General features: G+C 54.2%; 14 protein-coding genes and 1 pseudogene across 43 annotated transcripts in view; 6 read left to right on the top strand and 9 right to left on the bottom strand.

Moving 5' to 3' along the window:
- Mrpl20 (mitochondrial ribosomal protein L20) overlaps positions 1–5,417 on the bottom strand; it is a 9,732-nt gene extending 4,315 nt beyond the window's left edge. Inside the window, exons 1-2 of the mRNA XM_047522742.1 lie at positions 3,151–5,417; positions 2,966–3,076 (exon numbers count right to left, since the gene is read on the bottom strand). Of these exons, the coding sequence (XP_047378698.1) occupies positions 2,966–3,076; positions 3,151–3,567 (528 nt within the window). The 5' untranslated portion in view covers positions 3,568–5,417. The remainder of the gene's footprint in view (positions 1–2,965; positions 3,077–3,150) is intronic.
- Positions 5,418–6,723: 1,306 nt separating this feature from the next.
- On the bottom strand, positions 6,724–9,993 carry Ankrd65 (ankyrin repeat domain 65). Of its 3 annotated transcripts, XM_047516274.1 has the most exons (5): positions 9,660–9,993; positions 9,306–9,520; positions 8,674–9,208; positions 8,019–8,150; positions 6,724–7,760 (listed from the first exon to the last, which is right to left on the bottom strand). In XM_047516274.1, the coding sequence occupies exons 1-5, from the start codon at positions 9,711–9,713 to the stop codon at positions 7,704–7,706; spliced, it is 993 nt and encodes a 330-aa protein (XP_047372230.1). In that variant the 5' UTR covers positions 9,714–9,993; the 3' UTR covers positions 6,724–7,703. The 3 variants fall into 3 exon arrangements, with proteins under 3 accessions (XP_047372230.1, XP_047372133.1, XP_047372295.1); XM_047516177.1 differs by having other exon boundaries at positions 6,724–8,150; positions 9,613–9,992; XM_047516339.1 differs by having other exon boundaries at positions 6,724–8,150; positions 9,660–9,992.
- A 3,484-nt stretch (positions 9,994–13,477) lies between these two features.
- Tmem88b (transmembrane protein 88B) lies at positions 13,478–16,067 on the top strand. The gene is made up of 2 exons (XM_047565165.1): positions 13,478–14,035; positions 14,867–16,067. The coding sequence occupies exons 1-2, from the start codon at positions 13,760–13,762 to the stop codon at positions 15,062–15,064; spliced, it is 474 nt and encodes a 157-aa protein (XP_047421121.1). The 5' UTR covers positions 13,478–13,759; the 3' UTR covers positions 15,065–16,067.
- Positions 16,068–20,949: 4,882 nt separating this feature from the next.
- Vwa1 (von Willebrand factor A domain containing 1) lies at positions 20,950–28,896 on the top strand. Its single transcript, XM_047517257.1, has 4 exons — positions 20,950–21,928; positions 23,011–23,568; positions 25,012–25,290; positions 25,367–28,896. The coding sequence occupies exons 1-4, from the start codon at positions 21,856–21,858 to the stop codon at positions 25,702–25,704; spliced, it is 1,248 nt and encodes a 415-aa protein (XP_047373213.1). The 5' UTR covers positions 20,950–21,855; the 3' UTR covers positions 25,705–28,896.
- Positions 28,897–30,170: 1,274 nt separating this feature from the next.
- Positions 30,171–48,876, top strand: LOC124961498 (ATPase family AAA domain-containing protein 3-like). Of its 3 annotated transcripts, none has more exons than XR_007104266.1 (16): positions 30,171–30,481; positions 33,945–34,021; positions 34,627–34,728; positions 35,045–35,104; positions 35,581–35,650; positions 36,421–36,586; positions 36,836–36,905; positions 38,607–38,762; positions 39,225–39,281; positions 39,491–39,616; positions 39,825–39,949; positions 40,602–40,653; positions 40,954–41,024; positions 42,028–42,142; positions 43,421–43,529; positions 48,370–48,504. XR_007104266.1 is itself a non-coding variant. In XM_047520085.1 (16 exons), the coding sequence occupies exons 1-16, from the start codon at positions 30,277–30,279 to the stop codon at positions 48,535–48,537; spliced, it is 1,782 nt and encodes a 593-aa protein (XP_047376041.1). In that variant the 5' UTR covers positions 30,171–30,276; the 3' UTR covers positions 48,538–48,876. The 3 variants fall into 3 exon arrangements, 2 of the variants coding, with proteins under 2 accessions (XP_047376041.1, XP_047376052.1); XM_047520085.1 differs by having other exon boundaries at positions 42,028–42,195; positions 48,370–48,876; XM_047520096.1 differs by lacking the exon at positions 30,171–30,481 and adding an exon at positions 32,305–32,422 and having other exon boundaries at positions 42,028–42,195; positions 48,370–48,876.
- A 441-nt stretch (positions 48,877–49,317) lies between these two features.
- Positions 49,318–54,324, bottom strand: Tmem240 (transmembrane protein 240). The gene is made up of 4 exons (XM_047560604.1): positions 54,040–54,324; positions 53,735–53,841; positions 49,745–49,953; positions 49,318–49,673 (listed from the first exon to the last, which is right to left on the bottom strand). Exons 1-4 carry the CDS (start codon positions 54,094–54,096, stop codon positions 49,525–49,527), a joined length of 522 nt encoding a protein of 173 aa, XP_047416560.1. The 5' UTR covers positions 54,097–54,324; the 3' UTR covers positions 49,318–49,524.
- An 810-nt stretch (positions 54,325–55,134) lies between these two features.
- On the bottom strand, positions 55,135–83,273 carry Ssu72 (SSU72 homolog, RNA polymerase II CTD phosphatase). Its single transcript, XM_047547385.1, has 5 exons — positions 82,915–83,273; positions 74,921–75,064; positions 57,690–57,829; positions 56,927–57,045; positions 55,135–55,545 (listed from the first exon to the last, which is right to left on the bottom strand). Exons 1-5 carry the CDS (start codon positions 82,992–82,994, stop codon positions 55,444–55,446), a joined length of 585 nt encoding a protein of 194 aa, XP_047403341.1. The 5' UTR covers positions 82,995–83,273; the 3' UTR covers positions 55,135–55,443.
- An 8,736-nt stretch (positions 83,274–92,009) lies between these two features.
- Positions 92,010–94,129, bottom strand: Fndc10 (fibronectin type III domain containing 10). The gene has a single exon (XM_047562087.1). It carries the CDS (start codon positions 94,077–94,079, stop codon positions 93,405–93,407), a length of 675 nt encoding a protein of 224 aa, XP_047418043.1. The 5' UTR covers positions 94,080–94,129; the 3' UTR covers positions 92,010–93,404.
- Positions 94,130–108,323: 14,194 nt separating this feature from the next.
- On the top strand, positions 108,324–120,990 carry Mib2 (MIB E3 ubiquitin protein ligase 2). Of its 6 annotated transcripts, none has more exons than XM_047554869.1 (20): positions 108,324–108,453; positions 109,580–109,734; positions 114,627–114,896; positions 114,974–115,145; positions 115,868–115,974; positions 116,073–116,267; positions 116,382–116,524; positions 116,623–116,718; positions 117,751–117,855; positions 117,925–118,087; positions 118,160–118,293; positions 118,373–118,521; positions 118,614–118,770; positions 118,877–119,037; positions 119,117–119,243; positions 119,333–119,563; positions 119,993–120,171; positions 120,243–120,430; positions 120,518–120,583; positions 120,694–120,990. In XM_047554869.1, exons 3-20 carry the CDS (start codon positions 114,650–114,652, stop codon positions 120,930–120,932), a joined length of 2,859 nt encoding a protein of 952 aa, XP_047410825.1. In that variant the 5' UTR covers positions 108,324–108,453; positions 109,580–109,734; positions 114,627–114,649; the 3' UTR covers positions 120,933–120,990. The 6 variants fall into 6 exon arrangements, with proteins under 6 accessions (XP_047410825.1, XP_047410792.1, XP_047410831.1 ...); XM_047554836.1 differs by having other exon boundaries at positions 116,611–116,718; XM_047554851.1 differs by having other exon boundaries at positions 108,356–108,453; positions 109,647–109,734; positions 116,611–116,718.
- Positions 120,991–121,133: 143 nt separating this feature from the next.
- Mmp23b (matrix metallopeptidase 23B) lies at positions 121,134–124,862 on the top strand. Of its 2 annotated transcripts, XM_047554892.1 has the most exons (8): positions 121,134–122,549; positions 122,919–123,058; positions 123,139–123,278; positions 123,345–123,512; positions 123,932–124,096; positions 124,173–124,283; positions 124,394–124,520; positions 124,647–124,862. In XM_047554892.1, exons 1-8 carry the CDS (start codon positions 121,986–121,988, stop codon positions 124,819–124,821), a joined length of 1,590 nt encoding a protein of 529 aa, XP_047410848.1. In that variant the 5' UTR covers positions 121,134–121,985; the 3' UTR covers positions 124,822–124,862. The 2 variants fall into 2 exon arrangements, with proteins under 2 accessions (XP_047410848.1, XP_047410843.1); XM_047554887.1 differs by having other exon boundaries at positions 123,139–123,512.
- Positions 124,863–125,582: 720 nt separating this feature from the next.
- On the bottom strand, positions 125,583–145,833 carry Cdk11b (cyclin dependent kinase 11B). 4 transcript variants are annotated; one of them, XM_047540591.1, is made up of 21 exons: positions 145,577–145,832; positions 144,806–144,928; positions 144,687–144,733; positions 143,906–144,021; positions 142,739–142,866; positions 141,732–141,870; positions 136,595–136,731; positions 131,217–131,339; positions 130,770–130,865; positions 130,522–130,686; positions 130,255–130,320; positions 129,510–129,685; positions 128,641–128,731; positions 127,747–127,868; positions 127,527–127,632; positions 127,128–127,249; positions 126,927–127,034; positions 126,721–126,837; positions 126,341–126,489; positions 125,904–126,093; positions 125,583–125,826 (listed from the first exon to the last, which is right to left on the bottom strand). In XM_047540591.1, the coding sequence occupies exons 3-21, from the start codon at positions 144,693–144,695 to the stop codon at positions 125,734–125,736; spliced, it is 2,253 nt and encodes a 750-aa protein (XP_047396547.1). In that variant the 5' UTR covers positions 144,696–144,733; positions 144,806–144,928; positions 145,577–145,832; the 3' UTR covers positions 125,583–125,733. The 4 variants fall into 4 exon arrangements, with proteins under 4 accessions (XP_047396547.1, XP_047397308.1, XP_047398090.1 ...); XM_047541352.1 differs by lacking the exon at positions 144,806–144,928 and having other exon boundaries at positions 145,577–145,833; XM_047542134.1 differs by lacking the exon at positions 144,687–144,733 and having other exon boundaries at positions 145,577–145,830.
- Positions 145,834–148,357: 2,524 nt separating this feature from the next.
- Positions 148,358–167,540, bottom strand: Slc35e2b (solute carrier family 35 member E2B). Of its 7 annotated transcripts, none has more exons than XM_047543818.1 (9): positions 167,119–167,535; positions 158,191–158,684; positions 157,953–158,088; positions 157,479–157,606; positions 156,697–156,817; positions 155,959–156,012; positions 155,360–155,432; positions 153,466–153,645; positions 148,358–151,503 (listed from the first exon to the last, which is right to left on the bottom strand). In XM_047543818.1, the coding sequence occupies exons 2-9, from the start codon at positions 158,507–158,509 to the stop codon at positions 151,108–151,110; spliced, it is 1,407 nt and encodes a 468-aa protein (XP_047399774.1). In that variant the 5' UTR covers positions 158,510–158,684; positions 167,119–167,535; the 3' UTR covers positions 148,358–151,107. The 7 variants fall into 7 exon arrangements, with proteins under 7 accessions (XP_047399774.1, XP_047400441.1, XP_047402156.1 ...); XM_047544485.1 differs by lacking the exon at positions 167,119–167,535 and adding an exon at positions 163,923–164,075; XM_047546200.1 differs by lacking the exon at positions 167,119–167,535 and adding an exon at positions 160,717–160,873.
- Positions 167,541–175,410: 7,870 nt separating this feature from the next.
- Nadk (NAD kinase) lies at positions 175,411–196,190 on the bottom strand. Of its 6 annotated transcripts, none has more exons than XM_047555522.1 (12): positions 196,174–196,190; positions 185,860–186,073; positions 183,670–183,753; positions 180,063–180,192; positions 179,054–179,162; positions 178,864–178,949; positions 177,714–177,816; positions 177,286–177,440; positions 177,010–177,109; positions 176,779–176,936; positions 176,233–176,315; positions 175,411–175,847 (listed from the first exon to the last, which is right to left on the bottom strand). In XM_047555522.1, exons 2-12 carry the CDS (start codon positions 186,036–186,038, stop codon positions 175,691–175,693), a joined length of 1,344 nt encoding a protein of 447 aa, XP_047411478.1. In that variant the 5' UTR covers positions 186,039–186,073; positions 196,174–196,190; the 3' UTR covers positions 175,411–175,690. The 6 variants fall into 6 exon arrangements, with proteins under 6 accessions (XP_047411478.1, XP_047411443.1, XP_047411452.1 ...); XM_047555487.1 differs by lacking the exon at positions 196,174–196,190 and adding an exon at positions 195,109–195,266; XM_047555496.1 differs by lacking the exon at positions 196,174–196,190 and adding an exon at positions 187,276–187,408.
- A 3,277-nt stretch (positions 196,191–199,467) lies between these two features.
- On the bottom strand, positions 199,468–268,888 carry Gnb1 (G protein subunit beta 1). 6 transcript variants are annotated; one of them, XM_047538811.1, is made up of 13 exons: positions 268,678–268,888; positions 241,813–241,889; positions 235,991–236,039; positions 225,121–225,221; positions 218,724–218,762; positions 217,252–217,358; positions 212,741–212,804; positions 211,175–211,337; positions 204,125–204,191; positions 202,498–202,699; positions 201,810–202,026; positions 200,890–201,005; positions 199,468–200,646 (listed from the first exon to the last, which is right to left on the bottom strand). In XM_047538811.1, the coding sequence occupies exons 4-12, from the start codon at positions 225,175–225,177 to the stop codon at positions 200,899–200,901; spliced, it is 1,023 nt and encodes a 340-aa protein (XP_047394767.1). In that variant the 5' UTR covers positions 225,178–225,221; positions 235,991–236,039; positions 241,813–241,889; positions 268,678–268,888; the 3' UTR covers positions 199,468–200,646; positions 200,890–200,898. The 6 variants fall into 6 exon arrangements, with proteins under 6 accessions (XP_047394767.1, XP_047394759.1, XP_047394727.1 ...); XM_047538803.1 differs by lacking the exon at positions 241,813–241,889 and having other exon boundaries at positions 199,468–200,649; XM_047538771.1 differs by lacking the exon at positions 241,813–241,889.
- LOC124968842 (uncharacterized) lies at positions 208,227–208,318 on the top strand (annotated as a pseudogene).
- Positions 268,889–274,934: the final 6,046 nt, after the last annotated feature.

The raw sequence follows: 274,934 nt of genomic DNA, 5'->3' as shown, positions 1-274,934 counted from the left end.
ACACTGAGCAGGAGGAGGACACTGAGCAGGAGGGGGACACTGAGCAGGAGGAGGACACTGAGCAGGAGGGGGACACTGAGCAGAGGAGGAGGACACTGAGCAGGAGGGGGACACTGAGCAGAGGAGGAGGACACTGAGCAGGAGGAGGACACTGAGCAGGAGGGGGACACTGAGCAGGAGGGGGACACTGAGCAGAGGAGAACACTGAGCAGGAGGGGGACACTGAGCAGGAGGGGGACACTGAGCAGGAGGGGGACACTGAGCAGGAGGGGGACACTGAGCAGGAGGGGGACACTGAGCAGGAGGAGGACACTGAGCAGGAGGAGGACACTGAGCAGAGGAGGAGGACACTGAGCAGGAGGAGGACACTGAGCAGGAGGGGGACACTGAGCAGAGGAGGAGGACACTGAGCAGGAGGGGGACACTGAGCAGGAGGAGGACACTGAGCAGGAGGGGGACACTGAGCAGGAGGGGGACACTGAGCAGGAGGAGGACACTGAGCAGGAGGGGGACACTGAGCAGAGGAGGAGGACACTGAGCAGGAGGAGGACACAGAGCAGAGGAGGAGGACACTGAGCAGGAGGAGGACACTGAGCAGGAGGGGGACACTGAGCAGGAGGAGGACACTGAGCAGGAGGAGGACACTGAGCAGGAGGGGACACTGAGCAGGAGGGGGACACTGAGCAGGAGGGGGACACTGAGCAGGAGGAGGACACTGAGCAGAGGAGGACACTGAGCAGGAGGGGGACACTGAGCAGAGGAGGAGGACACTGAGCAGGAGGGGGACACTGAGCAGGAGGAGGACACTGAGCAGGAGGGGGACACTGAGCAGAGGAGGACACTGAGCAGGAGGGGGACACTGAGCAGGAGGGGGACACTGAGCAGGAGGGGGACACTGAGCAGGAGGGGGACACTGAGCAGGAGGAGGACACTGAGCAGGAGGGGGACACTGAGCAGGAGGGGGACACTGAGCAGGAGGAGGACACTGAGCAGGAGGAGGACACTGAGCAGGAGGGGGACACTGAGCAGAAGGAGAACACTGAGCAGGAGGGGGACACTGAGCAGGAGGAGGACACTGAGCAGGAGGGGGACACTGAGCAGGAGGGGGACACTGAGCAGGAGGAGGACACTGAGCAGGAGGAGGACACTGAGCAGGAGGAGGACACTGAGCAGAGGAGGAGGACACTGAGCAGGAGGAGGACACTGAGCAGGAGGAGGACACTGAGCAGGAGGAGGACACTGAGCAGGAGGGGGACACTGAGCAGAGGAGGAGGACACTGAGCAGGAGGGGGACACTGAGCAGGAGGAGAACACTGAGCAGGAGGGGGACACTGAGCAGGAGGGGGACACTGAGCAGGAGGAGGACACTGAGCAGGAGGAGGACACTGAGCAGGAGGGGGACACTGAGCAGAGGAGGAGGACACTGAGCAGGAGGAGGACACTGAGCAGAGGAGGAGGACACTGAGCAGGAGGAGGACACAGAGCAGAGGAGGAGGACACTGAGCAGGAGGGGGACACTGAGCAGAGGAGGAGGACACTGAGCAGGAGGGGGACACTGAGCAGAGGAGGAGGACACTGAGCAGAGGAGGAGGACACTGAGCAGAGGAGGAGGACACTGAGCAGGAGGAGGACACTGAGCAGAGGAGGAGGACACTGAGCAGGAGGGGGACACTGAGCAGGAGGGGGACACTGAGCAGAGGAAGAGGACACTGAGCAGAGGAAGAGGACACTGAGCAGAGGAGGAGGACACTGAGCAGGAGGAGGAGGACACTGAGCAGGAGGAGGACACTGAGCAGGAGGAGGACACTGAGCAGAGGAGGAGGACACTGAGTAGGAGGAGGACACTGAGCAGGAGGGGGACACTGAGCAGAGGAGGGGGACACTGAGCAGAGGAGGGGGACACTGAGCAGGAGGAGGACACTGAGCAGGAGGGGGACACTGAGCAGGAGGGGGACACTGAGCAGGAGGGGGACACTGAGCAGGAGGGGGACACTGAGCAGGAGGGGGACACTGAGCAGAGGAAGAGGACACTGAGCAGAGGAAGAGGACACTGAGCAGAGGAGGAGGACACTGAGCAGAGGAGGAGGACACTGAGCAGAGGAGGAGGACACTGAGCAGGAGGGGGACACTGAGCAGGAGGGGGACACTGAGCAGGAGGGGGACACTGAGCAGAGGAGGAGGACACTGAGCAGGAGGGGGACACTGAGCAGGAGGAGGACACTGAGCAGGAGGGGGACACTGAGCAGGAGGGGGACACTGAGCAGAGGAGGAGGACACTGAGCAGAGGAGGAGGACACTGAGCAGGAGGGGGACACTGAGCAGAGGAGGAGGACACTGAGCAGAGGAGGAGGACACTGAGCAGAGGAGGAGGACACTGAGCAAGAGGGGGACACTGAGCAGAGGAGGAGGACACTGAGCAGAGGAGGAGGACACTGAGCTGGAGGGGGACACTGAGCAGGAGGGGGACACTGAGCAGCAGGAGGAGGACACTAAGCAGGAGAAGGAGGACACTGAGCAGCAGGAGGAGGACACTAAGCAGGAGAAGGAGGATACTAAGCAAGAGGAGGAGGAGGACAGTGAACAGGAGGAGGAGGACACTGAGCAGTGGGAGGAGGACACTAAGCAAGAGGAGGAGGACACTGAGCAGCAGGAGGAGGACACTAAGCAGGAGAAGGAGGACACTAAGCAAGAGGAGGAGGAGGAGGACAGTGAGCAGGAGGAGGACGACACTGAGCAGCAGGAGGAGGACACTAAGCAGGAGAAGGAGGACAAGGACAGTGAGCACGAGGAGGAGGACACTGAGCAGGAGGAGGAGGACACTAAGCAAGAGGAGGAGGACACTGAGCAGGAGGAAGGGGACACTAAGCAAGAGGAGGAGGAGGGGGACACTGAGGAGGAAAAGGACAATGAGGAGGAGGAGGAGCAGGAGGGGACACTGAGCAGGAGGAGGGTGGCGCGCGCTCACCATCCGCAGAGTCCGCTTCTTCAGCCTGCGGGCTCGCGTGCATTTCACGAAGGCTCTGGTCACCGCGCGGACGGCCAACCGGTAGCAGCGGTTCTTCCTGCCGCGGAAGTGCTGGGGCGAGGACGGGAAACGCGGTGAGGGCAGCGGCAGGTCCCGCGGCCCACCGCAGCCCGGGGCGCACTTACCCGCGCGTGCTTCAGCACCTCCTGGACGCGAAAGTAGCGGTCGGTGACGCGGTTCCGCAGCCAGAGCCGCGTGGTGAGGAAGACCATGGCGTGCCGCCGCCGCGGGGCTGCCGCCGCCACTTCCGGAAAGGCGGCGCCGAGGACTTCCGGTGCGCCCCGCGCCTTCCGGGGCGCCTCCGGGCTCGCTCTCTGGGTTCCGCGGGGTGCGGCGGTCCCCCAGCCACCGGGGAGCAGCGAGCCAGGGCCTGGCGACGGCCGCCGCGGCCCGCCAGCGCACGCTGCGGCCGAAGGGGCGGCCCGCGCCGGCGTGCCACCCGGGCCTTCCCGGTCGGGCTTATTTCGCTCAACAGGAGGCCTCAGGTTCCGTTCGTTTTCCTGCAAACCACGTTTTTTATCGTGGCGAAATCCAGGCTGCATAAGCCGGGTGCGGTGGGCGTGGGCCGGGGCAACCCGACGGGCGTGGCGACCGGCCGCGGCAGGAGGGGCGCCAGCTCCGGGCCGGCCTGGGCAGCTTGGCAAGACGCTGCCTCAAAATATGAAATCGGAAAGGCCGGGGGTGCATTTGGGTGGCAAAGCGCCCTGGGTCCAGTCCCCAGTGGAAAAACCAAGAGCGAAGTGGGAGTCTGTGACTTTTTTGTTACCTTTTCACGTGGATATGGTTTTAAGTTACGGAAAAGTCACAAGACTATTGCAGGAAACTCACCCTGTTCACCAACTGTTTACACTTTGCTCCATTTGTCATCCCCGCCGATATATTTAACCCAAAGGGTCATTTACGTTTTGCTTCGTTTTTTAATTATTCTTTTTATAAATATTTACATACTTTGGGGCCCAATCATCTGATAGGAAATTGGAGATATCTAAATACTATGTATTTCCTAAGAAGAAGGACATTCTTTTACTAACCACAGTACAATGATCAAAATCAGAAAATACAACAGTAGTACAGGGCCGGTACCAATGGTCCACAGTTCACGTTGACCAAATATCCTTTGTCCCTTTTCTCCCTGTTTGGGGAGCCAGACCAGGGTCATGTGTGGCATTTGCTTGTCGTGTCTAATTTTTAGTATTGATCTGGAATATTTCTTCAACCTATCTCTTCTTTTCTGCTCCTGGGATTCCTGAAGCCAGCAGGCTATTCTGCAGCATTTCCCTTGACCTGAGTCTGCTTCCTGGGCAGTGCATCCTGATTGCTGCCTGGTGTTGGGAGGCTGAGACCCTCTCTGTCCCACTTGGCAATATCTGCTTTGATACTGGCTAATGTTTGGGAGCCTTCTCCACTGTGTCCTCCTTTGTAACTGGAAAGTGCCTTGGGAGGAAATACTTGTCCCAGGCCTTCTGGTAAGCAGATGTGGAGGCAAGTGAGGAATTAGAGGTGTGCTGCCTGATGCCTGCTGAAGGAGTCAAGACTGGGCAGGCTCTGTTGCAGCATCTCGCTGACCCAGTGGTGCTAAAGCAAAGACAGCCTGATAGAGAAATCCTGTGTCAGGTGAAAACAGCCACTTCCTGGTGCCCATCTGTGCTCGGGGCCCGGCTGAGAAAAGTGTGCCCTCAGCTGAAATGCTCCTGTGGGCTTGCAGCACAGTGGCAGCCACGGTACTGAGATCTGAGCCGCAGCCCTCCATGGCTGTGGCACTCTGAGATAAGGTAAACTTCCCATCCCTCATGGATCTCGCACTCACTAATCTGAGTATCCACTGGTGATTTTCTAATCCATCATCCATTCCATATTTACTTGGCCTTCTATATCCTTTTGGGGATGTAGTTTTAAGAAGAGTTAAAGGAGTCTGCACCAAGGGGGTGTGTTTGAGTGAAGATGGAAGAGACTGATGACATCGAGCTAGCCTCTGGGAGAAGAGACCCCAGTGAGCACAAAGGACCAGAGGCAGGAGTCTGCCTGAGTGGTTGAGGAGAAGAAAAATGCCAGTGTGCTGGAGCAGTGCACACGTGTCCCCAGGTCAGCCCTGTACGGGGAGCAAGTAGCAGGCTGGCAGCAAGGCGGTGGTCAAATAGGGCCTGGCAAGTCCTTGAAACAGCTTTCCCATTCCCCATTCTGCACTGCACACAAAGTTACCTCGGAACCTAGTGGCCCAGATAGTTGTGAATGTCCACCCAGTATCAAAGGGGGAGACACAGTTGGTACCCCCAGATGGGAATCACTCAGGAACGCAGTGCAGCCAGGCATGGTGGTGCATACGTGTAATCCCAGTGGCTCAGGAGGCTGAGGCAGGTGGATCACACCTTCAAAGTCAGCCTTAGCAACTCAGCGAGGCCCCAAGTAACTCAGTGAGACGCTGTCGCTAAACAAAATATTTTTAAAGGGTGGGATTTTTAAAAGGCCCTTGGGTTTAATCCCCAGAACCAAAAAGAGAGAGAGAGGGAGAGAGAGAGAGAGAGAGAGAGAGAGAGAAGAGAAAGAGAAGAGAGAGAGAAGAACAAGAAAAAGAAAAGAAAAGATTGCATTACAAAAAAGGCATGTGAGATATGCAAGGTCTTGGGGCCACCTGTGAGGAGTGTGAGGGGTCACCACTGGGTAAACTCTAGGCAAAAGGGGGTCACTGGAGGGCTCTTGAGCAGGGGAATGCTGTCACCCAATTTATCAGGTAAGGCTGCTGTTGTGAGAGTGGATTGCTTGGAGCCCAGCTGAAGAAGGAAGACCAGCTGGATGGGGACCGGCCATCACGACCTTCCAGCAAGGGTGATGGTCTTGGGCCAGAGACTCAGGGAGCAGGTAGAAAGCACCCAGGCTCCGGCTGTGTTCCTGAGGCAGAGCACTGCATGCAGCCCATGCTGTGGCCTTAGAGCCATCCTGCTCCAGGGGCCCCCAAGTAGACACTCAGCCCCTTCCCACTACTCTGGCCCCTTGGAGATGAAAGTTCTCTCATCCCTCCCACTGCCTCTGCCTGGGCATAACCTGCAGTTACTGCCATTTCTCTTTCCCTCTCACCTGATATCCAGCTCATTGGTGAGTCCAGTGCACAGATCTTCCCCACCTGCTGGTTCTCTGCCCCCTGTCATCTCTTCTTTCTTTCTCTTTGGGAGGGTGGGGTACTGGCGCTCTCTACCACTGAGCCCCATCCCCATCCCCTTTTATTTTTTTATTTTTAAAAATGCCTATTTTATTCATTTATTTATATATGGTGCTGAGGATTGAACCCAGTGCTTCATGCATGCTAGGCAAGTGCTCCACCACTGAGACATGACCCCAGCCCCCCTTTCTATTTTTTGAGACAGGTCTACGTTGTCCAGACTGGCCTCAAACTTGTGATCCTCCTACCTCAGCCTCCCAGTCGCTGGGAGTGTAGTGTGTCCACTGTGCCCGGCTATCATTCCTGCCATCTCTTGCTGCCTCCCTCTCCCTTCCCCGGGTAGGGCCATTCTGCACGGGGCACACACTCCTAATCATCTCCCTAAAGGCTTCCCATCACCCTGGGAGTAAAAATCAACACCTGTACAGTGGCTCAGGAGGCTGAGGGAGGAGGATTTCAAGTCCAAAGCCAGCTTCAACAACATAACGAGGCACTAAGCAAGTCAGCAAGACCCTGTCTCTAAATAAAATACAAAAAAAAAAAACAGGTTGGGGATGTGGCTCAGTGGTTGAGTGGCCCTGAGTTCCATCCCCAGTACCAATATAAATACATAACAACTACTTTTTTTGTTATTTTGAGACAGAGACTCACTGTGTTGCCCTGGCTGGCCTGAAACACCTGAACTCAAGAAATCCACCTGCCTCAGCCTCCCAAGTGCTAGGACTACAGGCTGTTGTACTAGCCTGTAGATACCAGCCTGGGGATTCAAGTTTACAGAAATGACTGAGTGAGGTCATGGAGAAGCAAGTGCCATTGAAAGAAGATTCTGTCGTTAGTCAGGTTTCCCAGAGGTGGAGGCATACCATGCCCTGCGATGGCATGCAGGGCCACACACGGAAGCACCAGCTTGTGGTCAGGAGACAGGGCAAGCAAGGAAAGGCCAGGACCCTCTCTGGTTTTCCACTGGAGAGGCAGAGCATGATCAACAGCTTAGAATTGGCTAGTCTGGATAACTCCAGTGGACCCTGGTACAGAAGAGCTGACCCTGGGCAATGAGCAGGGACACAGGCCTGGCTTGTGAGAGGTACCGAGGAGGGGGTCCACAGCAGAGGTGGAAGGGAGATGGGAACAGCCGTGCCGTTAGTTTGGTTCTGTGATTAATGGAAGCCAAACAGGAAAATACAAAATCTAAGGAAATGGAACACTCTCATGTACAGGAACAGGTGAGGGGGTGCCCTGGTGGACAGACAAAGGGAGACCATCAATTTGAGTCAGATCTGTTGCTGTGACGCAGTCTTTACCCAAGAGCGTGGAGAAGGCTGGAGCTGAGGGGAAGGGGCATTGAGGTCTGGCCACAGGCCAGTGACCCGGTCTTAGGTGTCTCTCTCCCCTCATCCCCAGGAACCTCTCACTTGAACTTCTCCACCTTGGCAGGTGATCTCAGTCCAGAAGAGAAGAGCTGGGCCCCTCTGGGCTAGGAGCTTTCTGTGCTGCTGTGTGAGTCTCACAGAGGGTTGCGTGGGACTACAGGGCTGTGAGCCCTGAGTGCATCTGCTGCTCTCCTTGAAAGGCAGACAGCACCTGGGGAAGGCCCCCATTGGACATCTGAGCCACTTCACCCCACTGTGTCCTCAGAGCAGGACTAGCCCCTCGGCTCAGCAAGAGTTCCATGGTAGGACTGTGGCCATATTCTGCAGCAAAGTGCAGGGGGGTCTTGTGGAGCCAGCCAGCAGCATTGACCTGTGCCCCCCTATCCAGGAGGTGGCCAGCAACCTCCACATGGCCTCCCAGAGCCGCATAGTGCAGGGGTGTGAGACCCAGTGAGTCCTGAGCGTCTACCTCAGTTCCCCAGGCTACCAGGAGCTGGACAGCAGGAAGATGTCCACCAGTGGCAGCCCTGTGGAGTGCAGTTCGGCCGTGCCTGTCCCTGATGCTTGGGTCTGCCCCATGGCCCAGCAGCACCTCAATGTCCTAGAAAGAGGAGGAGAGGGGAGGACATGAGCAGGCCTCGACCCAGGTGGGTGAGGGGCTGGGGCTAGGAGACATTTGCCTGATCCCAGTCTGTTCTGACCTCTTCCCTTTAGTAAATGTGTCAGAACCTCAGACAGCCTGCAGCCCCTTTCCCCACAAGGCTGAAATCAGATTCCAGAATCTGCAGTGCCTCCTGTCCTCCTCTGGTGCCTGAGAGCCGTCTCAAGTGAAGACCAGGTGGTGGATAAATGTTGCTGCCGGCCACCAGAATGAAGTAGCAATGCAAGCCACTGTCCCCGGGTCACCAAGAGATGGCAAGATGATAAAGAGGAGAGGTACAGCCAAGTCCGCGCTCAGCTGATCGCAACCGCTAGGTGCCTCTGTCCTGCGCTCCCGCCTCCTCCACCTGTCTGGCCTCTGCGTCCGCCAGGCCCCATGGGCGATGAAGTGAATGCGGCCCTGGAGCTTCTTGCCTTGCGCCCCCTCCAGGCATCAGGCCACTGCCGGGGAAGGCAGGACTTACCTGTTGGCGGCCCAGGCCGGCCGCCAAGACGAGCGCCGTGGTCCCGGAACCGTCCGGGGCATCCACCCGCGCCCCGCGGGCCAAGAGGAGGCGCAGCGCCGCCGCGCGCCCGGCCGCCGCCGCCACCCGCAGGGCACCATCCAAGTCCGCGGCCCCGTCCGCCGCCAGCAGCTCGAGTACCGGCAGCCGCCCGCCGGCGGCCGCCCAATGCACTGCGGTCCAGCCAAATGCATCGGTCGCCTCGGGGCCCAGGCCCGGAGCGGCCAGAAGGCGCGCGGTCAGCAACGTGTGGCCCAACGCCGCGGCCCAGTGCAGCGCTGTGAGACCCTTCACCGAGCGTGCATCCGCCGGGGCCCCTCGTCTCAGCAGCAGCTCGGCCACCCGCGAGTGCCCGTGCCAGGCGGCCTCGTGCAGCGGCGTGTGCCCCGCGCAGTCAGCTGCGTCCACCGGGGCCCCGCGCTGCAGCAAGAGGCGCACCAGGGGCACGTGGCCACGCAGCACGGCCAGGTGCAGAGGGGTCCTTCCGGAGCGGTCCCTGTAGTGAAGTAAGGGTGTCAGGGCGCTGGCAGTCTGCTGGCCAGATCCTCTCCTGCCCCTCCCCAAGAAGGAACCCTGGGCAGGCCCGGGCTTACCTCTCTTCCACGCTGGCCCCTTGCCTCAGCAACTGAACCACCAAGCCGGCAGGACCGTGCCACACGGCCTGGAGCAGGCGCCCCTGGCTCTGGGGGGCGCCAGGCCCCTCTGTGCCGCCTTCTGGGGCCTCGGAGCTGAGTTCTATCCACCGCAGTTCCTGCTGTGCAGCGTCTGCCCAGTCTTGCTCCCTAGGCTCAGGCCTGTTGGAGTTGACCTGGGAAGAGCAGACCTGCATTCACCTTGGCGGCTTCTGAATTATGGGCGCAGGTGTCCTAGGCCAACATGGAAGCACCCCCCCACACACACCTCCATCATGGACACCCTGCCTTCCTAGGAGCTTGACTTGCAGTTACCCCAGGGAGAATTGGTCCAGGGGCTCTGTCCTCTGGCTGGGGGGTCCTCTCCATGCTGATTCTGGCCCAGTCTCAGCCTGGTGACTGTCCCCATAAGATTCCTTCTGCAGGCTGAATTGTGGGGTGTTTCACCTGAGAGGCTGGAGCTGCAGGAGAGCAGGAGGCAGGAGGAAGTCCTGCTTCTTCCTGGGCCAAGCTGGAGCCACTGGCCCTGTTCACCCAGCAATCTAAGGGGAAACTCTGCCTGCCTGCCTGCAGCCCCTGCCCGGCACCGGTACCCCTGGTGACTGCCTGGCCTCCCTCAGACCTTCTGCCAGGAACCAAGGCAGGGCAGTTTGGGAAGGGCAAACAGGAACATGCCCCTGGGTGACAGCTCCTCCCCCTACAACCCCCACAGGAACATAGTCGCTGATGTGCCTGGACTTGCCCCCAGTCACCCTTGGCCCTGCTCCACCCCTGCTCCTGTTCCTATTGGCTTAAAGGACCTGAGGCTGGAACCACCTCTCCTGAGCTGGATCAGGGCTGAGGAAAAGAGGACAGGTGAGGTCCCTGTTACACAAGGGCAGAGGCCCACCACTGACACCTGGACACAGTGGCATGGGGTGGTAGGGATGTGTCCTCTCCGTGCTGATTCTGGCCCAGTCTCAGCCTGCTGACCCTCATAAGACTCCTTCTGCAGGAAGGAGTCAATCCCTGGAGAGCAGATTGAGTTGGGTCAGTGGAAGTCATGGAAGGACGGACACCTGGGCAGAGAGGGTGAAAGCGAGCGGGGGCATTTCTGCCAGAGGGGCTGCTAAGTACCTTGTTTTGGGTGGAAAGTGGTCTTGCCAGAGGTCTTCAGGTGGGCATCTTGACTCTGGGTGTTGGGGCAGGGAGGGTAGGCTGGCCATGTGCCCAGAGCTGGGCAGGGGAGGCTGGGCCTGTGACTGGGAAGACTGACTCCAGTGGCAGTTACGGAGTGCACGAGAATTGCAAACCGCCATGCGTACTGAGGAAACTTGAAAGGGAAAAATGGTCCTTTAACGCACAGGCCAGGCAAGAAGTGGCTGGGAGCAGACTAACACCTCAAAGAATTCCAGCACCTGAACTTCGGAACTACAGAGTTCATAAAGGTAAAAACCACAAGATCAACGGAAGCACACGTGGGTCAGAAAGACCCTGTTGAGACAGATATTTTGGTCACATGAGAGAATTGTTTTGATGACACATTTCAGAGTCATTTGGTCAGACACCAGGGCCACAGTCAGGCATGCGGGAAGGTCCTGCTGTAGGGTCAACACAGACGCAGCTTCAGGAGGCTGAAAACAGTATAAGCAAGCACTCAAGGGAGTCACATCAGAGCAAAATGGCGTGACTTTGATCCTTTTTCATTTCAGCAGCATCTGCATCTCTGCCCCGCAGAGATCTGTGCTGGTCAATGGGAAGCAGCCCAGCACTGGGGCTGCCCGTCCCCGACCACCACCCCCAGTGCCCCCAGTCTCCCGAGGATGAGGTGTATGAAGGGTTGCACCCTGGCTCCTCATTACCCCCCTAGTGGGCAGCCCTTCCAGGTGCCCAAGGGAGGGTCTCCAAGCAGAGCGAAGGGCCCCTTCCCACCCCCAGCCCACCTGGATCCTCCCCCATGGACCTCATCAGTCCACTCAGTGGTCACCCCCACACCCTCCCACAAGAGCCCTGGAGCCTGACCACGGAGCTGAAGCAACCTCTGTCTCCAACCCCGTCCTATTTTCTTCTTGCCACTTACCACAACACAAAGGTCTGTTTATTTAATTTTATTTTGTGGTACCGGGGGATTGAACCCAGGGACGCTTAACCACGGAGCCACATCCACAGCCCTTTTTATTTTTTATTTCAAGTTAGGGTCTCACTAAGTTGCTGAGGCTGGCTTTGAACTTGTGATCCTAGGCAGCTGGGATTACAGGCGTGTGCAGCCATACCCGATGTTTATTTCATTCAGGGGCCGACTTCCTCTCCTAGAACAGGACAGTCCATGAGGGTACACTCCACAGGCTGGCCAGCAAAGCAGCAGCGAGCTCTGGACTGATGTAAACACCCAAAGCAAGATGAGTTCTGTTCTAGGTCCCCCCATTCCCATGTCCCTTTTCTCACAGGAGGATCCTAAGTTGAGGGGACAGCCGCACTTGTTGCTGAGGAGTCATCTGCATGCTGCAGCTGTACCTGGGGGATCAGTGGAAAGACCCACACCTCATGGTAGCCGGGGAGGTTGTGCCACCCTCCCAGAATGGGCAGGTGGACCTCATGTGGCTCCCTGGACTGCCTGCCTTCCCAGGCTCTGCCTTGGCCCTGCTGGGCTGGGCTTCCCTCTGGACCAATACAGGGATGTTGGGGCAGCAGCTCAGGCTCACTTCTGAAGCGCAGGCCTTTGAAGTCCAGAGCCAAGAGCAGTTCCTGGCACCATGCTGTGGTTTGAATATGTCCTTCAAAAGTGCACGTATTGGAAATTTAATTCCCAAAGTTGTATGTTGATGGCATTTACAGCTGGGGTCTTTGCGAGCTAATTAGGGTTAGTTGAGGTCATGAGGGAGGGGCCTCCCTGATAGCATTAGTGGCTTTGTAAGCATAGGAAGAGAGTGGGCTGGGGAACTGGCTCAGTGGTAAAACATTTTCCTGGCATGTGTGAGGCCCTGGACTCCTATTCCCAGCACTGTGAATAAAAGAGAGAGAGAGGTGTGTGTGGGAGACCTGATCTAGCAGGCTTGCTCTGTCATTGCCATGTTATGAAGCAGTATAGGCTCTGGATAGATGCCAGCACCATGCTCCTGGACTTCCCAGCCTCTAGATCTGAGTTAAATAAATACCTTTTCTTTACAAATTACCCAGTCTGTGGTGTTTTGTTATAGCAACAGAAAAATGTCCTTCAACATGCAGCAGCAATTCAACGTTGGTTGAAGGAAGGATGGCCTTGAGGAGAGGGTGAGCTTAGTAGAGAGATGCTCTGCCAGCTGCAGATGTAGCTCACTGGCAGAGTGTTTGCCCAGCAAGGGTGGTTTTGCAACATTTTCACCCCAAATTCACTACTGGAATATACAAACAGCCACTATCACATCTTGGTGCGTGTGGTGTGCCAGTGGAAACAATTGAGTTCCCTGTGTGTTGGGGCAGGGGAGGCTCAGCTGTTCTGCTGGGGGCATATCACATGCTATCCGTTGTTGATGTCATGCCCCGACTCCTTTCCATGGGTTTGAACGAAGCTGGCTAGCTGGAGAGGGCTGAAAAGTGTCAGAAGAAAAGTTAAAGTGAAAAGCTGCCTGTGGGAGAATACGTCAGCTAGGTCAGTGTGTGGTCAGTTAAGTGCTGTACAATGTGTAAGATTGTTGACTGTCAGGGTATGTTAGTAATATTGGAGGCAATCGGTGGGCTTTCAGCTGGGCTAGAGACACCCTTATCCGCCTTACAGTAAGAGAACATGTATTCCCATCATCTGAAAATCTGTGTTATACCCAATTTCAGGATGAACTGGACTCACGCACAAAGGATGCTTGTCATCTTAGCTGGTGTTTATTGAGTACCTACTGTGTGCCAGGTCCCACAATGAGCACTTCCCATGATCTGCCCTACTAAGTAGTCACAGGGGTCTTCCACATCACTGAGGCTGAAGGCCTGGGTTTTGAGATGAGGGACCAGCAGAGAGCCAGGGCCGGGAAGTGGGGTGGGTGTCTGGCCTCTAGGTGGCAGCTGTGACAGGGCAGTTGTTAGAGTCAAGATCTATGAAATGAAGTCATTGTGTAGGGGAGCTGGAAGTGGGGGGTGGGAAGGGCGGGACAGAAGGGAGGAGGGCCCCAATGCCAGGCCGAGTTGCAGGAACAGCTGGGCAAGGCCTAACCAGAGCACACAGGAGTTGGTTGCAGTCACCTGGCAGAGAGAGGTTCAGCCTGGCAGTGGGGGAGAGACAGGGGTGTGGCTCCGGAGACTGGTTATCAGGGCTGGACCTACCTGGGCCAGGGTCCACCATCTGGTTGGTGAAATCTGGATGGGGGTGGAATCTGGGGAGGGTTAAAGGATCTCTAGTCTGATCCTGGGGAGCTTGGTGTTGCTACCTGACCACAACTGTGAGATCCCAGGTCCACTGCCAGGAGAGCATGAGTGATCAGGAGAGGGAGACAGAAGAGGATGAGGGAGGCGGTACGTCAGACACAGCACCCATGCTGCCCCAAAGGCCTCCTGACTGCCAGGCCTCAACTCTGAGAAACCCAGGGTGGTCTGGTCTGGCCACCCGGGGTCTCAGGACCCTGCTGCTGCCTATGAGGACCCTGGCTGTGGTCCTGCTCCACCTGCTGCTTCCTGGGACAGTCTTCCTGCTGGTACTACTGCCTGCAGCTGGTATTGTCTACCTAGGATTCCTGTGCCACTCCAGGGTGAGCCTGGGCCCTTTGTGGGAGGGGGTCCCTGGGAAGTGGGGTCCTGCAGAGGTTCAGGGACACTGCAACTGATGGCCCTTTCCAGCATCACTCCCTTGCACCCAGAGACACCTGTGCTACTCCTCCCTGGGAGCCCCACTTCTGACAAGTCTCCCCACTGGCTACAGTCAGAGAGAGCTTCTGTTTGTTCCAGGGGACAGTTCTCTTCCCTCCCTGAGCCTCCCAGCCTGTCCCAGGAAACATCAGAGCCTGAATAGCAGGGTAGTGGTGGGGAGGGGTGTCGGGTTCCAGGAAGAGAAGATGAAATCACTGTCAAATTTCACTAGCCCTTAGTCCCTTCTCACCCTTTCTTGCCCCTCCCCCAGCCCTTCCTAAACCCCTCCGGCCCTGCGCTGGGCTTCACTTACGAAGTGGGCTAGTGGTCCGCATGGGGGTGTACGCAGATGGACCCTGTTGTCCCCTTTCTGTAGCATATGATGGGGGAGGGAGAAGTGGTGCTGGTTGGTGACAGCCGGGCAAGGGCTCAGGGTCAGCTGCCAACACAGGGAAGGGCAGATGGGGACAGTAAAACGAAAGAGGGACTGCAGGGGGCGATTCTCTTTCAAGGGTCCACCTGGGTCCCGGATTTCCCATTCAAACCCTGGCACTACCTGGCCCACAGCAGCTCAGTCCTCCACTCCGCCCCACGGGTCCCCCGGACGCGCGGGGCCCCATTCCCTGGTCCCGCCCGGGCCCCGCCCCAACAGGCCCCGCCCCAACAGGCCCCGCCCACGTCCGCGGGCCCCACTTCCCAGGCCCCGCCCCTCCTGACCCTCCTGCGGTCCGCAGGTCCGCCCCGCGCCCGGCCCCGGCTGCCGAACGCTGCTCTCGGACCGCGGCTCGGCGGCGCTCATCGTGCTGGGCTTCCTCGCGCTGCCGCCGCTGCTCGTGCTCGCCTCGGCCGCCCGCGCCCGCCTGATCCGGCGCCTCCGCCCGCTGCTGCCGCCCCCGGCGGGAACCCCGGCGTCCGACGAGAGCGGGGTGTGACGCCGGCGCCCGGGCTCCCGGAGGCCCCCTAAGGCGGCCCCGGGCGGACGAGCGGCGGGTGGGGCGAGGTCCGCCTCCCGGCTCGGTGCTCAGTGCTCAGTGCTCGAAGCGGCTGCGGGAGGGACCGGGCTCGGCCGGACCGCGGCGGCCCCGCCCCACCTCTGCAGCCTCCGCCCTGCTGCGGACGGAGGCACGGAGGAGGAGGCACGGAGGAGGCTGCCCGGAGGCGACGCCGCGGCCTGCTAGCCCACTTCCAGGTCCGCGGAGGCCCGGGGGTGGCCGGCCGGCTCCGCGCTGTGCAGGCGCGGCCGCCGCCAGAGCCCTGGCCGCAGCACGCGGCGAAGTGAGGAAGAAGGAAGCCGGCGCGCCCCGGGCCGGTCGAGACGGTCCTGCGGCTCTCCCAGCGCCTTCCTGGGTGGCGTCTCCTGCAGTCCGGGGCCCAGCCCGCGGGCGCTCTAGCGCCGCGCTGCTTTCCAGCCTGAGACTGCCTCGCTAAATTGCCGAGGCCGGTCTCATACTGGAGATCCGTGTCTACGGATCCATATCTTGTACCAGTTCTGGAATATTCTCAACCCATATCTCTGCAATCTCGTCTTTCATTCATCCCCCATGCTCTTTCACTGTTTCCCTCCTTCGTATATTCCATCTGCATGTGTCCGGTCTGCAGTCTGAGCGGTTTCTTCATAGCCCTCTTCTAGTTCATTGAGATTCATCATTTCTTTTTTAAAATATTTTTTAGATGTTGCTAGACCTTTATTAATTTATTTACATGTGGCGCTGAGAATCTAACCCAGTGCCTCACACATGCTAGGCAAGCGCTCTACCTTTAAACCACAACCCCAGTTCTGAAATTCATCTTTTCTAATCGGCTGATCAACTCATCTATTTATTTTTAACTCATTATCAGATTTAAAAGTTACATTTGGTTCTTTTTCAAATTTTTCTTTTTTTATTTGTCTTTATAGTTTTTATTCCTAGGAATTGAACCCAGGGGCACTTAACCACTGAGCTACATCCCCAGCTCTTTTTAAAATTTTTAAATTCTGAGACAGGGTCTCACTAAGTTGCTTAAGGTCTTGCTAAATTGCGGAGACTGGCTTTGAACTGGGGATCCTCCTGTCTCATCTTCCTGAGTTGTTGGGATTATAGGTGTGTACCACCACCTCAGCTGAAAATCACTTTTTTGTTTTGTTTTTGGTGGTGATAGGGATCCAACTCAGGGCACTCTGCCTGCTAGGCAAGCACTCTACCACTGAGCTACACTTCCAGCCCCTGGTAATTTATAATGTCAGCCCATATCAGTGATGATCTGAGGCCCTAACTTAGGGACACTTTTCTCCAGAGATGGGAAATGAGCATCCTAGGCCCTGCTGAGGGTCCTGGTTTAGCGATCCCCTATGCATAGCACTCACGCTTTTCCCTGACCAGTATGGCTCTCTGTCCCTGTGTCCAAGGAATTGTTTGCTTTCCCATTAGTTTCCCTTCATCATGGGCTTCTGTTCACTATTCTAGTTGTTTTTGTTGGTTTATTTAGTTTTTGTGGTACTGGGGATTGAATCCAGGGGTGATCTACCACTGAGCTGCATCCCCAGCCTTTCCTTTTCTTTCCTTTCCTTTTCTTTTTTTTTTTTTTTTCTTTTTTTCTTTCTTTTTTTTTTTTTTTTTTTTTTTTTTTTTTTTTTTTTTTTGAGACAGAGTCTTGCTGTGTTGCTCAAGCTGGCCTTGAACTTGTGAGCCTCCCAACTGGGCCTCCCAAGTAGCTGGGATACAGGTGCGTGCTGCTGCATCTGTCTGCTTATTTATAATGTCTAAGTCCAACAGTGTATTAAAAATGTTTCGGACACGGTGGTGCACGCCTTTAATCCCGCCTGTAATCCCAGTGGGTTGGGAGGCTGAGACAGGAGGATCAAAAGTTCAAAGCCAGCCTCAGCAATGGCAAAGCACTAAGCAACTTAGTGAGACCCTGTCTCTAAATAAAATACAAAATATGACTGGGGATGTGGCTCAGTGGTTGAGTGCCCCTGAATTCAATTCCTGGTACCAAAAAAAAAAAAAAAAAAAAAAAAGTATGTTTACTGTGATTCACCCAGAGTCTTGTGGTAGCTGAAAAGCTTTTAAAGGATCCAACACACCATACTGCTGGCAAGGCTCAGCCTCTGACCCAAGTCGGACCCATAGTGGCCTTGAGCAGAGACCAGTGTATGGCTGGACTGGGTCCAGTGGGTGTCTTGGGGTTTTCCAACCTTCATCTGAGTCCGGCTTTGATGCCTTTCCTGAGCAGACAGAGCTGGCCAGTTGCCAGACTGCCTAAAAGAGCTTCCCCTGGGCTGAGGCCGCCTTCCTTCCCCTCCTGCCCAAGCTGGGCAGGCTCTGGCTGCCGCCACCAGGGGCTGAGGATAAGGACTCTCTTGGGATGCCCTTGGCTGAGGATCTGCCTGGCCATACAGTCATCAAAACAACAGCTGGCCTGATGGGGGTGGGGAGGTGAGTGGCAAGTTCAGGCCCCCACACCAGCTGGCTGCTAGCCACTGACCACTGACCTGGCAGGGAGTTCTCCAAAAGGTGTTTCCCAACTTCCCAGGCTCACCCGGAAACCCATGACAGCCTCCAGCTAGCCCTGGGATGTCCAAGGGAGGCCAGCAACCTGCTTTCAAAGGCAACTGGGGGGTTGGGATATAGCCCCCATCAGTGGTAGGATGCTTGGTGGACACTTGAGAGGTGGAGGCCCAGGGTTCCACTGTGGGGGTCTTAGCCCTGGAGAGCACCGATGAGCCAGCTGCCAGGCAAGCAAACCTGGGGTGGCCACAGCTGCCTGCCCTGGAGCTGAATGTAGGCCTGAGCGCTTCCTGGCTCTGCCCTCTCTGGGTCCTGTTGTGGGGCCTTAGGGGTCTTCCTGATTCACTACCATCTAAGCAGGTCCTGAGAGGGCATGGGATGAGGGGAAGGGACCTGACCCCCAGCCACAAGGCTTCCCTCTCAGGCCTGAGGTATTCACTGACCTCTTCCTAGCTCTAGTCCCTGAGTCCCATAAATCTCTGTCCCCCAACCTCTGCCCAGCTTGACAACCCCCCTCCTTCGGGTTGTGGGTGCCCGGCCAGCCCTGCCCCCATCTCCTCTGCTTGCTGCCCAGGTGTCTCAGCTTCACCCCTCACTGGCTCCAGTCCCTCTGGACTGGACAGCCAAGCCACTGGATGGGCCAGATGAAACCTGTTTGGGAGGACACAGGCTCTTTCCCCCTTGACTGAAGGCCCTGGCTCCAAGAGGGACTTGGGGTGCGCACGTGTGGGTGTGCCTGTCCTTAGATGAGGGGTGTTGCTCCGCCCCACAGGTGAGGGAAGGGCTCTGCAAGGTCCCCACCTGGTCTATGGTGGTATATTTCATTCGCAAAATGTTTTCAGGCATACCACGCTTGAGGGGCAAGGAGGGCCCATGCTCACCCCACTCCATTCCTCAGCCTCAGCGCTGAGCTCAGTGAGGACCATGCCCCTCTAGGCATGTGGGCTGAGCACCATGCTGGCAGTACCTGAGCCAGGGTGGGGGCGCCGGGAAGGAGCAGGCAGAGCTGAGGGCCTGCCACGGGGAGGCTGCCCTCCTGGTGTTGGCCCTGGCCGGCCGGCCCTCCCTGCTGCCTCCTCCACCTGAGCCTGCCTGCCCTCCCTGGGGATGGAGCAGGGCATGGTGATCACCTAGAGAAGAGCCTGTCAGCCAGGAGGACCAAAGCTGGGGTGGCCCACCTCAGGAAGGGGCATTACTATTTAGCTGGTGGCAAGTTCTGGACACCGTCTCTCGATCCCACTCCCAGTCCTCCCCTACTTATGATGGCTCCCTTGGAGCCTGGTGTCAGCTCTCTGCCCTGCCTTGGCACTGCCTTGGCACTCTCAGAATCCCATCACCTCCCTGCAGCCCTGCCCTTTCTGTCCCCCAGCCCAGGTCCCCTGACTGGCAGGTATGCCTCCCCCATCCCTGTTCCTCTGCCTGTGCCGCTCTTCCTTTGTGCGGCTCCTGCCTTGGGTCCCTGCTGGCCCTCTGCTCTCCCGCAGCCCCACCCTCCACAGGGAGAACACCCTGCATCTCTGCTCCACAGCGCTGCCTGTCCCCTCCTAGTCTGACGGTGCTTGTGTCCCCAGTGCAGAGCTGGAGTGCTGAGCACTGTCTGGCACTCCCCCTGCCCTGCCTCTTCCCTGCTGCCTCCACTGCAGGGGACCTGAGAGGTGTCAGCTCCCAGGACTGGTCTGATCTGACCCAGGTGGGCAGGTCAAGTCTAGAGGAAGGTGGGGGAGCAGTGGGAAGGAGCTGCGGGGCCCTGCTGCTCTTGGCTGCCCCTTCCCCAGCCCCCTGCTTGCCTTCATGAGGCAGGGTCACAGGACCCAGCATCACCCCACTTTTCTGGCCAGGGCCTGCGGCAGCTGCTCCTGCCACTTCCTGTTTCTGTGTCTCCCGTGGGTGTGTGCGTGGGTTTGTATGTAGATACAAACAACTGACAAACAGCAGCTCAGAGCAATGGGGTGGGGGCCCTGGCCACTCTGCCCTCAGCTGGGGTCAGGGCTGGGGTCAGAGGCACCAGGAGATGCCCTTTTCTCTGGGGTTGAACATGACCACAGTGAGCTGGGGACAAAAGGCCCTTCTTTTCTGCAGAAGCCTGGATTGTGTGGAGGAGGGAGCTTTCTCTAGGACCTCAGTGGGGGCAGGGGCGAGGCCCTGCTGAGAGCCGTGTCCCTGGGTTCAGGGACACTCCTCCACCTGCTTGCAGACAAGTAGCTGGGCCAGCTCCTGGAAGTGAGGCGCAGGGACTCCCTGGCCCTGGGCCACGGCTGTGGAAGCAGGGTGTTCTCAGCCTCACCTGCTGCATCTTCTTCTGGGTCCCCAGGATGCCAGGCCCAGGCAGAGGCTGTACCTGGGGAAGGTGGAGGGCTGGGGGACAGGGCCCTGTTCTGTCTGGCTTGGTCAGTCCTTGCCTCTGCCTATGTCTCTGTCCCCTTTACCAACTGGGCCCCGATGCCTTCAGAGAAGAGGCTTCTGGATCATTCTATTTGTGCTCCCCCTGGTGTCTGCCTAAGATCCAGCCCTGTCCCTGACCACTGCACCCCTGGCTAACTCCCTCACCTTCTGGGATCCCATCTGTCCACAGCTTTCCTCTGGAGGTAGGGACAGCAGTGGTGGGCAGGGCAGGACACAGGAGTAAAGCTTGCTTTGATGACTGAGCAGGGGAATAGGGCTGATGGAGGGTCCCCAGAGGGTTGGGCAGCAGGAGCGACTGGGTGGAGGCTGGGCCTCCTGTGCCCCTCTACTTCTGAAGTCAGGCTGGAGGAGGGCACTGCTTCCTTGAGGCCTGAGTCACAGCAAGAAGACCCGTGCACTTTTCCAGAAGGGACGGAAACTTCCCGTCAGCTCAGCCAGGCAGCTGAGGTGTGACTCTGGGCCTGCCTCCCCACAGGGCGGATCCACCATGGCCCAGCTCCCTGGCCAGCAAGCTTGAGGATGAACTGTCTACCTGGGCGTGCCTCACATCAGTCCTTGGTGCTGCCACCTTGTCTGGTCTCCACTCAGTGTCTGTCTCCACAGCAGTCCTTGTGTGCTAGGGGCTGGGGGCTGTGCCCCGGACTGGGTGAGCCTGCATCTACTGCTCCCCCGACAGGGCCCAGGCGGAAGCACCAAGCAGCCTCTGGTCCGTGCTGAGGCCTGAGGTCTGTGGAGTGGAGCCAACACCCACTGCCAAGATTCCCGGCAAGGGGTGGGGGATGGCGGCGGGGACACAGCTCTCACTTGCTCCTGCAGCCAGCTCCTGGGGCTCAGCTGTGCGCTTCCTTTTTTAGGCAAAGCCAAGCTCAGGCCATCCTCATAGTCGCCACCGAGTCTCACCTGCCAGAAAGGGAGGAAGGAAAACCATTGAGTCCCATCCGTCTCCCCCACCAAACATCCTCCTGCAGAGAGTGAGAAGGGAGCGGACATCCTGGCGACAAAACCCTGCCACATGTGTGTCCCTAACCCCAACTCCATGTTTACCCCATTGGAAGGGATCTTAGGAGGGCCGCAGTGGGGCTTCTGCCCAGGGGAGGAGGCCGGCCCTTCCCAGGGAAGACCCTTGCAGCCAATCCCCTTTTTGGGCCTAGTCAAGATTACAGGACCGAGCACTGTCTAGTGGGCCCCTCCAGTCCTGCTAGGGTCTTATCTGTGGTTCTCGGCACCTCCTTGAATAGAGTGTATGAGGTCAGTAATAGGCCCATTATGGGCACACTGGACAACAGGAGACAGTTGGTTCAGGCCTTGTCCAGTGTGCCCTTGTCTTCAGGCTCTTGTCCCCACTCTAAGGCCCTTCCAGATCCTGTTGATAAGTCCTTAAGGACACCGACCCCTCAGTCCTGTGGCCAGTGTGCAGCCGGGCCGGGTCGGGTCTTGGCTTCAGGGACCCTCAGCTCTTTGGGGTCGTGGGCAGTGGTGAGCTCCAAAGGGTATGGGTAGGAGATGGGTGGTGAGGGCGACCCCACAGCCTTACAGCCGGGAGAGGGGAGACTGGAGTGCCTGTGTGTGCATGCCCACGCGTGCATGCCTCGGTGGTGCCCGGGTTAGTGCTGCGTGTCGCCGCAAGTCCCGGTGGCTCGTGGGCGCGCCTCTGCGGAGTCCGTGCAGGTCGGTGTCTGGGGTGCGCGCGCGCGGGCGAGTGCGTGCGCCCGAGGCGTGGGCGTGGTCGCGGGCGTGGCCTGCCGGGGGCGGGCCCTCTCCGACCCGCGCCCGGCGGTCCCCGAGCTAGCCAGCGACAAGCTGCTGCCGAGCGCCCCATCCCGCCGCGGACGATGCTCCCCTGGACGGCGCTCAGCCTGGCCCTGAGCCTGCGACTGGCGCTGGCGCAGAGCGGCGCGGAGCGCGGTGAGTGTGGCGGGGCTGGGGTTCCGACTCCTGACGACCCCTCATTCCCGCTGCCCACGTTTGGCTGCTCGGCTGGTGGGCGGGAGGTTCCGGGAGCTGAGCCGGGAGCAAACCGAGCACTCCAGCCACTTGTGGGGAGCGCGCCCAGGTGCTCCAGGCTGCACGACTGAGCCAGCGCGGAGCGGCGAGGCCGGCGTCTGCCCTGCGCCTCCCCGCGGGCAGGTCCACGGGGCCTGGACCTGGAGGGGAGATGTCTGGGGGAAGAGGCCGTCCCGCCTCGGTTTCCCTACTTTCTGAAGGACCTCAGTAGGGGCAGTGGGAGATTTGGAATCGCCCTGGGGAAACCCCAAGCCGAGGACTAGAGACACCTTGACTCCCCACCCCCCAGCCAGCCCGTGGCTCAGTGGTGGAGGGGCCCTTGTGCACACCCACCCCGCAGGGTGCCGGGAGGGAGGAAGGGGAGGCCCGCCAGGGGCTGGGCGGGCCCTCAGGCTGCTAGGGGGTGTATCCTGCTTTCTGGGTCCAGATGGAGCCGAGGATGGGGGCCAGGGGAGGGGTGACGTCATCTGTAAGTGGGGTCACGATTCCAGCCTGGCCATCTGAGCCGGGGGCTGTGTTCAGACCTCTGCTCTCACCCTCCCCTGCTGCCTTGTACATGCCCAGAGAGTTGCCTTACCTGGAGGTTGAGCTGGGTGGCTGGACTCCAGCCTCCAGGGTGCCTCTCTGAAAGCCAAGCCTGAGGGAGCACACCCCATATTCAGACCCTCCTGGAGGCCAGGGCTTTTGGCTCCACCTGCATTTGATGTCTGCTGAGGTATAGGGTCTTGGAGGGCTAGCACTCCTCCGCACAGGGGACCTGAGCCAGCCCGGGGTGCACTAGGTCACATGGCCTGTGTACAGAGCTGGAATGCACTGAGAGTAGGCCTCCTGCTTGGCTCAGCGCTCTTCTCCCTGGAGGTGCCACCCCTAGGACCTCACCCTTTGAGCACCTGCTCAAGGAAAACCCGGGCCTTGGGGTCTCTGCTCTGGGTGTGGGTTGATCTGGGGCCACCATCTGGGGTTGAACCCTCATATTTCCCTAGGTCCCCTTGCATCGGCCCCCCAGGGGGACCTGTTGCTCCTGCTGGACAGCTCGGCCAGTGTGTCGCACTACGAGTTCTCTCGAGTCCGGGAGTTTGTGGGGCAGCTGGTGGCACTGCTGCCCCTGGGCCCTGGGGCCCTGCGTGCCAGCCTGGTGCATGTGGGCAGCAGGCCACACACCGAGTTCCCCTTCAACCAGCACAGCTCAAGCCAGGCCGTCCAGGATGCCATCCGTGCTGCAGCCCAGCGAATGGGTGACACCAACACTGGTCTGGCACTGGCCTATGCCCAGGAGCAGCTGTTTGCTGAAGCAGCAGGTGCCCGGACAGGGGTGCCCAAGGTACTGGTGTGGGTGACAGATGGGGCCTCCAGCGACCCCGTGGGCCCCCCAATGCAGGAGCTCAAGGACCTGGGCGTCACCGTCTTCATTGTCAGCACTGGCCGTGGCAACCTGCTGGAGCTGTCTGCTGCTGCCTCAGCCCCTGCTGAGAAGCATCTGCACTTTGTTGATGTGGATGATCTGCACATCATTGCCCAGGAGCTACGGGGCTCCATTCTTGGTAGGTGGGATGAGAGCCTGCAAAACCCAAGCGTTTGATGCCCTCCAGGTGGGGATGGGAGGTAGTTTTTCCATGCACTCTCAGGAACACAGTCCAACTGGGTGCCTCCATGTACTCTGACACCTGGGCTGTGAAGAGACGGAGCAAACCTTAGTGATCACCTCCAGGTGATCTCCACGGGACTGAGGGCTACTTCTGGTAGGGTGTGGAGGCTAAGTGGAAGATGGACCTTAAGCTGGAGACGTCAGTGGCAGCATGTGCACTTAGGCATGTCCAGGGGCCCACTGGCTCACCAGGCCCACCACACCAAAGAGGGAAGAACCTGGAAGGTCAGGGACTGCCTCCCATAAAGCTCAAGCCCTACCTGTTCTGGGTAAGGACAGCCACAGAAGGGTTTGAGTTGGTTTACATAGGAAGTCTGTTGTGGGCACTGCTGGGGAAGAAGCCAGACCAGGAAAATCTGCTGTAGGGGCCCAGCAGCATCCCAATGGCTCTCTTCTGGATCACCCCTCAGTCAAGCCCCAGAGGGGAAGGACCGGAGATGAGAGGCTTGGTGGCTGGCTAGGCCTGCTACAGCCACAGAAGAGTGCCACCACCCCAGAGTTCTTACCAAGTCTCTGCCTTTGGGTTAATCATCTACCTAGAGCAGGAAGTTGTTGGTCTGTGGGCTGGGAAGGGGTAGAGGGTCCCCCAAGGTCTTTCCCAGGAACAACTGACCCCTAGTGGCCCTTGGCAACTGAGCCTGGAGAGGACAGGAGAAAAGGCTCCCTTCAGAATCAGGGAGTGGGGTGGAGGCTCCTGGGGCTGAGGGCAGAGTCTGAGGGGGAATTTAGACAAGCCCCAACCCAGACGTTAGGAGGAGGAAGGTCAGGATCTGCATGTGCTTCCCCACAGTGTCCCCCACCTGCCCGCTGCTCCAATGGCCACGAAGCATTTGGTGTCACAGGCTCAGCACCCACTCTGGAGTCTCCCTTCACTACATTCTGGGGGACCTGAAGCAGGTCCAACTGTTCCTGGTGTTTTCTTGGCTCCACTGCCCCCAGGCCTCCCCCATGGCCTCCCACCTCATGGCTGTACCCTCTGGTCCCCTTTTGCCTAACTGCCCAACTGACCCCATACCTTGTGCTGGCCCATTGGGCTGGGGTGCTGGTCCTCCATTCTCAGACACCATTGTTGGGGATCTTTTGTCCAGGACCTACACCTCCGCATACAGGTCTGGGTTGGGGCTAAGGCAGCCAGGGAGGTATCCATGGGCACTCCTCTTTTTCCCAGCGCAGTTTTGCACATCAGAGCATCTGCTGGGCATAGTCCACAGCCTGATGCCTGCATCATCTTGGCAGATGCCCCCGCCCTGTCCTACAGGGTCTTCTCTGGATCCTTCAGGGCTCCACCCACTGGTGCCGGGGAGGTGTCCTCTCCCCTGACCTCCTGCACCTTCCACAGATGCCATGCAGCCACAGCAGCTCTATGCCTCCGAGGTGACGCCCAGCAGCTTCCGCCTGGCCTGGCCGCCCCTGCTGACCGCCGATTCCGGCTACTACGTGCTGGAGCTGATGCCCACCGCAGACCCGAGGGCCCCAAGACGCCAGCAACTGCCTGGTAACGCCACGGACTGGACCTGGGATGGCCTCAGCCCTGACTCGGACTACGACGTGGCGCTGCTGCCCGAGTCCAACGTGCGCCTTCTGAAGCCTCAGCACCTGCGAGTGCATACGCTGCCCGGTGAGCCTCCGACAGGGTATGGCGGGGGGTTCGCCGGGTGGAGCGTCCCTTCTCTGACGGCCCCCTCCCCCCGCAGAGGAGGCCGGTCCCGAGCGCATCATCATCTCGCATGCCAGGCCGCGCAGCCTCCGCGTGAGCTGGACCCCGGTGTTGGGCCCAGCTGCCGCGCTCGGCTACCAAGTGCAGTTCGGGCCACTAAGCGGCGGCGCAGCGCAGCATGTGGAAGTGCCTGCGGGCCGAAACAGCACCACGCTGCAGGGCCTGGCGCCTGGCACCGCCTACCTGGTGACGGTGACCGCTGCCTTCCGCTCCGGCCGCGAGAGGGCGCTGTCCGCCAAGGCCTGCACGCCCATGGGGGAGCGCAGCCGTGCCCCGCGCCCAGCACCCCGGGTGGCAGTGGGTCGTGGCGGGTGAGCCGACCCGCCCGGAGGGGTTCGGAGCTGTGGACCCGAGAGCCCCTCGTCCCGAGCCCGGTGGGAGGGGGTGCCAGCCTCGCTCTTTACCCGCCCCCCCCCACTCCTCTCCTCGCTGGCCTCGTCCTACTCCCGGCCAGACCCCCGCCCTCGCGTGTTGTCCTGTGCGCAGCATTTGGCAGAGAGGTGGGGAGGGCATCTGCGGGAGAGTTGAGAACGTCAGACCCGGGACTGGCCCGGACCCAGGTGGGGAGACAGGGGCCAGGGCTCCGGCTTGTGGGAAAGGCCAAGCACCCTGGTGGCAAGGGCTGCACAGTTGGATGCAGTGCCCAGGGCCACTGAGGTCCTGCATATGGATAGACAGTGGGTGGGGTAGGGGAGGACCAACTAGCATGGGCAGTCTCCAAAGGCCTCTGGAGAAGGAAAGAACAGGAGGCTGATGATGTGGCCTGGTTCTTTGCCAGGACCCTTGGGCTTGGAAGGCAGTGGCCTCCTGTGTACACTGGCCCTGCCTTCCTGCCCAGGACCCCAGCTGGGCCCAGCTAGCAGCCCCTGGGATGCAGAAAGCACCTTTCTGGAGGTACAGACTCAGAACCTAGCACTCAGGACTGTGGGGACAGGGGCTGCCCACCACTGCCTTTGCCAGGCTCCAAGGCCAGCACTCAGGAGCTTCCTGGGGGAGGGGGAACAGTGTTGCCCTGGGTGGGTTCACCTCAATTACTATGCAATATTGTCTGACCCCAGAGGGTCATGGGCTACCTCCTGTCACCATCTACTATCCTGGAGCTCTGGAGAAGTCACCAAGGGTAGGAGGGACCTGGCTGCTTCTGTAGCCCACACCGGGCAGGGCCTTTTCTCCCAGAATCACCTGCCCAGGCTCACCTTGCCTCTCTTCCCCACTAATGACCCAGATTCCAAAATACAGTAAATCAGTTGTATGCTGAGCCTACTGTCTCAACAGAATGTTTGCTCCTGGGACACTCCAGCCTGGGACAGGGCAGTGCGAGAGGTCCAGTGTGCAGGCGCGTGGTGTTTCTGGAGAGGAGGGGAGGCTGGCCTTCTACAGTCCCTTCTGGCCCCTGCTTCTGTGGCCCAGGACCCACAGTTTGGACAGAGGCAGGCTGCTGGAACTCAGGAGGACAGAGGTCCCAGTAGTTCTGCAGGCCATTCTACTGCCCAGTCTCTCACCTGTGGGCACCCTGTGCTGGCAAAGCATGTCCCACATTGCACCTACTTTCTTCTACCCTAGCGAATCCCAGGTGGCCAGGGCTGAGGGGTGGTTTCTGGACCCCATATGGGTGTGTGTGTTTTCTGAGCACCTGCGTGCTGCCATTTCCCCCAAGAACCCTGTTGTGCATCGCATGGCCTGAACTGGTGCTTCTTATGACCTATGGGTCCTGGACATGGCCAGTGGCTCCTCACTGACAATTCCAGAGAGCCCACTTACAGCCCCTTCCAGAGTGTCCAGGGACACAAAGGTACATTGGAGGCCATAGGTTTGAGCAGGGTAGGGCAACTGAAGGCCAGCACTAAGGCCACCCATGACACCACATGGCCAGTTGAGTGGGTGTCACTTCAGGGCCCTGTAGGGACAGTGCTGGCTACTCCTGACTCTCCAGCTGCAGGGAGGGGCTGCTTTGGGGCAGAGGACAGTGCATGGGGTCACCATAAACAGGCAGCTACTTACATACACATAAACCCTCAGCAGGATAAGCTACACAACTATGGGGAAGCCCAGAGGGGCCCGTGAGCTTTGGGCTCAGTCCTAAATCACTACAGTCCTGGGCCTGCTGTCACTATTCTTATTACCGCTTATGAACCACCACACCTGGGGAGAAGCCAGCAGGGGCTGCCAGCCCACAGGAACCCTGTTTTGGTAGGTTAGGGTGGGAACCAGTAGCCCAAGGTCCCACACTGGAATCCTGGGCCAGGTTGGGCAGTTTTTCTTTTGGCTGAGCTTGGGCCTGTGTGTGGGAGGTCAGTAAGGGAGGGGGTCCACATGCCCGCTGTGGTGGAGGCAGATGGGCTGTGTGCCTGTGATTGAGGCTGGAACCAGCAAGCTGGAACAGAAGAGGAAGAACAGGAGCAGGAAGGGACCAGCTGGCTGAGGAGAGAGATTGGCCCCTCACTTTTGAAAGCTAGACTCCCCACAAGAGGACAGGACTGCAGAATGATACTGATGGTCAGCAGCAAACCTGTGCTGGCCACAAAAGGGGCTTTAGGTTTAAGAGGACAGCCTTCTGCATGGCACTGTCCTTGGAAGACAGCAGGCAGCTGGCGGCTGCAGCCTTGGTGCTGGAAGCCCCAGGGCTGGGTTGCTGGGGGCAACAGGCTGCAGTGTAGTTCTGAGATCTAGTCAGGGGTAGGGGACTCAGACCACGCCAGCTGCACACACTCTAGGAGCAGACTGCTTCCCACTGCCTAGGTGGGGTCTACTTTGAGAATTAGGCCCCAGCTCCTGCTGACCTGTACTTCCATCAGGGGCTGCACACCCCATCTGGATCAGGGCAGGCTGGGGGCCAGGCTATCAACCTGCATCTTTAACCTCTGCAGTCTCCCTAGGTCTGTAATGCTGGAGGACTCCTGTTAGAGAATCTGTTGGGGAGGTCAGAAGGGATCCCATCAGCAAAACAGCAGAGTGTAAGCAGCACTCACATTTGTCAGTTAAATGAAAATGCTTCAGGTAGAAAGCAGAGTCATGATTCTCTCATTACTTTAGTGTCTTTAGGAAGGGTGTGTCTGTCCTCCCAAATAGTCTAAGATTTTAAGTATCAAAGTGTGGATGGGGTATTCTACATACTTCATCAGAATGGAAAGTGTGGAACCCACTGCTTTTTCTAAGTTTCTCCTTAAAGCAAGCCTGAATTTTTGTTTTGTTTTGTTTTGCTTTAGTACTGGGGATTGAACCCAAGAGTGCTCAAGCACTGAGCCACATCCTCAGTCCTTTTTATTTTTTATTTTGAGACAGGGTCTCACTAGGTTGCTTACAGCCTGGCTAAGTTGCTGAGGCTGGCCTTGAACCTGTGATCATCCTGCCTAAGCAGCCCAAGTCACTGGGATTAGAAATGTGAACGACTTACACTCAATGCAAGCACCAATATCTTAAGACAGCAATCAACACTTGTTCTTAAAAGTATGCCAAGTTCAATGAATCTATTAAATGCAGAGATTTATAAAAGACACAAGCTTGTTAAATGCCTGCCTGACCTGGGGTTTTATTCATTTACTATTATCCATCCAAGCCACCTCAGGGGAGCTATGGGAGGTGTGGTTTGCAACTGGTCCAGAAAAATACTGAGGGTGGCCACTGGGGGGCGTGTGGAATTTCCAGGAAACTCGATTTTTGTGTTAATTTGTGTGGGGAAAAAAAAAATCTTAGAATTTTCAACCTTTTCTTATTTTTTATGCAGGAGTAAAACTTTTTAATCTAAGGGGAAATATATTGAAAACATATAATTATGTGAACTCAACCAGTTCCATCAAAGGAAGCCTTGGGACCAAGGTACTGACTGTGGACCTTGGCTCCAGAGCAACGCCTGCTCTGTCCATCCTGATCTCTCTCCCTTGCCCCAGTCGGGTCCAGTCTCTCTGCCCTGAAGCAGACATGTGGTCTAAGCAAGTTCCCAAGGAGCACTCACTGGTGAGCGACCAAATGCCTAGGAAGACGGGCCCTCTGCTCTGAACGTCTTCTCAAGCCAGGGTCCCTCTGTGGGCTTTGCGGTGGCTGCTCCGCTTTTCCACCTCCAGGCTTGTAAATCACAGACTCACAAAACCAGAGTCCATTACGGGGGCCGGCGCGGAGGGGGGGGGGTGCTGTTCTCTAGGCTCGCCCTTCATCTGAAAGACAGTCGCAGAAGCCTTGCCTGAGATCCACTTCTGTCAACTTATTAAGCGCTTACTGTGTGCGCCGGGCATGGAGATCTTCAGCGCAAGCCCACGCCTGCAGGGCTTCCGCTCGCCCAGGTGGCTCCCAGTCTCCCAAGGCTGCAGAGCCCTCGCCGCCTCGGTCCGGAAGGCGCTACATTCTCGCGGGCCGCGGGTCACCGAAGGGACGAGCGGAGGGTTCGCAGCACCAGTTCCTTCCTTCGCCGCCTGAGGTCGCGGCCAGGCGCAGGCTCCCGCTCGGCGTCCATAGCGGTCCAGGGAAATTCTCTCCCCAGGTATCCCTCCAGCGATTGCTTCCTTGGCCCGGGACTCTCCGAAGCGGTGCTCCGGCCCCGTGCGGCGAGAGCCCCCGCGCCCTTGTTCCTCTGCGGCCGCCCGGCGGGCTCCTCCAGCGCGCACAACAGCCCGAAACCGCGCTATCGCTAAGCGGAGCAACGTTGCCAGCGCGCACGCACACCCGCCCGACAACTTTGTCCCTGCTTGCTGTCCGTATCGTGGCGTCACGGCCTCGTCTCCCAATCCGAGGCTGCGTGAGGCGCGGCCCCGCGCACTTCCGCTGCTGGGAGGAAGGGGTGTGTGTTGCGCAAGCGCACTGGCCCTGCCGCCGGCCCGCGGCGCGTGGCGGCTTCTCTGAGTCGCGGGAGCCACACTCTGACCGGGGCCCGGCGGCGCACAGCGCTCGAGGGTCATGTCGTGGCTCTTCGGCATCAACAGGGGCCCCAAGGGCGAGGGCGCGGGACCGCCGCTGTCCTTGCCTCCCGTACAGCCTGGGGCCGAGGGCGGCGGCGACCGCGGTGCGGGAGACCGGCCGGCGCCCAAGGACAAATGGAGCAACTTCGACCCGACGGGGCTGGAGCGTGCGGCCAAGGCGGCGCGCGAGCTGGAGCACTCGCGTGAGTGCCGAGGGCGCCGGGACGCGGGAGGCCTCGCGGTTGCCAGCCGCTCCAGCCGCTGGGCCCTGTTAGCGCCTCACCGAGCGACTGGATAGCCGTCGGCGGCCCCGAGCCTTCCTGCATGCCGGGGTCCAGACCCTGACCCCCTCGGGCGCCTTCAGCCGTCGCGAGCAGGCCAGGGCAGGGACTTCAGCGTGCAGGTGCTAGGTGCCCATCTGTGCCTTGGGCTTTGGGCACTGCCCGGCGCGTGGGGTCCTTCGCACTTGCCGCCTCCACGTGGGACAGGCCAGGGCGTGATCAGATCCGGAGATTGTTGTGCGCGGGGTTGGTGACACTTAACAGGGGATGCATATTTGAATTGTTTGGTTTCAACGAGAATGTAACAGATTTTGCGTTTATTATTGGCAAACATTGATATTTAGGAGGGCGCGGGAGCGTCTATAAAACCACAGGCAAGAGGGTATTGGCCCAGGTGGTGACCTCCCTGATCGAGTTATGAGCAGTGACTGGACCTTCTGGAAGCCCAGGTCTTTCCACACCACCTTTCCTCCTTCGGTTTTGATGATCTATACTAAAATGAAGTTTCAAGCGCTCCAGGGTGCTAAATAAATACTGACTGAAGGAATACAGTGGTTCTCAAACTTGTTTAAGCAAGGAGGTCCTTTTATCACCAGAAGATCCTGTAGGGAAACCTTGGTGTGAAGCAGGAGTAGGCAGAGCCACCCTGATAAGAAGGTAGGGGGCTTGGCACTTGGTGTCTCAATCCTCTCTCCTTCTCCAGGAGGCTACAAGAATGTCTTGGGCATTCTTGGGCTAGACCCTGGTCTCTGGGTCTAGCTGGCTCTTATATTCCCAAAGGAATGTTTAAAGCATTCAAATTTGGTTCCGGATGTATCACTTAAGGCCTGACTGGGTAAGTGATCTATTAAAATGATCTGTTAAATTTATTAGGTAGTTGTGATGAGCTGGTTGGAGTGGGGAACAAGCTTCAGTGCATCTCAGGCCATAGCAGACTTTTGATCCCTGACCAAGCTCAGCTGAGGGCACCCTGACTACTGGGGAGTTTTGCCCCCTAGTCATACCCAGAATTTCCAAGCTGAATCTAGTTGTTACCCTCCCAACCCCAGACAGCTACCCAGGCCTGTGGGAACAGCCGTGGGTGTGTCTGAGCAAGTAGATCGAATACCTCCTATTCTGTCTACTGGTGCCTGTGTGCTTCCCTGCCCTCTGCACCATCCCCCCTGGAATTCCTGTGCCAGGGTATCTTCTGCCTGGGTCCATTGCCTGGGCCTGTACTTGGCCAGGCCCCCTTTTCTGGCCCAGCAGAAGCACCTGTGACTGTGGCTGCTGCCGCCTTGGTATCTGTTTGCATTTTCCATTTTTTTCTTTATCCCTCTTTCTTTTTATGTTGTTCTTTTTTATGCAGTACTGGTGATTGAACTCAGACCTTGCACCCTCTGGACAAGTGCTCCTACCACTGAGTTGCATCCCCAGACCTTTTATTTCATTCTGAGGTAGGGCCTTGATAGGTTGCCCAGGTTGGCCTTGAACTTGGGATCCTCCCGCCTCAGCTTCTTGAGCAGCTTGTACTCTCCATTTGTATTCTGACCACCCCTCTTGGCCCCACTGATGGCTGGGTTCTCCCTGGTCATCCTGTTCCCAGTCCTTCCTCCCAGGGCACCTCATGCCTGTCTGCTTGACAGCCCCTCTGCCAGCCACCCTCTTTGGGCACTCCTGGTTACCCATGTTCATCCAGTCTCCTGAGCCTTGCCACAGGGTCTGCTATGTTTTGGCCTGTATTGACCCCACTGCCTTCTCCAAAGCCAACAGGAGCTGTCCTCAATGGTCCTCTGCACAGTCTGACCACCTTCTCTATTGCTCAAAGCCCAGCCCAGTACTACCTGGTTCCCATATACTTCTGGGTTCTTTCTTAGATGCCAGGTCAGTATTCGAGCCTAAAGCTGTTTGTGTGCCCTAGACAAGGGTGGGTGCTTGAGTTTTCCGGGAGACATAGCTGCTGGTGTAGAGCAGTCCAGGTGGTGGGCTACTCAGCCCTGGCTTATGACTCAGGGAGGTCACATGGACACCAGGCCTGTGCTGAAGTTTTCCTGCTTTCTGTTATTTTCCAAGGAGAACTATAATTGCTCCACTGTCAAGGGAGGAAACAGCTTCAAAGAAGTTAACTGAGGGTGGGTGTGGCAGTGCATGCCTGTAATCTAATCCCAGCTATGGGAGGACAAGGCAGGAAGATCGCAAGTTCAAGGCCAGCCTCAGCAATTTAGTGAGACCCTGTCTCACAACAGCTAGTGGTCACATTGAGAGTAAACAGGGCAGCTGGGATTTAGGCCCAGCCTTGTTGAGCTGTGACACCTGTTTCTGTCTGCTGTGTTGGGACAAGAACCCTGGAGGTTGCTCTCTTGACCTCTCCCAGATGAGTGAGAGCTGTCACCAGGGCTCCTGAGGTCTGCTCAGTGGTCTCTTCAGCACTTGGAACTCACTAGTCGAAGGGGGCAGCATGTACTTTCCTGTTGTCTCTTCTCATGGGCAAGTCCTCCATTATCCATCCTGCTCACTGGAAGTCCTTCCTGAACCCTGAGAGGCCACTTTGTGCAAGATTCCATGCTCTGTGCTGACTGACTCCAAACAGCAAAGCCCCCACCTCATTTGCCTGACGTGTTGGGTGTGCTTTGGCAGTGCCTCATTCCGTCAGTTTTACCTTCAGAGGATGCACCATTCCACAATACCTGTTGGGCTCTACCTACTGATGTGTTCACAGTGATGTGGGCATAATGTGTACAAGTCACAGCTTATCCCGACAACTTCAGGGCAACTGGAGGCTAAGGCAGGAGAATGGCAAGTTCAAGGCCAACCTGGGCAACTGAGCGAGACTCTCAAAAAATAGAAAGGACTGAGGAGAATGCCTTGGGTTTAGTTCCTAGCACCAAAATAAGAAAGTAGGCAGGATGTGGGGCTAGTAGGAAGGCAGTGGGCCAGAGAGCAAGCCAAGGTTGCTGTGGCATCGGGGGTTTTCTTGCCTGTGTACGTTTGATAGCAGATTCGTGCTCATAGATATGAGATGCTTAAGAAAAATATGTGACATGAACAGTATAGGCCACTCTAGCCCAAGCCTGCTCTCTGCCCAATTGGGAAACGCCTGCTGTGTTGGCCTGCCCTGAGTGGGTGTGGGTGGCCTTTCTGAGGTAGCTCTACAAAGGTGGCAGTCTCCTGGGGATGAGACCAGGGCCTGTGCCAGGCTTTCTCTTGGGGATAAGGCAGCAGCCTTGAAAGCAGGAATGCAAGGCCTGGCCAGGAGTGAGGGCAGGCAGGTGGGGCAGAGACGCGGGCAGAAGTGTCAGGCGAGGCATGCGGTAGCTTCTCAGAAAGCCCCTTGGCATGAGTAGGCGCTTGCCCACTGGCCACAGCCACATCGGTGTCTTGATGCCCTCTGTCCTGTACCCCACAGGCCACGCCAAGGAGGCTTTGAATCTTGCACAGATGCAGGAGCAGACGCTGCAACTGGAGCAACAGTCCAAGCTTAAGGTGAGAGGTCCTGAGGACACACACAGGGTTGGCAGGCACAGAGGCCAGCTCGATTGCCCCTTCACAAAGGAAGCAAGAAAGGCCAAGATGGGGCCTGGAGTATGGCTGAGTCCCTGCAGCAGAGCACCTGGAAGAATGGGTGTAAGGCGAGGGGCTTCTGTCTGCCTGAGGGCAGGGGCTCTTGAAGTTCTTAACTCACTTCTGTGTACGTGGTGGGACTTGACGTACTATCATGTACATAAGCGAGAGCAGGCTCTGTCTTCGGCCCTGGCTGCTGTGGAGTTGTCACAGTGCAAGCTCACAGGAAGGTGATATGCCCCCATGGGACCCACCATTTGGTCTGGTCTGGTCTTGCTCACTGGAGGCCTTTCCAGACATTTTCTGGTGCTTCTTCGCTGGGTCTGGGTTCCTTCTAGGCCTGAGCTCTGCTGGGGAATCGGGAGTGCACTCGGGTTGGGGTGTTGGTTCAGGCTACATTTTCTAGAAGTGCACAGACCAGCTGGGTATGCCTGTGCAGCCTCTGCCTCAGAGCCCTGCAGCATGAGGAAGAGGGTCGAGGGAGCCTCCAGCCTCCAGCCAGGCGTCCTGAGTGGTATGTTCTGCAGGAGTATGAGGCTGCTGTGGAGCAGCTGAAGAGTGAGCAGATCCGTGTGCAGGCTGAGGAACGGAGGAAGACCCTGAGTGAAGAGACCCGGCAGCACCAGGCTGTAAGGGCACAAGCAGCCACTCCTACCAGGAGGCCTGGGGTGACCAGGAGGGGGAGTGGGGTGCATCTTTGGATCTCTTTGTCATTGACCAACAAAGGATCTACTGGGTGTCAGCTATTACCCTTGTAACACCTTGGAATACCCTGTGCAAACACCCAAAGCCCGAAGATCCCTCCACACTGAGCCCCCACCCCAGCACATCTGATTGTGAGAGGTGGGCAACTTACCTGAGGCCCCCGTCCCCTGGTTGAGCCTGCATGCTGACTGGCTTATCCAGCTAAGTAAGGTGTGTCCTCACCATTCCCTTCCTCTCCAGAGGGCCCAGTACCAAGACAAGCTGGCTCGGCAACGCTATGAGGACCAGCTGAAACAGCAGGTGAGCAGGGCTCATCTCCCTGAGGGACCTACTGTCCTGGGAGTCAGCAGCTTTGTGGGTGGTTAGCAGGCCACTCCATGGATGGTCCTGGGGACCTTTATTCAGACACAGATGCTCAGGGTCTCATGTGCCCATGGACAGGCGTGGGCACAGATGTGTGCAAACACCTGCCTTCCTGTGTGCCTCCACAGCAGAGGTGGGCTTCCCAGCGGCACTGGCAGACTGGGTCATCAGTGAGGGACTGAGTAGTCAGGCAGGCCGAAGCCTGGGTGCTGCTCTCCCTTTGTGGGCACTACCACCTGCTGCTGGTAGTCAGTTTCTGTGAGTCCCAGCAGGTGCAGAGTCTGGGTCCATGCCGCATCCAGTTGGAGGCTGAGGCCCCTCAGGTGAACATGTTTCTCTGGCTCACAGCAGCTGAGACTTGATGTTATAACTTTCTGGTTTTAAAAGCTTCTCCCTTCTCTCTGGCTTCTCAGCAACTTCTCAATGAGGAGAACTTACGGAAGCAGGAGGAGTCTGTGCAGAAGCAGGAGGCCATGCGACGAGGTAGGGGTCACAGTGGGGGTGGTGGAGGCTGCAGTAAGCAGGGGTCCACTGGTTGGGGAGTGACTGTGGGTACCTCAGTCCCCCAGAAGCATCCGAACAGCCTGCCAAGATTCCCAGTTGAGGCCTGCATCCTGAGCCTGGGGCTTTGCAGCCAAAGCAGCAGTCCACATTCTTGTTCTCATTGGCGTGGGGCTGCTCTCAGCAGAGGCCCCTCTGCAGCCTGGCCACACGCCTCTGTGAGGGTGCTCATGCTGGCCTACCTAGCTGGGGAATCGTGTTTACCACTCTGTGCAGGCTGCATTTATGAGTGGGCCATGGTGTCAGCCTTGTCCACCCATGTGTCCAGAAGAAAGAATGGCTGTTTCCTGTTGCCATGTGCAGGGAGATCCTGAAGCCACTGTGTGGGCATCACTTTGCTGTGGCAGTGGGCATTCCCCTGGTGTCACATTCAGCGTTGATGAAAAGGCATGTTGCCGTATCACATGGGTTTGGTGATGCAGTGGCTGGTTTCAGCATAAGTTGGCTTGCTTTGTGATCTTTGGAGTTTCACCTTGTTTTCTTAAGCTTGCAGTCCTAAGAAGGGTTGCCTGGGCCACAGTGTCTGTTACAGGACTGCTCTGCTAACTGGGCACTGGCCCCAGGGGGGTCTGTTCACTGGGATGCCACACTATTCCTGGACCACTCGTGCTGAGGTCTTTGTGTTGGCCCGCATGGTCTGAGGCAGGCTCGGCCCAGGCTGAACCCTGCTATTCCTACCTTTTCTGGGGCAGCCACTGTGGAGCGGGAGATGGAACTGCGGCACAAGAATGAGATGCTGCGGGTGGAGGCTGAGGCCCGTGCTCGGGCCAAGGCCGAGCGGGAGAACGCAGACATCATCCGTGAGCAGATTCGCCTGAAGGCTGCTGAGCACCGGCAGACCATTCTGGAGTCCATCAGGTGAGGATGCGGCAGGAACTCTGGCTCTGTGGTGCTGGCTATGGGATACTCTGTCTGTGGCCAGCTGCTGGGGTCAGCACGTTGGCAGGGTTTCTTCTGCCCCTGTGTTTCAGTCAGTCCTTGTGTGCCAGCCTTGGGACTGGCCTCTGAGAGTCTAGGAATCTGCATGATGGTGTTGCCCTTGACCTTCTCCAGCCATGTATCCAGGTCCTACAATCCTCTCAATCTTGTGGCTATTCTCCCCCACAGGACAGCTGGCACCCTGTTTGGTGAAGGATTCCGTGCCTTTGTGACAGACTGGGACAAAGTGACAGCCACGGTATGCATTGCATCCCTGGGGCAGGCCTGGCAGGCAGCTCCTGGGTGTGTGGGGGCTTCCTGGTGCACGGCCCTGTTCCTGCTCACTGGGCGAGGCAGCTGGAGCTGGGCGAGGCACGGGCAGCAGCCAGCAGCATGGCCCCTGTTCCTCCTTAGCTGGGGAGATGAGATGGAGCCTCTAGGAGTGTGGGACATTTTAAGTGAGTTTGCTGTTTTAGTCTTTTTTTTTTTTTTCTTCTAGCAAAATACCCACAGCTGGGTAACTTATAAAGAGGTTTATTCGGCTCCTGATTCTGGAGCTGGAGGATCCAAACAGCATGGTACTGGCATCCTGGTCAGGGCCCACTGGCTGGGACACAGCATGGCAGAGAAGTGGAAAGGGGATCAGCTGGTCATCTGCAGAAGGGACTGGGCACAGGGGTGGCCTTCCTTTATGATATTCTGTTCTGGAGAGAACCGATAGTCTCTACAAGAGACACTGATCCATTCCTGACCCTGAGTCCCACGACTTCATGACCCTCAACTAGGCTCCACCAGTACTGGGGACTGAACCCTGGGGTACTTTACCACTGAGCTATATCCAGTCCCTTTTTAAATTCTGATACAGTCTTGCTAAGTTGCTTAGGGCCTTGCTAGGTTGCTGAGACTGACCTTGAACTTGTGATGCTGTTGCCTCAGCCTCCCCAGTTGCTGGGATTACAGGTGTGGCCACCACTCCTGGCTTAGCTTCCACCTCTTAAAGGTTCTGTCCCTTCCCCTCTGTGTACAGGACTAGGCCTCCAGCATGTGCTCCTGGGGACAAGCATCCGGTCCTAGCAGTACCACGTTTGAGGCTTTGGGCTGGGGACTGGAGCTTACTTGCTTGCTTTCCAGCACCCTTGGGAGGACGTGACTAGAACTTTAGTTTCTGGCAGCTTTTTTGCGGGGTGGGGTACTGGGCACTTTACCACTAAGCCACATCCCCAGCCTATTTCTAAATTTCATTTTGAGACAGTCTTGCCAAGTTGCCCAGGCTGCTTGGGCACGTGAGGCTCCTGTCAGCCTCTAGTTGCTGGTGTATTCCACATGCCTGGCTCTTCCTGGCAGCTTTTGCAGAGTGAGCCCAGCCCCCTCCACGGGGCATGGGCTCTGATGCAGAGTGGTTGAGGTCCAGTGCTTCCTCCTACCATCTCTGTGAGGGCTTTCCATGCAGCAGGGGTTGGGCCATCCAGGGAAGTCCTCAGGGTGCGTCCTTGCTGGCACTGTGGGTCCACGGCCATGGGGCCTGGCTGAGGCCAGCCACGCCCACTCAGCTGAGCCTTCACATGTGCAGAGCTGTCTGTCGAGGAAAGAAGCCCCTCTTTTCTTCTGTTACTTGTATTTTTCTCATTTGCAGTGCTAGGGTGGAACCCAGGGTCTCATGTCTGCTAGGCCAGCTCTGCCCAAGCCCAGTGAGGAGGTGTCTTCTTACCGTGTTGTAATGTAAGGGAGCTCCCACTGTGCTGGACTTAAGGTGTGTGTCTCAGCCTGTAGCCTCAGGTTCAGAGGAGTCACAGTGCAAGTTGCAGAGAAAATTGCTCTGAGCAAGGGTGCTAGCGAAAAGCTTCCTGACGGCTTGTCATGCACTTGAGCACCAGCTGGCTATGGGAATGGGGCTGGTCCAGTAGGGGCTCACAGGGTGCAGGCTGCTCAAGTGGGTTTGCTGCCTGCTTCTCTGTTCCAGGTGGCTGGGCTGACGCTGTTGGCTGTTGGGGTCTATTCAGCAAAGAATGCCACTGCTGTTGCTGGCCGCTATGTGGAGGCGCGGCTGGGGAAGCCATCGCTGGTGAGGGAGACCTCCCGCATCTCGGTGCTGGACGCTCTGAGGCACCCTGTGCAGGTATGGCTGCCGCAAGCATCTGCCCCCTGGGGCTCTGTGTCCTTGCCAGGCCTCTTCCCGCATCTTCGTTCCCTCCCTTGTACCCAAGCAGTGTGAGGGGGGTGTTCTCCCAGCCCAAACTCACCTTCAGACCCTATTGTGTCAGTGTGGTGCTGCCTGCTGGGTGACCTGCCCCCTGGGGCACTGCTGGCTCTGTATAGCCCTGGGCTCCAGTGCCAGTCCTGCTTAAGAAGGAGGCAGCTCTGTGCCTGGCAGCCCATGGAGTGTCCTGCTCCCTTGGGCCCGTCCTCCACACTGGCTGCGCCCAGTCTCCTCCAGTCATGCGGGTCAGACTGGTAAGAAAGCACGTGTCAGTGAAGGATCCACAGATCACCCCGAGCTCCACGCCAGAGGCCGTGCTTCCCAGGGTCTGTCTGGCTTTCCAGCTCTCACATGGCTCGTGCTCTCCACCCGACTCTGCAGGTCAGCCAGCGGCTCCTCAGCAGACCCCAGGATGCACTGGAGGGCGTGGTTCTCAGTGTAAGTCCGTCATGGCCACAGCGGGTCTGGGTGGGCTCAGAGCTGGGCCGTGGGCCTCCTGTCGATGTCCTTTGGCTCCTAAATACACCTTGCCAACTAAACCCAGCCTGGATTCGGCTGCCTCTGGAGCTGGTCCAGGCCCTTTGGGGAGTAGGCTGCAGCAGTGTCCATGTGCCTCCACCCCAAGGATGTCCAAACCCCCCTGACAGCCCAGCCTGGAGGCACGGGTGCGGGACATCGCCATAGCAACGAGGAACACCAAGAGGAACAAAAGCCTGTACAGAAACATCCTGATGTACGGGCCACCAGGGACTGGCAAGACACTGTTTGCCAAGGTAAAGCACCCACTCTAGTGCACCATTGAGGTGAGGTGGCCAGCCGGGGGGGCAGCTGTCCTTTGGTGGCCCCCATGTCCCTCAGGACCACAGTGGTGTTCAGCACCAGTGCTTTTTGTGGGGGGCAGTCCCCATTGCCAGTGTGGGCTGGTGGAGCTGTGGGCTTTGCAGAGGCGTGGAACCTCTGCCTGTCTCCCTCCTGCTGCAGAAACTCGCGCTGCACTCGGGCATGGACTACGCCATCATGACAGGCGGGGACGTGGCCCCCATGGGGCGGGAGGGTGTCACCGCCATGCACAAGGTCTTCGACTGGGCCAACACCAGTCGACGAGGGTAAGAGTGCAGCCCTTGCATGTGATCCCTGGTCCCCACGCCAGTGGCCACCTTGGGAAGCTGTTCTAGAAGGCAGCTCTGTTCACCACTCTTCCAGCACTGACTGGTCACTGGTGCCCATTCTCCCCTTGTGTTCTGTCCTCCCTGCTCTGCAGACCACAAGCAGCCTCTAGCCTCAGGAAGCCATGAGGGCTCACCAGAGGGTCCCTCTGAGAGCAGCGGGAACTTGTGGGAGGGTCTGTCTAAAACAGTGGGGGCATGCTGAGGATGGGCTGTTGGTGCTTCCCCTCCACTGATGAGTTTAGAGAAGTGAGGGGTGGACTCGGGTGGGGAGGGGGCTGCCCGACAGTTTCTCCACTGAGTGTGTGCACAGGGGTGTGTGTGCCTGTGTGCAGGTGGACGTTCTTACCTGAAAAGCCAGCTGAGGCCATGGTGACCCCTGGCTGCTCAGGCCCGAGGCCCTCCACCAGGCCCTGCACAGACTCCCCTGGAAGCTGCAGGCAACCTGCACAGGGCTGAGCGCAGAGCATGGGTTCTCCTGGCCCTGCAGGGTGGCTCTGCTGGACGCGTGTTGGGGTCTGGGGGGGCAGGGCCTGTGCCTCGGCCTGTCTTGTGGGCTGACGTGCCCTGTGTGCCGCGCTCTTGCTCACAGCCTCCTGCTCTTTGTGGATGAAGCAGATGCATTTCTTAGGAAGAGAGCCACAGTGAGTCCCCGGGTGCCTCCCTGGCTGTGTGAGGGTGCTGGGCACTCTGGGCACTCAGCTGGATCCAGAAGTGAGTTGGTGCTGCTGTGGGTCGGCCAGGACCTTGAACGTGCCACACACACGTACCGCTGAGCAGCACCCAGCTCTCTTGGCATTTCTGAGCACTGGAAGCTCAGTTCCAGTTTCAGACGGGGTCGAGGCCCAGACTTGCCCTACAGCAGCAGCCTGTGGAACCTCCCCTGGTGGGTGCAGAACCCCACACTCAGGCTGGTGACCAATGCCAGAACCTTCCGTCTGCAGGAGAAGATAAGTGAAGACCTCAGGGCTGCCCTCAATGCCTTCCTGCACAGGACTGGCCAGCACAGCAGCAAGTGAGCCCATGCCCTCCCCCTCCCTGGGCAGAGCACCTGTGGGCACTCACAAGGGAAAAGGGGGCACTGCCCAGGCATGCCCAGCTGCTAAGGGGTAGGACCCAGAATCCAGCACATAGTACCTGGGTAGCTCTCAGGGCTGTTCTTGGCATCCCTGCCTAGGAAGGGCAGGAGGGTTATTGAGAAAGGGTGCCAGGGTCTCTTAGCCAGGTGTTGAGGTGCTTTCCACACTACCCTGCCAGCTGCCCTGCCAGGCAGGGCCACCAACATACATGACCCCTCCCACCCTTTGGCTTCCAGCTGTCCACATGCCTTTGAGGAAGGCAAAGCTGAGACCCTCATGGTAGCTCGGGTCCCTCGGGACTGCAAGAAGCTCCCCGGGGGGCATAGGTGGGCACCTTGGACATGAGCTAGGGCAGGTATCCTGGATGGAGCATAGGAACTTGGCCTTCAGTGGGATTTGGGGTCCAAGGTCACCTCCAGGCCTTGAAGAGAGGTCCCACTTAGAGGACCTTCTTTGGACTGCCCCCAAGGTAGGTCAGGTTGGGTGTCATGGTCTGGCACACTCCTTTCCAAGTCCCCTCATTCTGTCCCTCACTCACTCGTCTCTGAATCTTCTCAGACACCTATTGGCTGTGGCTGCTACCTGAGCCAGGTCCCCCTGAGGGGACAAGGCAAGACCCCCACCCCCAGCCCAGCCAGGCACCTGTGCTGGACACCAGGGCCCTTGGTCCCCAGCACAGTGAGGGTTCTCAGCAAGAGGGCGCGAGCACCCTGTTGGTGCTGCCTGTTGGTCTAGGCCACCATCCTGGAGAAGCTGTCCGGGCGAGAGCGGGAACAAGGGACAGTGGCTGGGCCCCAGCTGTGTGGTGGGCCTTGCCAGGGGCTCCCCAGGCTTCTCTGGGTTAAAGTGCAGCTCAGCGCCAAGTCCCTGGGTTCCACCCAGCCAGCGCCAAGTGGCTGTGGAGGTTTCCCTGAGGAGCTGGTGGGCTTCTGCCTGCAGGTTCATGCTGGTCCTGGCCAGCAACCAGCCTGAGCAGTTTGACTGGGCCATCAACGACCGCGTCGACGAGCTGGTCTGCTTCCACCTGCCGCAGCGCGAGGAGCGGGAGCGCCTGGTGAGAATGTATTTTGACAAGTATGTTCTTAAGCCGGCCACAGAAGGAAAGCAGTAAGTGTCCAGGCCCTGCTGGCCACCCTCTTGCCACCTGCCGTCAGTGGCCACCCCATCCCTCCTCCCTGAGCATGTCCACCGGGACCTCCTTCCTGGTGGCATTTCCATTTCCCTGGGGTTTTATGGCCTTTGGTGGGGTCCTGTTCAGACCAGGCATGCTTTGTTGGTTCCCTGGGCCCTGGCATAGGCAGCTCTGTTGTGGGGGTCCTTAGCCCTTTCCTGGAGCCGCTCTGCCTGAGGACAGCCCCTGACCTGCCCACTGTCGACTGTTACATACTGACCTTCTCGTTATTTGAAGCTCCTGGGTCACTTGGGAGCTTTAGGGAAAGTGTCAGGCCCTGGGGGTGAGAAGCCCTGCTTCCTGGGCCTCACTCCAAAGCCTTTGTGCCAGGTGAGGAGGGGGATGGTCATGACGGTCCCTGGCTGACCAAGTGGCCCAGCCTCCTGTCCAGCTGTCCATGCATCATGCTGCTTCCGAGAGCTGCTCAGACAGGCCCCGGGGCCTTCTGGCAGAGCATGGCTCCCCATGACTGCCAGGTGGTGGGTGCAAGGAGAGTCCCCTGGTGCAAGGCTCCCTGCTCCCCTTTCTCTTGCATCCAGGACGTTCCCGTCAGCTGAGGCTGCTCTCTTTTAGCTGTCTCCGGGGGCCCAGGCTAGCAGTGCCCGGCTCCAGGCCCCTCCACAGCCTGACCTGAATCCCTCCTGCTGCCCCACCACCATCCTCTGTTCTGCAGAGTTGGTGGACTAGCTGTCCTGGGCCACCACTGCCCAGTCCCCTGCTGCTGGCCCCGGCAGCACAACCTTATTTCTTTCTACCTCTTTCACAATGGCCTTTGGCCAGAGTGACGTGCTGGAGACGGGATGGTGCAGCCCTTCCCTCGCTCTTGAGCTGCCCTCCTGAGCCCCTGCCTGCTCACTCAGCTGGCCAAGCGTTGGAGCTGCACCTGCTGCTTGGCTGCTGGGTGTGCAGATGTGGGCTGGGTCTGGAGTGGGTGGGAGACGGGGGCCCGGGGGTGCAGCTCCCCAGCCCGGCCCCCTAGCAGGTTAGCCAGGAGGGGTGGGGTGTTGGCAGACTCTGACTTGTGTTCAGAGGAGCTGCCAAGGGTGCCCAGGACAGGTCATGGTTCTGGTGCGAGGCGGGTGGCCATGATGCCCGTCTCCCTCGCTCTGTGCTGTGTGCAGCCCTGGCTGGCTGGGCACCACCTGGGACCTCTTCCTCCAGGCGTCTGAAGCTGGCCCAGTTTGACTACAGCAGGAAGTGCTCTGAGGTCGCCCAGCTGACAGAGGGTATGTCGGGCCGCGAGATTGCCCAGCTGGCCGTGGCCTGGCAGGTGAGTGCAGCTCCTGGGCTCTGAGGCCTTGGGGGCCCCCAGGAGTCCTGCAGCGGGCAGTCTGCCTGGGGAGGGTGTGGCCCTGCTCTGCTCTCCCTTACCAGGGGCTGCTCCCGTGTCCCGTCCACTCTGGGCTGGACTGGAAGGACCATGTGAACACAGACCACACCATGGAGGGAAGGCCAGGGCACCTGGGCGGATGTGTGGGAGGCTCTAGGGCAGGTGCCTGCCTTGTGTGGACCCTCCTAGGGGCTCAGCTTTTCAGGGCATGCTGGCTGCAGCGGGGCAGGTGTGCTCTTAACCCAACACATCTCTCGTGCAGCAGCACAACTGGGGCCACCTGGGGTGCGACTCCTGGTCACTGAGAAAGCCGGGGTGGGGCCCTCTGCCCACTGCGCCCGGTGCCCGTAGCGCTTCATGTCTCTGCAGTAGTTGGCTGGAGGGCGCCGTCTGCTTTGATCAGGACGATGGTCCTGCTGCTGTCACTAGCACCTCACAGCCAAGTCCCCACCCCCTGCCCTCTGGACCTGGGCTGTTCCTCAGGGGCGTGGCAGAGTGGACGTGCCACGTCAGCTCCCAGTTCTGAGACTGAAGTCCAGGTGCAGCTCCAGAGCCTGGGGAGGCTCCCTCGTGGCCTGCAGGCCACATCCTCGTGTCCTCCCCTGGTCGTGAGAGCTCTTTGGTGTCTCCGGTGGCACTGGCTCCAGGGGATCAGAGGCCCCCACGGCTCCCTTGGGTCATGTGTGGTCATGGTCACTGTAACCCGAGGAGGGCCGTCTGGCAGAGGGTAAGCTGGTGTGGTGCTGTGGCCAGCACTGCAGGAGCTGCTCACTGCACTGGACGGCTGTCCACAGACCCAGTGCTGGGTCTGTATTCACCTCGTGTTCACCGGGACCCTGGACCATCCTGAATGGTGCAGGTCAGGGCTCTGCTGGGGCCATTGCCGCCGCGCATGACTGGAACTTCCTGTCCCCCACATGGAGGCCACGCCCTCTGGGCCCTCGCTCCCCGCATCCCCGGCTGCCAGGCAGCCTGCCCTCCGTGCCCCCTGCTCCTCTCCCCACTGGCGGGGCGCTCAGCTGCTGCCTGTGCAGGCCAGCACGTGCCTGTCTGGGCCGGCTCTCAGCCTCTCACGGGCTCCTCTGGCCGCTTGCTGCACTGAACCAGGGATGCTTCACCCCAGGCCCTTCGTCTCTTGACAGTCTTGCCAAGTCACTGAGTGGCCCAGGACTCGGGATCCCCTGCCTCTGCCTCCTGAGTGGCTGGGATGGCAGGGTGGCCAGTGCCTGTTAGGGCGTGGTCCTGTGCACTTCAGGGTGTCCAGCAGTGACAGCCAGGACATGCCCAGGGCACTGCCCCTCATGTTAGTGGGAGCCCTTCAGAGTGCAGCCTGCTGGTTTCAGGACGGTTGGCCTCCATGCCCATGTGCCCGAGCTGCTGCGTCTGTGGACTGGCCGAGTCCTCGGTGTTGGAGAGGGCGTGCGTGTTGAGCAGAGCGGGTTTCCCCAACGCCGGTCCCTGGACGGGAGGCTGCAGTACCGCTGCACCCCAGGTGTGGTCACGCTGCGGGCGCCGTCTCTGGGGCCTTGCCTGCCACGGTTAGCAAGGGCAACTGTGCTGTGCTTCTGGTGGCTCTCTGGGTGTTCACCCGTCCACAGTGGTTGGCCTGGGAGCTGAGTGTAGGTGCTTTTCAGTTGTCAGTGGACCTTTTTACTTCAGTAATATGTGGTGCTGAGTCTCGAACCCAGCGCCTCACGCATGCAGGCAAGCGCTCCGCCACTCAGCTGCAGCCGCAGCCCTCCCCCATGGTTCTGTTCTGTTCTTTTTTGGTGGGGGGTTGCTGGGGACTGAACCCAGAGGTGCTCTACTACTAAACCACCTCCCCAGCCCTTTCATTCTTTTATTTGGAGATGGGGTCTCTACACTGCTGAGGCTGGCTTTGAACTTGAGATCCTCCGGGCACAGGTGTGGCCACTGTGCCTGGCCCTGTTTTTTTCCCCGAGTTTACGACTTTTTGGTGCAGACCTGGGATGAGACCACGGCCTGCGGGCAGAAGCCAAGCGCTCAGCTGCACCCCAGCCCTGGCTTTGCACCAGAATGAGCCGGGGCCGTGGCCTCTTGCCTTCTGCGTGGACGCCGTTTTCCCAGCGTCCTTCAGAAGACTCTTTCTCCACCGAGTGGTCTTAGCTGCTCTCAGGTTCTTTGAGGAGGAGGGCATCTCGAGTTCAAGACCTTGTCTCAAGAGAAGGCATCCGAACAGCCTGGGGTGCAGGCCAGGGGCAGGGCACGGGGTTCTGTCCCCAGTCCAGGTTGGGGACGGACACGCAGGGCTCGTCATGGCCACTGCCCCGGCAGCCTGCGGTCTGTTGGTGGTGGTGGCTCCTTGTGGGTGTGTAGGCTCAGGAGTGCCGCTCCTCCAGCCGTGGGGGTTCGTCTTGTGTTGTTTGGGTGCTGAGGTCTGAACTAGGTTCCTTCCACCACTGAGCTACATCCCAGCACTTTTTTTTTTTATTTTGAGACAGGGTCTTGCCAAGAGGCCCTGGGCCAGCATCAAACTTGAGTCCCCTGGCCTCAGCCTGGGACTGTGCCCTGCACCAGCCTCTTTCTGCTCCCTCCTGTGTTGTTCAATCCTGCTCAGCAGTGGTTTGCAGTGTTCATGTGTGAGACTTTCGCCTCTTGATTAATTCCCAAACGTTTCATTCTTTTTGAGACTAGTATAAATGGATTTTTTTGTGTGGTCCTGGGGATTGAACCAAGGGTGCTGTGCATGCGTGGCGAGCACTCTACCAACTGAGTACATCTCCAGCCCAATAAATGGAATTCTTTAGTTTTTGAGTTTCTCATATCCACGTGTGGAAGTGCAGCTGCTGCCGTGTGCTGTGTCCTGCTTTGCTCAATTGCTTGGTCAGTTCCAGGCGTCTGGGTTTTAGAACACCTTTGCAGACGTGCATCTGTGCTGGTGCTGGGCTGGGCTGGGCTGGGCTGGAGCGCTTGGCACGTGCTGGTCTGTGGGGGACTCTAGGCTCTGCCGCCTGCGGAGCCTCAGCACCCAAGAGCAGGAGCAGATGGCTTCTTTCAGTTCAGTTCACCCTCTTCCTTGCCCAGTTGCTTGGGAAGGGCTCCAGTGCTGTGTGTAGAAGGGGCACGGTGGGCGTCCCTGCCTGGCCCTGACCTTAGGGGACGCCTGTGGGCTTGTGACACGTGATCTTTGTGTTGAGGAAGTTTCCTTCTGTGCCTTGTCTGTGGAGTGTTTTTATTAGGAAAGGGTGTTGAGGTCAGCTGCCCAGGAGGCTGAGGCAGGAGGATGGCAGGTTCTAGCCCCACCTGGGCACCTTGGTGGGGATGTGGCTCAGTGGTGCAGCGGCCCTGGCAACCCCAGGACTGCAGGGAGGAACCAGCCCAGTGCTGCTGTGTGGGCTCTGCGTGGGCCTCTGCCGCGTGCTCAGGCGGCTGCATGCCGGGGACACCCCTGCATCCCACGGCCTGTGCCCGCCAATCTGCCACTGCTGCCTGCAGTGCCCCTGGGTGTCTGGCTATGGTGTCAGGGTGGCACTGGCTACAGGGGTCAGGCAGTATCCTTCGTCGCCAGCATTGAGGTGGTGGCTGTGCTCCAGCCCTAAGCCTTCTCCTTGCAGTTCATCGTTCCTTCTTCCTGTCCTCCTCCACACCGCTGAGCCACGTCCCCAGCCCCTTTTTAAAGTTTTTAATTTAAAGACAGGGGCTCGCTAAATTGCTGAGGCTGGGTGTGAACATGTGATCCTCCTGCCTCAGCCTCCCAAGTGGCTGGGAACATAGGCGTGGCCACTGCAGCTGGCGTATTTATTCTTTGAGACGGGGTCTTACTGTGTTGCTCTGGCCGCCTTGCACTCCTGGTCTCAAGGCATCCTCCTGCCTCAGCCTCCTGAGTGCTGGGTGCAGGCATGTGCTGCTGTGCCCGGATGAGCATGCCTCTCGCACTAGTTTTAGCCTCGCAGGACGTCAGCATGGCAGCGTGACTGTTGTGCCCTGTCTCACCACACAGCAGGTTTCTGTCTCGGCCTCCCAGGTACCCTGGGGAAACGCGGCCACCACACCCTGCCATGCAGCAGGCTTCACTCTGGGCTGGGCTGGGCTGGTGGCCTGTCCACCCATGCGGGGTCCCATGTGTAGCTTCCCCCTTACCTTCTGCCCTTGGTCAGCGCGAACGAGGAATGACTTCAGTAACTGTGCGCCCCCTCTGCTCCCACAGCAGGTAGAGGTGTGGCACTGGGCCCTGTGCGCTCTGGTGACCCTGGTGGCACCATGCACTGTGACCCCACAAGCTCCCGCCAGGCCAGGGTGTAATAAGCGGCTGGCTGGCTGCAGTCCCCTCAGGTGGACCCAGTGCCTGGGAGGACAGCCCAGGCTGTGGATGAGGGTCTCCACTCAGCTGGCCTGGAGGAGGACCCCCTGCTTGGGGCTGCCCTGTCCTCCCTGCAGGCCTTCTGGCTTCCCTCCTGTCCTGAGCACAGTGCCTGGGAGGCCCCGCCAGCCCCCTCCGGCCCACCCACCCTCTGGTGCTTCTGTGCAGTGTCCGTGGGCAGCTGCAGCCTCACCCGAGTGCTGAGACTCCAGGAGGCCCTTGACCCCTGCTGGCTGGACCCCAGGGCTGTCCTGTGTGCCCACAACCACCCCTGGGGGCTCTGCATTGGTCAGCACGGGTGCCTCCACGTGCCCCTCTGCGTCTGGAAAGCCACAGGACCTGGGCGGGGCACAGACACGGTGCCAGGACGCGCAGGGCCCTGTGGACACAGGCCAGGGCCACGCGGGGCCTCTGCAGAGCCAGTGGCCCCAGTGCAGACTGCTGGCCTGTTTCCTGCAGGCCATGGCGTATGCCTCCGAGGACGGCGTGCTCACCGAGGCCATGATGGATGCCCGAGTTCAGGACGCCATCCAGCAGCACCAGCAGAAGATGCAGTGGCTGACCTCGGAGGGACCCAGGGCCCAGGCTGGCGAGCCCACGCACCTGCGTCCACAGCAGGCCAGCTAGGCCTGGACACTTGGCACACCCCACTGGGAAGTACAGCCGAGTGGCCTGCAGTGCCCTCCTGCCAGGGGTGCTGGCTGGGGAGGGTCACACCTCCAAGCCAGGCTGCAGACCCAAGGCTGAGGGCTGCAGCCATGCCGGCAGGACCGGGGCCTGCGGGGACCAGATGGGCAGGAGGTCGCTGGCCCAGCCTTGGCCTGGATGCTGCCCTGCCCTGTACGTTTGTGCCAAGAATTAGCCCAGCCCCAACCTGGTGGGGTGGATCCACAGCCAGACAGCCACTGGCCTGTGGTGCCTAGTGCTCTGAGCCGCTGCTCCTCCAGAATGGGAATAAAACTGCCTGGCCCCTTGCTGTGTGTCTCATGGCCGACAAGAAGGGTGGGCTGCAGGGTCCTCTCTGCAGCCCTGGGGTCCGAGCTGACGGAGAGGCAGAGGCTGGGGCTTTCTGGAGCGTTTACTGGCCGGGCAGGATGGCTTCACAGTGAGTGCTGGGGCGCCTGGGACCCCGTGTGCTGTCGGCCGTCCCCTGGTCCCACCCTGCCGCACGCGCCCCACGCACGTGCTCCCCTGTGCTGACGGGCAGTCCCTGGCACCTCCCTCCAGACCAGACGACGACGGACGGATGGACGGACAACACAGTGCACAGGAAACAGCAGCTTTCAATCAGATGTGGCCTGAGGCCAGGCCTGACCCTGGCCAGGCCTGACCCTGCCTGTCCCCACTGAGGACCCACCCCCCCGGCCCCCAGCACCTCTAGGACAGAGCCTGCCCTTTGTGTCCTGCCCTGAGGCCCAGCGGCCAGCCCCCCCAGCCCCCACCCCCTTTATAAAAAGAAGAGACAGCACCTTCCGCTGAACTTGCCCTGCGACCACAGCCCCGCCAGCCACAGGCCAGGACACCCTGGGCCTGAGGCCGCAGTCCCATCTGGCTGGCTGGGCGTCCACGGGTTCTGTTTACGTCTGCACAGCGGCCCCGAGTCCTGTGCGCGGCTCACAGGTGCCGCGGGCTGGGGTGGCCGTTGTGGTAGAGTTTCTGCTTCACGTGCACCATGTTCCCGGCCGGCTCCTCGAAGGGCCTGTGTGGCCTCCGGCCCAGGTCCCGCAGGCTGCACAGCTTGGGCAGCCAAGCCCACGAGCCATCTGCAGGGGACAGGGCGGTCAGGCGGCCGGGCTTGGCCGGGGCTGCCCAGCGGTGGGTGGGAGGCACTCACCGTAGCGCCGGCCGGCCCTCCAGGCACGCACGGCGCAGTGCAGGACGCCGTCCATCCACACCAGGAACCAGCTGATGCAGAAGCCCAGCAGCAGCCCCAGCATGAGGTCGATCTCCTGCTTGGTCACATTGTCCGTCACAAAGTAGTTCTCGGAGGCGTCCACCACCGACTGGTCCCCGTCGTACGGGATCACGTAGTGGATGTGGTGCCTGCGGGCGGCAGGGCGGGCTGGCACCTCTCCCGCCAACCCTGGCCTGGCTTCCCCGGGTCCACGCTGGGCAGGCTGGGGTCCCCGAGGCAGGTGGCGTGACTCCTACGGGGACCTCAGGGAGTCTCTGAAGCAGTCCCCGTGCGCTGGTTGGAAGAGTCATCAGACCACCCCAACCCCAGCCCCAGGCCAGCGGGCAGGAGAACTGTCCGGGTAGGTGGGAGGCCATGGACACCACCTGACACCAGGAGTGAGGTCCAGGTAGGCTGCGGGGCTGGCTAGGGGACGCACCCTAGCCCAGCACCTCCCTCCTTCCCGAGGGCCCGAGGCATGAGCCACAGCCCACCTGCGACTGTGGGGGACTGCCAAGGGTCCAGCAGAGCTCAAAGGCCAGTGCCCACCAGAACTGGCCTGAGAACGGTCCACACTCGGTGCCATCACATGCGCCATTGGCCTACCCTGGGCTCTGGCCTCCGACGTGTGCCTCCCTGCCTCACCCATGCCCATCACTGCCCACACACTGCCGGCGGGATGGATGGTGTCCCCTCTGCCCAGGGCTCCGCCCCTTGATCCAGGCACCCACCATGGCCCTGGTCTCGAACAGGCCACACCATGCCCAAGGAGAGTAGGGGCTGGGGTCACTAAGGCCTGTAGGCCCTCAGGTGGCACCGGACAGCTTCCTCTGGTGGCTCGCCCCACTTCTGGGGAGCCCTCCAGCCCCAGGATTCCCAGGGTGCCCTGCAGGGGGACCGGTCCCCAGGACAACATGCCCCTGGCAGCACCGCTTTCCACTGTCCTGTCAGGGCCCCTCCCTTTGCCCACCAAGCAAACCTCACGGCCACTCTCCTCCCTGCTGCCCCCACGTCTGCTCCGCGCTCGGCTGCCTGTGCATCTCCACGTGGGATCTACAGACACCTCGAACACATGCTGAAAATAGCTCCTGGCTCCCCAAACCTGCTTCTCCCTCCTCCCCCAGTGAGCTGCGGGCCTCTTCACCTGCAGCAGACCCCGCGGCCCTGCCCAGCAGGCTTCCAGTCTTCCTGCCCAGGCCTGGTCTTCCCTCCTCCCCAACCCAGAGGGACCTTCCCCAAAAGGGAACAGACTCGTCATCTTCCTTAAAAGGGGCCCTTTCCCCCAGGCCAGGGAAGGGGCAGCTCCCAGTCAGGCCCCTCAGAACCTCTCCTGCTCCTGGGGCTGAACCCCCTCATCCACCCTAGCAGGTCCCAATGTGCAGGGCTTGGGCTGCTGGACCATGGTCCACTAGTGAGGAGTGACCATGAGTGACACAGTGACACCTGGCAGCTGTCACTCATCTGATGAGAAGCTCATCCATAGTCATCATCTGTCATCATTATGGAAAACCACTGATGGTCAGAGAGAACATGGGGTTGAGCCAGTCCCTGGGAGGAAGTGCTTCCTGGCCCATTAGGGTCCCTGGGGCACTGAACTGTGAGGCCCCAGCACAGGTGGCTGGGTGGGAAACTGCCAGGCGCCCCACAAGCAGGGGTGCCAACCTCTGGGCTGGGACAGCTGCTGGCCTGAGCACCTGCAGCTCCTCCTCCCAGACCCTGGGCCTCCTCCTAACTCCAGGTCCAGTTGTGGCTGGACCGGGGGGACGGGCTCAGGTCTCCCAGATGAAAGCGGAGGGATGTGCTGTGTGCACACGTGTCTGTGGTATGTACAGACATGTGTCCCGCCTGCGCCACACATGCTGCGTGTGCCCACCCTGGGGCCCAATGCATGTCGTGCATACACACCGGCCACATGCACAGAGCACAGCGTGTATACCGTGGACAAGGGCCCCACACCCCACACGCCCCATCCATGCACCGACCAAGCACGCTCCAGGCACGAGCGCGGTGTGCCACACATGGATGCACATCACTCCACTTACAGGGCCGACCTCTGTGGGGTGCTGTCCTGTGCACAGATGCGTGTGCACAGGCACTGACACTGCCTGCTGATGTGCGGGCTGCACGGAATTGACTTACATACATGTCCTCTGTATGAAATTCCATGTAGAGGCATGTATGAGACACAAACGTGTATACGCTTATTCTGCACAGTGTACACACAGGTAGAATTTGTTGTGGCAGCACGTGTACATGGGTATACACGGGTACCCCACATGCAAACCTGTAATCTGCTCACACAGTCGCTGCACCCACACAGAGACACTCTGACATTCCTCTGAGCACACAGCACTGTATATTGTTCAATATACATGTACTTTCCATACATATATATGTTGTCAATATACAAGAGGTCTTTGTATGAATCTACATATCCTGTATGTAGAAATGTGTACAAAGCACATACATGTAGACACACGCACAGAGATGCTCTGTGTGCACAGTGGGGCAGGGGTCTGTGCACATACAGGCCTTGCTGCAGCCTCCACTTGGCAGGCGCCTGTCCTACATGGGTCCACGTGTTCTAGAAACTACCTGAGATGCAGACACACGCCCTGCACAAACGCTCTGGAAAGCGCCCTCCATCTGCCGAGGCAGCCCTTTGGTGTGCGGTCACAGGCAGGTCCACACTGGGCACATCCGTCCGCCCACGCGGCTAAGGCGTGCTCCTGGAGCCGAGTGTCTGGCCGGGCGTGCACACTGTGCACCTGGGAGGGTCTCCGCCCAGCGGGCAGAGCCTGGAGGCAGGGGGTGTCCCCCGTGCCTTTCCTGGACTGTGCACACCAGGTGCAACCCAGGCTTCTCTGGGAACATGTGGCCACCCAGCAACCTCTCCACTGTGCCCAGCACACGCGAGGGCCACGCTCACCCCTGCTCTCCTGCTCTCATGCGCTGTCCTGCAACACGCCTATCTGCACCCAGAGGCGTGTGACACACTCACGGGAGGCATGCCCTGCCCTGGCCCTCACACGTCCAGAGCCCTGGGACAGCACTGCAAGGAAAGGTGAGGGCCGGTTCTGTGGTTGGAGTCCCATCCTCTCCTGGCTGCGTGACCTTGGGCGAGTCCATCCTCTAAAACCTCTGTCCGCTTCCTCGTCTGTCCAGCAGGGACAACAGTCACCTCGGGAGGGCATCTTTGGGATGAGTGCATGCTGTGTGTGCGCTGTGTGTACGCACATGTATATGCACAGACGGTACACACATGCGCGGCTCATGAGAAGATGTTTATTTCGTACATGGACGTACAGACATGCATGGGCAGAAAGACTCCATCACTACACGTGCACAGGAGCAGGGCCACCCAGGGGCGTGTGGCAGGGGCTCACTGTGACCTTGAGCAAGCCCCGGCCGCACCCCTGCCTCAGTTCCCCCTTCACACGAAGGGCTGTGCCAGCGGCTCCTCAGTGTAGGCCTCCCCACCCTGACCTCCTCCACCTGCCTGCCCTGGCTCACAGGGAGGTCCGGAAACACCTGGGCCGTGAGGAGGACGGCTGGGCTGGGCTGGGCTGGGCTGGGCCGGGCCTCCACGGTGGCCGCCACACTGGGCTGCTGTAAGCCAGCCTCCAGGCCCTGGACCGGGAGGCCAGTCGCCCATTCCGCCACCCTCTGGCGGCCCTTTCTCTACAGGCTCTCTACGGGCAGGGGAGGGCTGGAGGGGCCCTGGGTCCTGCAGCTGCCCTGGGCCGGAGCCGGGGCGGAGCAGGCCGGCCGCGGGCTCCCGGGCGGGCAGCCCCTCCCCCAGCGGCCGGCAGGCCCCGCAGCCCGCACGCTCTGGCGCGGCTCTGCGGCCCAGCTGCGCCGGCCGCCGGGCCCCGCGCCCGCGCACATGTGCGATCACGCGTGTCGTGCCCCGCGCCGGGGCGCACTCACCGGCCACAGTTGCAGTGGCAGACGCGGTCCTCGCCCCGCAGGTGCGGGAGGATGTAGTTGTGGAATCGGTCCAGCAGCGCGTTCATGTCCATCAAGCACGCGATGGCCTGGAAGAACCCATGACCGGTCAGCGCGAGGAGTGGGCCGGGCCGGAGGGGCCGGGGAGGGGGCAGCGCCGCGCGGAGGGCGCGCGGGGCGGCGAGGGCGGCGCGGGCCGCGCGGGCGGGTAAACAAGGCGGCGAGGCGGGGGAGGCGCGCACGCGGGCGGGGCGCAGGGGGCGCGCGCGGGAAGCCCCTCCGCTCACCATCACGATCGACGCCCCCAGAATCATGAAGATCATGGTGTTCGCGCTCATGGACATCGGGCGGGGCCGGGCCGGGCCGGAGCGCCGCCCCCCGGCCCCGGCGCCCCCCCGGCCCCGGCCCGATGCTGAGCCCCTGGCGCCTCCGCAGAGGTCAGCGCCGTCCGCGCGCCGCCGCAGCCCGCGGCCCTGGAGCAGGCGCGGCGCACGGCAGGACGGGCCGCTGGGGTCGCGGCCGCGGCGCGCTGCGCTCCGCCCTCGGCTGCGCGCTCCGCGGTCGGCGCGGCCCCCGCCTCCTGCGCCCCGCGAGAGCTGCCTCCGCCCCGCGCCGCTGTCTCCGCCCCCCGCCCCCGCCGCACGGGAGGACGCGGGCGCCCGGCGCGTGACGCCGCGGGACCCCGCTCTGCCCCGCCGCCCCGCCTCGCCGCGGAGGCCGGTCCTCGGGTCCCCAGGTGAGGACCGCAGGGCAGGCTGGTCGGCGTCCGGCAGGATAGCGCCACTAGCGGGGTGGGGGATGGCGGCGGCTGGGGGGGGGACGGCAACGTCACCAAGGAGCCGGGGAGGTCACCCAAAGCCTTGGCCACACGGCCGGAGGTAGGGGCAGAGTGCGGGAGTCAGGGCGGGAGGATTGGGAGCGGGGGGTGGTGGGGAGGCTGCCCCCAGTGTGGCGGTGCGGGTTCGGGGGTTGCCAATGTCAGGTCCGGAGGCCCTGTGCCCATGGGTCTGCTCTGGCTGCCCTTATCGCTGGGGACTAGGCACAGGATCCCCAACCCTTACCCACAGCCCAGCACAAGGTCAGTCTGACAGCTCAGGAACCCCGTGCCTGCCCAACACACCAGTGGGCCTTTATTTACCTTCCTTCTAGGACCCAGGGCAGCCAGGAGGGTCACCTGGAAGTAAATCTCATGGGTGCACAGTCTTGACACTCAGGACAACTGAGCACAGCTTTGTGGGTGGGAACCACAGGGAGGACACCATCCTGCCTGTGTCCTGCCTCCGGCAGTGAGCCCCTGGCCCTCAGGAGGTCCTCGGGGCCTCTGCCACCACCTCCTCCTCTGCAGGAGAGCCTGGCCAGGAAATCAGGACAAAGCATTGACAACCAGCAGCATCTATTTATTGGGCAATTCCAAGTTCTTTCCTAGTAAGATACAGCTCGTTGCTTTATTCAGATATTTGTACAATCCAGCAACTGGGGGAGAAGAGGGCAGGGCAGACCAACAGGCACACGCTGGGGCAGCGGGCGGTAACCGTCTTTTTCTCATGGTGAAGAGAAGTGGGGCTTAGGACGGTCTTCAACCTGGCGTTTCCATGTACCTTTTCATCTCATTATGTACAGTTTACACACCGTCCACCAAGAACGCCTGCGAGTGAAGACGTGTTGGGAGGAGCAGCAGTAAGGAGGCTAGCTCAGTAGAAGCAGACGGTGTGCAGGAAGGCCCGGCCACTCTTCTCCTCGAACTCCTGCAGCAGTTCGTCAATCTCATTCTCCATGTCCTCTGTGTGCTGGATCTGGAAAGAGCGTGTCCTGAACACGGGGCACCTCCCCTGCCCATGCCTGGAGCCACAGACACCAGCACGGCTCCCCAGGACAGAGCATCCTGACCTTACTCTGCCTGGTGGCACCTGCTGTAAAGAGGCTCTGCACTGAACACCTCAGAACCCCAGGCCAGGAGAAGCACAAAGCAGGTTCAGAAGTGGGGCAGGCTCTGGGATCCAGCCTGGTGCTTGGGCATTTGCTTCAGCATCCCAGGTACATGGACCCTCACCAGCCAGCGAGTCCTCAGCTTGGGAGAGAAGGGGGCCAGGAAGGTAGCGCCCCAAAGTTGCTCCGCAGGGAAGCTGGCCGTGCTCCAGGTTGGGGTGTCTGCATGGTAGGGTGCTGGGCAGCACTCACTACACACCTGAGACACCAATAGCCTCCCTCCTGACTGTGAGAATCACAACTGCACCCAGATATTGCCAGAGGTACCTTAGTGGTGAACCCCTGCCCTGAAGTGAGGCGGGCAAGCACCAGAGCACACCTGCCCTGGCGTGATTGCTGCCACCCCAGTCCCCCTGGTCTCCAGCCTTGGCAGGCATGCAGTGACACTGGAGAAAGAGTCAATGTGACCCAAGTAGAAGTTGCAGACACAGCTTCTGGGGCACACCTCCTCTGCAGCTTGCTTTGCATGTTAGCCAGATCATAAGAACCACTGCTGGAGCCCCAGCAATCACACTGGATCACAAGACAGCTGGGAGTGGAGGCTGTGCCAAGCTGAGCATCCAGAGGGCAGGGACCTGGGTCCCTCGCAGCAAGCACACCCCCAGCCCAGCATCCACCAACCGCCATCTTGGCTAAGCCACCGTTTTCTTAATTTCTGAGTCACAGCCAGCAGACCTTTTAAACAGATCCCAAGGGCACAAGGCTCGACACATGGATCTCCCTCTGGGAAGGTCCTGTCATAGAGCCTGCACAAGTCCTAGGGTCCTGGGAGAATACCCAGGGGCCTGCCTGATAAATCCAGCAGGTAAAGAGGACACAGAGCCATCTGTTGCAGATGTGCCTTGGGGGGTTCCCAGGCCCACAGAGGATGCACTTCTGACCCCACTGAACTTGGAATGCCACTGGTTCTGGGCACGCTAGGAGCTGAGATCCAGCACAGGGGAGAGGTGAGCCACCCCTTCTTCACAAGCTTGTCAGATGAACCAGAGCACCAGTGGGCACTTCAGCCAAAGCAGCAAGGGAGGGTCTGTTGTATGCACACCTCTGCATCTCCTAGCATTGGTTGTAACCTGACCCTGAATTGAGCCACACAAGCCATGGTTGGCCATGGGAAGCCCCCATCCTGCCCTGGGCAGGAGAGGCCACTTTCCCCCGGTAGCAACAGCTCAGACAGATGCTGACACTTACACACTGGCAGAGTTCACAGATGAGGAAAGCTCCCAAGGTGGCCTCCTCATGGTTGTCCTGGATATCCACATTGACCACGTGCACTGGCTGGCAGGTCTCCTGCTCTCTGGAGTTCAGATCTGATTGGGACAAAATGACACAGACATCAGAGGTTCCCAACAGGGAGCAGGTGGCAGATGTGCCTGTGTGCAGGGCCCTGCCTGCCTGCCCTGATTGGTCTGGACTTGAGGGTTTGGGGAGCACAACTGAGGATAGAGCAGCCAGCCAGGCCTGGGGACTTTCCCCTGAGGAAGAAACTCTCAGGAGAAAGGCCATGATTCAAGGAAATCTCAGCAAACGTCAAATGTAACTCAAGGCCACTTTTGGCCTGCTCAGCCTGTCCTTCCATCTGTATGCAAGACAGCTCTTGCTCAGGACACACGGCCAGTCTGGAAGCCACTCACGGGAGGTTTTGCTCTGACAAACTTCATCAGCATAAGGGCCACAAACACCTGCCCTTACCCACCTCCCTGGTCCTTTGCTTGCTCACCCTGGTTCCACCACCAGAGGGAGAGCTGTGCAGGTCAGTGGGGAAGTGCCCACTGTCCCCCGCTTTCACCCCAGGGCCTGACATGCCTTCTGCCAGAGGAGCCTACAAACACCAGCCAGGAGCCCAGGGCACAGCTCCAGTGCATGCACAGGCAGCCTAGCTGGCAGGCAGGATACAGGCCCACTCCTGGCCCTTCCCGTGTTCCTGCAACATGACCACAGGCCTTGCTCTCACCTTCCACCACCTGGTCATAGACTCGCTCTTCACAAGTTAGAATCAGGTCAAACAGGTCCTTGCAGTTCTGGAACCTTTCTGGCCGAGGCTTGATTCTCTTATTTCTGTCCAACATGTGCAAAATGCCATTCTGCGTGTAGCTAGGTGCTCGAGTTAAGGAGCTTTAGATGAAAGTGTTACTCTGACCTAGATGTACCTGGGTTACAGTCTGTCCTGCTTGCTGCCCCAGGCTTAGCCCTTGCCAGCAGAATACCAGTGTGCTGTACCCGACTCCTTGGGTGGGGGGCAACTCTGTAAAGCCCAAAGCTCAGCAGACCTGCACCTCCCAGCCCCATCATTCTGACTGGATGCTTGGGCAAAGGTTACACCCACCCCTCCCTGGGAGGCGCTCCTCACTGGAACACTGAGCACCTCTTGTGAGCCTTCCTTCAGCATTACTTGCAGTGCCTTGGTAGCTTTCTCCTGCTCTGCACCCACCTTGGTAGAGACCGCAGGGCCTGCTCTCTCTCTCTCAAACTGGAGCCCCAACAGAGAGAGCACAAAACCAGTCCCAAGTGCACTTCAGTTCCTCCAGGAAAGAAAACCTGGAAAACCCACTGATTTTCAAAAAGCTTCAGCAGCAGAAAGGCCTGAAAACCCTGACAGTGAATCAATAGACAAAATGTCCAGGAGGAAGCAGCTGTAGTCCAAGTAGAGATGGGGACAGTGTGGGAGTTGGCAGCACACCCTGGACCCACCACCACCCCAGGGCCACCGTCCTTAAGGTGGAGCAACCCCAACCCCCAGGGGTGTCTGATTGCAAGGGTCTGCAGGGCAAGGGCTCCCCCCCGTGAACTGTTCTAAGAGCTCCTCTGCACCACTGCAGTTGAGGGAAAGCACCTCCTTAATTATTTCAGCAAACTGACTATTCAGAAATTCTAGGGGTTCTGCTGCTGGCAGTGGAACCCAGCACTAGGTGCTCTACCACTGAGCTACATCCCAGCCCAAACTTTAGGAATGCTGAGTGATATACTGAGGTGTCAACTGATTTAAACAAGCCCATAATTTAAAACATTAGTTCCTACCTCTGGAGGATAAAAGGTTTTTATGAATTATTATTATTGGTACTGGAGATTGAGCCCGGGGTGCTCTACCACTGTGCTATACCCCAAACCCTGATTTCTTATTTTGGCATAGGTCCTGCAGAGGCTGGCCTCAAACTTGTGATCTTTCTGACTTAGCATCTACTAGAATCACTAGGAATTACAGATGTGCACCACCATGCCTAGCTAAAAATAGCTTTTAGAATCACAAGTGGTTGGATCGTGGTTCTAGCTCAGTGGTACTGCGCTGGCCTAGCTGTGTGAGGCACTGGGTTCAAGTCTCAGCACATGTAAATAAGGGTCCACTGACAACTAAAAAAATACTAAAAAAAAAATTTAAGTGGTCAACCTAAGCAGTTTAACTTCATGACACTTGACTGTGACCTGCTAGGTGTTCCTGTCATCTTCAGCTGCTCTCCTGGGCTGGGTGGTTGACCTGACTCTACATCTCTCATAGGCAAGACTTTAAAGGTTCTGTGGAAGGAAACCCCTTTAAGAAAGGCCCAGTTTTGTTTGTTGTGTCTTCTAGGACATGGGCAGAAGGGACAGGTCCACAGGAGGGGCACAGGCAAGGCTCAGGTGTTTGGGGGCAGCTCGAGGGTGGCACTGTGCTGTTCCTCCTGTGCCTCCTCCGTGGCCTCGACAGCTCTGCTTGCTTGTCCTGGACAGCGAGGCCGTGTATGCTCTTGCAGCTAGTGAACTGCCCTCATGCAGAGATGGCGGAGGCCTGCTCCTCCGCCAGGTCTGCAAGGTCTCCTATGAGGCCTTCACAGAATTCCTTCCTCCTTTACCTAATTCCAAACTATTTACACAGGTGAGGAAACTAAGATTCATGTCAAGGAAAAAACGTCTAGTTAAGGGATCAAAGTGGAGGCCTCATTCTTTTAATGGGGAAGTAGGAACTGGCCTCCTATAGCTCTTGGCAAATGAAGAGAGGCAAAGCTGAGGCAGTGTCTGCAAGCTCTGTAGGATGCCTGGGATGACCCTGAGGAACACATTTGCCCAAGTCCACCTGAAGCCCACTTCACGTCCCACAGGAACAGTGCAGGTGAGGAAGGAAAAGGGCGCCAAGCCAGGCCTGGTGGCACATGCCTATAATTGCAGCAGCTCAGGAGGAGGCTGAGGAAGGAGGATGGTGAGTTCAAAGCCAGCCTCAGCAATTTAGCAAGGCCCTGAGCAACTTAGTGAGATCCTGTCTCTAAATAAAATATAAAAAAGGGCTGTGGATGTGGCTTAGTGGTTAAGCACCCCTGGGTTCAATCCCTGGTATCAATCCATCAATCAGTCAATAAAAAGAAAGAAAGAAAAGGATGTATAAGGCAAGAGCTGTGTACAACCAGGACAGTCTATTTTTGGAGTAAAGGCTGAGGCCAAAGTGAGGGAGCCCTGACAAGGATGCACAGAGATGCCCACTGCCAAGGGGCACCAGGGAACACGCCCTGTCAGCTGAAAATCTGGGGAAGGCAAGGTCTGCACAGCTCTGAGGGCAAGTCCTGACTTAGGTAGCCACATGTGATGGCAAAGCACACAGTGCAGGCTCACCACCAGCTCACCAGAAGAAGTCAGAGCACACCTGGGAGACGGCAGGCACCAGGGGCAGGGGACACCAGCACTGCACCCCCACCACAGGGTCCAAGGTGGGCTCCCAGAGCACTCCAGGGCTGTGGTCACAGGAGGGCCCTGCTTGACAAGGACATGCTTTGTCTCCACCACACCCATGCACCCCTGCATGGTTACATTCTGCAAGAAATCAAGCATGTCAGTGCCCGACTTGAAGTGAGCACCTATGTTCACCTGGGCACCTGGGTTCTGGAAAGAGAACCCAGGGTCTCATGCACTCAATGTAGGTACACTATCCAAGCTGCACCCACACTTCTAAGAAGTAAAACCACACCACCAGGTGGAGAAAATGGGCTCAGAGGGCAGACACAGAGGTTGAGGTCAGGGTGGGGTGAAACTCTTCCAGTCCCTGTTGCATGTGACCTGGTATCTGTACAGCAGCTGCCACCTACCAAGGCCTTGGCCTCAGTGAGAGCAGAATGGCCCCTGCAAGTGTGGGGCAGCTGCTCACCCAGCACAGAGAGGGGAAGCTCCTGACCAAGCCTCAGGGCTCCCAGCAAAGCCCTGGATGCTTCAGGAAGGCTGAGGGAAGTCTGCCATGCTGTTTGAACCCAGTAGCTCAATCAGATCCTGGAGTGAGGTTCTGAAGGTTGAGAGTTGTTCAGTCTGGTCCTCATCTGTTTGCATGGGAGCCAACAGGAACCCCTCTCCAGCTCTCCCTGAACAGGCAGCAACTTACACTGTGCCCTGGCAGCCTTCAGAGAAAAAAGCCTCCCTGGTCTGGGAGAATGGGGGAGGAAGATTCCCACTGGGTTCATTCTGAGGGTCCCCAAAAGACCTAGAATGTTGTCTTGATAACAATAAATTCAGGATCACGTAAAAATTCTCTGGGGCCTTCACCAACAGAGAAACAAGCCCCACCTCCCCGTCCATGCAGAGCATGCACCTTCAACACCTGTGCTCCACAGATACTAGCAGCACAGTGTGAAGGAGAGCCAGGGGACAGCAAAGTTAGGACTGGAGCTCTTCAGGGACTTTCCTTAAAAAAGAAAAAAAAAAAATCAGATCAGAGCCAAAAGAGCAGCCTTAGGAGAGATTTCTTCAGCCCACAGGTCAGGACTGCTAACACACTGCCATCCCTCCCCTGGGTGCTGTGCCCATGGAGCCAAAAGACAGGCTGGCACCTCCTGGGCCCACTTCCAGGATCTCTCAACACTCATCACTCTGGACATCTGCTCTTTTCCCGAGTGCACATATCTCAGTTCCATACAAGATAACTTTAAGGTTGACTTCAAATTTGGCCCTAACCATCAGTTAAGCTAAAGGACTTAGCAATTTACCAAAGGGAAGCTGACTCCCATAGCCACCAACTGCAGGCTCCTCTGGTGCTCAGCAGCAGTTGCAGCCACTCATCCAATGGGAGCAGAGCTGACCACCCCAGCACCCAGGAGAGGCTGACCTTCCCACCTAACCCAAGTGGGGGACCTCATCAGAATGCCTGCTGGGGACAGGCCAGTCGTCTCAGCAGAAGAGATCCTCATAATCTGTAGGTAAGAAGCCTGCCCTGGATCTCACTAGAAGCTGGCACCAGCACACAACTCAATCCAAGTTCTCAGGAGGGCCCAGTCACCTGCCAGAGCCTTGGAGGTTTCTCCTGCCATGGCCACAGTCAGAGCAGAGATCCAGAGTGGAAGGCTAAGGGAGAGCAGAGAGCCAAGAAGAAGGCAGGCAGGGAACCATTGCTCTGCCAGTGTCTCTACCTTCTATGTTGCTGACCATGCTCCAAACTACCACACCTAATCCAGGATTCTACTTTGTGGAAAATGACAAATCCAATCGCATGTGGACCATGGCTGTGGGTTTGCACAAGGAGCCCACTTTGTGCACATGCCTTCCCAACCAGGGACAAGTCAAAGAACCTGCAGTTCTCTCTGAATCCTATCATTTTACTTCTAACTGCAACTTGATCAAGCCAAAAATAAGATATAAAGCAGAATTCCTAAGTGGGAGTCCACTGGGAAGTCCCCTGGGGGAAAGAATTCTCAAAGGCAGAACTCAGAAATGGCAGTCTACTACCCTCAACCATGTTCTAACAAAACTTGTGGGGCTCAGTGTCAACAGCATCTCAGTCTGACTGGGCCTCATTAAACAGAAACCCACAAACACTAGTCTCCAGTCCAGTCCACTGAGAGAGCGGAGGGCATGCTGCCATGGCTGGAGGACAGGATTTACTCCTGCCTTCTGACTTGAGGGGACCCTGCACGGCACTCCAAGTTAGTGAAATGGCCGTATCCCCGAACGGGCTTATGCATGCTACCTGCAGGACTGGCAACAGGAAGCAAGCACTGTAGCTATGCCACCTTCCCTGAACAACGGCTGCAGCGTGGGCTGCAAACACCACCACTGATAGGAACAAGGGTTTATTCAGATGGAAAAAAAAATGAAAATTTGAAAGATAAGTCTCAGGCAGCACATTCATTCCAAGTATATGACACACATCTCTATAAAGTCTCTGTCAGCTGCCCTGTCCCCTGCAGAGGGAAGGGAAAATGGGATCTCACAAGCAAGCAGCAAAGGTACATGGCTGGGTATCACAAAAGCTGATGACAACCTATCCCCAAATCACTAGAACAGCAAAGCTGAGGAGATTTTTTGTTTTGTTTTGTTTGAAAAAGGGCTCAGGCTGGCCTTGAACTTGTGATCCTCCTGCCTCAGCTGCCTAAGAAGCTGGGATTATAGGCATACACCATTGTGCTGGCTAGAAGTTATAGAATCAGTATAGCTTGAATCACTTTCTATACAACCAAATGCTACACTGCTACCCACACACTCAATTTCTCAAAGCACATCCTGAGCTGGACACCCTGAGGCAGTGCCCTCTAAAGTGGGATGGCAGCCAAGAGAAGGGCAGCTGTTCCCACCAGGTTCCTCCCCACTGCTAACTGGCCAGAGCCAGCATTTGCAACCAGGATCCCGCTAAACAGACTTCAAGGACCCTACCCCAACGTGTCCTGCTTAAACTTTACATGAACAAAGAAACTGCTGTGCAAAGACTCCCACCCCAAGCACTCAGGACGGTGGCCTCCTGACAACTGTGCTCCCACCCTGGGCATATGGTTTTCCAAAACAACTGCCAGAGGCAGCAGACTGACAGTCAGACCTCCACTGATAAAACACAAGGCAGTCCCTATATTCACTGAGACTCCATCCCAAACTGGAGATTTCCTCTGTTCCCTCAAGAAAAGCTAGTATCAACTTGGTGCACAGCAAACAGCTCCCTGTGGCAGAGGCTTCTCAGGTGCTCTGCTGCTCAGGGTAGACAGGTCCGCTTGCCAAAGTGGGCATGGCATAGCAGTAATAGCTCTAATCATGCTCATATCAAGCTTTTCCACAGCAGGACCTGTGTAAGAGGTCCAGTGGCCCCATGGATCCAGTGAGAGTCAGGAATAGAGAACAGGCAGGAGTCCTGGTATCTTGCACTTGCTGTCTCCTGCTCAGGAGCCTGGAGGCATAGAGAATGGGGCAAAGAGTAGGAATCAGTTTTAGGTTGTCTTTTCAGTGGTGCCCACACACCAGCTGAGGAAGGTCTTGGTGTCTACTTTGGACCTTGAACTGTGCCAGGAACACCAGGTATGTCTGTCCACAGCCACCATCCTGCAGCACCAGGGAAGGAGCATCAGCCTGGAAGTGACCACAGCTTCCCTGAAGTCAGCTTGAAGCCTAACTAAGTGGAATGACTATAAGATAGGTTTAAAAATATAAGGGCATTGTAATATACTGTCTAATTACATTAAGATTTAAGCTGCATGCCACCCTATAGTCCTAGCTTCTTAGAGGCTGAGACAGGAGGCCCACTTTAGCCCAGAATGTCAAGGCATGTTTGGGCAACATATTAAGATAAAACCTCAAAAAAGAAAACAAAGGGCTGGGGAGATAGCTCAGCTGGTAGAGTGCTTGCCTTGCTAGCACAAGGCCCTGGGTTCGATCCCCAGCACCGCGAAAAAAAAAAAAAAAAAAGATCATTTTTTGGTGCTGGGGATCAAACCCAGGGTGCCACGTGCATGCTAAGCACACATTCTACCACCAAGCTACACCTGTAACCCGGTAACTAAGGCGGCTAAGGCAGGAGGATCACAAGTTGAAGACCAACCTCAGTAATTCAGCAAGACCCTTTCCAATTTAGCAAGACTTTGTCTCATAATAAAAAATAAAAAGGGCTGTGGATGTTGCTCAGTGGTAAAGTACCTCTGGGTTCAATCCCCAGCACCCCTTCACCCCCAAAAAAGTTAAAAGAAACAAAAAATTTAGGCCTGTGTGGTGGTGCATGCCAGATAATCCCAGCAACTCAGGAGGCTGAGGCAAGAGGACCCAAAAGCATCTACTGGACAAAAATAGCTAAGCACAGTTCAGGAGTGCAGCACAACCTCCCTGGCTACCCCAGGAGCAATCCACTGTAGAATGCTGTCTGCACAAAAGCAGGCTGTCTCAAGAAAAGGGGAAAAGCACATCCAGAAGAGCCGTGGTCACTGCAGTTCCCACAGGGACTGCTCCGGCAGACCAGGTGCAATGTGGAGGATACACCAAGTCTGGGGGCTTGAGGGGGCAGTCAGGAACTTTAAAGGAGAGCTGATACTGAGGTGGGAATCCCTCGGCAGACAGCAAATCTGAGCTCAGAACAAGAGGGAGGATGCCAGCCTCCCCAGCCTGTCCTCCAGGCATGGCCACACTCCAAAGATGGGGCCCCTCTGTACTGGAAGTGCCAAGAACACCAAGAGCATATCTGGGCAAGAGTTTTTCCTGACCAATTTTAAATGTTTATCTTTTGGGGGGTATGAGGAACTCAAAAGTGCTGAATGGGATTGGGATGGCATACGGCTGCCTTCACCTGCACCAGGGAGATGCTCAGGGTTCACTGGCAACATGCACAGGTGCGCAATGCCGCAACCATGCCAGGAGGGACTCTTCATGTCCACAAGTGGAACATATGGCTCCAATGTGCACCTGCAGGACAGGCCACTGGCCACTCGAAGCATAATCCAACCCTTCCTGAAGGAGCTGAGAACAGTGTTTCTCAGGGTGCTCAGGACATGCCTTAAAGACATGCCAGGAAATTCCTTATTTCAGAGAACAGTTTTGTGAGGCAATGAAGGTCAATAGCCAACGGGAAGCTCCTGAGGGTGGTGAGTACAGGGCCCAGCTGAATGGGGAAACATGCACACAGGCTGGCAGGACAAAGCCAGGTGGGTCTGGATGCCAGCTGTTGCTACTCTGTGAGGCCTGGGACCCTTGGCAAGTCACAGGTGGGGTGCAGTCATTCAGAAGAGGGGGGCCAGTCACTGCCAAGATGAAGCAGTTGACACAGGAACTGCACTCATGCCCACTGTGCCATGTGGACATACCATGCCAAGAGCAGCAGGGCCACATTTAATTACTGGGACATCAGAGCAACCACTCTGGCTCACTGGGCGTCAGCCCTCCTAATCCCATGCCCACGCCCTCCCCTGACCACCACGGCTCCTAAAAGCTTCTGCTGCCCTTCCTCTGAAGCTGATTCCTGAAGGAGCCACACTCCTTCACAGAAAGGTGGGCGCTGTCCTAGGGCCCTGTGCCGACTCCTATCCCCAACAGGAGGCCTGCCCTGAGCCTGGCCCTTACAGAATGAGACACAGTTGTGAAGCACTGCCACAGCAAACCACCTGGCCATTCCCCAATGGACAAGCTCCATATGAGAGCCAGCTGTCCTCTTGTGGCCACATGATGGATGAGGACACAGGAATCCGCAGACTGCCCACCTCTCAGCAGTCAGAGGAGACAGCACACACAGAAGCACTCCACACAGGGAGTGCCTTAAACAGCTGAGGCCTCAAGGACCAGGCTGGAGCTCAGCTGGCCTGTTTCCATGGCAGGCACACAGGACAGTCACAGGACCATGAGATCAGGGAGCAGGAGTGCTGGCAGGCTCACGCTGCATGGGTTGCAACCCAGCACAGCACCCAAACAGGAAGAGAAAGACCAGTGAGTGGGTGGCTGTGAAAGGGCCCTGACTTCTTGGACAAGTGAGGCCACATGTGTCTGTGCAGGTGGGAAACACCACCCACTCTCCATCCCTGGGACACAGGGCCGGGTACACATGGAGGGAGACCGCAGATGGTCAAGGGCTTCAGCATCACTAAGCAAACAGGTGTGAGCTCTTGCCCCTTTGAGAGGGCTGCTGTACCAAAAGCTTGGAAGCAATGGCTACCCAGTCAGTGTATTGAGAAGTAAATTCATCTTGATGAGCAGCCCTTTTCTGTAAGACACAGGCTGTACAGACATAAGCTTGTCAGCTTTAAGTCACTGAGCACTTGGCTGCAACTGGTGCGCAACAAGACTCAGAGGCTGTGGCCAGGAGGTTTGCCCATCTATAATGGTCTCATTCCTCCTGTCCCCAGGCACTGAGAAACTGCCAGCATAACAACCCTACACTTGGTGGACAGGTAGTGTGGCAATATTATGCCCTGACACACACACACACACTTTCTCTCATATAATTTTTCTTTTTTCTTTTTTCTTTTTTTTTAGTGGACACAATAACTTTATTTTTATGTGGTGCTGAGGATTGAACCCCGGGCTTCACACATGCTAGGCAAGCAGGCTACTGCTTAGCCACAACCCCAGCCATGTCCAGACAGTTGAGTGAACCCTAGCAACCACCTTTGGACAATAAGCTCTGTTCAACTTCAGCCCTTCGATCAGACAAGCTAAGCAGGCAAATACCACTTCTGACCTCACCCTCAACACCTAAGGCCACAGTTTACATTTCAGGCATGAGTGCTTTTATAAAACCATGAAGCCAATGTGCAGGCAAAACTTAGATGAGCATTCCTCAAAGAAGTGGTACCTGACTCACTGAACAGTTGTATTAAACACCATTTCCAAACCTTTTCCATCCCTGAGGTATAGGGGGTTTAACCCAAGGGTCTTCTACCAAAGAGCTATACCATCAACCCTTTTATATTTTCATTTTGAGACCAGGTCTCACTATGCTGCTAAGGCTGGCCTCAAATCCTCCTAACACAAGACTCCCGTGGAGCTGCACCACCAAACCTGGCTTCCAAAAACACAGCTACCAACCACAGGAAAAGAAGATGAGAAATGAGTGGGCTGAGGTAGTCAGTGTGCTACCAGACCAGCAGACAGGTGAGGGGACACAGTCAGGACTGTCAAAAGGGAAACCAGAAGAGCTCAGTGGCAGGGTAGCTGCAGGGCAGCTCAGTACCAACTGTGTCTGTGTCTGTGTGTGTGTGTGTGTGTGTGTGTGTGTGTGTGTGTTGAGTAGGGGGGTCTGCAGGGAGAACACCCAGGAGTCAAGAATCTGGAGACTGCCAGCCAGTACCACCCTGAGCAAACACAAGAGAAAAATGAGCGCAGCTTCAAAGAGGAGTTTGGTGAGACCCCTCAAGGGCACGTTTTAGAAAAGATCCCTTGGTCCTAGTTAACAAAATAAGTGCTGGTGTAGAAGGCTAGAGAGGGAAGGAACACCCTGTAATTGCTGTGCCCACCAAGTGTCCCCAGGATGAGTCCAAAGCAGTGGAAACTTAGGATCCTGGCAATCTTTTTTCTTTCTTTCTTTTTTTTTTTAAAGACCTTTTACCTGAAGATAAGAAAATGTACACAGAAAGGTGGGTATACAACTGTTAACCCAGGCCCTAAAAAAATGAATTGAAAGGTTGGCAAATGACAAATGAAGAGCTAAAAACCATTATAAATTCCAAAGGTGAGTTACAAGAGACCCACAGTATCAATCAGAAAAGTGTGTCAGAATGCCAGCTCATGTGCTCAGCCTCCACTTAAAGCACACTGCCCTGACCCAAGAAAGTGCTAGTTGTTCCTGCACTTCAATGTTTAGGGAACAACTGGGTCATGGAATAAAAATCATATTGTAACACTCAGAGTCACATCTTTATTTTTTAAGGTAAGTGGCTTTGTAATTCATAAACCAAATATCTATTAAAAGCTGTAATGACATAAAAAAACTTATGAAAGAAGCCCCAAGGCACACCTGTAATCCCAGCTACTTGGCAAGAGGATCACAAATTCAAGGCCTGGGCAATGGAGCAAGACCCTATTTTAAAACAAAAAATAAAAAAAAGCTGGGGAAGTAGCCCTGTGCTAGAGCACGCCTGGATTCAAGCCTCAGCAACACACGCGAGCACGCGCACAAACGTTTATAGAAGGCCCTTTTCTGCCATCTTGAGAACATACCACACAGCCTCTTGATGGCCAACAGGACTGCCATGGAGGTAGTAAAGCTGCCCAGTCAGCTCCCCTGCAACCACCCTGCTCCAGAAAGGCCCCGCAGACCCTCTTCCAGCTCCTTGACTTCTTGCTGACTCCGTTCCTGGGTTCAGAGGCACTTCATTCGGCCAGGCTGGCCATTCCTCACCTTTAGAAACAGAAACAACTCATCTCTTCACCAGAGATACTGCAATTAAGTAAGTTAAACCAATTTTCACTGAGCCAGAGATGGAAAGGCCCTGGAGACAACTTGACTGTGAAAACTGACTCTAGCATAAAAGAAAAATCAAGAAACCTCCACCACCTGTCAATGCTCCAGGCTGAAATCCCTCCATGGGACATCAAGTTCCCATACCCTTGGTACTCAAAACAATTTTAAGGTAGATGGGCACAGTGGTCACACCTGTGACAGCAGTGATTAAGCAGGCTGAGGCAGGACTGCAAGTTCCAGGCCAGATTGGGCAACTCTGCAAGACCCTTTATCAAAATAAAAAATGAAAAGGAGGGGACGTAGTGTACTTGTGAAGTGCCCTGGGTTCAAATCACAGTGCAAAGTTTCAGTACACGCCACAGCATGAATGGGCCTTGAGAACATCAAAAGCAGTCAGTCACAAGAGGCTACGTGTCATATGCTTGCTTTATGCAATATGTTCACAGTAGGCAAATCCAGAGAGAAAGCACATCAGAAGCTGCCAGGGGCTGAGAGCTAGGGCACAATGGGGAGCTTTTAAGGGACAATGAAAATGTTCTAAAATTAATTTTAGGGGCTGAAGGTACGGCTCAGCAGTGAAGCACACATGTTCAGTATGGGCCAGGTCCTGGGTTTGATCCCTAGCACTGGGGAAGAGGAGAGGTCAATTGCAGGAATGATTTCATGACCAATAATAATAAAACTATAGAGCAGTACACTTTAGACTATGAGTTATATGGTATATGATTCTTTATCAAAGTGAATTGCTGGGCTGGGATGTAGTTCAATGTTAAAAGGCTTGCCTCGTATATACAAAGCTCTAGATTCAATTCCCAGCTACGAAAAAAGAAAAGAACTGCTGGACACAGTGGTGTATACCTATAATCCCAGTGACTCTGGGAGGCTGAGGCAGGAGGATTGCAAGTACAAGGCCAGCCTCAGAAACTCACGGAGACCCCGTCTCAAAACACAAAAGTAAAAAAAAAAAAAAAAAAAAAAAAAGGGACTACAGATCAGTGGTAAAGGGCCCCTGGGCTCAATCCCCAGTACCAAAGAAAGAAAATGTACTGCTGATCTCATTAAAAATACAGTCAGAAAAGAAAACATTGTCCATTTTCTTCCCCCTTAAGAGAGGGACTAGCTGTGTTTCCCATGCTGCTGCAAATGATTCGCCCACCTCAGCCCCCAGAGCAGCTGGGACTACCCAGGCCTGGCTCAGAATTTGTCCGTTATCTTTGGAAGTCAGGGAAATTTAGATTTCCTATCTGATACATGTACATATACCACAAGCAGACAATTCCCAAAAGGGAAATGGTGACACTACTAACCAACCCAGTCTGGTTTCTCAGGAAGAGAAAAGGAAACCACCAGTTCAGTTTCAGTTAAACAAGGCCCATCCAATGCTGTAAATCCAGCCCAACAAACCTCAGAATTCCTGTGGTCAGGGTTTACAGGTACTGCAGACTGGCATCAGGTCTCTCAATACTTGTTCTACTTGTGGAAACCAAAATCCAAACCACCTTTTTATGCTCAAGTGTTTAATAAATTGTGAAGAGATGAGCACATTTTTAAAATTTTGGCACCAAGGGGCACTCAACCACTCAACCACATCCCCAGCCCTATTTTGTATTTAGAGACAGGGTCTGAATTGCTTAATGCCAAGCTTTGCTGAGACTTGGCTTTGGACTTGCAATGTTCCTGTCTCCTGAGCTGCTGGGATTACAGGTGTGGAGCACCACAGTGCCTGGTCCTTTTTATTTTGAAACAGTCTAAGTTGCTCAGGGCCTCACTAAGTGGCTAAGGTTGGCTTCAAACTCATGACCCTCCTGCCTCAGCCTCCCAAGTCACTAGGATTATTGGCATGTGTCACTACATTCATTCAGTCTCCAATTTCTCATGGGTCAACTTCCAATGGTACAAAAGTGATGTGCTTTCCAGAAACTACTTTGAGTTTGGGTCTGTCCCTAGCCTGGTCATGCACAGTCTCAATATCTGGGGCAGGGGCAGCCTCAGATTCCAGCCAGCCTTATGGTCAGGAGAGGACAAAACACTGCAGTGCACTGTTGCTGGATGAGGATGTGCCATGGCTCTAACACCTGCACTTGGGTTTACTCTGTTTTCTACTTGGATGGGTTTATCAGATATAACCACACCCTACATCAAGGAGCACCTGTACTTGAATACTAGCAGGGCTACTGGCCAAAACCTACTGAAGGATAAAAACACAAAGCCCTCAAAGCCTGGGGATGCAGCTCAGGGGTAGAGCACTTGCTAGCACATGAGACCATGTGCTTGCTCCCCAGTACTGCAAAAACAAGCAAACGGTATCTGCATACTTTAACTTACTCAAATTTCAGGAATTCTGTGAAGTGGGAACACACGAGGAATTTGAAGTTCTAGCCTCAGCAAAGTCACTAGCCCCTGGTGCAGCCCTGGATTCTAACCCGGTTCCATCTGACTTCCAGGTCACATCCTCCTGTCCCTTGAAAGTTTAAGCACTTCACAAAACTTGCATCCTCCTGCCTCAGCCTTACGAGTTGCTGGGATCACAGGTGTGGCCACTATGCCCAGCTACCTGAGTCATTTTGAGTAAAGGGTCTGGAAACTGGTGTTCCACTGACACCAGTGCACTTCAGCTTGGTGCACTGACTCAGATGGTGGAAGCAGAATGTCATGTTTTATCTTTGGGTCATACCTCAAAAATATCCTCCTAGGTTTCCACTGGAGACAACCACCATCGCTTCTGAAAGACGATAGGTATCCTGCTAGACATGAGTTTTAGCCTTTATTTGCATGTATCACACTGGCCCCCATTCATATTACTAATCAAATAACACTACCAGGGTGCCACTCTGAGCATCTGACCACCACACAGAGGCTGTCCTGCAGCTGAGCCATTCCCACTATGGGAAAGGAGCTTACCTTGACACTACTCTTAACCCACCTCCTTCCCTTCAGCTGTACCCTTCATGTATCAGAAAGGATGCCAATGTGCACCCCAGCTTCATACCAACATTCACAGTGAACTCCATGGCAATGTTCTTCCTCTCCTGGCCACAGGAAGTGCTGGGAGGAGCTTAGAAAAGCATCATCTTGGCCCCTTACTGGCCCCTCCTAGAAAACCAAGATCCCACCCACAAGAAGCCCAAAAAGGTGGCTGTGTCGGAAGGGGCAACTCTCCTACACAAAGTCCCAGAAGCCAGGTGCAGTGGTGCACATCTGTAATCCCAGTGATCTGGGAGGCAGAGGCAAGAGGATCACAAGTTCTAGGTGAGTCTCAGCAACTAAGTGAGCAACTTAGCAAGATCCTGTCTTAAACGAAACAAAAACGTTGAGGATGTAGCTGAGCAGTTAAGCACCCTCACTTCAGCAATCCCAGTACCACCCCCCAAAAGAAACAGAGTCCCCAAGGCAAATACTTATTGTCACCGAGTTCCAAAGGTGGCCACAAGCTTCCCCAGCTCTACCTTCCCCCAATGCATCAAAAGCCCACATGTAGGGCTAGGATTGTGGCTCAGTGGTAGAGTAGTTGCCTGGCATGTGTGACACACTGGGTTTGATCCTCAGCACCACATGTAAGTAAATAAAATAAAATAAAACTAAAAAAAAAAAAAAAAAAAAAAGAAGCCCAAATGTAGCCAGGTGTGGTGGCATACACCTATGATCCCAGTGACTTTGGAAGCCAAGGCAGGAGGATTGCAAATCTGAAGTCAGCCTGAGCAACTTAATGAGACCTTGTCTCAAAACAGGATGGTTGTGATGCAGCTCAACAGTTGAGACCTCTAGGCTCAATCCCTAGCACTGTAGGGAAAGGTGGGCGGGGGCGGGGCATGTGTGCAGCCAACTTCTGAACTAACTGACCTGTGGAGGAGATTCCAGATCCCTCTGTACCACCAGACATGCACCTCTCCCACACCAGGTCTCTCTGCACCCGTGCTCAAGCTAGCCATGGTCCTTGTAAAGTGTGCTAAGTGACAATCTACCCAGAAGCCCAGGCCAGTTGGTTTCTACATGAAAGAGCTACATTTGTAACAATTAAGGGTGTGTAAACATGTGTATTACCTGTTTTTATTTCTCTCATTGAGCACCGAAGTTTCAAAAATGAATGGTGCCAACTGAAGACAATTTTCAAAAGCAGACGGTCTCATGAAAAGATTTAACGGCACACTCGTGTTTAATTTAAGTAATAAAAAACCTTGAGATTTTCCCAGGGTTGGGGAAGCATCCAAACCCAAAATGAGATTCTCAGAAAGGTGCTTTGTTGTTATGCTTTCTCAGTGAGGCTGAGAGAAAAAAAAAAGGACGGGACAGATGCTCTCACCAAAGTACTTTTGGGAAGAGCCCTTCTGAGACACCTCAGCTACCTCCTCATCCACACACATGGGCAAAGGAAATGGACAGCTCGTTGAAAACCCTGAAAGAACCTAATGCAGGTTCCTGGCTCTGAGCAAGAAGCACCAGATGTGCTGAGACCCGGGGGGTCTGCTGCCTGGAGGCTCCCAGGACCACGCACTCCATATGCCCCAAATGCTCCACAAGCCAGGTACCGGCAGGAAATACCTATGCCTAACCCAGTATCGCCACCAGCAGCTTTTCAACTAGCTGGAGGAGGTGAGAGCAGGGAGGGCAGAAGATACAGTGACTGCCAGGACATACATTCTGCTAGAACTCCTGGGGTCCTCCCAGCTACCTAATTCATCCAAATTCATCATCCCAGCTACCTAATTCTACCAAAGACATTTTCAGTTTATTAAATACTATTCTTTTGTTGTTTTTGATATGGGAACCGGTTATGTTGCCAGGTTGGCCCCAAACTCCTACATTCAAGCAATCCTCCTGCCCCAGCCTCCTTAGTAGCTGGGAACACAGGTATGTGCCAACACACCCAGCTTAATTTTGCAGTTTATTAAATACTCTTAAGAATACCAATGGGAAGATAAAAAGTTCTCTGTTTGATACTTATATGCATTTCCTTAGAATATGTTTGGTTCCATTCTGAGAATTACAAAGCACTCACTGTAACAAAAGAAGGTCCAGGCATCTGGTGGGGGCTGAGATCAAACCCAGCACACATGCTTAGCAGACATTCATCTACTAAGCTGCATCCTCAGCTCTGGGAAATTTTAAATTGGCCTGGAGGTTCACAAGATGCTTGCCTGTGATCCCAGCAGCTCAGGAGGCTGAGGCAGGAGAATCGTGAGTTCAAAGCCATTCTCAGCCACTTATGAAGGTCCTAAAGCAAATCAGTGAGACCCTGTCTCTAAATTAAAAAGGACTAGGGATATGGCTCATTGGTTAAGCACCACTGGGTTCAATCCTTGGTACCAAAAACAAAAAACCCAGGGCACTGCCAGGCACAGTGGCCATGCATGTGATCTCAAGAGGCTGAAGCAGAGGATGACAGACAAGTTTGAGGTCAGCCTGGACTACTTAGCCAGACCCTTCTCAAAATAAAAAGTAAAAAGGCCTGGGGAGGTAGTTCATTGTTGAGCACCCTGAGTTCACCCCAGTAGTGCAAAACAACAAAAGTAGGGAAGGGTACACAGGTCAACTTGACATTACATAGCTTGGTGTCAAACTTGTAAAACCCTATTTTAAATTACCTTTCTTTTCACATGAGTCTTAAGTAGCAGATCCAGCATGTTTTGCCTTCCTGAAATGAAGTCCCCTGAGACTATCTGTTGCTAACATACTTTGTTTGGTAGAAAACTTGGCCTTCTTCATCTGGCCCTCCAAGAACCAGAGACATTAAGCAGCTGGACCATGTGACAGTGCACATGCAGGCATCCCCCTGCAAGGGAGGCAGTTGGGGCCCTGTGGTGTGAGTGCACCAGCACTCTGTGGTCCCGTCTCCCCATGTAGGTGCCTCTGGTTCACATTACATCAGGGCCTCTGCCTGACCATGTCAACATGGGTTTCACATCTGTCTGCGTGTGTGCTTCCCATGGCCACTGCCACAAATGGACCTAGCACTGGGAACTGCCAGTGGACAGCAGGAAAAGAAAGGGCCCACTTCACCCAAACATCTCCCTGCAGAGAGGAAGTTAGAGCAACACGCCTGTTACCAATCACACCTGCCTGCAGTTGCCCCCTGGGTTCTCTAAGGGCAACCCAAGGGATACAGTTCTTTGTCTTTCCTGAGAAGATCATTGTACATCTGGTCATATGTGGTTTTGAAATCATAGACATTGGGCTTGTCAGGTGCTGGTCCTGGGAGCTTCACGTGAGTTCCTGTTCCGAAGGACCGGACACTGAATCCCCGCTTGCTGGAAGACACAAAGCAGAAAGAGCATCATAGTTGGATTCAGACACAAGTTTCCAAAACTGAGTAGTATAAAATGGGAATGAACAGACTAAGCAACTTCATTTGTTGATATTAAAATACGTTCCTAAAATTGAAAACTAACTTTATTTAAAATGGAGCCAGTTGTGGAGGCACACACCTGTAATTCTAGCAATTCAGGAGGCTGAGGCAGGAAGATCTCAAGATGGATGCAAGTTTCTACAATTTAGCAATACCCAGTTTCAAAGTAAAGAACCAAGAAGAATGGGGAAAGTAGTTCAGAGGTACAGCAATCCACATGCAATCCCCAGAGCCCAAAACCAAACAAACAAACAAAAAATTTTAAATGGTTTTTTAGAACTCTGTGGCAAGTGGGGGCTGGGGTTGTGGCTGAGTTGTAGATGCTTGCTCAGCATGTGTGAGGCACTGGGTTCAATTTTCAGTATTGCATAAAATAAAAATGAAGTCCATTGACAATTCAAAAAATATTAAAGAAAAAAAAAAAAAAAGACTTCTGTAGGCAAGTTACACAAAAAAGCTAGGATAAACCAATCAGAACCCAATCTCCCATTACAGGGCTACATGCAAACACTACAGCTGTTTAAAGCTATTACTCTGAAGACTAACACTTACTCCTTTGAACATTTTAGTTATTTGACCAATGCCATGGCCCTCTTGTAGGATTTAGTTCACAAAATCTGTAACAAACCTGTACAGACTTGAGTACCCCTACCCAAACTGACTTCTCCTAGGAGACTGTCCCTGCAAGTTCCCAGTGCCCTTAATGCTGGCTGAACCTCAGGACCTGAGAACCCAGGAAGAGTCCTATGCAACAAAGAGCGTCTCAAGCAACCTAATAATCATAGATGAGGACACTGACCAAATGAGCTTTATTAATTTTTTTTTTTGGGAGGAGGGGTGGGTAGGTAGAGGATTGAACCCATGGGCATTTAACCACCCAGTCACATCCTCCACCCTTTTTAAAATTTTGAGACAGGGCACATACCTGTTACCTATAAAATCTATCAATACATACTTTCAAAAATAACTTCTGGGGCTGGGGATATAGCTCAGTTGGTAGTGTTTGCTTTGCAAGCACAAGGCCCTGGGTTCAATCCCCAGCACCAAAAAAAAAAAAAAAAAAAACACTTCTAAGAAAGCAGTTCCCCCAGGGTATAGAGGCATACACCTGTAACCCCAGCTACTCAGGAAGTTCTGTGTCTATGCCTCAAAACAAAACATAGAAAGGGCTGGGAACATAGCAGCTCAGTGGCAGAGCACCCCTGGGTTCAATCACCACTACGGGGGGCAGGGGGAAGCACGAAAACAAAATTTCCAGTGTTCAGTTCCCCAGTCAAAAGTAAAGCTAGAAAGCAAGGCGGTCCATTGTTGGCTACAGCTGGGAGGGTGAGCCGGCCTGCCAGGACATGTGACAACAGCATACTTGGACACACTCTGCTGCAGGGGCAAGACACCTTTCTCCCTAAGTCTCAAAGTATTTCCTCACCAACTTGGGTAAGCACCAAAATCATTTTCCATCAAAGCACAAACAAACCCCCCTGTCCAGGTGATCCAGACGACAGTTGAGGAAAGGACCCCTCATACAGTCCTGATGGCACCAGCCACCTGCTTGACACTTGGGGGCAGAGGTCAGCAGAGCATATCTCACTTCTAAAGAAACCCAGGCTGCTGAAGCCAAGCTCTCTGGGACTCCAGCTCATCAATTCTGATATACATGCTGCTTTTCTTAAAATATTTTTATCTTTATTCATTTATTTTTATGTGGTGCTGAAGATTGAACCCAGTGCCTTGCACATTTGAGGCAAGTACTCTGCCACTGAGAACCAGCCCTGGCCTCGATACTATTCATCTTAAGTGAAAGCTCCATCCCAACTTCAGGGCTGACAAGATGTGGAAAACGTGCATTGAGGACATGAGGGGACTACTAGTAAAATCAACCCTGAGTCTGCAGGCACATGCTCCGGATCGCCTGAGATGAGCATGTGATGAAGACTAGGACAGGGCTGTGACTCATGGACACAGGTATCCAGGAGCACCCCCTTGGACACTGGTAACCAGACCCCACCAAGTAGTTTGCCTGTGTTGGCAAGGTTTACAATGAGGGTGCTGGGGTTCAGAGCACCACATTCCACTCCCTCAGTGACCCCAGTCATGACCCTCCCTGCCTCAGCCCTTTGCCTGGAGTCACTCACACATCTAAACCATGACAATGACCTGGCTATTGCCAAAGACAGGCTTTGTGCTAGGGTTAAGGTTCCACGAGGCAGGGATCTGCATCTCCAAGTCAATAGGGGAAGGACCGGAATTATAAGAATTTCAAATAAGCAGAACACATAAACCCGTAACAAGATTACCCTACAACGACCAAAGCCACGGCTGGGCAGAGCCAGGGGTTCAGCACAATGAAGGTCCTGCATTAGAGGAAACACACAAGGGAGCGGGGCACCACAACAGGACTGAGAAGCGTGGACCAGAGCAAGTAGGCTGCAGTGAGCCCAGGGCCTAAGTTACCTGGGACAGAACTTACACTGATTGGCTTAATACAGGAGGGCTCAATATGGGTCTTGAACAACTCCCGTGGCTATGCCTCAAAGCCTGGCACATTATTGACAGGCCCTGAAGTGAAAGATCTTCGTCTTTTGTTAGCAGCTCAAGTTATCTGTAACCATTTGGGGTCTGAGAATGTCAGAGATCACTTTTCTTAAGAGGTCCCTCAGTCACCCTATACCCACTCTAAAGGGGTCATCATACAGGTTGCGTAGGTTTTCGTTGTTTTTTAAATGTCTGTGGTGCTGGAGATCAGACCCAAGGCTTCACACAGGCCAGGCAAGTGCTCTAGGCATTGAGCTACATCCCTAGCCCTTTCCTAATTTAGTCATGAGACAGTCTGATCACAGCTAGCCTGGAACTTGCAATCTTCCTGCCTCAGCTTCTCGAGTAGCTGGGATTACAGGCATGCACCACCATGCCTGGCAAAAGTACTAATTATTAAAATGAAGTAGAGAGACAAGTACTATGGTGTACGCCTTAGTCCCAGCACTCAGGAGGCTGAGACAGAAGGTTCAGTTGAGCCCACAAGTTCCAGACCAGCATGGACAACATATCAAGACCCCATCTCAAAATAAGGTGGGAGAAGCTGGGCACAGTGGCGCATGTCTGTGATCCCAGCAGCTCTGGAGGTTGAGGTAGAAGGATCGCAAATTTAAAGCCAAGCCCAGCAAGTTAGTGAGACCCTGTCACTAAATAAGATATAAAAAGGGCTGGGGATGTGGCTCAGCAGTTGAGTGTCCTCTGGGTTCAATCCCCAGTTTAAAAAAGTAAATAAATAAATAAATATAGATAAATAAATAAATAAATTTTTTAAAAAAATACACAAGGCAGGAGACATAGGGGCAACACAAGCATGTACTCTGCTTGCTATACAGAGATTGGGCAGGACACCAAGAGCACCTGCAGCCATATTCATGGCTCCCCACAAGGCCTCATAGTGCAGGGGCCTGGTACAGGGTCTTCCATGTGTAACATTCTACATTTTAATCTATGTCCCTAAAAGTAGATCATCCCCAAAATAACCTGGCCCAAACTTCCCCTGGCTTATCTTTTTTCCTTTTTTTTTTTTTTTTTTTTTTTTGGTACTGGGGATTGACCCAGGTTCATCTACCAGTGAACTACACCCCCAGAACTTAATTTTTTGAGACAGGGTCTATTTGCCCATGTGGGCCTCAAACTTTTGATCCTCCTGCCTCAGTCTCCTGGATAGCTGGAATCATAGGCATGCCCCCCATGCCTGGCTTTCCTCTGGCCAAGGAGGAATACTACTGCATTCCCAGTGTCGGGAGCCTGCCATGCTTGCTGCCCTTGCCCCAACTTTCTGAAATGTTGCTTTTAAGCAAGTCTATTTAAAAATAAAGTAAAATGTATTTGTTCTTCCCCAACATAACATGCCCAGTGGCAAAAAGGCTAATTATTAGCACTGCCTCTCTGAAGCTGCTACTGACACAGAGCTCTTTTTTTCACTGTGACCATCTGTTTCTTACATGAAAGCAGTGAATCCTACAAAAACACTACTGACAACCAACAGCCTTTGTCTGAAGGGCCAACTATTTTGCAAACCATTTTTTCAGACAAGTATGTTTGATTTGCCAAATACATGTTTTTACAACTCTCACAGCCAGTCACGGGGGCAGACTCCTGTAATCCCAGCAACTCAGTAGGTCAAGGCAAGAGGATTACAAGTTTGAGCCAGCCTGGCCAACTTATCAAGACTAAGTCTCAAAATAAGAATAAAAAAAGGGATGGGAATGTGTTCAGTAATAGAGCACCCCTTAGTTTACTCTAGTATTGCAGGAAAAAAAAAAAAAAGTGTCATAAAGGGGTGGGGGATGCAGATCAGTGGTAGAGCACCTACAAGGCCCTGGGTCTGATGCCTAGTACCACTGAGAGAAAGAGAGAAAGAAAGAGAGAGAGAGAGAGGGGGGGGGGGGGGGGGAGGGAGAGGCTATTATTGTGAAGAACCTGTTTCATCATTATTGCAAAGGTTGAAGGCAAAATAATGCTAAAACGAACATAGCACAGAATCCTAAGAAAATATTCAAATTAGCAGCATGGCCTGCAGTATTTTTTTAATGTCCTGCATTAATTGAATTCTTTTCTTGGTACTGGGGATTGAACCCAAAGACACTACATCCCCAGTCTTTTTTTCTTTTTTGCAGTACTGGCAACTGAACTCGGGCCCTCATGCATGCCAGGCAAGTGCTTTACCACTGAGTCACACAATGTTAAAGATTTATTTTACTCTTGGGCTTTCACAAGGTCGAGATAGGAACTAGAAGGCTTCTAACAGATATCCCATGCTGCCCAGTGCAGGGCAACCGTACCCTCAGCACTTCTGCTTAAAGATCACCTCCCAGGTCTGTCCCCAGTCCTGCATTTCCTCTGCATGATGATCCCTCTCAGGGTCACAATCAGGGTGAGCCCTCAACATCTGTTAATTCAAATAGCCTAGCAATGCACAATGACTGACTGGAACATGGTAGCACTAACCAGAGTTGCCAAACTGTGCTCCTGCTCTGGGCTTATCCGACGAGGCCGAGACAATGGCTGTGGCAGTGCACATCTGGGGGGGGTCTGTGATGCTCACTGCCCTTTCCAAACTTTATGAAATACTACTTCTAGCAAGTCTGTTTAAAAAAAGTGATGGCCAGGCATGATGGCACATGTCTGTGATCCCAGTAACTCATGAGGCAGAGGCAGGAGGATCCCATGGGGGCAACACGATGAGACCCTGTCTCAGAAACAAACAACTTACTACTCCTATCTAACACATTTTGGTACCTAATTAACGTGACTTCCTACCAGGAACGTTGACACAAACCTGTACTGCCAGTTACTCCAGAAGCTAGGGTGAGAGAACACCCTGGGCAATGCAGCAAAAATATCATCTCGAGACAAAGGGGCCTGGTGGCACACACTTATAGTCTCTGAGACTCAGGAGGATAAAAAGATTAAAAGTTCGAGGCTAGCTTCAGCAACGTAGTGGAACCATCTCAAATTTAAAAAACTTTCGAAAGCTCTTCTAGCTTGTAACACAAAGCTATCACATAGCTATGTATGGAGGCACATGCCTCTATCTCAGCGATTCAGGAGGCTGAGGCAAGAGGACCATGAGTTTGAATTAGGTCTTAGCAATTTAGTGAGACCCTATCTCAGTGGTAGAGGACCCTGGATTCAATCCCCAGTACAGAAAAAAAAAAAAAAGACACTTGTCACTCAAGAAGAAAAAATTGGGGCTGGAGCTGAAGCTCAGTTGGTGGAATGCTTGCTAGCATATGAGGCACTGAGTTTGACCCTCAGCACCACATACAGAGTAAATAAAATAAAGTTAAAAAACTGCCTTAAAATAAATAACGGTATTGTGTCCATCTACAATTTAAAAAAAAAAAAAAAAAAAAAAAAGAGCTGCTGTAATCCCAGCAGCTCAGGAGGCTGAGGTAGGAGCATCCCAAGTTCAAAGTCAGCCTCAGCAATTTAGCAAGGCCCTAAGCAACTCAGTGAGATCTTATTTCTAAATAAATTACCAAAAAGGGCTGGCAGTGTGGTTCAGTGGTTAAGTGCTCCAAGTTCAGTCCCTGGTACCAAAATAAAAAGAAAGAAAAAAATTGCCTAAATGCATACTGTTGAGAGATTTGTTAACAAATTTAATGGTTGCACAAGATTCCTATGGATTGCTGCAACACAGTTTCATAACTACCCCTATTGTTCAGTATGAATAAATCCAATATGAAATACTGAAAGCCAATGATGTTCACACTATCAGTGGAAAGCAGATTACACAAGCTATTTCATCTCCCTAAATGTGTGTGTGCACATACAAAGACACCCAGGAGGAGGTACCCCAAAGTGGTACTGAGTGATCTTCATTCTCTTCATCCTTTCGCTCCATTCTGCATCTACTACTCACCAGGAAACATGAAGGATGTCAAAGCAGGTAAAAGCACGCATAAAAAACTTACTTCCACCTGATGATTATTCAGAGTGGCTCTTCTGCACCTGGTGCCATTCCAGACTTGAGTGACTGCCTGTGGGAAATCTCAGACTGGCACGACTTTAACACAGCTGTTAAATCTCACTTCATTAACAAAATTGTTAATGACTCATCAGCAGAAGGTCTCCCAACCAACCTTGGATCGTTTTCCAAGGGTGTGAACTTTGCACTCTTAAGTGTACCAGACGTTTAATGCTATATTTAACAGAAAAAATGTGGTTCATAAATGCAGTCTTAGTGGGGCATGGTGCCCCATGCCTGTAATTCCAGATACTTGGGAGGTGGTTAAGGCAGGAGCATCACAAGTTCCAGGTCAGCCTAGGAAACTTAAGAACCTATCTCAACACCTAATTTACAAAAAGGCTGGGAGATAGTTCACTGGTAGGATGTTTGGCTGGCATGCGTGAGGCCCTGGGTTTGACCCCCAGAACTGGAATATATAATTTATATATAACATGTGAAGACACAGCTCAATGTAATTCTAGCACGTTTCTGGCTTCGCGTGGATTTGTTAGGTTCAAAGCATACCACCACCCACAATAAAAGAGAGGCACTACGTGAACACTGTGGAGCGGGAGGTAAACATCAGGAAGACGTAAACTCAGAGCCAGCAGACTGTGCACCCGACACCTTCCGCCTCTCTAGAGGCCTCAGGCTCTTCCAGTTTTCCGACGGCACTGGGGAGCACAGGCTGGAGCGCGACTAGAGGAGGGCGGCAGTTTTCTCTTTCGGGTTTACATGTGGTAACTTGGAGGGAAAAGCCATCTCAACTGCGCTTCGGGTCCGAGCCGACACTCACACCAGACTTGAACTGCAGAGCAAGCGGTCAGTTTCTCTTTTCCCAAGTGGCTGAGCGAAGAGCACTGGGTCCGGGGCAAGACTGTTACACTCGCGGCCGGCAGGGCGCACAGCGCGCCGCGGGGGCTCGGGGGCAGCGCCCCGCACACCGCGCCCTGGGGTCCGGCCGCCACGGTTGCGGGCTCGTCCCCACGCGAGGGCCGCGGGGACCGTGACCCTGCCCGCACCGGACGCCCGGCGCGGGGCGTCGCGCAGACCCCGGCCTCGCTCCTGGGCCCTGCCGCCGGCCGGGCAGCACCCGCTTTCCAGGTTCGCCAGGGCGCGGGGGCGCGGGCGGCCGCGAGCGATCCGGCTCCGCAACGGACGTGCCCGCGACGTCGGCCGCGGGTGCCGGGGCCGCGCGCCGCCCAGCACGGGCCGGGGCGGGGATCGGGAGGGGGGTGCGCTGGCCAGGGCGGAGCCCCCGCTACCTGAGGATGTTGTGCGCCTCCATGCTCCGGTTCTGGTTACTCGAGCACACCACCGCCACCCGCAGCGGCGACGACGGCATGGCGAAGGCCGCACCGTCCGCCGCAGCCGCTCCGGGACTCCCACCCAGCCGCGGGCTTCCGCGCGAGCAAGATGGCGGCGGCCGGAAGTCGGCGACGCCGACGCGCGTGTGGACGCCTCCCCGCGGCCCCGCCCCTCGGGCGCGCCGTCCTCCCAGGGGCGCAGCGGCGTGGGCCGCGGGCGGCGTCCGACGGCGGGCCTAAGCCGAGCGTGTTCCGAGCGTGCGCCGCGGAGGCCAGCGCTCCACACAGACACTGCCTCGCGGCGGCCGCTCGCGTCTGATGTCACACGCCCGCGCCGGCGCTGATAGTGACGCGCGAGGCGCCAGCCGCGCCCGTGACGTCAGCGGCTCTCGCCGCAGTCGCCTGGAGTGACGCTGAGGCGCCGAGCCGCTCCTGCCTCCCTGCAGCCGCCTCCCCACCAGACCCCAGGAGCTCGTGCGCCCTCACTCTCGCTCCCGTGAGAACCTCCGCCCTCGCGAGAACCTGGGCCTTCGCCGTCCTCCCTTCCCCAGGCTTGGGGTTCAGCCTCACCGCGCTCCCCTCCGAAGTGTTAGGGAGGCTCGCCTGTCATCCCAGCTCCTCGGGAAGCCGAGACCAGGAGTTTGGGATCAGTCTGAGCAACATGGCGAGCCCCCTGTTGTGGGAAGGAAAAGGCCCGGTGGGAGGACAGACAGCCTCGGTCCCCCAGTATGGGGCTTGTTTGCAGACGCCGTGAGCTTGCTGGAGACTGGGGGTCGGGTTGTCAGAGTAAAAGCAGACTCGCCCATGTTCTGCTGTGGGAGCGCAGCAGAGGGCCCGGGGCTGGCGATGGTCCGCCGTGGACTCACACCTGGATAAGATCAATGAGAGTTTGAGGAACGGCGGCCTCGGGCATAAATTGTAGATCCCAGTGGGCTGCGGAGTGCTGGTAGACTGAGCGTGAAACGAGGATGTGGAAAACGGTAGAAAACTGGCTCTCTGCTGGAGAGGATGCGGAGGAACTCTTCCCACGTGCTGGGGAACCAACCATCACAAAGAAGTTGCCCGTAATTGCTCTTGGTGTTTGGGGGAAGAAAGTGGTTGAGAACCAGGTGTTCGAATTCTTTTTTTTTTTTTTTTTTTTGTACTAGGGAATGAACCCAAGGGCACTTTACCCAACTCTCATGTTTTATTTTGAGATAGGGTCTCACTAAGTTTCTGAGGCTGGGCTTCATCTTTCCATTCGCCTGCCACACCCTTCCCAGTCACTGGGATTACAGGCATGTGCCTTCACACCAGTAAGGTGTTAAAAATATTTTTTTAATTTTTTAGTTGTAGATGGACACAATACCTTTTACATTTATGAGGTGCTGAGGATCAAACACAGTGCCTCACACATACTAGGCAAGTGCTGTACCACTGAGCTACAATTGCAGCCCCAGGTGTTAAAAATCTTTCAGGACCTCCAGGGCACAGTTGGGGAATGACACAAGGAAGCATATGTTTTGCAAGACTTGGAGTTTGAACGGTGAATTAGGGCATCTTCCCCACCTTTGCCATATTTGAATATTTTTAATGCAGATTGTAAAGTCTGAAGCATATATAGCAGTCGTTTATGGGTGGGAATACCTGCCGACGAACCAGGGAACTCACCTGGATCCCAGCTGGCCAGATTCTGCTGCCCATTTGTGGGAAATAAGCAAATGATGATTATGCAGGTGGGCAGCCAAATCCTGACTGAGCTGAGGGGTAGAAGGAGGATGAAGGGTGCTTTAAATGCCTCTGTACTTTCAAATTCTCAACTTTATTGTGTGTATATTTTTTGCATTTATGGCAAATAACAGCTGCTAACGTTTTGTGGGGGAGAACCCTCAGTGACTTCCTCAGTGTGCTCAGGACACATTAACCTGAATTCAAAGACTGGTCTGACAATAACAACCTCTCCTACCTCACTCACCACATCTCTTCCTACTGATGTGGAAATTAATGGCTCAGTGGCAAAAACTAAGTGTCCCCCGTCTTCTCTGCCTCTGCTTACACTTCTCCCACCCCCATGTCAATCACTGACTGAGGCAGCACAGACATCCTTTCTTTTGGAATGTTTCCTCTGCCACCCCTCTCCACTCCCAATGCCATCTTTAACTTCCTCAGTGTCTTGAAATGTTCTCTTTGGCGCTCTGTTGTCCCAGCCCCACCCCATTCACAGACCCTGAGCTCCCCCTCTGTCATGGCTTGGGTGCCTTACGTCTGGTATGTTTAGGACTGTCGTCCCTGTGGAGGGCTGGCTGGTGGCTCCCTGTGCAGCATGTGCTCACGCTTCCAAGACAGGCAGAGGTGGATGTTTTCTTGCATCTGTTTGAGGTCTTGGTGTGACCATTGGAATCCCAGGGCCCCAGCACAAACAAGCCCCAGTCTTCCCTTTAGGCTACTCCATGACCCACGGTGTATGACCTTCCCCCATGACCATGAAATGTCAATAAAAAGGAAGACATGGGAGGGGTTGATGGGCTAGGTGCCACACGCCTAAAATCCCCAGCAACTCAAAGTGGAGGCAGGAGGATTGCAAGTTCAAAGCCCTCTGGGTAATTTAGCAAGACCCTTTCAAAACAGAAAAAGGACTGGGGGCGTAACTCAGTGGTAGAATACCCTTGGCTTCAATCCCCAGTACTGCAAAACAACACACACACAAGGGGCTGCCAATGAAGGTACTTTGGCATATTTGACAAATCCAACAGTTGGTTCCTCTTAAGGATGGTGGCTGGTGAGAGCTGTCAGGGACCAAGAGGAAGTTCTCATTCTGAGAACGTTTGATGAGCGGCAGCCCAGGGAACGTTTTGCGGTTGCCTCGCCCTGCGCCAGACACCCTGCAGCTGACGGCAGACGGATTCGCGGAGCGCCCCCCTCCCCACTCCCGGCTGACAGTTCTAACGATATGGGCCGTTCCTGCTTCTCTTCTGGGATTTCACCTTCCCGCCGATGCGAACTTGCACCCTATCAGGAGCCCAATAGAAGAACACAGCCAACCAGCCGGCACCTCGTCATACCCCTCATTCCCTCAGGATATAAATACCCGTGTGAACAATAAAAATTTGCAGCTTGATCAGAACTCCTGTCTTGCTGTCGCTCCTTGTGTCTCTTGTCCCTTCATTCCTTCTCTCTTAGGTTCGCCGTCCTCGTTGGTGTCCCGCGGGTCGGGACAGAGAGCCGATCTGGAGCTGGCCATGGTGGCACATACCTGTAATCCCAGAGACTCGGGACGCGAAACCGTGAGGATCACAGGTTCCAGGTTGGTCTGGACAACATAAACCCTGTCTCCAGAAACAAAGAACTGGAGATGTAACTCAGTGGTAAAGTGCCCCTGGGTTCTCTCCCTAGTATCCCCCACCAAAGACCATCTGGGAGAAGGCTGAAGTAAGCATGTCAGTCCTTGACAAGTTCTGGAAATTTGTATAGGTCTGTGAACAATTGTGACAACATATCTGTTACTCTGGGAAAATCTCATCTTGTAATTCTTGTGTCCCCTTTCATCCAACCCTCACATCTCCCAGGCAACCACTGATCTTCCTGTTGCTGTAGTTTGCATTTTCTTGAATTATTTTTTTAAATTTTTTATTCTTTTTAGTTATCATGATAGTAGAATGTATTTTGACATATTTTACATACATGGAGTATAACTTTCCATACTTGTGTTGTACATAATGTAGAGTTTCACTGATCATGTAATCATATATGAACATAGGATAGTAATGTCCAGTTCATTCTACTATCCCTCCTATTTCCACCCCCGCTTCCCTTCATTCCCTTTTGTCTAATCCAATGAACTTCTATTCCCCTCCCCCTTGTGTGTTAGCATTTGTTTATCAGAGAGAACATTCAGCCTTTGGTTTTTTGGGATTGGCTTATTTCACTTAGCATGCTAGTCTCCAGTTCCATCCATTTACCAGCAAATGTCGTAATTTCAGTCTTCTCAATTTCTACAATAACATATAAGCAGCATCATAGTATGTATTCTTCTGGACTAGGGTTGTAGTTCAGTGGTAGAGGGCTTGCCTACCATGCATGAGGCTCTGGGTTTGATCCCAGTACCACCATAAATGTGCTCTTTTCCCTGGTTTCTGCCCCTCAGCAATATTATCAGAGATGTACCCAGATCTTCCATTGTCAGTAGTTGGTTTGTTGTCATTGCTAAGCTGCACTTTCATCGTGTGGACATGCCCACTCTCCTGCTGATGGGCATTTGCACTGTTTCTAGTTTTCTTTCGGCTACCACAGATAAATATTTTATGTCTACTGTGAACATGTGTGTAAGGTTTTTTTGGGAACACATGCTTCATTTTTCCTGCATTAATACCTAGAAGTGGAATAGTCAGTCATGATGGTTAGTGCACATTTGAAATTTTAAGACACTGCTAAGGGCTGGGGATGCAGCTCAGAGGTAGAGCACTCACCTAGCATGTGTGAGGCACTGGATTTCATCCTCAGTACCACATAAAAATACATTTTAAAAAGGTATTGTGGGGCTGGGGAGATAGCTCAGCTGGTAGAGTGCTTGCCTCGCAAGTACAAGGCCCTGAGTTCGATCCCCAGTACCGCAAAAAAAAAAAAAAAAAAAAAAAAAGGTATTGTGTCCATCTATAACTAAAAATATTTTTTTAAAAAGAAACTGCTAAGGCACTGGGGATGCAGCTCAGCGGTGGATTCCTTGCTTAGTATGTTGAAAGCCCTGGGTAAAAGGCCTAGTACTGCCAAAAAAGAAAAAAAGGTAAAGAAAAAAAAAGGTAATTATCAGCCAGGTGCACTAGCACACACCTTTAATCCCAGCTGGTCGGGATTTTGCTCAAGCCAAAAGGATTACAAGTTTGAGGCCGGCTTGCAAAACACTGAGAACCTGTCAAAATTAAAATGAGGGGCTGGGGTGTGGCTTGGTTGTAGAGCACTTGCCTGGTAAGTGTGCACCCTGGTTCAATCCCTGGCGCCATGAAAGGAGAACAAAGAGAAACTGTCAAGGTGCTTTCCAAGCTGGACATAGCATTTTATACGCCCCCCAGCAGTGCCCGAGTGCCCTACTCCTCCAGGTTCTTGCTGACTTTTAGTATGGCTTGTCTTTTTTATTTTAGATATTTGAATAGGTAATATGTCATGGTACCTCAGTGTGATTTTAATTTCTAAGTATCTATTGACTAGTGGAATTGAGCATATTTTCATGTACTTATTCACTATCTCTGCTTGCTCTTTTGTGTAGTATTTGAATCTTTTGTGCATTTATCTTTGTATTATTTTCAAAAATACATACGTTATACACGTCTCTCACATATACATAGATCTGAGATACATGGTTTGTAAATACTTCCTCCCTGTGACTTTCAATATCTATCAAAAACAGACGTTTTTACATTTTTCATGAAGTACGATTTATTAATCTGTCTTGTATGGCTCATGCTGCAGTGTTGGATGTGAGAAAACACTCGATGGGATTAAAGGCTGCTTGCAGGGAAGAAACAAGTAGCAAAGCTGAACCAAGCTGAGAGGACCAAAACCGTGAGACTTGAGTGGCCCTGGCCTCAGGCAGCCCTGTGTGCACGGCAGGGACTGTGCCTCCTGCTCCGGCTCTGGAGATCTGGATTCCTTGGGCTGGCTTTCAGGGCCCGCTGGGACTTCCTGACACAGGTCCCCGCCAGCACGGAGGCACTCCTAGGCGCCCTCGCCAGGTGGCCTCTGTGCTGGCTGTCCCTGTTCGCTGGAGTCTCCGCTCCGCCCTCCCCATCCCGAGACCATGGGGCTCTGCCTGGCTCTCCTCCCTGTCCCACCTCTTGAAAGCCTGCATGCAGGAAGCCAGGGCCACAGCACTCAGCTCCCGCCTGTCCTTTCAGGGCCACCCGTCGTCCCTGTGCACTTGGAATGGTGACGTTTTTGTTGTTTATGTGGCAGGGTAATTCTGGTCTCTTACTTCATCTTGGCTGGAAGCAGAAGTCTCAATTTCTGAAAGAGTAAAATGTGGGAAATTCTTCCTGCAGGTATTAAAGATACTGCAGGGCTGGGGTTGTGGCTCAGTGATAGAGCACCTGCCTAACACGTGTGAGGCACTGGGTTCAATTCTCAACACCACATAAAAATTAAAAAAAAAAAAAAGTTGTCCATCTACAACTACAAAAAATTAAAAATAAATAAAGATAATGTAGTGATAGCAAGGGAAGACAGACCTGCCATATGAAATAGCCACTGAACAGAGCATGCTCATGGGTGTGTGCTGTGTGATAGAGGGGCGCCCCGCATCAGAGATGGGAGGGTGGCGTGGTGCAGGGCTTGGTGCGGTGGCTCCCTACTTCACATCACACACAAAAGTGGCCATCACACACGAAGCCAACAGAAGCTAAGTGCAAGGAAACATTTCTGTGCTTTTTGGCTATGCAAAGACTTTTTAATATGAGAAATATAGAAGAAAAATTATAAGTCTGTTGTAGGTGGTACACACCTATAGTCCCAGTGACCTGGGAGGCTGAGGTAGGAGGATCAAGTTCCAGGCCAGCCTGGGAGATTTAGTGAGACCCTGTCTAAAGTGTAAGGACTGGAGATATAACTCAGTGGTAGTATGTGTGAGTTCCCCGAGTTAAAGCCAGGCAACACACACACAGTAAAGATAATCATCTAAAACTGTGCTGTTGGCCCCAGTGCCCAATCAACACACATGCCTGTTTAAACTTGTTTATTTAAAATAACTGGGCTGGGCTGTAGCTCAGTGGTAGAGCCCTTGCCTGGCATGTGTGAGGCACTAGGTTCAATCCTCAGCACCACATAAAAATAAATGAATAAAATGAAGGCATTGTGTCCATCTACAACTAAAAAAAATATTAAAAAAATAAAAATAAAACATGGTTTCTGTCACACTGGCCCCACTCCTAGTGTTCAGTATCTGCAATGACTAGTAGCTGGGTGTGGGGCTGTGGCTCAGTGGCAGAGTGCTTGCCTGGCATGTGTGAGGCACTGGGTTTGATCCTCAGCACTACATATAAAATAAAGCAAAATGACTAGTAGCTGGGTTTGTTGTGGGTAGAACTCAAACCCATCCCTGAAACCCACAGTGGCCTCTGGGCACTGTGAGCACTGCGGGCAGGCCTGTGGACCTAGCTGGCTGGAGCCCTAGCCAGGTCAAGGGCCTGAAGGCCTCTGAAAGGATAAGGTGATGTTTCTGTCCCTGGTGACTGGGGGCTGCAGCACTGCTGAACGTGTGGCACTTCCAGAAGGAGTCCTATGTCCCAGAATCCGGCGTCACTGCTGTGACCTGGCACCAAGTACGTGTGCAGAGAATGGTTGTGGGTCGTTCCAGTTGGCTACGATGGGGACGCATGCTGTGACCAGGTTCAGGAGGTGGGCAGGGTTTTGTTTTGGACATAGAAGGATTAAGACACCTCTGAGACATCCTACTAGAATTTCAAGAAGGGCCACACATCTGGCCAGGGGCCAAAGATGCAGCTCTGGGGTTCTTTGGCATGAACAATGGCTGCAATTAATTATTCTCCACCTGCTGGTAAATTGAGTCCTATTACTGTGTCCATCGTACACAGGAGGAAACAGGCACTGAGAGGCTGCGTTGCCTCATGCGACTCGGGGTCCAGCCCAGGGCCTTGTGCGTGTGAGGTGAGCAGTGTGCCCAGCCCAGCTGCAGGGCTCTTAGAAGGCATCGCCAGGATGAATCCCTGGCAGCCCACAGGCACTTGAACTCCTTGAGGGAGGGAGCAATGCTACCAAGCTCAGGCACCAGGGAGGTGATATCAGAGCCTTCTGAGGTCACCTACAAGACAGAGGGAAGCCAGGCAGGTATGACAAGGAGGGTGACGTGACTTGCATCACCAGAAGCAGGAGACACAGGAGAGAGGGACAGACAGAGGGGAGGGAGAGAGATTTGCTTTCTGTGGTGTGGGGTCCAGTTCAGGGCCTCACACATGCCAGGCAAGTGCTCTGCCCTGAGCTGCATCCCCAGGCCTGTCAGACAGGTGGGGAGACAGGGAAAGGAAGAGGCCACTCAGGGTGATGGGACTGGAGGACTTTCCAGGAGACTCAGAGGTGGGCCTGGTGCAGGAGGACGGGGTCTTCTCGGGAGAACGTCGAGACCTGCCCAAGAAACGGCTACCTGGGGAAGGAGGGGAAGGAGGGGTATATGGGAACGCCTGTGAGCTCAGAAGCTGGTGCGTTGGCTTGGACATCAGCTCCAGGCAGGACCCTGAGCCACGGCTTGCTCACTGCTTCCTATAGTGGCAGGGCTGCTCAGCCCCATCCCTGAAACCCACAGTGGCCTCTGGGCACTGTGAGCACTGCGGGCAGGCCTGTGGACCTAGATGGCTGGAGCCCTAGCCAGGTCAAGGGCCTGAGGAGGCTTCGTACAACTTCACTCCAAAAGCTCAGGAAACTGACTGCACTTGTGGAGCTGGGGGTTGGACACAGCTGCCCTCCTGCCGTTTCGGCTCAAGGTGGCCTGGGCTCCGGGGAGCCAGGACAGGAGGTAGCCACCCAGAACCCCCTCCCACTCCTGTCCAGGCTGTCTAGACACATTGCCGCACTGCCCCTCTGTGGATGAGTCACTCCACAGAGCAGGCTCAGCATCTCCCCCAGCAGCTAATGGGTCTCAAGGACAGTCCAGATGTGGAAGGGAGAGGATGGGCTCACCAGGAGCTCCAGGCCCCTCCTCTGCCCTCCCACTCCCACCCCAGCTCCAGCACTGCACAGGGAGGCCCAGGCTGAGAGGCCCTAATTGCTGCCTGTCACAGCGCAAATGGGTCACCCATGAGACAGACTACCCCTGCACAGCAGAGCTGGCCAGCATGCTTTCCCAAGGTCTTGGAAGCAGGGAGGACAAAACGTGGGATGCCCGCCTGTCCTCCTGCCACCATCGCACTCAGCATGCCTGTGCACCCTGCCTGGGCCAGACCGCAGGCAGGAGAAGCTTTTGAGGCCGGCTACCAGGTTGATGCTAAAGGACCTTGGAGAGGTCCTAGCCTCCTCCCCGCGACCAACAGCTTCCCTCCCACGTCCCAAAAAAACACACAAGACGGTATTTTTGGTCGGAGAATGATGGACATTTAGACATTGGCGCCAGGATGGAACCTGACCAGCGCCATGCGGGGTGTGGGCAGAGCGAAGACAGAGAGGTAGGGTGTGGGTGCTGCGGGGGCACCAGCCAGGGCCCATGGTCAGTGGTGGTCCCTGGGGTAGGGTGAGAATTAGCCATAGTGGCTAGAAGGTGCAAGGGTCAAGTCCAGGTGATCAGAGCCAGGGGCTCATGGAGAGCCAGGCAGTGCCACCCTCCTATGGGTGCCAACATCACCAGGTGGCTGGGTGACCTCAGCCAGGTGTTCAGATCTGTCAGGAGGTGGGCAAACCCAGCCTCTGTCCATGGTGGGTGGGTGGGCAGCATCGCTGGGGTCAGATCCTGGACTCTCAACCCCCAATCATGGAAAGAATTGGGAGTACTGCAGCTGGTCACACTGGCCACTGAGGTCTCCTGGGTTGACTGAGGCTTAGGATCCAGACCACAGTGACAGGTCCGATTGGGAGGCTGGCAGCTCTCCTTCTGCCTTGGATCCCAAGCTGTCCTCCCAACCACCTGCCCTCACTCCCCACGGAAAGTCCTAACCAGAGGCAGTACACACAGAAGGAAAGGGGGCCTGGCCCTGGGGACTTGCCAGCCTCCCCCACTTGGAGGACACTCACCCCTGGATGCTGCAGCTGGATGCTGGGCCTGGCCTGCGGAGCTACATCATGGCTCTTGGCTTGTCAGACCCACAGAAGACACCAAGAGGCCTGCTCACCCTTGCCCCAGGCTCCTGCAAAGCTTGAAGGGGGGCGTTCCCAGGGGAACTCTGGCCAGAAGCATGCAAAGCCAGCCAGTTTCAGGGCCACAGACCCCCTGGACAGCAGCGGGGTGGTGGCTGGCTCCTGCGGTGGGCCTGAGGAATTAAGGCACAAAGCTAACCTAAGCCCATTAGGGTAGGGCAGGGGGGAACACGGGCTCCAAGGGGCCACTCCCCCAACCTGTAAAGCACAAAGCAACCAAGCAATGACCATGGCCTGTCTTCGACGACTTGGCAGAGGATGGAGGTTCTGGGCGATGATCACGGGTGCCACTGGCTCTTGCTGGAAGGGGCTATATGTCCTGGCCCCCCTGGTAAAGGCCTCTGGAAAGCCGAGAGCCCTGGATGGGGCTGGCACCCCAGCCCAGGCCCAAGCGCCAGTTCGGAGCCAGAGTCTGGGAAGCAGACGCCCAACTGGGAAGGTCTTGTGATGACGCAAAGATACCTGTGTGGGCCGGCTGGTCCCCTATTCGTCTCCATCAGGCCCTCCGTGGGGATCTTAAAGAGGGAGCGGGAATGAGGAGAGGGGAGGCGGGCAGACGTAGGGCCTGGGGTCTCAGGCGTACTTGGGCAGGCTGTGCCCAGATGGAAAGACCGCCTTGCGCTTCAGGCCTGCCTGCGCAGGCCGGGGCGCCTGACAGTCGGGTGCATGAGGTTCTCGGTGATGTAGGCCACCAGCAGGCAGATGACCACGAGCATGACGCAGATGGAGCCGCCCACCGCCGTCATGGCCACCACGATCTCCTGCATGGCGGCCGGCTCGGCGGTGAACTCCACGCACTCGGCGGGCTCCGGTGCGGCGGCGGAGGCGGGTTCGGTGCGCAGCGGCAGCGGCTGCAGGCACAGGCGGTAGCGCACGCTGTCGTGCACGTCCGGCAGCAGGTAGTCGCGGCAGGAGGCGCCGAGCAGCACGCGATCGCACGGGAAGCGCATGTAGGTGCCGCGCCACGAGCAGTTGAGCGCGAAGGCGCGCACGCGGCGCGCCTCGGCCGGCGCCAGGCGCCACTGCAGCAGCACGCTGCGGTTGCGCAGGACGTTCGCGCGCAGCGAGCGGCCGGCCGAGGAGAGCGCCACGCAGCCGGGCGCCTGGCAGCGGAAGCCGCGCGCGGGGCTGCGGAAGCACAGGCGCCCGCCGCTCGCCTCGGGGCCCTCGGGCAGCACCTTGTAGGGGCACCAGGGCGCGTCGGGGGCCGGTTCCCAGCCTGGCGGCGTCGGGGCGGCCGCGGCGCCGGGCGGCGGCGCGCAGGCGGCCAGCAGCAGCAGCAGCGGCGGGGCGCGCATCCTGCGGCTGGGCCGGCGCGGCGGGGCGCGGGCTCGCGGGCGCACGGGGCGCGGCGGTGGGTCACGCGGGCCGCGCCGCCACCGCCGCTGCTGCTGCTGCTGCCCGCGCTCGCCCGGCGCCGCGCCCTCCGCCGCCGCCCGCTCCGACCCGCCCCCGCGCCCCGTGCGCGCTCGGACCCGGCGGCGGAGGCGGGGCGCCCCACGCCCCGCCCCCCTTAACCCTCGCCGGGCCGCGGCTTGCGGGCGGCGGAGGGCGGGCCCGCCGCGGGAGACTGCGGGCGCGGGGCGCCGCGGGTCGGGGGCGGGACCGCGCGCCGGGCTGGCCTTTCTCGCGCGCTGTGGTGCGGAGACGTGCAGCTCCGCAGCTGCCTTTGCCAGGCAGTCTGGGACTCCGAGCATTTGGAAGGAGGCGGGTAGTGGTTGGACCCTAGGTTCTGAGCCCGCGGGGGGACCCGTAAAATGAGGGTTCCGCCTCCCAAGCCGCGTGGGTGAGGACCGAAACCTTCCTTTGCCCGGGGCGAAGCGCCGGGCAGGAGCACCTTTGGGATAGAGAGTGCCCACCCCTCAGGAAAGCCTGAGATGAGGCTTCATTTGGTGCTAACTTCATTAATTCCGCACACCTTCAAAGTGCAGCTACAGAGGAGACCCGCTAACCCCTTGGGAGAGCCCTCCAGATGGCTTATGAAGGTCAGGACTGGACAAAGGGAACAACCCCACACAAGCCCAGCCGGTGCACTACCTAGGCGGCCTCGTTGAGGGAGGAAGGGAAGGACTAAACTCCAGGACCATCTGAGTCCCTTCCTGCGGTATTCTGCACTCAGGACCTCTGGATAGCCACGTTCCCCCCAACATCCACCCACCCATGCAGCCCCCTCCTTGGCCTCACTCCTGGTCACCTCGAAAGCCCGGGTCAGCCCCAGAATTCAGGGATTCTGCCAGAGCCTGAGGTCGCCCAGTCAATGCACCTCTCCTAGCCTGGGGGCCCCTGACCCTGTCAGCCAAGGCCTTTGCACCTGCTGAGGGAGCTTGCAGGCCAGAGGCTTTGGGAGGGACATTCCTTCTGCCTAACCCTGAGGCAGGCTGAGCCTTGGCTCTGACTTGCCCCCAGCTTTGTGAGAAGACCCACGAACTCCCCAGGGAAGCAGAAAGTGATGGTGACCTTGGTAAACCCCCGAGTCCTTGCCAGGAGCCTGGCAGGGCTTTGGCCAGCCTGCTCGCAAGGTTTCTGATAGAAGCCTGAGGCCTCAAAGGCTTGGGGCATAGGTGATATGACATGGTGGCATCTGTGGCCCAAGGACAGCTGGGTGGCCAGTCTGCCAGGCCACTCCAGGAAGAAGAGGCAGGTAGATGCAGGTCAAGCTGCTGACCATGCTGCACGGCTGACTGAATGGACATCCTCAGAGCAGCTGGAAGCCTTGCTGTGCGTCTGTCTTGACCATGCTCTGACCTGTGCTGGGACTGGGGTCTCTCCAGCGCGGGGCTTCTCCTGGCTGGAGGAGCTCCTGGCCAGCCGCCCCTGTGGAGGGAAGGCTTCCCTCTCCCCACTGGGTTGAAGGCTCTGCTCTCTCCCTGCCTGGACACATGCTCTGTTTACTGCATCTTGCCAGTTTGGGGCAAAGAGAACACAAGGGTGGGGGAAGGCCATGCCAGGCCTCCCGTAGGAAGACCTTCAGACTGCAGCAGAATCCAGCAGCCAGGGGGAGTAAGTCTTGCCTCCCACCTGACATTGCTGGATCAGTGAAGCAAAGGAGGTAGAGAGTGCTCTCCCCGGAGACCACGAAGAGCCTCCCCAGCAGACCCCACTCCTGCCTCTGTCCACCTCTGCAGCTGCCCTTTCCAGTGGCCAGCCAGGCCCCAGGGTGGTTCCGGGCTGCGGGACTGGGACCGTCTTGAATGCTGCGGAGGATGTCCCAGGGCTTGGCTCTGCTGAGGGCCTGAAGTTCCCATCACCCCAGCATGGCCTGCAAGGTCAACTGGAGCTCTGGCCATTTCAGGAGCTCTGTCCGTGCCTCTGTTCAAGGTCTCCTTATGCCTTCTTTCCAGGCCCCTGGCCAGGTGGTCATCTTTAAGGTACTGCCTGCCAGTCAGCACAGATCCCTCTCCTATGGGCCAAGAGCACTGCCCCAGGGGTGGGTGGAACAGGTGGCCCTACTGGCTGGAGCCAGCTGGAAGGAGAGTGGGGAGGCAAACACACAGCCTAGGCTGTTGGGAACTGTGGAGCAGAGGCACGTGGATAGAGGACCAGCGTAGACCGACAAGGCTAGCTGAAGCAGAATCCCACAGACCTTCGCCCCTGAGACCAGTCCCACTCCTGGGAGCTCTGCTTCCACTTCCCATGGGAATCCCCTCTCTCCATTCTTGGGTCATGGGGGGGCTTGGGCAGAGTGATCCTCTCCTGCCCAGGAGTTGGTAGGTGGCCTAGGCTTGGCCTTAACCTCAGCACCTTTGCTGAAGCTCATGAGAAGGAGGTAGTTGCCCTGCAAGGGTTGGATTACTCCACTGCCAGTGGTTGTGACCCAAAAGATCTCTCCAGAGGGAAAAGCCTGTCTCAGAAGGAAGCCAGCTCTGGAAGGCAAGAAACCTGGTCCACCTACTTGCTTCAGGTATCTGGATCCAGCCTCACCTGAAGCAAGCCATATCCTGAATTTCAACCTGTGGGATCCAGTAAGCACCCCCCCTTTTTTTTAATCTAAAACTATTTATTTCACACACAGCACCTCCCACAAACATACATTCTTATCTCTCCAAAAAAAAAAAACTCCAAATATGAGCATCTCATCATTATGAGAAATGCATAATCGGGAGAAATGGTTCCGTGGTGACTTAGTTTTTTAATTAATTAATTTATTTTTATTGTAAACAAATGGGATACATGTTGTTTCTGTTGGCACATGGAGTAACAGCACACCATTTGTGTAATCATACATTTACATAGGGTAATGATGTTTGATTCATTCTGTTATTTTTTCCTTCCCCCACCCCCCCACCCCTCTTTTCCCAGTAAGCCCCTTTTGTGCAAGGGCTGAAGCATGGAGCTTCTAGCTACTGTGAGTCATGGCCCCCATGGTGCCCTCGAGTGCAGGCCCTACAGAGGTCAGTCCCTCCAGTCTCTGGCATAGGCCTTCAGCTATAGGCTGTGGACACACTTAGTTCTAGGGCTGGGCTCCTGGTGAGAGGCCAGTGGGGAGGGACATGGGGCCAACAGGGAAAGGCTGAGCTAAGAAAGCTGTGCAAGAGAAAAACTGTTCCCCAGATGTCCTGTGGTCAGGGGCACTTGATGCTGGGAGGTGGAGCTGGCCCTGAGAAGGGAGGCAGTCGCAGGTGGCCCTGTGATCACACTGCCTTCGAGGATCACTGCACACATACCAATGTGCTATTTTTTTTCAGTCCTGGGGATTGAACCCAGGGCTTTGCATATGCTAGGCAAGTGCTGTACCATTGAGCTATATCCCCAGCCTGCACTTTAAAAATGTTTAAGAATGTTTTTCAAACGGAGCCTTCATATTATGACCATAAGTAGATTCAAGTATGGTAAACAGGTGTCAGAAACATAAATGTCAAACATTCTTGGTTTCTTGACCTGCTTGGAGGCTTCAGACTGACTCTGGAAAGGGTGTACCTGGAAGCTTCTGCAGTTTTTGTCCCTCTGCCTCAGTAGTGAGTGCCCAGAGGCCCCCTCCAGTCCCCACCCTTGCCCCAGGAGGGGAAGTCCATCAGTGACTCGACCCAGGGTGTACCAGCTGCTTCAGGTACAGCTCTGGGCCACCAGAGCTCACAGACAGCCTGGGCAGGGCTGCCACAGCCCGGGGGCTCAACCTCCCTGTAGCCAGGAAACTGCCTGGCCTCTTGGCAGGTGCTCTCTAGGGACCCTACTTCTTGTCACCTGCCCAGCTCCCTGATGGGAAGGTGCATCTGTGTGCAGTGAGCATGGAGATTTTGGGGGGCTTCCAGGTGAGGTGGTCCTTCCGGCCAGCATCTCAAGAGAGCCTTGCAGCTGGCATTGACCTGGAGGGACCTGGAGCACATAAAGCCACCGGGAGTGGTCTTGATGCCTGGGTTGTGTGAAAAGAACAAGAGGGCGCCAGGGCAGCCGCTGCCCGCTCCCTGTGCCCTGTGGCCCAGGCCAGGTGGGTGGCCATGTTGTCCTTGCATATAGGCTCACAAGAGCCTCACTGCTCCAGCCCCTGCACCTGTCCTTTGTCTCCAGCTGCACACTTTGTAGCTCTTCCCAGCACGTGTCTTCCCCCACCTGTCTCTGATCACAATCTGGGAGGGCCGGAGACCCAGGTGGAGAAGGAGAGCTGGTCCCCACGTCTGCCTGGGTGCAGCATCCAGAGGACAGTGGCAGATGGAGGGGCTGCTCCCTTCTCACCAGCTCTTGGGTTCCAGGCCCTGGGCAGTGTTGACCTGAGGTGCAGACGAAGTCTGAGCTCCCCCTGCAGGTGGTGTCCCCGGTGCTCCTGCGTGGCATGGGCCAGCACCTGCAGGTGCCTCACCCCGCACTGGACCAGAGGCACTGTGGCCCAGGCATCCCTGTGGTCCTGGCTAGAGGATGAGACGGCCTCCAGTCTTCTTGCCCTGCCCCGCGCGGCTGGAGCGTGCGTCACATGCACAGCCTGCTGCGGCTGCGGGATACAGCCCCCTCTGAGCTGAGCCCAGCCCTGACTGCTGCTCCCACACTCCCTGTGCAGAGGTGTGCAGCAGGTGTGTCTCCAGGTGTGGTCAGCAGGTCGGTGGCTCTCCAGTGAGCGGCGGAGAGACTTCAACTTCCAGGTCCTGCTACAGCGTGGGTGTGATTGGGGCCTAGTGGGAGGCTCTCTGCTCCAGCATTGAGCCCAGGGACATTTTACCACTGAGCCACAACCCAGCCCTTTTTCTTTTTCTTTTTTTTTATTCTGACACAAGGTCTCCCTGAGTTGCTGAGGCTGGCTTTGAACTTAGGTCCTCCTGTGCCAGCCTCCTGAGTTGCTGGGATTAGAGGTGTGGCCACCACACCCAGCGCCATGGGAAGTCTGTAGGTCACTGGAGGTGTGCCCTTGAGGGGGATGTGGGGACCCTGGAGCCCTATTCTCTGTTTTGGGTTCTGGCCATGAGGTAAGCAGTCTCACTGCACCAAGTGCTCCTGCCATGATGTGCTGCCTCATCACAGGCCCAAAGCAATGGGGCCACCTGGTCATGGACTAGACCTCTAAAACTTAGCCAGTATAAAACTTTCCTCTTTATAAGTTGATTGTCTCAGGTACCTTGTTATAGTGAGGGATAACTGACTACCTCAGTCCCCTTGAGGAAGCCCAGCCTGCCCAGCTCCAAGGACTGTAGATGTCCAGGGGCCGTGTCTAACACAGGTGGGTGGGAGCACAGTGCTTTGTGGACATTTCTCATTTGTGGGAGAAGCCTGTGCCTCAGGGCTCCTGGGACACAGGAACCCCACTCACTTGACTCCCTAGTGCAGACAAGTGGGACCTAGTTTGAGGGGTAGCAGCTGGGCCCTGAGGGCCATTGACCACAGCCTGAACCAGCCAGCAGATGCCCACCTGGTGCAAGGGAAACAGGCCCAGAGGGTCCGCAGGCTGTGGAGCAGAGCAGGTCCCACCTGTGGGGAGCTGGAGGTGGGACTCTTACCTGCTCAGCAGGTTCTCACACCAAGAACTTCCTACGGGAGCAGGAGCAGAAGCAGGGTCAGTGTTGAGCCCCTGTCGCTCGGGTGTGGGGACAGGCCAGGCCAGGGTTCAGGACGTGAGTTCACTTTTTTTTTTTTTTTTTTTTTGGGTGCTGGGGATTGAACCCAGGGCCTTGCGCTTGAGAGGCAGGCCCTCTACCAACTGAGCTACATCCCCAGCCCGTGAGTTCACTTTCATGGCATGTCAGACTCGTTGGTTCTGAGGTGAGTGGTCAGCTGACCATCCCGGATGCCATGTCCAGCACAGCTGGACCTGCCCTTGGTAAGGGTGAGTCGCTGTGGCTGTGGGTGGGGAGGGAAGGAGCAGGTTAGGGGCTGGCAATTCGCTGTTCCAGTGACTGGCCATCTTCACCTCTGTGGCCTTGTCCTTGGAAAGTCCTGGTGAGTGGGTCCTGGCCTCACCTGCACACCTGGTGTCTGAGGCCAGAGACACACTCTGCAGAGAAAGGTCCTAAGAAGCCCACCAGCCGGAGTCAAGGCCAGGAGTGTCTCTGCTCTGAGGGCCCCCCGCTCCCTCCTGGTGCCTCTCCTCCTACTTGGACAAGACTTAGCAAAGAGTTGGCATTTTGGGGGTGGGGTGGTTACCAGGGATTGAACTTAGGGGCACCTGACCACTGAGCCACCTCCCCAGCCCTATTTTGTATTGTATTTAGAGACAGGGTCTCACTGAGTTGCTTAGCGCCTTGCTTTTGCTGAGGCTGGCTTTGAACTCGTGATCCTCCTGCTTCAGCCTCCTGAGCTGCTGCGATGACAGGCATGCGTCACAGCACCCTTCAGGAGTTGGCTTTGCCTACAGTCCATTTAACTGAGCAGTGTTGAGCCCAGGGGAACCTCACCTGGTGCTTCCTAGGCTGGGCCAGTGGCCACAGGTCACAGGCCCTGTTGCTGGCTCAGCCTTGCTCTGGCACCCAGACCTCACGGAGCCAGTGACAGCTGAGGCCCAGCAGGAAGGCAGCACAGGGATAAGCTGTGCCCATGAGGGTAGCTGACTGGCCCGGTCAGGGCATCTTCAGCTCTGCTAGCCTCTGTCCACCTGATCTCAGACACCTGAATGACTAGGCTCTACTCCGATTTCTGAGGAAACTTCCCGATTTGTTTTCCAATGTACTGGCATAAAAACATCCGCAGTGTTCTGGAGGCTGCACTGTGTGTGATCATGTCTGCTTCTCAGTCCCTGATGGGAAGGAAGCCGGACCAGCGCTGTGTCCTGTGCCTGGCATGGAGATATCTGCTCCACCCTTCCTGGCTCTTCAGTGTGTCTGAGCCTGACGAGCTGTCCTTCTGTCAAGTCAACCAGGAAAGGCCAGCCTCCAACCCCTAGTGACCGCTGCTCGGGGACAGCACAAGCCCCTGAAAAGCCAGGCCTGAGGCGGGCATGGGGTCCCTCCTCTCCAGCTGTGTGGCCTGGGTCTCTTCCGGTGTCAGGGACTGCTCTTCGCAGGGGGGCTCTGACACCTGATTTCCAAGGGTGGTGCCCGTCACCCCCAAGACCACCTTACCCCAGAGTCCTGAGCCCTGCACATCCGTTCTGCAGAGGGGCCTCGCAGGCTGGGAGTCCCCCTGCCTGCTGTGCAGAGGGGCGTGCTGACTTCTGAGTGCGGATTGCGTGCACGTGGAGCTGGCCCGTCGCCCCCACTGCCACTGTCTGGGTCCCTTCGTGGGCATCCCTCCCGAGATGGAGGAGGGCTGTTGGCTCCTGGCGGCAGAAAGCTGTCTGTCCCCCCTGAGGGTCCCGCCGACCCTGCCCTTGCCTGCCCTACCTCGCCCTCCCTTCGCCTCGCCCGCCTGCCTCTTGAGTCTGGGGTCTGCATCCTGGGGTCGCCCTGCTTCCCTGGGCCCGTGTCAGCTCCGTCGTGACCCTGAATCAACAGCTGCTGGTTTTGGGGGTTCCATCAGGCTCTTCCAGGCTTTCTCGCGTCCTCTTGTCCTGGTCACCATCACTGTGTTATTGCTGCAGGACCCAAAGCTGCTCCCCGCCGAGCACTGTGCAGCTGTCCTGGGTCCCCCAGCGCCTGTCTCCGGCGTGCCAGGAGGTGAGGGTGGAGCGCACCTCCGGCTTCACAGTCACAAAGGCACAGTGATGTGCCTTTGAGGCGTGCACGTGGGGACGGCTGGATACTTGCCATTTTGTGGCAGTATTCTGTTGATGGACAAGGTTTGGTTTCATTTTTGCTGCGACAATTGTCCTGTAGCTGGGTGCAGTGACCAGCGACTCAGGAGGCCAAGGCAGGAGGATCGCAAGTTCAAGGCCAGCCTGATCAACTTAACAGGGTCAGAAAGTGAAAAGGCGGGGCTGGGGTTATGGCTCAGAGGTAAAGCGCTTGCCTTGCATGCGTGCGGCCCTGGGTTCGATCCTCAGCACCACATAAATAAACAAAATAAAAGTACTGTGTCCATCTACAATTAAAATAAAAAGTAAAATCTGGGGACATAACCCAGGTGTTGAGTGCCCCTGGGTTCAATTCCAGTACTGCAAAAACAAAATAATAAAAAATCAAAAAAAGAAAATTACCCTGGACCATACACCTTCTCACCCAGCTAGTAGCTGGAAAACATTTATCTCAAGAGATGAAAACTGTCAATGCATCGCCTTCATTTTTACTCCCTTTTCTTCTTCTCAGGCCTCATTATTTGGGGAATTTCTTATTCTCCATATCCATTACAGGGTGTTAACCAAACAGCCTTCTCGTGGGAGTTTTAACTGGCAGGTTTGGAGCAAGCAGGTCTGGGTTCTGGAGGCCACCTGTGAATACTGTGCAGTCTGTGAAAGCCGAGGGGTCAGCAGGACCACTCTGGCAGGCTGCAGCTAGCTGTCCCACAGGGAGGTAGTCAGCTCCTGACCACCCCAGGAGGTAGGATGAGACGTGGAGGATGACCGAGTCCCGGTTTAGCGTGAGAAAGTCCAACTCATATTCAAAATAGATGCAGAGATAATGAGAGAAATCAGTACAGCTGTAATATGGATTTTTTCCTGGAGGGGTACTGGGGATTGAACTCAGGGGCGCGCAACCACTGAGCTACATCCCCAGCCCTATTTTGTACTTTATTTAGAGGCAGGGTCTCACTGAGTTGCTTAGTGCCTCACTGTTGCTAAGGCTGGTTTTGAACTTGAGATCCTCGTGCCTCAGCCTCCCAAGCCGCTGGGATTATAGATGTGAGCCGCCACACCCAGTTGTAATATGGATTTTTGTGAATTTTTCCCCTTGAGGTACTAAGGAGTGAACCCAGGGTCACATGCATGCTAAACAAGCACTCCACCACTGAGCTACATCTCCAGGTCTTTTTAAGTTTATTTGGAGACAGGATCCTGTTGAGTTGCCCAGAGTGGCCAGGAGTGTGTGACCCTCCTACCCAGCCTCCTGAGTGGGTGGGATCACAGGTGTGCATCACTAGCCTGGCTTGTGGATTTTTTTGCAGAGTGGGGACTAGGGTTTTTTAATATGTAAAATTATGGCTAGAATTTCCAGGACAATGTTAAGTCAAAGTGGTAAAAAGTGTGGTTCAGGTGTTTGACTGCCCTAAAACGGTACGCTGCCAGCACACATAACTGGAGAACCCTGCTGTTTGCAGTTTCCGTCTCCACAGGCAGCTCAGCCCACCATGCTTCTTAGGGCCTGGGACCCCACACCAGACCCTGCAGACAGAGCAGCCTTGAACGTGAGCTTCCAGGGTTGTCCGGGAGCTCCTGGGAAAGACAGCACTTCGCTGTCAGATGTCCTCAGGGCTGTCTTGTGACTGCGCAGGAGGTGCAATTCCTGGTTCTCCAGGTCCTCTTCTCGTGTGTGTGGTGGCAGGGTGGGTGAGGAAGAAACAGACAGATAGGGTCTTGCTCTGTTGTCCGGCTGGTAACACCTGGGCTCAAGCAATCCTTCATCTCAGACTCCCAGGCAACCAACCGGCTTGTTTCTCAGCAGTGGCTGTTTTCCTGTGTCCTCTTGGCAGACGCCGGCCCCACACCTCCCGCTCTGGGTGGAGCACCACTGGCAGTCCTTGACCTTCCTGGGACCTTACACCTCCTCCAGGGGTGGACTCTCCTGTGGTTGTTCTGAGTGCTATGGGAATCGGTCTTCCCAGCAGTTCTCCACTCTCTTTGCTATAGTTTCCATGAGGTGTCCCCAGACTTCTGTCAATGCAGGAACATTCAAGGTGAAATGAGTAGATGGGAGCTGTGACTAATCAGTCCATCCCTGTTTGAATGGACTGATGGGTGGTAACTGCAGGCAGGTGGGGTGTGACTGGAGGAGGTGGGTGGGGGGCTGCCCTGGAATGGTCCATCTTCCTGTAGGCCCTTCCTCTTGGTTGCCTCCTGACCCCACCGTGAGCCATGAGCCGAGTGACTTTCTTTCAACTGGCCTTTCTTTTTTTTGGGGTGCTGGGGATCGAACCCAGGGCCTTGTGCTTGCAAGGCAAGCACTCTACCGACTGAGCTATCTCCCCAGCCCCCAACTGGCCTGTCTTGCATTTCCCAATGCCTCACTTCGGGCCCAGAGCAACGGCTCCCTTGTCTATGGACTAAAACCTCTGAAACCATGAGCCTCAAGTAAACTTTCCCTCCTCTATGTTGTGAGGCATTTGGGTCATGGCTACACAAAACTAAAACAGAAAGTGGTACTAGGAGTGAGATTGTTGCTGTGACTAACCTGCTCATGTGATTCAGAAGTCTTTGGAACTAGTTTGCAGGAGGAATTTTGAAAATTTTAGAGATGCAGGCTGTAAAAGCCTTAGCATGTTGTATGTAGAACTTAATGGGTGATGGGTGGTATTTGGAAGACCAGAATACTGATGGAAATACAGAACATGTTCATGAGATTTTAGAGGGAATGGTCTAGAGGCCACTCATGTGGCAAATGTTTGCCTATGTTCTGAGACTTTGTGGGGAGCTTAATTTAAAAAAAGTGATGGATTAATTAATCTGGCAGAGGAAATTTAAAGACAGCACAGCATGTGTTCAGTGGCATGGATATTGTTGGTGGTTTTTAGCCGGGCTTACTGTGTGAATTGGGAGAAGACAGAGCTAAAGGATTTTAAAACTTGCAGTTTGTTCAGAAGAGTGTAAGTAAAGCTGGAGCCAGGGAAGGTATGCTTGTTGAGATTACAGCTCTTAAGCGACTTTAAGTCCGTTAAGTATGTTACACAGAACCAACAGAAGAAGCCTGCAGGGCACCTCAGGAATTTAAAGACCATATACACTTCAAGAGCAAGTATGGAGAAGGGAAGAAAAAATTGCTTTGAGATCATGTGGGGCATCCTGCTTACACAGAGGGACCTGGGAAGTTCTTCACCATGCTGAGTGGCGTAGGTACTCAGAGGTCTCTGTAGCCATGATTCCAGGGGCCCAGGTCTTGTCTTGCATGAGCTGGCAACAGGCCTTGGCATCAACTGCATGGTGATGGTTCTGTAAGACTGGAGGATGCCAATTAGGGGATCGGGGTACTTCCGAGATTTCCAAGGAAGCCCTGGAGGACAGGCAAAGTATAGTGGGGTCTGAATACCTATGAGCTGCCCCTAAGTGGAGAACACATGGAGCTGTAAAGGTGAAGCCAAAGCTGGAATGGAGACCCCTAGGAACTGAGATGCCAATAATACGGACTGTCTGCCAAGAAAAACTGCTGGATGTAGAAAGCCAGGCTCAGAGAGCCCATGTGCATCTCAACAGGCAAGGCCAAAGGGGCAGGGCTGCCCAAGCCCTGTGGAGAATGCACTGCGGGGCCACGTGTCCAAGATGCCTTGACTGTTTGCCTGGCTGGGATTGGGTCTTGCTTTGCGCCCCACTTCTTTCTTTGCCCCTATTCCTTCCTTTTGGAACTGGAATGTTTACTCTGTGCCACTGTATGTTGGACACATGTGACTTGCTTTCAGTTTTTACAGGGGCTCACAGGCAAGAGTTTCAGGGAGACTTTAGATTTGCTGGACTTTTGGGCAATGCTGACACTGTCGAGACTACAGGACTCTTGGAGATGGACTAAATGCAACTTACATTGTGAGATGGACATGAGTTTTGGGGGGCCAAGGTGGAATGTTAAGGTGTGAATATGAGGTGTCCCCTAAAGCTCCCAATAATGCAGGAATATCCAGAGGGAAAGTGATTTTAAGAGCTGTCATCTCATCAGTTCATCCTAGTTTGGGTATCAACTATAGGCAGGTGGAGTGTGGCTGGAGGGGATGGGTCACTGGGGGTGTGCCCTGGAAGGGTGCATCTCCCTTGCAGCCCCTGTTCTGCTCCCTCTCTGCTTCCTGATCCCTCCAAAAGCTGAGTGGCCTTCTTCCAATGGGTCCTTCCCCATCATGTGCTGTCTCACCTTGGGCCCAGGGCAATGGAGTTGGTGATATCTGGGCTGACACCTCTGAAACCATGAGCCCCAAATAAACTTTCCATCCTCTAAGTCGTCCTTGTTGGGTGTTTTGATCACAGCAACACAAAAGCTAAAACACTCCAGAATTGTCCTATACTGGAGTAACCTTGGTAATTCTTTCAAGATAGGGCCTGCCCACTGGTCCCTCTCCTAGATGAGAGGTCATGGTACTAGTGTTCTTCCCCAACCCTTAGAAGCACTGCAGACCCCTGCGCTCAGCCTGCAGGAGCCCCTGTCTCAGTCCAGTAGCTTCCCTGTTCACACTGTGGTCACTGCTACTGTTGCCTAAAGGTCCCAGGCAGGACTGAAGGTACTGCACTCTGCAGACGCCAGAGTGCATGTTCTTTATAGTTGTTACCAGAGGACCCACTACAGCAAGATAACACAGTAAACGAAGCCTGAAGACGGCACAGATTGCAAAGAACAGGGACCCAAGACAGGAGAGAGACATTCACAGGAGCTCAGAGAAAAGCTCCTGCCGACAGCAGCCTAGGTTGGAACAGGGGGGTCGAGGGCTCTGTGAGGTCTCTAGGGATAAACACAACTGTTGTGCTTGAGTCCTTAGAAAATGTCACTGACAGGCACGTGGCAAAGATGTTGGAGCTCTTGAAAAAAGAAATTACCACGTGTTAGTAAAAAGCTCGGTATATAAAGGGGCTGGGGATATAGCTCAGTTGGTAGAGTGCTTGCCTTGCATGCACAAGGCCCTGGGTTCAATCCCTAGCACCACACACACAAAAAAAAAAAAACAAAAAAAACCTCGGTATATGAAAATAATTGGTAACAATGAACTCGAGAGGAAAACCAAGAGACTGTGCAGGAACGGAGGCATGAGCCATGGTTTCATGAAGTGGCAGTAAAAGCAGGGGCGCGGTGATCCTGAAAACGTAAGCCGAGAGAGGGGCAATTAGGGAGGTACCACGAACAACGAGGGGGGAGCCAAGCTCACTGATCTCAAGGAAAGTTTAAGGTTTGTCCAAGGCCAACAGGCAAACGCACGGTAGTCTGCTACTGAGAGGCACGGGGGACTCTACTCGAGCAAGGCCACGAGCGGGCAGCGGCGTGCGCAGCGGGCGCGGAGCCTGGGTCGCCCAGCCCCAGCCCCGCAAACAAAACGCACCGTGCGCACTGGCGCGACTTTGACCCTAACGCAAATTAAGTCCCAAACCGTCGGTTGAGAGGCCTTTCGGGCACCCTGCTGCAGGCCGGTTCTGAGCGAGACGTCGCTCCCCGAGCTTCCGCCTCCTGGGCGTCAGAACGCGCGCCCCGACCTCCCGCTCCCCTGGCTCCTCGTCCTCTCCCCGAAACGTGCCCCGCTGCCAGAGGGCGAGCACATCTCCAGTTCTCCCCACGCACACGCAGGACACCTGCCGCCGCAGCATCCCTAACCGGCAGTCCGCCCGCAGCCCGGCTCGCGCTTGCGTCAGGAGCGTCACGCGCGGGGCTTCTTGGGAGCCGCCCGCCCCGCCCCCGGCCTTAGGGCGCGTGCGTCGAGCGCGGAGCTTCTTGGGAGCCATCAGTTCCGCCCCGTGGAGGGGCGTCGCGTAGGCCACGCGCGGGGCCTCCTGGGAGCCGCCCGCCCCGCCCCCCTGGCGGGCGCCGCGTGCGTCACGCGTGGGGCCTCGCGGAGCCGCCCCGCCCCCTGGTCTGAAGCCGGGAACTACAGCTCCCGGCGGGCCTTGCGGCGGCCCGAGACCCGAGCCGGGGTCGCGGCCGGCGGCCGGTGGGCTGCGAGGCAGGGCGCTGCGCAGTAGCCGAAGGGCGGGCGCCGCCGCACGCGCTGGGGCCGCCGGCAGACGACTGGCGGTCAGCCTCGGCGTTACCCCACTCCCCCGCGCCCCGGGCCCGAGCGGGCGCGCGGAAACTCCGGGCAAGTGGGGGCCCGGGGCGGGGGCCCGGGCGGCCTCACGGAGCCGGGACGGCGGCAGGGAGCGGGCCTGGTTGGCAGGGCGGGTGCCCCGGCCCTGCGGACAGCGTGGGCGGCGGGCCTCGGGTCCCTACCCCTGAGCGGCCGCTCGTGCCGCTGCGCCTCCGCAGCCTCGGCCGGCGCGCAGCGCGGGGCCCCGACGTCCGCAGGCTCTGGCGGACCCTGGCGCCCGGCTGCCGCAGCGGATCCCGGCCGCCGGACTCCGGTGACCCTTCCGGGTGGGCGGCAGCGCCCGGGCCCGGGGCCGGGTCGTAGGTAGTAACTGCTTGTCTCGGCACCTCCGGCCGCAGGGTTGGATCGCTCGGGGCTTGCGCTGGAGCTGAGCACGGCAGAGGCCAGTCCCAGGTCTCCAGGCATCAGGGTTACAGCCCGAGTCTCAAGGCGGGCGGCGGGGGACAGTGGGCGGCCAGACAGGTGAGCTCTTGGCTGGCTGTGGCCTGATAGTTGGGGTTCGGTGCCTTTGCCCCTGGGTGAGGCCTGATGTCATGTCAGAGGGGTTGTGTTTGTGTCTGAGTGTGCTTGTGTGTGGGTGAGTGAGAAATCATTTTGCCTTTCCCCTCTGGGTGCAGAACCAATTGAGGAAAGCAGAAGTACCAGGTAGGCTCCTGATGGGCGCCAGCCGACCTGGGGACCGACCAGGCCAAGTGCAAGAGCCCTGGCCCTTCTGGGAAGGTTCCTGGCTCCCATTTTACTCTGACCTGTTGCTCCAGTGCAACAAGTATCTGTCACTCTCCTGCCCAAGGTCAGCCTGGGCAGTCGGTGGGATGACATCTCAGGCTGCAGTATGCCTGAGGGTCTCCAGCTAAGTGGCCAAGAGTAGTAGTGGTGACATCCCACACTGTATGTCTTTTCCCCCAGAAGGTGTCTTTTTTTTTTTTTTTTCCTTTCCTTTTTGGTACTGGGGATTGAACCCAAGGGCACTTAACCACCTAGCCACATTTTCAGCCCTTTTTATTTTGAGACAAGGTCTCACTAAGTTGCTGAGACTGACCTCGAAGTTGTCATCTTCCTGCCTCAGTCACCCGAGTCTCTGGGATTACAGGTGTGCTTCGTGGTGCTCCAGTAGGTATTAATGTATGGCAGGTCAGTTTCCTGGCCTCTGTCTCAGGACTTCCCCATTCCCCAGGGGGCTGGACTCCACTGATACCCAGTAGCCTGTGATGCACCAGTGTTTGCCAGAGATGGTGCCACAGTGTCAGTTCAGCAGTGTTGGAGTCGCAGCTGGAGGCACAGCAGGGTTAGCGGGAAGGGCAGTAGACAGGCAGCCTCACGTCCTGAGCGGTCTGGGTTTCATGTGGTATTCTTGTGAATAAAGGCAGTCTGCCAGCATTTTCACTACACATGATTTCATATTTATGGCTGTGTAAAACTTTCCAATAAAATATTCACAGACAGTGGACAGCATTCTCCTGAGTTGTCCAGTACTTTTGTTCTATGAGGGATGGCTGTTGTTTGTGGAAGGGAGCTCTGACGGGCAACGGCAGCCCTGATGCTCACATGCTAAGCGTGTAAGACCGCCTCTGGCACCGTGTTTCCCCAGAGTGGCTTGCTGCCTGCTGCTTGGTTTGCTGTGTTCTGTGTCACCGATGGCTGCTAGTTTCCCTCAGGAAATCTTGGTGGCTGAGCAAATTTGTGACCCAGGAAGTGTCAGCTAAGTGCCTGGGATGCTGACTAAAGGCTGCTGTTTGCTCTGAGGTGAGTTCTGATTTTGCTGAAGCACATTTGCCAACCAAGGCTGCATGCTCTGCCTGGCCCACAGTCATGGTGGACAGCTGAAGGACAGCCTTCTGGGTGTTTGGGAGCCAGCCAGAGTGTGGCTCTCAGCCCGGATGGCTGGTGAAGGGACGAAGTTGACAACTCTGTGGACACCTTTCCCACTGAGGTGGCAGCATGCACTGCCCATGGCAGTGTCTGGCACCCTGAGGCATGACTGCTGGCTGTGTGTTCACAAGTGGACAGCTGGGAATGGTTGGCAGCTGTTTCTATGGGTCCAACAGTAGGCCACCTGTACACCTGGGCTGTGCTGGCAGGTGCCAGCATGCTCCCTGGAGCCCCTCCACATACACTGGGTTGAGGATCCTGCAGGGCTGTGGGCTGTTCCTGGGATGCTTTGGCAGGTCTGTGCAGGGTATCTGCTCTTTCTGTGGCAGCCTGGGCCCAGAGTGAGCAAGCGGAGGGTAACTGTGGGGAGCCAGCTTATAGGTGCTCAGGGATTCCTGGTACTTCCAGGAAGGTGGGAGTAGGTGGCTCAGAGGATGCCTGCTCTCCAGAAAGGGCCGGTGTGCTGCAGTCAGGAGGCTGTGGCAGGGTATTTCCTGGAAGAGGCAGAGGTAATGAGGTGCCCTCTGGGTACCCCTGTCCCAGAGAGTCTGGGCCTGGCAGTCCTTCACCAGGACAGGGCCCCCATTCCTGCCCCATATCAGGAGTTCCCCTCCTGCAGGCGCCCTGGGCAGGGACTCACGTGAGGCCTGCAGTGTGGCCTACCTGGTGCAGAGTGCTGTCCAGGCATCTAGGCCCCTTCCTGGACTTGCTAAGTTAGACACAGCAGATCCACTCTATTCTCAGGCAGTGCCCAGTGCTCTTAGGGGCCAGTTTCACCCCAACCCAGCCCTGAGTGGTGGTTATCCATTGCCCAAGGAGGACAGCAATAGCAGGGAAGCCCAGAGGATGAATCCATTGTCCTCCATAAGGAGGTAGCCAGGTCACCTGCAAGGCCCCATGGCCCCTAGCTCTCTATAGCCAGTGGGGATGGGCAGGCTCCTCACTGGTGGTCAGGATCCCCATGCTGCCCTAAGACGAAAGACTTCCCAGAGGGAGGGGAGGAAGAGCCAAGACCCCCTGGGTCCCTTCCCTCTGGCTTATTACTGCTTCCCCACTCACTGCCACATGCACTTCTGGTGAGACCTTTTGAGATGAAGTAGTGCTTACCTTTTACATCACTGTGACTGAAATACCTGAGAAGAACAACTTAGAGGAGGAAAAGTTTATTTGGGGCTCATGGTTTCAGAGGTCTCAGTCCATAAGCTTCCCACTCCAGCTCTGTGTTCAAGGTCATGGGGAAGGGCCCAGTGGAGGAAAGCTGCTGGCCCATGGCCCAGTCAAGAAAAGAGAGACCACAGGGAAGAGTCACCTCCGAATGGTCCCACATTAACAGGAGTTTGGGGGCACTTTGTATCTAAACCATAACAAGTAGTTGAGGCACAGGAGCTCAGTGGTGATGGGAACATGACCAGAATGACATGCTGGGCCCAGGGACAACAGTGACAAAGGCCAGGCAGGGATGCCTGGAAGGAAGGGTGAGGGAAGTCATCAGGTCTCCCTGAGAAGGTCCTAGAATGCCAAGTCTCAGGGTTTCTGAGTCCCAGAAGCTCTGTCCCCTGCCTGTCCCTGTGGTGTCAGAAGACCAGCTCAGGCAGAGGCGCTTGCCAAGACGGGTGATGCTATGAAGGACGGAGGGTACTGCCGAGGAGGATCCTCAGTGCTTCTCGGTGCTTCTCAGGGCTCTCTCACCTTGGCACCCAGGGGACAAGCAAGTGCACAGAGCCCCTCCAGCTCCTCCCTTCTTGTCCAGGCAGCCCTGGGCGTCCCTAGGCCCTGATTCTCCAGCTGAGCCCTCCCCATGTCCTGCCTAGCTGTGGTCTGTCTCTGTGGGCTCATCTGAGAGTAGTCCTCCAGAATGTGGCAGTCTGCTGTCCATGACTGAGGACAGTTGTCTGGCTGTTCTAAAAACGCCAGGTGTGGTGGTAGGCAGGTATCGTCACAGGCTGGACTTCTGGTGGCCTTGCTACCCCTCATCGGGCAGTTGTCAGCTGAAGTGTGGTCCTGAGTTCCTGCAGACCTTGCCAGGCACTCTCCACCTTGGTCTCTGCCTTCGCCCATTCCCCTAAGTGGCTGGGCACAGTGGTTGGCCTTGTTTGCACTCATGCTTGGGGCATCATCCCTGTGTCTTGTAAAAGCACAAGTGGCCAGGGGGCCATAGCTGGCAGGCAGGCATGGCTGCTGGCCTGGGCCGGGCCAGGCAGGCTCGGCTGAGAAGCTGGGCTCACAGGCAGGGCAAGCTGCTTGGCTGCAGAATGACCACGGCACCAGCTCCTGGCACTTGGGTCTTTTCCCAGGGCCAGGTGCAGCTGTGCTGCCTGGGTAAGATGCTGATGCCTGGCTGTGGAAAGCATGCAGTGTGGGTTAGGCCCTGCCTGACTGGCTGGGCCACTGGGACATTGGGACGTTGGGCCTGCTGGTTGTCTCAGGAGCGGAAGCTTCCTGGGTGCCTGAGTTTCACTCAGTCTCATGCATTCAGTGGTCGTTGAGGCCAACAGAGGCCAGCCAGCCAGGGATATGGCCATGACTGGGCATGCGGGCGGCCCTGGGATGCCCTGCCTTTGTAGGTTTGCTTCCTGGGCGAGTGAGTTGAGTGGGATTGTGTAGGGCTTCCTGATGGTCCTAAGGGCAGTGAGGGGCTGGTCTGGCTGCATGCTTGGCAGTGGATGATGGGGTGGCGCTGCTGCACAGGCTGCAGAGGCAGCTAGAAAAGCAGAGCTGGCTGCCACACATGACTGGCCTGTGGCCCCCACTGGACCCTTCCCCTGGTCTGGGCTCACAGGCTCATAAGAGCTTTGGGCATCCTTGTCATGAGTTCTTGCTGGGGCTGTTCTGGGCTTGAGCCATTGCTGGAAGGCAGAGGAAGTCACTGGTGCTGGCCCTCCCCTGGCCTTGGGCCGAAGTGCCACATCTTGGCAGGGTCTCCAGAGCCCAGAGAGTGGAAGCCTCAGACTATTGAGGTGTTTTCTGAAGAAGCAGAGTCCTGCTGTTCAAGAAGAATCCTAATTGGCCCTGGACCAGAAGAGAGTGAGCTTTAGTCCACCTGTTTCTGTGGCAGTCCTGGTGGTCCTGGGCTGGGAGAACCGCTGAATGCTGAGTTGACCAAGAGGTTCATGTCCCTGAGGACCTGAGGCAGGTGTAGACTGAGAGCCAGACACAGGCTTTGGATTGGTGCCTCCAACCCCAAGCCAGAGCTGGAGTGGGGGCTTCCTGTGCCCACCCTTGGCTTCACAGGAGGCAGAGTGCTTCCAGAACTAACTGGCCCAGCAGACTAAGTGTCAGGCTGGGACAGGAACAGGGACCCTGGAGCGGAGCCCGGTGTAGAGGCGCTTCATTCCTGGAGAGCCTGGTGGAGAGGTGGTTCATTCCTCCCCTGGTCACTCCCAGGCCTGGGCTGCCTCCAAGTTCTGTGGCTGAGCAAGGCCCTTGGGACCTAACTGGACCTGGAGGGGCTTTGCTGACTGGCCACATCCCCTCCAGGCTTCCGTGCACCAGCCAGCTCCAGGGCAACCTCCAGCCCCTGTTGGAAGCTGAGCGTGAGTCCTGGAGCCAGGTTGCTGGTGCCCCCCACTCCAGGCAGTGTCCTGGGGGCTCCTTCCTAAGCCAGTGGCCTGACATTCAAATGAGAGAGAGCATATGACTCCTTCATAGTCCCTGTGCCTGGGCACCCTCCCCCGTTCATGTCCTGTCTTTCAGATCCATTTGTATCAATAAGACTTTGTTCAAGATTAGCCCAACACAGAATGCTCAGGCCATAGGTGACCCAAAATGAATGCGTGGGACCAGCGAGGCTGGCTCCTAAGGCTGTGACTTTGCTTGTCCCTTTTGCAAACTTGTTGTGGATGGAGTGCCTGTAGTGGCCTCCCACGTTTGGCTGTTGTCCTCCAAGCTGTTTGTGAACTTTGTGTGCGTGGTGAGGTGGGCTTGTGCTCACTTGGGGACCAGAACCTCACTGTATTCCCCCCAAGGACAGGGGCGGGTGCTCCTGTTAGTGTGCCACCTCTGAGGCCAGGCCGCACTTGTCCACATGTGCCCTCTCTGTTGTCCCCAAGGCACGGGGCCAAGGGCTACACTCTACCCACGAGTGTCCTGGTGACACGCTGTGGGCTGGTATCTGGATGTGCCCGCTTCTGTGTGCTGCCCATTTTCTTTGCTCCTCCAGCGTCCACGCGGAGCTGTGGGAGTTCTTTGCACATTCTGGGCACGACTTGTGGGGGCCCAAGTTCTACACATCTCACCTCCGGCCCTGCTGCCTGTTCAGTTGCTGGGTGGTTGAACAGCAGCCCTCAACTTGGCCATACAAAGAAATCGTCTGTTTTCTCCCAAAAGCTGTGGTTTTACTTTACAAATCAACTAGTTTCAAAATGCACAGCTGGGATGTGGCTCAGGGTGCAGGCTGGCCTAGCACGAGCAGGACCCTGGGTTCCAGCCTCAGCATCACAGAAACAAATAGCAACCAGCCAAAATCCTAAGTAAACTGACTATCTGAAACCAGTCCACTAGCACATGCCTGCCCATCTGATTCCTGGTCCCTCTTCCAGGTCAGGTGTCCTATCCAGCTTGCCTGCTGGCCTCCCCTGGTACTGACCTATGTGCCTGTGCTCCCACCTCCCTGGCCTCAGGGCATTTGTACCTGCTTTCTGCCCCTCCGCCTTGTTCTTTTGTGTTGGTTCTTTCTGCTCCTGGCCCACCCTGTCTCCCAGGTGGTCCTGTGGGTAAGCTGGCCCTGTGGCCTTCTGACATGGCCTGAGGGTGCTCTCTGTTTACAGGTTCTTAAGCAGCCCCTCCCACCATGGACCCTGACCCCCAGGCGGGTGTGCAGGTGGGCATGCGAGTGGTGCGTGGAGTGGACTGGAAGTGGGGCCAGCAGGATGGCGGCGAGGGCGGCGTGGGCACAGTGGTGGAGCTCGGCCGCCATGGCAGCCCCTCGACCCCAGACCGCACAGTTGTCGTGCAGTGGGACCAGGGCACGCGCACCAACTACCGCGCCGGCTACCAGGGTGCCCACGACCTGCTGCTCTACGACAACGCGCAGATTGGTGTGTGGTGGTACAGGTGGCGGGAGGGCCAGTGCGCCCCGGGGGCCACCGCCCAGCTGACCCTGCCCTGCCCCCAGGCGTCCGCCACCCCAACATCATCTGCGACTGCTGCAAGAAGCACGGGCTTCGGGGCATGCGCTGGAAGTGCCGCGTCTGCTTCGACTACGACCTCTGCACGCAGTGCTACATGCACAACAAGCACGACCTGGCCCACGCCTTTGAGCGCTACGAGACTGCCCACTCGCGCCCGTGAGTCCCCGCCTGCCCCGGGAGGCAGTCCTCCTGAGCCACGCCCACAAGTCTGGGGATGTGGCCGGGGGAGGAGCTGCGGACAGCGTCTCTGTGCTGCCACACCCCAGAGCCAGGCGTGGCGCCCAGTGGCCTGCATGTGGCCATACCAGCAGCAGTGGCATCGAGGCAGCGGGCATGCCCCTGGAGGTGCCAGGCCTGGCAGGGCAGCCCACTCTAGAACCAGCCCTTGGGCACAGCTGGGATGGTGCCAGCTGGTGTAGACCACTGTGCTGTGTCAGAGGGTCTAGGCTGGGAGGGGTCTCTGCTGGGCTAGACCAGGCACCCGGAGGCCCCACCCCTTGTTCCCTGCTGCCACCTGTCTCCTTGACCCACCCTGTGTGTGTTCCGGTCCCGGTGGCTGTGTGCTGCTGGCCAGGCCTACATTCTTAGTTCTGCCCTTTGCTGGCCAGGCCAGGCCCCACCCACTGGGCACAGCAGGCTTAGCATAGATACCCAGGGGGCTGCACTCTGAGGGTGGCCAGGTCCCCTCCCAGCCTGGAATCAGGGATAGTCCCCACAGAACCTTCGAGTGTGGAAGGCCGTTCCTGGGCAGGAGCTGGGACACCATCTGGCAGACCCGCCTGGTTAAGCAGGAGCCTGGGGGTGGAGGGCTAGGCTGCAGGGCGCGGGCCTGACCATGACGCCGCTCTCCTGCGTGGCTCGGACTCACTCTCTTGCAGTGTCACCCTGAGTCCCCGCCAGGGTCTCCCTAGGATCCCACTAAGGGGCATCTTCCAGGGTGCAAAGGTGGTGCGAGGCCCCGACTGGGAGTGGGGCTCACAGGATGGTGAGTGGCGGCGGGAGGGGGAGGGGGAGTGGGAGGTGAGGCTGCGGCTCAGCCGTGAGGCGAGTCTTAGCCTTTGGGTGGGGACACTATCTCCCCAGGAGGAGAAGGGAAGCAAGGTCGCGTGGTGGACATCCGTGGCTGGGATGTGGAGACGGGCCGGAGCGTGGCCAGCGTGACGTGGGCAGATGGAACTACCAATGTGTACCGTGTGGGCCACAAGGGCAAGGTGGACCTCAAGTGTGTAGGCGAGGCAGCTGGTGGCTTCTACTACAAGGAGCACCTCCCCAGGCTGGGTATGGGACTGGCCCCACCAACACTGGCTGCCCTCCTGCCCTGGTTGGGCAGGGGCTAGCCTGTGATGTCCTGGGTGGGGGTGCTGCCTGAGGCCTGGCCTGCCACCCTCCCAGGCAAGCCAGCAGAGCTGCAGCGCAGGGTGAGTGCCGACGGCCAGCCCTTCCAGCGTGGGGACAAGGTCAAGTGTCTGTTGGACATAGACGTCCTGAGGGACATGGAGGAAGGCCATGGCGGCTGGAACCCCAGGATGGCAGAGGTGAGCTGCCTCCCCACTGAGCCCGGTGTGCCTTCCCCTCCCAAGCCCTCTGGACCCCCAGCCATAGTCTCCGTGACCCGCCACAGTTTATCGGACAGACGGGCACCGTGCACCGTATCACCGACCGTGGGGACGTGCGTGTGCAGTTCAACCACGAGACCCGCTGGACCTTCCACCCGGGGGCTCTCACCAAGGTGCCTAGGGGCTAGGCTGAGCCTCACCCATTCACTTCTGTAACCCCTCCATGTATCTACGCAGCCCTGGGAGAGGTCAGGCAGGAGTATGGCGCTGGTGCCCCCTTGGGTCCCCAGAGCTGAAGGAAGGGGAGAGCCTGGTGGGTGAAGGTGGGGCCAAGGAAAAGGGGATCCAGGCATGAAGTGGCCTAGAGGAGAGCGAGGTACCCTGAGGCTATAGTGGGCAGGCCAGGGCCTGTCCTGAGGACAGCAGGAAGGTGGACACGATAGTAGGCTGGAAGTGGGGCCCTGGGCTTGCTTTCTAAGATGCTTCCAGTGAGTGCAGCGTGGAGGCAGATGGGAGTGGCCTGTAAGGCGGACTGGGAGATGGATGTCGATGGGACTAGCAGCGTGGGCAAGATGGACACAGTGAGAGCTGCCTGCAAAGCAGGACTTGGGGGATGGAGGACAGAGGGGCAGCTGTTGGGGCAGGAACGAGTCAGCGCTCAGCCCTGAACCTGGAGTCCAAAACACGCGGACGGGGAGTCTTCGAGGAGGGGCTCGCGGAGCTGCGCGGAGCAGTGCGCTTGCTGGTGCTCTGCGCAGGGGCGGGGGAGGGGTAGGAGCGCCGCCCTCGGGCCCCGCCCCTGACGTCCAAGGCCCCGCCCCTAGGCCTGGCCCCGCCCCTAGGCCTGGCTCCGCCCTGGGCTTCTCGCCATGCTGCCGGCGGCGGTCGGGTCAATGTACACGCACGTCAGGACCAGGCCGCGTGGGCCTTCACACCTTCCCAGAGCTGGCTTTTGTCTGGTCTGGATGCCGCTGCCCAGCTGCCTCTCCAGCTGTCGCCCCCATGGCTCTGGGGTTGGGCCACCTGGGGCTGCTTTGGTCACCTATGGTCCTTGTCCAACCAGACCATCGGGTTGTGCTTGGGGCAGGAACTGGGGTCAGGTTCATGCCTGCCTGTCCTGTGGAGCTCTTTGGGGGTACCCTCCACGACCCTGGGCGCCCTCATGTGGCCGGGGGGAGCCCCTTACCTGCCTCTCTGTCATCCAGCACAACTCCTTCTGGGTGGGCGACGTGGTCCGTGTCATCGATGACCTCGACGCTGTGAAGCGACTGCAGGCTGGGCACGGCGAGTGGACAGACGACATGGCCCCCGTGAGTCCCCTTGCTCCTGTTGTGACTTCCCCTGCTATGACTTGCTGTGACCCCACCTCTCTCCCTCAGGCCCTGGGCAGAGTCGGGAAAGTGGTAAAGGTGTTTGGAGATGGGAACCTGCGTGTGGCAGTCGGTGGGCAGCGGTGGACCTTCAGTCCTTCCTGCCTGGTGGCCTACCGGCCAGAGGAGGACACGAATCTGGACGTGGCTGAGCGTGCCCGGGAGAACAAAAGTGCGCCCCAACCCTGGTAGCCGGGGGAGGCAGGGTGGCCCTTGACCAGCACTTACCCCCGTCCTCCCCCAGGTTCACTGAGTGTGGCCCTGGACAAGCTGCGGGCTCAAAAGAGTGACCCTGAGCACCCAGGGAGGCTGGTGGTGGAGGCGGCGCTGGGCAATGTGGCCCGGGCTCTGGACCTGCTGCGGAGGCACCCAGAACAGGCAGGCCCCCTGCCCTCCTGGCCAACGTGAGGGTCAGAAGGTGATGGGTCCTGGACTCACTTGCTGGCTCTCCTGACAGGTGGACACCAAGAACCAGGGTAGGACTGCCCTGCAGGTGGCTGCGTACCTGGGCCAGGTGGAGCTAGTGCGACTGCTGTTGCAAGCACGGGCAGGCGTGGACCTGCCGGACGATGAGGGCCACACTGCACTGCACTACGCAGCCCTGGGGTGAGGCTGGGCAGGCTCTGGGGTCCAGAGGGGCTGTGTCTGTGGGTCCAGCCAGCAGGCACAGTGCCCCCCACCACTTACTCTCCCATCAGGAACCAACCTGAGGCTGCCCGGATGCTCCTGAGCGCAGGCTGCGGTGCAGATGCCCTCGATGGCACGCGGAGCACAGCGCTGCACTTGGCTGTGCAGAGGGGCTTCCTGGAGGTGGTGGTGAGCCTGTGTGAGCGTGGCTGTGACGTCAACCTTCCTGTGAGTGCTGGTCCCCAGGTGCCCTTGACCCTAACCAGCCCTGGATTCAGGAGGCAGCTTGGCTCTGGGGACGGTTACCTCTTAGTGACCACTGGCCCCCCGGCAGGATGGCCATGCCAACACGCCCCTGCACTCCGCCATCTCTGCGGGGGCCGGCGCCAATGGCATCGTCGAGGTCCTCACCGAGGTTCCCAGCATCAACGTGGCTGCTGCCGACAGCCAGGGCTTCACACTCCTGCACCATGCATCCCTGAAGGGCCACGCACTGTGAGTGTGGGGGGCACCTGCTGCCCGCCACCCTGGCTCGACCCAAGGCCAGGGATGACCGCTCTCCTTGCCCCCACAGAGCTGTCAGGAGGATTCTGGCGCGGGCCCGGCAGCTGGTGGACGCCAAGAAGGAGGATGGCTTCACTGCACTGCACCTGGCTGCCCTCAACAACCACCGAGAGGTGGCTCAGATCCTCATCCAGGAAGTGCGTGCAGGGTCCCTAGGCCCACCTGGGGACTGGGAGCCAGGGGCCAAGGGGGTCCCTGGGCTGAGTGTGCCCAACCCCTTCCCCAGGGCTGTGATGTGAACGTGCGCAACCGGAAGCTGCAGTCCCCGCTGCATCTGGCCGTGCAGCAAGCCCACGTGGGGCTGGTGCCTCTGCTGGTGGACGCTGGTTGCAGCATTGACACCGAGGATGAGGAGGGGGACACAGCTCTGCATGTGGCATTGCAGCGCCATCAGCTGCTACCCCTGGTGGCTGACAGGGCTGGGGGGGACCCAGGGCCCTTGCAGCTGCTGTCCAGGGTGAGGAAGTAAGGAGTGGGCCCTGGAGAGGTGGGTCTGGAACAGCCCCACCTTCCACCTTCGGCGATGGCCCAGGGGGTCAGGCTCTTGGGAAGGGGGCAGCGTGGGGGGGCTGCGATTCTGAGGAGCCGACCTCTGCACCCCCTGTGGGGATCCTGCACCTGACCGTCCTGGGCAAGGATGGTGTGGGAGCCTGGGGTGGTGCCTCAGAGCTCATTCCTTAGGTCGCCTGGCAGGGGTGCCCCTCTTTGCCTGCCCTCTCCACTCTTCTGGAGCGAGCAGCCTCACACAGGAAGGGGGTACTTTTGGCTTTTCTCCCAGGGTAGGGGTGCCCCTTGCATAGGCTGCTGGGGCTGCCCCGTGCCCCCAGAGGCTTCCCTCAGGCCTGCCCTGGCGCCCATCCTCAACAGCATCTGTCCTGCTGCCCAGCTACAGGCCTCGGGCCTTCCAGGCAGTTCGGAACTGACGGTGGGTGCTGCCGTGGCATGTTTTCTGGCACTGGAGGGTGCTGATGTGACTTACTCCAACCATCGTGGCCGGAGCCCTCTGGACCTGGCCACAGAGAGCCGCGTGCTCAAAGCTCTGCAGGGCTGCGCCCAGCGCTTCCGGTAGGCCACACCACAAGGGGGAAGCCCTCCATAGCCACGGGCCCTTTCAAGCCCCCCTCCTCCAACTGCAGGGAGCGACAGGCCAGCGGCGGTGGAGGCGCGGCCTCGGGCCCGAGGCACGTGCTCAGCACTCCCAACACCGTGACGAACCTGCACGTGGCCGCCGCGACGGGGCCCGAGGCTGCTGAGTGCCTGGTGTGCTCCGAGTTGGCGCTACTGGTTCTCTTCTCTCCGTGCCAGCATCGCACTGTGTGCGAGGGTGAGTGGGGGCCGCCAGCGGCCCGGGCGCCTCGGGCTGCCCTGCCCCGCCCCGCCCCGCTCCGCTCAACCACGCTGCTCTCCGCAGAGTGCGCGCGCCGGATGAAGAAGTGCATCAGGTGCCAGGTGGTCATCAACAAGAAGCTGCGTCCAGGTAGGCGGGTGGGGCTCGGCTGCCTGCTTCCGGCGACCCCCTGCCACACGCACACACCCACCCCCGATGTACCCGCCTGCGGCTGACTCCTGCCCACCCGGGACCCGCAGACGGCTCCGAGGTGGCAAGTGCCACCCCGGCGCCTGGTCCGCCGCGGCAGCTGGTGGAGGAGCTTCAGAGCCGCTACCGGCAGATGGAGGAGCGCATCACCTGCCCGATCTGCATCGACAGCCACATCCGCCTGGTGTTCCAGTGCGGCCACGGCGCGTGCGCGCCCTGCGGCGCCGCGCTCAGCGCCTGCCCCATCTGCCGCCAGCCCATCCGCGACCGCATCCAGATCTTCGTGTGAACGCGCAGCCCTCCGGGACTGCCTCGCGCCCCTGTATTTTATAAAAAGATTCTCGGACTTTGCCGCCTGCTGCCTGCTGGGGCGCTGGACGGGGTCCCGGGAGCAAGCGTCTGGGTGGTCCCTCGCCGCCCGCCTCGCCCCTGCCGCTGCTCCTGGGTCAACTTCGCCCCTGGGCAGAAACACCACCCGGCGCGGGCACCACATGACCCCCGCCCACGACCAAACAGGGTGGCCCTTCCTCCCCTGGTAGGCTTGGCCCATGACCCCCCGCGGGAGCTTTCCGTGCCCGGTCTTCTGGGCGGGTGCCGAGTCTCCGGGTTTGACCAAAACGGGCCGGGTTCTCGTGGACATTCCTCGCCCATCTAAGGGTCTCCGGAAGTTGAGCAGGGGCAGGGCGCATGCGGAGGGAGGTCGGTTTGTTGGAGCTTATATTCAGCCACGAAGAGGGGAGCCCGGCATCAGCGCTTTCCAAGAACCACCCGCGCGGCTCGGCCCGGCCGCCTGCCAGCTGTTTGGCGCTGTCCCCGCTGGCCAGACCGCCGCTGTCACCCTGGGCCCGAAGCCGGTGTGGAGGATGGGGAGGGACAGAACGTTGGCCTTATCTGGCCGGGAGCCGCCAGCCCCTTGTCCCAGCGCCACCTAGGGTCTGGGCTTCGCGCCAGCACTGCCGCAGGCCGCCCCGTCGAGCCATCCGGGCTGGGCACCACTCCCCACCCCCAGCCGGGCCGTTCCAGACCTCCACGCCCGGCGCCTGGCTTCGCTTCCCGTTTTCCCGGCTCCCAGAACCCCCTCCCCTCGGCCTGGTCCGGGATTCCCGGCCCTGACCCTCCCTGCCTCCAGCGCTGCCTCCCAGGGGGTCCCTCCCGGCCGGGGCCCGCCCCTCCGCCAGCCCCTCCCCGGCTTTCCGCGGGACCCTTGAAGCTCCCTGCCCCTGTCCCCTCTGCAGGCCCTCCCATCTGCCTCTTCAGCCGCCCCATACTCACTGCCACGTCCCCTGGCTCTGTGTCCCCTCCCTCTTGCGGGGACGCGTTCTGAGCTGGCTACAGGGTCAGGATGGGTTTCGCTCCGGGTCTCATTGGGGGTTCTTGGGGTTGGGGTGGAATTACATTTGGGAAAAAAGCCACGGAGTCATTAAGTCCCACCGTCATTAAGCCCCCAACTGACACCACTTTAAGCGCGAGTCTCGGGGCCTATCCCACTCCAAGCGACCCCACCCAGCAGGTCGTGCCTGGGCCACCGTCACCGGTCACAGGTCCTGGGTCCCGGAAGCCCCGGGGGTCGGCCGCCTGCTGCTCCCCGACAGGCCAGCTGGTTCCCCTCATGGGCGCCGCGCCCCCCCCCCCCCACGGGGCTGTAACCCGAGCCGCCCGCCGTCGCCTCCCCTCCCCGCTCCTCGGCGGCTCCATGGCCCAGGTCCCCGCGCCGCACTGCCCCAGCGGCCCTGAGCCGGACAGCGAGTCCACCATGGGCCGCGGGGCCTGCGTCCCCGCGAAGGTGTCAGGGGCTGCGCAGGGCGGCCGGCTCGGGGCCGTGCTGGGCGGGCTGTGCCTGCTCCCGGCGCTCCTGCTGCTGGCCCGGCTAGGGGCCCCTGCGGCGCCGGCCTGGAGCGCAGCGCAGGTGAGCTGGGTGGAAGGCAGGTGCGAGGGTCCGGTCCGCGTCGGGGGGGTCAGCCTGTGGGCCCAGCGGTGCTTCTGTAGGGGTTGGGGGGTCTGTGGATGCGGACGCCAACCCCTACGTCCGCGCGTCCGGGGCCAGCGGTGACCGTAGGTGGGAGGCAGCATTCGTCTGCGGCTCCGCCACTCCCACCGCTCTTGGTAACCTTTTTCGGTCGCTCGGGGTAGAAAACTAAAAAAGAGGAGGGAACGCCAAAGCCCTCCCTCGCCCGTTCTCTGCCACCCCCGTTTCCTAACAGTCCCTTTCCGCACCAATTCTGGGGTTTGGGGACTGTCCTTACGCCTTCCCCATGCCCATTTTCTTCCGGTGAAGAGAGAGGTGAATGTGCTGGACGCCTCAGGGGTCCCTACAGCCCAGGTCCTCAGTCCATTGTCCCCACTGGTGCCCCGAAAACGCCGATACACATTGACCCCGGCCAGGCTGCGCTGGGACCACTTCAACCTCACCTACAGGTGCGACCTGGCCCTAGGGTGTGGGGCTTGGGCTACTGGCCACAGCCTAGCCCCATTCCTGACCTTGACCCTCACCCCAGGATCCTCTCCTTCCCCCGGAACCTGCTGAGCCCCCGTGAGACGCGCCGGGGCCTGGCTGCTGCCTTCCGAATGTGGAGCGAGGTTTCCCCCTTCAGCTTCCGTGAGGTGGCCCCTGAGCAGCCCAGCGACCTCCGGATAGGTGGGCGCTGTGCCCCCGCCCCCGCCCGGCCGGGTGGGCTCTATCTCAGCCCTGCGCTCCCCACAGGCTTCTACCCCGCCAACCACACCGACTGCCTGGCCTCTGCCCTGCACCACTGCTTCGACGGCCCCACCGGCGAGCTGGCGCACGCCTTCTTTCCGCCTCACGGCGGCATTCACTTCGACGACAGCGAGCACTGGGTCCTGGGCCCCACGCGCTACAGCTGGAAGAAAGGTGCTCCGCCCCCTGGGGCTCACTCTCTGCACCGGGGGGCCAAAGGTGCTCGGCCCCCAAGGGCTCAGTCTGCACCAGGGGGGCTGCCGAGAGGGCTGTGGGGCAGAGCCGGGTTTCCTGGGCTGTGGAGGGTCCTACCCTTTGGGGTTAAGCAGGCAAGGGAGGGAGGTTGTGGGGCCACAGGCCTGGTTCCAGCAGCCCTGAAACTGCCTCCACCATGCTGCTGGAGGGGAGCTGGAGCTGCATTCCTGGGGACCGAGCTCACCGCCCAGTCCGGAACATTCTTATCTTCCCTTGGCTGTGGCCAAGGGTGGCTCCACACCCGCACTTCAGCAGATGTGCTGGGCCTGGGGGACCAGGCCTGAGGGCCCTAGGGCCAGGCTGGGGGCTCCAGGGCGCTAACTCACAGGGGTCTGCAGGTGTGTGGCTCACAGACCTGGTGCATGTGGCAGCCCACGAGATCGGCCACGCACTGGGCCTGATGCACTCCCAGCACGGCCAGGCCCTCATGCACCTCAATGCCACGCTGCGGGGCTGGAAGGCACTGTCTCAGGACGAGCTGTGGGGGCTGCACCGGCTCTATGGTGGGTGCCCTGGGGCGGGCAGGGGAGTGGGTGGGCAGCTGGGGGCAGGCCCTGAGCTGGGCTGCCCTCCCCTCAGGCTGCCTGGATCGGCTGTTCGTGTGTGCGTCCTGGGCACGGAAGGGCTTTTGTGACACCCGCCGAAGGCTCATGAAGAGGCTGTGCCCCAGCAGCTGTGACTTCTGCTACGGTGACGCCGGGGGCAGGGACTGGGGCAGGGTCACTTACACCCGGGCCTTCCAGTGGTGGCCCCGGTCTTGAGGGGCACACTGACAGGCCACCTCCCCACACCATGTGCAGAGTTCCCCTTCCCCACGGTGGCCACCACCCCACCACCTCCCAGGACCAAAACCAGGCTGGTGCCAGAGGGCAGGAACGTGACCTTCCGATGTGGTCAGAAGATCCTCCACAAGAAAGGCAAAGTGTAGTAAGTGTGTCCCCGGGGGGCTGGGGCTGCCCAGGGTCCTGGGAGCTGGAGGGCGTGTCTGGGGGGCTGGGGCTGCCCAGGGTTCTCAGGGGCACAGGACAGGTATGCAGGACCCTCCTCCCGCAGCTGGTATAAGGACCAGGAGCCCCTTGAGTTCTCCTACCCTGGCTACCTGGCGCTGGGTGAAGCCCGCCTGAGCATCATCGCCAACGCCGTCAACGAGGGCACCTACACCTGCGTGGTGCGCAGGCACCAGCGCGTGCTTACCACCTACTCCTGGCGTGTCCGGGTGAGGAGCTGAGCGTGGCTCCTGGGCTGCAGAGGCCTCATAGATAAAGCTCTGTGTCTCATGTGTCTGTGCCATTTCTTGGGTGGGTGGCCTGTCTGGGTGGGGAGGAGGCCCCCACATGGCCCGTCCACGGGATGTGGGGACCCTGGGGGCACAGTCCCTTTGAGTGAGGACATGGCTGCAAAGTGAGAAGGGCCTTGCCAAGACAGCCTCTGGAACACAGTGGGACAAGTGAAGGCCCAAGTGCCCACACTGTCCCCTGGGCTGGGCACTGAGGACCATCCCAGCCTAAGCAGAAGCCCCCGGCAGGTGGTGGGCACCTGCTGCTGCACCAGGCTAATCCTCAACCAGATCAGGAGTGGAGGCCAACAAGACAGGAAGGGACCAGCCCACCTGGGGTCACCATTGCCGGGTCCTCATCCCCAAGCCCAGGTGGCCAGAAGCCCTCCCCTGGGTGCACCCAGGGGACACGGCATGGGGCCATTCCAGAGCCTCCCTCAAGCCTTGCTGCTGTGTTGTAACAGGAGGGCACACACATAAAGCCTGCTGCGGCCGAGGCTGCCACACATCTGGGGCTGGACTGGGGCCTAACCTGTGCACAGGGTTAGTCTGAATGCCTTACTCGTCCATGCAGATAGAGGGACAAGCAGAGAACCCCCAGCAGCTCCAGTCCAGGCTGGCCTGTCGGGGGGTGTCTGTCCACACTGGCACCTGCAGACATCACCCTTGCCCACTGGGCAAGCCAGACACGGCTGAAAGCAGTCAGCCTTTCCTTCCACAGCAAGGGAAATGCAATTTAATTCTACAAATGTACAAATCAAAATATAAAAATCACAATGTGGAAGCCAGGTGAGAGGGGGAGTCCCAAGACCGTGGCAGCTGCAGCGGAGGTCAGGGTCCTCGCCAGCAGCCGGGCTGTGGGCTTCAGAACTTGAGGCTGAAGCCGGGGCCTGCGGCTGAGGCGCCCTGGTTGGTGGTGGTGAGGTGGAAGCCCGTCTCCTTCAGGTCGTCCTCCCCCTGCAACGTGAGGGGGTAGGTCAGGGTGGGGCTGCAGCAGCCTGCCCCACGGGGACCCTGTCGGCCGGGCCCCTCACCAGTTGGCTGTAGCCCAGGCCACCCTCAGGGGGCCGGGGGCTCGTGCCCCGCTTCACCCTCTGCTGCTCGCTCTTGGCAGGCCATGTGGGGAACATGGAGGGGTCAATGGGGAGAGGGGTCTCGCGGAAATACTCGTGCTTGAGGCCGTCTTCTGCGTTGATCCTCCTCCCAGGAAAGTAGGTCAGGAACCTGGAGGAAACAGCTCTGGGCTCTGGGCACTGGGCACTGGGCACCATGTGGGATGGGATGCAGTGTGCATGGCTGCCTCAGGGCTCAGGGCCCAGCCTGTGCTGACCAGGTGGTGCTGTGAAGCCCAGGAGGGTGACTACCCACCTCAGAGCCTCGGTGTGTCCCTAGGGCCCAGGTGTGTGGGCTCAGTCAGGGGAGGCACTAGGGCAGTTCTGAAGAGCAGCAGCAGGTCACCTCCAGGACTCACTTGTTCATGAGGTCGAAGCCCTGGTCTGAGAGCAAGGCCCCAAAGCGCTTGCGAAGGTTGTTATAGGGATGCTCACTAAAGGTCATCTTCTTGACAGCTGGGAGGTCATTGTAGCCAGGCCAGATCTTCTCACTAGGTGTCCCCAGGTCCTGGAAGACAGGGATGCCTGAACTGACCTGTCCTGCAGGGAAGGATCCTGCCCATCAGCACAAGGTACCACTGCCTGAGTCACTGGTTCTCAGTGAGGACAGGTCATTGAGAGGCCATACCATGGCCTTGGGCCTGTAGCCCAAACCCATCCTGAACACACCCTGCTGCTGCTTCTTGTGGTGCCAACCAGCAGGGCCAACGTTCACAGCTGGAGCAGAGCCCACACCCACCTTGAACACTTTGTTGATCTGATCAATTTCCGACTTCCCAGGGAACAGGGGCTTCTGCGTCAGCAGCTCTCCGAAGATGCAGCCCACTGACCACATGTCAACAGCTGTGGAGTATTCCTGGGAGTCCAGAGGACACAGGTCAGGCACCTGGGCCAGCATCCCCGGAGGCCACCCTGAGGCAGAGGAGGTCTCAGCAAGGCACTCACCTTGGCACCAAGCAGCAGCTCTGGGGCGCGGTACCACAGGGTCACCACCACTGGGGTGTAGGCCTTCAGGGGCGACCCATACTCCCGAGCCAGCCCAAAGTCACCCACCTGCAAAAACAGGGCAAGCTGTGAGGTGTGGCTGGGCCAGGACTCGAAGGTGAGGCCGAGCCAGGACTCGCAGGTGAGGCCGGCTGGGCTCACCTTGAGGATGCCAGCGTGGCTCAGCAGCAGGTTGGACGTCTTGAGGTCACGGTGCAGGATCCAGTTGTCATGCAGGTGCTTCACCCCACGCAGCAGCTGGATCATCAGGGTCTTCACCTCCCCTGGTAAGCGACAGGGTCACACGCACACCCCACCACAGTGAGCCCCCAAAGGCCCAGGGCCCTTGAGGGTTACGAATGAATCTCAGTAGCAACCAGATTTCTGGGAAGTTTTCTGAGAATGCTTCCAGCCCAGGTGGCCCATGTGCTGCTGGTCACTGTGCACATCAGTGTCCCCACGAGCACTACGAGGACACTGCTCCTGCCTTTGCTCTGAGGCCCCTGTGCTATGGCAGAGGACTGGGCCTACACTGACCTCAGCCGGGCGTCCTGGCGTTACCTGGCAGGAAAGGCTGCTTCATGGTCTCCATGAGGCTCTTGAGGTCGTGCTCCACGTAGTTCATGACAATGTAGATCTTGTCCATGTTGCTGCCCACCACGATCTCCTGGGGGTGAGCCAGCGGGGGGTGTTGGCATGTCCTCCCGCCCACCCTCACGGCCATTGGTTCTCCCACGCCCCTGCCCAGACAGGGTGTGCCAAGGGTGGGGACCAGGCTCACCCTGACAGTGACGATGTTGGGGTGCTGGGCCTTGAGGATGGTGTTGATCTCCCTCAGAGATGTGATCGGGAAGCCCTCTTTCTCCTTCTCCATCTTCAGCCGCTTCAGAGCCACAATTTCATCTGAAAAGAAAGCCGGGTATAGGTGGGCTGAGAAAATGCACAGTTAAGAATTACTGAGGCTTTGATCAGGACTAAGAAGTGCTCGTTATTTCACAGTAGGTGCTCTTGCCCCGGCTATGATCCTGGAGGTAGGAGGATCGATCACAAGTTCAAGTTCAAGGCCAGCCTCAGCAACTTAGCAAGACTGTGTCTCAAAAAATAAAAGGACTGGGGGTGTAGTTCAGTGGTAGAGCAATTGCCCAGCATGCAAGAGGACCTCAGACTGAAAGAAAAGAAATAAAAGCTCCACGTGTGGTCCCGAGGAAGCTTAAAGTCCATCTTCTTGCTATCTAGATAAGCCTGTTGCTCCCGTGGCCTTTCTCCCCCAATAGAGTGCTGCCTGCTGTCAGAAAGCAGTAAGCCAAGTCAGGGTGACCTGTGGTTTCTGGGGCATCGGGTCTCCAGGTTGTTAGGACCTGGTGCTTGCAAGGCACAATGTCGGGGACAGGGACGGGATAGGGTTCAATCCAAAGATCTTGGGGCCATGCTGATGTGAATTCACATTCAGCACACATGGGCTGAAGCTACAGGGACATGGGAGATCAGAGGGTATAGGACCAGTAGCCCAGGCCAGCTGCTGAAGTAGGCCACTCAACACCCCTCCCAGAGAGGGCCTCTTTGGGAACTGGTGCCTGTCACCAGGAATTCCCAGGCTGGGCTTTCACCACTACCTGGACCTCCTCAGGAGAGACCCCTGCCTGCTCTCTTGGGGACACCCTGGGACTCTGCCCACCTGTTTTCTTGTCCTTGGCTCTGTAGACCACGCCATAGGTGCCTTCTTCAATCCTGTTGAGGCACTGGAACTCCTCCACGCTCCGGCAGCCCTGGGGCAGAAGCACGAGCAAGGGTCAGCAGCCACACTGGCCTGAGGCCTCGTCCATGCCCACTCCACCCTGTGCACAGGGCAGGCACACAGAAGGCCGCCAAGTGTCCTTGGAAGGCTGCCGTGTGTGTGTGTGTGTGTGTGTGTGTGTGACTTAGCACCAGGAGCAACTCTGCCCTCTTTTCTTCAGAGACCACCTAGCATGTGAACGTGGAACAAAGGCAGCTCGAGCCAGTGGCCACTGGGCGTGTCCTGCACAGGGCACCCTCTTGACACCTGCAGTGCGCTGCCTGCCCTCACGTCTTGGGCACCCTCCCCTCCACTCACTGGGGCAGGGACCCCGCTCTGTGGCATGAGGCAGGCTCACGTGGCCAGAAGCACAAAGGGGCCAGTGACAGGCCTGCTGCATCTGTCCAAGAGCCTCTTTCCTACCATGGCACCATGGCCAGAGGCCCCACCAGGCCTTCTCCCCTCCCTGCGGCAGCACCACTAGCTGTCACCTTCGTGAACAGAAGTCTACCGGTTTGTGCATCTACACTGATGCTCTCTCAGCACGGTGGGTGCTGAGGAGGCTGTGGTGCCCACCTATCCAGGGTCTAAGCAAGGGCAAAAATGACAGTAAGCATCTCCTGGCACCCAGGACACCTGCTCATACTGCCTTCCACTAGGAAGGCACAGGAGGTGGGCCGCCATGTGTGGCCCAGTGACCTTGCTTTACAGGGGCACTTCTGCTGACACCATGGCAGGGAGTCAGCTCAGGTGCGGGGCAGAGGCCTGACCTGTAGGGCTGGCAGGTATTTGGGCAACTCCTGCTTGAGCTCGATAGGCGACAAGGCTGGGGAGTCAGGCACGTAGTCCCCTTCGGTTGGGGCGCTGCTCTGTGGGGTCCCCTCACCCACTTCTTCCTCCCCTTCTTCACTGTCCCCGGAATCTCGGTCAAATCGTGACTCTGGAACTTTAAAAGTTAAACTTAATTATGAACCAGAAACAAGCAAAGAGCACCAACCCTCCTCCTACTCTGGGGGGCCCCCGAGTGCTGGCAGGGGCCACATGTCCTATCTTCCCCACACCAGGTGCTGCAGCAGGGTCTGCTCCCTGGGCAAAGGGCACCCAGGTCTGTAGTCCCAGCATGCTTGGCTGGCCGGATGCTGAGTTTTGAGGACATGAGCAAGTGCCATGAGGGTGGGCATGCCCAGAATCCATGCTCCAAGCCCCGAGGACAGCACTGCTGCCTGCTGGAGGCCATACCAGGCCTCTGCTCTCAACTGAGTGTCCATCCCTCATGCACAGGAGCTGCTGTCCAGCGCGGCTTCCTTCCCTCTTAGGACTGGACCTGGAGTGGTGCTCCCCAGCCTCCTCCAGGGTCCAAGTCACAGCAGGTGCGCAGAAGGATGCCATGTAGTTGCTAAGTAATTATCAGCACAGGCTGCAGAAGATCACTGCTGTGTCCCAGGGGCCTCTCTGCAGTTCCCTCCATTCTCAGACTCTGAGGCACGACAGGCATGCACAGGGTGAGCTGCTCACCAACCAAGACGTGGTTCTCATCTCCTCGCTCTTCCTCTTCACTCATCTCCTCATCGCTCACTTCTTCTGCAGGAGAGAACAGCGCTGGTCAAGCACTGGCCTGGGAAGCTCCAATACCCTGGCCCCGACAGCTCTAGCTCACACAGTCCCACAGAGGAAGGCAGCTAAATTAGACTTCGGAAGATATTCCTGAAGTTCCCAAACCCTCCCGTGAACACACAATGCTGTTATATCAACAAAAACCATGGAGACCCACTGGTTCCTCACCTGCGGACTGCTCTGAGGCCTCCTCAGAGTTGCTCCCAGTCTCCTCCTCCTCCTCCTCCTCCTCTTCCTCCTCCTCCTCCTCCGACTCCTCACTGGTACTCCCTTCTTCCTCCTCTTCCTCTTCCTCTTCCTCTTCCTCCTCCTCCGAGCCTGAGCCTGACTCTGCTGCAGGAGAGAGCAGAGTCACAAAGTGACCCTCGGCCTTCACTGGGCAGCAACTGTCAGGTCTTGGCCAGGAGACTTGGTACCTGAGGAGGACTCTGCTGAGCTGGTTTTCCTCTCGCTGTCACTGATGTCCTGGAGGTCAGATAGCAAGTCTCTTTCTTCCATTTTCTCTTCTTTCACTTGTGAAACAAACCAGCAAAGATGAATTCAGGGAAGTGTCTTCAGGTTTGCAAAACGGTACCACCCAAAACTCAGACATCACCTCTCACAATGGTCACATTCACTGAGTGAAAAGTTCACCCACATGCATTTAACTTGGAGACAATTCCCAAAATGGCCAGCAACAAATGCCTGTCTCAGCTGAGAACCCTGTCCCTGATCTGTCCTCTTGAGACAGAGTTATGTGAAAGGAAATCATGCAGCTGGGTGTTCCTTAATTTTATAAATTGTTAAGCAAAGTTTTATATTCAAAACCCCCCAGAAGAGAGACACCCTGTGCTGGCTTCAGGCACAGGTGAGTCTGGCCTCACCTGGCTTCCTGCCATCTCCCAGCTCGAAGCGCTCCCTCGGTGGCCGCAGCGGGCTGCGGCTCCAGTGGCTGGCCTTCCCCTTGTCGCTGTAGTCCTCCCTCATTGTACGGTGGTGTGCAGAAACTGGTGCCCAAGGACAGAATGAGAGCTGGTGCTGGCAGTGCCTGGCTACCGCACACAGTCCCCAGGCCCCACACGCCCCTGGCACACATGTGGCACCAACGGCATTGGAGCTACAGGCCGATAAGCCTGGGAGGAAAAGCTCCCAGCCATGGGCTGACCCTGAGCACCCAGGGGACCTTTCAGACATCTTCACTGGCCACACAGGAAGAGATAGGGCAGCATCTGTCTTATGTAACAAGGTGTGCAAATTCCAGGGGAGGGGGCTGGGGAGATAGCTCAGTTGGTAGAGTGCTTGCCTTGCAAGCCCAAGGCCCTGGGTTCCATCCCCAGCACCGCAAAAAAAAAAAAAAAAAAAAAAAAAAAAAAAAAAAAAAAAAAAAAAAAATTCCAGGGGAGGCCTGGGCAGCAAACCGTGGTTAATTCTGGTCAATTTCAGGTCTTAGCAAAGCAGCAGCTGGCCCTGGTCTCCAGGTAGGGAGTTGTACAGAAGTTTCCAGAGCAGCTGCAGGAGGAGGGTGGGAGAGAATCCGGTCTCCCAACACTAGAGACTGTGCCCCACTGCTGCGTCTCACCATAGGAGCGAGGCTGCAGCTGTTGATGCTGTATCCCCCTCTGACTATGGGTGACTTCCAGTGGGTTCACCAGTGGGGACCCTTGTCCCCTGCTTCATTTTTTAATTTTTAATCCCTTTTTGGAAGCTAGACATTTAAGGACAAGGACATTAAAGCACCTGCATACGGGGGAAAACTGGAGAGCCCCTACAGGCCTAGAGACAGGCATAGGCCCGACAGGATGCTCCAGGGTATGTCAGGCTGGTCCTCAGCACTGACAGTACCCATAAGCTCTATAGCAACCAGGCAGTCCCAGGGAGGGTCTCCTTTCTACGGCAATCACAAACGTCCAATTTCCAACAACAACAACATCACAAGACACTCCAAGGAACAGGGAAAAAATAGACCAAGGGAAGCTGTCCTGAAGACCTGAAGGCAGACCACCTGGACAAGATGAGCCTGAGGACACGTGGCAATGGCCTTGAGAAGGGCTGGAGTGCTGCCCACTGGCAGAGCACTGGCCTGGCACACACAAGGTCCTGGGTTCAACCCAGAATCAGGAAGGAAGCAGGAGAAGTCTCAAGATAAAAGGAGGGGGCAAGAGCAGGCCGCCAGCCTCAGCCCTGGGGGAGATTGTGCTGGCAGCTGCACCCGAGCCCTCCATGACCCCCAGTCCATCTGCCTAGCTCCCTGGCAAGGAAACCACCTGCCCTAGGACTGGGGATGGGGGAAGCCTTTACCATGTGCTGCCCTGCTGGCTGTCCAGGTGTGCAGTTGGGCAGAGCTCACTGCACACCAGGCCCAAGAAGAAGAGGACCACGACTGCGGGATGCAGGGCCCATTCGGCCTTGGAGGCCTTGCCATCTACGGTGTGAAGACAGCGTGAGTAGGTTGTTGCTCTGTCCCAACAGCACCATCTGTGAACAGGGCTCCTCAGATCATTGTTAAGAAATTGCCTTTGGGGCTGTGGCTGTGGCTGTGGCTGTGGCTCAGTGGTAGAGCCCTCGCCAAGCACAGGTGAGGCCCTGTGAGGCCCTGGCTTTGATTCTCAGCACCACATAAAAATAAATAAAGGTACTGTGTTCAACTACAAAAAAATTAAAAAAGAAATTGCCTATATATAAACAAGCAAAAATAAGACTTTAAAACAACTGTCTAAAAGAACTACAATAAACAATGCACAATTATGGTAATACGAGTCAAGAGGGAGGAAACCTAAAAAACCCCTCAAATACTCCAGAGCTGAAAGGCACAAATAAAGGAAACAACCATGCGAGGGATTCAGAGTAGATCTAAGCAGGCAAGGAAAAAATCAATGATGCTGAGGACAGGGCAATGGAAACCCAGGCTGAGGAACAGAAAGGAAAAAACTGAAGAAAACTGCATGGCAGGACCAGTCTGTGACTGCAGGAGTCCAGGAAGTGGGAGAGAGAGAAACAGAGATCTGAAGAAACGACACTGAAAACTCCCCATGTGTTTCGGAAAATGTGAATATTAGCATCCAAGAAGTTCAACAAACTCTAAGGAGGATGAACTCAGAAGCCCACAGGAAGTCAGGTTTGGGGGTCACTGTGATCCCAGTGACCCAGGGGACAACGGCAGGAGGGTCTCAAATCTGAGGCCAGCCTCAGCAACTTAGCAAGACACTGTCTCAAAAAAGGAAAAGAAACGCACACAAGGGGATAGAGCTCAGTAGTAGAGCACTTGCCTGGCACGTATAAGTCCTGGGTTCTAGTCCCAGCACTGAAAAACAAACAAACAAACAAACAAACAAACAAAAAAAAAAACAAGAAAAAAGGCCTAAGACAAAGACAAAGGAGAATCATGAAAGCAGAAAGTGACTGGCCACACTCAGGGGATCCTGAGTAAGAATGCCCTCAGATACACGTACCAGACACTGAGCCGGAAGGCGTTGGGCTAATAAATGCCAAGTACCTTAAGGAAAAAACCCTACAGCCAGAAATTCTATAGTGGTTGTATTCAAAATCATTCCTAGGAAGAGAAGGTGAGATTAACTGGACACAGGAGAACCACAGGAGTTTACCATCACTTGACTGTTCTGCAGGAAAATCCCAAGGATGTCCTAGGGAGAACAGAGGGCCCCAGAAGTAAACTCGAAGCCTGGAGCAGGAATAAAAACATCAGTAAAGCTAGCTGGGCAAGTGGCACACGCTATAACCCCAGTGGCTCAGGAGGTTGAGACAGAAGGATCGTGAGTTCAGAGCCCGCCTCAGCAACAGTGGGGCGCTAAGCAACCCAGTGAGACCCTGTCTCTAAATAATATACAAAATAGGAATGGAGATGTGGCTCAGTGGTTGAGTGTCCCTGAGTTCAATACCTGGTAACCCCCGCCCTACACAAAAAATATCAGTAAAGCTAAACAGAGATTAGCACTGGTGTAGCCAACAATTCCAAATCGATTTTTTTGCTTGCTACATGATTTGGTAGGCTATTGTATGCCCATATATATGTATATTTTTTTGGTCCTAGGTATTGATCCCAGGGTGCTTTACCACTGAGCTACATTCCCAAGTCATTTTTATAAATTGTTATTTTGAAATAAGGTCTCATTCAACTGCTGAGGTTGGCCCTGAACTTTCAATCCTCTTGCTTCAGATTCCAAAGTTGCTGAAATTACAGGCATAAGCGACCATGCCTGGCTAAATGTTACTCATTTATATTTATGAATATTCAACATAAAAAATGCAATTTTGTGAGGTCAACAACAAAAACAAGCAAGGATAGAGATTTAAGAGAAGAGGGTTTTACACATTAGTGAACTGAAGATGGTATCAATTCAAATTGGTGTATCACTTCAGAATGCTAAATGTAATCCCCTTGGTATAACAATAAAAATAGGGCTGGGGTTGTAGTTGGGTGGTGGAGTGCTTGCCTAGCATGTGTGAGGCACTGGGTTCAATTCCCAGCACCACATAAAAATAAAAAAATAAAGGTCCATCAATAACTAAAAAATATTTTAAAAAATAGGATAGAGCACTAATTTCCAGAATATATAAAGAACTCAAAAAACTCTACACCAAGAATACAAATAACCCAATCAACAAATGGGCTAAGGATATGAACAGACACTTCACAGAAGATCTACAAGCAATCAACGAACACATGAAAAAATGTTCACCATCTTTAGTAATAAGAGAAATGCAAATCAAAACTACACTAAGATTCCATCTCACCCCAATTAGAATGGCAATTATCAAGAATACAAGCAACAATAGGTGTTGGAGAGGATGTGGGGAAAAAGGTACACTCATACATTGCTGGTGGGGATGCAAATTGGTGCAGCCACTCTGGAAAGCAGTGTGGAGATTCCTTAGGAAACTTGGAATGGACCCACCATTTGACTCAGCTATCCCACTCCTCGGCCTATACTCAAAGAACTTAAAATCAGCATAGTACAGTGACACAGCCACACCAATGTTCACAGCTGCTCAATTCACAATAGCCAGACTGTGGAACCAACCTAGATGTCCTTCAATTGATGAATGGATAAAGAAACTGTGGTATATATATATACAATGGAATATTACTCAGCTATAAAGAATAATAAAATTATGGCATTTGCAGGCAAATAGATGAAATTGGAGAATATCATGCTAAGTGAGATAAGCCAATCTCAAAAAACCAAAGGACGAATGAACTCGCTGATAAGTGGATGATGACACATAATGGGGGGTGGGAGGGGGCAAGAATGGAGGAAGGAGGGACTGTATAGAGGGAAAAGAGGGGTGGGGGGGAGGAAAAAATAACAGAATGAATCAAACACCATTACCCTATGTAGATGTATGATTACACAAATGGTGTGCTGTTACTCCATGTGCAAACAGAAACAACATGTATCCCATTTGTTTACAATAAAAATAAATAAAAAAAATAGATATAGAGTATACAAAAAGGGAATGAGAGAGAAACTTAAAACACTTCACTACAAATTCAACAAAATACCAAAGATAATAGTAACGCAGGAAATAAGGGAAAAAAGGAATGAAGCACATAGAAAACAATAGGAAACAACACACAAGCTCCTGCCCCCAGTCAGTCTTCAGGGAAGGAATTTTGGCACAAGTTACGCCGTGGGTGGACACTGAGAGCAGGATGCTGGGGCCACAAGCCAGCAGGGCCTGTGACTCCTCTCGTGGGAAACTAAGCAGTCAGACGCTCAGCAGAGTAGAGCAGAGGTTCCTGGGCTGCGGAGCTGCTGTTTAGTGGGGATGTCTCATACTTCCAAAAGGAAAGAGTTCTGGACATGGATGGTGGAGAGGGAAGCACAGGTAAATGTACTTAAAAATACTTAAAAATGGTTAAGATGGCAAACACTTGTATTTCAAGTGTTTCAATTTCAAAAACTAGAAAAATAGGGGCAAGGAAAGCACAGGAGCCAAGAACCTAGCTCTTGTATGAACCTAACCATAGCTGGCAGTGGACACTGGACAGCAGCACACTCGCCCGACAGGCCTGACCCTAATCCCTGGTCACAGTGCCCCCATGCCTCATGATGGCCAGCCTCCTCTCCCCTCAGCCTCGGCCCTGCCTCGCAGCCAGCCTCAGGCCAGAGAGACGCACAGGGCACACCCAGGGCAGGGTCAGGTCTGCAGGGCATCTGCGCTAGCCAGTGGCACTCCTGTCATTCTGCTCAGGAGCATCCCAGGGGAGGCCCCGTGGAGAAGGGGCAGTTGCTCTGCCTACCTTCCCTGCGGGCCTCCCGCTCCTTGCGCCGCTCCTCTGCCCGCCGCTCCCGCTCCTTCTGCTCCCGCTGTTCCTTCTGCTGCTCCCTCAGCTTGCGCTCCCGCTCCCGCTTCCTCTCTAACTGCTCCAGGCGGTCCCTGAGGAAGGATGTGCCAGGGCATCAGGCCCACGGAACAGAAACCATGTCTGCCCCTGCGTGGTGTGCTCTCCTCAGCCAGACCGTCTGTGTGCACTGTCACCGCACAGCAGGCCTGAGAGCCCAACACGTGCACCACTTCTGACGGAATGCAGCAGAGCAAAACTAAGCACGGGCAAAACAAGATAAGCTCCTGTCAGAAACCAAAAATTCTGGTGCTAGTGTCTTTCTATCAGTGGCTCTATTAAAACAGTTGGCAAGCATCTCCCCAAGCACATGGGAGAACCCAATATAAATCTAACAATTAGCCAGGCACAGTGGTACATGGCTGTAATCCCAGCCAATTGGGAAGTTGAGGCAGGAGGATTCCAAGTTTCAGGTCAGCCTTGGAAATCAGTGAAATCCTCAACAACTTAGCAAGACCCTGTCTCAAAATAAAAAGGGCTAGGGATGTGACTCACTGGTTAAGTGTCCCTGGGTTCAATCCCCAAGACACCCCTCACCCCACCCAAATCCAACCACCAAGAAGTGAATGTGCACTAGCTACAAAGGAGGCAAAGGAGATTCTGGGAAGGAAAGGGGCCACTTCCACCCATGCCTGAGATAGTGCAGGCTTCAACATGGCATGGAAGGGTAGAAGAGCAAGCTGCCTGCACACATGAAGGCAGGCATCACCTGGCATGCAGGTAGCTTCGGTGACTTGCAAATGTGGCTGGTTGTAACATCAAGTGGCCAGATGTCTAGAACTGATCTGCTGAAGTTAATTTCCCTGTTTCAAGGGCAACTGGAATAGCTAATAAATGTTTCAAAGTATCATTATACACACAAACGATCATGCAGAAGTTGGAGAAATCTGAATAGACAGATATGCTAGATCAGAGCCCTGCACCAAGGACAGTCTGTGTGAGAAGTCTTGGCCAGGGAAAGCTTCTCAAAAAGTTCCAGGATTGCCGAGTTTTGTGTTTATTTTTGTTGTACTGGGGATCACACCAAGGGTCTTGGACATGCTAGGCAAGCACCGAACTATATCTCCAGATCTTTTCTAAAATTTTGAGACAGGTTATCACAAAATTGCCAGGAGTGGTCTCAAACTTGTGATCCTCCTGCCTCAGCCTCAGCAGTAGCTGGGATTCCAAGCACACACCTCATTCAATTTCTTGGTGGTTGCTTTAGAGACTGCAATACACTTCAGATCAGATCAATGCTAATTCCCAGTGAAATATAAAAACTGTTTCATTGTTTCTTGGTTAAGATCAAGTGCAGAACTACTGCCTCACACATCTTTCATCTCGGAGAAGACAGCAGTGACAAGAGCTGGATTTACACTTTTTTTTTGGTACTGGGGATTGAACCCAGGGGCACTCATCACAAACCACACCCCCATTTCTTTTTGTTTCATCGTGAGGCAGGGTCTTGCTAAGTTGCTGAGGCTGGAGTCAAACCTGCACTCGCTCCTGCCTCAGCCTCCCGAGTCACTGGAGTTAGGGGTGCGCCACCGCCACCATGCCTGGTTTACAGACTCTTGTTTACCTTATGTTACCACTTCCAGCACTTCTCTCTCCTTCCTGTGGAATCAAGTTATCATTTGGTGTCACTTCCAATCAGCAGGAAGGTCTCCTCTGGCACTTCCTCCAGGGCAGGTTAGCTAACAATGGATTCTACCAGTCGTGATAGGTCTTTATTACCCTTCACTTTATGATGCAGAGAAGTTGTTCCAAGCAGAGTATCTGTTTTTTTCCTTGACTGCCTTGGAAGGTGATGTCCTTCAATTTCCTGCCTGAGTTGCTTCTCAAGCTCCCCACCCTCCTGCCACCTTTTTTTTTTGGGACTGAACTCAGAAGCGCTCAACCACTGAGCCACATTCCCAGCCGTACTTTGTATTTTATTTAGAGACAGGATCTAAGCTGCTTAGCACCTCACTTTTTGCCGAGGCTGGCTTTGAACTCATGATCTTCCTGCCTCAGCCTCCCAGCTGGGATTACAGGTATGCACTGCCACGCCCGGCTACTGCCACTTGTCAAGTCCCCCCTGGCTCTTACCAGTTGGTTGTGAGGGACTCTGTTTACCCTACTTGAGCTCACGAAGCTACTTGGATACGTAGATAAATGGTTTTTATTAAATGTGGGATATTTTCAACTATTGCCTAGAAAACACTTTCCCCTCGGGACTCCCACGGCACAGTCACAGCACAACAGGTGTTGTCCCCCGTGTGCAGAGGCACTGCCGACTTCTCTTTTTCTTACTATTTTTCTTTTGGTACTGGGATTGAACCCAGGGGTGCCTTACCACTAAGTCACATCCCCAGCCCCCTTTATTTTGAGACAGTCTAGCTCAGTTGCTGAGGCTGGCCATGAATGTGTGACTTTCCTGACTCAGTCTCCTGGATTTCTGGGACAACAGGTGTGTGCCACTGCAGCTGGTTTCTCCTTGTTCTTCAGAGTGCCTGACTTCTACTGCTCCATCAAGCTCCTATTTCCACACCTCTGTCAAATCTAATAGCTGGAACACTCAGCACTGACACTTCTCTTTCTTGACCTGGACCACACTTTCTTCTCTCAAATTTATTTTATTCAAAACTGAACATTTTAGGGCTGGGGAGATAGCTCAGTTGGTAGAGTGCTTGCCTTGCAAGCACAAGGCCCTGAGTTCGATCCCCAGTACCGCAAAAAACAAAAAACAAAACAAAACAAAAAAACCTGGACATTTTAGAAAATAAAATATACCAACTCTGGGTTCTGACTTCCCTCACTGCTAAGATTTCTACAGTGCCTCTGATCCACGTCTGAGGGATTGTGCAATGCTGGCAAGCACGGGGTTCCGACACCTCATGCCAGGAAGGTGTCTCAGTGAGGGTCCAGGTGCTTCTGCTTCTTTGGGACCTTCTTGTGGTGCATCTCCAGGACTAGCCAGTGTGGTGGCTTGAGAATCGTTGAGTGCATGCAGAACATCCCCAGGACTACCTCACACCAGCAGATGATGCTGAGTTTCACCCACTGGTAATAGGTAGGGAGGGTACTCTTCAGCACTGCACATGGAAAGATCCCCACAAACACAGGAGAAAAGCTGGGGGTCCTGTGGCCTGTGCCTTATTGCCTCAGCAGAATCACTACTGACCAAGTTTGGGGTGCAGGGAGCAGCTCCCAGGTTAGAGGGCCAATTCTAGTGCTCTTAACCACAGTTTAGCAGCTTTCCAAGTATATGTACTTTTCAGATTATCTTCTGGTTAGTTTCCAAAGCACAAATGTTTTAATGAATTTTGTACAGCCTTAAGGTGTTTTTTGGGAGAAGACTGGCAGATCTTGTGTATTCCACACCAGAAATTTGCCCAACACACACCCTCTGTTCTTTTTTTTTTTTTTCTGGGTACCAGGGATTGAACTCAGGGGCACTTGACCACTGAGCCACATCCCCACTCCTATTTAGTATTTTCTTTAGAGATAGGGTCTTGCTGAGTTGCTTATCACTTCACTTTTGCTGAGGCTGGCTTTCAACTTTCTACTCTCCTACCTCAGCCTCCCAAGTTGCTAGAATTACAGGCAGGAGCCATAGCACCTGTTCTCTTTTTAAAATGTATGTATTTTCTTAGTTGTTGATGGACCTTTATTTTATTCATTTATTTACATGTGGTGCTGAGAATTGAACCCAGTACCTCACCCATGCCAGGTGAGTGCTCCACCACTGAGTCACATGCCCTCTGTTCTTTCTCCGGCTTTGCCTTCCAGGAAATCTACATGAAAGCTCAAAGCCCATCCCCCAACCTTGACTCCCATCGCAATCCTCCCTTGCTGGACAAGTCACACTTGGAACTCTGCAGTAGGTGGGATGGACATGGACACCCACACTGCTGGAGACCTGTATCCCCCCACTGGCCTCAGACTGCTGCTGCTGGGCCACATGTCTCCCACCCTGCTCTGCATCAAGAGCAACCAACACTTTTCTCATACACTGTTTAGTGCTGCCTGCTGGAAATGGGCAATACTTCCACCTTTCATTTCAGACACCCTCCTCCCATGTAGCAGGCCAGCTCTGAAGCTGTTCCTGGAAATGAATCCAATGCACAGGAAGTGGACTCAGCATTCAATCTCGCCTGGGCCATAGAGAACAGACCTGGGCTAAGGCAAGGCCTGTTCCTGGGAGTCCAAGCTGACCCAGAGGCACCTGAAAGTAATGTGACATCCCAGCTCCCAGACTATCCAAAGGCCCTGGTGTCTGCTTTTATTTTCCTGTCCTCATGTGTCTGAAAGAACTGGAGTCTATTTTTTATGTGACCCAACGAACCCTAAGCAATCTATTTTCTGAAGTGAGACCACCCAAAACAGTCATACTGAGCAGGTGCTCAGGAAGTACCAGTCAAATAAATAAACCATGCCACCACCAGACTTCTCTGGAGCACTGTCCTGTGAGGGTTCACAGATGTGGACTCACTGACTTTCAATTTACTCCACTCTTTATCATGACCTGAATCAACCTACCCTTGAAACCACGTAGACCTCATGTTCCCCCTGTGGGAAAGTTACTCCCGTCCTGATGCAGAAGAGTCGGGCATTCTTGAGGAGCAACTCCTCGCCACACCTCCCTCTTCATCTCCAGGGACTCACACGTGTCCTAATCCTTACCTCCTCGTGCCTGAATCCCCACCCGTGACCTCCAGCGCTGCCCTGCAGTATTCCTTCCCCTGCCGCACCACTCTGAACTGAGGCTCTCAGTAAGGTAAAACCCTTACTGGCTAATGATGACCTCATACCAGCCTTGAATGGGAGGTTGACTCAGATCTGGGGCTTTCGTCAACTTCTCTGTCAATCCAGACCCACCTGTCTCACTTCCTACAGGGTACTTCTCATGGTGACCACCAACCGAAGTCTACTGCACTGCGCTCCTCTGTCCACACACGGCTCCGCACTGACCCTCGGCACCATGCTCAGGTGCCGCTCCTCCACTGCCTCGACAGGACCCTGGACACCACAGCCCTGGACGAAAGTTCCGTGATGGACCAGGACTCACCGCTCTCTCCTGGAGTGCTCTCTTGCCATCTCCCTCCTCTTCTGTCTTTCCCATTCCCGGCGTGCTTTATCCTGCTCTTCCCGATGGCGTTTCCGACGCTCGTGTTCTCTTTCCTTTTCTTTCACTCTAGCATGCTTCCCTGATAAGAAATAATGAGTGTCATGTAAAGAAAGCTTCATTTCTTTTTATTTTTTTGGTGCTGGGGATCGAACTCAGGGCCTTGGGCTTGCAAGGCAAGCACTCTACCGAATGAGCTATCTCTGCAGCCCCAAAAAGCTTCATTTCTGAAAACTTAATTTGAAGAGTGAATCCAGAAAAAGAAATAATAACTTGGAAAAGCAATTTTTATGTTGACTTTGTTACCTAAAGTGCAGCCAAGTGCAGTAGTGCACAGCTATAACCCTACCAACCTCACAGGATAAGGCAGGGGACTGCGAGTGTGAGGCCAGCCTGGGCAGCTGGGTGAGACTCGCCTTACCAAAAACAAACAAAAAGGGCTGAGCAGTGAAGCACCCTGGGTTCAATCTCCATGCCAAAAAAATAGAAATAAGTAAATAAAGTAAACGAATACATAAAACAGTTTTCTTCCTTTATTTGGCAGACTTCTATATCATGTCATAAAACTAAATTAATTAACCAACTGCATTTCTAATAATTAAATTTAAAAAAGGCCCTGGGTCAGTGTTCCTAGTACCCCTTAGTACCTCTTGGTACTGGCATAAAATTAAACCTCTAAATAACTCAAAGTCATTATTTGAACTTGACCAAACACTCATTTGTATGTGTGTTTCCCCTAGAATTATTCAATTATGATTATTTTCCAAGGAGATAAAGTATTCCAAAACAATGTAATGAGAGAGAAAAAAATACCAGAAGGAATATGAAATGGTTATTTTAAATGAGTTTATATTTTTTGTTAAAATTCTACCCCCATTCTCTGTACTCTGGAGAAGGCAGATCACAAAATCAGAAACAAACACATGAGAAAAACTAAAGACTAGCGGTACCCCCTTCTGTTGAATGGCTGCGATGCCTGCGTTTCTCTTTTCTCTTTTCATCTTTCCTGTGATGGGCCTTTTCTTTCCGAGACATCTGCTGGGGTGGTTTGATAGCCAGAGAATCATCTTCCTCTCCTCTGAAATAAGATACAAGACAAAAAAATCAGGATTCACAACAGAATAAAACTGCATCTGAACAATCATTTAAAAAAATACATTAGGGGCTGGGGCTATAGCTCAGTGGCAAAATGCTTGCCTAGTATGTGTGAGGCATTGGTTCGATGTGTAGCACCACATAAAAATAAACAAATAAAATAAAAGCATTCTGTCCACTGACAATAACAATGATGACAAAAGAATCTACAGTTTGCATTTAAATTAAAAAAAAAAAAAAAAAAAAAAGATAATTAGCTGGATATAGTGGCCACACCTGTACTCCCAGCTGCTCAGGAAGCTGAGGCAGGAGAATCACAAGTTTTAAGTCAGCCTGGGCAATTTAGGAAGACCCTGTCTCAAAATAAAAAATTAAAAGGGCTGGGGAGGTAGTTTAGTGGTATAATGTCCCCAGCTTCGATCTCCAATACCAACAAAAAATAAAGAAACAAGCCATTTTAAGACTTAGATGAAAAATAATATGCGAAACAAAAATGCTTTTCTAGGGTGTGAGGGGAGTGTTCATTACTTGACTGCAGCAATGATTTCATGAGCATATAAAAAAATGTATCAAATCAGGGGGCTGGGGTTGTGGCTCAATGGTAGGGCACTTGCCCAGCATGTGTGAGGCACTGGGTTCAATCCTCAGCATCACAAAAATAAAGTATTCATAACGCCACCTTCTTAATGGGCTGAACATTTCTGACTGTGGCCCTCTCAGCATTCTACTTTAGATACTTGTGCAGAATCTTAAACTTTCAACATTGGGCAAACATCTAAACATATGACCTAAACGACGCTGGCCTGACTGAAGAATTATCACAGAGACATGAACACATGCTCATTCAGTCTTTGCATAAGAAAAGAGAGTGGAGTGACAATGGACACCATATAGCCTTGACTGTGAGGGAAACCTGAAATCACACCATTTTTCAAGTGACTCTGAGAACAGTCAAGCTCTTATTCATGTAGAGTGCTCCCCACTCTGTTCACTCTTGCTCCTCAATGGCTGTGCATTCTCACCTGTCTTCCATTGAGTCCTCACGTCGGTATGGTGAGTTTCTGATTGTAATCTCCATGCGGTGATCTCTCAGCTCCCCCTCCTCAAGGGAATCCCGTTTGGAATCCCGGTCATCAGACTAAGAAACAAAGAGAAAATTCGTCATTTTCTTATAAACATATTTTAACAATAACCAAACTTTGTGAACATACCAAAAGAAACTTTCACACATATTTTGAAAAGCCAAATATTATAAAATATAAAGTCATTCAAATCCCATGGCATTAATATTACAACTCTCTGTAACCCAAAACTTGGGGTATGAAATTTAAAACCAGCATATATGACAAATGATATTAGACTCTGTTAGTTGCCTATGAATCAAAACTGAGACTTAAGTCACATTTTATACACCAAATACCTCAGATACCTCATATAATACTTATACATACTTCGAAATAACCTATTCCTAATCTTATCAGAAGAGGTTCCTATGCCAATACCTCTTATCCAATTACTAAAAAGCTTTTGAGCATGTTACTATGCAAATAAAGAAAAATACGAAAGATATTAATTTCAAGGGAAGTCCCACTATATTAAAAATACTTGGAAATGGTATTATGAATATGCTAATAATGAAATGAGAAAAGTTAGTCTGGTTGCACTAATGATTCTAGGTTCAGAACATTTTATTCTCCATGTAGACATTCTCATCTAGACAGAGCTTCAGTGTTATCAATCTGCTTCAATGTAAACTGAGTATGTGAATGTTTTTGTTAATTTTTAGAATAGATTTGGGCTCACCTGTGACATTTGGAAGTACAAAAGAACTTCACCGAAGAAGCGTTGTTCTAATGGAAAAATGAGGGCAAAGAAATTAAATCTCCTTTAAGAAAACCACTTACTTAAAAAACATAGCTTACATTTTTTAAGCGTTTTATCTCTGCTTTCTCCTCTTGTTCCTTCCTTCGTTTCTTTCCTGGAGAATTTCATCTAAAGTTTTCACTTTCCAAGAGTCCTTTTCATCACCCATTTGAGTTAAAACGCTGCAAAAAGAAACATAATTCAAGCGACCTCGGGACACAGCAAACTGTGGTTTGATGCTCTGCTGCTTCTGAGCCTATTCACTTTTGAGCTTTCAGAATAAGTCTTCGTGAGGAGGCCTCTGAAAAGTGACTGTTGGCCTCTCCTTTCTTTTCTCATTCCTGTAAAATCTCGAGCAACTTCGTTCAGTAGGCTTTTCCACATAATGGGAATAACACCTACCTAATGGTATGGTTCGAGGATTACAGGAGATCATCCAGCTAAAAGCTTAGTTCAGTGCCTGGCACTCATCAAGCACTGCCCTTGGGGTCAAAAGAACATGTCGGAAAGACCATTCGGGCTAAATGATGGCACTGGCCGCTGGACAGCTGCACCGTCCGTCACAGGGTACGGGGGCGCCTGGCGAGGGAGGTGCTCGGAGAAGGTGCGCCCGGCTCCCACTTCCCGGTTCAGCCACGGGCCGGCTCCGGAAAGTGCCGGGGCCCGCCACCCCTTCCGCGCAAAGTTCGGCGCGGGACGAGACTGGACAGCTGAACGGGGTTGTCGCTCGCCGCCAAACCCACGCCCCACAGAGGCCCGAGGCCCGATCGCACCCGAGACCTAGGGGGCGCAGGCCATCCTGCGCTCCCACGCCCGGCACCACCACTCACCCCTGCGCCGCCGCCGCCGCCGCCGCCGCCGCCGGTCCCGAGCCTGAGAAGAAACAGCGCCCGGCGCGCGCCTGGAGCGTCGTCACTTCCTGCTTCGGCGCCTGCTGATGACGCACGACAGCAGAGCCGGGGGATCTCCGGCCCAGGATTCCGAGAGAAACAGCGCCTGGAGCGTCGCCACTTCCTGCTCCCGCGCCTGCTGATGACGCACGATAGCAGAGCCGGGGGATCTCCGGCCCAGGACTCCCGAGAGAAACAGCGCCTGCCGCGCGCCGCGAGCGTCGTCACTTCTTGCTTCGGCGCCTGCTGATGACGCACGACAGCAGAGCCGGGGAAATCTGCGGCCCAGGATTCCGAGAGAAACAGCGCATGGAGCGTCGTCACTTCCTGCTCAGGCGCCTGCTGATGACGCAGAGGGTAAGCAACTTCCACTTCATGCCCAGAGGCAAGGAAGCGGCCGCCTCTGGTCTTGAGCGTCACGGACAGGTGACGCAGGTGTCGTGGCGCTGGGGGCGACGTCAGGTCCGGTCGGACGCTGCGCACGCTGGGGCCGGCCGCACCCTCCGTGCTGCACTGCCGCCGGGCTCGTCAACCCGAGGTGGGCGCGCCGCCTTCGCGCCGAGCTCTCGGTTGGGAAAAGCAGCGTCCGCCCGCGGCCCGAGGAACCCGGGTCTGCTCCGAGCCCCCGCTCTGGGCCACCGCGCCGCGCGGCTCCAGGGCCTCGCCACGCAGCGGAAACCTTCTGAGGCCTGGGGAAAGAGCGCCGTGGCTCGGGCTGGAGGAAGCCCCGCCCCGCCCGGTCCAAGGAAGCAAAATGGGGCGATCAGGCCTCGTCTGTTTCCTTTTTCCTCGGCTCAGTTGTGGAATCCCAAAGTTGTTACTCCCATTGTGGAATCGCAAATAATGCCAATTAAGAACTTTGGTTGTGATTTTTTGGTGGGACCTCGCACATGCTAGACAAGCGCTCTATCAGCTACATGCCCAGAACTTTTATTTTGAGACGAATCTTTCTAAGTTACTTAGGCCGGCAGGAACTTGATCCTCTTGCCTCGATTTCCGGCTTGGGTTACAGGTTACAAGGACACCTGGCTGATTTTTGTTTTGTTTTGCTTTTTTGGTACCAGGGATTAAATCCAGAGGGGTAGACCACTGAACCGCACCCCCAGCCCTTTTTAAATTTATTTTGAGACAGGGTCTTGCAAAGTTGCTTAGCACCTGAGAAAGGTCTTGTTGAATTGCTGAGGCTCGGTGACCCTCTTGCCTCAGCCACCTGTACTGCCAGGATTACAGACATGGGTCGCTGTGCCTGGCTTCATAATTTCGTTTTTTAACATGCACTATAACAGAACAGGAAGAGAGCTTCACAGTGTGACTTCATGGTGGACACTACTGTACTGTTCCCCAAGATGCTTTTCAAACCCACAGGCAGTTTGGTTTTCAAGGGTCCCTAGGCCCCACTCAGACTACAGAGTTAAGAACCTCCCTGGGAGACTGATAAAATGGGACTACCCGTCCATATATCCATGTCAAGTTATCCCATGGACTTAAAAAAAAGTCATAGCAAAATGAGAATTCAACATCCTGAATCATTTGGAAGAGACTATGGAGGACAACCAGCCATATCAACTGGGTCCGAAATGGGAAAATGCAGAAGACTGAAACAAGAAGTAGGGCAGGGCATAAAAAGGGTGAGGGGTATTGGAATTCTTTCCCTCCCAGAATGAAATGCTTACTTCCTCTATCTCAGCAGTTCCTTAGCTTCCTGAGTTTCAGTAACAGGAGAGTCTTTATTTTTCCCTCCCTCCCTGCTGGAAATGTGTGGTAATTTCAGTAGCATAAATGTAAGCGTTACAAGGGAGAAGGCAAAAAAGTAAGCACTTCACAGTTATTCCGCTTTTGCAGAACATGAGCCATTGACCATTGCTACCTTAACTGCTCAATTTAGACAAAAGTAACCCGGAGGCATCCACAGGATTAATTACACAGTACCAATTCTTTACCAGAGTGGAATTAACAGGGATTCACTTAAGTTATTTAAGAGAATCATTTTCTAGAAAGCATTGATCTAGTGACATAAATACTGAAATAGGTGACATACAAAACAGCATATTTTGTATGATGTACTTTAAGTTCTCCATAGTTTTGATATAAAGCAAATATGATTTGGCTCTGATGCAGACAATTACGGATGTGATTATCAAGTTTTTCAGTGTGGGAATGTCATCCCTACTGTGGCCCTCTGGGGTCTACAACACCCTGAAGGCAGGAGCATCTATCTGCAAACAGTTTAGAAGTTGCAAATAAGTTGAATGCATTTTTTCAGGAATGAAAACTGAAAACAAAAAAACACAAGACTTTGGAAACTGAATTTGGATGTCTGGGTAATGGTCCAGCCACCACCAAACTCGGAATCCAGAACCCCAGCAAAAGGGAGCAATATCCTACAGACTTCAAAGTTGAGTTGCAGTTAGCAGCAACCCTCAGCATGATCTTGAGGATCTGCTCTTGGCTTCTTGGCCGGGGCAGAGAGGAGCAGCCCAGTTCATCAGGGGAGCTGGGACATTCTCACTTATAAACTTACCAGGCTGAGGGTGTGGCCCCATCATAGAGCACTTGCCTAGTATGAGCCGGGCCTTGGGTTTGATCCTCCCTGGTCAGTCTGTCTGTCTCTGACACACACACACACACACACACACACACATACACACACACTCTAAAGTCCCAACTAGGCAGTGAACATATTTTAAAAAGGAATAAAGTCCTTCTTTATTGGTCAAATATTGGTCAAAGCCAAAAAAAAAAAAAAAGGAAGTGATTTCTACCTGTAATAACATACTTACTTTTTCCAACCCAGCGTGACAGTGTAAATACTTTCAGACCTTAGAAAGCACTGCTTGTAGCCCAGCACAACAGCGCACGCCTGTAATCCCAGTGACTCAGGAGGCTGAAGCAGGAGGATGGCAAGTTTGAGGCCAGCCTGGGCAATTTAGTGAGACTTGCTCAAAATTAAAAATAAGGGCTGGGGATATAGCTCAGTGGTAAAGTGCCCCAGGTTTAGTCCCCAGCACCTAAATAAAACACCCCCCCCACACCAGTTGGATGAATGTAAAAAGTTGTACCCCTACTATCCCCACTGACCCATTTTAGTGGCTGTTCCCAGGAAAGCTAAACCCACAAGTTTCTGACAAGCATTTTAAAGGCACACTACAAAGCAGAGCTCTATTTTGCTGATTTCCTTATATAGCTTTTTAAAAAACTGTCTCTGATTCACTATATTTCTTTTTCCAAATTAAAGACACATTTTGAATTGTGCAAGAGTGTTCTCCACTTCCCAGGGAGGCAGATTCTGTTAATGCTGACACACAGGAAATTATGACTATCAGATTTTTTAATAAAGCTTTTTATGCAGTTCAGTAGTGGAGATTTTGGAGTTCCACTTTTGTTTCTTGTTTTTGTTTTTTCCCTGTAGTGCTGTGGATGGAACCCAGGGCCTTGCATGTTCTAGGCAAGTGGTCTACCACTGAGTTACTCCCCAGCCCCCATGGAAGTTGTTTCAAAATTAGAAATCTACACATCTCTAAGTATGGGTGTAAGGAAGAAGCAGATGCCCCACTGGGAAGGTCTGATTGGCGTGTTGTTTGTCTACAAAGGCAGACGATAAACACAGCCATGGGAAGAATCACCAACCACATGACTCCCAGCGTCTGGGTTTCTACACCACATCTGTCATGGTTCCCTAAAAGACCAGACAGACAGTTAATAAAAAAGCATCCATCAGTACAGTCACACACATGTAGCCAAGCCAGGCCTCGGGCATGTCCTGGAAGTGCCGTGAGAAGTCTGAGCTGGTGGCAAGACGGGAAAGGACGTGAAGGTGGGTGAGGGCTCGGTGTTGGCCACACCCGGCTCTCGTGGTCTTCCTGCCTGGGACGCAGACAGGTCTCCAAAGCACCTCTACAGGAAACTGCCTCGCTTGCTAATGAGTTAATGAAATCCAGACAGGCTGAGAGCTGCTTCTGAAGCAGGGGAGGGCCACCACTTGGAGACTGCCTAAGTCCACAGGAGAGGGTGGACCAGAAATGCAAACAATACTCAGAAGCCAGGCGCCTGGACCTCTCCACACACTCACAAGTGTCTGCAGGTCCAGGGGGTCTCCTGGTCACACCACAGCTCTGTGCCCCTCACTGTCAGAGCCTGGTGCAGGCTTGGGTGCACATCAGTCCAACAGCACCACCCAAATGCCACCTCCACTGCCTTTTCTTTAGTTTTGGGGAAAAGCAGTAGAGGAAGGAAGGAAACAGAAACCTGGGCGGAATCAATGAGAAAATGTCTTCACTGGCGGGGGGCCCTGCATGCAGGAGCACATACTTGGCCCATCCCTGACACCCAGGGCAGCTCCTCTAAAAAGGCAGCTTGTAGATTCAAAGACCTCATTTGACCCATCATCACGAAAACCTTCTCAAGTCAGGACAGAATGGAGGCATGGTCATTGCTCTTTGTTTCTGAGAGGTTTTACTTCTAGGGGGAACTGCTGCCATATTTTCCAGGTGAGAAACCAAGGGGAAAACCAGTGAGCTGGTTGTGGCTGCCCACCTGACAAGTGGGGAAGGGAATGAGGCCAGGGAACCACTGGTGCCAGTGGCTGCAGCTCACAGGCCCCAAGCCTGGGGCGACAGGATTCCAGACTTGCTGGCCCAGGACCCATGTACCCGGTCAGACACCCCGCAAGGCAAGGGCAGAGCCAGCTCCAGCACCCATGTGTCCGACAGACTCAGCCGCCTAGTGGCCAGGGCACTAGCATGTTGAGGTCCCTCGGGCAGTACGGGCTGTGTGAGTGGACACAGCTACCTGACACACATGTGCCTCCGAGCGCCCTGTGGCTGCCAGCTTCGCTAGTGAGTGGAGTGTCAGGCAGCACAACCTGATGCCAACTTCCGCCAAAGGCTCCCCTGCCCCCTGCCCCCTGCCCCCTCGGGGTCCTGCAGGGTGGTCCACCAGGAGATTGGGAATGGGCTGTTGCTGGATGGGAACCAAGCTAAATGCAACTAAATCTGTCCTCAGCCTCCAGGGTGGACAACTGCCCCCAGAGGTGAGGGGCTCAGTGCCACACAGGCTGTGAAGGGTGACTTTTCTTTTCACAGAGCAATTCAATCGGCAATCCTGCCCTCCAGTGTCACGTGATGCAGTGGCTGTGGGGGCAGATATTGCCACAGGGCCCTCCCTGAGTACAGCTCTGAAGCTGGAGAGAGCCTAGCCCCCCTCAGCAGCTGAGACCTTTGCTTGGGTACCTCTCTGCCTTCTGTGGCTTCTGTACCAGGGTCTGGACACCTGGGACAGCAGCACACGGGGGGAGACTGTGGTCGGACCAGGCAGCTCCAGTGCCGGTGGTGGCTGGTGTCGGGAGTCGAGGTCTCTCTGCTGGCACCAGACGGCCCAGAAGTCACCCTCAGAGGTGGTGGGATCTGGCCCAACTGCGGCCTGGTCAGCCTGGAGAGTGGGTACAGGCTGGTCACTCCTGCAGTGCTCAGCTGTCAGTGGAGTCCACGTCCTACAGGAGCTGGTCCCAGGAGCCTCTGTCCCCCAGCCCACCTATGTGGTGCAGGGGGCAACGCCAGGCCACTCTCCAGGGACCCAGTGGCAGGAGGAGCATGCAGGGGCCTAGCTAGCCAGGGGCCTCCTGCATTCAGGGGTGAACGTGCTGTCTGGGGTCCGGTGGACCTAATGGTTCTGTGCCGTCCTCGGGGACCCAGCTGGTGGCTGTGGCCAGGCTGTGCATGAGCTCCTGCTGGTGCTGCCTGGCCTTGTTGTAGAGCAAGACGCCCACTGTCACGAGGATGGTGCCGACGGCCGACAGGCTGGTGATCTTGTTGCCGAAGACAATGATGCTGAGCCAGATGGACAAGGCGTGCTTCACGGTGCTGGCGACGCTGCAGCGACAGGGCAGAGGCATGTGATGCTCAGCCCAGGCCACGTGCAGCCCGCCTGGATGGTGCTGTGGGCACCTGGTGCAGCTGCACAGGGCCTGTAGGAGACAGGGCGTCACCCACTCCCTCCTGCCTTCCTTTGATCTCTGGGGGTACTTTTTGTTATGAAAAATGTCCAACAGAAAAGTGGAAAACATGGTAGCCAACAGCCACATTCTCAGCAGCTGGACTTGATGAATAGCTTTCGCCATGTGTGCTTCCTTCTTTCTGTGCACTGACATTTTTTTTTAAATATTTTTTTAGGGGCTAGGGTTGTAGCTCAGTGGTAGAGTGCTTGCCTAGCCTGTGTGAGGCACTGGGTTCGATCTCAGCACCACATATAAATAAATGAGTAAAATAAAGATCTATCAATCTAGTTGTGGATGGATACAATTTTTCTTTTTTTTTAATTTATTTTTTAAATTTTTATTTATTTACTTATTTATTTATTTATTTATTGTGGTGCTGGGGATCGAACTCAGGACCTTAGGCTTACAAGGCAAGCACTCTACCAGCTGAGCTATCTCCCCAGCCCCAATTTTTCTTTCTTTTTTTTTTTTTAACCGCTGAGCCACAACACCAGCTCTGCATTGAAATATTTTAAAGTAAATTATAGTAGACATTGTGCCATTCTGCCCCAAAATACTTCAGCCTGCTCTCTGGAGAGTGAGAGAAAGAGCTGGGTACAGAGGTGCATCCTGTACTCCCAGCAATCCAGCATCTGGGGGCAGGAGGATGGCAAGTTTGAGGCCAGCCTGGGCAATTTATTGAGATTGTGTCTCAAAAAATAAAAAGGGCTGGGATGAAGCTCAGTGGTAGAGTACCCCTGGGGTTCAATCCCCAGTGTCAAAGAAAATAAGATTAAGTTTTTTACAAATTGGCTTCCTGCGCTCTTTCTCAGGGAAACATCACCAACACTGGAAAGCCAAGTTTCGGGAACAGTTGAGCCCGCCCGCTGTGGGCTGGAGTTTTCCTCCCTGCCAAGTGCTACCCACACAGCAGCAAGGCCGGGCAAGTATTGGGAAGGGCACTGCGTGTTGGGACGTGACAGAGAACAGGGAGAGGCTGAGAGGGCTGCAGCATGTGGCCCACAGCACACAGCATGGGCAAGTGATGACCGTCCTCATGTTGGGGACAGTGCCACCTCCCTGGGACAGTTGAGAAGGTGAGGAAGAAGGCCCAGAGACGTACTCTCAGGGGAGGCAGGCAAAGCTGGACCTGGGCCCAGCCGCAAGTTGGCTCCTTACTCGCTACTGAAAACCCCCAAGCTCTCTGTCTGTAAATCAGTCCAGGTGTAAAACTGAGATGGACTCCTTAGCTCCCAACGGCTCCAGAGGTGACCCACTGGCCATGTGTCCATCCAAATATGTTTGACCAAAGTCAAAATAAGAACTCTGGGTTGGACGCAGTGGCACACACCTGTGATCCCAGCTACTCGGGAGGCTGAGGCAGGGAAGCGGCAAGTTCCAGGCCAGCCTCAGCAACTTAGTGAGACCCTGTCTCAAAACAAAAAATAAAAGTGGGGGTGCAGCCCAGTGGTGGAGCACTTGCTAGCATGTGCCAGGCCCTGGCCTCAACCCCAGCTCCTCATGCAGAAAGGATCCCTATTTTGGCTGTGCTTGCTACCTTTTGAGTGCTCAGGAGCCACATGTGGCCAGCAGCTCCTACACCGAGAGCACAGAGGCAGGAGACTCCACTGTCACAGACAGTGCCATCGATGCTCTGTGGAGTAAGACCATCAAGCCCAAACCTTCTCCCTAACACAGACTGAACACCTGCTTCCCAAGCTTCCCTGTGCTTCACATGGTGCTGGTGCCCAACGGCCCAGGGACCGGTGGTCACTGGTCATCACTATGGAAGATGCCAGAGCGCAGGTCTTCTCTGCCAAACACCTGGACACACGCACTTCTCGGGAAGTCTGCTCACCTGAATGTCACAGGGGAGATCTTCCCCATGAGGGCATATGCAGTGACACTCTGAAGGTGGAACAGGGCCCCGTCCGTCAGGAGCAGTAGCACCACGTCCTGGTTGTAGCTGAAGCTTGTCCTGCTCCTCCCGATCATGGGCAGGTCCTAGGGCCAGAACCAAGGGTGCTCTGCTGGCCCACTGAGGACACACCAGGGGCCATCAGCAGAGTGGCACTGCACTGGGAACTCCCGGCAGCACACACAGATGGCTTCCAGAGAGCCCGTGCATGTCACAGAACCACCTCACTTCTGCTAGAACCGCTACTGCCAAAAGCAAACCCAACCAGAAAATGCTGTGGAACAGTGTGGCCGGCGAACCAGGGCAGTTCCTCAAAGAATCAAACCCGATTGCTCTAGCACCCAGAAATGGCACTGGTGGGCACACACCCAAAAGGGTGACAGCAGGGTCTCAGAGGGGCATGTGTGACCCACGTTCCTAGCAGCAGCACTCACGGAACCAGAGGATGGGCCAGCTCGAGTACCTACGGGTGGCGAGTGGACAGACAGGTGAGGAACGCCCACACCTGGAGAGCACTCAGCTGAAGGAAGAATGGGGCTGGTACCTGCCACGTCGCCAAGGACCTCAGAAGAGCTGTGCTGAGCAGTGGGTGCAGCTTGGTGGTGGAGCGTATGTGAGGCCTGGGTTCCATCCCCAGCACCACAAAAAAAGGGTTGTGCTAATCAGACACAAAAAGACAAGGCCTGCAGGATCCCACTTACAGGAGCTCTCAGAGAAACAGAGCAGAAACAGAGCAGAGGTGGCTGCCAAGGGAAGGGATGGGGGGCCAGTATCTGGGGTGGAAAAGCCCTGGGTGGCAGTGCCGATAGCCACACACAGCATGCTCTGCCCAGTGCCACTGAACTCCACCCAGACACGATCAAGACAGGAAATTCTGCTATGTGTATTTTGTCACAATAAACAAATACGCAAATGTGTGTACGCATTCCAATTCCAAGAAAGTATCCCAGAGAAGTACCCTCGTGGGGCGGCACGGATGGGAGAAGCCCACCACTCAGTACAGGAGAGGCCAGGAAGCAGCCAGGTGTCCCTGGCTGGGCAGGTTCCCAGGCTGAGCACACAGGTCCTGGCATGGAGGAAAACACAGCACAACACATGCGTCTGTACACCAGAGGACTCCTGCCACCTACTGCGTAGATGAGTGTGTGGCAGGAGGCGGCCAGGGACGTGGTTTCAAGCTTCACTTACAAACACTGACTGTTCTACATCAGACATTTATCATTTTCCCAGCAAAAAAAAAAAAAAAAAAAGAATTTAAATGCTGGGTGTGGTGGTGCATGCCTGTAATCCCAGCGACTTGGGAAGTTGAGGCAACAGGATGGCAACCTCAAAGCCAACCTCAGCAACTTAGAATAGGAAAAAAAAAAAGGGGGGATGGGGGGTGTGGCTCAGTGGTAGAGAGCTCCTGGGTTCAAACCCAGGACTGCAAAAGTTAAACTCAATTAACAAATAAATGAAAGCCAGGCAAGGTGGTGCACGCCTGTAATCCCAACAGCTCAGGCGGCTGAGACAGGAAGATCATGAGTTCAAAGCCAGCCTCAGCAATGGTGAAGTGCTAAGCAACTCAGTGAGACCCCGTCTCTAAATAAAATACAAAATAGGGCTGGGGGTGTGGTTTGGTGGTCGAGTGCCCTTGAGTTCGATTCCTGGTACCCCAAGTAAATAAATAAGTAAACAAGCAAACCTAAAACCCTCACACAAATACCTCTGCAAGTCTACAGCAGCAGGCAACCTCCTGTGGGCACAGCACACACCCACCAGCCACCCACTTGCACGGGTAGATCACCGTCAGAGACGGGAGCAGTGACAGCGGGGCACCCACGTCGACACCCACCATGAAGAAGATCCAGGCAGGAATCAGCATGGCCACAGCAGCAGCGCTGGTGTAGAACTGCAGCTCCGGGGCCCTGCAGGGACAGGAGACTCCTGACCTCCTCACGCCTCAGGGTGGGCTTTCCCTGGGGTTTCACCAGAGGATATGCCACAGTGAAAACATTGGACGTGGACACCCAGGGGTGCCCAGAACCGAAGAGGCAATGGGGACCAGGATGTCGGTGGCCTGGCGAGGTGGCTGAAGGATGGGCTTCAGCCCATCCTTCATGAGTTTGGACAAAGTATTTTCAAAGCCCCCTAAGCCACATGGAAACATCGTATCTTCCAAGGGCATTTGGAATCTTCTCTCTCAGCACTGGGGATCGAACCCAGGAACACTTACCACTGAGCCACATCCCCAGTCCTTTCTATGTTTTGTTTTGAGAAATGGTCTCACTAAATTGCCAAGGCTGGGTTTGAACTCTCAATCCTCCTGGCTCAGCCTCCTGAGCCACTGGGATCACAGGTGTGCACCACCATGCCCAGTAGTATTTGGAACCTTAAACGGGCAAAAGTCCCAGGAGCCTTATGAATTGGACACTCCACCCTCGTGATACTTACGAGAATCGGTATTTGTCCCCACTGAGGAGTTTTTTTGAAAAAACATTCTGCAAACTAGAACAGAGAGAAGAGGAGGTTACATGTGGAAGCGAGTTGGTGTGACCCTCAGGGGGCAGGGGCTGGGTTCCTATTAGCACTGACATGATGGCCATGCCTGGTGGACAGCACCACGCCAGGGGAGGAGCAGGCAGAGGAGCTCAGAGGCCCTCTGGGCACTGTGGACCTCTTCCTGCTTCACAGAACCCCACGCTGGATGCCGTTCCCATGGGCGGTCGGCTGCCACGGCCAGACACCCGGGGACTCTTCTCGCAGGCAACGACTGAAAAGGGTGCTTACGCACACGAAGGACAGCTGGAAGCACGGCCAGAGCTGGCGAAGAGGCCAGCCACCCAGAGGCCAGACCGTGTCCTGGAGGACAGATGCAGTGAGCCCTCACGGGTCCACCACCAGCTACTACCTAGGCTTGAGGCACCACAACCACTGGCTCTGGGGCCCTTCCAGAGGTCCAGGCTCCGCCTGGCCATCTGCCTTCTAGGCTGTGCCCAGGACAGCCAGAATCCAAGCCTCTCCAGCACAGGTCCTGGCAGGCTGCCTACGGACTTCCAGTCCTGTGTGCAGGTGTGACCAAGAGGCCTTCCGAGGAATCAGGCTGAGGACACCAGTGCCGAGAGGCCCCAGAATCCAGGAGGGGCTGTCACGCGGCTCGGGCACCCCCACCCCACACTTTTGGTGACTCACCAGTCCATGATGTTGGTGGACAGTGCAGCTGAGAAGCCCAGGATGTTGAAGCTCATCTCAGTGGCTGTGCACAGGGCCAGCCCTCCCATGACAGGAATGAGGGACAGGTTTACCAGCAGCCCTGAAGGGCAGGACGCAGAGGTGACTGGCACAGGCCCCTCCAAGGGCCCAGGCGCCTCCCATCCCCTCTGAGGACAGGTGGGGCTTTTGCTTTGACTCAGAACAAACACCATCAGCTCTTCCAGTCAAAGTGAGCAGCAGCCCATGTCCCCAAGCAAGGCCCAGTTCTCCAACAGCCAGCAAGCTGGGCCCTCTTCTGTGAGGGGTGTGCTGGCCTCTGGGGCCTCTGACCAGTGAAGGGCCTGGGAGAGTCCTAAGACCAGTGTGTCCTGAGGCTTGGGGAGCAGGGCAGAGCCGCCCACAGAGCCGAGGGCAGAGAGGCAGGGTGCCGGAGGACAGACCTGCAGTGCCCTCAGGGAGTCATAGACTGTCCACTGTAGGCAGACCTGGCCCTGGACATGCTCCTGCCTGTCTCCCCACCTGGCTGGCCCACTCTGACCTGCGAGCACCCCCACATGCGGTGGGCGGAGGACATCTGTCAGGTGCCTGTGAGGCACTTGTGACCCCTAAGCAAAGGTCCAGGAGGGGAAGGGAGGGGCTGGCACCATGTGGCCTCGGAGCTGCGGCTGCTCTGCTCCGGGCCGTCCTGGGTGAGCTGTGCACGCGGCAGCAGACGTATGTGCAGGGGGCAGGGGGCAGGGGGCGGGCAGCCGGGGACTCACCTGTGTACTCCCCCAGGATCATCCGGGACAGGATCACTGTGAAAATGGGGGCAGAGCTCTTCACTGTCTCAGCAAAGGACACGGCTACGTTCTTCAGGCTGACCAGCCCCAAGACCACGGTCGCAAACCTAAGGAAAGCACAGGCCATCCTTAGCACGGCTGCTCCGGCCAGCCCAGGCTCCACCGGCACCCTCCGGCAGCCATGGCCTCACGTCCCCAGGGTGGGCTCCATCTGGCCGGGAGGGCGTCTGCCTGGGAGAAGCACCTTCCCTCTAGCTGTTGCTACACTGGCCTTCCTGACATGGAATCTGGTGAGGATGCGCAGCACGGAGACGCACAGACCCAGCTCCCAGGTCCCAGGCCTGACGCCCGGCAGCACCACCAGCCACTGCCACCAGCAGCCTCCACCATCAGTGACCTGGGAGGCACATGATGCCGGAAATAACTGACATGCAAGCAAATGCCTGTCTTTACCTCATTAGGCCCACGAAGAGCATGGTCATGATGAAATTGGGCGGGTAGGAGAGCCGGGGCTTGTGCTGGTGCAGGCAGCAGGGCACGACGGTCTTCACACACCCGATGACCGTGGTGGACAGCATCTGCACTGCACCTGAGGGCAGAGGCCGGGCTGACCACCGTGCCACCCGCTGAGCCCTCCGCCCTCCTTCCCTCCTGGAGGCTCCGGTCACTGGTAGGCGAGGCTGGGCACTACCTAGCATGCTGGGCTCGCCCTCCAGCAGAGACAGGATGTACTTGTTGAGGAACAGTGTGCAGAAGCTGAAGAAGAACCAGAGCGTGAGGTAGGCCAGGGCCCGGGAGTTCCACACGCCCAGGTCCGACTCGATGACAGTGGTCTCCGTGATAGTGACGGTGAGCAGACTCTCCTCCCGGCCGCCCTCGCTCTTGGTGAAAGCAATCTTCTCGCTTCGGTGACCAAGAAGAGAGCCCCAGGCCAGAAGCGGTTTTCCCCTGGGCTCTTCCACGGGGCTGGGTGAGGTCTCCTGTGCCTCGGGTTTCGTGGAAGACGACATGCTGGTGTCCTGCCCAGGAGAACCAGCTTATCTCAAGGGTGGGCAGCATAGGTCACGGTCACTGCCCGGGTGCGAGGGCGCTGGCAGAGGGGAGGAAGCGGTGGTCCCGGCTGGCATGAACATGGTCCCCGAAACTGCCTCTTGCCAGGAGGGCATGGAAGCAGAGGCTGAAATGCTAAGGAAAGGAAGTCTATTACTCATGAACAGTCCACGTTCTCAAGAGCATTAGCTACTAAGGTGAAAAAACTTAAAAAGTACAAACATGAACTTGGGCTTATTTTCAGATTTACATCTTAGTCCACTGTCCTAAAAAGTACCAACTCCAAGGTCCTTCTGCCTGAAGCCAGTCACACCCAACAGCTGACCCTCCTCTCCCTTCCTCACACAGTAGCTCTGCAGCAGGTCTGGTCAGGGCTGTGTCCACAGTATAGGCCAGGCTGATCCTGGTTCTTCCTCTCCCACCCAGCCCAGAGCCCCACTGGCCTTGGTCATTGCCAGTCTCTGGTCATAGCCCAGTCTCTGTGGCCACCCTCCTCTGGGCTTACCCTTCTTCCTGAAAGGAGACCTAAGATCGCCTGACCCCAGAGACCCTGCTGAGCTCTAGGATCCCCAGGCTGAGGCCGCCCCTGCCCCTGCCCAGGCTGGTCCTTCTGTGAGGGGCTCAGCCCAGCCCCCGCCTGGAGCCCAGCTCTGACCCTGGCTCTGCAGCTGCCGAGCAGGCCGCACCTTCCCTCGCATGTCTTCCAGCCCCAGCCAAGACCCTGGGAGGAAGAAGCTCACTGCGCTTATGGGCCAAGCCAGGCTCTCCTGCTCTGCAGCTCCGCTGTGCCCCCATGCGATGCTTGTTGAAAGTTGACCGGCCACAGCCAGAGACACTGAGTTTTCAATCCATGGAGGTTTTAATTCTAATCACTGGTTATTAGTTCCATTTTCAGTTAGCCCCATTTTAGTTCTCTGTTTCACACCTTCTATTTCATGGTCTCTGCTAGTACTATCCAGGGACTCCTGTGGCTGATTCTTACTCTCGAGACCGGAGTCCTGGGGCCCTGGGCTGTGCCTCGTAGCTGGGCCTGGCGTTCACCCTGTTGGTACCCAGAGGAGCCCAGGACAACTCTACACCACCTTCAACCAACCCTCAGGCAGCAGCTGAGGCCAGACGGCTACTCGTGCAGTGCAGGCTGAGCCACAACAGTGCCCCTGCCCCCTTAAGCCAGGTCTCGGTGACAAAGACCTGCCCTACTACATGAGGAACAAGGTCCCCCTTCCAAAGTGGACTCAAACCTGAGTCTGGGGCTCACCCTGACAGAAGCCTCCAGAGCTGAATCCTGGGGTTTCTGGGTTCCTGTCTTGACACCTTGGTCTTGCTTTCTTCCCGGCCCTGTTTTGATTTAGAAGGGTGCCCAGCCAGCAGCGGGAGGGGGCGGCTCCACTTGCTCGCATCTGCCCCCAGGGCCAGTCACACCTCCCCTCCCAGGTGAATCCTGCACTGTGACCCCAAAGACCTCCCCAGCTCTTGCTCACCCACCTACACGCTTGGGGCTCCCCAGACAGCCATGGAGACAGCCCGACTCCCCACAGCATGATGGTGACCCTTCCTAGCTCTGGTGCAGGACAACGCTGGAGGCTCTGGGGTCAGCTCTGACCCACAGCTCCACTCATCTGTCCAGTCGTCCACTTCTGTGCCAGGAAACCCTGAGGTCTCTCTGAGCTGCCCACGTGCACTGGGGTGAGGACGGCTCTTCCAGGCCTCTGGGACCCACACTGAAAGGCCTTCTCCTTACTGTCTCAGCACAGCAGCACTGTCCGCCACGGTCAATGCTGGTGGCTCCTCCTGGCTCTGGCCTGAGCTGAGGATGCAGGAGAGCTTGCCCTAGCTCCCCACCCCTTCTAGCTCCCCACCCCTTCCTGCCCAGAGCCAGGAATGGCTGGAGGCGGACCAGTCAACTTGCCACCATCCAATGCCCTGGCCCCCACACGCCCTCACCTGCGCCCCCAGGAGGGCGTTCCTGCCCCCGTGAGCCCCACCTTCCCCGGCAGACCCAGATGGAGACGAGTGGCACCAGGTCCCTCCTAGTCAGGGACGCAGTCATGCAGGCATCGCCTGAGCTCAGTGAATGTCCCCGTTCCCCGCAAGGAAAGACGAGGCACACAGGCTTCCTACCCATGACAGAACAGTCTGGACCCAGAGCACGTGCCTCACAGCTCACCCGGGCCGAGCGGCTCCCTTCTGCCAGGACGGTATTTCCACTGTTCCCGCTGAGAAAGCCACAGCCTTCCAGGGAAAACTGCCACCAGGGGAACTCTTCCCACAGTCAAGGCCTGCCTGCTGGGGTTGCAAGGCTGGGTCAGCCCGACACGGCCTCCTGCTGCTGGCTCAGGCCCAGGGGCGCCACCTGGGGCTGCTCTGCTCCTGGAAAGGCCTCACAGGAGGAACTGGTTCACACATGCTGCACGTGAGCGCAGTTCCTTCACCTGGCCACACAGCACTGCCCTGGCGAACAGGCTGTGCACCACTCCCTGCCAACCAGCCCTGTCACAGCAGCACCCTGTGCCCTCTTCCTGTGTTTCTGTGGGGCTGTCCCTGGGTGAGCTGCCCAGTCATGGATGTACACAGGGGCAGTGCTGGAAGACACTGTACCAGCCCATCTCCCACGCCCCTGCTGCTTGCCCTCAGTGGCCACCACCCGCCCTGCTCCTGTGTCCACACAGTCCTCTGCCCAAGTTCCCCTCCCCACTCCCAAAGGACATTGATATGGTGCAACTGCCACGGCCCAGCATCCACCTCCCTGCAGACAAGGCATAGAGAGCGGAGCCCAATCTCCCTGGCACAGCCTCTCCCGCCCACCAGCAGAGGGGCTCCTGACAGGCTGTGGCAAAACACCTCGGAGCAAGTCAACCAGCAGAGAGGCACAAAACACATGGAGGACTCCAACCTTCATTCATGCTCAAGGGCAGCCAGGCAGGCAGCCGCTGTGCTGGGGTCACCCCCAGCACCCACACTGCACATCACTGTCCTGGGAGAAGATCTGATGGGATGGAAGCAAACAGGTTCCAGACAGAGACTTCGGAGGGACCTTTCTCGTGAGTGCAGGTGACAGGGGCAACAGGCAAAAGTCACCCAGGCACTTCCTGAGCCAGCTTTAGTAAAAGCCAGGCAGCCCGGGAGGGCATACGTGGCAGCTGAGAGCGTAGGCCTGGAGCCCTGACAAGGCACCCCGCACTGGTAGCAAACACAACCGAAGAACAGAACAGCCCAAACATCTCCGCAGAGGCCGAGGACGGAGAGCCAGGCCTGGGCTCTGCCTGCGCCGGGCACACCCGAGACTGGAAGGGCGACCCAGGGAGATGTGCCACAGGGCTCCACAGGGCGGTCGCAGGTGCGGAGGCACCACCAGGCCCCAGGGCATGAAGGCTACAAACCAGGGTTCCCAGGACGTCCCCCTCAGGTCCAGGACTGTTGGCAGACCTGGGAAGCCCGACAGATGAGAGATGCCGGGGTCAGTAGGTAGCCCTGGCCCCAGCCCCAGTGCCTCTCTTCCAGCACTGTTCCGCAACCCGGAGAAGGCCATGGGGTCTCTTGCCTCCTCTTTTTACGGTGCTTGATCTCCAGTGCGCCCTTCCTGGGAGGCTGCAGGGAGGGGAAGTCAAGCTTCTGATGCTTTGACTCCTGGGACCAGTCCATCCTGCTGCCCAGGGCCTGCCCTGAGCCACTCACTACATAAACTCCATTCTACCCAAAAGAGGCACCTGGTGAGTAACAGGAAATTACCACTTAGGAAAATTCAAAGTTTTAAGAGTTCTGTGCCAGGAACCAGGGACAAAGACCAAATATAACCTCATATTGTCTCAGGCCCCAAACAGCGTCTCCTGAAGTCCCAGGTGAACTGCAGGCGTGGGGACCCAGCCAGCAGAATGCAGGATGCGGAGAGTGGCTGGCAGCTCTTCCTGCAGACCTCAGCATCCTGCCCTGGGCGGCTCCAACACTGCCTGGGCAGGCAGGCGGCTGTGCCCGTCTCTGGCTCCTGGGCAGGCAGGCTGCTGTGCCCATCTCTGGCTCCTGGGCAGGCAGGCTGCTGTGCCCATCTCTGGTTCCGGTGCCCCCCTGCAGCTACAGCCTCCACCAAATGGCCTTGGTTCTGCTCTGCAGGCCTCATTCAATGCAGCCTTTGGAGAAAGGTTTGGGGACAAAAGGCTGCACCAGGGAGACCAGGGTGGAGGGGGCAGCAGGAGAAGCACAGGTGCGGCCACTCCCTCCTGCCTCAAGAAACAGCAGAGCAGCCCAGTGGACAGGGCCATGCCCACTGCCACTGCTCTGCAGGCTGTGCTATAAGCCTCAGAGTCCTCCTGGGCAAAGAGCCACGAACCAGCCCCAGGGCAGGTGTGGACATTGTGGGGCAGGCTCTCACTGTGTCCCTGTGTCCTGCCATCCATCTCTGGCAAATGCTAAGCCGGTGCCGAGGGAGCCAATGGCCTGCATTGTCCAGTTGCTGGGACACAAGGCCGAGTGTGAGGAGTCCACCTGTCCCCCCGTGGAGGCAGGATGTGCATGAGCCTGTGTGCTACTGACAGGGCCCGCAGGCACGAGGCACACCTCCCGGGACATCAGCCAGGTGGCACTTGGTGAATCTGGTACCTCTCAAGCGTCCCTCAGGCTTCCAGGGCAGAGAGGAGCAGGTGGGGGACCCAGGTCTCTCAACAGACCCGTCTGCTGCCCACCACATCCAGAGTAGGGCCAGGAGACCCTCAGGGTCCAGGGTGGATGCTCACACTCAGCATGAAATCTTTTCAGCATGATCTCTCCTTAAATGCCCACTCAGCTGATCATGACCAAACAGGGTGCCACCAGCAGGGAGCAGGGCCAGGTGCAGTGGCCAGCAGCTCCCACCAGCTCAGCAACCAGCAAGACCCACAGGCTTTACCCGGGCTGCTTCTCTTCTTGGAGGCCCTGGGCAAGGGGGGCTCTGCACCCACCTGGCTTCCCTTCCACCTCTGTGGTAGGAACCTGTCTGAGCACTAAAATGTGACATCTATAGACAGACTCCAGGAGGCCGAGGCCCAGGTTATGGGGGACGTCACCAAGAGACAGCCACAGATCTGTCCCTCTGCCCTGGCAGACAGAGGAACCACCTCTGGGGAGTGGGGCAGGACCAGGACCTGACCCAGGGCCTAGAAGAGCTCCGCAGAGTGGCTGCACCGCCCAGTGACCCCCAGGCCTTGACTTTGGCAGAGGCCAGCAGAGACTGAACGAAGAAAGGAGCAAGGACAGGAGGGAGAGAGAAGAGTGGATGGAAGACCTCGGCTGCCCCAGAGTGGCGCCTGCAGGACAGTGGCAGCCTCTGCTGCAGGTGACACCCAGCAGCCAGCGCGCCAGGGGTCGTAGACCTGGGGCAGGGCGGCAGAAGCTACATCTCACCAGGCCTCTTGCTTCCCCAGGAAGCTCCGTGGCAACTGGGGCACTCCGAGGACCCGTCACAGCTGAGAAAGAAGTCAGGGAGCTGCAGGTGGGCAGGAGCTGGGCTGGGGAAGGGAGAGGCAGGAGCAAATCCTCTTTGCTGAGAAACTTCCGTGTGTGGGGCCTGAGGACATTTAGATACAGATCAATGCTGAGGATCAAAGATCAAGGATCAGCAGCTGCCGAGCCGCCAGCAGGGAGGAGCTGCCTGCCTGCAGCCTTGGGCTGAACCAAGAAGCCTGAGGACAGCAGTCTCTATAGCTGCCAGACAGGACACCATCAGGTAGACAGGCAGGAAGAACCAAGCCCAACACCAGAGACCAACAAGCACAGAGCTGGGAGACAAACCTGCACCCTTGTGAACCCTTTCCCCACAGAAAGCAACTGACTACAAGGCAAGGCCCCCCTCACCTGGAGGTGAAAAACCAGGAGCCTGAGGTCAGAGGCAAAGCTCCAGATGGGAGACAAAGCCCTCAAGCTCTATTGGCCCCAGAAGGGGTCTTCCTGCGCCCTGCAAACCTGACCAGGAAGACGTCAGGCAGGTCTGAAACACAGGTGGTGACAGTCCTGGGGCCTAGCCAGGGGACCTAAGGGGGACACCACAGCCTGCAGCCTAGTCCACCATGCTATGTTGGAGTTTATTTCCCAGGGCAGACAGTCACACTGAGATTGTGTAAAATGTCAGTACTCAGGCAGGCTGAGCGGGTGCACAGGAGAGCTCACACAGCTCTTCTCTAAGTCTCAAGTTTTCTTAAAATAGCAAGATCCTGTCTCAAAATAAAATATAAAAAGAGCTGAGGGTGTGGGTCGGGGGAAAGCACCCCTGGATTCAGTTTCGAGTGCTGAAAAGAAAAAGGAAACAGGTTATTTGCTTTCCAAGTCCATCCTCCTGGACAAAGCACACAGGCACGAGGGAACCTGGAAGGGAAGACTGGCAGTGCAGAGGTAAAGATAACTGGCACTTCCTCGTGGGGTGGGGTTCCAGGACCCTCTGTACCCTCTCCCTCTTCCCTTGCCTTTCAAGTCTCTTGGCCCTGCCAGGCTGCAGTCCAGCAGTGGGCAGGGCCCCACAGCCATGGGTGGGCCTCCACAGCACCTGGCAGCCTGGCCAGCAGAGCTCCTCAGGGTCCCTTGGCATGTCCTCTCGGGTGACCTCTCACTCAGGGTCTGCAAGCCAGAGACTCTGGGTGGACCCCATTCCAGGAGGTCATGGGGTCACCTCAGAGGCTGCCCACCCCAGCCTCACCTCAACAACCAGGCAATGAAGAGTCAACCCCCGAGACAGCATTTCATGCTCACATTGGCCAAAGTCAATTGTTTCACAGGGTGCAAGTGACCAAAGGACGGTGCAAGTGACCAAAGGAAGGCCACCCTTCCATCTACGCCTGGGCCAGCCTGGAGCCTGGATCTGCAACAGACACAGCCTTGGGGGAACCACAAGACCCTTGAGGGCTTGTCAGCCCCTCACAGGCCTTACAGGGCTGAGCCAGAGCCACAGAGTCCAGCAAAGCATGGAGGCCCCACTGGTCTGGTCCTGGACCTGAGTTTCCAGGCCCTATTCCTCTCTCCCAGCCTCAGTGACTCAAGTCACTTCCAGAGAGAAGAAATTCCTATTCTGCAAAGGTCTGGGACAAAAGCCGCAGTAAGAACCTGCATGGCCAACCTCACCTGCTTGGGCTGGTGGGGGACGGAGTTGCTGAACTTAGGGAGTGGGTGCACTGTCCACCTGCCGGGGTCACTGGTGATGAACATCTGAAGCCGTATCCTTCTCAGACTGTAATGCAAGCATCCCCCCAAACCTTGCCTGGGCCGGTGGCGGGGGGGCGCCTGACCCTGCGATCTCAGCCCCATCAGAACATGCGCACACGGGCTAACCGGAAGACAAGCCTCACAGTGCTGAGCCCAGGGCCAGTGGGAAGATGCTGGGCTTCGCCGCTCCCAGGCCACCAGCACTGCGTTCACAGGACTGCTCACCAGAGAACGTTTGCTGGAGATCACAAAGAAGCCACTCTTCACTGTGACATCTTTAGTGTCCTTAGATTCCAGACCCAGTTAAGAAGTGGTTGTGGAGCAAAGCAGATATTACCCAGGGTTCTGCCTGACTGGGCTCCATGGTCAGAGGGGCTGCCAAGGGGCACCCATGTTTTGCAAATTGTGCTCACAGGTTTGAGACCCAGCCTGAGTTGGTTTTAGTTCCCGCCTGGCCGGGAGGCTGCTCACTGAGCTCTGAGCTCTGTAGAAATCGGAAGCCCTGGGAATGCACCTGGCGGAGTTCCTAAAGAACTGAAGCAGAGTGCAGACAGACCCTGCCCACCTGAGGCGCCCGCTCCACTGTTTTCTTTCTCTCATCTACTTGCTGTGATCCCTCTACATTGAAAGTGAATCACTTCAGTGTGAAAACCTTCCTATTTCCTCTTTTTGTTTTCTTCAGTCCTGGGGGTTGAACCCAGGGGCACTCTACCCTGAGCCACACCCCGGCCCTTCCTGAACTTTCATCTGAGATAGGGCCTTGCTGACTTGCCCAGGCTGGACTTGAACCGCCATCCTCCTGCCTCAGCCTTCTCAGCCACCATGCCCGACTGCACTTCCTTTCTTAATGTCCCTTTTTATGTTGTTTAATAGTTTCATTCTGTATTAAAATGTCATTTGCAAGCTTATAAGGTACATTTAACTTGGGGGAAAAGAACTTCATAAAAAAGCCACCGAACAAGAAATTCCTGTTTAAAGCGCGTGCTGTACTTCGTTTTATTTTTGGAAGCAGCCTCAGAGACGTTGCCGGCTGGGAGCACGGAGTGCGGGGGCTGCCCGTTTGTCAGAATGCCGCGACACGACGGTTAAGGGCAACCTGGGCCGGGCGGACCTCGCAGGCCCGTCGGCGCGGCACCGTCGGGGCTTGCTGGTGTGCCGCCGACGAGGACGGGCGTCCTGGCGATGCACAGGCCCTGGGGCCGCGGCCGCGGGAGGGCACTCCCCACCTGCGACCCGGCCCGAGCCTGCACCAACCCACGTCGCGGGCCCACGTGTCCCGGCCCGGTGTCCCCGCCCCCCGGGCCCCCGCCCTACCTGTCTCCCGATCCTCCGGTGTCCCCGCCCTGTGTCCCCGCCCTACCTGTGTCCCGGCCCCACGTGTCCCGGTCCTCTGGTGTCCCCGCCCTACCTGCGTCCCCGGCGCGCGTGGCCGCCGCAGGAGGGTCCGAGGCCGCGTCTCCGCGCCGACGACCCGACGTGGCCGCGCGCGGGGCAGGGAGGACCGACCCACGCGGGCGCGGGGCCGCCCGCCCGGAGGGTCCCGGGCAAGGGCCGACGCGCGGCGGGCGGCGGGGCGCTGTCATCCGCGTGGCTCAGCGTGCTCGGCGGACACCCGCCCGCCGCCGCGGCCGGCCGGGGAGGCGGCGGCGCTCGCGGGGCCTCGCGGGAAGGGCCCGCAGGCCCGGGTCCTTGCGGGGACACGCCGGCGGCGGCGGCGGGGGCCGGAGGTGACGCACAGGAAGCCGCGGCGCACTCCTCGCCACCCCTCGGGGCCCCGCGCGCCTCGTGCCCGGCGCGGGCAGCCGCTGCAGCACGGCCTGGCGGCCGCACGGGGGCACGCTCGTGCCCGTCCGCCACGCCCGCGCGCTCTGGTTGGCCGAGCCACGGAGGACCCGCCCTGGGGCGTGGCCTCCCGCGCCCGCCGCGCGCCTGCGCCGCACCTGCGGAGCCGCGTGCAGGGGCGCACGGGTGGCCGCGCCCGCGCGCTGCCGCGTCTCCTGGCGCGACGTCCCTGGAGGCTAGAGGCTCAGGGTACACGGTTACTGTGCGGGACTCGGGGCTGGACTCCCACTCAGGGGTGCTCTCCCACTGAGCCACATCCCCAGCTCTTTGGGGGACAGTGTGTTTGGGTTGGCCTCCAACTTTCGATACTCCTGCCTTAGCCTTCCTAAAGGATTACGCTTAGTTGTTTAAAGTTAGTTTCTCCTTCGAAGCTTGGCGAGGGGTCAATTAATGACGGCCTCCTCCGTCTGATCCCCAGGAGTGCCCAGGTGAGGCAGAAAGCTGCCGAGGGTGGCTCCCCACAGCTCATTGAGTGGCATCGTCCCCCGGGGAAGCTGGGGCTGGAGGAGAGACAGCGTGTGTTCAGGGAACTGGTCAGGAGCTTGGGCCTAAAAATGGAAGCTTTTTTTTTTTTTTTTTGCGGTACTGGGGACCGAACCCAGGGCCTTGTGCTTGCAAGGCAAGCACTCTACCAACTGAGCCATATCCCCAGCCTGGAAGCATTTTTAAAAGAAAATGTAACAGTGGTCCACTTCTTCTGCATATGGCTCTGAGGCTTATTTTTAAAAGGGACAAGTTTTCCTTCCCCTCTTCCCCTCTCCCCCTCCCTAACCTGGAGGCAGGGAACAAGCTGAGCTCTCTGAGCTCTCTGAGCTCCACAGGAAGGAGACGCCTGCTGAGGATCTGGGAAGCGAATAACTCCCAAGTTAAGGAGTGAATCTAAACCCGCCATCAGGTGAGGCGCTCTGGGACCCCCCTATCAGGGCGCACTTGGAATGTAGCTGTTGAAGAGCTCCTTTAAAACCCTTTGCTCCTTGTTCCTACTAATGGGGAGAATCACAGTCTTTGGGACAGGAGTCTCCTGTGTTTTTTGCAAAGCAATTAACCTTTTTCCTTTTTCTCAAACCCGTGCCCTCCTTATCGAATTGACATCGGGGACGAAGACCGAGTTTTCAGTAACGAAAGCAGCAGAAGCAAAATTATAGTGTTCACTTGAATGGGAACCCAGCCCTGCCCAGTGGCCAGGTCTGTAATTGCAGCTAGATGCAGGGATTTAGGAAGTATATAGATTTGGAGGGTATGGCAAAGCGATCACAAATTCCAGGCCAGCTGGGGCAACTTAGTGAGACCGTGTATCAAAATGTAAAATGAAAAGGATTGGGAGTGTACCTTAGTGGTAAAGCGCCCTGGTTCAATCCTGAGTAACTACAAAACATAAAATGAAATAAGAAATAAACAGGAACCTCAGAACAAGATGCCTATCTTTTCTTGCCTAAATTTGGTATCCAGAGGACTTCGTAAGTCTTGAAATGGGCAAAACCCTAGTCACATTTGGACGGAAATGCCTTGAGTTGTTTCCAAAAAGCCTCCACATTTTTCATTAATGATTCTTAGGGTTTGGAACCGGCTTTTCAAGACTGGGTGTGAGCAGGAGCCATGGATCTCTTAGGAGCTGATACTCCAGAATTAATGATGCTTGGCACCCACTTGGTTGTGGCCAGGAATAGACTTCCCCCAATCCCTGTATAAGCTTAGTGCTTGCAACCCCTGCAAGGTGGAACTTCAGGTGAAAGCCCCTGCCTTCCACCTGTAGGCCTGTTGCTGGCCATTCTCCTCAACAGAAGGGACAGAGAGCCAGTCACTGGCCTCAGAGTGGCCCAGAGCAAGACCTTTGGCAGCTACACTCAGGGCACAGCTTCTGGAGCAGAATTTCCTGCTCCACATGAAACCCACCATGCTTGGTAACAGCCCATCCATCCTGGCTTGATTTAGCAAGTTAGTTGTAATTTCAAAAGCAAATGGGTAACAATATTGTAGAGATTTTTACATTTCACCTGGGATGGTACATTTTACTTTGAACATGCCAGGGAGCCTGGGCAGCTTCCCTCCTGGGCAGGGTCTGCAGGGAGCACAGGGCACCTGGCCCTAGGGCATTCCTGGCTCTGCTGCCCACGCAGACAGAGGGGGACCCAGAGTGAGTGTGTGCATCTGCCCTCTGCCATGTTGACAGCAGTGGTCCCGGGATGCTCCTGAGTGACACATTTCTCCAGCTGCCTGGAGGCTCCGTGAGGCCTGTCACCTTGGAGGGACGCCACAGCAAACTGGCCTGTGTAATACAAAGCTGCTCTCCCCGCCCTTTCCGCTGCAGCCATTTTCCCCGCCTCCCAACTACTTGTCAGTCTGTGAACATCCTAGCTAGCTGTTGGTTCATCAGCCAGCTTGCAAGTATCCTTCTCCGTTATTGGTCCCCTGTTAGCCTGCGGAATTCAACTGCTTAAGGGTAGCTACCCTGCCATCTTTTCTCGTGCTTTCTCTCTCCTACTCACTTGCTTTCTCTCCTGGATTTTCCACTCTCTCGAGCGCGCGCACTTTCTCTTTTCCCCTCATTTTCTCTCTTACCCTGCAGGGAGACACTCTGTTTGCTTAATAAACTCCCTTATGTGATTTCCCGTGTCCGGCGTGGTCTTCTTACAGCCTGTTTATGTGTTTGCTGGTGTTTTAACTTCTTGCTATGGTGGGATTCAAAGTAGAACTTTGGGGTGAAAGAATATTTGGTTGGCAAAGTCCCTTCACCCCGAGTGTGTGACTTCAAGCCCCTTTGCTAATTTGAACTGTGGAGTGGGGATGGACTTCATATTTTTTGTTTTAAAAATCTTTGATCATGCACAAGGTTCTCACTAAATTGCTGAGGCTGGCTTTGAACTTTCCATCCTCCTGCCTCAACCTCCCGAGCTGCTGGGATTACAGGCATCACCACTGCGCCTGGATGAACTGTATAAATTTTTGTTACAAAACTTGGGTTTGGAAGCTTGCTTCCTGGACAAACCAAGGCCCGAGAGAGGAGTGTCGGGAAGAAAGCAAGTCCACGTCACCAAGGGTGCTAGCGGTCTGGAAGGAGGCAGGTATTTAAATGTTTCAAGTTTCCCCTCCAGGTCTTTGGGGAAGTGAGATGTTTGCATGCAGATCACACTGAGGGCTCCACCCAGGAATCAGCGTTTCTCAGGAGCTGGAGTTGGGCAGCCAACTCCTTGTGACCACCTTTGAGGGCATGACGTTCCAATTTTGGGTTAGTTTTGTGGTAAACAACTGGTTTTTTGGAATTGGCTCAGAAGAAACAAGCAAGCCAAGTGTAGTGGAGCATGCCTATGATCCCAGCAACCTGGGAGGGTGAGGCAGGAAGACTGTAAGCTCCAGGCCTGCCTGGGAACTTAGCAAGACACTGTCTCTAGATAAAAATCTAACCAAGTAGTTTTGGGGCTGGGGCTGGGGCTGATCGGTGGAGGGCTTGCCTCACAGGTGCAGGGCACTGGGTTTGATCCTCAGCACCACATAAAAATAAACATTGTGTCCATCAATAGCTTAAAAAAAAAATCCAAAAAGATCAGAGTGTGGCTCAGTGGCAAAGTACCTGATTCAATCTCTAGTAACAGAAAGCAGAAAAGCCAAGTGAGATCACAGCACTGAGGTGGGAAAGGGGAGAGCAAGAACAGCCTTGCCCGGCCTTGAGGGTCTGGGCCCCAGAACCTGGCAGCCTCCTGCTGGACAGGGCTGCAGATCTGGGTGAGAGAGACGGAGTTGTTCAGCACTCATTGGAAACTGCATGTTGCTTGGCCAGCGGATGAGCCAGAGCTGGCTGTCCGCCCTGGTGGCTGCACAAGCCACAGGCATTACCCTGAGGGAGCCAGGCAAGCGGGAAGTCCGGTCACCACTGTTAGTGGAACCCAAGAGAAAGCTGGAAGACTTCAGCTGCACATCACGCCAGGCTCCTCTCTCTTTCCAAGTGGTGTCATGGGAGAGGACCCCTGGGGAAACCACTCAGTGCTGGGTGCACACCTGCAGTCCCAGCAACTCGGGCGGAGGCAGGAGGATTGCAAGTCCCAGGCCAGTCTGGACAACCTGGTTGAGGCCTTGTCTCAAAATGAGAAATAAAAATGACTGTGGGTGTCGGGGTGCAGCTCGGTGGTGGAGCCCCTGGTTTGACACCAGGTACTGAGCCAAACCAAGTACCACCCTGGGCAGTGAAAAGGCCCTCTCCCTTGCCTCCTGCCTGCTCAGTGCGTCTGGGGAAGGACTTCGGCTCCACTTCTGCTCCGGTTCTGGCACACACCGGCTTTGCCCGAGTGGTTCCTTGGCCTGGCTCACTGCAGGCAGGCCTGGGTCCAGAGGAGCTCAAGTCCCCTGGGAGGAGTGGGACGGCAAGGCAACTGGGACATGGCCCCAGGAGGGGGAGGGACCTGCAGGACCCCCACCAGCCCACCCCACCAGCATGACTCTGCTTTCCCCAGAACCACCATTTAGGACCTCTCATCATTCTGAGATGCTCACAGAGGACAGGCACGGTGGGGTAGGAGGGAGGCTGCGCCTCAGACGGAGCCCGGGGAGGACAGCACAGCAGCACCTGGGGTCAGGCCTGTGAGGGGCCCAATGTATAGGGACTTTTCAGAGAGGTTTTCCAAGGCGGGCAGAACTTCAGACCTGGGCGAGAGCAGCCCCCAGGGGTGTGGGCAGTGGGTCTGCCTGGGCCTGAACCGTCTGGACACAGTACTGGTTGGGGCTCCAATGTCCACACTTCTCTGGTTCTAAGGCTGCCTCTGACCAGGGCTGTTAGGTCACAGTGTTGGGCCTGGAGGGACAGGCAGGGGACAGGAGCCTGGGATTGGGCTGCTTGGCTATGGTGTGCAGAGGCCTCCTGGGCTCCGGGGCAATGCTGGGTCTTCTGAGGGTTCCCACCCAGGCAGTGGGTCCAGATGAGGCCTGGAGATGCTAGAGGTGGCTGGACACTGTCCTTGGGTCCTGCAAGGGATGCCCACTCCATCATGTGCATCCAGGTACTGAGGGCCCCAGTTGTCATCCTGGCCGACCCTGCTGGTCTGGTCCTGCCTGGGGCTGAGCCTGAAGCCCTTCCCACCAAACAGGTGAGCAGCAGGTGAATAAACTGAGGCTGAGGGCGCTTCCAGGTTGCTCTGGGCCTGGGCCGCTTGCCCACACTCCAGCCAGGGCACCTTCCTGGGCCCGTGCTGCTCTCCCGGAGGCAGTGTCTGTCTGTCTCTGTTGCGGGCAGCACACTGCCAGTTGGGTAAGCAGTAAGACAGGTGCATTGTGGCTCATGGTTCTGGGCTGAGATCCAGAGGCTGCATCTGTTGATGCCACCTTGTGGGCAGGGTCCTGAGGTCTTGGTCTCCCCTCTTCTGAAGCTGCTGGGATCCAACCTGGGGCCCCATCCTGCTGACCCTGTCTGATTCCTTTGCCTTCCGAAGTCCCTCCTCAACCCATGGGCAGTGAGCCGCTTCCCTGAACACCGAGGGGCTGCACTTCAGCGCGCCCCAGCCACAGGGGTGTCCTCCTCGGTGACTCTCCCAGTGCCTGTCAGTTCTCACTCTCCTGCCATCTGTGCAGACCGACTGGGACTGGATTCTGGCTCTCAGGACCTGTTGGTGGAAATGGGCCTGCTGGCCAGGGTGCAGCCCCAATGCCCACACCAGCAGCAGGGCTTCCTGCTTGGTGCTCTCGCCTGGCTCAGGAGGGTGGCAGCCTCTGTGCCTGTCTGTCCAGCCCTCCTTCATGGGTCTGCACCTGCTGGTGGAGGCTTCTAGGAATGGTGTCTGTCTCCAGTGTCCTCCCACCAGGGTAGGCTCCGCTTACCCCCTGGGTAAACACTGTTTCCAGATTCCAAAGGCCCCTGAGCTCTGGCCTGGATCTTTTTGGGGCCAAATGTGGTCAAAGTGGCCAAAAAGCCCTCCACCTGGCGACTGGCCAGTTCCTGCCAGTCCATCCTTGACCTCCCTTCCATCTTCTCTGGCCATTCTGGTCCTCCGGCTGCCACATCCTGCCTTCTGCCACCCTCCTCGATGGCTGCCAGCCAGTGCCCTAGTCCTGGGTGGGTTGATGGCAGCCTTGGACCTGGCCAAGCCACCTGCTTGGGCCCAGTGCTCAAGGTAGTCTGCTCAGACGCTGGACACTGCTGCCTCAGGCCAGAGGTCTCTGAGGCTGCTATGCTGAGGCCTGCAAGCCCAGGTCTGGGCCCACTAGCAAGGCCCCACCAAGGACAGAAGGGTTAAGGCCCTGAGATCAAAGGCCTTTGCTGGGGAGCACGACCCAGGGGGTGGGAACCCAGTCACTGGCAAGCCATCCCCTCTGCAGGGTCTCACTCTTGGCCTCTGAATGCTGGTGGGCCACAAAGGTCCAGGGGCTGGGGCGGGGCAGCATCTGTCCCACTGTGGTCAGTGGCATCTAGGGCCCTCTGTAGCACTGACCCCACGACCAGTGCCCCTAGGTCAAAGCCAGCGTGCTTTTCAGAGCCACCTGGCAGGGAGGTACCAGGGGCCTGCAGCTGCCCCAATGGCAGTGGCCATCAAAGGTCCACTCCTGTTTCCAGCAAGCCAGTGGGAGGCTGGGCTGGCCTGCAAGGGTGGAGAAGGAGGGGCCAACAGATGGACCAGCCAAGGTGCCTGGCCTCAGTCGGTCTGTCCAGAGGAGAGGGCTGCGGGCCTAACGCTCACTGCACCCACACCCACCAGGCACCAGGACTGGTTCCCTCTGGGCCTCAGAGCCCCCCTCCCCCCTCCCCGGGACAGTGCAGCCCCGCAGGGCAGCTGCTGTGATGGGCCCTGGGCTGCCTTCTGGGCTGACGTGCCCCATCACCAGCCAGGCTGGGGGAGCAGCCCGGGAACAGCAGCCAGTGCCCTGGGCAGCCCTGGCCCCACCTGCCAGGGGAGCTGCTGGAGGTCCTGCCTGATGTCCGAGTTCTGAACTGAACTGGATGCCAAGAGCCAAAGAGAAGGCTGTTGCTCAGCCCACCTGTTTGAAACAAGTCTGTTTATTGAAAGGATTTGAAAACAGTAGTAAGGCCTTCAGCATGAACAAGTGTTCAGGACACAACAGGAGCGACATGACTTGACTTCATGACTCCCCAGGGTGCGCAGCTGGCTGCAGGCAGCTGCAGGACCAGCCAACGCTGGGTGAGGAGCTGCACGGGCAGGTGCTTCCCGAGAACCCCCGGCTCCACCCTGGCTCGTGGTCCCGCTGCCCAGGCCACACCCAGGTTCCCAGGAGCAGAGGAGCAAGAGGCGAGGCAGGGCACACTTCAGGACACGCAAAAGCAGGCGGTCCCGCTGGGGCAGGCCCGAGACCTTCCTGCCACCACAGGGCACCTGCTTAGGTGAACGGGGCGTTGGAGCGGAACAAAGCAGAGGCCACCCGACACTGGGCACGGCTGGCCCAGGGTCCCGGGGCTGCTGCTCCTGCCTTTCTGCCAGCAGGCCTCAGTGTCCCCGCACTTCCAAGTCCTCTCAGAACCTTTGCAATGGCCTCAGAGCCTGGGAAGCACCAGCCCCTCTCCCAGACCATCAGTGCTGGGCTGGACACAATGTAAACACTGGACTATAGGACGGTCCCCTTCTAAATCTACACAAAAGTGTGTACAAGAAAATATGTACATAAGCACTTCAGAAAGTCTAGAAGAATCTCTAGAAAGTATGTACAGGATTTAAAATACCTTCCAGGAGCTGCCAGAACTGCCCTGCTGTGTGAGGAATGTGGGTTCACCCACTCTGGGTGAGGAACCAGCACTCCTGGGCCAGATTCAGAGCTGGCCCTCGGGGGGCACGTGACCCTCCCAGAAGCAGAACAGCAGAACACTGGTGCCCCAGAGTCACAGGAGCGCAGGGTGGAGGGGAGAAGCATCGCACCTGAAGGAGACTCTGGGCTGAGGCGTTTATTTCATCACGAAGGACAGGCCAATTCTTTCTGCCCCTCTGAATTTCAAGACTGATTTATGGGAGTTCCTGACCTGGAATCGCAGGAGCCCTGCTGGCGGGGTGTGTGCAGGGTGCTCGGCACGGCTCTCACTGTACTTTAGAAATGAAAAAGAGTCAGATTAGAAAATGTTAAAAAGCTGATCTGGCCAGCAAAAGGCAGCCGGGCTCCCCCGCTGCAGACGGCAGGTGGGATGGGTGGCAGGACAGCGAGGGGCGGTGCAGCTAGCTGTCCTCCCCGTCCTCCTCGTCCTCCGCGAAGTGGGCTTGCTTCTTCCTCACGTTCCAGTGCAGACACTGGGCCAGGCTCTCGAACCAGTCGCTCACTGGGTCACGCACACAGATGGAGGGCAGCGGGTAGCGGGAGGTCGTGATGGTGATGCTGACACGGAGGGCGGGCACACGGTGAGCCCTCCACCCGCTCCAGCAGCCCCAGACCCGGTTCCCAGGCGCTGGGCAGCCTCTCCCTGAGTGGGTGGATGCTGGGTAGACTCCTCAACCGCCTCCCTGGCCCATCCCAGTCCTGGCTGTGGCCTCCCCACTGCTGGACAGCACACCCGGGAGGCTGGCCCTGAGGGGTGTGACGCCCTGGAGGAAGGAGCAGCTGCCTGAGACTGTGCAGCTGTGAACCCGTCACCCCAAGTTCAGCCGGTGGTGGGCAGTCACCAGAGCTGTATGAAGGGACGCCCAGGCCTTGCTGCAGGCCCAGGGCTATACCACGTGACCACTGCCACAGGCCAATGTCAGTCAGTACCCCAGTCCCACACCTGTCTCCATGGCGGATCTCCTGCCGCTTCCGTCCATCCAAGGACACCCATGCAGTATTCCTGGCTTCTGGTGACAGCATTATCTGAAGAGACCAAAGGGTGACAAGAGTGGGCCTGGGCCATGAGCTCTCAGTGTCCCCTGCAGACATGGCCCTTTCTGCTACAACTTGCACTAGGGACACCCTGCAATAGAAGAGGACCCAGGATGAGGCTGGGGACCAGGGGGCCGGCAGAAGGCCAGACAGGGATCTGGGATGGGGGTTCCTGGCAGGGATCTTTCCTCACCTGGAGCACTTTGGCCATCCCCACCCAACAGTGCCCCCTCCCAATGCAGGTGAGGCTGACCCAGTACTCCTACTGCCAGGGACCAGGGACAGATGTGGAGCCCCTTCCACCAAGGCCCAGGTCTCTTGACAGGCCCATCTTGGCCCCCAGCAAGGTAGGGCTGGCATCCACAGGGGTGCCAGTCGGTCTGGACCCTGAGGACATGGAAGTGGTTCAGTGCCATGGGGGGTGCCAAGGTTACAGAGGGGTGCTGGCTCTGACCTTCAGCTCGACCCCTGCGGGGACCACGATGGGCCGGAAGGACAGCGAGTGTGGGCAGATGGGTGTGAGCATGATGGCCGGCACGTTGGGGTGGATCATAGAGGCGCCCGCTGCAGCGGCATAGGCTGTGCTGCCGGTCGGGGTGGACACGATCACTCCTGAAGGGGACAGGGCGCGGGTTTGCTCTCGATCCCCACGGCTTCTCAGGGCACAGGGGCGCCTCAGCCTTACCATCGCCCTGCACCGTGGTGATGAGATGTCCGTCCAGGTAGACATCCACATTGGACAGGTATGAGGAGGGGCCTCTGTCAATCACCACTTCGTTCAAAACCTGGAGGGGACGTGGAGCCACTGCACTCAGGGAGGAAGGCAGGGCCAGGGTTGCTGCAGGCCACTGGCACCAGGCACCTGCACCCTGAATCCAACCTCAGCCATCCCCTCAGCACCCCACCCCCCAGCTATAGGACAGGAAGGACAAGGCCAGGTCAGCTGGGGGCATCCACAGACCTGGTACTGCATGGCCTGCTTCCCAACCTCTGCGTCCAGGCCTGGGGCCGGCAGGCCATTCTCACTGAGCCCATTGTGCATGGTCATCTTCTTGCCTCTGAGCTCCTTCACCACCCTGACCTTCAGTCGGCTCCGAAGAACAATAGCTGCATTCCCTAGGGGCCAGTGGGGTCAGCAGGGCCCTGCCAGAGAGTGGGGGTCCACCCGAGGGCACAGAGATCCTCCCCTTTCTGCCCCAAGCGAGTGGTCCTTCAGTGCCTTTGGTGAAGCCAGATCCCCGCTGCCGAGCACATGGCAGCTCCAGCCCATGACCTACGGAGGCTGCCCAGGGTTGGGCACTCTGTGTCACTCTGCATGGTCGCAAAAAAGGCAAACCAAGCAGGAGGCAGCTGGCATTTGCGGGTTCCAGGGTCCAGACAGCACCTCACCTTCTATCACCTGAGTCACTTGGGACTGAAAGTTCTCGAAGTTGAACGGGGTGAGGAAGCCCAGGGAGCCCAGGTGGAACGCCATGACTGGAGGCACGCTGCCCTGCAGGAGAGGAGGCGGCGCTGCTGTCCAGCTGCACCCACAAACGCCGCCACGCTGCCAGCAGAGGAGCTGGCCCTGGGGACGCAGCCCACGTGGGGCTAAGGCCCTCGCCCCCAGGCTGCGTGCACAGAGAGCACAGCGCAGCTGCCAGGCAGGTCACGAGGTCGGGGAGACCCTGGAAGTGGGGGTGTTCAGGTGAGGGGCCCTGGGATAGCAGGCAGTCTTCCAGGGAGAGGTCACCACTAGCCCTGGGTGGTTGGTAGTGCCAATAAGAAACAAAAGCAGCAAGATCAGCCAGTTCACTGCTCACAGAATAGGAAAGAACTGGGCAGCGCTGGCCACAGGGCTCTGATGTCAGACACCAGGCCCAGCAGGCTCTGGAGGGTGAAGAGACTTGGCATGGCAGTCACTAGGGTGGGAGGAGGGAAGGGAGGGGTTGTTTCAACAGCCCCTACATGTAATGGGGTGAGCAGGAGCACCATCCCCATGACCGGGCAGTCTAAGGCCCTGGAGAGACCACCTCCAATGCAGGGTGGGACCACACCCTTGTGGCACAGGCCACTCTCTGCCCCTTACTCTCATCCCCAGCAAGGTCCTGGGCTTCTCGCTGGTACCCATGAGGGTGTCCTGCCCACATCCAGGCTGCTCTCCACAAGGCCTCCTTCTTTGAACCTCAGGCTGCCAGAGGGCTGGGTTCAGCCTTGCAGGAGGTGAGACCCAAGGGCTCCAGTTGGCCCTTGGCCTCCTCACACCACATCTCCTCAGCTGCCCTGACACCTTGGCCATGCCAGTTGTCCCCAAGGCTGCCCTGTCTGGACCTGCAGCCGACCTGGGACATTGTCTCCCCACCAATGCCCCTTCCTGCCTGTCAGGCTTGGCAGGCCAGCTAGGCCCTGGTCTTGCTGAGACCAGAGGGCAGCAGCTGTGCTGCTTGCATTACAGCTAACAGTGAACTGGAAGAGACTGGTCTCCTCAGATCAAGCAGGCCCGCAGCTCCTGACCACCAGCAGCTCTTACCCTGGGGTCCACACCTCATGCCCAGCTCACCTGGAAGAGTGAGGAGGCATAGAGCAGGGTCCCATCTCCTCCCAGACAGATGATGAAGTCGATCTGGTTGGAGATGTCATCATAATCTGGAAGCAGACAGAACCAGGTGGCAGACGTCAGAGCCTGTGGGTGCCCAGGTGCCCGGTATGGACAGCCAGCGGATGGCCAGGGGAGTTAGGCCGCAGCGCACCTTCCCGGAAAGTGCAGAACTTCTTCTTCACTGGCCCGAAGTTGTCGTCGCTCGCTATAGCAGGGTCTTCCAGCACCTTCTTCTCCACGTACACAATCATGTTGTTCTCCTGGAAGTGGAACAGGCACGTGAGCCCACCATGACGTGAACCCACCATGTGCCCTGCCTGGGCCCCGCTGCTCTTCCAGCACCTCCTGGAGGCCTCGGCAGGTGGGGCCAAAGGCGAGGATTGGTGGTGAGCCACTTCCTGTCTGCCTGCTGCTCCCATGTGGTAAGGCCTTGGTGTCTTTGCCTCAGTGGCTTTGGAACCAGGCAACTGGTACTGTGTCCCCGGGGCTCCCAGGTGGAGTCTTTCCCCCACGAAGGCACTAGGCGGGAACTGAGCTCAACTGTGCTGCTCAGAGGTGGGGCCTCTGGAGGGGATCTGGGTCAGCAGGCCAGCAGGGCAGAACCTCTGCTGAATCCTGGGGGCAGAGGCCACATGTGGGCATGCCACCCCTTGCCACACGGTGCCCTGTGCCGACGAGACAGCCAACATCAGATGCGGCCCTTGACCTTGTGCCTCCAGAACCGTGAGCCAAAAGAAGTCTCTTTTTGTTAAAACTGACCCAGTCAGTGGGACCATGCTGCTGGCAGCAGAGGGCTCTGGAATGCAGGCCAAAGTCTGACCACCGCTGCAACAGAGAAGAGGCCAGAGCCCAGGGGCCAATGGAGCTGCCCTCGTCTGGGCGGAGGCTCCCCTCCCTCTCTTGCTCCCCCCTCCTGCCCTCTGCCGCCTGAGGGTGAGCACAAGGCCCTCCATTGTGAACCTCCCAGCCTCAGAACCTCTTGGTAGACCTCCCGGTCTGTGACCTGCTGTGAGAGCAGACACTGCAGGCTCCCATGCAGAGATGGCTGAGCCCCAGCTCCGCGATCCTGTCCACACGCCTGCTCCCAAAACCTGGGATGGGATCCCACCACAAGCAGGGTGCGGAGGAGGCTCTCCTCAAACCCGCCTAGACCCACTTACCTCCATGAGGTACACGCACAGCTCTTTGAAGGGCTGCAGCAGGCTGGCGTCACGGATCTTCTTGATGACAAGGACGCTCTTTGGAGACTTGTTCCACGTCAACCGCTGGCTTGCAGGGTCCTGAATGTGCCTGGGGCAGGAGAGGAGAGTTAGCAGGCACTGACCCAGAGAGGTGCTGCTGCCTCCTGGCCACACTGCACAGCAGTGGCGGGAGCCTGGCACAGTCACCCAGCACCAGGGCACAAGAAGTCCACTCTCTCAGCTGATGTAGACCAAGAGACCCTGCCCTGCCTCTTACCTTCAGGGCTTGGCCACGTCCCTTCAGGCACCCACCAATTACCTATGTACAGAGCCCATGAAGAAAAGAGGCCAGGAAACCAGGACGGCCCTTGGCCCCGCAAGGATACCCGCCCCACCATGTGAGCTTAGCTGGCCCTTGTTTTCCAGCAGGAGCTACATGCTTAGAAGGCAGTGGAGGCCCTGCCTTCCCAGCTCCCATGGACCTCTGCTCAGGTGCCCACAACACACCATGGCCCTCTGCTCAGTTGCCCACAACACACCAGCTCAACTCCTCAGACTGAGGATATGCCAGGCCATGGGTGCACGCTGAGGGCAGGTGGGGGTTCTCCAGAGGCAGGGCCACCAGCTGTCCCTTCTATAACTTGTCAGTCCCAGGAACTATCCGGGCCCACAGTGCCTGGGGCGTGCATGGACTGCATGTCTGCACGTGCCACTGAGCTGGTTGCAGGGGGTGGGTGTGACGGACAGCCAGGCAGCCAGTGCTTGTCCTGGTGCCAAACTGCCCACCTCAGCCCCTTTCCAGCAGGAACTCCCCTGTGGGGACATGCATGGTGCCTCACAGGGTAGCAAGAGCTGTACCACCGAGCCTCGAACCAGGATGCACACCAATGACCACAGCAGCAGTGGCTGCCCTCATCCTGCCACTGAGTGACCACCCCGATGCAGGTCACAGACTCACCCTTTCCAGGTGTTGCTGGGAGGCAAGGGGCTGCTCATGGTACCCTCTCAGCCTCACCACCTGCCCTCACCACTCACATGGATATGAGGTGGTCTCCACCCTCCAGGAGGTGGCCTGCATGTCCACAGCATCTTGGTCCCGCCACTAAGGCATGTGCAGGCAGCCCCACCTCACCAACAGGGTCCAGCAGTGCCCTCACCCCACGGCCTAACTCTGCACCCTCAAAGCTGAAGGCAAAACAGCTTGCAGGACTCAAGTCTTCAGAGACAGCGCAGAGCTTCCTGAAGTGATGAGAATCAAAGCACAGTGTCGCTTTCTGACTATTCACGTTGCCCTCTTGCCTCTCCATCTACTTACAGGGCCCACACAAACCCTGCTCCTAGCAGAGTGCCCATTTCGGCCTCTGCTCTAGCCTGTGCAACTGGCCGGGCCTGCTCTGTGGGATGGTTCACAGGCTAGGGCCAGAGGCTGTCAGGTGAAAGGGCTCAGGAGGGAGTGTGGGCTGCTCACAACCCTCTGCCCTGTCAGGCTGCAGGCACTCCGCCCTGCACGGGGCCGCCCCGGGCCTGCTCTTACTGCAGCTGCGGCAGACAGGCCTGCTTTAAGACTCTTCCAGCCCCGAGGCTTCGCTGGGCCCAGCCAGTGTCATGACCAGCAGTGTCATCCGACGTGGCCTGGGTGCCAAGCCCTCCGCGTGACCAGAAACCAGTTCCTCAACTTCCTGATGGGTCGTTGATAAAGTGGGGTGCTGACCCTTCCAGGCTCACAGGCTCCTGCCTGCCCGTGACAGCTGTCTGCTGGGCTGCGTCCACTCTCACTTCACACAGTCGCACACGGGTGGCAAGGGAATGCTCCTCAGCATCGACCCCTTCACCCCATGAGGCCCAGGAAGGGGTATGGACAGGACGGGCCATGGAGCCTGCCCCCAGAGGCCAGAGCCTAAGAACACAACAGTCTCCTAGTGGGCAAAGAAGATGCTGGCCCTGGACACGCACCTTTCACCCCACTGGGGCCCCTGCCTGGGGATGCCTGACCCCAGGAAACGGCCCAGAGGCCATCCTGAACCCTGGCCTGGGAAGTGTGTTCGGGTCCTGGGCTTGAGATCACAGGTAAACGCATGCCTCAGCCCCAGTGACTGCTGGGTAAAGGAGGCTGGGCACTGGGCAGCCTTCCTCAGGGCTGCACTAAGTGAGTGGCCAGCAACGGGTGTGCCAGGAGGGCTGCAGCAGCCAGGGCAAGGCAAGCAGAGCCCTGACCACTGGGCACACAGACTGGGGAGCAAATCTGGGACCAGAACCCATCTTCCCAGTCCACACTGCACAGACGGCAGCTCCTGGAACCCACAGCACTGGAAAGCACGAACAGAGCTCCAGGGGCCTAAAAGCTGCCCTTCACATGGCAGGGGCCGAGAGCCCCCTCATGGATGCACACCACCAGAGCCGCCCAGCCCAGCCCAGCCCCTTGCACACAGTGCCTTAAAGAAAGCCAGCCAGCAACTTTCCATCTTCCGCACTCAAGTCCACTCAAGTCCCCAAGCACAGTAACACCTGTCAGACACACTACCCAAGCACACAGCAGTGCATGTGACCCAGCCCGGCAGGATGGAGACCTGAGCTGGGGGTTTCACAACTCCAGAAACACAGACAAAGACTTCCTTAGTGGAGGGCGCAAGGCAGGAAGAGTGAAGCTGGAACCCCAAGGAAATTGACCTTTGAAGCACGAAGCACTAATGTCAGGTCATTTTAGTATTTTCCCCCACAAACCTTAAGCCACAACCAGACCACCAAGCAGAACATACTAACAAAGCGTTCAGGCCTCTGGAACCATCCGACACTGAGCAGAAGCTGGACTGACGGCACCATGGTCAGCTGGGAGTGGAGGGGACGCAAACTGGCACGTTCTCAAGCACTGCCTCTTGCAGGGCATCATGGGGCCAGCAGCAGAGCCTGCACAGCACGGCCTACAAGAAGGAGTCACCGGGCTGGGTGTGGCTCCGTGACAGCACTGTGTGACTGGCATGCTGAGCCCCCCGGTTTGGACCCTAGCACCAGGAAAGGAGGACAAGGTATCCTTCAAACAGCTCAATCTGACTGGAGAAAATCCAAGCCACAGCTTTGTGTTTTTAGAATGGCTAAAGGAGAAGCCACTGTGCTGGAATGGATGCATCCCGTCCCCAGAGCTCTCACTGCCGGAATCAGAAGCAGCTCCAAGCATCTCACTTTAATGCCACTCAACCCAACCCGGGAGGCTGAGGCAGGAGGATCCAAGCTAGAGGCCACCTTCAGTAACTCAGTGAGGTCCTAAGCAACTTAGCGAGACCATCTCCAAAATAGAAAATAAGAAGGGGCTGGGGATGTGGCTTGGTGGCAGAGCATCCTGGGTTCAAACAATGCAGACACAGGCCCAGAGCCCACAGGCTAGATAATCCTTAGCTCACCTTCTCCACATTCTGAAGCCACTAGAGGAGAGTGCCTGCTCAGAGGCCCAAAACTCAGGGGCTTGGAAGCTGCCTGCTTGGATTCTGCAATGACCTGGAGCTCGGACTTCTCCCCGACCTCAGGCCTCTGCGCACAGTGCTCCCGCAACACACTCTGAAGGAAGGCGCCCACCCTGGTCCCCCACACTTACATGATGGTCTGGGGGTTCTGCAGCACACAGGCCTTTGGTCCAAACGTGGTCACTGGGCATGGCCCATGGAGAGAGCGCGTCCTCCTATAGGGGCACACAGAGGCTGCCGTCAGAGCAGAATGTGTAGGTGGCAACACGCGTAGTTAATCAGACTCTGAGAACAGACGTGATGTGGGCCCGAACTCTGTCACCGCAGCGTCCAGTGGCAGTACCAGAGGTCCTGCCCGGGCCCAGGGTGCCCAGCCAGAGCTCGCAATGAGAGACATGTCCTGAGAACAAGCGAGAGCTGCCTGGAGGGCCGGGGTCAGACTGCAACTCCAGGGCAATATGCACTCTGGACACCCGCGTTCCTAAAAAGAATGAGCTCAGCAGCCCAACTTCTGTGGTGCCTGAAAAACCCCTCAGCCAGCTGAGCACCCTGAACAAAGGGCCTGCTGCAGCCCGCCCAGCAGTGGCTAGGCAGCACCATGACTGCCCTCCTCAGAAGGCTCCCTCCCTGGCCTCCAGGCCTCACAGTCCCCTCATGTGCCAAAGTGACTGTCACCGAGCCAGAGAACCAGGACCTGCAAGCTTGCTCCTGTCTCTTGCTGCCCATCTTGTGACTCCACAAAACCACCCAATCCTGATGCAGATAAGAGACTGTCCTGCCCCTGAGCAATGTGCAGCCTAGGGGCCATGGAGTCTGGCCAGGCCTACGCTGCTGCTGACGCTGGACAGGGGTCACCTGGGTGCCACGGCCTTTCTGGACTAGGTCTGTACTAGGTTTATTTATGTACGTCTTCTAAAAACCATACAGACTCTCCAAAGGAAGAACTCCCTTTGGAAAGGTCAAAGGTTGTTGGAAAGATGGTCCAGTGCCTCTGAAGACAATGTGTGGCTGGGTGGGCGCTCACTGTACCTCTCTGCTCTCTTCTGTGTGGCACATTGCCCTCTACAGAGGCTGCCATAAAAGGTGTGCTATGCCAAAGCCCACAGGAGTAGGTGTGGCGGTCATGCCTGTCATCCCAGTCAATAGGGAGGCCGAGGCAGGAGGGTGGCCGGTCCAGGCAGCCCCCAAGAAAGGCTGGGGTGTGGCCCAGTTGTCCCGTGCTACACCACAGGCGTGTGCTCGCTGAGCTGCAAAGGCCCAGGGACGCACACACAGAAGCACCTGTGCCGCCGCTGTGCACCCACAGCCCAGGCTATTCTCCTTCCCACCCCTGCCACCAGCGGCTCTGCAGGTCTGAAAAGACACGAGTTTTTTTTTTTTTTTTTTTGGGTGCTGGGGATCGAACCCAGGGCCTTGTGCTTACAAGGCAAGCACTCTACCGACTGAGCTACCGCCCCAGCCCCAGACGCAAGCTTTTCACTTCAGAGTGTGCTACGCTTTACGAGAGCCAGACGTGAGACACCTTCCTTGAGCAGACTGCGAGTTACACAGCTTTGCTCAGAAACATCTCCAAAATGCCCAAGCAACCACCTTCTTCTTGTCCCACTCTCTAGATGCTGCCATTACTTAAACACTTTCACATCGACACACAAACCAAAGCTCTCCACGTTAACGGGGTGAGTGTGACATCTAAATCAGGTGATTTCGTCACTGAAGGTCACCCAAAGCAGTGGCGCCCAGGGCCTCCTGCCTGTGGCCTGTGATCCAGGAGACTGCATGCATAAAGCTGCGCCTCACTGCACCCTCAGCCCCGCACAGTATGGCCTGTGCTATGGAGACCATGCTGGTCCCTGGTGAGCTTCTACATGAAAGGTACCATGATTACTGTCCCCAGAAATGAGAATTGACACCCGAGGGGACACTGGAACCCTGTGCTTGTCAGGCTACCCTTCCCAAGACCCCAAGTGCTGCTTCACAGGTTATGCTGAGCCAGGGCAGGCCACCGGGAGGGCCCCACAGCCCTGCACCTGAGACTCGGCATCCCTGAGATGAGGGGCTGGCCAGACTGCAACGCTGGGCCTCAGTCCTGCTCGTCTTCCTTCCTTGTACCCAGCAGGACTCTGCCAAGCCGAGCACCAGGTCATCATGGGCTCTGCTAGGTGGTTCTGTGCTGATGTGGGAAGAAGACACGTGGCCAGCCTGGTGTGTGGCCCTCGTCACGTAAGGAACACTACTCTGCTCTTGGAGACAGCTCTGGTTGGCAAAGCCCAGCCCCGATTTCTAGCAGGTATGGACACACTGCAGCACCTGGCTGGTCCTACCTGGACTCCTTGGTGCTGCCCAGGGCGGGCGAGGCCGACAGGCTTCGAGACTTGGCGCGACCCCGGACGGGGCGGCTGTAGCTCCAGGTCTCGTCCCCATGACATGCTGAGCAACAGTATGAGGCTGCGTCTGGGCTCAACTCCTTACTCACATTCATTTTTTCTTGTTCCATTTCCATAGTTGATAAATGAGAACTGCCACAAAAGCAGACGCCTTAATTCAATAAATAAAGAAAGTCAGTATGTGTGAAGTCGCTCTGGCTACACAGCACACCCGTACGCGCAGTCCTCGGGCCCACCCCCGGGGTGCTGGGGTGGAGCAGGGCCTTCTGGGCCTAGTGTGCTGCCACTGCCCACAGGCTCCTTCCGAGGGAGTGGCACCTGCAGCCAAAGTGCTTTGAAAACAGGCTACATCCACCCCAGAACTCAGGATCTGATGTGAATGAACCTAGAGAGCTAAAAGAAAAAATTAACCTAGTGGGAGCCACAACAGAGTGAGGGCATCTCCATCATAAGCCAGGCCAGGGCTCAGGGGTGAACCCTGGGCCTGGGGCAGCCCACAGCCAACAGGGATGCCTGAAATGGAAAGTCACACTGCGGACTGCACAGCATGCCAGGTTGAGAGAAAAAGCCCAGCGTGCAATGCCCAGGAGGGCTGCAGGAGCTCCAGGAATGAGACCCTCCCCAGCTGCTGAGCCTCCAAGAAGCTGCCACCCGCCCAGCGCCAGAGCCACAGAGGAAGCCCAGCTCCAGACAGCAGAAGAGCAGAGCACCACACTACCAACCCCGCAGACAGGTCAGGAACAAAGGTCACCAACCTCACACCTGGGAGTTCTGTAACTTTCTCCCAACCAGCTCAGGGGTCAAGGCCACGTCAGAACTCACATGTGCACCACTGGAGGAAGAGAAGTGGCAAACACAGCCCAAGGACTGACCCCTTAAAGCAGGGCTAGAACTGCTGAGTGAGAAGCAGCAAGTTGCCTCTGTCTCAGGCCAACATGGAGAGAAGTAAGACAGGAAGGTGCAAGTGGTGAGGACTGGCACACAGAGCAGAGGAGCCTGCCACCCTGCCACCTGGGCAAGAGGGAGCAGGTTCCAGGCCAGCCTGACTCACTCAGCAAGACCCTGCTCAAGATAAAAAGGGGCTGGGGATGCAGCTCAATGGTACAGCACCCCTGAGACAAACCCCAGGAAAAGAACAGGAAAGAAAAAGCAGGGTCTGGAGAAACTAAACAATAATAAACACAATTTCAACTGAGGGGTCAATTAGAAGGCATGATTCTCTTCAAAGTCACCAGAAGATCACTGGAGAAGCTAGCAGCAGCTTGGTGACAGCTCCCCATCCTCAGCAGACACCCCAAGCCTTGGCACAGGGCAGAGGGCTCAGCAGTGAAGCCCAGGGGCTGTTCTCCTTACTCAGCAAGCCAGGAAGCCAGGAAGCAGCAGACGTGGCACTGGGCAGGACTGACAGCACTGGACTGGCCTTGGACTGACCCTGTCCTGGCCCAGTGGGGCTGTATTCGGGGCTGGGGCCTCAACAGGTGATCAAGAGAAACGCCCCACGGTGGCCTGACCAGGTGGTATGCCTACAGGAGGCACGAGTCCCGCCTCACTGAGGTAAGGCCATGCAGGGCACAGGTCGAGGCTGGGTGTCATCAGCTGCAGAGCGAGAACACGCCTCTGTGCTGCGGGAGCTGCCGGGTTGAGCTGCTTTGCCACTGCAGTCCCAGCTTTAAGACACGGGGGCACTGAAGGGGCATGCCAGTTATTTGCCACTCCAGTCCCAGCTTTAAGACACTGGGGCACTGGCAGGGGGCAAGGCTAAGGTCTGAGGTGGAGGTCTGAGTCCTCCACAGCTGGGCTCTTGTTCTGGGTGGATCTTACAACTGCCTCAAGTCCTTCAAAAAAGCCAATTCCTGTGTCCCACCTGCTCCAAAGCACCAGGTGAGAGCACCCTGTTAACAGATGAGTCTGAGGGTTGGCTAGGGCCAAGAGAGCACCACTCTTGTGGTCAAGTCCTCCTCACCTGAGAGACACCAAGGTTCAGGGCAAATATGTAAGACTCAGTAAAAGCCAGACCTACAAAGACACGTTGACAGACCCACTTGGACTCGATGTGCGCTGGAGGGCAAGGGGCACACCAGATACTGACCTCTTTGTGGACAGCCATAAGGTCCCTACCAAGTCAGAGGTGCACTGAACAAGTGAGTTTGTCTGCAACTCTTTAGGAGGCAAATCCAACAGGCAAACCAGTGAGAGCCATACATAGCAGCAGCAGGAAGAGCAGCACCTGGGGTCTGAGACGTTGCTGACCACAGCAAGGCAAACACAAGGCACAACAGAAGCAGTTGAGGCCCTGGGCACAGCCAGCAGAGATGAAGGGATGGCCAGTGGCACCCCATGCATGCAGCACAGAGACCCCAGAAACCCAAGCAGATTCTCCACATGCTGGGGCAAGCAGAGACTGCAATCCACATGGGAAGGTGAAAGGTCCAGAGGACCTTAAAAACAACTCAGAACAAGAACAAAGTTGGAGGTCCAATGCCATCTGGCTTTGTGCCTGGCTGCGCAGCCTCCGAAGCCAGGCACGGTCGGGGTGGTGCCAGGACAGACCCTAGGCGAGGAAATGGTGGTGAGCCCAGAAACACCCACAAACAGTGCACTCTGGGCCTGAAGCCAGGGACCCGTGCACACAGATGCCAGGTCCAATCTGTAGCGTGGAAAGGAAAGCAAAAAAAAAAGGAGTCACAGGCTCACAAAGTATTTGCTAAACATATCTGTGACAAAGAACTTATATTTACTATACATAAAGAACTTCCAAAATTCATCAAACTAACAACCTAAGATTAATGAGCAAAAGAGGCCCTTCCCCTGATGATCAGTCAGCACCTGAGGAGATGTGCTGGGCAGCAGGCCAGACAGCAGGGCAGGGGCCCACCTTCCCCGCTTGCTGGTGTGTGAAAGGCATACAGCCCGTGTGGAGGGCAGTGGGCAGTGTCGGAGAATGCTGCAGACATACTATCACATGGTCCAACCAGACCAAGGCCAGCATGCAGCAAGCTTCACTGTGCTGTTCCCAAATGGGAGACAACCCCTCGCCCAACGTCTGCTCAAAGGTCAGCTCCTTGGGAACACACCTACCTCACCATCTTCCTTTCCTCTCCTTAGAGCTCACCAACCACACTGCCTGTCCTGGGCCTACTCCTCCACTTGAGGCCGTCAACTCCAGCAGCCCACCCCCCAGGAATCCTATGTGAACATAACTGGGGAATTCAGAGAGGCACTTTCCAACCAAACTATCACTTCCTCTCTGGGGCGGGGAGGGAGACAGATGGCAGAATTGAGGACCCAGCTCCCTCTGCTTGGCCAGCACTGACAACTGTGGCCCAGACCCAGCTAGTGCACGCCACTTGGCTGCTGAGGGAACTGATGTAGAGGGAAGGCATAAAACTGAGATGTCAGTTTAAAGATGAGGCAGTAAGGCTCAGGACAGAGGCTGAAGGGTAAGGATGGGGAACATTGGCTGTGCAAGGGAGCTGAGCAGAGCACAAAGTCCACAGTGCTCCCATGGCGCCAGGACAAGTCAGTGACATGGGATGTCATGGCTTGGACACGTGGCGCCTGCCAAAGCTCACCTGGGGCCAAGGCAAGAACACTCGTTGTGAAATGACTAGATCAGACAGCCTGACCACCCCCCCACCCCAGGGATTGCCTGGGTGGTGACCACAGGCAGGTGGGTGTGGCTGGAGGAGGTGGGTCACTGGGGCAGGGCTTTGGGGTGCACACTTTGTTCCTGGTGAGCCATGCTCTGCTTCCGGGTTCCATGACCTGAGCTGCTTTCCTCCTCCACCCTCCCACCATGTTCTGCCTCACCTTGGGCCCAGAGCATGGAGTCAGCCAGCCACTTATGATCTGAGACCTCTGAACCCTGAGCCCCAGGGAACTTCTGTCCCTGACTTCTCCTCAGGACTCTGGGTAGAGCAGGGAGAAAGCTGCCTAACATCCAAGGTATGCTCCCCTCCTCACACACTACCAACGTCCAGGTACAGCTCCACTGGCAAGACTCTCCTGCCAGCCCTTGTGGGCACAAAGCCTGGTGGTCTTGCACCAAGTCACGTGTCCTTCTTCCTTCATGGATTTTTATCTTCAGTCACAGAAGACCTGAGATGAATGCAAGGATGCCAGCACCAACCCACTGCCCAGCGTGGCCCCCGCCTGTGTCCATGTCCCCTGCAACTCCGCAGCTTTGTGCCTGTGGTTTTCACAGGCTTCACAAGTCTCACACTCACAGTGGCCTCCTTCTTATTTCAATACTGGGCTTGGATCCCAGGTGCTCTGCCATGGAGCTACATCCCAGCCCTTTGTGTTTTGAGACAGGGTCTTGCTAAGTGGCTCAGGCTGGCCTCAACTTGCAATCCTGAGGAGCTGGGGTTACAGGTGCGTATCACTGTGACTGGCCCCAAAATGTCTTTCAAGGGACCCCAACAGTGCTCATCAAGCCACCAAGCATATACAAACAGGCACCAGAATTGAAAATCACCTGAGAAAACATGCTGTGAAGAAAATGAGCATAAAGGGCATCTGCTGAACAAAGAAAGAAGGATCCCAGAGAGGTCAGCGTGAAGCTGGATGCGTGGGTTAAAAGGCAACATCCTCCGATAGTCGGGGCTGGCTGTGACTCGGGCAGAGTGCATACCCAGAGTACACCAGTCCTGATGACAGTCACAGAACCAAAAAGAACCAGAGTTTTCAGAGCCGTCACCACCTGCTTCCTCAAGGACTAGACTCAAACAGCCTGGAGGTCACATATGGTTTCTTCCTTCCTTCCTTTTTTTTAAAATATCTTTTTAGATGTTGATGGACCTTTATTTTATTCATTTATTTATATGTGGTGCTGAGGATCGAACCCAGAGCCTCACACATGCCAGGCAAGTGCTCTGCCACTGAGCCACGACCCCAGCCCCCACATTTGGTTTCTAAAGCTCTTCTCCATTCGACAGGATGCTGGCTTCCTGCAAAGGTGCTGTCTCCCCATCATGGGGCTAGAATAAGTCCTTGCCAAGACAAGGCAGGAGGCGGCTTCCAGGACCACAGACCCTGCTGTCAAGGGAGAGCTAAGAAACCACTCTAAGACAAAGGTCTCACAACATGACTCTTGGGGAGGGACTGTCTGTCACTCAGCAGCAGCACTGCTCCTGGGCACAGGCTGGGTCAGAGCAGTGGGAGCGGGGAGCCAGACAACAGCTGAAGTTCAGGCACCAACGGCAGCAGAAACCCCAGCCCAGGACTCATGACCCCCTGACTGGGGCACTGCTGGGTTGAGGCACACGCCCAGCTCTCAAAGCCAGAAGAGCTGCCACCTGGCCAGAGGCTGGCAGGTCCATGCTGACCCCTGGTGAACACTGGACAACAAGACCCAATACAGATGGGCACAGGGCTGGAGTCTGCCAAAGGTCCTGGGGGAAGTGGCCACACAGACTCAAAACTGTACCTCTGGATCACTTCCTTTTAAACCAAGAAAGTCCCCACCACCACACACCTGTCTCCCAGCAGTATGTGGCACCAACAGAGGGCAATTTCAGGCAATGGATCACAAGCTCTGGCCAAACCAAACTGGAGAACCGCAGCTGGGAGTGTGCCACACAGGAAGCCTGGTTCAGGTGTTGAGATCACCCAGGGTGCCCCTGTGGTTGCTGGCAGCACTGCACACTCTGTCAAGCTCTGAACCTGCAGCCTGAGTCTGGTTGCACTCCGAGAAGGGTGGGAGAATTCTGCCACTCCAAAAGAAAAGAAGCAACCACGCAGTAACATCTACTTCTGACTGACAGGCCACCAGTCCCCTCGTTCAGATGGATCACAGAACTCAGGGAAACATCCACAGAGGAAGAAACACATGGATGGGCTGTGGGGCAGGGGTGAAGAGCCTCCCCACCATCCCTGGCACCACCATGCAGGACCCTCCCCAAGCTCCACTCCTGCAAAGCGCTCTGAATCCCACCCTTCGTGTTTCATGGAGACTCCACTGCAAGGCTGTGGTGTAGTGCTAAGTGGACAGAGGTTCTGATCTAACGCTAGCAGGCCAAGAGGAAAACCAGCAAGGCCCGGCTGCTCATCTGACAGTACTGATTCATTACCCAGAAGCTCTATGATATTTACTTGCAAAAACCAATTAGATGACTAAAGAGTAAACTAATTCATGATCATATTACATACTAAAACTAGCTTTAAATTTTTAAGTTATCTCCACAGTGTATTTTTTAATAACTGTGAATCAAGATTCACATTTAATTCAAGTTTATTTGACATGCTAACCCTTTTTTTTTTGGATGGAACCCAGGGCTAAGCCACATCCCCAGCACAAGCACTGTTAACAATTTTAAAAGAACAAGATTCTGACTCCACCCAAGTGTGTTTCTAATACCTCAGAGCACACAAATCCAAAAGCGACTTCTGCATTAGCAAATTTCACTGGGAAAAACAACACAGCATGATGACAAAGTATTCATAAAGGACTTACACATTCTGTTATACCATGTGCACATACCAATATGTAACAAGGGATCCCCCTATTATGTATAATCATAATGCAGCAATAAAATTAGAGGAAATTTTTTTAAGAGGAATTTTTTTTTTTTTTTTTTTTTTTTGTGGTGCTGGGGATTGAACCCAGGGCCCTATGCTTGCAAGGCAAGCACTTTACCAACTGAGCTATCTCCCCAGCCCCGAGGAAATTTTTTTAAAATAAAGAACTCATACAGCCAGGCACTGGGACACCATGGCACAAGCCTATAATCCCAGCAGCTCAGAAGGCTGAGGCAGGAGGATGACAAGTTCAAGGTCAGCTTCAGAAACTTAGTGAGACCTTGTCTCAAAATAAAAAATAAAAAGGGCGCCGGGCGCGATGACACACACTTATAATCCCAATGGCTTGGGTGGCGGAGGCAGGAAAATGACAAGTTCAAAGCAAGCCTCAAAGCAACTTAGTAAGACTCTAAGCAACTGAGCAAGACCCTGTCTCAAAGTAACATAGAAAAAGAGCTGGGGGTGTAGCTCAGTGGCAGAGCACACCTGGTTCAACCCTAGTACTGCCAAGACCAGACCAAACCAAACCAAACCAAACCAACACGAAATGGTGAGGAAGGATATCAGGATGCCCAAGATGCCAAAAGACACACGACCAACAGGAACAAAAGCCACAAGAGTGCTGGGCTTCTGGCAAGCGACTGTTGAGCTAGCAGATGTAAAAGGAGAATTCATCCAGAGATGGAGGTGGGGAGAGGCTCCTCAGTTAATGCTAACTCTCCCAGCAAAGGAAGCCAGGCTGTCAGAAATGTGGTGGATGTGCACCACACCGCTGATGGGAACAAGGCCACCCAGGCCTTGACAAGCAGCTGGAAGGCAGCTTTCTAGAAAGGTGGCTCTGTGTCCTTGGGTGGCCAGGAAAATCTGAGCCCTGTGGTTGCCAATGGGAAGCCAGGTGACACCCCCCACTCTGTGTAGCACCCTCACACTCCTGCACCTTTTCCATTGTCACCATCTGTCCAAAGAACCGAAACTTATTTTCATTAATTTACCTGTTCCCATGCAGTGACCCAGAGCATGCCAGTGGTGGGCCAGGAGATAGTAAGTCACCAGCACAAACAAGAGCAGGGAGTCCTGGGGTTGCAAAGTGACACCCATGTGGGAACTATCACTAGGTGGAGTCAGAAAGTGGGGTTGCTGGAGGAGGCCTTACAGTCACAAGCACATCCTCCGGTCATCTCAAGGTCCCTCCCAGAGGTGTGAGGCCTTCTGAAAAGCTGCCTTCTGCTGCTATACTACCCCAACTACAGATCTGAGGTAACGAAGGTTGAGTCTATCCCTGTCCTTAAGCAAACCATCTGGCTGGGGACAGTGGCACATATCAATGACCCAGAGACTCAGGAGAAGGTGCAGGCAGGAGGATCCCAAGTTCAAGGCCAGTCTGGGCACCACAAACAAACCTCATACAAACAGCAGCACTGCACAAACCCACGAAGAAGAACCACCAGAAACATCTACAGGGGCCACCTGGGAATGGTGCCCCCTGTTGTATCAGACACTACACTGCCACCTGTTGAGCAGCAGGAGGGGCTCCGAGTCTCAGTGAGAAGTGACTGCTGAGGGCAGGCTCGCCATGCATAGCAAAGTCCCCAGAGGCTTGGGAGGAGGATGTTTAGGGGAAAGAGAAGATCTTGAAGTGTGTCATCCAGCAAGACGCTAAAATAACTTACAGAGGTACACGTGCCAGTGACAGGCTGGGGAGGCCGGCAGTGCCGCCCGGAACAAATGAATACAGCTTGCAAAGCACTCCTCTCAAAGCCAAGTAGAATGAGTAAGTTTTGAGCTAAAGCAGAATGTGTTCCAAAATAAAAAAGGAAAAATAACTTGTTATTCAGAATCAAAGCCAAAGGAATCCCATTGCTTATGGAGAAGGGAAGGGAAGGAAGGTGGGTCCTTGGCCAAGGAAGGAGATTGCCAGGCCATCAGACTGTGATGGGCACGCCCTGTTCCCACAATTGAGAGAGAAAAGGAAGCCGGTGCGGTGGCTGGAATCCGGGAGGCTGAGGCAGGAAGGTCCCCAGACTGAGGCCAGCCTAGGCAACTTAGTGAGTCCCTGTCTCAAAAAACGAGGGCTGGGGAGGTAGCTCAGTGGTAAGGCGCCCCCCAGTCAATCCCCAGTACCAGAAAGAGGGCGGAGCGGGGCCCAGCAGGCCGCCCGAAGTTTCACCGCGACTTTGGGAACTTTCGAGCTCTCGGGCGAGCCAGCATGCGACCCGGTGGGCCCGCGCCGTGCGGCCCGGGGACCCTCGGTTCGTCGCGGTCCTCAGCTCGGTCCGCCACGCCGACACATGCCGAGGCTCCGCCGCCCGCGGGCGCCGCCCCGAAGCCCCGCGGGGCCAGGTCAGCGCCGCCGCCCACCGAGCAGCCAGGTCCAGGCTCCGCAGGCCAGGGCGCGAGGACGGCCAGCGGCCTCCCGAGGATGGCCCCCACCCGTCCCCATGCACGTCCCCGACCCCAGACCCCTCCACGCCGTCCCCCAGGCCTGAGTCCCGGTCGCGACCCCGCCGGGGGCCCTGCCCGTGCCCGCCGCGAATCGGAGCCGCGCCGCGCTCGGACGCAGGGCGGAGGGCCAGCGCCTGCGGCAGCCGCCGCGGGCAGGTGGGCAGGGCCGGCGTCCCGAGTCGGACGCCCGCGCCAGCGCGGCCTCGGCGGGCCCCGCGCACTCACCGTCCGCGGCCGCGCGCCCACGGGGCGTCTACATGCCGGGCCGAGCCCGCGGGCCCCGCCGCCCCGCCGCTACCTGGCCCTCGGCGTCCCCGCACCCCGCCAACCCATGGTCGCACCGACCGGCGCCGGCGCCGCCGAGCAGCACTGCGCCGCCGCCCAGTGCGCAGGCGCGGCTGCCGCGCACGCGCACGCCGCCACGCACGCCGCCACGCACGCGCGCGCCGACGCCCCGGAGCTCCCGGCCTGCGCGTGGCCCGGGCGGGGCAGCCGGAGGGGGCGGGGGGCGAGGGTCCCGCCTGGCGGCTGGGGCGCCCGGCCGGATCCCCGGTGCCCACGCACCCGCTGCAGGAGAGGCGCGCCCCTGGCCGCGGCTCTCGGCCTCCTCCTCCGCAGCCTGACCCTCACCCTGCCCCCCGCGCCCCCCGGCGGGCGGTGCCTGGCGGACCACGTGGGTCAGGGGCAAGCCGACCCAGCGGGCTGGCCTCGGGTGAGGGGCCCGAGTCCTCGGTGACCGGAGTGTGACACGACGTGGGCCGGGCCGCCTGCGGGAACCAGAACGCGCGAGGCGGCCGGATCGCCAGACGCTTTGGGAGGGGGCCCTGCTCGCGGCACCTGCGCTCCCACTCCTTGGCCACCTGGGCTCCAGGCCCACCGCCAGCTGCCGGGTGCGCCACGCACACTGGCCGCGACCTGGGGGGTCGTGCCACACCCTCAGCCAGGAGAGCAGGGGACACGAGGGAGGGGCCAGGGCCACCAGAGCAGACTGTAGCTTCAGGCGGAATGTGGCCCCAGTACAGGGGGGTTTGCTGAACTTGGGCATCCACCTTTACTGCCCTGGCCTCAGAGGTCCCGGCGGCGTGCCAGGTTCTTTCCTGGTCTCCTGGGTTCTGATGGAAGACTGACCAGAGCAGTGCACCACCGGGTGTTTTATAGCGGGCTGGCCCCCCAAGCACCAACCTCCGCGTTCCCGTGGTCATTCCTTCCCCATGGCCGGGCTGACATGGCACCCTGGCCTGCCTCTGCCTGCAGTCTTGTGAGTCTCCAGACCTCCCCACCACCCCATACCTGCTACCGTCAGGCTGCTCTCCAGTTGGTGGACTCCCAGGACTTGTGTCTTCCTGGGAGGAATGACACGGCTCTACATAGACCACTGCACTGTTGAGGCCCCAAGGTTGACTGGAAAAGGGCAGGCATGGTGGGAATTGGGGGGAATTTCTTAAGCTCTGTAACTTCCTCATGGGTTATTTTGTAAACTCAACAGCTTCCCCAAAGTGACTGCCAGCCACACCCACAGCAGGCTTGAGCTGTTTCTAGATGGAATTATTGGCATCATGGTGTTAGAGTGATTGAGTTCTACGTGCCAGGCACTGGGCTGTGCTTCCAGAGAACCTTCTAGAGTGGCAGCAGTCACCTGCAGAGGCACCCAGCTCACATCCTTAGCCCAAAGTCAGCACCCTTCCTGTGTCCTACCTCCAGAGGGAATGGACAGGTCCCTAGTGGTGGCCAGGGGAGCCCCTCATGTCCCCGGGCCCAGCAGCGTGCAGGTGGCGCCCGTGTTTCACAGGAGGAAGCAGCTGTGCCTCACTTTGGTGACTGAATGTGCAGCCTCACAGGGCAGGGGATTCAGGGCTAAGGTCTCTCACTGGCCTAGGATGGTGTTCCAACAAGGCCCAGTGTGGCCGAGACCCCGGAAGCACCCAGAAGGTTTCCCAGAATCTTCTCACTTGGGCCAGTGCAAAAAGGGAGGGGAGGGCCCAGGGCAGGAACAGGGTCAAAGTCCCATGGGGCTGGAGCCAGGTGAGACTATAATCATATACAAAGGAGGGGCAGCAGCAGGGGGCGGTGCTGGGGGCAGGAAGGGGTGGCAGCAGGGCTGTATAGCTTTGCCCTTTTTCTGGCCCCTGAGCTACTAACTTAGCTGTAGGGTAACAGTATTTGTTGTTTGGTATTCTTTCTCTTAAACGTGGCCCCCATGCTGATTACACTTCAGACTCCCAGATCTGGTCCCGACCTCTTCTGAAGGTTGAACAAGGCAGCTGGCAGGTTTGAGAAGCAGAGTGGCTAGTACCCAGAAGTGGGCTGTCGTTGGGGGTGTGCCTCTTGCTCTCAGGATCCAGGTGGAGTGCATGGCACAGGCTGGACTTTTTGGGGGTTCTCCTTCAGCTCTGGGCAGGAAGTTGGCTTCAGGTGACCTGATTGCCCAGGGTGAATGGGGTGAGCAAAGGCTGCCCAGCATCCAAAAGGGGAAGTGGCTAGCAGCCCGAGGGATAGGTGGGCAGGAGATGAGGGCCACTGAGGTCATCTTGCCTGTCCCTCAGCCTCTGGCTTCCAGCCAGTGCACCTGGCGCAGGCTAGACCCAGCTTTCCCTGGCTTGGGAAGAGAAGGGGCCATCCCATCCAGCACTGTGTCCTCTATAGGGGTCAGTCTCCTGCGCAGGGCTGGTGGGGACAACACTTTCTGCCATGTACCAGGCCCACCCTGCCGCAGCAGACAGGTGGGGCAGGCACGTGGAGGAGGGGCTGCAGTGTGCCATCAGTGTTGCTTACGGACAGGTGTCCCTCAGGTAGAGGGAACAGCAGGTGCAGGAGTCCCTGGTGGCATGAGCCCAGGGTGGTGGAGTGGGCACCAGAGCCCATGAGACTGGGAGGCTACAAGACAGTGGATGACCTGGTTGGTGGGGGACCTGGGTGGAGCCAGGCCAGCCCCCCCTCTCAGCCTCAAGTCCCTGTCGCTGCACCCAGGCTCACCCAGCTGACCAAGGTTGGTGCTGATGGTGTATGTGTGGCAGCTGCCCTGAACCCCAGATGTACCCGTGACCCAGGTGGGCCACAGGCAGCGCCCTACTGCCTGGGTCCCTGCTGAGGGCTAAGCACTGCTGTGTGTGGGGCAGTACAGAATCCTGGGAGTAGTCACAGAGGCCACTTAGCTGCCTGGGTGCTTGTGACAGGTGTGCCACCCTCCACAGGCAGGGCCACGGCCAGGTGGAGTGTACCTGGGAAAAGTGGGGGCTATAGGTCAGGCTGTGGGGAATGATGTGGAAGGGCTGGTGCCTCCTGGTCACCCCTCAGGGCTGCAGGTGGTGATGCTGCTCCTGTCCTACCCAGTCAAACTGGACCTTTGGACCCTACTATCTGAAAATGCTTGTGGTTTATCCCCACCTGTTTCAGTGACATTGCCAAGAAAATGGAACAGTGGCCATCAGCTCCTGGCCCCTCTGGGCTGAGGGAAAGGTAAAGGGGCAAGGGGTCAGGCCTAGGTCCTACCTGTCAGCTCAGGTCTGCTTGCTGGGAGCCAGGCTTGGACCCCATAGGATGTAGGAATTCCCCAAGAGAGCCAAAGAGTGGGTGGAGTGGCCTGCCCCTGTGGATTCCACCCTCCAGCACAGGAAGCTCATGGCTCAGCCTACCAGTCACTCCCACTTCAGCAGCCTGAAATAGCACCAGGCCGTCCTGCCTGGTATCTGAGGGGGACAGATACTCTCATCCAGCAAAGTGGACCTGGCCCACTCAGTCACAGGACCAGCCTCTCTGCTCTTGTGTGGGACAGAGAAAAGGGACGCCCTTCACTTGTCTGTGAAAAAGTGCCAGCATCCAATCAGTGAAAACTGGCACGATCATCTTCAGGATCTCGTCTCGAGGCCTGGGAAGCCCTGGAGTGAGATGCTGGAGGTGGGTGGCTGCTGAGCTAGGCTCGGCTTTCCCATGCTCTTGGGCAGTGCACCCACCCAGGAGGAAAGGTCGTTAGGGGCACACAAACAGAAGTCAGGGCTTTCAGCTTCCAGGGAGGGGATGGCAAGGCAGGGCCCTGTGAAGGCTTCTACCCCAGATGGCCTGGGAGGTGGCAGGAGGACCATGCTGTTCAGCAGGCCCTAGACCGGAGCTTCCCAGGAATCTCTGGGGGGACCATGCCTGTCAGGCCTCACAGCAGCAGGGGCAACCAAGGGCAGGTGGCCACCCCATACACTGAAGTCCCGCAAACAACCAGCAGAGAAAATTCCCTCATGTCAAACTGCTTTATTACATCTTAAATAACAGTACAGTTCAACATAGCATCTACCTTGCATCCAGCCTCCTTGCAGTACACCAACTTTAAATACAGAAGGGGAGGGGGTGCAGAGAGCTCTACAGAGGTGCAGGTGGAGAGCAGGAGGATCGCTGCACTCTCTGCAGGCCCAGGCCCACCGCAGGCCACAGCACAGTTTTGCACAGGTGGTGCAGAAGACAGGATGGCGAAGCCTCTACTGCAGCTACGAGGGGCGGTGGGCGAGGGAGGAGTGGCCCTCGAGATGAGAACCAGGTCTGCCTCAGGTGCAGAGGGTGGTCCTGGAGCAAGGAGGCAGGTGGGCTCTGTCCCTCCCCCACCCCTTCCCTCAGAATCCAACAGCAATCATTCGCAACAGGACTGCATTTTTTTTTTTTAAAGAAGTAAAGAAAACAGTGACTTATCCCGCTACTCAGACGTGTAGAGCGCTTGCTGCTTCCGATATGTGTGCAGAGTAGCGACAGGAAGTGGACAGAGCCGCCACGGTTACAGCTTTAAGAGGGTATTTCTTAAAAGAAAAGAACACCTAAGGACTGAGTCCTATGTGCAGTGAGCATTTCTACAGCATGCGATTCTAAGAGTAAACCACCCAACATGGCAAACAATCAAAGTGTTTAAAATTCAACTTAGAAAGTCTGAGATCATTATTTTCAAAACATTGATTTGTACATTGTTTCATACACAAATAACCGACTGACTATCCAAGCACAGGACAGGCATCTTTCTTGAGAACAGGTTCCTGACGCGGGGCAGGGTAGTGTTAGGGGAATACAAACTTCCCTTCACAGGAAACCCAAGGTGAGAGTGGAGACAGCTGGGTGGAGCTGGGCGGGAGGACGGGCCAGGAGGGAGCTGGATCAGGACTCTGACCACGCGCTCTTGCTTCTCAGTGCTCCTCGTCCACAGCCATCTGTGACGAGAAGAGAATGAGCCAGCGACTATGCTGCATCGCCAGCAGCATCAGAGGCCTGCCCCAGACACTGGTCTTCCTAACTTCTGAACACAGAGGAGTATGTTTAAAAAAGGAAGTGCGAAAGCTTCCAGAACCCTGCTACGGACGTGACTCGAAATTCAGAAACAATCACAAGATACAGTCCTTAACGGGCTCTGCATGGATGCCACAAAACAGGACCACTGGTCTAAAGTTCCAGTCAGCTAGTGGAAAGGCGTGTCTGTCTCACAATTACACTCAGGGTGATCTTCTGGTTAACATGTTTATTGTAGTATTTCCTTTTAAAACTCATCCAAGACAAAAAAAGAAAACAAAGACAATGGCCCCGGAAGGAATGCACAATTTGTTTTAGTTTACAGCACAGAGACCTTCTCTTAATGGGAATTGTGCTCTTGGTTTCAGCAATAGGTGAAGGAAAAAGATCTTGCCCTTTGAAGTTCTGAGGGGAGTGTGGGTGTCCACGTTAGTACGGTTGGATAGGATATGCTATCACTGCAGCGCTTCAAGGTCGGAATGGTCTTCCAGTCTCCGTGGCGTCCACCTGCTGCTGTGAACAGAGTGTGGGTCAATGTACAGACTCAGGACTTGGGGCTCAGCCCCACAGCCAGCGCCACTGCCCTCTCCACTGCTCCCATGGCACCCACAGCCAAGGGGCCATCCCGTCAGTCTAACAGACTCTAAGACCAGGCCATGTCCACATTACTAGAAACCACATGGCAACACCTCAGGTCCTAGGAGAGATGCTTTCAGCTCTAACCGGGGAAGGGAGTGTGGGCTGCTCCGTTACCTACTGGTGTTAGTTCCAGATCTTGAGGAAGCTGTCCCAGGACCCTGTTGCCACGGCCATGCCATCATCAGTCACCCCCAGGCAGCTGACGCGGTTGTCGTGTCCAGCCAAGACACCTGGGAGGACAAGGGCACAGTCACACGCACACCCAGGGCACCTTGCCCGGTGTCAGGCTGGGACAAACGCTGGAGGGCAAGCCTCAGGTAGCATGGGAAGGACACCAGCAAGGGGAAAGTGTTGTCCACAAGGAAATCACACCAAAGGGTGTGGCCAAACCCAAGCTTGCTAAAGGGGAGTGGCGATCTGCGAGAGAGAACGGATCCACCTGCAGGAGACACAAGCACACTGCAGAGGATGGGAAAGAACCACCTACACTGACCCAGGGTCACTCAAACCGACTCTGGCACACTCAAATCATCAAAGGAGTACAAAAGCAGGCAAAAGAATCAAAACGCTGATCTCAAAGCAGCTGACCACACAGGATATGGACACAGCTGTCTCTCCCTCACAGGGCTGTGACACTCCCCGCCACCAGTCAGGATCCCCCATGCCCTCCTAGAGGGACTGAAGGATCAGCTGTGCTGTCCAGCTGAGCATGGGAGCAAGAAGTCCTGCCTTGCTTCCAGACACAGACTTGCTGGAGGATCCCAAGTGTCAGCCTCCTTCCGGTTAAGGGCCACGTGTCCATTCAATAAGAAGGCCCGCTGGCAGCAATGACAGGGACACAGAGTGCGGACCAGTAACACGCTGTCCCAGATGCTCCCCAAGCCCTCTGCCTTGCTCCACCTGGGCGTGGCTCTCCCGCCTGCCAGCTGCCGCATTTCCCTTGCAGGTGCAGTGCAGGTCCTCCAGGGGCCAGCTCGCTGGAGCAGACCTGGGCCCTGGGGCTGCACACTCAGCTGGGGCCCAGTGCCACCTACCTGCCCTGTCTGCTTTGAGCGCATCCCAGACATTGCAGTTGAAGTCGTCGTACCCGGCGAGCAGCAGGCGCCCGCTCTTGGAGAAGGACACAGAGGTGATCCCGCATATGATGTTGTCATGAGAGTAGGTCATGAGCTCCTGGTCTGCACGGAGGTCAAACAGCCTGCAAGTGGCATCGTCCGAGCCGGTAGCAAATGCGTTGCCGTTTGGGAAGAACTGGAAAGAAGGCAAATCGAGACTGTACACAGACACTCAAAAAGAAACCATGGTAACGTGACTGCTCAGGAGTGGGGCCCTTGCAAACACAGCTGGAATGAAAGTGCAGCAATACAAAGCGGGAGTCGGCCATCACAGAAGGGCTCTGGTTCCCTTGCAGCGGGCAGCCCTGGGCTGGCCATATGGAGGAAGAGCAGAGCTCTCCCCAGCCCAGCAGACATGTCCCTCTAAGCCACCCTGGGAGGCCAGAGCCCCAAAACCCTGCGCTGAGGTCCATGCGGGTATGCTGCGGCACCTGCCCCACGACGTCCCAGGTGGGGCTGAGCCTGGCACAGATGTCTGGCAGGGCGCAGCACACCATCATCGGCTGGCCTCCAAGTTCGGGTCAGACCCCAGCCAGTGTTCTGTGGGGTTCCACAGTCCTATCTGAGAGAAGAGAAAAGCCCTAGCCCGGAGGCGGCCCAGACTCACGCAAATGGCATTGATGTCCGACTCGTGGCCCGTGAAGGTCTGTCTGCACATCCCCTCCCGGACATCCCAGAGCTTGGCCGAGGCATCACAAGCACCAGAGACAAACAGTCTGGTGTCAGGAGCAAGAGACAGGCTCATGACATCTCCAGTGTGTCCAGTAAACGTGGTCGTCTGCTGGCCAGTCTCGATGTCCCATAGAGCACTGAAGCAGAGACAAACAAGTCAGTCAAACATCTCAGCCCACCAGCCGCCTAATACACCATCCTTCAACCATCCAGGACTACAGGAAACTTCAGTGCTTTTACAGAAGACAAATTTAAACTTTGCAGTGAGTTTTCCCCTGTGCTACTGGATTGAACCCAGGCTTGCTTCACTACTGAGCTGCGTCCCTGGCCCCTTTTGAGACAGGGTCTCCCTAAGTCACTGAGGTTCACTGGGAACTTGCAATCCTCCTGCCTCACTGGGATCACAGAGGTGCACCACTATACCCAATGTAATATGCCTTTATGTGGGGGAGAAACAGCAAAGCAAATAAACCCAAGGGCATGGCTGGTCCCAGGTCATCGGGCCCAGGGTGGCTCGCATCAGCACAGCTCCCAGTGGCTGTGGTCCTCGGCATGGTGAGGCACCCACAGCACTGCACAGGAGTGGCTCTCGAGGCCATAGCCATGGCTTCCCCAGCTACAACTGCAGAAAGCAACAGCTCTGAAACTATGCCCCTCCACATTGGCCCCCTGGGGAGCTTGGCCAGCTTGGCGATGCAGATCTGTCAGAGGTCCCACATGCTGTACGGGAGCGTCCTTGCTAGGCCTGAGGGACGCAAAGGAAGTAGGGAGCACAGGAGCCTCAAGGAAGCAACGAGATGTGCATTTTTCAAAACCACCTTCTTAACCAAGTCTAGACCACAAGCTCCTGTAAATCAATGGGGTTATACTCCCTGGACCCTCTGATCCTACAAATCCCCAGCTGAAGGGGCAGGTAGGGGCCATGTCTCACAGACCCCACCTCCTCACCAGACGTGGACCAACCTCATCTCATGGCTGAGTATCTGTGCCACAGACTGGTCAGTCAAAGCAGCTCCTGGTCACCCACAAATGCCTCCAGAGACCAGAAGACAAAGAGAGGGTAAAATGATTCTGGTGAAGCGTCTGGCCAACGCCATTCACTCGCATTCCAACTCTGCTCTCTAGCACTGTGCTCATGCCTCAGGGAGACGGCCTCAGGGGCGCTAGAGCCCCTGCCCCATGGACTAGGAAATATACAGCCAGGGGTAGAGACACAGAGTAACAGAGAGAATCAGGCACCGCCATGCATGATGACAGTCTGGAATTACCTGTAGTTAGTTCCAGTTGGAAATGGCCTGGTGAATGCCCAGAGCCATGTTTCTTGCATGTGTGGACTTACCAGTGAACAGAGGAGTAGCCTCAGACCATACTGCCAGTTCTGGCCAGGTGGCCAATTTTCTTTATTCTTCGGTGATGGGCATTGAACCCAGAGGTGCTCTACCACTGAGCTACAGCCCAGTACTTTTTATTTCTTGTTTTCAGGAAGGGCCTTGCTAAGCTGCATCACGAGTCCCTAGGATGACAGGTGTGTGCCCCCTGTCCACTGCTAGTCTGCTACTTACCACGTGGTGTCTCCAGAGCTGGTGACGATCTGATTGTCATCCAAGAATCGGCAGCAGGACAAGTAACCTGACAAAGAGCAGACACAAATGATGACCCACACCTACCAAGCTCACATCCCATAAGAAAAGAAAGACAGAGTAGCCAAACAGATACGCCTAGAAGGCCACGTCTAGGTCAGGACAGTCTGACAGCTTCCTTTGGTTCCATTTGTGCAGTGAACCAGTTGTGCTGGTGTGTGCTGCTGGGTGTGCTGAGACTGGGGTCACGCAAGAGAACGCCAGGTGACAGGGCAGTGCCTGGGACCTCCCCTGAGAAGAAATCAGGGCTGTGGGGCCCAGTGCTGACCAGGGTGGGGCCAGAACAGCCTGAGCCTGGCCTCTCCGTGGAGTGGCGACAGCACTAGAGTCTCGAGAAGATTCCCATTTAGATTGATTACAGAAACGCTTTCCCTCCATGTCCCTGCCAAGGAGCTGTGTGGCACTGTGACTCACGTGAAAATCAAAACAACACACACACAGCAGCCCACTGAGGAGCTGAAGAGGAAGTGGCAGGAACATGAGAAAACAAAGTACTTATTCCACAGACATTGATCTGGCCCCACAGGAAAAATACAGAGGTGACGGACCCCAAATACCGTACCTAGAAAAGGATACATAAGCTGGGTACAGAGCAGGCAGGACAGCAAGTTAGAAGCCAGCTTGGGCAGTATAGGAAGACCCTGTCTCAAAATGCAATGAAAGATCTGGGGAAATGCTCCTGGGGTTCAGCCCACAGGAAAAGATTCATGGTCAAATTCTTCCTGGAGACCCAAGGAACATCAGGACCACACAGGCGCTGTGGTCTGGCATGGAGGGTGGGTCCAGCTGCCATAGCACCCTCACAGCTCCTGTGGCCAGCGTGGTCCTCTGCCTGCACTTCCTCCTAGAAAACCCACCCATGGGGAATATGCCCAGATGGTGCTGCTCGGCCTCACAGTTCTCTGTCTGAAGGGGAAGTGTACGGGGCAGGAGAGAGGGTGAGACCCTACTGCCGACCTCGTCAGTGTGGGCAGGAGAAACATGACCTCAGTCCAGAGGCAGCCCCACGAGCCAGTGCTTCTCTCCCACAGGACAGACTGGATGATAAGCCCCAACATAAGGACCTGGGCGCCTGTCTTCAGCTGACCATGAGGAGCCACCAAGATCTGAGTGGCATCTGAGGTCCCCAAAGCTGCTAGAGCCCCAGAAACCTTAAGGCACAGCAGGGGTGGTCAGCACCCTCTGGTAACTTTCCCAAGTCAGAGCTTCCAGAGTGCACACCAGTAGTCTCTGTGGCACCTGAGAATCAGGGCTGTTGGCTCACAGTGTCACAACTCAAGTGTCTACTGCTTTCATATGTGGAAAGAGTAAAACTAACTGTGCAGATACTGTATCTTTTACAGGTTTCACACATTTCCCCCCCTTAGGGACAGAATGTGGAAACTCTAATTCAGCCAGCAAATGTGCTACTTGTTAAGGCTCCATAAGCACCAAAACAGGAGTCCACCAAACATGGAGTGGGCAGTGTGGCTGGCAGAGTCCCCAACCTGCCCTGTGAGGCCTGCCCCAACTTATGTGGTGGCTACTCAGCAGCCAAACAGCAGTGAAGGTTCCTGTGGGTTCCCCCAAGTCCCAGTTTCCCTGTTAACGAGCCCCTTTCAGGGAACTGTGGGAGAAGAGCTAGCTCTACACATAGAAGTTCTCGGTGTAGGCACCTGTGGTCCCAACCACTCAGGGGGCTGAGCAGGAGGTCAAGTTCAGGCCAGCCTGGGCAACTCAGTGAGGCCCTGCCTCAAGATGGAACAGAAATAAGAAGGGCTGGGTAGTGGCTCAGGGCAAGAGCACCCTGGGTTCCATCACTGGTACCAAAAAAAAAAAAAAAAAAAGAAAGAAAGAAAGAAAGAAAGAAGCAGTTCTCAGTACAAGGAGAGCCACGACGCAAGGTGAGGTCCCATGTGTGCATGCCTGCTGAGGCCCTGGCCCTGTCTTCTGGGTGGCAGAGTCAGGGTTGTCCTGAGGCCAGCAAGAGAGCAAAGGCAGAGGAAAAGGCACCCTACCAGAGGGCAGCACAGGGCATCAAGGAGGTGCCTCCAGGACACAGCAAGGGAACATCTCAAAACAGATGTCACCAGGCTGGGGAAAGAACGCAATACAGGAATACACATGCACATTTATCTGGAGAAGCTGCTGTGGCCAAGCGCAGCCCCCTAAGGTAATGAGTCTCAAGTGTCTAGTTATAAGGATGGTCAGTCTCCACTGCTCCACGTCCACAGTGGAGAGCAGAAGATGGGAAACTGCCAACACCCAATCACAGACAGCGTAGCACTGCACAGCAGAATGCTCCCCAACTCCCTTGGCGACAAGGCCATGGTTCCAACTGGGATTTTATGTAAAAACCACAAAAGATCATTCAAACTTCTTTTCCACAAGTTCTACCATGAATACACACTGGCAGCCCACACCAGGAGGAGACCAAGGAAGAGGCTCCACCTGGGGAACGGTGCCAGTGCCAAGCATCGGGCCAGGTCAGCTGGCAAAGGGACACATGCCGAGGCCCTCCAGGAGAAGGGCCAACAGCTGCAGGAGCGTCTGTGCTCAGAAGCAAAAGAACTGTCTACCTGCAACTGCAGGAAAAGTTGGCGGGGTCCATGCTGGAAGACACACAGGGGCAGGAGACAGGTGCGCAGCCCCTCAGGCTCCTCAGGCTGCCAGGGGCCCTGGGTCCATGCTGGCTGATGGCAGGCTGGGCAGGCCCTGCTAAAGGAGAGGGAGCTTCCTCCTTGTGCGGCAAGACTGGTGAAGTGGAAAGGGGGTCCAGGTGAGCCAAGGGAGCCAGGGGAGCACCTGGGCTTGCCTCCAGCCAGAGGGAGCCAAGCTGCTGCTGGTGGTAATCAATGCCCGGTGCAACTTCTGCAGTGGATTCCATTCATAGACAGTGCCCTTCCTTCTATGTCCTAGTTCACTAGAGCCTCTGAGCAAACACCCACTGTGTTTTGACAGGTATGTCTGACATTCAGCTTCTCTCTGGAGAAGGAAACTGTGCAGAAAATGAGGTTTTAGCCTTATCATGGGTCATGGGTTCCGATGCTAGAGAATGATGCTCACCATATCAGGAAGAAATCTGGCCAGACCTCTGACACAACGTTCAAGTGACTGTGCTTGTCCCAGAGGTCTCAAAAAGAAACTGTTGTTGGCACAGGTATGCATGGTGATCTCTTCTTTAACCCCTGGGAATCAGCACTGAGAAGCATCTGTCTAACTGGGCCACACAGTCTTGTCAGAAATGAGTGTTTAGGAAGTTGATTATTTTTCAAATACAATCTAATGTCTTTATTGCAATATATTTAAAATATTAGACACTCTGTTCCAGTCACTATTAACTCACTGTGTTGATCACTTCCAGAGGAATCCTAATTTTAAAATCAGACTCTGAAAGAGGGCACTCAGAATCAGCAGGTCCATGTACTGCCATCTCTGGAGTCCTGCCATAGTTCCTGAGGCCTGGAGGCAGGCTCACAATGGAAGCCTCTGTTGGTCCCACATGTGCCCTTCAATGAAGACATCCTCAATCAGAAGCCTACACGTGAGGTTGACTGCAAATGACTCCTGCCTTCACACAGCTGCACACTGCTAGACTCGGCCAGCCTGGCTGGAAGTCTCTAGACATGCTGAAGAAAAAGCTGCAGGGGGAGCCCTGGGCCATGCACACAGTGCCCAATAACTGACAACTGATGAACGTGAGCAGAGAGCAGACCCCGCCAATGCACTGCTGCCCACAAAGGAAAGGGCGGTGCCTGAGCCCAGTGTGCAACAAGCGTCCTCAACGTGGCTGCTCGAGATGACCGGTGCACTACTACAGCAACAGGAGTCAGGCCAGAGCCACGAAGAGCAACCCTGGAAGCCCAGGTGCTGGGACTGGCAGACAAGATAGTGAAGGCAGCTACTCATACTGGGTTCAAGATGCAGAAAAAAAAAGAAAAAGAAAGAAAAAAATTTTAAAGCAAAAAGTTAAAACCACTTTAAATTGGAAGTAAATAGAAATTCTATGAAAAATTTAAAAATCTGCCATAAAACTTTCCTGGACATCCTCTGTGGTTTACAAGTGTGATGACTATGTTTTCATGCCACCATGTAAGATGTGCTTCTCTTGCATGTTGGGACATTGCCCATCTGACGTGAAATGACCCTGTGGATGATGGCCCTGTGTGCTGAAGGCAGAAGACACCAACAGAACGTGAAGAGACACGAACACACCTGGGCCAGTAGAGACCGCAAGAAGCCCAGCAAGCTAGAGACCATGGGAAGGGAAGACATGCTGCTTGAGTGCAGAGGAGAGTGTGGGACAGAAAAGGTGCTTGAAGACATGACCAAATCCCACGAGTTTTACAAAAGAATAATTTTATGTGTTCCAGATAACAAAGCAAAATGTATACAAAGAAAATCACACCCAGGCACATTATAATCAATTTGCTGAAAACCCAAAAATAAATCTTTAAAGTTGAAGTGGAGGAGGGAGTGTCAAAAGCTAACACAGAGTTCTATGCACCCGGTGGAATGTCCTTCGGGAGCCAGGCAAGCCAGGGCCAGGGGCCAGGCCTGAGAGCCCAGCCTAAAGCGCTCAGCAAGAGCCTGTCTCAAAATAAAATAAAAACAGCTGCGGTGTGCTCAGCAAGAGGGTGCCTCAGGCTCAGCCTGCACCACACAGTTCTGTTTTCCTATTCATTACTATTGTCAGTCCCTTCCCTGCCTAACTACGAGTCAAGCCACCACAGGTTCGGAAGTCTCTGGAAGGCAGAACACAGACAGGGTTGGTGCTGTCTGCAGCTCAGGTTCCACTGGGGGCATGGCTCACAATCCTGAGGAAGGGGATCTCCTGCACAACACATTCAAGAACAGTTTTTGGGCTGACACAAAACCAGAACATATCCTCAAGGAACACTAGAGAGGGCGACACTTGAGTAAGTGAAAAAGCTATGTTGATTTTATCCAGATTCCTAAGGCTATTTCTTCAGAATGTTTAAAGGAGAAAATGTGTAACAATGCATTGTGAGGCTGAAGACACATGTCAATCTGACACTGATACAAAGACCCAATGCCCAAGGAGAGGCACAGCGGGCCTTTGGGGTGTGTTCTGCTGCACCTGGCGGGCTGTGAGACCGTGTTTCATACAAACTTGCACAGCATTAATTGCCCGACTGTGAAAAAACCACCAAAAATACTGCAAAAAGGTTTGCCTAAAAAGTCAACTGATGAAATAGGCTTCTGAAAAAGTCCAGTCGTTCAGAAGGCATGAAAGGAGAAGCACAACACAGCAGAGGGAAGCAGAGCAGGGCCAAGTGGCAGAGCTAACACCCGTGCCCACAGGCTGAGATCTGAACGGGATGCTCAGCAGTGGCAGCAGGTCTCAGCCCCCAGCAGCGCTGCCATCACAAGGATGTACAGGCTCAGGAGCAGCGTGCTGTCACCGAGTGAGGAGAGGGGTATTTGACACACTCTCACAGTTGATCTTCCCCATAAGACGAAGTGCCCGTGTGTGGGGGGACATGTATGAAGTGACCTCAGCTTGAAAGGTAGAGGCCTTCTGAGGGACAAGAACCACGGTCCAACTCATGCAGTCTACGTGAGACCCCAGACAGTAACACAGAGTGGAAACTAAATGGAGAAAATATACCACACCAACAGCGAGCACAAGGGTGGACTGGCTGCAGTGAGGCCGGATAAAGGAGACTTTACGTGGAGCCCCACACAGAGCAGAGGGATGGGGGGCATGGCAAGATGCCACACAGACATGCAGATGTACCTGCTAGCTGAACCCAAAACAAGAACAGACTTACAGGGAGGAATGAGCAGTGCATCCTACCAACGCCCCTTCCTCAGTGCTTCATGCACACAAAGCAACAGATGATGTGGACATGTCACAAACCCTGCTCTGATTAACACGTACACACAATGCCCAACACAACATGGCTATCTACACAGACCACAGGCTCACAGCTGTATGAACTGCTTTCTGAACACAATGGCATGTAATTTGAAATCAACAAGTTTATCAAGAAAACTTTAAATATATATACCCTGTGAGTCAAACATTCACAAGGGCATGAAAACTATCCCATCTGGTATGATAATTTAAGTATGGCATGTCAAAATTTGTAGAATGCAGCTTAAAGCCAGACATAATTACAGGCAACTTGTAACTTCAAAAGTGCTTATGCTTGAAGAGAAAGGAAAGTTTAAAACCAGTGAGCTAAGGGGCCTGCCTAAGAAGTTAAAAAATTCAGAAGAAAGCAACTCTGAAAGAAGGAAGGCTGTCTTGAAGAGGACAGAGGACATGCTCTTTCTGGCCCTGACCCACTCACTCCCAGGCTGCCAATAGGTATGAAAAGCAGCGCTGTTCACTCCTGTGAGGATCATTTCCCTGGCTTCACGTGAGGCAGGGAGCCCGAGATGTGTGGCCAAGAGCACCCTGAGGCACAGGGTTCTGAGACGGAGGTAGATAAAAGTGAAATATGAGATGGGACCTTCCTTTTCTGAACACAATGCCTTGTTATGAGGGCTGAGGGCCCAGGTAGACTCAGCCTGGTAGAACAGTTGGTGCCCATACTTAGAGCTGTCATTCTCTACAGAGCTGAAGGACCAGGTACCTTCTGTGTCCTCAGCAGCAAGAGTGTGAGAGGGTTGTGTGGCAAGGTCACATGTACGTGTGGGATATGTGCAAACACACCTGTTCAGACGAGGAAGCTCCTGCAGAAAGGCCCTCCAGATGAAGACATTGCAGGACGAGACTCAGCTGTGCCACACTGATGCACAGGAAGGTGGGATGCCAGGGACCAGTTACAGTGCTGGCCCACAGGTCCTGACTGGTCAAGGTACTTCAGGCCTAGCTTTCATGTCCAGAACTTGTGGCCATTACTGTGACTTTGCTTTGAACCAATCTTATTCATGACTGACAGGAGGCAAGCATCAAAACAAGCCCTGAGGTACCCTGAGTAAGTGGCCTTTATCACTTGAAGGTCATTAATGAGTGTGTACCTGTGTGTCCCGCCAGCTCACGACTCACACGCACATTCCCTTCGCGAGTTTTCAGGTTGTAAATGGAGCAAATGTTGTCCAGACCACCACAGGCCACGTAGTTGCCGGAAGGGGCATAAGCACAGGTCATGACCCAGGAAGAGCGCAGAGGGATGGCGTGAACCTAAATGGCAGAAACACAGACAAAACAAATGCCTGCAAGCTCAAGGACACAGCCAAGTGTGATGGTGCACACCCGAGACCCGCCAGGCAGGAGGTAGAGGTGGGTGACTGCTGCGAGTTCAAGACCAGCCTGGGCAACACAGGGAGACCCGTCCAAGGACAGCACACCTCCTGACACCACGACTGCACTTGTACTTCTCCACTCCCAGTGCAGACAAGGGCCCAAGCTGTTTACAGAGAAATGGACTCTGTGGCCCCTCGGCTGCCTGGAAGCCCAGTGCTGCACACCGAGACGCCCTCCGAGCACAGAGTTCACTGGAGGTACGACCTTCAGCAAGGCAGGCACCAGAACGACAGCAGTGCTGCCTCCTGATCCAGAGACAGAAAACAGCAGCACTCTGCCAGCTTGCCAGAGGGCTGGGAACTCATGTAAAACAGAAGGTCCTTACCAGGGCAACCAAGTGCATGTTAGAATCCACTGGCCACACATACCTCCCTGTGTTTTGGATCACTGGATTTCTGCAATCTTCAATACACATTTAGTATTCCTTAGTGAAATACAGGCACATTACATTGTTTACATGATCTGTCTGGGCTCATGATAATACTTCTTTCAGGTTGTAGATGGGCACAACATGTTCATCTCAGCTATTTATCCTCACGTGGTGCTGAGTGGAGTGCTGCCACAAGCAGGCAAGCGCTCCACCACTGAGCCCAGCCCCAGCTGCATGACATGCTGATACAAGAATTTTTATTTGATTTGTTTTCGGGCAGTGCTAGGAGCCTTCCACATGCTAGGCAAATGATCTATCCCAGCCTCCCCTAACTTCTGTGAAAAGGGGGCTCACTATGTAGTGCAGCCTGAGCCTGAGGTGTGCCAGGCAAGCACTGCCTCGTTACATTCCCAGGTCTGGCTAAATTCTAAGAATAAGTTAATTTATGCTTCAAAGTAAAATGCTTTTCAGATTATCTTTTGTAAAAAGCTGTAACTAATGAAAAGCTGTATTTTTGCATTCTACAAATACAAAAGTGAAGCCAGGCATGGTGGTGCACACCTGTAATCCCAGCTACTCAGAAGGCTGAGGCAGGAGGATGCAAATTCCAGGCCAGACTCAGCAACTTGGTGAGACTCTCTCTCAAAATAAACAACAGCAGAAAGGGCTAGGGATGCAGCTCATTGGTAAAGCACCCCAGGGTTTGATCCCCAGTGCTGGGAGAGGAAAAAAAAAAAAGGAGGAGCTGGGTAAGGAAAGCGCCCACAGGCAGCTCTTCCAGCTCTTCTATGGGTCCTCACTATAAACACAAGACTCCCAGAGGCTGGCTCCTGTCAGCCCCCATCAGGTGAGGCGGAAGGAACCAGCTGCTCTCTGGGGGTGTTTCAGGGAAGGGTCTTCAGCAGCCTACCTTGTTTGTGGTGTAGCTATCCCAGATGATGAGCTTTCCGTCCTGTGAGGCGCTGACGAGAAGTCTGGAAAAAAAGACAGAAGCAAACCGTGAGCCTGGCTGGTCACAGAAACCCCACAAAGGAACAGAACAGAATGGAAAGTGGAACTTTGGTGATTTCCAATACATGCTTCAATGTTGCATTTGCTTGAGACAAAGTATACTTACTGATAAGAAAAGGAATCTAAAAGTCAGACCAACTGTGAAAGCAGGAACTCAACAGCTCAGACTGGAAAGAGCCTGATTCCTACACCTGGACCACCAGGCTCCTTCCCTTGCAGGTGCAGACAAGCCCAACTCCTCTTGCAACTGTTGCCACCTGGCTTCCATTCAGTAAGCCCAACTGGAGACAGATCTCTCAAGAACCAAAGGTGATATAAAATATTTACTATACCATTTTCTATTCCATTCCAGCACAGAGAAAGCCCGGATATAAGTGAATAAAAGGCTTTTAGGCTTTCCAAATTCATGAAACATTTCTCATCCAAAACCCCCACGAAACACAGCAGCCTGAGTGAATATTGGAATGCCGATCTCTACAAACATAAGGCGGCGCCTAGCACCCACCTCCACTTAAAAGAGATCAGAAAAGATGTGGAATCGTATCTGAAGTGGCAGAGACCATGAGGTGTCACAGACCTCTCACAACTTCTTTCTTGCTGTAGGCAACCACACAGAGTTTGGGGTCTGTGTTGAGAAGCTGCCCTGTCTATACTTGCAGAATTAAGACAGGATAACGCAAAAGGAAAGCATGACTTATGGGCAAAGAAACTGAAGTTATTTGGAAAGCAAACTGAGTGAGGGTGGTCCTGGGAGCCACAACTACTCATAAGCATCCTACGGCATGTGCTGTTGCCAAGAGTGGTGGCCATGCCTGTCATCCCAGCTCCTCTGGAGGCTGAGGCAGGGGATGACAAGCTCCAGGCCAGCCCCAGGAGGATGGCAGCTTAGTCAGACCCTGCCTCAAAACATAAAAGGACTGGGGAGGCAGCTCAGTGGGAGAGCACCCAGGGTTCCCAACACTGCAAAACACAAACACCAAAACAACCACACAGGTCCTAATTGTTTTATCTGTAAGCATATTTGGCTACTTGAAGCTAATCAAAAGTTTGAGGTAAAACTCAAATATGGATCACTTTGACTACTCACAAACTTCCTTTACAAAGTCAACAAATTGGGCAAGGAATAAAAACTCTCTCAGCACTTTGCTACAAAATTGAGCAGAGAACTAAATCACATGCAGAATCCAATCCTATTACTTTTCAGATACTTTTTCTGGTAGGGACGGAACACGGGCCTGGTGCATGCTAAGCTGCATCTACTACAGGGCTGCACCCCAGCCTCCAGGCTCAGACACAACGTGCCAGATGCTTCCCACCACTTCCCTTAGACAGCCAAGGCCCCCTCTGCTGCCTTATTTCTGTCTGGCCCTTCTGAGCGTTGAATGAAGCATCAGAGTCACCTTTAAACAGCTCATCCTCCGAGTCAGGGGTCACCTTCAGAGATCTACCTTTCAGGGAGCTTAATAACTGCTGACTTGCCCAGGGGTCAGGGCAACGTTAAGCCATGTGCTGATCCCTCAGAAGGTGAGAGAAGACAGGACTCCTAATCCCAGGTCAGGTACCTGTTGAGGAACGAATGTAGATCATAAGCCTCCTGAGGTGCCCTCAGCACCAAGGCAGGAGCTGGCAGCCAGCTGGAGGGCTACAGGGCGCTGGAAGGGCCATCACAGCCCCAGCACAGCTTGCCCTCATCATCCCCAGGAGGGCAGGCTCTCTCTCCCAGGCATAGGCCTTAGCAGACTTTTTGAAAAGAGAGAAAGAAAATGAACATTAACCCCCATGCCTGAAAGGGTGTCTCCAACAGCATCACAGACCCGCCCATCCTGCACACCCGCAGAGGTTTATACAACACCCACAGGGCTCTCTGGCTTGAAAGGGGAACTGCCAGTACCGCCATGACCAAGAGTCCCCATCTCACATAGGAGGGCGCAACCTTGGTCATGACCTATGGCCCAGGCCACAGAGCCGGGATCACACCCAGCACCCTGTGCAGCCAGGCAAGGGCTCTACTGCCCCTGTAAGGAACAACCTTGTACAGTCGCTCAGTGATGGTAGGAAACTGATGACGGCCCCACAGGGAGACACAAATCCTGGACCCCCAAAACAACCATTCTGGACTTCCAAAGGCAACTACTGAGCCTCTGGGAAAACATGGCTACCTAGAAGAAACAACCCCAGAACACTCTGGGCAGCAGAGGCCAGCTCCACACTTGTTCTTTGGCTCTCTTCTATGATTGTTCGTCATGAAACACAACGGTCCAGCCTGAAGGGCAATAAAGAACAAAGTCACACACTGACCATCTACCCAGGAACAAGGGCGCACCAGCAGGACATCCAGTGTCCCGTGTGCACAGGAGTGAACTCGGTCCAGCTTGTTCGTGCTCTCTTCCTCCTGACCTAGGTCTTTCGAAGTCAGAGTCGGGTTTGAGACCAGAGCCCACACAGCAAGTGACCCAACGCAGAACACTGGGCTCGCCAGCCCTGCTCCCTCCCCACTGCTTAGGCCAGGAGCCCAATCTCTTGTCTCTTTGTTCCTCGAGTGCACCTGGCTGCAGCTCACACACATACTCCAGGCACTGGGCTCACGGCCAGGCTGGGGAAGGAGAGTACACGGTGACGCAGGCTCTGCAGAGTGCATGGCTGCAGCACTGTCCAACCCCGTGCTCCCACACAGGGAAGTCACAGCCCATTTGTTACCATGTACTTCTGATGACAAATCCCAAGATGGGATTGATCAGTTAGGATATTTTCTTTCTTCTTCCCATTTATTTTACAACTTAAAAAAAAAGGGGGGTGACTTTGAATTCACAAGGCATTTACTAAAATTTACTTTTTGAATGATAAAAGTTTTATTTTTAGTTAACAAATAATAATCATATGTATTCATGGAGTGAAACATTTGAAATGTACTTGGCCCAGCCACTCAGGAGGCCAAGGCAGGAAGATTCCAAGTTGAAGGCCAGCCTGGGCATTGATTCCCTGCCTCCAGCTAAAATCTGCCAAAAAATAAAAAACAAAAACAAAAAGCCCAAAACTACTCTTTGGCTAGCAACGTGAATCAGTGGTAGAGCATTTGCCTGCCAAGTTCAAGGCCCAGGGTTCTATCCCCAGTTCTGGGAAAAAAAAAAAAAAAAAAAAAGGAAGGAAGGAAGAGAGGAAGGAAGGAAGGAAGGAAGGAAGGAAGGAAGGAAGGGAGGAAGGGAGGGAGGGAGGAAGGGAGGAAGGGAGGAAGGGAAGGAGGGAGGGAGGGAGGGAGGGAGGGAGGAAGGAAGGAAAGAAAGAAAGGAAGGAAGGAAGAAAGGAAGGAAAAGAAAGAACTCCTAAGTCATCATCACTAACTATCGTCACCATGCTGTGCGCACATCTCTGAAGTGCGCCCTTCCCATCTAGCTGAAACCCTGCACCCTCTTGGCAGCAGCTCCTCACGACCCCTGGTTCCTTTTCAATCTCTCTCTGATGCCATCATTAAGTGATCACGAGGGCCCATCTGCAATTGCGGGACCCTGTACAGAACAAACTAAAGATAGCATCCTTTGTTCTCTCCCTATTTACACTCTAAAGCAGATAATTTCATAAAAAGAAAGCCAAGCAGAAAATTCCACTTTGATAACTGAACATACACACACAAAAAAAAAATGAAGGAAAGGCATGTTAAAACTTATATGTATGGTTTGAAAGAGTATGCTATGGTCACACAAATCAAGTAGCATTTTATTTAATCATTTGGGTGGAAAAGCAGAAGATAGGCTTTCTAGTCACCTCTGAAAAAAAGGTAGAGGAAAAGGAAAAGTTTAACAGACTCCACTGTGGCATGGCTGCCCAGTTCAGACAGACCAACTGAGCCAGTCAAGGGCAGGGAGAGGGAAGGGAAGGCCAACGTTGGGCAGGGGTCAATGCCCAGAGGAAGATATAAGTCTGAGCAAGGGGCAGAACTTAATGAGGAAGAAAGTGGAGCCATGAGGGGTGGCAAGAAGGCGGCGGCAGATAGATCAGGTGGGAAGCTGGGGTCAGCTGCTAAGGTGCACAGTCCCACATGCCTGCCAAGTGAGGGTTGAGAGATCAACTAAGCAGGGCACACTCCACCCTCCAGTGCCTGGAACAGGCTGGGACAAGAGGACCCAGGGCCCAAAGAGGGAGACAGCTTCCCTGAGGTCACGTGAACAGCTGGAACAGCACAGCTGGAATAAAGGTGCAGAAACCAAAGGAAAGGTGAGGGGAGAAGGAAGGCAGAGCTGAAGTGGTGACTCTAGTGAGGCCACAGGGCAGCCCTGGTCAGTGGAGCCTGCGCAGGGGACATGCGCCCCTGAGCACAAGACCTGGCCTGCTCGGTGTCTGGCCCACCTTATGAATTAGTGTTTTCCCCTAGGAAATCAGAATGACGTGCAACCCACCCGCTGGTCGGGCCCATACCTGGAATCTGTGCCCCAGTGCATGGCGTAGATCTTGGCCAGGTGCCCCCTCAGTGTTCTCCTGGTGCGCATCTGGATTCTTCCCACTGGGTCGATGTTGTTTGTGATCTTAAAAATAAGAAAGTCACTGCAGATGAGCACGGGTGAAGGAGCAACCCTCCACCTGCAGACCCCTCTCCCACGTGCCAGGGCCCAGGTCTTCGGTGGCTGTCGGGTGGCGCTCTCGCCCTCAGCCAGGTGGCAGCATTTCCCTTCCACTGCAAATGCACGCCCTCAGCCTTCCCTTCCCTCTCCTGTCCACGCAGAGGTGCTGAATTCTCCCTTTTCCCTCACAAGTAAAGTCCACAGAATATGAAGTACCCACATTCCAGCTGTGACTCTGCATGCAGTACCTGCTGGACGCTGTGCGGCCATTACCACCAGAAGCTGCAGGGTTGTGCCGCCCACAGGAGACCCACCCTCAGAGCACTCCTACCCGCCTCCCTGCCCAGCCTGCGCGCTCACCATGGATCGGAGCATTCCCCACTCTAGGCCTTCCACACCGCCAAGAGGCAGCAGAGTCCACAGTCATGTGACTGGTTTCTGTCCCAGTCACAGTGCCCAATGTGAGGCCCACTGAGTGATGCCACGTTGCAGAGACACCACAGTTCTTGTGCGCGCACGGCTACGCAGTACACAGGCTGCCAACACCCATGCTCTTGGCAGCTTGCTCCCTAGGGCAATCAGATGGGAACTCCAGATATGAGCAACTGCCCTTGTCCAGCATGCCCAGGCTGTGAGACGCCTCCTGCCCATCAGGCCCTGGTGGCAGCCGGGCTTTCTGCTTGTCCACAGCACACTGCATTGATGATGGCCATGTGGCCCCTGCAGACACCTCATCCACCTCATCATGCGCATGGCACGGGCTGGTCAACGTGGGCAGCAGGAGTGAGCATAGGAGTCAGCCTCGATGTGTGGATGGTGTGCTTGGTACCCTGGTGCGGGCTCCCACAGGGGTCTCAGGACGCACCCCAAGGATGAAGGAGTTCCTGAACATTACTTGTTTGAAAACTAGTTTTCAATTCTCTTGGACGCAAATCTAGCAGCAAACTGCTGGGTCATATGGCAATTTTACATTCAACTTTTTGAGGAACTGCCAAAGTGAACATTAAACAATGACATTCTAAGTCAGATTCCGTTAATGAGAGAATGGTCAAAACCACCCTAGGATAACAGTATTTTACAACAATCAACTCTGTACCAGGAAGCAATTCTATAAAGCTGCAGAGATACTGCTTTCATTTAGAAAAAAAGTCCATGGCTCCTCATGCCTAGTCAGAATGACTTCTGAATGAAGTACCCTGCGGTGGCCTTCCACCCTCACTGCACAGGAACCCCATAGGCAAGCTCACTCCAGGAAGTTCTGTGGAGAGGCACCAGCCCACACCAGCCTCTGCCCTATCAGGGACTCTGTGCTATGCAATTGCTTCTTACCTGGGAGAGAGTTGCATCTGCACATGCTTTTCGAGCATCCTGGAAAATGATGACAAAGGAAAGTTAGTCATGTTTCTTACATTCAGTCCCAGAACTGCCCTACATGCAAGTTTCAGAGAGCCTCTACAACTGTGAGGAGCATGAGTGGAACACAACAGGGTGGGGCACTCTGTCTTCCCTCAACCCCAGTGCACAATTCTTGTGGACTGCCCAGGCCACACTGGACACTCATGATACCAAACCCAACAAGCCTGAAGTACCTCCACGCTCCTCAGAACTTCTGGTGGCCCAGGAGAGACCACACTGGAAGCTGGGACAGCACAGAGTAGCACAGGAACTGACACTGCCTCCATAGCCACCACACATGTGCGTCCAGAGGCACATGAGGGCAGGAAGGGTGGGCCCCAAAACAGACCCACTACACAGGCCAAACAAATGTTCTAGACTGCATTAACTAAGGACTTTGCTTTCAAGTCAATTGTTAAATCTAAATTTTATGTAAACAGCAAGGGATCAGGAGTCAGAAACCAAATTCTGATTAAATTTTATGGTCAAAGCTATGCTGTTATCAATCTGCTTTCTCTCTCTCTCTCTCTCTCTCCTCTTCTCTTTTTTTTTTTTTTTTAACTCAGGGGTGCTCTGCCACTGAGCTACAGTCTCAGCCCTTTTTATTTTGAGATAGTGTCTTGCTAAGTTGCCCAGACTGGCCTCGAACATGTGATCCTTCTGCCTTCCTGGCCTCGACCTCTCGAGTGGCTGGGACGACAGGTGCCCATCACCATACCTGGTTATCTACCAACCTATTTTCATCTCTGTAAACCTATGGAAGCAGGTAAGAACTGTGAAGGGATATACCATGCAAGTTAAGTTGTTTCTAACCACCAACAAGTGATCAAAAGTTTCTAGACGGCTGGGAATATAGCTCAGTTGGCAGAGTGCTTACCTTGTGAGCACAAGGCCCTGGGTTCAATCCCCAGCACCACACACACATACACACATACACACATACAAACACACACACAAAAGTTACTAGAAAATAAGTACTGAAATCTCAAATCAGCATGTATTTTTTTATACCTTTGTTTAATTCATTTATATTTTTATGTGGTGCTGAGGATCAAACCCAGTGCCTTACACGTGCTAGACAAGTGCTCTAACAGAGCCAACCCCATCAGCATGTATTTTTACAAACAGAAAGGTATGTATTATGAGGGTCCACATTTGAGTGGAGGCCTAACTTAAAGGAATGCATGACAATTCCTAGTTAAGAAAATGTTTGTCATCTGACCACCTGTTTCCATTATGCCAGTTGGGGCACTGCCAGAGCAGTATTTCAGGACAAACTACCTCACTGCAGATCACTGCTATTTTATGAAGCTGATGGGAATGTTTATAAACTGATAGATAACATGGAAATATGCTGAGATTACTAATACTGCATACCAAACCTAGATTCTAAATTCTCCCTTAATGAAAGTTATTAGGGATTCTGCTTATAATTAAAATATAAAAAATTATGTAATCAAGCATTTTTATATCAGTTATAAAACCTGGAGAGCTGGCCTTTGAACGTAGCTCAATGGCAGAGTGAGCAGCCCTGGGGTCAACCCCCAGCACTGAAAACAAATTCTGGAACAAGGTGGATGAGAAAGATTCAGAGTAGCAAGTCTTTTCATCAATTTTTTCTGTCAAGTATTAAGCTTAATATTTATTTCCAAATACAATGTGTCTTGATATCATATATGGTTTTTGCTTTGAAAAACAACAGGAATTTTTTAAACAGAAGAAATAAGCAGTGTCACCCTGGTTAGTTTCTAGCAACAAAAGTGGGCATCTGAACATGCCTTAGAACAGGCTGTGGTGAGACCACAGCAAGTTCCAGCCTCACCACCCTGGCTAGCACTGGCTTTCAGCGAGTTCAGCACCTCTCGGAGCAGACTCCCTTGCCTGCGCACTGGGAGCAAAGGCCTCCTGGTACAAGTCAGCCCTGAGACTGCTCAAGGAGGATAGTGCAATACACTCGGTGGACTTCCGGACTTCCAGACTTCCAGTGCAATGGATGTGCACAGCAGAGCACATCTGTCCACTCCACCAGAGGGAGTGTACAAACAACCAACCCACCTCTTGTTCTGTCTAGACATATGTTAGACCCTAAGCAACGACACAGGAGAGGCTTCTCTCCTGCTATGCAGATGTCCTGCTATCTCACACATGGAGCTAAGGCCTGGGCTCTGTACCATGTGTCCAGGGCAGTGGGTCTGTCCCTGAATGAGTTGTGCCCTCTGTATATTTAAGGTATGCCTTGTTTCAATCAGCATCTCCAAGAACCTGTGCTACCTCAATAATACACTCAAAAGAATAACGAAAGGTCCTTTGGGGTCTTTCAGCTGAAAACCAAACCTAAAAAAGAAAGAGACCCTTCTTGGTAATGAACTCAACAGCCTTCACCCTCCTGTCCTGTGCAAAGGAAGCAGCACAGCACCAAGTCCTCACTTCAGAAACAAAGCCCAAACCCCAGGCAGGTATCTACGGAGTAGACTCTCATCAAGACAGCAAGAGCACAGCTCTCTGGGAATGGTATGAAGCTGCGCCGTCCACTATGGGCTCCTGGGCCTTGCCCTGACTATGTGAAATGCAGTGGGGCGAACGGAAGCATCCCCGTAAGGGTGAGCTATGAACTGAATTCTGAAGATTTCTCAATAAAAATGTACTGATTACATACTGAAATGATGAGCTGAGACTTGCAAGGATCAACCTTGTCACTTTTTTTTTTTTTTTTTTGGTACTGGGGATTGAACTTGGGCACTCAACCACTGAGCCACATCCCCAGCCCTTGTATTTTATTTAGAGACAGGGTCTCACTGAGTTGCTCAGCACCTCACTTTTGCTAAGGCTGGCTTTGAACTCATAATCCTCACTTGCCTCAGTCTCTCAAGCCACTGGGATTACAGGTGTGAACCACTGCACCTGGCTCTTTTCACTTTTTTTTTTTTTAATAGTTTTTTGGGGCTGGGGATTTGGCTCAGTTGGTAAAGTGCTTGCCTTGCAAACACGAGGCCCTGGGTTCAATCCTCAGCACTGCACCAAAAAAAAAAAAAAAAAAGTTTTTTGGATGTCAATGGACCTTTATTCTATTTATTTATAAGCAGTGCTGAGAATCGAACCCAGTGCCTCATACATGCTAGGCAAGTGCTCTCCCACTGAGCCATGACCCCAGTTCCTCTTTTCACATGTTTAATATGGCAACAAGTACGTGTACAAAAGGTCATGTGGCATCACAGGGTTCAGGAGGACCCTGTGCAGAGGGAAAGGGAGTCTCACAGGTGACAGGGTGACAGCATGGGAGACGGTGTCGCGGTCAGTCTTCCTCTGCCACGTGGCCTCTGGGTCACAAACAGAGCTGAGTCCATTGTTAGGAGCAACAATTTATGAAAGATGTACACTTGTTAGAAAAACAAAATGTCCCCAAGGACTTGGGAGATAGAGGTAGGAGGATCACAAACTCAAGGCCAGCCTGGGCAACCTTCTAAAAAGTGCCAGGTACACAGCTCGGTGGTAGGTGTGTGCCTAGCATGAGTGAGGACCTGGCTTGGATTCCAGTATCGCAAAATGAAAGCAGAGGAATGGAAGGCGTGTTGCAGGAACCCGCACTCTGGCCCGAGTCGCTCTGTCAGCACACAGCGGGCCTCCTGACACCTCAGCCTGTACCACTTGGGTTACCTTCCAGTCATCAGGGAACATGGTCTCAAAAGCAGTAAACCGATCAGAGCGCTTTGAACTCAAAAAAAAAAAAAAAAAAAAAAAAAAAAAGACCCAATTAGATTAATATTAAGCAACAAAAATCAAAATTTTTTTTTTTAATTTACCAAAACCACTGCTACTTCAAAATGAATTATGTAGCAGCTTAAGGGGTTTTTGTTTGTTTTTTTTGTACTGTGGATTAAAGTCTGAGGGGCTTTACTATGAGTTACACCCCCAGTCCTCTTTTTATTTATTTTTTTTTAATATCTTTTTTAGTTGTAAATGAACACAATACCCTGGAACTAGGGTAGAGTCCTTGCCTCGCATGCATGAGGCACTGGGTTCCATCCTCAGCACCACATAAATAAATAAAATCAAGGTATTATGCCCATCTACAACTAAAATCAAAACAAAAAATTTTGAAAAATGGGCACAATACCTCAATTTTATTTATTTATTATTATGTGGTCTGAGGATCGAACCCAGGATCTCACATGTACTAGACAAGCACTCTACCACTGAACCACAACCCCAGCCTTAATTTTTTCTTTAAATTTTGAGGTAGGGCTTCATTATGTTGCTGAGGCTTGGGATCCTTCTGCCTCAACTTCCTAAGTGGCTGGGATTATAGGCACATATCACCACTCCCATCACTAAGAAGCTTAAGTTTTTAGGTCAGGCAAAATTTTAGATGAAGCCAGGGATGAAAGTTCTCACCTGTGGTCCCAGCTACTCTTGGGAGATTGAAGTGGAAGAATCACTTGAGCCCATAAGTTTGAGATCAGTCTGGGTAACACAGTGAAATTCCATCTCAAAACAAACAAAAAACAAAACAAAAAAAACCACAAAAAATTTCTTTAGGGGAGTGCTGGGTCTGGGAGTAAGCTCAGTGATACAGCGCTTGCTTGTTTGGTGGGCAGGAGGCCCTGGTCAGGTTCCCAGCATCACCAAAAAATAAAAGAAAATAGAGAAATATCTTTTGGTTTTATTCAACAGGTATTTCAGGAAATAATTTTATATCAAAGCAAATATTTTAAAATGTATTTCATTAATTCTGGGAAAGGGACATGTTGAAGACACCTGAGCAGGGAAGTTAATAAAGAGCTAGATTTTCCTCACATGCGCTGAACTACGGCAGGCATTTTACAGGTCCAGGGTGGAGATTCCTACAGTAGAGGATATTTTCTATTTTCTCTCCAGCTGTAAATATCGGTAATTCCACTGTCTTTTCTCAAGTCTGAGACAAAGGCGGCTAACATGAGGATAGTATTTCTTTCTCCAACCCCTGCAAGGCTGCTGGCATGAGAAGGAAGCCTGCGCTCTGTCCTTGAACTGCACTCAGAACCGAACCGTTGCTGAGACACGTGCTGAAGGCTGCTGGCTTCTCACAGAAGGTGCTCCACAGGACCGCCAGGCTAAGGGAGGAGCGCAAGCCACCAGAGGAGCTGTCCACAGACAAGAGCCCAGCTGACGCTGGAGGTCTCCCAATGAGTCTGTCTCCTTTCCTCACTCATCACAGCAAGTGGGAGAACAGAAGCACACTGCTGATTAAATGTCTCTCTAAAAAATGTTCACAGAAGTGGAGAGGACAGCACTAACTCCCTTTAGACCAACTTCTCCCTTATAAAAAGCTTGTGGATTCTGCAATTTAGCATTAGGTGTCAGTTGCAGATCAAAATTCAGTCTGTAGGGCTGGGGGTATGGCTCAAGGGGAAAATGTTTGCTTGTTAGACATGAGGACCCAAGTTCCATCCCCAGCACCATCAAATAGAAAAGGAAGAAAGGAAGAGATAATTCAATGGTGTTTGTTTTACCTTTATTTATTTTTATGTGGTGCTGAGGAGAAAACTCAGTGCCTCACACATGCTAGGCAAGCCCTCTACCACTGAGTCACAACCGCAGCCTTGAGAATTTCATATTTTAGAATTCCATTGAAGTTATTCATTGTTTGGTTTTAACCTCAATTAGATATATCTATCTAGCAGTCTCTTGAAAGTTGTAGGTTCCCATAGTCATTCCAAGGAAATACTCCTCTTTAAAAAAAAAAAAAAAAAAAAAATCAGGCACAGGCATAGCTAAAATACTTTGCATCATTGTTGTTAAAGCTCCTCTGTAAGCACCTTGTCTGCCCTCAACTTAGTACTCATTATCTTCAGGGGAGCGGGCAGAATTCACCCTCTGATATGGTGACCAAGTCACAAAGCTATTTCCCAAAGTGAAGACAAGAAGTGCAGGAACAGTCAGGCACGGCAGTACATGCCTGCAATCCCAGCTATGTAGGCGGCTAAGGCAGGAAGGTCACAAGTTCAAGGCCAACCTGGGCAACAAAACTAAATAAAAGGCCTGGGGATGCCACTCAGTGGTAGAACACCCTGGGTTCCATCCCCAGTACCAAAGGAAAAAAGATGACAAAGCAGGGAGAAAAGGTACAAACAAACCTTTCTGAATTCTATGGAAACATTTCATACATATTCAAATAACTAATAATTACAAAATCCTGAAAACAAGCTACTGGATCTATGATTAGTACATGCTGAGCCAATTAAGATTTCAGTACAACAGCCTCAAAGCCTCGCTCTGTAACCCCTTTCCTACAAGGGTAACTTCTGATCTGAACCCACAAGACTAATGAGACTGGACACATGCAGGTACATACTCTAATTTGGTTTTTAAGTTGTTCCGCCTCCTGCCGCAACTGGTCAAGTTCACTCATCTTCAGGTCTTAGTGCTCCAATGCCACCTCAAAGAATCCGCGATCTGAGACAGAAACAGCACAAAAAATTGGTGAATGAAGATGACAATTACTCACTGGCTTTGCATGGTGTGACAGGACTTTGATAGTGGATTGAAAAAAGAAAACTTCCTTTTAGCATTTTTCATGAAATGCTTAACACTGGAGTTTTCTGAGTCTCTCCTATAAACAAGAACATGAGACTGACATCCAGAGTAGACCCCAGGGCCCAGGGACAGTCACCTCAGGGAATACCCACAGCTATGTGGCAAACCTCCAAGCCATGGCAGCAGCCACGCATATGAAGCTACAAAGATGCCAGGATGTCCACACAGCAATCCTGAAAGGACAGGATGGTGTCCAGCAATCCTCCGTTCCCACCAAAATGGGCCCTGGCAGTCCAGGAGGCTCAGAAACACCAGCTTGATCCTTCCAGGCCCAGGTGGAATCAGGCTAGCAGGATCCTGTATGCCTACCCAGTTCCCTCACCAGTCTAACAAAATCATCCTCCTGAGATTTTTCCCATGAGGACTTCACAGGAGATGGCATTTCTGGAGATCTTGGCTGCTGAGTCAGTCATAAATAAGACCAAAGCACCACAAAGCTGAAGATGGACTCACCAGCATCTTCATCGCTTCAGAACATCAGCTCCCACATGCAAACACGGTTCCACATGGATCTCCATCTCGCGTGACAGTAACAACTTTACCGTCATAATTTTATGTAAAAATAATAGGGTTACTACACTATACATCAAATATCTAATTTTCCTGAGATTTAAACACATCTGGGGGACTTTATCCGGATGACCCACAAAGCCTAGCTGTTCAAGTTCCTCATCACCTCATTCTGCATAAAAGCATCCAAAATTCACTTGCTCTCCATTGCAGAGTCTTAATGAGTACCCACTGATGGTGCCGGAGTCTCTTTCCAACTAACAAAGTGCCTTTCGGGGCTCCAACAGTCTGGGCGAGGACCAGAGGGGTAAGTGTGCCAAGCAGCACTGGAACTGCAAACAGTGTCAGTGAAACGCCAAACTCAGAGGAGAGCACTCTCAAATTCACGAGCAGCAGATGAGAGCTCACAGAACTGCTAAGAAAGGCCTACAGGGGTAGCTCAGTGGCAGAGGGCTTGGCAAGCACCCACAAGGCCCTGAGTTCAGTCCTCGGACACAACATAGAGCAAGCTCACCTGGCAGGCCACTCTTACAGAAAAAGACTGGGAGTTCCTTTTTTCTTTCTTTTTTTGAGACAGAGACTCACTAAGTTGCCCAGGCTGGTCTTGAAGTGCTGGGCTCAAGCGATCCTCCTGCCTCAGCTTCTCGTACAGCAGGGACCACAGGTTGGTACCACCACACCTGGCTCTAGCTCTTTAGCACACGAAGCCTAAGGACTGCAATCTATGAACATTACCATGTGGAAGAATAAAGTGCCAACAGAACACAAAATCATGTTTAAAACGGAAAGCTGGCCTGGGGTTGTCGCTCAGTGTTTAAGAGTGCTTGCCTAGTTAATGTGAGGCCCTGGGTTCGATCCTCAGTACCACATAAAGATAAATAAATAAAATAAAGGTACTGTGTCCATCTACAACTTTGAAAACTATTAAAAAATAAATAAATAAAACAGAAAGCTGGTTAACTCGACTTCCTCGCTTGCATTTCATAGCAGGTCAGTGCCAGTGTTGCCTGGTCCAACACCCCAAAAGAATGGTCCTCAGTTGTAAAGAAGCTCTTCCACCCCACTGTCTGGAGGAAACAGGAGGATAAGGGGCATTAGGGGCATTAGGGTCATCAGGAGGACTAAACAGTCCAGTCAAAAAGCAATGTAGTCAGGCGTGGTGTTGCACACATGTGATCCCAGCAACTCAGCAGGCTGAGGCAGGATTCCAAGTTCAGGCCAGCCTCAGCAACTCAGTGAGACCCTGCCTCAAAATAAAACAAAGGGACTGGGGGTGTAGCTCAGGGGTAGAGTCCCAGGTTCAATCCCCAGCAAAGAACAAAAGCAGAAACAAAAAAGCAACAAACACAAAAAGCTAAACTAGCTTTTACAGTAAAGGGCTAAAAACACCCAGGGACAGAACTTTCTGAGCTGCCTCAAAAATGACGTGCCTGGTTGGAAGGCACGTGAAAGGCAGCTCTGCGGCAAGGGTGGCTCCTGGAACCCTCTGACTAGGCATCTTCCACACGCCACAGAAGACACGTGACAAACTCCCAGTGTGTTGCCTGGACGAGAAACGCACCTACTAAAGACCCAGCTATCTTTAAAATGAGACACACCATTCAACTCCGTGACCACACAAAACTTCACCAAGAATGACACCAGTACTTGTGGCTTTAATCTTGAGTCACAAACAAGGAAAATGAAATCAGAGCTGCTGCTCTCATTAGTGCAGAGCAAGAATTACTACCACTGGCTTTTGAAGTCAGCTCCTCAACATCTTTTGTAAATTATTAAGAAAAAGGGTATTCCTACTCCTACTACCAATAAAAGTACCCTGAAAGACTTTCTTGAATCCACAGTTTAGTGAGAAAAACTAGTGTCAGGCAATTAAAAAAAGATTTTTTTTGTACCAGGGATTGAACGCAGGGGCGCTTAACCACTGAGCCACATCCCCAGCCGTTTTTATTTTTGAGACAGGGCCTCGCTAAGTTGATGAGGCTGGTTTTGAACTTGCAATCCTCCTGCCTCAGCCTCCCGAGACTCTTGGGATTACAAGCAATGTACTACCATGACCAGTTAAAAAATTTTTAATATGGAAGACTAGAGAATGTACATTTTAAAAAGTTTTAAATGCCTGACGACAAATTTCTCTAAGGATTAAAAATTTAAACTACAACAAAATCTGGAAGATGGCTTTATGGCTGGACTAGTCTGGACCACCTGCAGGTCACATACACACGGTCCCAGCTGGGGTGCAGGGCAGCGGATGGTACAGAAGGCTTTCCCCACAGTCCCTGTGAAGGGACAGCAGGTAGAAAAAGCTGGCCAGCCCATAAGGCAGGATGCCCTTCCGCGTGAAGAGGATGGGCGGTGGTGCCAGCGCCAGACAATCTTTTTTCTACACACAGGAGAAAATGCCAGCAGTAGCTGTTTTTGGAAGAAGGTACAGGAAGAGCGGGGCAGTTTCTGCTATTCCTGAGGCTTTGTGATTGGCCTGCTTACCACCAGGTCCCCAAATTAACAGCTTCTCTACAGAGCCAAGGAGCATTTATATTGTTTTCTCTACACATCTTGGTTTAAAAACAAATAGCTATTGTTAACTTTTTATAGTTGCTAGATGAAGTGTAATGTATCACTAAGAATAATAATGAAAGAACATAATTGGGGATTGTTAATTATATATTAAATAAAAAAATAATATAAACTTGAACGTAATACTTTCAGTTGTCTTAGAAGAACACATACTTAAAGCTAACTACATTTTCATTAGAATTACTGGCCATGTTTTTCTGTTCAGTCTCCCAGGACTGGTGAAGCTGCTCATACTACCTTCAAAAACGAATGTCTGTTTAAGTCTTACTTACATTTATTCGCTCCTGCTTTTCTCCAGGCCTCTTCCCTTCTGGGAAGCCCCACCATCAGGTTTGCCTGCCTGGGGCTGCTCCCCCCCAACCCAACACACAACGGGTAAGCTCTGGTCCTGCTGAGGTGGCACTTTCCATTCTAATCCCCTAAGACAGGGTCTGCTGAGGTCTCACGTCTGTTCATGACCCACATCTGCCAGCGGCTTTTATTTAGAACTTTTGTTTTAGATATACTGCTCATAGAATTTTAAATGATTCAAGAGCAGGGGGCTGGGAGTGCAGTTTAAGTGCCTAGCATGCACCAGGCCGAGTTTGATTCCCAGCACCACAAAACAAAAACACCAAAAACAAAACAGAAAATGTGTACTGAAGGGATCTGCCCCTACTTGAGATGGCACGCAACACTCTGTAAGCCAAGTGTCGGCAGGGTTCTCCCAGCAGAATATTCTATGCGTGCAGCACCACGCCCGGCTGGCAGTGACTCCACCAACTCCTGACAAACAGGACAGCTCTGTGTGCCTCGGACCAAGGCGCCTGAAGGAAGCTTAGGGGGCACACCAACAGTGCCAGGGCCCACCACCACTGACAGGGCCACGCAGGGGCACCAGGCTGCACAGCCACTAGAGAGGGCACACACATGGAAATGCGCTCGGATTCTGGTTTTACAAACGTGTGAAGAGTACAACCCTCACACCAAAGCACTCTTCCCTGGGCTGGCTACTGCAGAATGGGAACAGTGCTATTTACGTCGCAGGGATAAAATGAAGATTAAGTGAGACAACCAGTCTGAAGTGCTCCACAGCCTTCTATCAATTAAATGAGACAGCGTTCCTTCTACATGGTGACCTAAGGTCTATGTCGACATCTGAGCAGCAGTCAGGTGAGAGAGCATTGCTGGCTCTGGTTGGAAGGGCAGTCTTCAACAGCAGTGATCCCCAAAATTGCATGCCTGTGTACGAAGCTGTTATACCAAAGGTGAATCTGACCATCTGCCAGGACCTCAGGATGCTGCCGCATGCTCCCAGCAGGAGCACAGGCCCTGCAGAGCACTCCAGGACAAGGGCTGGGGGAAGCTGGTGGCTTGTCTCTAACAGGAAACTTCCAGGGAAGAGCCACACTGATCAAGTAGAATGCAGACTTTGTGGGAGAAGCACTCAAACCAACTATACAGCAGGATCCCCAATCAACTCCATAGGCGTGACAACAGTACTACATGCTTAATGGGACTTTAACATTTAAAGGCAACCATGAAATCTTTAAGAGCAAAATGGTATCTCTGATATTTGCTTTGAAGCAACCATGAAGAGAAATAGATGGGGGCACATAGATAAAACAAGGCCAGCTGTAAGCCAGTAGTAATAGCTTTAGTCTGCTAATGGAATTTCTTGTACAAATACTTTTGTATATGATTCGTTTTTTTCATTGAAAACCACTTTTAAACTGAATGTGGTGGTGCGCACCTGTTATCCCAGCTACCTGGGAGGCTGAAGCAGGAGGATGGCAAGTTTGAGGCCAGACTGGGCAACTTAGCAAGACCTTATCTCAAAATGAAAATTTAAAAGGGCTGAGGACTATCCCCTCAAAATAAACAAAAAAAAATCTCTTTTTAAGATGCTGGGTTCTACTAGGCATGGTGACACTCTGTAAACCCAGTGGCTCAGGAGATTGAGGCAGGAGACTTTCAAGTTCGAGGCCAGACTCAGCACCATAGTGAAGCCCTAACCAACTTAGTGATGTAGCCCAGTGGTAAAGCACCTCTGGGTTCAATCCCCACTTATTAAAAAATAAGTAAGTAAATAAAAAGAAAAAGAAAAAAAGAATAAAAAGGATGCTGGGATCTTGGATCTCAATTCAAAATCCAAGTGTACAGGCTGGGTGAAGTGGTGTACATCTTAGTCCCAGCACTTAGAGGCTGAGGCCGGAGAATCCGTTGAGACCAGGAGTTCAAGGCCAGCCTGATTTTTATTTTAATTATTTGTGTGTGTGTGTGTGGTGCTGGGGACTGAACCCAGGGCCCTGTGCATGTAAGGTAAGCACTCTACCAACTAAGCTATATCCCCAGTCTGATTTTTTAAGAGAAATCTGGGAAGACATCCAGGTATCAGATGACAGGGAGGAACTATTGCTCTTTCGCTAGACATTACAATGCAGCCCTTAACTGCTAGAAGTGCTCATCACTTGTAAGTAGAACGACAGGTTTTGGGATTTGCTTCAAAGTCCTTCAGTGAAGTACTGAGGGAAAGGGAAGAGAGAAAAAGCTGGCAGTTTCTGCAAAAGTTGAAGCTGGGTGATCACACAGTTACCTCTTTGTGTTTGCACATTCTTTTATATTTTTAAAAAAGTCAAAATAGTTTTTAGTCTTGTTGACCACATTACAAACTGTTCAATATGTCTCAAACAGAGCCGCAGGCCTGAATCCATCTCCTGGCTCTGGGAGATGTGAGGGCTCAGCACTGCAGTAGCAGGGCTTGCCAGGAGAGCGTTTTCTGCAGTGACCTGGAGCACAGGGCCACTTTGGTTGGTTGGTTTTGAGAACTCCCAGGTCTGTGCACACCTGAAGGGCAACTTCACACCAAGGTCTTCTCCTAGTGCTCCTCTGCTTGTCACAGTCCCCACACCTTCCAACAGACCCTCTTTGACCATATGCAGCTCGCTCACGGTGCTTCACAGCCCTGAACTGACCCCCTGGCTTCCTTGCCTTTCCTCCCACTCAGGATTCTCCTTCCCACAGGAGGACCATGGCCACAGCCTGAACACGGGCAGAAGCCCCTCCAGGGCAGGAGTATGTCTGTGGCCATGGCGAGAGGCAGTCTAACCAGGCACAAGGACCTGCCTGGTTAGCAGTCCATCTAGGCATGGTCTTCCCCCAACTAATCCCAGACAGCCTAAAGTGCCTCCCCAAAGGAGAGGAAATAGAAACTCCACCTGTGCTCAGCAACACATTAAAAACCTCTAGATGAATGATCTTGCTGATAAGCAGATGATGACACATAATGGGGGGCAGGAGGGGGGCAAGAATGGAGGAAGGAGGGACTATATAGAGGGATAAGAGGAGTGAGAGGGGTGGGGGGGGAGAAAAAAAAACAACAGAATGAATCAAAAACTATTACCCTAGGTAAATGTATGATTACAAAAACGGTATGCCTCTACTTCACGTACAAACAGAGAAACAATATGTATCCCATTTGTTTACAATCAAAATGAATTAAAAACAAACAAAAAAAAAAAAAAAAAAAAAACCTCTATAAGTGGCCGGGCGTTTGGCGCATGCCTGTGATCCCAGTGGCTCGAGAGGCTGAGGTGCTAAGCACCTCAGTGAGACCCTGCCTCCAAATAAAATACAAAACAGGCCTGGGGGTGGGGTTCAGTGGTTGAGTGGCCCCCCCCCCCGCCCCTGAGTTCAATCCTGGGCACCAACAAAACAAAAACAAACAAAAACCTCCAGAAGTTTCCTACGTTTCTCCACATAGCACTGCACACCTTGACACCCGTCTGCTCTGCTGAACATCACTTCCACACAACACACTGTAGCTTGTCTGCTTTCTCATCAGGCTCAGAGTCAGAGTTCAGTCTCAAGAACTACAATTTTCTTTTTAAAAAGCTCAGCAATGCCCTTGGTTAGTCTCAGAGTGCCTAATTCACTTCCATCACTGCTGCCTGAACACCTTCCAGGGGTCGGGGCACTGGGGAAAAGGCATGCCCCTGTTCTCAGGACCACAGCAGAATCTGGAGGAATGACAGAGGATCTCTGATCTTACCACTTGGATTTCAAGCACTTTGGAAATAAAGATGGGTCACAACTGACCCCCATGTCTCCAGGGTGCCTCAAGAGCACTCATCCTGTGACAGAGGTCTCAGTACACCATGTGCCCCCTACTGTGTCCCAGCAGTCTCACAGCTACCAGCCAAACCCCTGGCTCCAATTTAGCTGCCCTGAAGCAATCCATGACTAGTCAGTGATAGTCAAAAGACCACCCAAAGAAATCCCACTTCCTCAGTCACCACCTGCCCCCAGATGCAATGGAAACACCACCCTGTGGTCTCCCACAGGGACCAAGTGTCAACCTTCCTTTTTACTGCAGGTGCTCCATCTGGAGAAAGGGACCCTGGTCTCTCCACTGCTAGAGGAAGCAACTTGAAACCGCCCCCTGGCTAGAGTGCTAACGGGGGTAGCACACCCAGATGTCCCACCTTGGCTCAGAGGTCTCTTCCAGCCAGGAATCTCCCAGAGCCAACGCTGTCCAATGTAAACACACGTGAGCCACATACACAATTTTAATCTTACAGTGGTTAAACAAGTAAAAGTAAATTGAAACAGACATTAATTTTAGTGAAATATTTAATCCAAAATAACAAAAATGTTATTTCAACATGTAACCAATATAAAATAATTGCATCACAGCCATTGATGACAGTAAGTCTGGAGATCTGGTGTGTATCTTACAGTTTGATTTGGACCAGTCCCACGTCAAATGCTTCCATCGCCTGTGTCGCATGGCCACCAGCACCTCACTGGACAGCACAGTCCTTATCTGAAGACTCACAGACCCTCCGTCAAACTGAGGTGACATCATGTCATTGGTTCACACAGAGCTCACTCACTTGGGAGCAACACCCGTCCAAAGAGCAGGAGCCAAACTCTCCCTGCATGAAACCATCCTCTTCCCCCAGGGCCAAGGAGAAGGAGAGATCTCCCCTGGCTTCCTGGTGCCACTTTCTTCACAACAGGTACAAACCTGCTCACTTACCCACCAGGAGTGGGCAATGCAGGTAAGAGCAGCCACCTCAGTGTAGTAAGCAAGTTCCTGGAAAGCCAGGGCTGATGACCCCAACTTGGTCATCTCAACTCTTAAAGTACCAGTCCTGCTCCTGAGGCCTCACATCCTTCTGGGTTGCTCCTCTCTACTGACCTCATTAGCCCTGGCCTCTTCCTGCTTCCAGGATTGAGCACATCCTAAGCAGTCAAATACAAGGCCTTCAGACATGTTAAGGCCACACAGGAAGCCCTACTTCAATATTTCAAAACCAAGCATTTCATGTGATCAGTGGAGTCTTAGCAACAAATGCCTTCCACCCAAAAGGATGACTTCCCAGGGTGGCTGGTGGGCAAACTGCCAACTATAAAGGGTCTGTGAGCCCGTAAGTCTAGGGGAAGACTGCTCTCTACCATGCCAAGGACCTCCACTGTAAAGAAAGGACAGGTTTCCACACTTGATTCCTGTCAACCCTGAAGGACAGTTACTTCTGTTGGCACCTGCAGGTCCCACCCACTTATACAGAGCCCAGGGCACCTGACAGCTCTGCTCTTGGGAGGCAGCATGACAGCCTGTGGCTGGAAAGTGACAAGCCCAGTTCCAGCCCCCCAGTACTGCTCCTTATTGCCCTGTGGCCTCAGGTAGGTCTCCTCCTATCACTCCCTGTCTCCCAGCAGCAGAGTGGGAGGTGTCTGAAGGTGAAGACAGCAACAATGCCTGCGGTACCAGCTACACAAAGTCAGCAAGAACCCACGTGTGGCCCCAAGGATCAAGATACACAGGTGACACCCATTAAACAAAGCCCGTTGTGAAAGTAGTTATGGAGATTTTGACTTAAAAAAAATTTTTTTTTTTTTTTTTTTTTGGGTGCTGGGGATGGAACCCAGGGCCTTGTGCTTAAAAGGCAAGCGCTCTACCGACTGAGCTATCTCCCCAGCCCCCTCGACTTAAATTTTTTAAGTAATGGGTAAAAATAATAGAAGAACAGGTCCTTCAACCGAAATTGAGTCTGAACACCAGAGGACCAGCAGGACCCAAGAGCTCCTTGGGTTGTATGAGAAGTGTTCATGCTGCTTCCTGGTGGTTGGTCTGGCTTTCTAACCGTGTTGACGGGTGGGACACAAGGGATGTGCATCATCTTAGGCAATCTAAGCATGTGCACACACATGAAACCATGACCACAATTTGGATAATACACACACCCACCAACCCCAAAATCTCCTCGTACCCCACTTGTGTCTGTGCCCCCAGCCTGCCCCATCTCCAGACAATCACACGTGCATTCTACTGCGGCAGTCCGTGCACAGGACACAGAGGCACACGCCCTGTGCTTTGCAATGGTCTGGCTCCCTCTGTCAGCACGACTGCCTGGAGACTCCGCCACACTGCTGCCCGCACAAGTCTCCCGTTTCTTCTGGGCAGACACACACCCAGGAGTGCTGTGGCCAGGCCACTAGAGGTGTGCCACACGTCTGGGAGCTGCCACTTCACACCCCAGCACATGGCAGAAGTTCCAGCCCCTCCTTGCTGGTTGTAGTCATGTGGTCACCACGTTTCGTTGCACTTCCCTGTGGCTAACGGTGCTGACCATTTCTTCAAGTGCTTATCTGCTGTGTGTTCTCCCATGCAGCATCTGTTAAGTCGCTTGCCTTTTTCAAACTGGCTATTTTCTTACCATTGAGTGGACAGCCTTCACACATTCTGACGCAAGTCGTCCAGGACTTGCGATTTGCCAATATCTTCTTCTGACCCTTGGCCTCTCTTGTTCTCCAACAATGTCCTTCATTTTGATGAAGTTCAATTTACAAATGTTTTCTTTTGTGAATTCGATCTTTGATGCTATATCTAAAAACTGCTTAACCCAAAGTCCCAACAGCTTTGTTTTCTTTCTAGGGTTTTCTAATTCTAGGACTTATGCACAGTTCTACAATCCACCTTGGGAGAATTTCTGAAGATGGTGCCAAGTTCACCTTTTCACAAAGATGGATGCCCAATTATTCCATCACCTAACTAGTCATTCAGTTTAATTTTGCTTTTTAATTTGAAGTTATTCCAAACTTCAAAGAACGACAAGAAAAACACAAGTTGCATGCCCTCACCAAGATTCACTGCCCACTAACACTGGATACACGTGGTTCATCACTGTGCTTCACAACAGCACACAGGGACTCCTGCACTGAATCATGCCCCCTTACCTTCATTTATATCAGATGTTGGTTTTCCAACCAACATTCGATTTGAGAAAAGGACTCTCCTGTTGTGTAATGAAAAATAGTGGACAAATACTGCCCCTGTCCAGATTATAACTCATCATCTCTTGGGGCCTGAAACCTTCTTGCTAAATGGAAGCTTGCCTTTTCTTTTTCTTTTTCTTTTCTTTTTTTTTTTTTTTTAAAGAGATGGGTGTCTTGGGCTGGGAGTGTAGCTTAGTGGTAGAGCACTTGCCTAGCATGTGCAAGGTCCTGGTTCAATCCTCATTTTAAGGACTGATGAGTATCAGTTATATACATGAAATTACCTTAATTCAGAAGTGCTTCTGGTCTGGTCTCCGACACATGTAAATTTGTCTGTAACAAACAGAAAAAGCTGTTTGCATGGTGTTCAGGCTGTGATGAAAATGTTCCATTGTACCAACAGTTACATTTAAGTGAGAACACACTACTCTACCTCTCCCTTATTACTGTGCCTTGCCTCAAACTGCTTCACATGGTACCTTTGTAACATTTTATTTTTCAGTATAAAAACAAAGAAATCTGACCTCAACTTCTTATGAAAAATCTTTAGAAGTGCCCCAGGGAAAACACTTGGCATTCAACCAGAAGGAAGGTAGGCAAGAAGCCTTCAATGTACCCACTGTGACCCCGGGTCCCAAGGTCGCCCTGGCCTGCACCCCACACATGGCCCGTTGACACAGGGCCACCATCTGAACCCCTAGGAAGTCATGGCTGGCTGCTCCCCAACTCCCGACTGGCCTACAGAGACACCCAAGCTGTGCCTCCTTCCTGCCCACTGCCTGCCTGATCGGCCAGAGGCCACAGGGAGGCTCCCACTCGTCCATGCTCTCCCGCCAGGATGGAAATGCTCACTTCTAGACTTCTTCTGCCATGTCTGCTTCATGTTCCCAGAAATTAAGTTCTAAACATGTAAAGATGGTTGGTTCTTGTAACTCCCCAAATTAAACTCTGTATAAAAAAGACTACTTCTGGCTACCCACTCTTCAACCCAGAACTTACGGATCTATGACCCCTTGTGCACAGACCTAGTGTGGGGTAGGAGAGGCATCAACAAGCCATTGTCCCCTAGGGGACTGTGAACTCTAAGGCACTTACTCAATAAAGTAGTTTCATTTTGGAATTACACTACTTATGTAAAAGCAAGCATGTATTTTGGAAGTAAAAGTGGGCATGGAAGAAAGAGTTTTATGGTTCCTTAAAAATTAAACAGTTGCCAAACGACCCAGAAATTGTATTCCTGGGTACATAACCGAAAGAATTGAAGACAAGGATTCAACGCTAGTTTGCACAGAGGTTGTACAGCTACAACTACCAGTCAGAAGGTGGAAACTACCAGGTGCCAACAACATATGGTCTATCCACAAAGTGGAACTCTACTTAGCCATAAGGGGAGTGAAGCTCTGATGCACCCTACAACACGGTGAACATGACCAAGGCCAGACACAGGCAGTGGCCACACCCACCATCCCAGCTACTCCAGAAGAAAGGCGGGAGACCACAAGCTCCAGGCCAGCCTTAGCAACTAAGCAAAGGCCTGTCTCAAAATGAAACATGAAAAAGGGCTGGGTTGGTGGTAGCTCAGTTGTAGAGCACCCCTGTGCTCAATCCCCAGTACAAAAAACAAAAACAAAAGCCAGACATAAAAGGTCACACATATTTATATGGAATATCCAAAACAGGCAGATCCACAGAGACAGTCCACAGGGGTCGCCAGGAGCTGTGGTGATGAGTAGCAGCTTAAGGGGCACAGGATTTCCTTCTGGGGTGATGAAAGTGCAGTTTAGGCAGAGGTGATGGCTGCACAACACTGTGAACTCACTAAATGCCACCAAACCGTTCTCTTTAAAATGGCTTAATTTTATGTTATGTGACTTTCACCTCAAAAAAGAAAAGGTGGGTGTGGAAGTCAGGGAACACAAATCCATCAGTGAAGGCAAACCACTGCCACCTCCACCAGCCCTGGCAGCAAGGGGACCACACCCACGACGAGTCTCAGGTCTCAACCTGGGCACCAGTACCTCGATTCCAGGGCCAAGGGGATGTCCAGCAGCCCCTTTCCCAGCCATAACCACCCCCTGGTGTGCCCAGAGAGCGGCACCAGTCCCAGGTGAGAATTCTTTCGCTAGGACATAGTCACACTGAAGCCAGAATTGGGGACAGGCAGTTAGTGCAGAAATAAGGGATCAGGTCAAATAGAGGAAATGGAGGCCATGAAAGCCATCTGCCTCTGGAAGTTGGAGACTGCCCCTGGGAGAATGGAATGTCAAGGATCTCTGGAGCCCACTGATTACCAAATCTACCTGTGCTTGTCAGGGACTACAGGCAAGGAGCTGCTAATTAATGCCCCCTGGGCACTTACCTGGTTGAATCGCTTTGGCCCTCCCCCTGCCCATCTCACCTGCAAGACCAGGCCTAGTCACTTAGGCAGGAAGGAGAGATAAGCCGGGAGAGAACTGGAGAACAAAAGAGACATTATCCTATAAAAACATGTAGGGTGAGCTCACTTCTTGGGGACTTTAGAACATCAGCCATGGCCCCCTTCTCCCTATGGGGAGAAGTCTGTATTATTACCTTTAAATAAAACCTGCTTAATATGCTTGCCTTGGCGTGCTTCTCTGATGTTATACTTCAACACCTGAGAAAGCAGAACAGTCACTGGTAAACAGTGGTATCAACACTGTATCCCCATCTCTAGATACAAATCCTTCCAGGTATGTTCCATATAAAGAAGGGCAGGACAAAAACAAGACCACAGAATAAACCGCAGCCACTCTACTGGGAATGCCTTGCGGGGTCTTGGGGTTCAAGTGCTACAGCAGAGTTCAAGCTCCCCATTCTTTCAGAAGAAAACAGATATCCACCATCTGCAGTGTGCTAGACCTAACTTTCGTAGCCAGGCTAAGATGCAGTCATGGAGGAGTCTGGACCCTTTTCTGGCTCACAGCAAGGCCAGGGCAGGCCTGCCTCCCCAGCACTTAAACCAGCTGCACTACCCTTTAAAAAAAAAAAAAAAAAAAAAAAAAGGCAAACCAGGGACTTAATAAAACCAAAACCTACATTCAACATTTTACAACACAACTATACTCGATAGAGTAGAAAGTGAGGTGGATTCAGGTGTGGTGGTGCACACTGGTAATCCCAGTGGCTCAGGAGGCTGAGGCTGGACAATCACAAATTCAAAGTCAGCCTTAGCCATTGAGTGAGGCCCTAAGGAACTTATCAAGACCCTGTCTCAAAAAAAAAAATAAAAAATAAAAAGGACTGGGGATATGGCTCAGTAGTTAAGAGTCCCTGGGTTTAATTCCCCAGTACAAAAAAAAAAAAAAAAAAAAAAAAAAAAAAAAAAGGAAGGAAGGAAGAAAACAAAAAAAAAGTTAAATTGTTTATGGACAAAACTTAAAAGTTAAAATTCGAATCAGATTTAGGAGTAAATTCAAACCTGTCATCAATTTTGTGAGCAAACCCAGCATACACAAAGCTTCTCAAATACTCCAACCCTTACCCAACACAACTGTCCTATGCCCTCTCTGGCCAAGTAGCAGACTCCTAGGTCATGAGCCCTGCTCTCTCATCTTCTGTGGATGGACCTGTGTGCACACCTGCACAGTGCAAAGCTTCCAGACCATTCCTTGCCATAAGGAGAAGGACCAGCTACCACATACCACAATACCACAACCCTTTCTTCCCAGCACTACTTATGGTGCCACTGGCTAAATCTCAAATGCTGTCTTTGAAGTCTACCTGATACCCTGGTTTTATTTTTAAAGCCATTTAAGGGTCAAGTCCTCTGATCACCTATTGGTCAAGAAATTCTGTTGAGCAGGACACAGAGGTGCACGTCTGTAATCCCAGTAACTGGGCAGACTGAGGCAGGAGGATCACAAGTTTGAGACCAGCTCTAGCAAATTAGCAAGACCCTATGTAACTTACCAAGACCCTGTCTCAAAATAAAAAATAAAAAGGGCTGGGATATGGCTCAGAGATAAAGAGTCCCTGGGTTCAATCCCTAGTATCCCCCAAAATAAATAAATACTCTTAAGTTTCTATAATGTAGTTTCATCAATGTGCCAGACATTGAAGACACAAGTCAACAAAAGAGATGTGGTTAGTCACCCACAAGTCCTGTTGTTCAAGTAGAGAGAACATGGGAAGTTATTCTACAACTTGCAGAGTGAAAGAGAGAGGGATTCTAAAAATGCAAATTAATAAAACCAAGAAAGGCTGGTTTCAGGGGGCCTGCAGCACTCAGGAAACACCTGAGAAACACATGAGAATGGCCGGGTCAAGATCTTGAGGCTGGAAGCTGAAGCAGGACACATGCTGCTGTGAGCAATCCAACTGGTTCGTGGACATCAGGACGGCTCATCATGCCTGCTTCCCAGTCCACAGCAGAAAGGCCACATCACACAAGAAGGTGTGTAGAAAATATCAGCCATCTGCAGTGTCTACAGGCACCACAGTCCACTTAGCCAAGGAGCCCAACTGCAAAGATGGTCTGTCTTCACAGCTGTATTAGGTTAAAAATCTTTAGGGCATTTCCAAAGATGAAATTACCATGTTAAAGATTAGGTAGGTGCCTTCTCTATGATAAAATCAACTGAGGCTGTGTTTTGACTCTGTAGAGCTAATTAAGCAGTATAAAATGATTATATTCTTTATATACATACATTTTAATACATCTTGGGGTTTTAAGTACCAAATACTTGTATTATTTAATATTTTTTCACAATTTACAAGGTGAATCCTCTTGGGAAGTTCTTTATATGCTGCACTGACATTTTCAATCAAGCAAAGGTAACTGTCAGGAATGATTTTTTCGGTATCAGCATGGCAGCAAGTCAGGAGAACACGCAGGTACACCCTGTTACTCATCTCCAGTTTAGAGATCCCAATACCAGAGCAGAGCAGGTTCAGGGTGTCAATTCTTTTCCGTCAGTGTAAATAGGCTGTGCTTACAATTCTGGTTAGAAGCTGCACAGCACATGCACACCTGATTTTTTAAACCTGGAAAAAGTATGAATTCCAAAACATACCCAGCCCCAAAAGCTGTACATAAAGGCCTGGGGCTGCTAAAGACTAAGTCAAGTCACTACTGAATAGGTCTCTGATACAGAGACATAATGAACAAGCAAAAACATGAGGTACTAATTACTGAAACTAATAACGACAACTCTACCATCACCTCCAGCTACACATGACTGAACTAAAGCAAGGACAGACACAAGCAGGAAATCCTTTCAAACAAAAACCAGAGCTCACCATCAACAGCAAGACCTGCAAAAAACCACCAGTAGACAGTACATACACCCACAGGGTACACTCAGGGCAAAAGGAACAGTAAAAAGGTCTGGAAGCTGAGCTTCACGCTGGCATGCAACTGCAGGACAGAGTGGGTGGTGCAGGCACACCTGGGAACCAGGGCTCCCACAAGAGGGTCACACACCCTGCAGTGTGAAGGTGAGCAGGGCCCTCTGGTGTTGGTGTCTGTACTCCTGCACATTCGTCACAGACAGACATAAGTTCCTCTCCCAACCCTCACCAGCTAAGAGCTCCTGAGACACTGCAGAGCTCCTCTGAGAAGTCATTCACTCAAGGTCTGGCACTGGAAATAATCTTGCTGTGGCAGGAGGAAAGGAAAGCACTCCAAGGCTAAAAGGAAGGTGGCAAGGGGGAGGATAGCTCAGTGGTGGAGCACTTGCCTAGGATGCCTGAGGCCCGGTTTCAGTTCCCAGCACTGGGGAGAAACCCACAATCTTGAGCACAGGGTTTATAATGTGTAGACATGCATACAATCACAGGTGTACCTCCTAACCCCAGTCAGTCAGGGGTAAAGTGCTCTCCTAAATTCTGGGACTTGTTCTACTCAAGTATCGGACTTGTGGAGCCACCAGGGAGCCTCTGAATTCAGGGTGGCCTTGCTGAGTACTGTGCTTCATCCAGAGTGCTAGCATTTGAGGAGACTGTAGGTGCTGTGGGTCCCTCACAAGCCCTGCCCAGAGAAGTACCTGTTTCTCACTCAGCAGAGCTACTGCAGTACAGACCTATTGCAGTAAATCATAAGCCCCCATCTGAAAAAGTTGTTCCTCCATCTTTACTTTGAAAATACCTTTTCTCTGGTTGTGAAGTTCTGGATGGCCAACTCAGTTCCTTCAATTTACTCCACTATCTTCTCACTTGCAGTTTCTAAACAAGAAGTGTGGGGTAATCATTTGTTTGCTTTTTCTGTAGTTACATTCAAAATGTCATCTTTTCAGCAGTCTGACTACAGCCTGCCTAGGTGTCAGGGGTTTCTGTTCCTCAGTTCTCTGGGCTTCACTGACCTCCAGTTTGTAGACTTTTCTTCACTGAAAATCTCCCAACCATTGGCTCTTCATACATTCCTTCTGTCCTGTTCCCCTCCACCCCAGGCCCCAATTATATGTAGCCAGTTAATCTGTCACAGATAGGCTGCCTGGATACTCTGCTATCTTTGTCGTGGCCTTTCTTTCTCTGCTAGTACCTCACTCTGGATTCCCACTGACCTGGTCGGTTTCACGATTCCTTCCTGGGTGCTGAGGAGTGCAGTGAACAAACTGCTCACTTTGACATGCTTCTCTAGCAACTCACTCTTTCCATGAACGACACATGTACACTGTTGTCAGAAAAGTTTTTAGGTCACTTGACCCTTCCCATCTGGCAGTTCCATCATCAGCTCATCACGGAGTCTGCAGTTGTACTGATTTCTTTATCTCTTAGAATGAGATTATTATCAGTAGTAGTACCAGGGATTGAACCCAGAGGTATTTAACTACTGAGCGGTACCCCTAACCCTTTTTAATTTTGAGACAGGTCTTGCTAAGTGGCTAAGGCTGGCTTTGAACTCGAGATCCTCCTGCCTTAGCCTCCCAGGTCGCTGGGATAGCCATGCACCACCACACCTGCCTATGAGATTACTTTTTTGTGTCTCAGATTTATGCCCAGAATTAACGCACTCTCCTCTGAAGGGTCCTGAGTGTGCACCAGAATGCTTTCCTTCAAGGATACTAGGCAGAGAGGAAACCTTACGACCGGAACTGACTGAAGGCCAAAACAAAGCAGAAAAACATTCATTCAACTTCTGCTCACAGTTCAGACTCACATGCAGACAAGGCTGCCTCCGCCCAAGGACCTGCCTTTGCTTCATTCTGGCAGATCAAAGGCCACGGTCTAACAAAGGCCCTAAAAGAACACCTGTGTGCTGTCAAGGGCAGTCACAGGCAGGTGCTCATGATGAGCTCAGACGCCTGGTTTCTCAGTCTCACTCCCACCATGCAGGGCAGGTTTCCTCAGGCACTGAATGCACATGTCTCACTAGAAGTTCTGTGTGAAGCTGTGATCTGTCTGTGGACATCGGCCAACAAGCATCATACCATATAACAACTTCCAAGTCACATCTTATGTCTGTTCCAGAGTAAATGAAAGAACAGACTGGGCTGCCACTGAGACCATCAAGGTATGAGATGAATTCAGCCACCTTCTTTATCTTTTCTGCAATGCAAGGGATGAAACCCAGCGCCTCACACATGCGAGGCAAGCACTTTACCAGAGGGAGTGACATCCATCTCCAGCCCTCTCACATTGTTAATTGGGCTTGTTTTATGTGGTATTAGGAACTGAACCCAGGGCACTCCACCACTGAACTACATCCCTATTTTGGGATAGGGTCTCACTAAGTTGCCAAGGCTGATCTCAAACTTTTCAACCCTTTTGCCTCAGCCTCCAGAGTAGCTGATTATAGGTGTGCACCACTGTGCCCAGTGAATCTGGCTATATGTTAACGTAGGGTATACCGAAAAAAGTGACAACCACGTAGCATGGCCAAAAAGGACCTCTCTGACTCTCTCAACTCCAGTACTACCCAGGGGAGTGACTCAGACAGTCAGAAAAAAGGTCACTCTGCCATTTAGAACGAAGTGATCACTAAATATTCGACAAGTGTATCAAAGCAGTATGCTCAGAGCACTCTGAATTTGTAAGGAAACAGAGAGGCACACAGAACACCGTCATAGCTTTGACCATCCCCACAACAAAAAGCAATACGTGTCCAGACTGAAAAGATGAATGACAGCCTGGGGCAACAGGTAAGAGGCCCCGGTGGAAACTGGGCACACGAAGGCTCAGCACAGCCTCCCCCAATAGCAACGGAAGCTGGACCAAGGAGCAGTATCCTGAACCACTTCCAACCCACAGCCCCACACTCAAGAAGGCAGTGCATACTAGGTGAGGATATGTGGTGTCTGTCTGTTCCCACTCCACATCTGGGCAGAGTCACCACACTCCATGCAGCAGTGGCCCCACAAGGTCTGGCCCCAGACACCGAGCTGGGCCAGGCTGCTCCAAGCACTGTGCATCCTGATCACCTGAGGCTCACAGTAATCCATAGTAAGCCTTCCGGATGTCCACGTTCTAAGCCACCAAACTAGACTTTTAAAATATAGCTGGGGCTGGGGATATGGTTCAGTGGCAGAGCACTTGTCTAGCATGCTTTAGGGCTCGGGTTCAATTTCCAGCATCCCCCCAGAAAAGGAAAGAAAAGGAAAAAGAAAAAACAAACACAAAAAACCAAACTTCTCTCAGATACCTGCCTGTAATTCCAGCTACTCAGAGGCAGGGGCAGAAGAATTACAAATTCCAGGTCAGCCTAGGCAACTTAGTGAGACCCTGTCGCAAAATAAAAAGGGCTGGGAGCTCTCTCTCCCTCTGGAGATGACCTGCATTCGCCAAGTGCGTATTCCTTGCTTTACCCCAAAGACCTCTCTCAAGACTATCATATCTCCTTGGAGGGTGGGGGAGAAAAGGCAGGGGAACTGGATAGGTAGCTCAGTGGTAGATCAATCTGCAGGGGAGCAAGCCTATGGTCCCAGCTCCTGGGGGAAGAGGACTGCTTGAGTCTGAGTTCAGAGCCAGGCTGGGCAACAAAAATACACAAATTACCATATAATTTGTGTATACGTATATATATATATATATATATATACACACATGCACACTGAAAAAAGATACAGTGCACACCATTTTTAATGAACAATTAAATGGGCCAGATGCACTGATGCTGAGCACCACACCTGCACCCCCAGACGAGGTCCCTCAGTGCCTGGATGGGGCCAGACTACCACCATCATTCCTGGAACAGTCCCAGAACAGAAGCTCACAAAGAAGAGGAGGCACTGAGGGTGACACCCACCATCTAAATCCTGCACCCAGTGGCTGATGTGGACACTATTTACTCTCATTTTAGAACAATGCCTGTGTACATTTCTTTAAAAAAGAAAAAAAAAAACCCAGATGCAGCTTTGACATCGGCCCCTTGCTCACACTCCCTCCTCCTCCTCACCCTGCCTGCCAGGAAAGTCACTGACTCTACTCCAAGCCCAGAGGCCTCCTCATAGGGCCCTGCTTGCCACCCCTCTCCCTGTGACAGGTTCTGCCTTCCAGGCTCCTCGTTCGCTGCCACTTTCTTATGTGAGGGGCTGTGAGCAAGGGGTGTGTCCTGTCTTCATCTTTGCCCTGGGCTCTCTTGTTGAGCATGGGGGATCTGTTGAGTTTACAAACCACTTTTGGAAGTTTCCCCTAGTTCTCCCTTACATTCCAGTTCTGGGGTGGCTGCTGGCTCCTGGCAGCACCTGTACCCTGCATGATCCTGTCTCCCTACCAATCGCCCCGACCACAGCAGACACCCAGCTCAGCTGAACCAAACGAACTCTTCCCCAACAGCATGGAAACCAAGGCAGAGAGTGGTGCAGGCTCTCTGTGTCTGGAAGGTCCCAGGGTGAAGAAGAGCAATGCACCCCATTCCTCTCAGCTCTCTCCCTTTCCTGTGCCTTCCTAGACTCTATCTTCTGGTCCTTACAACTCAATCCTCTTTTTTATTCCTTAATTGCACTTCAGTTGGTTAATTTCTTGGAATAACTGATAATGTTACAGGCATCCCCATACTTATCCTACCACCAAGCACCCATTCCCAGGTGCTGGCGCATACATCTATCAGATCCTCATTTCGCAGCTGCGCCAATGGTCTCTCCAAGGACTCCTGCGTCCCCATCTCTGCTCTGTTCTCCAAGCTTGAGTCCTCTGCCTGCCACTGCCAGTCACATGTTCCAAAAAACACATCCTTTAAAAAACAACAACAACAACAACAAAAAACCTTTATTTATTTGTATGTGGTGTTGAGGATCAAACCCAGTGCCTCACACGTGCCAGAAGAGTGAAATCTACCACTGAGCCACAACCCCAGCCTCCCAAAAACACCTCTTCAAGTCTTACTCTTCCTCAGCTGACCCTGGCATCACCAGCCAGTCAACATCCTCTGGCTGATTTAGGAGATACTGTTCTTGGGTTCTCCTCCATCCTTATTATTCCCCTTCCCTGGCTCTACCCTAGAAATGATTACATTCCTAGAAAGTTCTACCCTGCAAAGTTGTAAGGGCTCAATCCCCCATCCTATGAACAGGCTTTCTGACTCCCCATCTAAAGCAAAACTTGGAGAGCTTTTCCCTCCCAAACTCACTGAGGTCCCACCAGGCCCCTCTAGCAGACTCAAAACCTCCTTCCCACCAAGTCACCACTCCATTCTGTCAATGCCCCTCCCTGTACTCTGCCCCCACTGCCTGGCCTCCTTCCAGCTCCCCTATCTGCCTAGCCTACTACTAATTTGCTTCTCCACCCCACCTTTTCTTCTTCAATCCATCTTAAGCATCACTGCCTAATTTATCTTTCTGAAGGACAGCTCTGACATGTGACTCCTCCGCTCAAAAGTCTTCAAATACTCCTACGGAAGAAAACCAACTTTTTTAGCTAAGCCTAACTCAAAGCCCTTCTGCCTTCCCCAGGTACTCCTCCCCAAGTCTCTGGTTCAGAAGACCTAGGGAGGCCACTGGGTGACAGTGACATTCTCTGCTGGATTTGGATCACCAATCTCTTACAACAGAAATATTAAAAATTGTTTTGCCTTGAAAAATTAGAAATGATTTTAGAAAGTAAAATATTTCCCCAGAGTCAAGGAAAAAGACATACTTCCAAAATTCAGCAACTTAAGACTTGAGTATCTTATTTCCTATACAAAACACAAAACACAGACGGTATTCCAGCTTGGCCATATCTTTATGACTCCAGCTCCAAAAAAACTATGCTGAGAAGTGGTATGGGAAGGAAGCAAGCCTCATCTTATGCCACGAGCCAGTCTGGGTGGCAGTGAAGCAAGCACACGTGTGTGTGTGTGTGTGTGTGTGTGTGTGTGTGTGTCGCGTCTGAGTGCACACATCGCCACACCACACAGCAGTACCAAAACAAGGTGCCCGTTTTACACTGTTGATATGCACACAATAGCAATGTGGTCTCCACAATCAGGTGAGCTTTCTTTGGCTTATGTACCAAGCCCCCTGCCACACCAGGCACTGCACACTGGGACTTGCAGACAGGAAAGGCTCTTGCTGTTGTGGAGCTCACTGTCCAATTGAGGCAGGTGTGAACAATGTCTTCAGTCTGGGTATGTCAGGTGCTGTTCCCTGAAGGAAAAGCAGCACCGGGTGAGAAGGCTAGATTAGGTGGGATGGAGTCTTTGATAAAGGGTAGCCAGAGAAGGCTGCTCTGGTGTGCTGACAGAGGGACAAGCATACTAGTTAATTTCTCAACTGCTTACACTAACCCTGACAAACCAGCCACTTCTATCTCTAGATGTGAGGAGCAAATAACTTTATTGCCTCCATTCCAGGTATCGGAAAGTCCACTCGTGCAAGAGGGAAGGAAGTCCACCATGAAGCTCAAACACTCGCTACGGAAACCTGTTTTAAGGATACATACAATTCCTTTTAGCCCCAATCTTCCTTCCTGGTTAAGCTTTAAGCAAGCAAAATATTCAAGGAAAATAAAAATTCCTTGAACAAAGAACCCCAAGTCATAGGAACTCACTGAGGCTAGTAAATACAAGAAAACCAGGCTAGAATAACAAAACTCCAGGTCATTCCTTGATGTGGAATGACTACAAGCCCTGTGAAACAAACAAGCCCCTGGACTTTCACTTCCAGCTAGGAGGATCAATCAGAGGGACCCAGAGTGAGGAAGTCACCTGGCTTTTGTCTCCACAGAACTGGACAGAGTGACTTCCTGGCCTCAGAGAGAGTAGTGGGGGCACTGAAGTGATGGGAGTGGGCCTGGGGCATGGAGTTCAGCGAGGTCCTCTGCCCACTCGGCCCTGTATGCTTACCTATGCTGTGTCTGGAACACAGCAGCCACCCAAATACTTGTTTAACCATCATGGACTTCTTTGCCTTCTTCCCATCCTACCACACACAGTCCAGTGATGAGCTGGGACAAAGGAGAATGTGAATTCCAACAACCAGTTTTTCCTTTAAATTCAAAACCAGCACTGGTTCAGAAGAGACAGAATAGTGGCTCAGTGTGGAGCCTCCCAAGGGAATCACCCTAGAAAAAACAACAGAGGAAAGACACTCCAGGGGTGCAGGGTATGCGGACTGTGTGCTAGCTCCGACTTAGTCACTTCCCATGTTTTCACTAGCTAGATAAGCTTCCCCACCACAGGGATGAGGAATGGGGTCCCTGGAAGGGAGCTTGGGTAGGCAGCACAATGACTGGTGTCTGCAACACAGTGACAGAGCCTCTCTCCAAGTTACGTAAGCCTCCATTTCTCACTCAGGCACTAACTAGCTGAAAAGTGAGTCATAAAGCATCAGACATGGATCCAAACACAAAAATCAGGTAACAATACAATTTCCCCAAATTCAAGTGGTCAGCAGATGAGTGGCCCCTAAAAGTAAGAGACTCAACAGAGAATCTCTTCGATGTTTTTCTTTAAAAGCATTCATGACTATCCCTACTACCTTAAAGGCTTATTTTGTGAAGAACAGAAGCGTCATGGTCAGAATCTGGTTATCTGATGAAGGCAGTAGCAGGTCAATTTACGTTTTCAGTTTATCTGTCACGCTTGTCAAGGAAAACTACAGGCTGTCTGCTACAAGTTGGTTTTTAACTATGTTTGAGATGATAAATTCTGCTTTTTCTATAGAAGCACACTATGAGCACTAGTGAGGCCCTTTATATTGTCATCCATGGTCTTTCCTGACATCCTCTGATGGCCCTTCTGGTGACAGATGCTTTCAGGCAAGAAAGCCACTTCCTCCCTCAGCCAGCGCTTCTAGTAGGCAGGGCCCTTCTTGTGAGAACACCACCCCACCAGTTCACTGTGCCAAGTTCAGCACAGACTGCAGGCCATTAAAAGTCTCTTCTCGTGGGCTGGGGTTGTGGCTCAGTGGTAGAGCGCTTGCCTAGCATGTGTGAGGCACTGGGTCTGATCCTCAACACCACATATAAACAAATAAAAATAAAGGTTCATCGACAACAACAAAAATAATTTTTAAAAAGTCTCATCTCCCAAGTTGGGCACAGTGGCACACCCTGTCATCCCAGCTACTCAGGAGGCTGAAGCAGGAGGATCAAGCATCACAAGTTCAAGCCCAATCTCAGCAACTTAGCGAGACCCTCAGCAATTTAGAGTCCTGTTTCTAAATAAAAATTAAAAGGGCAGGGGAGACAGCTCAGTGGTAAAGCATCCGGGGTTCAGTCTCTTGTATCTCATCCCCCAAGCAGAAAGATGACATGCCCAGGACTGTAGTGAGCTACTAGCTTGAGAAGTCAGGGCCAACAGCAGGTGGCGCTACACCCTTCCCATGCTGAGGTGTCCTGACAACCGACTTCTCTCCAAGGTTGTTTGATAAAAACAGCAAGCACCCGCGAACATCAACATGGCACAGGAAGTGAGGTGGGTGGAGTCCAGTCTGATTCCGAAGTTTGAAAAGCTCTACAGTTAATTAGTTAACAACTGTGGCTATTTAAGAATAAAAGTATCTTCAATTCATGACTATCATTCTTTCAACAGCTACCAAGCTCTTCTCACAACTCAATACACCGAACTTTATTTTTCTGGGTACCAGGGATTGAACCAGGGGCACTTGATCACTGGGTCACATTGCAGCCCTTTTTACATTTTATTTGAGACAGTGTCTCATTCCATTGCTGAGTCTGACTTTAAATTCACCCTCCTGCCTCAGCCTCCTGAGCTGCTGGGATTACAGGTGGGTGCCACTGTACCCGGTAATACAGGAAATTTTAGGTGCCTTTGTGACCAAAGGGCACAGTGAATATCCCTGAGACACTAAGGGTGCCATGAATTTGGGACTCTCTTGGTCAAGACTCAAATCTGGGCCTTAGATGACAGGCCAGTAGGGTTGAAGGTCTGGGTGGAAAAGGGAAGAAAATGGGCAGAAAGGATAGGGCAAACTGAGGAAGGGAAAAAAGAGGAGATGTGGGGGAGGAGAGAGGAGGCAGGGCCCCCACACCTACCTATCTTGGCTCACCTTCAGCCCCACCCACAAAGCCTGCCCTCTGCTTTAGGAGTGGGCTGTAAAACTGGGTGATATGCCATGCATTCATCAAGAACAGGGAAGATTTCCCAATCCTATGTCTCAGAACAAAACCCAGCAGGAATCTGTTTATTGAAAGGCACCTCCCAGTTAAAGTATGGTTTGCAACGCAGTCTTGAGGACTAGGAGTGGGAAGGAAGGTCAGGAAAGGTGAGGAGACAGTAGAGACAAGAAGCATCTCCAGGAGGTGGAATCCAGCAACCCCGTGGCTGACTCTCCAGAAAGGCCCAGGACACATTTCTACAGTACTCTGCCCAAAGGGCAGACCTGAATCCACCCGTGACCTCAAATGAGGGTCATTCCATAGGACAACTGATCTGTACTCTTTAAAATGCAAGAGTAAGAAAGAGACCTGATGTCTAAATGCAGCACATGTTGTTGGACTGACTGGATACGACATGTGTGGGAAAATGGCTTGGGCTCTGTTAAGCTCACTGACCTTGACAACTGTGGCTATATACAAACAAGCCCATGTTCTCAATCAAACTCTGAAGTCTTTAGTGGTAAGGGTGAAATTTAATGTGAAATTTGTATCCATTTTATAATGTACTCACACTTATTTTAAAATAAAAATGATGTGGCTTCAGGAGAGCAAACAGGACCAAGAGCCCAGGTGCCTGCTGGGGCCTCCTTCCCTCAGAGCTGCCCCTTGGAGCAGGGAGCATGCTCCCTTTGGTTAGGAGGGCAGTGCCCCCTGCAGGAGCCAGTGTAGGAACACTCTCAGTTTGCCACCCCTAATACCCACAGACTTCACTTTCATGAAAGTGAAACTAATAAGCCAGTTTAAAAAAAAAAAAAAAAAGATACTGAAAGAGCTTAGTGGACCACACAGGAATCACCACTTGGAGGGATACACAATCCAAACCGCAGTAAGCCAAGGCCACACGAATTCCACCCCCCCAACAAAACAGGGAGCCAGCCCTCACTTGCCCCTGTCCCCCACCGAACCAGTCCCCTGCATGGCACTGCAAGGTCTTGCCCTCAGGTCTGCTGACCATGTGGCCGAACCCTCCTCTGCAGTGGGGTGGGGTGTGCCTGTGACAACCCCAAGTGTCCCTGAGAACTCACTCCCCTACCCTTGAGAGACATTAACAGGCTGTGGGGTGGTGCTGGCCAGGAGTAGACACAGGAGGGCCACAGAAAAACAAAGACAGAAGTGGCAGACACCAACCTTGCGGGACTGAGCTCAGAACCTCCCACCCTGGAGAAAGCACACCACAGAAAAGCTCCCGCCCTGGGGCGCTGGCTGGGAAAGCCCCAGCTGCAAGCTCCCAAGAGGCATTTTAGGGATTTCACAAGGACCGGTGAAGACCTAAATGCTCTTCTCATGGCCAAGTCATGGTGGTGAAGCACTGGCATCTTGCACATGTGGTTATGGTGTCTACTCCCTGAGTACTTCACAACACCCGCTGCTCCCTCCTCATCCAATGCCTCCTCCTCAGACCCTGGGCACAAATACCACAGAACTTTTCTAGGGCACCTCTATCCAGTGAGCTTCAAAATTTCAGGTACAATAATAAGATGCCCAAGGAGATTTAACCCATTATGGCCATTGTCCTACACAGATACCCCATCATTAGACCAGCATGTTAGCACACAATTGATAACCGATATTATTAAAGGAAAAGAAAAAGTAATTTTTCTGTGGGAAGCAGTGCTGCACAGTGACTAAAAACAGAAGGCCTGGGATCAGAAAGGTGGGTCTGGGTCCCCGTTTTGGAAGGTCAGCTAAATTGTCTCTGGCCCAGACCTGCTTCTCTGCTGATAAGAGACTGAAGGACACCATGGTGATCAGCGCTCATGTAGGGTGGTAGTTCTTCCTGAGGCCAGACAGCAAATATCTTGGGCATTACAGGTGTCATGGACCCTGCTGTAGTAGAGGGACAGTCATGGACCCAAAGACAACATGCAAAGGACCCCAGCAGCCTGCTACACATGTCAAAAAATGCTTTCCAAACACCTGAAGAGATAAAAACCATTCTTAGTGGGCCATACAACGGGATGGTAGGCTACAGTTGGCCAACATCTGGCTCATAATATAGTGCCCGTCACACAGCAGGCAGTCAATAGTCACAATTATTATCCTTTTATGTGGAGGGTTCCTTTAAGTTTCAATTAATTTTAGCTGATAAAAACATAAAAACTGCACACACTTATAGGGTGCCATGTGAGGTTTCCATACACATACATACTGTGTAATGTTCTAATTGGGGTCAACATATCTGCCTTAACTATTTCTAATTTCCTTATGGTAAAAACATTCAAACTCCTCTCCTCCAGCTCTGAGATGTACAGTACACTATAAGAAAAGGAAAGTTTATTTCTGCTCCATGTTCATGCCAAAGAGCTTAATTACAACAGTTCCCAGGTGACAGGAAGGGCAGGGTAGCAGAGCAGGTGCCAAGGCTGGAGCTCTTCTTACTGTCCCTGATTCCTCCCCAGTGAGTCTCCCAGCCTTAGCAACCTGAACAGTAAGCAGAGAACAAGGTCTAGCCCCAGTCCACCACCATTGCCAACTCCTCCTTCGTGCCTCTTCCAGAGGCTATGTCTGGTTCTGCAAATGGGCAACATGCACAGAACTTCAGCTACTCATTATCCATGTGAAGAAACGACACATTAACATGCTAGTAACACTGCTTTATGTCATTAGGTTAAAAAACAAAGTTCTAAAAACCAAATCCCTCCCTCTAGGCCTGGGTACATCAGAGAGTCCTTGCTTAGCCATGTGGGGAACCCTAGGTTTGATCCCCAGCACCACAAAATAAAATAAAATCCTTCCCTCTTGCAATCAAACCCAGTTTTCCTTTTTTATTCTTTGTTTTTTGTTTGTTTTGCTCTTTTTGTGGTACTGGCCATCACACCCAGGGCCTCGTGTATGCTGGGCAGGTGCTCTGCCACTGAGCTACTGCCTGAGCCTCAAACCAGCTTTCTCAGTCTCACCTGTCTCTTCCAAAACCCAATATTCTGAGCCCAGTAAGCATTTTATGAAGACTATTATGCATGGAAGAGCTGCAAATTTACAACTGATGGCTGAGAGTCCAATCAGTTCTACCCATTTCCCACATAAAATTTTATGCTAATTGAAACTGCTTTTTAACAGAGAGTGGACAAAGACAGGTCTACCACACGTCCCTGTCACATCTAAAGTGCTAATGAGAGGGCAGCACACAGAGGAAGACAATATCTGAAGCTGTGAAACCAGCTGATTTAAAAGGTCATATGGCTGTTAGCTCAATCCTAACAGCGGCCCCAGGAACCAGGCTCATGGGCACAAGGAGATGAGAGTGGTCAGCTTCCCACCGTACCCATTCTCTCTCCTGTGACGCGACTGTGCTCCTTTCCCGCCCTACAGGCCATGGACCAGCAACACCAGTGCTCCCTGGAAGCCACATCGTTTTTCACAAATAGTCCCCTTTAAATGACCTCTATTTCTACATTTGCCCCGATAATACAGTCTTCTTCATCAATCTGAAGAATCTTAGAACCTTAAAACCCAGTCAGTGGGACACAGTGGCACAGGTCTAGAGAATCACAAGTTCAAGACCAGCCTCAGCAATTTAGCCAGACCCTAGGCAACTTAGTGAGACTCTCTCAAAATTAAAAATAAAAAGGGGTTGGGGTGTCGCTCAGTGCTTAAGTGTCCCTGGGTTCAATACACAGTACTAAAAAAAAAGAAAAAGAAAAAACCACCCACCATCACTGCCCACACTGAGGCTCTTCAACTCCCTGGCTCCTGCTCATCCTTTCAGCATCACCCACCAGACAGTCCTCCCCAGGTATCCCAAACCAAGTGTCCTTTTCATCCAGCGTTCCCCCCACACTCACCTTATGGTTTGAACCTGGCTTACTCCCGCAAGAGAATAAATGACTAGAAGATGAGCCCACCAAGCCTGACTTTCTGGGGCGGGTGCAGTGCTAGAACTGAACCCACGGCCCTGAGTATGCTGGGCAGGAGCTCTACCACTGAGTCGCCTTCCCAGATCTTCCAGAGCCAGGCACTTGTCAAGGTGCCCAAGCTGGCCTTCAACTTGCAATTCCTCTGCCTCAGCATCTCGAGGAGCTGTGATTACATGTGTGCACCAGGTCAAACAGTATCTTGTTCTAATAAGTACTTGGCAAATATCTGCTAAATAAATTGATGCCTCGAAAGTTCCTTTTTGGAATCCATTCCACAGATGTCTTAATATCAACTAGACATCTTGAAGAAGGCAAATCTTTTTCTTTTCTTTTTTTTTGGGGGGGGAGTGGGGTGGGGACCAGGGATTAAACTCAGGGGCACTCAACCACTGAGCCACACCACATCCCCAGCTCTATTTTTTGTATTTTATTTAGACATAGGGTCTCACTGAGTTACTTAGCACCTGGCTTTTGCTGAGGCTGGCTTTGAACTCGAGATCCTCCTGCCTCGGCCTCCCGAGCAGGCAATTGTAAAGGTGATGCTATAGAAAGGCTATGATTGATTTTTTTTAAATTTATTTTTATTGTAAACAAATGGGATACATGTTGTTTCTGTTTGTACATGAAGTAAAGGCATACCATTTGTGTAATCATACATCTATATAGGGTAATGGTGTTTAATTCATTCTGTTATTTTTTTTCTTCCCCTCCGCCCTCCCACCCCTCTTTTCCCTCTATACAGTCCCTCCTTCCTCCATTCTTGCCCCCCTCCCACCCCTTATTATGTGTCACCATCCGCATATCAGTAAAATCATTCGTCCTTTGGTTTTTTGACATTGGCTTATCTCACTTAGCATGATATTCTCCAATTTCATCCATTTGCCTGAAAATGCCATAATTTTATTATTCTTTATAGCTGAGTAATATTCCATTGTATATATATACCACAGTTTCTTTATCCATTCATATGACTGATTTTTAAAAAGATCACAGACTTTGCAGCTCCTCTGATCGAGTCTAGAGTCTACCTCCCTGCTGTGAGTCTGCATTGACTGGCAGAACAAAGCTCCCGCTCTCCTGGATCTCAGACACTACGGTGAAGGTCTGAACTAGAATACTGGAGAGGCCAGGAAGAAGACAGCAGCACCCTGGCTAAAAGCCAGCTGGGTGAGACCACCTGGTGGCTGGCTGGCTGCAAACCCAAGAGTGAGTGTGGTCCATACCACAGAGAAGAGATGGGCATTCCTAGGGGGCACTGCCCACAATGACAGTACCGTGTTTGGGAGTACTCTGTTATGCAGCAGTAGATCACTGATAGAATGGCATGGTGATTTGGTTTTACAAATTGCAGGACACATTTCTCAACTTTGGCAGTGCTAAAAGCTTAGGCCAGATCCTTTGTTGCTGAGCTGCATTCTTTTGGCACACTCCAAGCTGTGACAATCACGAGTATCTTCAGAGAAGGGCGAGACGAAACACGAGAACAGAGCACATACCCACCCTAGAGGAAGGATTCATGGCTCTGGGGGCATTCTTTGTGTCTCCTTCTCAGAGCCTTCTGATATAGATTATTGGTCCCCAAAAGACAGTGGTGGACACTGGAAACAGCCTCTACGTATTCCTGTGAAAATCACCAAGAAGGGCTCTTGCTCCCACAAAAGAGACAAGACGGAACACAGCAGGAATACAAAGTGCCTTGATAGCTGGCCCCTAGCAAACACCCAAACCCAGATACTGGGAGAGGCTTGAGGACCACAGGAGTCTGCTAAAATTAGCCAAAATAGAGATTCTTTAAGTGCAGCAAGTTTAGGAACTATGTGTTTTTAAGTTAAAATATTTAAAAGTAAATTTGACTAGAAAAATTCTAATTTCATACAAACTATCTTTTTAAATTTAAAATAAATATTTGTCATTAGGTTTTTTGTTTGGGAGGTTTTTTGTACTGGGGATGGAACCCTGGGGGCACTCAACTACTGAGTCACATCCCCAGCCCTATTTTATATTTTACTTAGAGACAGAGGTCTCTCTGAGTTGCTTAGTGCCTCACTTTTACTGAGGTTGGCTTTGAACTCGCAATCCTGTCTCAGCCTCCCAAGCCACTGGGATAATAGGTGTGCGTTAAACCTAATTTTATTAAAGTTAAGTAAGGCACAATGGGGCATGCCAGTACTCCCAGCTACCTGTGAGGTGGAGACAGCAGGATTCCAAGTTCCAAGCCAGCTTGGGTAACTTAGCATGAACCTGTCACAAAATAAAAATGCTTTATGCTGGCCTCTCTCTGTCCTCAGGAAAACTGCCTGAGGTTTGGGTCCTCACTGTGCTTCCCCAGCCTGAGTTCAGACTGACGTGGGGCCCTCCCTAAAGTCCTCGAGTCCCAGGTTCTGGTGGCCTGATGGAACACACTACATCATTAGCTCCAAACCCACCCTGTAAGGGAAAGTAAGACGCAAGGACCTGCCACTTACCTAAGTGCCATAAGGCCAAAAGGATAAAGGACTCAACAGTGAAAACAGCACAAGACTGAGATCCTAGGTGGGCAAGTGGACTGATGAGCCCCATGTCAGGGGTTGGGGAGACCAAAGCAGCTTTTAGATGGCATAGATATGATCCTCTCTGGAGAGGTCAAGGAAAGAGTAAATAAATCCTAGACTCAGGCTGCAAAACTCCAGACAAAAGGCATGTACATGGGAGGATAAGGAGTCTTGACAGGAAACTAAGAACAAACAAAAAGGCAGGAGAACCAGGTACCTGTGAGGCAGCACAGGCTAAGAGGAATGTGCTTCAAGGTGGTCATGGTCCACAGGGTTCAGACAGAGTATGCTAAAAATAAAAAAGCAGTCCTTTCAGAGAGCTCTTCCTTTGTACAGTCTTGCTCAAAGATGAGAGGAGAAATGTGACAGGCAAGAAGAGCCCAGGTGGTTTCCCTCTCCTGACTCCACACTCACCTGGAAAGCCCAACTCCATCCCAGAACCTGGGTTCAGTGAAACACACAGAATCCCAATAAGACATTTACCTTTTCCACAAAGTTTTCTCTTACTAGTTTCTTCAACCCGCAACTGACACTTCTCTTGGCCTTGAAGAAAAGGTGAAGACATGGGAGACAGGAAATTAGGAAAATGAGAATGGGGTCAAGGACAAAGCCCCGGGTAACCATAGATGTTGAAGAGTGCTCCCCAAAACTCAAGTCCACCTCTTATATGGAAAGAGGATTTTGCAGGTGTGATTAAACTAAAACGAGGTCACACTGAATTAGTGTAAGACTGAACCCAATGACTAGTGTCTTAAGGAAAGCAGAGACTGCCAGAGAGAAGGCCACATGAAGAGAGAAAACTAGAGTGATGCATCTACAAGCCATTCCACAAGGACTGCTACCAAGAAAGGGAACAGGGAGCCAGGGGCCTGGCTCAGGGACAGCACATGCTCACATGCCTGAGGCCCTGGATTCATATGCCCAGCATGGGGACGGGGGGGGGGGGGGGGGGGGGGGGGGTGTAAAAGAAAGGAGTTTCCCTGAAAACTGCAGAGTAAGCATGCCCTGTCCACACCTTGACTTCAGAATTCTATCCCCCTGAACTCCAAGACAGTGAGTTTGTTGATTTAAGCCACCAGTGTGTGGTAATTAGTACAGAAGCAGTAGGAAGCAAACACTGTACCAATCCAAAGCCCAAGAGAATTCTTAGAGACCTCAACTAAGCAACAGTTATACCCAGGATAGGAACCAAGGGCCAGGCAGGAGTGGGGAAGCATCTCAAGAAAGGAGGAAGTCAAAGGAGTCAAAAGTCATGAGCAGTAGCTGTGGAAACCAACGTTCCTGAGCCTGCTAAGCATGAGTTCCATGTTCTATTTGAGCCATCTCACTTAATCCTCGCCATGCCTGAGAAAACTGAGGTCAAAGCAGCAGAACCAGCAAGTTCAGCAGATGGACAAGGCCCAAATGCATGCAGGGGCAGCTGATGTTGGGGTGGGCAACAACAATGACCCCAAATAACTACATAGTTGCTAGTCATGTTTTCAGAAACAAGTATCACTCAGAAATACACATAAGGTCAGGAAGCTGAGGTAGGAGAATTACAAGTTCAAGGTCAGCCTCAGCAACTGAATGAGCCTCTGCCTCCAAATAAAAAGATCAGGGACTCAGTGACAGAGGATCCCTGCGTTAAACCCCGAGAACCGCAAAGAAAATATAGAAATACACAATATATAAAAAGATTATCATAAAAATCTACATATATAACATGATCCAAACTCTACAAACATGATCAATACAAAAAAAAAAAAAAACTAAAAATAACAACAACAAAAAAATCTTATAAAGTTATTTCCTTACAAGATACATGGGTTTTCCCTCCGAATTTTCCACAATAAACATATTAAACACTTTTATTTTTATTCTTTTTGAGATAGGGTCTCAAAACTTATGAGCTCAACTGACCCTCTTGCCTCAGTCTCCCAGATAGGTAGGACTACAGGTGTGCATCATCATATCCAGCTAAATGTTTGCAATTATTAAAATGCAAAGATCAAAGACAAAAATTGAGACAATAGGAACAAGATCCCCAAAGAATGAGGACAGGATAGATGGTAGAGGAAATAGGTGGTGGAAACAGAACTCCTAACTTTAAAAAAGAACAGTGGCTAGAAACGACATCAGGAACAAGTTGCACAATACCTCTCCTGTCTGAAGGTAGAAGAGAAGACCCAAAAGGAAACACTCCAGATAAAACTGTTAGTAAATAAACTTCCAAGCATAAGGTGCCCCACTTCAGTAATACAAGAAGGCAGACAGACAACTTCTGAAATGAAGAGCAGAGACAAATTCATACCAGGAGGTCCACAATGTCATTCATACTCAAGAGCAGACTCCAGAGGCAGAAAGCCCACAACCCAAGTTCAGACTCAGGTTCCACTTACACCTGGTCAATGACTTTGTCTCCCTGCTGGCCTGCACATCTGTGAAATGAGGTTACTGACAGCATGTGACTTGGCTAGATAAGGACCCTGCCCTCAGCCCCCAAGTTACATGGTGACAGCAATGGCAAAACCAACCTCACCAACACGTGGCAGCACCCAGCAAACACACGCACCAGCACTGGCATCACCACCAGTTCATCTACTGTCCAGGGAGTTTCGGGGAGAGAGAGGGACTAGAGGCCAAGGCGCAGAGGAACTATTTCAACAGGGAAAGTTAAAGTAGCTTTCCCAACAAACTTATCCAACTCTGTGCCACACGGGAATTTGCATCAATTTTCCAGAATTTACTTCAAATGCCAGCACAGCTCTGATCTGAGCCTCCATGTGCCTGGACCTCCTTTCCCTGGTATTTGATCTGTTCTCTCACCGGCTGCATTCCATACTTCAATGTCTCAATTACCCTTTTTAATGTGAGGTTGCCAGCAGCCCCAGTGGCCTGCCAGCAGTCTTGTCCTCCACCAGGGCAGGGTAGCTGCTGTTACTGCTCCTCAGCAGCCCCTTCCTGGCCCGGCTCAGGCCCAGAACCTGCATCTTACTGAGGATCTCCATCTCTTCCCCTTTGCAGCTACCTTCCTCTGAGCACTCCCATCTAAAACCGTGCAGACTAGAGCTTTCCTCACCTGCCCTTCCTATCCCTACACTTCAAACTCTCCTCAGACCACTACCACTCATGGGTTCTCAGGAGCCCCACAACTGCCAAGGGCTCCATCTAGCCCCAAAAGTGCCCCTTCTGACCATGCCCTGTGCTCTCAGAGACTGCCACAGACTGATTCTGCATGCTGGTGCTCTTCCACCCTTTCGGGTCACTGCCCTGTGAGCTCCTCGACCTCGGCACATACCTCAGTGCTGTCTCTGCCTTGTTCTCCCCAGGAAAAGGCCTAGCCTAGTGCTGTCTACGGGTGCCTGATTAATGGGGAGGGCCTCCAGCCCCTACAGGCAACCTGGGTCAGGCCCCTGATGTGCTGTGGGTTCAACCCTGGATGAACACTACTTGGACACTTTGTCTCAGGCCCCTACACTCCCAATTGCTGAGGATCCCAGGGGCTTTGTCAGATCTACTAGGACTTATTAAGAAATCAAGACTAAGAAGTTTTTAAATGTTTATTAAGTCACTTGGAAGTTACAAGCCCATTACATGTTCCCCAAAGTAACATTTTTGTGAAGGAAAAAGAAAAAAAAAAAAAAAAAAAAAAAAAAAAAAAAAAGAAAGAATATTTTCGACCAGTGCAGTGGCACACCTGTAATCCTAGCTATCTGGGAGGTTGAGGGTAGAAGGATCACCAGCTCAAGGTCAGCCTAGGTAACTTAACAAGACCAGTCTCAAAATTTTTAATTTTAAAAAAGCCTGCAGATGCAGCTTAATGGTAGAGTGCTCATCCAGTACAGTATACACAAGGGCCTGGGTTCAAAAATCCCCAGTACCATAAGGAAAAAGTAACTATTTTCTAAGAAAAAGTACATGGTGGAGCTGGGGATATAGCTCATTTGCTGAGTGTTTGCCTCCCATGCACAAGACTCTGGGTTGAATCTCCAACACCACACACACACACACACACACACACACACACACAGAAAGTATGTGGTTAAGAACCTGTATTTTGGACTGGAGATATAGTTCACTGGTAGAGTGCTTGCTTACCATGTGTGAGGCCCTGGGCTGAATCCCCAGCGTCACAGAAAAAACAAAAACAAAAAAATCTGTATTAACGATACTTAACTCTTTTTTTTTTTTGGGGGGGGGGTGCTGGGGATTGAACTCAGGGTCTTATGCTTATAAGGCAAGCACTCTACCAACTGAGCTATCTCCCCAGCCTCCTATACTTAACTCTTTAGCACATCTTTTACTCTCTCCCTCAACAGAGGAGAGCCAGGAGAGCCACATACCTCTACCTCTTGTACTCAGTTACAATGCATGATTTTGGCTGATATCTAGGAGAAAACTCAGCCTTACACAGGAGCTGGAAAAGAGAAACCTTCTCAAATAAATGTGGATAATCTTCTTTGGTAGACCAAAACAACAAATGGTCGGGTTTTTCTTTTGTTATTCTGGGGGTTTTCAGTATTGGGGATTGAATTAGTGGCCACACACACATTCTACCACTGAGCTATGTCCCCAGCCCTTTTTTTTTTTTTTTCTTTTCTGAGATAGGGTCTGAGTTGCCCAGGCCTTGACCCTGTTTTAGCTTCCTTACTAGGTGGGACTACAGATGTGGCTGCAGATCATTTCTTAAAGGGTAGCTCTGATGTGGAATCTATCAATTAAATTTTCACAGTTTTATCCAATTTCACTGGTTTTACTCGGTTTTTCTGTTCTAAATGGATCATTTATCCATCTGTGGTTTATAGCACCATGCACAGGCCATTTGGAAAACGTGAGCTCACGGAGAAGCATTGACACATTTCATTACATAATATTAAAAACACTACATCCACATCACCACTGATCTCATGAGAAAAGTCTAAATACTGGGAAGCTGTCTGTCAAGCTCATGGTAACAGAATCAGGTTTTCTGAAATTCTAATTTTTGTTTGAAAGCTCCTATTTTATTCTTGCAACAACACTATTAGTTAATTTTAAGTATCTGGTTCACTTTATTCTTTTTTTGGTACTGAGGATTGAACCCAGGGACACTCCACCCTTGAGCTACAGCCCTCTTTAAAAATTTTTATTTTGAGACAGGGTCTTGCCAAGTTGCTGAGGCTGACTTTGAACTCACAATCCTCCTGCCTTAGCCTCCTGAGTTGCTGGGATTATAGGTGTGCACCACCAGCCCAACCATCACTTTGTTCATTTTCAAGAAAATATCTGCCAGTACCCATACCTAAATAGTCACTGTTCTTTAACTCAACCCCAAAACCATGCACAATCACCTACCCTGCATCTTTATGCCTACTTCCCATTGGGATACATAATAGCAAAGAGATGGGTACTCACAGCTCGTGGTACCAAATCAATTTCTGCTCCTTTGGCAAGGACATTAGATTAACCAGATTTTTTTAAAGATGTTGATAGATCTTTATTTTATTTGTGTATTTATATGTGGTATGAGAATCAAACCCAGTGCCTTACACTGGGTTAGGCAAGCACTCTACCACTGAGCCACAACCCCAGCCTCCAGATTAACCGAATTTTTTAAACTGCAGGTCATGAGGTGAAGAGTACTTTGTTGAGTGTTATGACACATGACTATTAACCACTTGTGTAGTACCACAGCCTTGATTTGTATAAGGAGCTAACAGTCTGTGCAAATGCCAACAAAGCAAAAAGTCAACTGTCTTATTACAGATACAGTTTTGACTTAATGGAGCCCTGAAAAGGTTTCAGGCACAGACCATACTGAAACCCACTGGTCTGCTGCTCACAGGACTCTAGGCGTGATCTAAATACTGTTAACTCCCAAAGGCCTCCTCCTTCTAGGCCTCTCCTCTAGCACCTCACATCTCCATGTACAGAAGTCACCAATTCAACAAATATTTGGGGTGCATCTTGTTTTAGAGGCTGGTGATGCTGCAGTGAACGCTGCCTACCTCCAAGGTGCTTACAACTAGTGGAAGGTCGACATTAGGCTACAAAGACAATGAGATATGGAGATTCTGAGGTCAGAGGATGCCATGGGCAGGGGCTACTGAACAAAGACTGAAAGAAGTGGAGTAAGTGAGTTGTGCGAACACACCTAAGAGAAGTCTTCCCGACAGGAGGACTACTGCTAGCCCTTTTGCAGAACGCGAGGACACAGGTGCCTCGAACCCAGCATGCACAGACGAGGCTCATTATCTGCCCCACCAAGCTACTGCCTCCCAGACATCCAGGACATAAACCTCAACGGACACCTTCTTTACCCTTCCCCTCCCATGCAACCACAAGGCCTCCTTTCCACACCAGCTAAAACCCCTACCAGTTCCCCTACCTCCTCTGAGCACACTCAGGATTAAGCACAGGTAAAGAGCTCCATCAAGCCAATTTCCTTAAAATCCTTCAAAGGCCTCCAGGAGTCACCCAGATAAAACTTTTTTCTTTTTTTTTGAATCAAGATTCAGATCTCTAAGTCATGCTCTTATGTTCTTGTTCATTGGATACATAATTATTACACACCTGACCCTGTTCTGGGAGCTGGGAGATAGGACAGGTGAAGGAAACCAGCTGTATGAAAACTGCTCACACCATCTCCTCCACCTGCCTGCCAGACAAAACCCAATAATCAGGTCTTGACTTAAAACTTTTTTTTTCTTTTTGCAGAACTGGAGATCAAACCCAGGGCCTACTAGGCAAGTGCTCTACCACCAAACTATGTATCATCACCAGTTTTTGACTTACAACTTTTTTCAAAGAAGTCTTCACCAAACTTAGGTTAGGTCAGGTGTCCCTGCTTATCACACATCCCATTAAACGATAAACTCAGAAAGGTTCTGGACCTTGTCTGGTTTACAATTTTTATCCTCAGCAACCAACAAAGAAAGTGGTGAGTAAACATTTGAAAGTCAAAATAAATCCAGCATTTGGGAGTTGAGTTCCCCTAAAAATAAACTGCCAGTTTTTAAAATGAAGTATCAGTTCAAAGTTACCCTATCAAGGCAAAGAAAGTCTTTCAGAAGAGTAAACAATGCGAGTGAAAATTCAGGAGAAATGGTAAACAAGTGATGGCATTTGAAAAGACAACTGATGTGTGCTTGACACCCTGATTAATATTCCTCTTGCTGGACATGGTACCGCACACCTCATCCCAGCAACTTCAGGCTGACGCAGGAAAATCACAAGTTCAAGGTCAGCCCCAGCAACTTAGCAAGACCCTAAGCAACTCAGGGGAGATGGATGTGGTTCAATGATAAAGCACCCAGATTCGATCCCCCATATAAAAAAAAAAGTAAATTATTGGGGCGGGGGGGTTTATATTCCTCTAGAACCAAGAAGAACAACCACCCAAATCTCTTAGTAAGATGTCCTTTTACAATGTGACCTAACACCATCAGAGTTAAATATTTTTACAAAGTGAGCCCCTAACAGTTGAATGGCCAGCTCTTGCAGACTGTACTGTTATAAGAGCTTTGTATACTTGTTCGATCCTCAGAACAACCCTATGCAAAGTTGTTGTGTGCCCATTCAGATAAGCAGACAGACAACAGAAGTCCCAGCACTACTAGCGAAGGGACAAGAGTTGGGTTCTAACTCAGTGCCGATTCTTTTGAGAAATGAGTGAATTTCTCTTCCTCACTAGAATTTAGGAACTGTTTCCAAATTCCTATGACATATTTTGAAACCTACTGCAGAGGCTTTGACACACATCAATTTGAAAGTATCCAGGATTTTTTAAGCTTTATCAACTACAACAGTGGGACAAGTAGTTGAGAGTGTGTAATCCTCACAAGGAACTTCTTTTGTTTTATTCCCAGCATGTGCTGGGGACTTCCTCTAGCACTGAGTTACAACTCCAGCCCAAGAATGTATCTCATAATTGCCTCAGGACTGAGTCAGAAGACAACTACATAGATACACACAAAGACAGGAGGTCTGAGCATGTGGTCTACCATACTTAGGGTCCCACTCTAACAGGTTAAAGAAGCAACATACAGCTCTCTCCCTGTAATAAAATGCATTAAGTTTGGAGCAACTAATTATTTATTTGTATTTTATTTAGAGACAGGGTCTCACTGAGTTGCTTAGCACCTCACTTGTGCTGAGGCTGGCTTTGAATTCACAACCTTCCTGCCTCAGCCTCCCAAGTTGCTGGGATTACAGGTATGCGCCACTGTGCCCAGCATTAATTTCTAATAACCTTTTATCAGTAGCAAAATGAGTTCAGCTGAATAACTCTAGGGATTACCTTAGATAATCTTGTCTTTTAAATTAGTAAGCTTTTAGGAATGGTTCTCTCAAAATTCTAATTTGGAAGACTTAATAAATCCTTAAAAAAGAAAAAGGAAGCAGCTGTACTCTATAAAGTTGAAACCTTCTCCATCACTGGAAGCCAGTAGTCATTCCAGTGACCACCATGGCTCCTCAAGGTAGCAATGCACAAGAACAGGAGTTCTACATGGTTAGTGTTCCACAGTCCATCAGCCACTGGCCAGCTCCAACGTCTTCAGATTTTACCTCTGAAACAAGAGATGTGCAACCAAACTCAAAGCTTTGAAAAGGTGCTCCTCCACTCTGGTCTAGAAACAGGGAATGTGATGCTGCATCTCTCCATACACGCACTGACACACACTCCACAAGTACACAGGAACTGTGCTTCCTTCACTGTTGAACATTTCAGTTTTGTAAATTATTTCTCTGCTTTATGACAATTTAATTTTTTCTTGCCAGGGGTGGTAGCACTCGCCTGTAATCCCTGCAACTCGGAAGGCAGGAAGGCAAGAGGATCGCAAGTTCGAGGTAAGCATGGGCAACTTAGCAAGACACTGTCTCAAAATTGAAAATTAATAAATAAAAGGGTTGGGGATATAGCTCAGAGGCAGAGCACGTACCTAGCATAAACAATGCTCTGGGTTTGAAAACTAAGTAAACAAAATAATATAAATGTCTCCTTTAATCTCCACTCTACGTCCACTAAAACTGTCCATATCACAAATTCTCCAACCACTCTTATCAACAAAGCAAAACTGAACTGGTCACAGTGGCCCATGCCTTTCAGTGACTTGGGAGGCAGAGGCACGAGAACAAATTTGAGGCCAGCCTCAGCAATACAGCAAGGCCCTAAGCAACTTAACGAGACCCTGTCTCAAAGTTTAAAGAAGGGGCTGGGATGTAACTCAGTGGTACAGCACCCCTAGGTTAAATCCTCAGTATCAAAAAATAAAGATAATTACAAACCTGAAGTTAGAATTTAAAAATTTTTTTAGTTGTAGACGGACAATACCTTTCTTTATTTTTATGTGGTAGTAAGGATCAAACCCAGGGCCTTATGCATGCTAGGAAAGCACTCTACCACTGAGCTACAAACCCAGGCCCCCAGAAGTTAGAATTTAAAACAGAGTTAAAATTCTAAAAATTTTTTGTTCCATGTCTTATGAGACTGACTTACACTAAACAGGGGTTTCAAAAAACATGGCATGCCATATGGTCAAGCCCAGATAATAAAATTGAGAATATCTATTACTAATCCACTAATGCTAAAGCCAAAGTCCACAGACAGTAAGAATTTAATCCAATTTCGAGACTGACATGAGCCAAATCTCAGGCAGAGAAAAACAATCCAATGAGGAAACTATAATAAATGCCAATACTGCACTGCTAAAATAAAACCAATTTTATTCATCAAAGTATTAGCAACAAACCAAATGATGTTAATAAGACTAGATACACCAACAAGACCTTCTGCATCCCTTTCTCAAAGCTATTTTTAGAAATATAACTTTCCCAGTAAAACGAATAGGTAACATAAAATTGTTTTAGCAAAGCAAAAGGTAACAAAGCTTTAGTACCTGGCAGTACCCCGCCTTTTTCAAGAAATTAATTACCTCCTCATGAAATCAGCTTTGAAACCACTCTCTAGGTATGAAAAAGATTTAAAGGATATTTTACTCTTTAAAAATAAAAGACATCACACTATTCGGTAGATTTTCAAATCTGAGGAAATTTATTTCAGTTCCCCTCCCCCAAATCAGAAATAACTAAGGACATCAAACAAAGAAAACCTCTTCTTAAATGTCACTAACAGGCAATCGCCTTAGGATTGGTCTGATGGGATAAAGATAGCTTTCTGTAAACTCAGGTAATATACAAAGGAACTGTTTTTGTCCAGTGGATGTGTTCATGTAAGACAGCGTCAATTCTGAGTCAAAGCTGCAAGTTCAAAGAACCGTCTGTATAAAACGGCAGGGCTTGAAACGGCCCCACAGATGATGAAAGGCAGTCCTGACACAGCCTGAGGCCAGGCAGCCCAGCAGTGGGCAGGACCAAGCAGGCTACTGAGGGCCCAGCAGCAGAGGACAGTACAGGCTAACTGGGAGCAGTCCAGGCGCAACCAGAGAACCTGACTCTGATTTTCCACACTTGCCTTCTAAGAAAGATTTGTAGCACGTGCAGCACCTGAACACACAAGGTAGCCTCTCCCTCACAGAACCCTGGACCTCCCAGCTGCACTCCATTTCTGGACAGCCCTAACTGTCAGAAAGTTCAGTCTTGTGTTAAATCAAGCCAGAAGCTGCCATCCAGTTCTGGAGGCTCACAGACCTGCCTGACGATCGGCTATACCAGTTCCATTCCTGGTCACACACCCAATGTCAGTAAGGAAGCAAAAAGGGAACTGCTTATTCACTTTCTTTTTGCAATATGTACCTTCCGGAAGAATCCAGAAAAGACTATCTTAGCATGAAAACTAAAAACCATACTTTCAATTTAAAAGCGCCTCTCCCCAAAATATTATAGCTTCAAATCTGAAAATAACTTATGTAGAAACCTTATGAAAAACAATGCTTGCTCTAGAGACCTTACAGTCTCTAAAGTGGATTTGAATTTTTCACAAAACTAATACATTCATGTATTTGCTCATCACGAAAGATAATCTACATACTTCCTTAATCTTCCAGACGGTCCTGCAGGCCTGTATTGGGAGGCTGAGGCAGGAGGATCCCAAGTTCCAAGCCAGTCTGGGCAACTCAGTGAGTCCGTGTCTCAAAATCAATGGGCTGGGGAGTTAGCTCAGTGGTGGAGAGTTCGCCCAGCCAGGGCCTGGGCCCAGTTCCCTACAGGTGGGGGTGGGGACCCAATCTCTTAAGCAACTGCTGACCACCCAGTATTACCTGAGATGACTGCTACCAGGCAGCAAGGTGAGATGCAAAGGCCGCACGAACGCCCCCCAAACTCATGCTGTAGGCTCCCTGAGGTTTCTACACCCTTCACCCCAAGCCCAGTCCCAAACTCTTTTGTGCTCCTAAACGTCAACTCCCCTTCCAAAATACAGCCCCTGGCATCGCGGCTTTTCTGCGGGCAGGCAATGTCACGGCCCTCACTAGGAAGTCCCACGCACGAACCGGGCACGTCCAGCTGAGGCCACTTCTGAACGTGAGCCCTGCCGTTTAAAAGGACCCGAAAAATGCCTAAAAGCCTCGACAGGTCAACCCCGGGGTCGGTTCCCGGCGGAAACCGGGCGCGCGGGGAGGCAGCGGCCCCGCACGCCCGGGCCCGGCAGATCGGCCGCCGTCCCCGCCCGGTCCTCCGCCCGCGGGCCGGGCCTTTGTCTTCCGCCGGCCCGCGGGCGGCGCGCATCGCCATCTTGTCGCGGGGCCGCACTCGGCGCCCATTCATTCGCGGGCGCCGGGGCCGGGGCGGCGGGCAGGGCCAGCGCCGGGGCCCGTGGAGCGGACGCGCGGCCCGAGTCCCGCCGCCGCGCCCGCCCCGCGGGGCTCCGCAGCCCCCGGCCGCCGGCCGCCGCGCCGTCCGCCCCGCAGGAAGGCGCGTCCCGGCGGCCTTTGTTCCGCCGCGCGCCCGGCGCCCGCGCAGGCCCGCCCGCCCGCCGCCCTGGCTGCCTCGCGGGGCCACCGCCCGCCCGCCGCGGCAGGAAGCGCCCGCCGCCGCCGGGGGTCGCCGCCCGCGTCCGCCCCACCCGGACAGGCAGGGAGCGGCGGCGGCGGGCGAGCCCGGGCGGCGGGCGCCGCGGGCGGGCCCGGGAGCTGCGGGCAGGGCAGGGCCGGGCCCCGCGGCCGCGCTCACCTCGCCCTCGCCCGGCCTGACGCGCCCACGCCGCCGCCTGGTCGTCGCGCTCGCGGCCCGCGGGCAGAGCCGGCGAGGCTGGTCGGGTCCGCCGCGGTGCTCCCGTCCCGGCCCGCTGCCCTCGCCGCCCGCGCCCGCCGCCGCCGCCGTCCGCCCCTCAGACGCCTCCAGCCATCGGGATGGGCGCGGCGGCCCCTGCCCGCAGCCTCGGGAAACCCCACGCCGCGTCACCGCGCACGGCGGGCGCGCGCACGCCCGCGCTTCCTCCCGCCTGCACGTGCACGAGCGGCTTAAAGGGGCCGCGTCCCGCCCGCGACGGCCGCAGGCCGGGAGCTGGGACCCGCCGCAAGAACCACCCCCACGAGGCTGGCGGCCGCGGGCCCCAGGCCTGCTGAACCCTGGGAAGTGGGCTCGGTTCTTGTGCGGAGCCATCTGGGCCGGCGGACAGTGATCCTGTGGGGAGGCCCGCGGAGGGGCGCCAGGTCCCACCCCGGAGACTGGGAGCGGGGACGCGGCCAGGAGGGGCGGAAGGAGGGGTGGGCAGGGTGCGCGGAGGAGCTGGTGACGCGAAACCCAGGGGTGCAGGAGGGCGGTCAGGAGGGGCTGGTGTCCCCAGAAACCTCCAGGACGGGTGGGATTGCCTTCGGCCCAGCTGCCTCTCCAGCTGCCTTCGGGTCCCCATTCCAACACCTCACCCCATCCATCTTACTGGATTCCTCACTCCCATCTTACCGGCTCCCGCCAACCGGCGTGCTGTCCTTTCCAAACAAACCCCAGTGCCCTTTTTCCTCTAGGCCTGCACCCAGCCCCATCCACTGACCTCCCTGAAACCAACGCCACAGCCCCCAACTGGCCCCATCACCCACCAGTCTGTTTCCCACCTCCCTCTCTGCACTCTTAGGCTCCTTTCCTTGCCTCCCCGCAGTTGGGCTTCCCTTCTTGTTTTGTGTAATTGGGAGAACTAAGTGCAGCTTCCAGAGCGTCCACAACCTCCTCTCCATCCTACTCCCTGCTCCTCCACAGAGGAGGCCTTCCCTTCCCCTCTCCTCTGGGTACTTCCTATCAATACACAGGCACCCCAGAGTCCTTCCTTTCTTTTGGCACAAGACTCCTCAAGTTCCTTTTGTATTTTCCTTGCCCCAATCCTGAACTATGTCAGTCCCCCTCAGCAGCCCTGGTTGGGCTAGTGAACAGTAGTCAGGAGAAGCCAGGATCCAGGTGCTGGGTGCTCACTGCTATCAGGGTATCATAGCTTCTGGTGCCTGCCAGGAGTCAGCTGGTGGGAACATGTGTCTACATGCATACACCTATATGTGCACACAGCCACTTGAATATCAGGCACCAGGCTCCTTGGATGTCTTCACAAGAGCCATGGGGCACATTCAGTGCCAGGGGACAATGGAAAGGCAGAGGGGCAGGGATTTGGGACATTGTCAGATGGGTCCCAGGCTCTAAGGGTCAGAGACTGTTCTCAGATCCAACAGGGCTGGTGCCACCCATCAATGCCCACCTGAGTCAAGGATTTTAAGTAGAAATGAGAAGAGGGAGTGGGTTAGAGGGGAGATGGAGGCAGCAGCAAGGTGAGCAAGGGGCCAGTCATCTCTGCAGAGACCTCTGCCACTGTGGGACCTTTGGACCCCTACCCTGCCCTCATGGGTCTCTGCATGCTAGGCCCAGGGCCATGGTGGAGACAGTGGCATGGGGGGCACACTGGTCAGCACAGGCACTGCCAAGACTGGGTCCTGAGGCCATTGGTGCAGTTGGGCCCAGAACTTGTGGGGGAAAGCCACACATGAAGTCACTAGTTCAGCGCCCACCCCAGCCTTCCACCTTGAAGGTGCAGCCTCAGGGCTTCCATGCAATCTGTAGGCGTTCAGGGTGACATGGGGCCTTCCCCGAAACTTGCCCTACAGCCCTGATAGAAATCCTCATTTATGCATTTATGGATGGGGTGTGAAGGGCAAAGTTGAGCCCAGGAAGGAGGAGGGGCCCTGGACTCTGATTCTCAGATCCCCAATGGCAACAGGCTGCCACTGGGCTTCCTCACCCTCTGATATGCAAAGTCAGGTCCCTGGCCTAGGGCACAGGTGCCTTGGACCTTGGTCAATCCCACCAGGAACCCTCAGGAGCTTCCAGACTCCAGCCAGTGCCCCTCCCTGCAGATAAAGAGCCAGCCTTCCCCTGTGTACCTCAGAAGGTTGGAAGGGCCCAGCCCCTGTCCTCCCTGACCCACCCTCCACCTCTTTCAGCCCAGGTCTTTGTATTATTTGGTTCCCATCTTCCACCCAGCCCCCTCAACAGTGGAGCAAAAATGTGGGGGAGCTGGTGCCTTCAGCCAGGAGCCCAAGGCTTCTCCTGATTCCAGCAACCCTCCCTTTCCAGCAAGAATCTTAGAGATCAGCCTGCCGAGGGCCAGACCAGTGGTCAGCTGCAGAGTTGAGCAGGGCCCCAGGGTGGAGGCACTACCCGGATCTGGCTTGGTGCCCAGCCTTCTCTCCAAACCCAGGGAGCTCGGATGTATAATTCGGATGCCCCTCCCCCATCTGCTCTTCAGCAGGAAATGGTCTAACGGGAAAGTAGGTCTTTTTTAAATCTGAATTATTCAAACAATCTGTGCACATGACTGGGACCCAAGCAAGGCCTGGCCGGGTGCCTCCTTCCAGCCAGGCTTTGAGGGCTCTCATAGCTGCGGGGTTCCTCTCCATATCTGGATCCAGTGAGAGGGCAGAGCAGGAGTGGAGAGGTCCTTGCCCCTTTATCCTGCTGGGTGTGTGTCCCTGTCCTGCTGAACACTCTGGCCTGCTCACCACACGAACATTGACATTGCCTCCAGGAGGTGAGATGAAGCCTGGCCCTGCCTGCACACTGCAGAGGACGGGGAAGAACACGTGATACCCAGGGGATGCAGAATGTAGGTGATCAAGAGGAAAGCTCTAATTAGTTCCTGCTGGGAACCGAAGGCAGGGTCTGGTCTGGTGAAGGAACAGGGCCACACTCTGGAGGAGACCGCGCTCCTCCCCCGCTCCTCAGCACTCTATCCAAGTGCACTGGCAGCTGGGCAATCCCACAACCCTGAATGGAAAGTCCTGTCCATCCCCACAGCTGTTAGCTTGCTGGATAGGATGAGGAGGGACATGGGGAGAGCTGGGTGGGCAGGTTTATGTGGGCTGGTCAGTGAGATGGGGAGGGTGGAGACTGGAGAGTTCTGGTGGGTAAATGACCTGCAGACCAGGGGAGGATGGTGGCCTGAGATGGGATGCCTTGTGAGGTCACAGCTATGGAGTCTAGAGGATGCTGTGCAGCAGAGCACAGGTGAGGCCACACCGGACCTCTTCAGCCTCAGGGAGGAGGGCAGTGTTGCCTGCTGGCCCCCTGCAGGCCTCAAAGTCCTGGAGTCCTTCCCACTGGTGCAGGGAGTCATCCTCTGTTCCCAGCCTCCCATCCCTCTGGCCCCTGACCCTCCTGGTCACCCACTTGAGTCATAAACCAGACATCCCTTGTGCAGGGCACCAAAACGTGGAGGGCAGCAAAGAATCAGGCAGTGCCAGGTGGGGCAGGGGCAGACCATGCTTCTCCCTGCCCCGGAGTTGGACCAGAAGCCTAGGGAAAGCTCAGGCAGCTCCCTGTGGCTCTTGGTACTGCCCCAGGTGTGCAGAGACCAGGGGGTAAAGTGTGTAACTCAGACCATCAGCTCCAGCAAACACCCTGTGTAGGAGGATCCTCCTTCCTCTCTGGTCTCCTTGTAGTGGGTACACCACCCTGGAACAGTATGTGGGGATTGTGATGGGCTGACAGATCAGGCTCCATGAGAATGCTATAGGCCAGACTGTAAGGGAAATGACTAAACAGACTCCATTTTGCTCTGAGACTCCATGTTATGTAGAAAATAAGTTTCTCCCATGGGAACACCCCGCCTCTGTGCCCATCATCAGTTACTTAGTGTGACATGTTTAATAATATACAATGGCAACTCCTATGTAGTAACCAATGTACCATGTGAACAGTGACTGTGTGGATGTTAGCAACCATTCTTTAGTTTGTACCTAGGTAAGTGTCAGTTTGACCCACTTTCCCCTCTGTTGATGATCTCATGATGTTAGTTTGTAATTTTGAATCATAGCAACAGACACTTATGATTGATGTGATTTTTGGTATAAAAACCCCTACAACCCTGTGGTTGGAGCTGTTCTCCCAATAGCCATTTTTTGGGGCATTGTGTGAGACAGTCAGCTGGCCAGCTTAATAAAGACTCTCAAATTCAGACTTCTCAGTGGTGATCGGTCTGTTCTTAAGTTGCACCCCATAACAGGGAGATACAGAAGTCCTGGCTCCATCCAATGGCCCCAGGCTCTCCAGCATCACCCTCATTCATGGTTTAAAGCACACGGCTTTATAAATGGAGAAAGAGGTACCCATGATCAGGAAAAGCAGACTCCCTGCATGGAAAGCCAACACACACAAAGGTTGCACCAGCCAGGAGTCAGGTAGCAAGTGTGGAAAACCAGCTTGTGTGGAGATGGGAAATTACAGACTTCTGGGTGTCAAGCATAGCTGGATCCAGGCACTCAGTGAGGGTTAGGGTTCTGTTGCCTCGGCTCTCCTGTGTGGCAGCTCCTTCTCTCTGCACGGTGAGGAATGGCTGCTGCCAGCCTCGTGCGCCATCCCCCCTGGATTAGCACCACAGAAGACGCACGGATGTGGGTATGCCAACCCCATGAAGACTCCAGAAGGCCTCCCCAGGTGTCCCGCGGCCCTGGTGGCAGGGAAGGGAAGGCTGTGATTAGTGGTTCCCTTGGGTCAGCATGGAGCACCCAGCACAAAGGCAGGAGGCGCAGGCTGCTGGACAGTGGAAGAAACAGCACAGGTGGTGCCCACTGGCTTTGTGACTAAAACTTGAATTTGGGCCACAGCCGAGCTATGTATAAACCAAGGCTTTATTGGTCGTTGGGTTTATGGCTAAGGGTAGTTTGACTGGCACTTAGTCCTCTGACTGCCCTCTCTTAAAGCCCTGGGCCTGACAGCAGGGGTGAGGCATGAACTTGGTAAGGTCAGCCAAGGCAGCTCTGAGATGCCGGCTTCTCAAAGTGTCCACCTAGCTGCAGAGACGGGATAGCTGGGAGAATGCAGCCCCGGGCCTGCTCTTCCTCACCGAGGCCAGGAAGCCCCTAGCCTGAGGATGCTGGGGGCAGAGCCCTGAGCACAGTGAGCCCAGGTCTCCCCTCCCCAGGCATCTTTGGGGGCATCTTCTGGGGTAGGGGTACCGTGGGCCCAGACCCTGACGCTACACACAGATAAGAGGGCAGGGAGCCACAGTAGGCACTAGGACAGGATTGGACAGGGAAATAGGGACATAGGCCTCCATGCTCACAAGGGGCAGCCTGGTGGGTGGGCATCAGGGTGTGTGAAGGGGACGTCCCAGAGGTAGCCACCTAGCCAGACCTTGGGGCTCTGAGCCCTTGGGACCACTTCTGGGCCCCTAACTTCCTACTCCCCTGTCTGGTGTGCTTAGGGAGGAGCCCCTGGGGCAGTGAGTGGGGACATATACACCCTGGGTGGACCAGTGCAGCGTGACCAAGGCTTCCCACCCACATCCCAGAGCCCTAAGCCTGGGGCAGTCACACACTGACTCCAAGAGCAGGGACAAAGGCAGTCATGGTCTCCAGGGTCAGAAGAAGTTGCTCAGGAGCCGACGGGCCTGTTCTCAGGGCTGGTGGACCTGCTTTGGCCTCCGGCTCTCTTTGCCTCCCCGACCAGTGCCCTTCCTCAGGAGGGGAGCTCCAGATGTTCTGGGGTGGGTCTCTGGGGATGGCACCCTGGGACTTGGCTCCTCCAACGCCTGCCAGGTAAACAACTAGTACTTGTGGCGCTAGCCGGGAGCAGGCAGCCTAGCCCCCAAAGTGTCCATGAGGTCTAGGCCATGAGGCGCCTGGCTAAGGGGCTGCAGGTGCCACTGAGAGCAAAGCCTTCCCAAGCCCCCTGTCCATGGCCCTCTTGGGCCCTTGGAAGTAACGGGCAGTCTGGAGTGCGTCCCAGTGCCTCAACCTGCGTGCTCTGGAGCTGCCCCTCCACCCCAGGAAGCTGCCTGCGGTTACATGAGAGGAAATGCCCCGCAGAACCACTTCCAGTGTGCAGGTGCACCGGGCAGCCTTCCTTGCAACAGGGGACTGGTCAAGGCTCCATGGTCAGGGCCCCTGGGCACCAAGCAGGTACGACCTTTCCTCTAGGCCTCCATCCTGGCCACTGTCCTCACTGCTCTA

This window comes from Sciurus carolinensis, chromosome 1 (assembly GCF_902686445.1).
Source record: "Sciurus carolinensis chromosome 1, mSciCar1.2, whole genome shotgun sequence".
NCBI lineage: Eukaryota > Metazoa > Chordata > Mammalia > Rodentia > Sciuridae > Sciurus > Sciurus carolinensis.
This window is presented reverse-complemented; position numbering and strand designations above follow the sequence as displayed.

Bases quoted from the DNA above. Each gene is read 5' to 3' on its own strand.
- Ankrd65 (XM_047516339.1), bottom strand. From the start codon at position 9,713: ATGGAGAGGACCCCCCAGCCAGAGGACAGAGCCCCTGGACCAATTCTC. The intron at 9,521-9,659 runs GTAACTGCAAGT...TGCTCTTCCCAG, and splicing joins CTGGACCAATTCTCCCTGGG to GTCAACTCCAACAGGCCTGA. The intron at 9,209-9,305 runs GTAAGCCCGGGC...ACTTCACTACAG, and splicing joins GGGGCCAGCGTGGAAGAGAG to GGACCGCTCCGGAAGGACCC.
- Tmem88b (XM_047565165.1), top strand. From the start codon at position 13,760: ATGAGTGATCAGGAGAGGGAGACAGAAGAGGATGAGGGAGGCGGTACG. The intron at 14,036-14,866 runs GTGAGCCTGGGC...TGCGGTCCGCAG, and splicing joins GATTCCTGTGCCACTCCAGG to GTCCGCCCCGCGCCCGGCCC.
- Vwa1 (XM_047517257.1), top strand. From the start codon at position 21,856: ATGCTCCCCTGGACGGCGCTCAGCCTGGCCCTGAGCCTGCGACTGGCG. The intron at 21,929-23,010 runs GTGAGTGTGGCG...ATATTTCCCTAG, and splicing joins GCAGAGCGGCGCGGAGCGCG to GTCCCCTTGCATCGGCCCCC. The intron at 23,569-25,011 runs GTAGGTGGGATG...CACCTTCCACAG, and splicing joins GCTACGGGGCTCCATTCTTG to ATGCCATGCAGCCACAGCAG.
- LOC124961498 (XM_047520085.1), top strand. From the start codon at position 30,277: ATGTCGTGGCTCTTCGGCATCAACAGGGGCCCCAAGGGCGAGGGCGCG. The intron at 35,651-36,420 runs GTAGGGGTCACA...TTTCTGGGGCAG, and splicing joins GCAGGAGGCCATGCGACGAG to CCACTGTGGAGCGGGAGATG. The intron at 36,906-38,606 runs GTATGCATTGCA...TCTCTGTTCCAG, and splicing joins GGGACAAAGTGACAGCCACG to GTGGCTGGGCTGACGCTGTT.
- Tmem240 (XM_047560604.1), bottom strand. From the start codon at position 54,096: ATGTCCATGAGCGCGAACACCATGATCTTCATGATTCTGGGGGCGTCG. The intron at 49,954-53,734 runs GTGAGTGCGCCC...TGCCGCCCGCAG, and splicing joins TGCCACTGCAACTGTGGCCG to GCACCACATCCACTACGTGA. The intron at 49,674-49,744 runs GTGAGTGCCTCC...TGTCCCCTGCAG, and splicing joins GAGGGCCGGCCGGCGCTACG to ATGGCTCGTGGGCTTGGCTG.
- Ssu72 (XM_047547385.1), bottom strand. From the start codon at position 82,994: ATGCCGTCGTCGCCGCTGCGGGTGGCGGTGGTGTGCTCGAGTAACCAG. The intron at 75,065-82,914 runs GTAGCGGGGGCT...TGTGTCTTCCAG, and splicing joins GAGGCGCACAACATCCTCAG to CAAGCGGGGATTCAGTGTCC. The intron at 55,546-56,926 runs GTAAGTGTCAGC...CGCTCTTTCCAG, and splicing joins TCTGTGAACTCTGCCAGTGT to ATCCAGCACACAGAGGACAT.
- Fndc10 (XM_047562087.1), bottom strand. From the start codon at position 94,079: ATGCGCGCCCCGCCGCTGCTGCTGCTGCTGGCCGCCTGCGCGCCGCCG.
- Mib2 (XM_047554836.1), top strand. From the start codon at position 114,650: ATGGACCCTGACCCCCAGGCGGGTGTGCAGGTGGGCATGCGAGTGGTG. The intron at 115,975-116,072 runs GTGAGTGGCGGC...CTATCTCCCCAG, and splicing joins GGAGTGGGGCTCACAGGATG to GAGGAGAAGGGAAGCAAGGT. The intron at 119,038-119,116 runs GTGAGTGTGGGG...TTGCCCCCACAG, and splicing joins TCCCTGAAGGGCCACGCACT to AGCTGTCAGGAGGATTCTGG.
- Mmp23b (XM_047554887.1), top strand. From the start codon at position 121,986: ATGGGTTTCGCTCCGGGTCTCATTGGGGGTTCTTGGGGTTGGGGTGGA. The intron at 122,550-122,918 runs GTGAGCTGGGTG...CTTCCGGTGAAG, and splicing joins CGGCCTGGAGCGCAGCGCAG to AGAGAGGTGAATGTGCTGGA. The intron at 124,521-124,646 runs GTAAGTGTGTCC...CTCCTCCCGCAG, and splicing joins CACAAGAAAGGCAAAGTGTA to CTGGTATAAGGACCAGGAGC.
- Cdk11b (XM_047541352.1), bottom strand. The intron at 136,732-141,731 runs GTGAGTCCTGGT...ATCCTTCCTCAG, and splicing joins GAGCACTCCAGGAGAGAGCG to GGACCGCCTGGAGCAGTTAG. The intron at 128,732-129,509 runs GTCAGGCCTCTG...CTTCTGCCCCAG, and splicing joins AATACCTGCCAGCCCTACAG to GGCTGCCGGAGCGTGGAGGA.
- Slc35e2b (XM_047543818.1), bottom strand. From the start codon at position 158,509: ATGTCGTCTTCCACGAAACCCGAGGCACAGGAGACCTCACCCAGCCCC. The intron at 156,818-157,478 runs GTGAGTCCCCGG...CCTGCCCTTCAG, and splicing joins GATCCTGGGGGAGTACACAG to GGCTGCTGGTAAACCTGTCC. The intron at 156,013-156,696 runs GTGAGTCACCAA...TCTCTGTTCTAG, and splicing joins TCCACCAACATCATGGACTG to TTTGCAGAATGTTTTTTCAA.
- Nadk (XM_047555522.1), bottom strand. From the start codon at position 186,038: ATGGAAATGGAACAAGAAAAAATGAATGTGAGTAAGGAGTTGAGCCCA. The intron at 180,193-183,669 runs GTAAGTGTGGGG...CTCCTGCCCCAG, and splicing joins CAGAACCCCCAGACCATCAT to GCACATTCAGGACCCTGCAA. The intron at 176,316-176,778 runs GTCAGAGCCAGC...TGGTCTCTTCAG, and splicing joins CCGCAGGGGTCGAGCTGAAG to ATAATGCTGTCACCAGAAGC.
- Gnb1 (XM_047538811.1), bottom strand. From the start codon at position 225,177: ATGAGTGAACTTGACCAGTTGCGGCAGGAGGCGGAACAACTTAAAAAC. The intron at 212,805-217,251 runs GTATGGGCCCGA...CTTTTTTTCCAG, and splicing joins CACTGGGGCACAGATTCCAG to ACTTCTCGTCAGCGCCTCAC. The intron at 201,006-201,809 runs GTAGGTGGCACT...TTGTCCTCCCAG, and splicing joins GCTCAAAGCAGACAGGGCAG to GTGTCTTGGCTGGACACGAC.